Source organism: Gadus morhua, chromosome 3 (assembly GCF_902167405.1).
Source record: "Gadus morhua chromosome 3, gadMor3.0, whole genome shotgun sequence".
Lineage (NCBI taxonomy): Eukaryota > Metazoa > Chordata > Actinopteri > Gadiformes > Gadidae > Gadus > Gadus morhua.
The window spans coordinates 2121850-2401849 of NC_044050.1; the positions used below are offsets into that span (position 1 = coordinate 2121850).

A 280000-nucleotide genomic window follows, 5' to 3' on the forward strand; every position below is an offset into this window, starting at 1 on the left:
AGCACTCCAGGGAGGACAGAGGAACATTTGTTGAGAGATGAGATAACGGAGATCATGTTAATGAACACTCATCCCCTGTCTCTCTGCCACTCTCTTCCTCTGTCACACTCTCTTTCTCTTGCAACATTTATAGACTGCAGACCTATTTGTTTTCAGTTATTTATGCTTTTATTCTTGCCCTATCACCTGCTTATGTAATAGCACTGATTTGGAGCAAGTGATTTTCATTGGCACAGGAAAACCACATGTCCATCCTGTTTGTTGTCAAACGGTCTGTGATCATGTTTAGTTTTTTTCCTTATTCTGCTAGAGTGCTGCTTTTTGTCCCCTGCTCCGTTATAGGGGCTGTAGGCAAGAGTAAGAGCTTATTTTAATGCAATCTGTTAGAAATGCGGCAGCCATCTGTCAACGGTTTCTGGGTGGGTGTACTGCTGGGGGAGAACATGGGTTTGAGGTGACTGCGGGGGCCTCTGTAGGAGCCCATAGACACCAGACCGCTCCTTGCTCAATTCTGACCAATCCAGGCTTCTCTTTCCTGCTCGGCCTGGGAAATCCATCTTTTCTTCCGGGGAGGGCTGGCAGAGAGGGGGGGGCTTCTTCCTCTTTTTTTCTCTCTCTCTCTACCAACCCCATTCAACATTGTGCGAAATACCCGTCAATATTCGGGGGGTCCCCATCCCTTGATTGTTGCGCAATACCGATCTAAATTATCTCAATATGCAGTTCACCCATCGGCGTCGAATACGCCGGGGATGCCGGGGACACGTCCCCACCAGATTTCGTCATGAATCATTTTGTACCCACCACTTTAAAAAAATAAATAAAATAATATCAAGTTTAATTATTATGGATCATTACACGGGTCTTCTCAATGCCTTGGAACGCTCCGTTCACTTGCATGGGCTCTTCACAACTTCGCAGTGAATGCTAGATATAAGACTTTTTGCCTCTAATTATGGAAGCATATATGCAGCAAAATTCAAATGGCAATGCAATTTGCAATTCAATAAGTAATTACGTGATGCAATTGACAATGCCTTATGCAATTTCATAATGTAATTTGTAAATACATTATTCAAAGTGTATTTTAATATGCAAAGTGACAATGCAATCCTCAATTAAATTTGCAAAAGTTATAACAATAATAATAGAATAACATTTTGTCAAATTCTTTGAGTTCCTTTTTTAAAATTGAAAAGCTATAGCGTCCCCGTGATTGCAATCCGCTTCGCCAAGCTCCATGTGTTGCGATATTCAAATGACATTTCAATCCGTAAAACGAACGCTTTGCAAAAGATTTGGCAAAACGTTTTGCAAAACGTTTTCCAAAACGTAATCCAAAACGTTTTCCAAAAAGTCAATATGCAAAGTGGCAAACGTATCAGCCAATCAGCGTCTGGGCGGGAACTACGTCACTTTCTATTGCCTCCAAGGGTATCTCCACGGCGGGTCTCCCGACCCTGTGTTTCGCACCCAGTGCCTGTAGCACTTGGGAAATCTTTCTGTTTACCACACTGGCGTCAAAACTTACCAGCGAGGATAAGTCGTCTATCCTATCTCCCAGAACACTCACTCTATCTACTGCATCTGTGTCTTCAACACGATTGTTCTCCACATCATCGGCCAAACTTCGGAGCGTATCAATAATCTCCATTGGTGACCATGGAACTGACACATACGAACTAGAAGCAGAGCCCGTCTACGAAGAGCCTGGGCACTTCCTATATGCCCCATTGTACCGATCTTGGTTGTAGTTCCATGATACATCCACTGGGGGTGATCGCGTGCGAGTCCAGAATGAATGGGAGTCTATGGGGCTAGACGGCAAATTATGCCTCTTTCACTTGCTTGTCGTTGAAATATCGCAAATTTTATTGTAGATTCCGCAAGTTCAATATCGATTATGGTTCAAAAGTCAAATGAATGAGTACTTATGTCCTTTCGATTTCTTACAGTTTGGGCCGTTATTGGCCGTACACGCTAGCATTCTGCTAATGAATGCTGATTGGTCAGGGACGGACTTGCGACTGATTACGACCAGAGACCCCTCTTGACGGTATCTGAAGCTGAAGCGCAATCAGAAACGTGTTAACTTCGACTTTCCGTCGAACTCAATTTTTGCGTACTGTATTTATATTTTCCTGCAGGCCCTTTTATTTTTTAGATAGTAGGCCCTATGTATGGTGAAAGTACATGGGCATAAATGGAATTTCTTCCATTTCTTGTGTTCAATGTTCAATGTGCTATATACATGGTAGGTACGGTATGACCACCTTAAATAATACAGTCAATGTCCCGCTCAATATCATTTCATCTGTCATTGTCTATTTTTCGAAAATAAAGATAGTTTAAAAAAGAAATGCCTCGTAAATGTGCAATGGTAAACTGCACTAACAGTGGAAACGGATTGTCCTTTTTTTCGTTTCCCAAGGACAGAAAAAGGTAACGTTCTTGCTTGCTCCTGTATGAATGGTCCTAGGCTACCTGAGGCTTCACCTGGTAAGGAAAGTTGCGCTGGAGCCCGGGTAATATCGCACATGGCTTATTCAAGTTGCGCGCTAGACATTCTCTAAAGTGTCGAGACTCAAGCACTTAACTTACCTTAACTGATTGTTCCATACAAATGGTTAGTTAACGATTTAACAACTTCAACATCTGCTATTACAGTCGTTATTTTTTTGTAGGACTTGGGCTAATGACCTTGCACAGAGGGAAAACCATCTACACCACTTGTCATTGATTTCTATGCATTCACTGATCTTTACGGGTTTGTTTTAAGCCATTGAATATAATTGCTCTGCCCTGCAACACATTATAAGCTACACATGTTTGTTAAATGAGAAACATGGTCTGGGTCACATTGAAACAGTAACAGTTGTATAACAGTAATTATACAAACATTATACCAACATTGCAACAGGCAAGTTTATTCAAACATCACACTAACAAGAACACAATAAGAAGAGTAACTAATAAAAAAAAAGAGAAATGATTTAACAACACTGAACATACTGAACAGAGGCAGGGGAAAAGGACAGAGGAAGAAGACTTGTCCGTTGTCACAGCATCAAGGTCCAACTGTAGAGATCAAGAAAGGAAGAGGCATGAGGAGGAGTACAACAGAACACTGCTCTCTAGCAGATTGTTTACTGATGTAAACTAAATTGATTCTAATCCAGGTTTCTATTTTAGGAGAAAGAAATGGCTCATAATCGTTACTAAAAAGAAAAATGCTTTATCATCGGCACTAGTGAGGATTAGAAAAAACACTCTCTGTAAGTAACATACATATGTAAAACATTCGCACATTTCTTTTTTTTACATTAGCTCACTAAAACTCGGTAACTAGGGTATTAAGCAAAGAAAAGCCTTACCTCCAACAGCTGGTGTTATCGTTGCGGGAAAAGGGAAGTGCTTTAGAAACTGCCGTAAAGCAGTACCTCTGACAGTATGACAATGTGTGACGTCATCGCATGTTTTTAACGCCTTTTTAGAACAGATACGTGACCTTAAAAAATGCAATATTCAGCTGAGTTTATTATCTTAGCCCCACCTTTTCATAGCAACTTTCAAATTACTTGACAAAAAATTACATCGTGAGAAAAGTGGATTCTGAGGATAAAACCCCGTTGGCTCCCATTCATTCTGGACTCGCCTACGAGCGCCCCGCGTGGTCAGAGATTATTACTGCAACCAGTCCAGAAAACCGGAACTAACCCGCGAGTGCCCATTCGCCTCATATTAGACATTAGCTGTGTTCAAAATCGTTCCCTATACACTCGTTCCCTATTCCCTATATAGTGTACATGATATAGTGCACTATATAGGGAATAGGGAACGAGAATTTGGACACTACGCTGAACATTTCTAAACGTCATTTGCGTCAGTAAATGCACCGGGTATTTGTGACGCAGACAGATGCACCCACATCATGTAAACAAACCGGTCACTCACGACGAAAGCTGGAGGTTGTATTTATGTTGAATGTTACATTTCCTTGTTTAATTAATTTTGAATGTTAAATATTCTATGTCAAATCACAAATAAATTGTTAACATTTCTAAACGAAAGCCGGAGACTCTATCATTAAATGTATTAGTTTTCGCGGTTATTCGGCTTCTTCTTCTCCCCTGGAAAAATACAACCGCATTGCATTGTGGTATACGGGAGTAACATGTAGGGAACATCGTATGTACCCTATTTTAAGTCCACTATATAGTGCCCTATATAGTGGACCACTGAGAATTCGAACACCCTACAAAATGGCGTGCACCCTATTTAGTGCACTACATCCATGATAGGGAACGAATTCGAACACAGCTAGACTCTGCTAGAAGTGAACGTGTGAACAAGGAAATTACGATCAAGTGACGTAGTTCCCTCCCAGACGCTGATTAGCTGATACGTTTGACACTTTGCATATTGACTTTTTGGAAAATGTTTTGGATTACGTTTTGGAAAACGTTTTGCAAAACGTTTTGCCAAATCTTTTGCAAAGCGTTCGTTTTGCGGATTGAAATGTCATTTGAATATCGCAACACACGGAGCGTGGCGAAGTGGATTCAAAGAATTTGACAAAATGTTATTCTATTTTTATTGTTATAACTTTTGCAAATTAATTGAGGATTGCATTGTCACTTTGCATATTAAAATACACTTTGAATAACGTATTTACCAATTACATTATAAAATTGCATAATGAATTGTCAATTGCATAATGTAATTGCAACCAACAGCCATTCAATTGTACCTACATAACCTTTAGCCCTGTCTCTCTTTACTTATATCTTTAAATCCTGCCTACATAACCTTTAACCCTGTCTCTCTTCACCTATATCTTTAAATCGTGCCTACATCACCTTTAACCCTGTCTCTCTTCACCTATATCTTTAAATTGGACATCACCTTTAACCCTGTCTCTCTTCACCAGTGGCGGCCGGTGGTTTAAAAATTGAGGGAGGAAGGACTGTGCGCTTCGTTGCCATTGGCCTGCTTGCACTTTAAGTAGCGTTTGGTGGCATACGTATGTGAGACTCAAGATGTTTCAGGGTGTTTTGGTGAATTACAAAATAACAGGGAGGGATAATTATGTGAATAAAATGTACGCAAATCCACCAGTGTCAGCATTTTACTTTGAAAGCTGATGGGCAGCATTTCTTGAAATGGACAACAAGGGCAGAAGGAAAGGACGCAAAGCCAATTAGTCAAATACGGCCTACTCTTGATTTGTCAAACTAAATAAAAAAATCTGGGCCTATCATTGCCCCTATGTTTGCCCTCAATGACTGAAGCTATGGTTGTAATTTGGCAATTTTTATTTTCAGCTACAGTTGTTTTTTAGAAAAATGAAGACACAAGACCAAAAGTGATGCCATTTAAAATGCATCATGCTCTGATTCATTCACTAACATCCTTTCCACAATATCAAACAGAGCGGTCAGAGTAACAAACAATTAAAAGAACAACAAGAACATTATTTCACAACTATTTACATGGGCTGTAAGCCTAACATCGTTTGAGGCAAATGTGGATTTTAATGGATCTTTCAGAAAGTTGGTCATGCTGTTAAACCATTTAAGATTGAGGAACTTCATTCATAGATCAAGTCGATCCTCCTCGCTGTTTGTGATGCAAAGATATCAGTCACCTCGTCATACCAAACTGGATATTTTTTAAGTGATTTCAGAATTAGGCCTACGCAGGCCCGGAGTGGCTAATCGGGAGGACCGGGGGCCCGTTTCAGAAAGCAGGTTCAACAAACTCTGAGTTAAAACCTTAACTCTAGGTTGACCAACTCTGAGCTGTCAAACTCTAAGTTTTCAGTTTCAGAACAGGTTATAGCACTTAGGTCAATCAACTCAGAGTCAAGGTAACCCTGAGTGAAGCCCGTGCATGAGGATATAAAAAGCCTTCATCAATGGAACACAGATAACATGATTCACCATGGCAATAAGGGGTAAACAGCCTCGATCCTCCTACTTCTCCCCAGTGGAGTTGGAAATATTAATGACTGCGTATGCAGAAAGTGAGCATATATTTTTTAAAAAGAAGCAATACTGTGGCAGCAGCAAAAGAGCGGGAGCTTGCGTGGCAGAAATTTGCTGACCGAGTCAATGCGTGAGTATTAATTGGAGAAAAAAAAGAAATGCAGCAACTAAAGATGAAATATAAAAATGTAGTTCAAACAGGTAAGGTGTAATAAAGTACAAGCAATTGTGATGTAGTTTAGCCTGCCCTCATTAAACAGCATTTAGTGGCTACATTCAACATGTGATGCATATATTTAAGTAATTAGGGAAATCTGCTAAAAAAAGAGAAATCCCAACACTGCCAGTATTTAATATTGTCTATATGAAAGCAACACCTAAATGCCTTTTATACATACAAGTCTCCAAAGTTGTGTTTTCTGTATATATTTAAATTATACCTCCATTATAGCCAACAGAAAAAAGGCTGAGGCCCGCAAAAGAGGTGGCGGTCCACCACCACCACCTCTCACAGAGGCTGAAAAGATGGCCCTCAGTCAGAACAGTGGGCGACCCATTGCTGAGGGCATCTCTGGGGGGAGCTCATCGAACCCACCCACGCCCCAGGACACAGGGGCCTACATAAGAGGTAAGTTATTCAAATGAATGGCATGTACGTTAATCCTTTTTCTAGTGTTCGCTCAGTAATGGCCACCCATTCATCTTAGACACAACTTGGCACACTGATTTTTCTTGTAGCAGTAGGCTACAGTTCTTCTCAATTGGCTGCTTTTGTTTTCAGATGTCAATCTATTTTAAGGTGACTCAGAGTTTGAAAATGGGTCACCTTGGGTATTGGGACCTGCATACTATTGTTACATTTTTTTAAATTAGGTGGGGCACTTTTCTGGGTAATCATCAACTGTTTAATCTTCATTTTCTACCAGTTACTGATGGTGTAATCTGTCTCGTGGAGCCTTCTGCCATAACAGACCTCCATGCTGTTGTAAGTACTCTTAATATTCCACAGATTTTTCATAATGGGTAGAATATAACACAAACATTCTGTTTCATTACAGGAGGATGATGAAGACACCTTATCAGCTGCCACAGAGAGCGAAGATGCAGAGAGGCCTGTTGAAGTATACACCTTTTTTTTTTTAAATAACTTTGGCTTCAGTTAATAGTGGTGTTCCACAATACAACTTGCAACTTCTTTCTCTCTAACAGAGCAATGCTGGAAATTACAATGAGGAAGAAGGTCCATCAACCTCCACAGAACAGCTTACCTCAGTAAGATGTTGTTCAGCATGGACCCACAACTTACAATGACGCTAAGTAGACATTGGGAAATTCAACGTCACTTATGTTCGTATAGCTCCCTGTGAAACAACTCTATAAGGTATGTTTGCAAGCACAAATCAACAAATTGCATCTGGAAATGGACCATATAAGGCTGCAGATCACAAAGACAAAAATGGAAATACAAATGCTGGACCATCAGTTAAAGGTGGGTGATGTGCCCACAGGTGGATGATTTTTTTATTGTTTCAACAACAGAGGATTAACAACTGTACAAAATGTGTCCTTCTAGGAAATAAAGAAGACCTCATAAAATGAGATGCATATTGTCGTTCTTTAACATTGGCGAGGTGATGGGTCAGTTAGAAATGATTGAAGCATATCATGTCTCTAACGGCTCTTCCATCTCGTGCATCACCCGGGGGGGTAGGATTAATATCTGGATCATAGGGGGAAAGAGTAGGACATTGTTCTCCTCTAATAGTGGCAATGTTGTGGAGAACCACACATGCCACTATAATGTCACAAGCTCTTTCTGGGGTGACCCTGAGCCTACGAAGGCACTGGAACCGGGCCTTGAGTATCCCGATGGTCATCTCCACTCTGGCTCGTGTCCTGCAGTGAGGCAAGTTGTAGTGTTGCTGTGGGCCAGGCTCAGGGTCAGGGGTCAGCAGATAGCGCTGGCAGGGGTACCCTCTGTCTCCGAGTAGGTAACCATCGAACTCTCCTATGATAATACAAGATAGTTTATTTTCAGCTTTTTCAGTTGCAATAGGAGGAAACAAAATATTGATAATAGGATATAACTATATACTGTATATAAACTCACCATGGGCAAATCTGGCACTCAGTGTAGACTCACGAAACATTCGTGAGTCATGCACAGACCCAGGCCACTTTGCTTCCACATTGTTAATCATGTGGCTCCATCACATATGATCTTCACATTGGAGAACAGTAATTAGCTGTATAGTGAAGTATATTTAATTTGGAATGTTAAAGGCTACTATTAAGGCCTGCCTGTACATTAATGCTGTGGACAGATCTCATATTCACATAATCTCCTTCATTTATTGTAGGATCTATGATAGGAATGTGAGTGCCATCTATGCAGCCAATCACACCTGGAAACCCTAAAATATATCAAATTGACTGATTAGTGCTTCAAGTCTCCAAGCTTTATGGCATAAATGAATTACTGCTTAAACTGATACCTGCAATTCTGTGGAACTCTTCTTTGAGAAGTCTGGTGGGTCTGTGACTTAGGAAGTGTCACATTTCGGACAGCCCGACAGACAGTTGCCTTGGACACATGCTCTGCATCACCAACGTTATACAAAAAACTGCCGTTGGCAAAAAAACGAAGTGCAATACAAAGAATTTGCTCGGAACTGAGAGTGTGTCCACGATGTGTCATGTGCGCGATGTGAGGGCTGAGAATATTGTTTATATAAATTATTGATGATGCAGAGAAACGGAAACGCTAAAACAGGTACTCATCAGGGAATGATAAAACATCCAATCGGGGTCTAATAATCCTCTCCCGACTGAGATTTCTGCGGAGTGGCTCTTCAATAAAAGGACACGCCATGTCTGCCACTGCCTTCATTCTGCAGGCTTCAACTTAAGAGCAGGAGAAACTCAGGGTTAGTTGATGAAAACCTTCCAGCGAGCAGGTTAGGTTCACGGAGTATGTTGCCAGGGTAACTGACTCAGAGTAAAGCTGAACTGGCTTTGTGAAACTGAAAAAACAGAGTTTCCCTCATCTCAGTGTTAATTAACTCAGAGTTTTCACTAAACCTGAGGGGTGTTCCACGAACGGAGGTTTAACAAACACTGAGGCCACGTTTATACGTAGCAGGGTATTTATAGAAACGAATATTTCCCCCCCTCCGTTTTCAAAAATAACATTGTGCACACAACATTGTTTTCAAAAAAGTTGTCATTTACATCAAAACTGATAAATACGCCGTTGAGACATTACAACTATGCCAAACCTATGGGTGTAGGTGTAGGGAGAAGGATAAATCCATGCAAGCCAATCAGAATCCTCAGAATCAACAACAACGAATAACACGAGCGTCTTCCTGTAACAAACAAACTGTAAACATAGGGCGCTCATATGACGTTAAGCATTTCCTGGCACATAATGTGATGTTTCAGAACCTAAAACCCCGTTTCTACCCGTTGACACGACAACACGTAACCAGCGTTTTCAGAAATCTCCACTTTGGCCAGAGTTTTTAGAAATGATCGTTTTCTGTGACAAAAACTGCGTTTTCGTGTAAATGAGAGGCCAAACCGTGTGAAAATATCTGCGTTTTCCCTTCGTGTAAACGGGGCCTCAATTAACGCTGAACTCTAGGCTGATTGACCCTGTGCCGACCAACCCAGAGTTTTCGGTTCCACAGCAGCGGTTATGCATTAGTTCAATCAACTCGGGGTTGGTTAACACAGGGTTGTGCGCGTCCACGCCAAACCTAAAAAGACGTGATGTATGGATCATGGAAACCCTGATCAATATGGCGAAACGGGCCGCTTATTTCAATGAAATGGAACTTCAGGTTCTCCTGGAGAGCTATGACGAGGAGAAGGACATTATCACAAGAAAAGGGAACGCTAAAAAGCCTCTGCAACCCGGAGAACCAAAGCCTGGCAGCGGATCGCTGACCGCGTAAATGCGTTAGTTACACGTCAAAAGCATGATCCTTAATATTTGAGCCATGAATATATAGGTAAATATCCCAGTTAAGCATTCTTAAAGATCCTACCACATAACCCCTTTCTTCTAAAAAGATATGTACTCCGATTGCTTCCAAGCGGTCAGCGGATCAAGTATAAAAATGAAGTATAAAAAACATACAAACTGGTAAGCTTTTCCCACCATCGTATTGGTATAAATTTAAATAAGCCATTTTTTTAAGCCAATCGTGAAAAGGCAGACAGTCGGCAGACTGGATCTGGCCCTCAAATTGTCTTGACCCCGGTGGAGGAGCTGTTAATAAACATAAATTCAGGGCGCCCTGGCATGGGGGGGGGGTACCTGGAGGTACCTATCTCCTCAGAGAGTCAGGGGCCATACCCCACTGGTTTAATGTAGGTTTTTGTGTTTGTTTTTTTTTGCCTTCGAAGTATGCAAACCGTGTGCTTGCCACAGCGCATACTATTCCAAATGTTTCTTTTTTTGGTAACTGGGTAGAAAACCTAAAAGTGACAATTCATCAACTTGCTTGTAATAAAGCCGCCGGCTACGATCGAACATTCTCCAGTGGATGCAAGTCCGTCAGGACTATTTTATACTTTATGTTGTAAATGCCTCTCGGCATGGTACTCAGACAATATTGCTCTTTGTATGATAGGAGGCCGATACAAATCTTGGATGGGTCATCTGAAACGACTGAGATGTGCTCAGCATCTCCAACATATAGCCTAGATCAGGGGTTTTCAAAGTGTGAGAGGGTGAGCCCCCCCTCAGAGAAAAAAATTCAGCTGAGCCCCCCCTCCCCCCCAAAAAAAGTTCTAAATACCTGTGTTTTGAAAGCTATCTTAATTATTTTACACATTTGAAACATCTCTGATCATAATTTTAAAACATTTGAAACATATTTTTGAAACATTTGAAACATATTTTTTAAACATATTTTTTTAAACATTTTAAACATATTTCTGAAACATTACAACACATTTCTTTGCACAATTTAACAACTTTATCTAAGCATGGTTTAGCTTAACCTTTTTTAAATACATTTGAACATCTTAATCTGTGTATAAACTGCCATTTTACACAGATTCATTCAGGGTCCCCGACTCTGAATTTTCTGAGTCTAATCAGATCTGCCTTTTCAGTCCAGAGATTCGACTATTCGGCGGGGTTTGTTTACCGGCGTTGCTATGGTGACCTAAATTATTGTAAGCAACTGAAAACGATGCCGGTTTGAAACTAAAACTGTGATTCTGAAAAAAGTATAAATGCTATCAAAATTCCGTTTAGATAGTATTGAAGGTACAAGTGTGTCGATTTGTTTAATGGTTTGAACGATGTTAAACGGTTGAAAAATGAATGAGTTACGAATCGATTACGAAGTCTAGAAGTAGGTGTATCAGAATGGGCTGACGTCTTCAATGAAAATAGCTGAAAACGAAGCGGTATGAAACTAAAACTGTGATTCTGAAGAAATTTTAGATGATATCGAAATTCTGTTTAGATATTATTGAAGATACAAGTGTGTAGATTTGATAAATGGTTTGCACGAAGATAAACGGTTGAAAATTGATTTAGTTATGTTCAGTGCTTAATTTGTCCAGTGGGAGCTCCCGGAGCGCTGAGGACGGGGGGGGGGACGGGGGGGGTGTATCGTCAACCTACGGACTTCAGTGAGGGTTTCATTCCATCTATACACGGGTGTACGCCTGCAGCACGGGGCGCCAAAGTGCCTATTCCCCACGCAATGTTATGTCGTAATTCATTGATTACCGCTACGCAGCGCATTTTTTTTTTATACTGCTCGTGGCGGAGCTGGCGGAGCGCACGTCAGAGCTTCCGGAGCGCGCGTCAGAGGTTCCGGAGCGCACGTCAGAGCTTCCGGAGCGCGCTCCCCCTTGCTCCCCTTCAAATTAAAGGTTGGGTAGGTGATTTGCGAAACGCCAGCAGATTTTGAAAATACACAACTCAAATGGTCCTACCCCCTCTCCTTCAACGCTGACTCTGACTCCACCCATTCCAAGTACCTGGACGCGCAATCATGCACGAGCGTGAACAGAGATGCGCGAGAGCGAGCCAGGCTAGCGTAGGTTTTCGTTTAACAACATGGCACTACACTCAGCTGTAAGTTGCACCCAGTACCGCGGGAAGTAGGAGTGCTGGGGGTGCTGCAACACCCCCTGTCCGAGGCCCTGTCTTATCACAGAAAACGATCATTTCTAAAAACTCCGGCCAAAGTGGAGATTTCTGAAAACGCCGGTTATGTGTTGTCGTGTCAACGGGGAGAAACGGGATTTTAGGTTCTGAAGCGTCACATTATGCACCAGGAAATGCTTAACGTCATGTGAGCGCCCGCTGTACCGTATTGGTCCGAATATAAACACAAACCCCATTGTAAGACGACCTATATTTGGAAAAAAGATTTGAAGACCAGATCCGTTTTTTATGAATAAATAAATTGTATTCATTGAAATAATATACGAAAATAAAAAGGCATCGAATAAAACACTGCATTGCCACTAAACAGTAGTGCAAATAGGCCGTACTGATGTGTACACCAAAGACTATTCCTGACACTCCTCTGCCCCGCTGTGTTCGCTCTGGCTGTGGTCGCTCCGAACTGTTTCGGCCCGTGGCAAAGCGAGTCATCCTCGCTGCTGTCCAAGGCATTTTGAGACGCAGCATTTATTTAATGCTCATATGACCTAGTGCTGAAAAAAAGGTTATATGAAAAAGTGTGAGGGTAGCGGTGGTGCGCTAAACTTGTTCTGTGAGCAGCTGGATGTGAACGATCGATTTTCAACTGTCCGCGCATGCACTGGTGTAATTGAGCTGCGCTGCTATACATCTTTTTTTTATCAATGTAACGATTTGCGAGTCTAGTGCAGGCTGAGTTTTTTTTTTTCCCAGCACCCCCTGCTGAGAATACGTTCTCGCTGCTATGGTTGGACCAGATGTTATAAACATTAAACGGTCACATAAATCATTACTATTTTTAGAAAATGTATGTTTGTTTCATATAATTGTATTGGAAGTCCAGGTTTTCACTAGGGTTGCCGCGGTGTGGACATTTTCACACCGAGTAATACACTCGTCTCCACACCGGTATTACCGAGTATAAACGGTATAAACTTTGAAACTAGGTCAACCGCCACACAAGCATCGGTTTTTAGACCCTTCTCGTCCTTCAGTTGCCGCCAACGTTCGAAAGCAGCGCCTAGGATTATTCTTGATTTCAGTTTTTCTCTTTCAGCGTTTTTATTATCAATTACTCTCTGAAAAAGAGTTTTCCTTCTCTTTGCTGGTGGTGGTGGTGGTGGTGGGGATGGTGGCGTCTTGTCTGCCATGGAAATTGTCTTCTACTGCTAGGTCCAAATGTGGATTAACTAGTTCCAGTAGCTACCGCAGGATAACAACAAACAGGAGCTTGCTCTGGGTCACGAGCTCTGGGTCACGACTACTGCACGAAGGGGTCGCGCGCGGGGCGCGGGGGAGGGGGAGTGCAGTACGACCGTTTGATTGACGTACTGTCACACCCCGGCTCAAGGGAAGGACAAAGGAGGAGACCACGCAAGACCGGTAGTTTTACCAAATTATGATCTATTTAAACCAATTCAAGATTAACCTAATAAATGATGCGTGAATGTCAGTAGTCAGTAACGGGTGCAGTGTCTGTGTGAGTGGATGAGTGTATGGTGTGTGTAAAGCAGCAATAACTCAACCTAACTAACCCAAACCAATACCAAAACCAAAACAAACCATTCGTCAAGAGAGAGAGAGACCCAAGTGGCTGACTCCTGCAGCTTTTATAGCTGCAGGAGGGCAGCCAGCATGGGTGTCGACGATCAGCAATCAGCTCCTGGCAGCCTGCCAATCAGGAGGTGCCAGGAGCTGTCACACCCCCCTCCATAAAAACGACCTAGGAACCTACGGACTACGAACTAAGAACCAACGGACTACGGGCCACTGAATTTAGCCTGAAAGGGACTACTCAAAACCGGCAACAAAGCTACCACCTTATCCCCTTTACAAACAACCACCTCTTTACCATACCAACCACCTCTTTACCATACCAACCACCTCTTTACCATACCAACCAACTCATCTCCATACCAACCAACTCATCTCCATACCAACCAACTCATCTCCATACCAACCAACTCTTACCATACCAACCAACTCTTACCATACCAACCAACTCATCACCATACCAACCAACTCATCTCCATACCAACCAACTCTTACTGCTGTTTTGACTGCAACTGCAGCAACTCCTTCTGTTGTTCAAAGGTGAGACTCCCCCCTGGTTTAACCATCGTACTTGGTAAACCCTTACCTTCATCAGAAGCACTAGAATAAGAACTTCCCCCCTAACTGCCTATCCAACCCTGAATAATCTTGACCCTAATGTTCATGCAGCTTGTGGTGGGTTTTTACGCACTGTAAACCAGCCGGTTTGAAAGGCGACCTGCAAGCAGGCAACCCCCAATATCCTTCGGATGTGCCCCCGAGACAATTGACATTGAACAATTGACACTAACCACGCCCCACAGCACTACAAAAAGGGAAAAACAACCAAAGAAAAAAAATCACGTAACCCAAAGGGGAAACGCAACTAAAGCCTACCAGGGAAAGTTCAAACTCAGACATGAGCTCACCAGACAAATCAACTCTGTTAGCCTAGCATGAGCCGCATTACCCACTATGAACCTGCTCCCAAACCAACTACTACCCTGTCCTATATGATATTCCTCCAACCTGTTCAACTACTCAATGCAACAACTTATTGACGAGCCCCCATGTCACACCCCGGCTCAAGGGAAGGACAAAGGAGGAGACCACGCAAGACCGGTAGTTTTACCAAATTATGATCTATTTAAACCAATTCAAGATTAACCTAATAAATGATGCGTGAATGTCAGTAGTCAGTAACGGGTGCAGTGTCTGTGTGAGTGGATGAGTGTATGGTGTGTGTAAAGCAGCAATAACTCAACCTAACTAACCCAAACCAATACCAAAACCAAAACAAACCATTCGTCAAGAGAGAGAGAGACCCAAGTGGCTGACTCCTGCAGCTTTTATAGCTGCAGGAGGGCAGCCAGCATGGGTGTCGACGATCAGCAATCAGCTCCTGGCAGCCTGCCAATCAGGAGGTGCCAGGAGCTGTCACACTGTCCAATGCAACTCGGTGGCAATGGAAATGATTGGCTGGAGTTTTTCGAGCCCTGCCCGTTCCACAGATGATTGACTTGTTTAATTTTCATGTCAGTACTTCTAACTCAGTGGCTGTAAGCGGGTTATGATAAGGATTTCAAGTAATTTTGCAAAAATGGCCAAAAAAGCAAATCACCTATCCAACCTTTAAGCACTGGTTATGTTACTTCTACAGTTGAAGTACGATTGATTTGAATCATCGACTTCCAAGGGTTTTTTCGGGTTTATTTTTCACGTCGCGCCCCCCCTGAATAACTCTGGCGCCCCCCAGGGGGGGCCCGCCCCACAGTTTGAAAACCACTGGCCTAGATATAGGCTACCATTTGCAAAAAACAGAGGGCTACGCAAATAGTCTGGAGTGAACTGAGGCCAGGTCCTCGATTGGTACTGTTGGCTATGTGGCTATTTTAAATATAGGCTATTAAAGATTTGCGCGAGAATCTATATCTCTCCACTCCAGCAAAAAGTCATCCGATATGCCAAGATGTCAAGCCGTGGTCTTATCAATCGCTCCCGGTGGATTGCACGTATAATTTGCGCTCCGATATCAGCAGTTCTCTCATCAAAAGGGCATGCCATTGTGAACACATGAAATCTGCGGTGAACGCCGGTTTAAATACCCAAAACCGGGTTATGTTTCAAACTTAACCTGCGCAAAACCTGCTCCGACCAGGTTTGATTCAGAGCGTATGTTTCTATAGCAACTAACATACCGTGATCCTTTTGGAACGGAAAACCTAGGGTTACCGCAAACCCTGGGTTAACTTACCCGGTTATGTGATAAAACCGGCTTTGTGGAATACCCCTCTGCTTTCTGAAATGGGCCCCTGGACAATTCCCGGTGGGCCGGTCTGACTTTTGGGCCGCGAGGGCCGGTGTTCAATTATTATTTTTTATTTATTTTGTGCTGGTGTTCAGTCATGGCACTGAGTGGGTATCACGTGTATGCTGTTACCGCTGTTGTTGGGACGTCTCCACTTGCAGCTCTTTTCTTTTGTCATCTGTCATCATATCAGGGAGTTCGTGGTCTGTTTGATTACGTCAATGAAACTGGGACGCGGACACAGGTTAAGGGCACGCCCACCAACAAGAAACAGACACAGACGCAGCCTGACGTAACGTCCGATCACACCGCACACTTTCAGTGCGATTGTAGCCTAGCTCCAACCCCAGAAGTGCAAGAAAAATAATAATGCAAAATGGAAAATAAAAAGAGCAAGGGTGGTGCAGAAAAAGCGAGGATCAAAAAGTGAAAAGCCCTGGAGACACATGCAGCCAAATGTGCAAAAATCTGCAGCTTTTTCAATCAAACGTGCTCGCGGTATAAAACGACCAATGAAAACAATGAAACGGGTAAGACAAGATGTTGAACAAAATGCAACTTTACCTGCACCGTTCCAGTGAATTAATTAGCCTATCAAGTCAATTAATTGCGTGGCGTTGCAACGTATAGCCTGTCTAACAACAAAGGAAAGACAAGTAACAAACACAACGAGGAACAGCTGAGACACATTAGGGGAGGGAACAGTAATCAACACAGGAGGGAAACGCAGGGAAACACACCAAAACACGACAGACCATGACAGAGTCTGGACCTACTCAATTGACAAACGTTAACTCACTTGAAGGCGGGTGTCTGTTGAAGTTTAAAACTATTGGATCTGCCCAGTGCCACTCTGGATCTGCCATAACCAATCTCTAACGTTTGGCCGGGAATCACGTTGCGCGCAGGCTGTAAACAAACGAAACACCGTGCATGAAGATGTCCCTAAACGAGAGCTGACTTTAAGGATTAGATATCTGAACACTAATTTGCTTATTGCAGATAAGGACATGCTGATGTTGTATTTGTGAAATCTAAGTTCTGATTATGTTATTACAGAGTGCAACCCTTTTTATTTTATCAAATTTAATGTCATATTTTATTTATTCTTTTTATAATTTGTTGAAAAGGATGTTGTGTTGCAAAGAATAATGGTGGAGATGTGCACTCATGTTGAAATAAATCCCCATTGTGAAGCAACCATTACTTCCACTGAATTGGAATTATTTTAGAAAAAATACAGAGAATTAAAAGGCTTTAGAGAACAGTGCTCTATTGTATGCTTAACATGTAAAGTTATAATTACATTATTTAAATACGATAGGTTGTGATCTAAAGTGGACCGGTCTGAGGCATGAAACTCCAGGGCTGAAAATGAGTCCCACTCCGGCCCTGGGCCTACGGCATGTGTAGCTCCACCTTTTTCGGCACCCTTTCAGATGGTTTGGTAACCCAACGGAGTACTGCAGAAAAATAGGTCGGCTCAGCGCGTTTAATTCAGGATCTTGCCTAACTTTTGGCGGTGGAAAAGCCAATATAAGCAAACCGAGCTGCACCGAACCGCACTGCTCTGTGGAAACGCCAATATATGCGAACAGAGCCACACCGTACCGCAACATCAGTACTGCACCGCGTGCTGGAAGCGAGGCATAAGACTGGGCGCCGGGTTTGTTGGTTCTCGTAGCCTAGACTTGAGGGGATAACCCCTCCCTCCGGGCTGCTCCACAGTCAGTCACTTATTGGTTCATAGCGCAGCCAGGGCTCCAGCCTATTCCTGAATAGATTTTTTGTCGGGACTCAGGACACGCAACTCAAAATTGGGACTGTCTGGTCACCCTTTCACAAGTGATAAAGTGTGGCAAGCCACTTAGCAAAAATTTGCTTTTGACAACAACTCGCGGGCCGCACTTTAGTTTAAAACTATTGGAACCGCACGGGAAAAATCTCAACCCTAACCCTCGCTGTTGCGCGTTCACGCGCCGTGGAGCAACGTCCCAATACCACTTTAAGGTAGCTTGAGGGGTAAGGGGGAGGGCTAACATCCCCTCAAAATTGAGATTTTCCATGGGCACCCTCAAAGCGCTTCAGTTCTGACTTGCTCCCACAATACCTTGCGAGAAAACTGAAAATCAAGAAATATCCTAGACAAGATGGAGGACGAAAAGATGCGACAGGATTGGAAAAACCCAAATGTAAGTGTTTTCTCTGTAATTAACTAGTAATTATTTTATTAATTATACTCTGCAGCCCGGCCGCGGGCTTCGAAGCCCGGCCGTGGACTCTCGGAAGATCGCGAAAGTCCGCGGCCGACTTTCGCGGAAGATCGCGAGGCCGACTTTCGCGGGCCGCCCGACCCCGGTTCTCGTCCGGCAGCCCGGCCGTGCTGCAGACCAGGCTGCATATCATGTCGTATGATATCCAGATCTTCCATGTTCTAGTGACTCCAGGTTAAAAATAAGATTTATACTAATATATTATATTATATTAGTAATATTCTTCGAAGCCCGGCCGTGGACTCTCGGAAGATCGCGAAAGTCCATCTCCAGAGAGAGAGGACATCTTCATGCACGGTGTTTCGTTTGTTTACAGCCTGCGCGCAACGTGATTCCCGGCCAAACGTTAGAGATTGGTTATGGCAGATCCAGAGTGGCACTGGGCAGATCCAATAGTTTTAAACTTCAACAGACACCCGCGGCCGACTTTCGCGGAAGATCGCGAGGCCGACTTTCGCGGGCCGCTCGACCCCGGTTCTCGGCCGGCAGCCCGGCCGTCGACCGGGCTCTGCAGCCCGGCCGCCTCGGGGGGATCCCGAGGCGTTCCCAGGCCAGTGTTGAGATATAATCTCTCCACCTAGTCCTGGGTCTTCCCCGAGGCCTCCTCCCCACTGGACGTGCCTGAAACACCTCCCAAGGAAGGCGCCCAGTGGGCATCCTTACCAGATGCCCGAACCACCTCAGCTGACTCCTTTCTAAGTAAAGGAGCAGCGGCTCTAATCCGAGTTCCTCACGGATGGCTGAGCTTCTCACCCTATCCCTAAGGCAGACGCCAGCCACCCTTCTGAGAAAACTCATCTCGGCCGCTTGTACCCGCGATCTCGTCCTTTCGGTCATCACCCAGCCCTCATCACCATAGGTGAGGATAGGAACGAAGATCGACCGGTAGATCGAGAGCTTTGCCTTGCGGCTCAGCTCTCTTTTCGTTACAACGGTGCGGTAAAGCGAGCGCAATACCGCCCCCGCTGCTCCGATTCTCCGGCCAATCTCACGCTCCATAGTACCCTCACTCGCGAACAAGACCCCGAGGTACTTGAACTCCTTCACTTGGGCTAAGGACTCATTTCCTACCCGGAGTAAGCAATCCATCGGTTTCCTGCTAAGAGTCATGGCCTCAGATTTAGCGGTGCTGATCCTCATCCCAGCCGCTTCACACTCGGCCGCCAGCCGATCCAGTGAGTGCTGAAGGTCACAGGCCGATGATCCCATGAGGACCACATCATCTGCAAAAAGCAGTGACGAGATCCTCAGACCACCGAACTGCAACCCCTCCCCACCACGACTACGCCTCGATATCCTGTCCATGTATATCACAAACAGGATTGGTGACAAGGCGCAGCCCTGGCGGAGACCAGCACCCACTGAGAACGAAACTGACTGGCTGCCGAGGACACGAACACAGCTCTCGCTTTGGAAGTACAGGGATTGGATGGCCCTGAGGATAGACCCCCTTACCCCATATTCCCGCAGCACCTCCCACAGTTTCTCCCGGGGGACCCGGTCATACGCCTTCTCCAGATCCACAAAACACATGTAGACCGGATGGGCATACTCCCAGGCCCCCTCCAGGATCCTTGCGAGAGTGAAGAGCTGGTCCGTAGTTCCACGTCCGGGGCGAAAACCGCATTGTTCCTCTTCAATCTGAGGTTCGACGATCGGCCGAACCCTCCTTTCCAGCACCTTGGAGTAGACTTTACCAGGGAGGCTGAGAAGTGTGATACCCCGGTAATTGGCACACACTCTCTGGTCCCCCTTTTTGAACAGGGGAACCACCACCCCGGTTTGCCACTCCTTTGGCACTGTACCCGACTCCCACGCGATGTTGAATAGGCGTGTCAACCATGACAGCCCCTCAACACCCAGAGCCTTTAGCATTTCTGGCTGGATCTCATCAATCCCTGGGGCTTTGCCACTGCGGAGATGTTTAACAACCTCAGTGACCTCCACCACGGAAATTGACGACGAAACACCATCAACCTCGAGCTCTGCCTCCGACATAGAGGGTGTGTTATTCGGATTCAGGAGTTCCTCAAAGTGTTCCTTCCAACGTCCGACGACCTCCTCAGTTGAGGTCAACAGAGTCCTATCCTTACTGTACACAGCTTGGATGGTTCCCCGTTTCCCCCTCCTGAGGTGCCGGATAGTCTTCCCGAAACACTTTGGTGCCGACCGAAAGTCCTTCTCCATGGCCTCTCCGAACTTCTCCCACACCCGCTGCTTAGCCTCCGACACGGCAGCAGCTGCAGCCCTTCGGGCCTGTCGGTACCCTGCAACCGAGTCAGGAGTCCTCCAGGATATCATATCCCGGAAGGCCTCCTTCTTCAATCGGACGGCTTCCCTGACCACCGGTGTCCACCACGGTGTCCGAGGGTTACCGCCCCTTGAGGAGCCTAAGACCCTGAGGCCACAGCTAGCCGCCGCAGCTTCAGCAATGGAGGCTTTGAACACCGTCCACTCCGGCTCAATGCCCCCAACCTCCACAGGAATGCCAGAAAAACTCCGCCGGAGGTGTGAGTTGAAGATACCTAGGACGGGGGCCTCCTCCAGACGTTCCCAGTTCACCCGCACTACTCGTTTGGGCTTACCAGGTCTATCCGGAAATTTCCCCCATTCCCTGATCCAACTCACAACCAGATGGTGGTCGGTTGACAGTTCCGCCCCCCTCTTTACCCGAGTGTCCAAAACATGCGGCCTCAGATCAGATGACACGATCACAAAATCGATCATTGATCTTCGGCCTAGGGTACTCTGGTACCAGGTACACTTATGAGCACCCTTATGTTCGAACATGGTGTTTGTTATGGATAATCCATGACTAGCACAGAAGTCCAATAACAAACGACTGCTCGGGTTTAGATCAGGGAGGCCGTTCCTCCCCACCACGCCTCTCCAGGTGTCTCCATCGTTGCCCACGTGGGCGTCGAAGTCACCCAGCAGAACTACGGAGTCCCCTACTGGAGCCCCATACAGGACTCCATTCAGGGTCTCCAAGAAGGCCGAGTACTCTGAGCTGCTGTTTGGTGCATACGCACAAACAACAGTCAGAGTTTTCCCCCCTACAACCCTTAGGCGCAGGGAGGCGACCCTCTCGTCTACCGGGGTAAACTCCAACACCGTGGCGCTCAGCCGGGGATTTATGAGTATCCCCACACCCGCCCGGCGCCTCACGCCCTTGGCAACTCCGGAGAAGAATAGAGTCCAACCCTTATCCATGAGTACGGTACCAGAGCTGAGACTGTGCGTGGAGGTAAGCCCCACCAGATCTAACTGATAGCGCTCCACCTCCCTCACAAGCTCCGGTTCCTTTCCCCACAGCGAGGTGACGTTCCACGTCCCCAGAGCCAGCTTCTGCCGCCCGGGTCTGGTCCGTCGAGACCCCTGACCTTCGCTGCCACCCATGTGGCTGCGCACCCGACCCCAACGGGTCTTCCCACAGGTGGTGGGCCCATGAGATGAAGAGAGGGGGGGTGCCACGTAGTTTGTTCGGGCTCTGCCCGACCGGGCTCCGTGGCAAACCCGGCCACCAGGCGCTCGCCATCGAGCCCTCCGTCTGGGCCTGGCTCCAGACGGGGGCCCCGGGCTTCCTCCGGGCCGGGTCACATCTCCTCTTATTCCGATATTCATTGAGGATTTTTGAACCATTCTTAGTCTAGCCCCTCACCTGAGACCACTCTGCCATGAGAGACCCTACCAGGAGCACAAGGCTCCAGACAACACAGCCCTCAGGTTCACAGGGACACGCAAACCTCTCCACCACGATAAGGTATACTTCTATAAGTATTATTATATATACTAATATATTATATTAGTAATATTACATGGTTAATCAATGTATTTTTTGGCAGTAATATATTGTGTACATAGCTATTATATATTGTACATAACATATGGCCATATCAACCAGTTCTGGCATATAATTCCTAATTCCTTCTTATTCGTTTTCTTTCAGGACTTCGTTGAGTCCACTGCCACCAGCCCCCCCCCCCCCCCACCTCTCCCTCATGCTCCTCCACCCCAGGCACCTCTTCCACCACCCCAGACACCCCTTCCAAGAGGAGAGTGCCAGGGAGCAAGCGAGGCATGAGGAGAGCGAGGCAAAGTTGGCGGAATGGTTGAGAAGATGTGATTCTCCACCATTCTCTCAAAAGCTGAGAGAGAGAGTGTGTGTGTGTGTGTGTGTATTTTTAGGTGTGCGTGTGTGTGTATTTTTAGATGCGTGTGTGTGTATTTTTAGATGTGTGGTTCAGTGTTTCTTATTTAAATAAAGTGTTTCTTCTAAAGTGTTCTTGTTCATAACCGATTATTATCTAAGGGTGCACTCACACTAGGCCATCTGGCCGTGGCCGTGGCCATTTTAGCACCTAACGGTGCTCAAATCTGCCAGTGTGAGTGTGGCCAGTCTGGCCAGGCCGGGCCAATTTGGCCACTTGGGAGAGGTGTGCTGCTACGGCACGGGCCGCTACGGTACAGATGCTAATGAGCCGACACGCGCACACGCACGGCTACGCAACCTGAGCTGGATGACGTATAGTCAATGCGACGACCACAGACATAATAAAGGCGACGAGCCTTCTTTCCCATTAAACGGTAAACATCGCGTCAAGCAGTTCAACTGTTGGTGTGTTCTCTGTGTTGTTGTCCATTGTTGTTAAAACTCTGACTGGCGGCAGACTTTATTATGGTCCATGCAGCGGACGCTTGGGGATGACGTGTTACGACGTGATGACGTATGTACAAGAGCGTTCCGTGGCCAGGCCACAGCTGCGACGGCCAACGGCCACGGCCAGATGGCCTAGTGTGAGTGCAGGCCAGAGAACAATGGGGCCATTTGAGCACGGTTAGGTGTGAAAACGGCCAACGGCCACGGCCAGATGGCCTAGTGTGAGTGCACCCTAATACCACCTTTAACATGTAGCTAAGTGACATTCAAAATAAAGGTATATTACGAGGGACAAATAGTATTAATTTTTATTTATTTTTTTAATACTTTATTTAAACATGCCAATTACAAAATATAAATACCATTTCAGGTTAAACATCTTTACAATGGGTCTTGCTCGTTGCCCGAGACAATGGCAGCCAGTCTGTCTCTTGTAACATTACCAGGGGTCTGGTTATCTGCTAGGGGGCACGGGGAGGCCATGATGACGTCACAGGGTAGGGTTGTCCCATTTGGTAGGGGATCGGTTAGGGGTAGCAATGAGGGGTAGCAATGAGGGTTAGGGTTGAGACAGTGAGCAAAGAAACGGGATTGGGCCTTAAAGTTTGTCTATTCATACAGGTCAGGTTGAAAGTGCATTGTAAAACATATCAGTTCGTTTTTTCAGTACATTAAAGTATGGCATATTTGTATTTGCTACCCAGAGACACTTTCACTAATATTATACTTTAGCTTATAGTGTGTTTGTTAAACAATATATAGCATGCATTATAAAACCTTTAGGAAAATTACCTGTACACCTTATTGTAATTATTTTTGATGTTTCTGAAAGATTGATCGAGAGCAGGACAGAAGAGTCCTCCCTGAGGAGTGGCCCCAGTGGATCCCCAGGTAAATTGTCAATCTTACATTGTATGTTGTACTCTTCTGCTAACTTTTCATCGATATTGTCCACAAGTTTATATTGTATATGTTTAATGCTGTAGAAAATGAATTTTAATCTTTTGTATCTGTGAAATACTTGGATAGTGGATCATTACACCTTGTGGAAAATACTTTAAACACCTATTAATGTTTTTAATATATATATTTAGATTCCCACAGAAGATTCAGACAGCGAGAGAGAGGAGCCTCCAACAACGAGTGGCGGCCCAAGGTACCTCCACGTATACTCACTCTTTCACACATACTGGACACTTTAATTCCACTTCAGTTTTGCCCAATCTGATACAGTGGCCTGATAATTCATAAACAGGTATGAGTCATACCACTCACCGTCCTCAACTGGAGTAGAGTTGGATGAATGACCTCAAATCTATAACGTTTTAAGCAGATTATAGTGTTCAGATAATCCATTAGATGTAACATGGGATAGTACACTCCAATGTATGAGTTTATCTTGATTGTTATTAATCTCTGCTGTAATTTAATAATTGAATATGCCTTTTTTTCCATTTTCAAACAGACATTTCCAAATCAAGAACCGATAGATCTTTAGGGACATTCATTGAAGTGTTCAGTTTTAATGAGATGTCACTGTTTGGATTCTCTGTCTGATATGTGTAAATGTGGCTCAAACTTGAATCTAATCTTGCAGAGTCCGCCTAATACCCATTGTGAATATGATGTTTGTTATTATGTGTTTGATAGATGTTTATGGATCGAATTGAAGAAAAATTGACACTGCTTATTTAAACAGGCTGTTAATGCTTGTCATACTTACATTTGTTGGAATTCAGCTAATTGTATTCAGGATGATATTTTATTTATTTTCATATTTCTATGCATTAGCTCAGTATTTTATACCTTTTGTTATTTAAAGATAAATCCATATTGTGATCAGACTTGATTAAAAAAACATTGCACTTCTAATTCTGTATCCTTGTTTTGTATTCCTGATGATACACTGAGAGAATTGACTTGGCTTGTCGCCATAAACTGAGGACATCTCTACTATAAAATAGAATACCTTGCTGTCAATGCATGTCTGTACAGCCATTGTTCTACTCAGTCGTACAATACAAATAAAAACACAAATAGCAATCGGTAAATCAACACAGTTTAAAAACAAGTATGAATACAGAATAAGTGTATATTATTTTTTAAGTTTGAGCTTCTTTGTTACTTTGCCTTTAGGTATAAGAACAATTTAAATATATTGAATACTTTTCTATTGCACCTTCATCTGAATTCCGAATAATGTTGAGATGTTTGCTGTATGTGTCTTAAATAGCTCTGCATCTCCTGGTGAGACACATGCTTGCCACCCAAAAATTATCACTGGCCCCATCCTGGCCACCCCAATGGAAATTTCCTGGCTCCGCCACTGGTGTGAAGGATGAGAAGAAGTTTCCGTGGTCCCTCCAAAACCACCCGTGGAGCAATCAGGAACAGGATTTGTGCCTAGGTTATATTGAGCCTACGAGTTAATTCCCTTTGATTTATTAGATTAATTATTTAATAAAGTAACATATTACTTACTTATCATTATTTAATTGTAAATAATTAAATTCTGTTTTTTTTATTTGTTATTGTTTAATGCCAAATTATACTAAGCGAAAATGGTCTTATTCATATTCATTTATACCGTATTTATAACTATTCAATTCTGGTTTATTTGATCAAATAAATGGTGGTTATCCTTTGGACAAAACCTATTAATAGTACGGTGTTGTATGTATCGTTATTGTTCGTTTTGCAAGAGATAAAAACCTCTCCGCCTTCAAAAACTACAACATCCATAACCGTGAATGTAGTTCCTCTGCTAAGATTGGTGAACTTGGTAACCAATCCCTGCTCAGAGACGCCTCTGCAGCATCCGGACTCTCGTTCATCATGGCGATTGTTGTGAGGAAAAGCGCCGCTAAGCTGCCGGTGATGTCGGTGCTCCTCATCCTGCTGCTGTGCGTGCTGCCAGGAGGAGGACAGAAGAAGAAGGAGGTACGGCCCCGCTCCTCTCCGTGTGTCTGTAAAGGGTAGAGGAGGTGTCTGTAGATAGAAAGAGGAGGTAGAGGAGGTGTGAGCGGTCTGCATGGTGGAGAGGACGCTTCCGGATGCAGATCAGCATCTTTTATGTCGTCGTCGTTGTTTCCTGCAGCAATACCATCGTGTTATTGTATTACAAAATATTATGTAAAGAGAGAGTGTAAGACAAGATGAGGGTCAATGGACGCTTCAGATGTGTTCTGTTTAATTGCTGCTGGCTGTGTTGTGTGTCGCCGCCTGTCATTATGTTACACCGGTGCACGCGGACATCAGAGTGATGGTCGCGCGCTCTGATTTCTAGTACGTTTCTCTGTTAGCTTATTCACTACACCATGCACTATACACTAAGCAGTAAGCACAATGCACTGCACTATGCATTATGCATAGTACACTATGCACCATACACTATGCACATACACTATGCACGTATAGTGCATAGTGTACTAAGCACTATACACTATGCACAATATACTATACACTCGTCACTATGAACCATACACTATGCACCATACACTATACACTGCAATATCAGGGATGCAAACTACCCACTCTTTTGATGCCACAATAGGTGGCTTGTGTGATTCATGCAAAGTCAAGGCTAATTCAGTAGCTCTTGTTCAGATGTTGTATGTTTCTTGAAACAACATACATAAATTTCATATTTTCCATGCTTAAATGCATTTTTCACGTGTCTACTCTTGTTAAACGACAAAAAGAACAAGTCGTTTGAAAAAAAACAACAGACACATGAGTGATTAGTATTTTTTTTCAGTGCAAAGGGCCCACATACATCATCATTCAATGATGGCACAGAAATGAAAAACAGTGGCCCAACATTAAGTGCAACACCTATCATCATAATCAGTGCAGTTGTAGTAGTTGTAGTGGCGACTTAAATTTGACTCTTTCATGACCTGACACATGGGTCTGCATTTGAATTATATGAACAGATACTCTATTTCCCATCTTGATTGAAAGGTAAGATTTTCTTGATCGAGTGTTCTTTACGTTTTTACACTGCTCATGGACATGGCTCTCCTTGGCGCTATTGTTTGCATAAGAAGCGTCCTCTATCGGGGCACAGTATAATTACAATGACTGACTGATTCAGTTGCGGTAAAAATATTTAAATAATCTGCGGACCTGGCTGAGTTAGAATGCGGGCCACCATTTGTCCATCCCTGCACTATACTATACTAGGGTTGTGAATAACTCATATTTTTCATGGTCGAATAATCAGTGGGTGGTATGAACGAATAACCGATTATTCGATGTGTGCCGACATTCACAAAGGCAGCCATGGAAAATCTTCAAGAAATCACTTAATATCTTAAATTAAAAAAAACATCTACCCGCTAAGTAGTTCCAGTCAAATTGTCTTTTGTGAAAAATGCATTAAACTGTAATCAGAAAACGAGGTTATATGTTATTAGGGATGGGCATTCGATTAAGTTGTCTTACTGTACGTCCACACCAGAAGCGAATTGAGCGACCAAATCGCTGGAAGTCATTCACTTTCTATGGGCAAGAGCGACCAAAGCGACCAAAGCGACCAACGCTACTAGCGGCCAAAGTTGAGCGACGAGAGCGTCAAAAAGAAGTTGAAAACTTTTTAACTTTATGCAAATGACTATGACTTGCTTCAGCGGCCAAACACTGACAGCCAATCGGAATTTAGACGCTCTTCGCTTGCGTGGATCCCAGGGAACACCGGCAGGCACATTGGTTCCTACCTACCTTTATTCACTCACTGAACAAAATGTCGGCTGAAGTATTAATCGCGGCTGTAACTGTGCACCCGGTGTTGTATGAACCAACCCTTTTTCAGTTCAGAGATCGAAACGCCATAGTGGTTTGGATACCAAGTGATGACAAGCGGGAGTATTTATACATCTAGAACGTTCGTATTTAAGCGGGAATCATTTTCATTTGCTCTCCATGCCACCAATCTATCCAACCAATCGCGTGTAGCATGCTTTAAACAAAACCAAAAAAGTTTTTGAAATCGTCACATAAACAAACTAATCGACAAGACGAGGGATAAATGACAAGGGATATATCTCTTGTCTTTTATCCCTCTATTCCCGACTATTCACGGAGCCTGAGGTGAATAATTGTTAATTAAATAGTCTAGATAGATAGATAGCCTAGTCAAGTCTTTATTAATACCAAACGACACAAATCGTCGGGAATCCATTTAGGTGGTTCGGCCCACACAGGACAGTAGCCTACAAGACCACACAGAACAAGTCTGACTGGACATGCACACACAATACATCACATTACAACTAGACACGCGTTGATAGATAGACAGACAGATAGGCCTAGATAGATAGATATGTTCCATTATTTGCCTTGCGGAGCCAACCAGTCCTGTGCACGTATGCAAATTAGCCATGTGCGCCAATGTCTATTTGTTTTGAGTGCGACGAATGAGTGCAGATCATGATTTGCAGATGCAGATCAGTGAAACATATTTTAACTAGCCTACTACAGCACGCATGGCTTTTTGTTCTCGGTTGTAATTATCCTACATTTTAGGATTTTTTTTTTATATTGGGGGGAATCACTGTCCTACTTGTTGTCGAAGCACTTTATCCAACAATCAAAACCGTCTCGGCAATATGGCCAAGGTGTATGGGAGAGTTCACTCTTTGATATGGCTGTCTGTAGGGCCTACCAAAAGCATACGGCTCCTTTAAATGCGTCTGCATAATTGAATTGTACGTCATGAGCGACTTGAGCGACCAAAGCGAACAGAAAAATTCGCAGCGAAACTTTGTGAGCGACCAAAGCGTCAAAGACGCTTTGGTCGCTCCTGGTGTGGACGTACAGTTAGTCGATCGTCGGGAGAATTAACGATCAATTAGTCGATTAATCGTTAATATTTTACCTTAAAATGTTGTTCCGACCAAGTATAACAGCACCGGGACTTTTAACTATACATGTATCACTCCGCTGTTTATTTTCTGCTAGCTAGTGTGTGTGTTGCTTTGCAACAGTTCAGTCCCAGTCGCGGATCCATTTATGTTTGCGGTGCCAAATAAATAATTAAATGAACAAACAAATGTTAACTAATTAATGGTGCTTGTAGAACTGTTGTATAAAAGCAATATCACACTCAAGGTTGTGCTGTTGTAGTGAATATCAGCACAGCTGTCATTATCTTCGGCACAATCACAGCCGTGCTGATACAACGCACTATCTCTCGTGTGATATTACCTAAGTATTTATATGCTATATTCAAAATGAAATGAAAAAACTAAAGCAGCGTGTTTTCCTAATTGGGATCTTTATTATCAGATGAACAACTCAGTTAAACCAGATCCGTTCAATAGTTATGCGCTACTCTGCTCTAAGCAACGGAGCATGCAGCTCGAAGCCGGTGCTCATAAACATTACTAACAATAAACACAACCCTAGTTACCTCCCAAAATAATAACAACAATCATACAAAAAAAACAATCATGTTACAACTTAACCAACCAGTCTACGGATTTTTGTTCAGAAAGATGAGCATGTTGACATGCTCTGGGGTCAGACGCGACCGCAGCCTGGTGACCGTCAGTCCAGCCGCCGAAAACACCCGCTCTGAGGGGACCGACGTTACCGTGATGCACAAATACCTCCGTGCTAACTTGGCAAGTCGGGGGAACAACTTTCCACAATCCAGGGGCTCAGAAAGTTCTGTATTTCTGCTTTGATGCTAACCTCGCCTTGAGTGGTAGGCCTATAGTGATGCTAACCTCGCCTTGAGTGGTAGGCCTATAGTGCTACCCAAGAAGTCATTTTTTAAATAATAATGGTCCCACACCAGACTTCGCCGCGGCCTCGTCCGCTTTATGATTACATGGCTGTGTTCCAATATCCATACTATCCATTCTTACTAGCCTAAGTTTGAGTACTTAGGGCGTTCCGATTCAGATCGGGCGAAAATAAGTGTACTGAAAACGGTCAAATCGCAAAGTGTGTGGCGATGTACACTTTTCGTACTCAACGGCAGCCACCTTAGCTACGTAGCGGAAGAGGGCTGAGCCAAAGTCGGCGCATTTTCCACATAGCCTGCATTAATAGTAATTTTGTAGTTCTTATAGCTTTTTATAGCTGCTAGGCGTAAAGAGTTCACCATTCAAAGCGGGATGTTATTGCGGGGGAGGAGCCGCAAATTTAAATATTGCCCCCGTGTGTTTAATTGCGCACTGCATTAGTTTAATCGATGAAAAAATTACGGAATCGACGAAATTCTAGAAGATCAATTAGTCGATCGTCGATTAATCATGCCCATCCCAGACCCTATAGTATCTGTGGTATAAAGGCTGGGACGAATTTCAAATGATAAATATGTACAATGCATAACGCTTGCTCTCTGGCTCATAGCTGAGCGGACTACAATACCTCCCGTTACTATTCGTAGCTAAGGTCCGTCCTATTTACTGGAGGAGTGAACCTTACGGAAAGGTAATGATTGTTCCAGGTATTAGAACTCAGGCGTTACCAGGGAAATAAAGTTATGGCTTGTGAAAAACGTATATTTGAATGGGAAAAGTGTTAACGGTCCAAATGTTAAAAATCGATTTTGACCCTCGGGAACGAATAATGGAATAATCAAATATTCTGACCCATCCCTATACTATACTATGCACTATAAACTATACACGATGCATTATGCACTTAACTATACACTATGCACTATACACAATACACTATGCACTATAATATTCACGCACTATACTGTATACTGTGCACTATACGAATAAACTATACTATACGCTATACAATATGCACTATACTATTCACAATGCACTATACACTCTGCACTATAATATTCACTATGCACTGTACTGTACAATATGCCCTATACACTATGCAACACACTATACTATACACTATGCGCCAGGTGTGAACGATTTGGAGAAATAATCAAATATGCTTTTTTTTTATTTATTAAGTTCCTTATGTTCTGTATCATTCACTAAACAAGCATTAAATCATTCTTTAGTATGACCAACACAACACTGGAAGCAGTCAACATATATAAACTGCTCTTTCCTTTAGGCCAGGCCGATGTGTATTGATATTATAACATCTTTATTTAACTATGGAATTGTAAAAGAAAAAAAATATCGTACTTATCTCCAGTCAGTAATGGGAACAAATCAAAAAATAATGTATAAAAAAATTAAAAATATATATATTATTTTTCCTTGCATTCTATTACCTCGCGATTTGAATTTGATTAATCGTTCAGCCCTACTATGAATTATACACTATACTATACACTACAGTATGCACTATTTGCAATAGACTATGCACTATACTATACACTATGCACTGTGCACTATAGAATACCCTATAATATACACTATACACTATGCACTATACTATACATTATGCACTATACACTATGCACTCCGCGTGTTTACAATGACTGAGGGTATATATACTAGGGTTGCCGTGGTGTGGACATTTTCACACCGAGTAATACGCTCGTGTCGACACCGGTATTAACTTTGAAACTATAGGTCAACCGCCATCTTCTCCGTCAACTCCCCTGTCACACTCGTTGACAGCGGCTGGCCGCCAATTCTCAGCGTCTTATAACGTTCTATATATAATAGTATAATATAATTTTATATATCATAATATCACGGCCAAATGCTCTGTGCGCCTCCGGATGGCCGTGGCGCGGGGAGCTCACTTAGGGATTGGGCTTCGCGGGGTTTGTTTACCGGCGTTGCTATGGTTACCGGTCTTGTAAGGAAGCACGTCAATTCTCGGCGTGACAATTCTCCCACACAGAGCAGAACTGTGGCCTATTCTACACATTTTAATTTTCTTGATTATAATTATATTATTCATTTTTACTGAATTTGTTTTTTATCACTGAAAAAAACAACAACTAGGTGTTGCCGGTGTGCAACACCGAGTAATCGGTGTTGGCCTCAACACCGGTAACAACGGTAATACCGTATACCGCGGCAACCCTTATGTATACCTGCCTGAGTTCCCACTCCAATTTACCCTCTTGGACCCTACACATTTTGACGGTTTCATTTTGATGTAAATGTGATAGATGGCTCTGTGGTTCCAGGTGCGGGACTTTGGTAAAGGTGTTGCAAAAGAGACAATGTAGCCATATCAACATGAGTAGTTCTAACTTGAAAGACAGTGAAATCTGCGAGCTGCTGATCATGTGAGAGAAGGTGATGCCGTCGCTTTAAACGAAGACGGGGAAAGATGGTGTGATCTACGAGAAAAACGGAGAGGAACTTTCCTTGTGAGGCTTTGGTCAGGATAAAAACAAATGTTCAGCAAAATTTTGAATATGTTGGAGTTTTTGCACTAAAATAGTTAATCGCGTTTGTAGCCTACACTCAGATGTCAATCTTACATGCAAGTCTCTTGAATCATAAAAAAATAAAATCAATCGTATTATGCAAATGATTCTAAAGAGGTCTACTCTCCATGCGTAGCCACACCTTCTCCATTGAACCAAGAAAGCCGTCTCCATGAAGATGGGGGATTTTACCCCCTCGGTTTTACACAGGCAAGAGAGTGAAATTGCCGGGCGCGCCAAGCTGTGACCGAACCGGCTTGTCAGTGTAAAAATGCCTATAGAAGAATAGACCCAACAGACGACCAACGTGGTCCGTGTTTTCAGGGCCAAGAAACTACAGCACAGCATCACAGATGAAACATGCAAGCACACATGACAGAAGAAAGACAGACACTCTAAATAGGAGGTAGACAGAGAGGCTGAGAACGAGGCTAGCAATCGTTGGAGACATGTGAAGGACACAGGATTCCAACGAGCATGGATTGCATAGTCTCTAATGGCAATTAACATGCAGGAAACCCAAATCCATTGTCCGTTGAATGGGCCTCTTTTCCTTTCTTCTCCTGGGCTCAGCTATCTCTGTATTTTAAAGATGAGACGGAGGATAGTTAATTGACAACACCTGCCATTAAACGCTTCCTCGTCTTCTTATCACATCCTCAAACACTCGCACCACCACACCTTTATCATTAAAGACCGTAAAGGTAACAAGGGGGCCGGGGGACATTGAATATTATGCAGCATGTGGAGTATTGGCTGGTTGTCTGCTGTTGGCTGCTTGAAAGTCAAATGGTTCTTTCATGACTATTCAAAATATGATTGGAAGAATACACCGATGGCATCCACTATCCTTCTCTCTGACCAATAATACTCTCACCACAATCACACATTCCAACGCTGAATCATTCTGAATCCTTCTAGTGGCTGATTTGAGGATGGTTTCGTCTTCAGACCTACTTGCTGTTTTTTCTAATTGAGAAGCAACATTCTACCTTGGGGTTGTAATATTACGCTAGGGCTGCCCAATTATTGCATATTAATTGGTATTGTGATGTTTGCATTTGCAATTAACTAGGGATGCACCAAAAGGAAAATTCTTGGCCAAAACCGAAAATGAGGAAATTATTATGCCAATTATTAGTACTACCATTGCATGTATGGCTATTACTGTGTACTAACTTCATTAAAATCAAGGAATTGCAATTTTTTGCAAATCGTTATACGTGGGTCTTTCTCAGAAATATTGAAAAACATCCACACCGCAGACATAATGGCGCTAATCCAGACAAGCGTGTGCTGGCCGCGCTTTTTGTTTGCGTCATCACAAATTTCTGTTTCGGCTGTGTTGTTTTTGGGCCATTTTCGGTGGCCGAAAATTCGGTGCATCCCTACAATTAATTAATAGTGAAAGGCTGCAATTAATGCATAATAGTATTTTATGTAAATATCTGATTTCATACACCTCAGGGGTTAAAACTAGGGGTGTGCACGGGTACACTTGTACACGTGTAACCGGTTAGTAAATCATAACCGTTTAGGAAAAATCTGTAAACGAAAACCGTAAAAAAAAAGGAAATCACCGCGCCATTCGTTTCAATAGGAATCGCGACGGTCTATACTTTCAACATAAAGTTTACATATTTATTATTCAAAATTGGTCCCAGCCTTTATACCACAGATACCCTAGGGTCTATAGCATATGACCGTGTTGTCTGATAGTTTAATTCATTTTTCACAATTTACCTGCTCTTGTTTTGAAGAGTAATAAGCACGCCATTCTTTTCAATGGGAATTGCGACGGTCTCTATACTTTCAACATAAAGTGTACATATCAGGGATGGGCGTGAGGAATCGAAATTACTCGAGTATTCCTCGTTACAAATGAACTCGGTTGGTGGACAGGCACACTCGAGTTTGCATATACACACAAACAAAGTTTTCTGAAGCAAATGTATACATTTTCTGTGCGGCGCCACTAACGCATGCCGTGGGCACAAAGCAAAATAAATGTATCAAATTTCTGTGTGGCGCGTGCCGTGCCGTGTGCAGGCACGCCAGAATTCAAAAAGTTAAGAGATGGCGGTTAAAGCAAAGCGCAGCGAAGAATTGAAATACTTTCAAGAAATAGGAGGCCATAAGGTGAAATGTAAAGTATGCCAAGCGAAATCGAGCTACCAGAGTACTACAAGTACTATGCGGCCACATATGCTCCTGAAACACAACGGTGAGTTCGGGAAAGCAGACCCGCAGCAACCAAGTGTGTCGGCTATTTTCACCGCCGCAAGACGCAGCTGTAATCCCGGCCGTGTGGAGAAGATCACAACGCTGAGTATTTCCATAGTCCATTTGCTGCCGTTTTATTTGCAGCTTTAAATTATTTGCAATGGTTAGGCTACTTGTTTCTTTTTCTTTTTTCTTTTTTTACCGTTACAGGCCTTGGTTCAACGTGATTTAAATTGTGAGACGCATATTTATTTTTGTAAGGAAAATGTGTTTTGAACGTTTGCAAAAAGAAATAATGAATACTCTGATAACTCTGACTGTTTTGATGGAGAATAAGCATTACATGTTTGGTTGGTAATATTGCCGTTCATCATTAGGCCTATTCCTGCTGCAGATGCGTTTCATTCTAAAAATAGATTTGATTAAACGAGTACCCGATTTATCCTCGAGGAATTCCTTCGATCACTCGAGTTTGGAATTTACTACTCATGCCCATCCCTTATATATATATATATATATATATAAAGTGTGGTGATCCACAAGTAAGACTGAGAGACATTCCAAGGAACTGTACCTTATAAGGGAAAGGTGTTATGGGATAGCAGTTCCGGTTTAACGTGCTGGGTGTCCGTTTGACCTCACTCGCGTCTCAGGTGATGTTATATATATTGAAGTGGAAGGTAAAGCTGACTCGACGCATCTGTCTCTTGTCTCCTCATTTATTGTGCTCCACATAAGCATCCATAAAGTAGCATGCCATGGGACCTTTAAATGTCGGCTTCTGTATTTCTGGTATCTCAACAATCCGAAAACAATCACTACCACATCAAGTCCATTTACTAGCCACATGCCAGCACATTCTGACCCTTCTATCTCCTATTTAATGGCTGATTTAAAATCCATACAGCCATAGAGATGATTCAGCAGCTCAAAGATTAACTTCACTTGCTCTCTATTATCACTTACGCAGCATGGCTATCAGGACAACCTCTCAGTGCAAAACCCTGTCTGTATTTTAGCGTTCACCAATATTCAGCCTTTTCCTCAATATTGGAATTGATCTGGGCTTCCATAAGGGCTCTGCGGTAAAGGCCTCATACATCTTACATGTAGTGTGTCATGCCTACTTAGTCCATTGCCAATAGGGGTGTGCGGGTACACAAAAGTCACGGTTCGGACATTCCTCGGTTTTGAAGTCAAGGTACTGTACAGGACGGTACAGTTCATGGTTAAGTGGATCTTTTTTAAAAACTGCTTGTTTGTCAACAACGGAGAATGGCCGTAGGTCAGCAGCAATGAAAACACCAATAAACTTGGTTATGGTATTTGCATATCCGAATACCTAGACAGAATGCGTGTACATGTTAAAGTGCTGTATGTTGAAACAGAGAGCCCTCTCCGTAGCATTCTCTGTAGCTTACGTGCGCATCCAATATTATTGAACTATCCATCGACGCAACGGAGAAAGCAAAGGCTGTGATTGGTCCTTTAACTAAATAATTTCCGGAATCACTTCCCCGCTTTAACTTTGCACCTTATTTACTTTGTACATTGTTTACTTTGAACATTAAGGAGCAATAAAACACCAAATAAGATTTGAAAAGTTTTGGACGTTTATTTACAACACAACTGCCGCCGCGGCTTCTCCCCCGCAATAAACTTCCCGCTTTGAACGGTGAACTCTTTACGTCTAGCAGCTATAAAAAGCTGTAAAATGTATAAAAACTACAAAATGACTCTATTAATGCGGGCTATGTGGAATTAGTCAACGTTTATTGTACTCAACATATAAGATTGATTGGCTGGCTAAATGCACTGTGTATCCGACATCCCGACCGAGAACTGCAAATGCTCGAGGGGTCTCCGTAGTTACGGAGTCGGATTACGGAGTCGGAGTAGTATTCTTTCTTTAACGGTCCAGGGGGAACTCCAACTTCAACTTTTAAATTCCACGTCGCAAAACAAGCCTCTACATTCGCCATATTAACGCTATGTTCGCCACATTTACAAGCCTCCACCTCTGTAACCACCCAGATGTGTCTGTACCGTGACGGTTCGGTAAAAAAACGTGTATCGTTACACCCCTAATGGCCAATACCACAAGGCTTTATAAAGCCTCTGGGAGACCCTTCAAGGCTGCGACTGTTTATGCACAAAAAATTATTTAGATTCCACATAGTTTACTAATCAGGATTGGATTCAGAAACACATCTGTTTACATGAAGGGCACCACGTGCCCACATTGTCCCGGTCTGTTAACATGTAGCAGCTGTGGATTCATATCCCCGCTCCTTGTGCTCTTAAACAGGTTTCAGCTTTGAACTGTGTACAATTGTACAATTTGCATGGTTTGTGACATCCTCACAAAGTAATGTCAACAAATGTTTAATATTAAGACTGCTCATCATAGACTGAATTTGTCTGTAAAATGTTTGCTTGTAATACTAATTTATTACTATGTGTGCCAATTATGGAACCAATTGCCCTCCTGACTATCCCCGGGAAGAGCGTTTCCTGTGTTCATGCTCAAGACTTCCTTGTTAATTAAGGGAGTTTTTTCTTGCCTTTAGGGTTAGGGGAGTGTCATAAGGATATGACTTGTACAGCCCATTGAGACTGTTACTTTGATTTAAGGATTACATTTGGGGTCACAATTGGCCCTTGGGAGATTCTTCCATCATGATGTATCCCAAGCCAGTGAATGTGGATGGATGGCTCTTGGTTGTAATGCCTGAGCAGGCATATTGGTTAGCAAGCAGCACCTGAAAGAGAGAGAGAGAGAGATACAAAGACACACACACAAGCACACACAGTCACATAGAGAGGCCATGACTGAGACATAAGGTGGTTATAATGTGAGGAATGGGCTCTCCCTGTCGGCGGCCCGGGGCCATGGCTGAGCTATGAGGATGGAGTTCTTATTTAGCTTGGAATGGACAAAATGGTGAAGCAGCATTTTGTATTCAAGTCTGTTAGTCTGTCTGCTTGCCTGCCTGCCTGCCTGTCTGGCTGTCTGCCTTCCTGTTTGTCTATCTGGCTGTCTGTCTGGTTGTCTGGCTGTTGGTCTGGCAGGCTGTAGTGTCTGTAATACATTGATACTGTAAAATAACATATGGCTACCATGACCATCATGTTTGTTGAGAGAAAATAAGTTGAAAGCGAAGTTCATGGTTGCTAAAACCCCAGGGTCACTAAGGAGTGTAGTATGTATGGCCCCTTCAGCCCACACAATTGTGATGAGATGCCAGTGTGAACCGGACTGATTGGAAGAGTCTATTATCAGTCCGGTTAACAACACCTGTTTGTCATGTTTGTGGGCTGAATCCCAGCCTGTCTGTCCTTCCGTTGGTCAGTCGGTCTGTCCTTCTCTTTCCTTCTCTCCATTCTGCCCCAAGCTATTTATCTGTTTTAATGATCTGTGATTAAGCTGTTTACCCTTTTTATTGTTTTATTTCCTGGAGCTGCAGGGAGGAATGTTTGGTTGATGGATAGAAGAGGAGGAGACACTGCTGACGGGGCGAGTTGTGGATAACAGAAGGGAAGATAATGCTATAGAGGGGGGGAAAGAATGAAACCAAAAAGTAATTTAAGGCACCTCCACCACCACCCCCAGCTCCACCGGCCTCACCACCACTCTCCTCCTGTCTGTCCGCAGCGAGCGGGACGAATTATCAGGGACATGGAGGAGGAATATTTATACCTCTCTACCTGCTCCATGTCAGCTGGTCTGGAGTTTCCCTCCAGGCCGTGAGTCTGGCTGACTGCAGCACCTCGGAGACCCGCTGGAAGCCCTCCTCCCACCTCTGGGATCAGGGGCCAGAACAGAAAGAAGCACTCATAAAGACAAGTAGGATAAGAAAGGGGATCAAATGATGGAGAAAGACACGGAGGATGAGACTGAAAGAGAGGGAGGAGAGACAATGAGCAAAGAATAGAGAAGGAGAGTGAGAATGAGATTACTTTAGAGAGAGTAGGAAGAACTCAGAAATGGCCAAGTAGTGTCATAAATGGAAAGGGTTGCAACTACTGTCCGGGGAGCGTCCAAGCAGTGGATCAAAGTAAGCCTGGCTTGCTTTTCCGCATGCCTGCGTTTGCAACAATGACAGTAGCACCATAAACAAGCAGACCGCAGGGCTTAGCCAAGCCCCCCTCGCTGGCTGTTCCACCCAGGCCTGGTGTGGTTAACACAGTGTAGGCACTGTGTGTGAGGCCTGCCCCTGCGCCCGGTTTAGTCATTGAGTCTATGAGCAGAAAACCTTTTCTCTTAGAATTTAATTTATTTTAAAGGAGTATTCCTGCAGTTTCATAAAAACAGTTAATCGTACAATTACAAATAGCTAATTTTGGATTAATATGTGTTTGTGATACTCATATTAATTAATTAATTAGCATAGCCATTGTGGCCCCTGCGGTGCTTTAGTGGGGCTCTCCTTGATGAGAGCCCGTTGTGGCCCCTGCGGTGCTTTAGTGGGGCTCCCCTTGGCCCCCCTGCGTTGCTTGGTGTGGGGACTGCTTTATTGGGGCTCCCCTGGGGTGCTTGGTCATCAGTCCCAGGCTTATGTCGAAACGTTACATCACTGCCCTAAGGTGAAACCTTTTGCAGGGAAAAATGAACGACAGCAATATATAGTTTCACTTGAATGGTTATGGATTGTAATTATGCATGCAAAGTCCCTTGGTGCTTGGCTGGGAAACTTACTTTCAGGCACGGCCACAAATGCTTGTTTTGGAGAAACTGCTGGTCTGAAAGCTGCTGGTTGCTAAGCGACAACTGGAGAAACTACTTTGAGCATTCCGCCTTTTCAACCTCTTACCCTAGTAGCTCTGTGCCAATTACATGTTTTCGTCAGAGTAAAACAAATGCAGAAATATGTACATGAGCCGTCGCATTGAGCATGCAACGAAGAAGTACATTTGGTTGTCTAAGGTGTAATCACAAGGGCATCGGCTACAGGTTCTGTGTGCCTGTGTGTGTGCGTGCGTGCATCCGTGCGGGAGTGCGGCCGTGTGTGACTGCGTGTGTATATGCACCTATAGTCATCATTATGGTAATGCTGTGGTCAACAGTATGCTATTCATTAGGTATATTTTCAGGAAACGTGGAATTAACAATATAGACATTCGCAGTTGAGTAGGAAAATATGTTTCTTGTTGCATACGGCATCCCGCCTGATAATTTGAACACAGTTCAACACATTCTTTATACCTTAACAACCCACAATCTGGGTTGTGGTCAAACTGCCTAGATGCCTAGAAATAAAAAAAGTTTGAAACTATTATTCGTTATTTTTTAATAATCCCAGTAACTGTAAATTCTGCAGTCGGCTTCTCTTCCCGGGGTTCACATATAAACAATAAGACCATAATTTCATTACTTATACAAAACAAATGTAATGAAAATGATAAGGGCGAAGACTAAATACAATAAACGATACAATGTACCGTCAAAAGGATATGATGAACATGGCTCCCTTTATACATTGATTATATATTCATGATGACCCAAAAGAGCAAAACTGTCACTGAATTTTTTCTGAATTAAAGAAGTGTCTTCAGATACTTTATTCACAGAAACTCTTGCCACCACTTTCATGGCTGTGGAAATGGAACCCAACTTAACCCTGTCTGGGCTTCTGAATCAGGTGGAGACCGTTCTTCTTGTGTCTGTCTCCTGGTGGAGTCTTCGCAGTGAAAGGCAAGCATACCATGGTCCCGAAACTTTGGATCTATAGGTGTGGTTGTTATGCACAATGATAGGCCTATCTCACAAAAATCGGAAATGACGTCACACCGGGTAAACATTCTTCCGGCGAAGTCATTTCAGCTGTTGCCGTCAACACAAAAATGCAGCGTTTCTTCGCCACTTCCCTGGTGGGTTTTCCAAAATTACGATTTGAAGATGTGCAGAAGATTGTGGAGTCACCAGCAACACCACAGTCCAGGCTGAGAAAGGGGTACAAGTTCTTTGTGGAGGAGTTCGTACACAATTATCAAGGTAAGTGGTCTAAGCTGTTTTGTTGTTGTTAGTAGGCTACTCAATGGCCTTGCTCATTCATGTTTTGTGATGACAAGCAAACCATATACGATCCACATAAATCGTCAGAAATATTGTCTGTGTGTGAAATGTGTGTAAAATGATCATATTTGTTATGTGTAGACTATAATATTATGAATATAATTAGCCATGGTGGCTATGAAGTCTCCGTGTGTAGCGTTAGCATTTTAGTATTAGGTTAACCAAATATAGGTTCAGCTAGTTATTTGCTGACCCGTTTTTGTCCGATCAGCGACATATTATTAACATTATGTATATGCTCAGTGTCAAATATAGTTGATGGAAAGGTGGTAGTGAGAGGTAGATGCAACCGCTCGATGAGGAGGAATGAGGAGCCCCACATACTACAGGTTTCTGCCGAGTTAGGGCCCGTTGGCCCAAGTCTGTGTTTGTTTTGATAGTCTGTCTGGACTAACAACTGCCGTTGCAGTTTTCCTCTTCTGAAGTTCAGATCATTTTCATTGTTCTTCAGTACAGTAGCGTGCTTAAGAATTGGCCCACCTAGCTTGCTGCAATGTTGTGGCTGTACAGACTAGGGATGTTAAACGACTCGTTTTCTGTGAGTCGACGTGTAGGAGGCATAAATCGAAAAATCGATCGATTTCTTCTCTTTTTTTTTGGCCCGCGGCTGCAGCAGTTGCAGAGCTCAAAGGATCTGCGCATTCCTTTAAGACAGCGGCCCAGTTGGCCCACCCGTCCTATTTGCAAACCAATAATGCATTTTTTTTATGAAGTTAAGTTGATATAAAAATGATGATAAACAAAATATCAAAGAGCAGGATTGTGAACCTGTAAATTCCCAATAGGCAAAATGTGTCGGCGTTGTTTTAATTAGGAACGGCAGTTGATGATGCGCGCCTCCTCTTTGCAACGAAATGGTTTAAGTCGGACATAAAACCATTTAATTTAACAGAGGCTACACCCACTAAAACAGATATTTTCGTTTTTAAATAAATATTTGTAAACGAAAATTCACGTACGACTCAGTCGTCAAAGCTGTCCAGGCATCAGTGGTGATAGCAACTTTGTCAGCTGAGGACAGGATCTCGCAGAGGGAGGCTGCTGCTTCGCGGTACATTTTCTCCAGCCTCACAGTCATCGTTTGGCGACATGGCACTGTGTAGGTTGGCTCGAGAAATGAAATCAGATTGCGTAACCCAGTCCCCTCTACTACGCTCATGGGCAGCATATCTCCGGCTATCATCTTAGCTAGCAACCCGCTGATTCTTTCAGCCCGGCGGCTATCACAGGATCTCACCGTAAAGTTTGCGATGCTGCCTTGCTGGCTGGAAGGCTTGGGATGCCTCCTGCCAGGTGATTCAACATCACGGTTGTGGACGAATGGTACGCAAAATGAGGCATAATTTACACTGAACTGTTCTGTCATCAATCTTCATGAAACTATCCCACACCGGACTTTTAAGTGAAGATGCCATTGTCATGAAAGGACAAAGGAAGAGATCGCTCTTGGGAGACGTAGCGGTGTAGCAGAACAGAAGTGACCGTTAGAAAAACAACACAGCTACGTCTCCCATTTGAAAAAAAAGAGAAGGATTTATTGTATTTTGATAATTTGTAATTGGTTATTTTGCAGAAATGGGTAAAAAAGTAAAAAAAAAGACGATTAATCGATTTCTATTTTTAGAGTCGTTTAGAGCACGAGTCGAGAATCGACCGTTGAGTCGACACATTCTTCACATCCCTAGTACAGACCTATGTATTTTTCTTCCTCTTTATTAAGGCACAAGCCGTAAATAAAGGAAATTTGTTCAGTGCATTAAAAGGACAAACATCTAGGCTAGTTCATGTTATAACATTGCTAAAACAACAGATGTAATGGTGGCCCAAGAGTTTTGCACACCGTACATGGCTTTTCTGCGGTTGCAGACTCCTTGCCAGTTTCCAAAAAGACCTTATATCAAGGTCCTACCTACTAAGTTCAGTAACTCAATTCTTATGGTGTTCACAGATCACCCTGGAGGCTGTTTTGATTGATTGATTCATTCTTTTAATGACCACACAGCCAGGCTGGTGGAATTTGTTGTCAGCTTGGTACAGGTTCCAACTTACAAAACATATAACACAGATATACATACAGAAATACACACTACACAATACATAAGGGCCATGCTTAATCCTTAACGTTCCGAGTTCAGAAAGTTTATTGCAGTTGGGATGAAACTGTTTTTTAACCGGGTTGTTCTGGAGGCAATTGTCCAGTAACGCCTCCCAGAGGGCAGTAGCTGGAAGGCATAGTGTGCAGGGTGAGTGGGGTCAGAGATGATTTTCCGTGCTCTGCGTAGTTTCCGTTTGTGGTAGAGTGAATCAAGGGATGGAAGGGGTGTGCCAATCATTTTGGATGCTCTATTTATGATGCGTTGAAGTTTCTTCCGGGAGAGTGAGTCTAGACTGCCGAACCAGACTGTGATGGAGAAGGTGAGGATGCTTTCTACGATGGCTGTGGAAGGAGAACAGAAGATGGGACCTTACCCTGAACTTCTTGAGCTGACGGAGATGGAAAAGTCTTTGCTGGGCTTTTTTGTAGATGTGGTCTGCGTTTATTTTCCATTTGAGGTTATTGCTGATGTGGGTTCCAAGGAGTTTGAATGTGTCAGTGATGGAGATGGATTCACCTTTAATGAGCACAGGAGTTTTGGGGGATGGTTGGCGTCTTGGGTCGATGATGAGTTCGGTTGTTTTTGATGAGTTGAGTATGAGATCATGGTCTGTACACCAGGTCACTGCTTGGTTGATCTGTGCACGGTATTCTGTTTCTTGGTTGTTGGTGATGAGTCCTATGATGGTTGAGTCGTCCGCGTACTTGTACAGGTTGACAGAGCTGTGGTGGGATGTGAGCTTGTTTGTGTAAAGGGAGAATAGCCAGGGTGAGAGAACACAGCCTTGGGGTGTGCCTGTACTGAGGAAGAGAGGGGAGGATGTGGTATTTTTGATCTTCACCTTTTGTTGCCTGTCCCAGAGAAAGCTTTGAATCCAGTGACAGATGCATGGGTCGATGTTCATGTCCAGTAATGTATTGAATAGTTTGGCCGGGTTTATTGTGTTGAATGCAGAGCTGAAATCCATGAACAGGATGCGGGCATATATGTTGGCGGACTCCAGGTGGTTCAGAATGTGATGAGTTGCTAAGATGACGGTGTCTTCAACTGACCTGTTGGCTCTGTATGCAAATTGATATGGGTCAATGAGGGGGGTGGTGACAGATTTCATGTGATTCAGTATGATGCGCTCAAATTATTTCATAACTGCTGATGTCAAGGCAATGGGTCTGTAGTCATTGAGGCAGGAGATGGTCTTGGTTTTGGGAACTGGGATGATAATGGATTCTTTGAAGCAGTTGGGTACTGAGCTTTGGCAGAGGGAGGAGTTGAAGATGTTGGTAAAAACCCCGGCCAGCTCCGCAGCACAGTGGTGGAGAACGGAGGGGCTAATGTTATCTGGGCCGGGGGCTTTATTCCTCTTAAGTCCCTTGAAGGTGCTCCTTACCTCCTCCTCGTAGATGGTGAAAGGGGGGGGGGGAGGGGGTCTGGGAGAGATGGTGGTGGAACCGGTGCCTGCTCAAACCTCCCATAGAAAGTGTTAAGTGAATCAGGAAGCTGATTGTCGCTGTCAGGTGTGGGGGTGGGTTTCTTTTTGTAGTTTGTCATGTTTTGTAATTTTTTCCAGATAGAGCGGGTGTCACTATTAGAGATTTGTTCTTCTAATTTAGTGGCATAGTTGGATTTGGCTCTTCTTATTGCAGATCTCAGTTTGTATTTGGCAGCCATATATTGTTCTTTATTTCCTGTCAAATGTACTGTATTTTTCTCCTTTCTTATTATCTTAATGTCCTGGTTAAACCACGGTTTATTATTATTGTAGTGTTTGACTTTTTTGAGTGGAATGCACAGGTCAACGCAGTAATTGACGTATGACGTCACTGCTTCGGTGACGTCGTTCAGGTCACCTGCGGCATGGAAAATATCCCAGTCCGTGCACGCGAAACAACCCCGAAGTTGTTCAATGGCTTCGGGGGACCAGCACCGGAGAAAGGTTGTTGGTGTTTTGGAGGATTTAACTTTTTGCCTGTATTTTGGAATTAGCAGCAGCATTGCGTGGTCGGACCTGCCCAGCGGAGCCCTAGGGAAAGCATGGTAAGCCTCTCTGATGGAGGTGTAGCAGTGGTCAAGCGTGTTGGTCCCTCTGCTGGGGCAATTTACCTGCTGATGGTAGCCGGGGAGCTCAGATGATAGGTTGGTCTGGTTAAAGTCCCCGAGGACGATGACTGCTGGGTCCGGGTGTGAATTTTCCACTGAGGAGACGTAGTTGGCTAACTCGGCTATGGTGGTGTTAGCGTTAGCCTCAGGTGGAATGTAAACACAGATCATAATAATTGATACGAACTCCCGTGGGAGGAATGATGGTCTGCATTTGACAGTGAGGTATTCCAGGTGAGGGGAACATACATGTGTGAGTTCAGTAGAATTTGTGCACCAGCGTTCATTTATCATGATGCAAACACCAACGCCTTTTGCCTTGCCTGATAGTTTGGAAGATCTATCGGAACGATGTAATGTGAAACCTGGAAGAGTTACCGCTTGGTCTGGTACTGATTGTTCCAGCCAGGTCTCTGTCAGGCAGATGGCAGAGCAGTCACTGTAGTCTTTGTCGGTTTGGATCATAAGTTGTAATTCGTCCATTTTGTGCCGGAGGGATCTTACGTTTGACAGCAGAAGGGCTGGGAGCGGTGGCCGGTAAGGGCGTCTCCTGAACCTGGCAAAGGTGCCGGAGCGGCGGCTCTTTTGGGCCGGCTGCCATGGTGTTGAGTGGCTTGCGCTGTAGATGTTTAATTCCAGTAATTTCTTCTCCAGCAAGGATGTAGATGGGCCCAGATCACTGTGAGAGGTGGATCTGAGGTTTAGAAGCTCCGATCGGGTGTACTGGATTATGCACGACACTTTACAAACAAATAACGCAGACGCTAAAATGACAGACAGGAACACTGCTTGTACTGTGGCAAGCCTCACGGCCGCCATCTTCCTATGCCTCAACTCCTCTCAAGAGAGAGAGAGAGAGAGGACAACTTGGTCTCTCAGAGCACAGCTGTAGCTGTGCTGCGGGCAAATGCTTCTGTAGCCATGTAACCGCTCTGCTCTTCCAGACAGCGCATTATGTGCAGCTGGGCCTTGACGTGGTTCCACCTTCCCTGATCTGTACCAGTCAACCACAGATGTGGCATCGACCTAGAACACAGGTGTGCTGTTGTGTCCTCTGTTCAAATCATACACTTCAGTTTTTGTCTAGAGTATATGAGCATTTCCTCTATGACTAAATTTTTGTTGTTCGTTTCAGGGAATCCATCCAGAGGCTGTGAGTGACCTTGTGGTGAAAAAACCCAAGTCGGTTGGGAAGAGTCAAGTCCACACTCTACAGAGCGTATGCTGGTAAGACATTTGTTTTGCAATTTGCACTCTGTTAAACTTGCTCATTATGACAAGATGCATATTAGAATATATCTGTTATCACTACAATATAAAAAAAAACAGTCCCATTTTTATTTGACGTTTCCTCTAGGGCCCCTACCAGAACAACACATCTTGGCGTCTGGAGCAAAGCTGAGTGAGATTCCCCCTCGCCCCCTGTGATGTCCCACATCCTAGAGGGAATATCCAGCTTGGAGTTAGTACCATCTCAGCTGTGCTGACCTGGAAGTTGTCAGCAATGACCTGTTCTTTAAGGCCAGTTGCTACTCTACAACAGTAGATGAAAAACTCATCAATGACTGGAATCTTCCTTGAAGGGCTTGGTGTTGGAATCGCCTCTTGTCCAATCCTATGTGCTTTGCTCCATTAAACAATATATTGTGTTGAGGGGCAAACAGACTCCCAAAACACTTGAAACACTTCTTGAGATGGAAACCGAGTGTAATATTTCATGGTCTGATCAGACACACGAAATCTGTTGAGGACAGTTTGTGGCCCCATGGATATTTCTTGCAGCTTTGCCTCCAGCTCAGCAATATACTCCAGGACATCATCCAGTGCACCTACAAAAAAAGAAGACAAATCAGTCTTCATTACCATTCATTAGTATTCACTAAGGTTATTTTGCCAGGTTATTTTTATTGTATTGTTATTCTGTATACTTAACAGTTTATTTATATTTATTATTATTTATTTATTTGTACTGTTTTTTGTTTTTCTTTTTTTATACATTAACAATAGGTTAAATGTTGAGTGTTGTACATTGAGGGCAAAAACCAAAGTCAAATTCCTCGTTTCTTCGCAAACCTGGCCAATAAAGCTGAATCTGAATCTGATTTAATATGCAACCCCAGTTTAACAGTACATCTGATGTTGATTGAATGTTTTAACGTTAACCATGCCATGTTTGGCAAAAGTATACAATAGCCCAACAAGTGTTGAACACAAATAACAGACATAACAGCTAGTTAGCACACATCTACTTACCGGCAGGGGGGCGTGTCGCGTAGTCATGTTCACTGGTACCTCTCCGGTCCATTTGTGTTTTGTCCTCTCCTTCAGCTTTTCGAGCTGACACCCGTTTATACACAGGTGTTTTCTTTGGGGCTGTGGTGTAGCTGTTCCAGTCAAAACGACTGGGAACAGCTCCAGTATTCAGCGTAGCACTCCCGTCGTTATAATCAGCCGCTGAGAATTGCCGACTACAGACCAGTGTACTGCCCTTCTGAATTACGAAATTAACTCTGTCTGATCGCCCTGACCCACTGCTGTATTGGGTATTAGTTGGGAAGTCGTGGAAAGGTAAATACGGTTGTTTTTGTTTTGAATTGGCACATAGAGGTACACAACAGAAGCTTTGGTTTTTTGACTGCGCCATTGTCAAATATCATGGACTACTCGACCGGAAGTCCCTTTACCCGGTGAATGCAAAATCGAACGCCGAACCAGGAAGTTGTGAGATAGGCCTATTGGAACGCAAACTCCTTATACCAGCTCCAGATGACCCTTAATCTGATCATCTTCTGGATATTCTACAGGTCTTCTCGGGCCGTAGTGGTAGGCCTCCTGCCTGACCTTCAGGACAGGACCCAATAGCTGAACAAGGAGGTTTTCAGAACAGTCCAGACCTTCACCGCATGTGAACGTGTTGTAAGTCCGATCCGGGGTCATTTAGATTTACAACCATTCAGGACATTTTCAAACCAGGTTTCTTTGGTTTCAGAGCATGGTTTTAGCAGCTGTCAATTCTGAGAAGCCTTTAGTTCTCTGCATTCTTAGTTCTAAAATGCCTGGATAAATCCTCCAGCAGACTCATTTGCACGCAAATACTTCCATTACTTTATACAATGAATTTAATCTAGCATGTAGAGCTGGATTCCCCCGCTGACTTGGTTATCTACATGCCGTGTGCCAGAGCAGTTCTCTGGCCGTCGCAGCACACTGAACAAGTACAATGTCTGATCAGGTACCAGATATGGCTGGGGGACAAGACGGTTTCAATTGAAAGCAATTTAGGGCTTGATTTGAAAATGGGCTGGGTTAAAACAGTGTTATTTTTGGGGCCTTGAGGAACAGCCTTCCTGAGCAGAGTACAGACCACCAGCTGGGAGGCTCTCTGGGCTGATTGTTTCCTCTACGTCTCTCTCCTATTAGCCCCAGTCATCTGAATTATTGATGTATCGTTTTCAGGGCTGTTGGTTTTTTCTCTCCTCCCAAGTGACAGATGGCTTGTGTTGTTAAGTAATTTCTCTTCTCTCTCTCCTCCCTCATCCCCCCTTTCTCCTCCCTCTCCCCCCTCTGTCCTTCTTTGACATTGTGGTAACAAATGTATCGCAGGATAAAAGGAAGTGTTAACTCTTCTTCCTGCGTTGTGTTTACAGGCCATCTCCATAGGCTTGACTGTGAAGTGTTGTCACGCATCGCAGTGCAATCCATTTTGACCCCTCATATTGTGACGTTGACCCGGCTCTCCGTGGCTCGTCTGGTATTTCCACCAGGAGCCTCTTTGGTTGAATACAGCCGTAATGGTTTTGTCATTGAGGGTATCCTGAATTTCACTCCTTTTGTTTGCCTCGAAGACTTCTTTCTCGTCAATACTCAGCAGCATTGTCGATATCTGTTTGTCATTCTTCTGAATTGACTGGAGCTGGTACTCTAGTGAGCAACCGGTTCCTTCCAGCCTCAGATGCACAGTCCTTACTGCACAGCATTCAAATGTGGATTCGAAATGTGAATGTCAACCATACAAATGTAGCTTTGAAGCAGCACTGCTTTCTTTCTTACAGCACTCTGACTCTCAGACTTTGCAGAAGTTGCATTGTACGACCCTTTGTATTATCAACTGCATTTTCTAAAAGCAACAATAGTCTCATCCCAGGGCTATAGTCACATCCCAGGGCTATAGTCTCATCCCAGGGCTATAGTCTCATCCCAGGGCTATAGTCTCATCCCAGGGCTATAGTATCATCACAGGGCAATAGTCTTATCCCAGGGCAATAGTCTCATCATCACAGGGCTATATTCTCACCAGAAGGCTGTAGTCTCATCAGAGGGCTATACTATCATCCTCACAGGGCTATAGTCTCATCAGAGGGCTATACTATCACCATCACAGGGCTATAGTTTCATCACAGGGCTTTAGTCTCATCATAGGGCTATACTCTCATCATCACAGGGCTATAGTCTCATCACAGGGCTTTAGTCTCATTAGAGGGCTATACTCATCATCACAGGGCTATAGTCTCTATCACATGGCTATAGTCTCATCACAGGGTTATAGTCTCATCAGAGGGCTATACTCTCATCATCACAGGGCTATAGTCTCATCACAGGGCTATTAGTCTCATTAGAGGGCTCTAGGCTCATCAGAGGGCTATACTCATCACAGGGCTATACTCTCATCATCCCAGTGCTATAGTCTCATCATCACAGGGCTATAGTCTCATCCCAGGGCCCTGTGATCAAGGTCCCCCCCCCCTGTATGAATGATCGCTTTGTCCTTGCACTGCGAGTCATGTAAAGTTATTTCATTAGTAACACGCTATTTTTCCATTCATACTTAGTTTATGTAAATCATTAATCTTTTCATGCGTTCAGAACCCTTGTCTATGCATAACATATCAAGTGGGGCAAGGCACAGGGCAGCAGCACTGAAGGTTGCTCTACAGGCTGAATGTTTGAACACAACAACATCAAAAAGCAGATAGGCCTACCTAGGATCCCGTATGTAGAAGTCTTAGTAATACACCGGGCAGAGCAACATCAACTACGCTGGACTTAAGTCTGACTTAATGTTTTATAATATATGTTTTACAGTATATGTTTTATTAAATTCGTTAGCTTTGCCAACGAATTTAGTCATCGATTCGTTGAGTCGCGCGATTAATACGCAAAGTCACTCGTAGGCGCGGAACTGGTAACTGACGCCGGCAGGTCCATGCTTCATGCGTGCCCACAGCGACCCTACGAGCGCTATAGTATGAGCGACGACTGCTTTTATTTCTGCGGTAACGGTTCGACCAAATTCTGTCGAACTGTTTGTGGGAGCACTACACAATGCATAGAGCTAAAAAGTGTGTTTGTTGCAATCATTGCAAAAGCGAAAATGGCGTGGCACGGAAGCGCAAAGGTAATGATACAACATTTGAAAAGAATACATGTCGGAGTCATCCGTGACAAGGAAGGGGGCTGACAGCAGGGTAAGTCAATACAAAATCTCACATTTATTCCGTTTTCAAGTAAGAACATGCAACATAAGTCTCTCCTCTCTCTTGTTTGGTGTGTTAATGTATTCGTTATCCAGCTTTACAAGCATGAAACGCTTATTATACTAACGTAAGCATTAGCTGGTGTGTGTGTGTGTGTGTGTGTGTGTGTGTGTGTGTGTGTGTGTGTGTGTGTGTGTGTGTGTGTGTGTGTGTGTGTGTGTGTGTGTGTCCGCGTGCGTGCCCGCCCGCCCGCCCGCGACATACTATACTATATCTAGTATAGTATGTCGATACCATACTAGATATAGCACTATATTATATCTAGTATAGTGCTATTTTACATGCTAACATTAACTTTGTCACTGCAGAAAAAACAACCAACTATGAGTGGCTTCCTGATTGGAAGATCATCATGTACACCACAGCAAGCATCTGTCTTGACAGATAGCATCCTTAACATGCTTGTCACTGACATGAGGCCTCTGTCAATGGTCGAAGATGACAGCTTCAAGACAATGACTCACACCTTGAATCCTGGTTATGGAAAGAAAATTTGAACAGACATTCAATGAAGTGAAGACTGCTTTAAACAACGGCCACAACAGCAAACTTGCTCTCACCGCTGAGGTTTGGACAAGTTAAGTCATTGAGGCCTACTTTGTTGTTACTTGCCACTACATCAAAGACGATTGGGACATGAAGTCAATCTGCCTTACTACCATGCTACTGCAGGACAGACATACTGGATCCCTCATCGCAGAATGGTTGGAAGAAGTTGTAGCCAGGTTTTGATTGCCATAGTCCATGATAATGGTGCTGTCACACCAAAATTGTACCGAGGGCGAAAATTGTACCTCCTACATAATCCGAAAACATTACGTCATTGTTCGACGTGATTGTCCACTGCCAGGCAGATTTCAAAAAACATTTGCGCTCATGTTGCCAAAGGCGAAATAACATAATACAGATAACACTTGTTTTTACTTTATATTTGTATTGTATTGAATCTATCTAGTAAACTGAGTGTTTAAAGTGTATCATAATCTAGCTAGCTTGTGTTAATACACTCAGTTTACTAGCTAAATGCGATTAAACAATTAAATACAATACAAATATAAGTTAGCAACGCTAATAAATGTCATTTGTAAAATAAGTGTTATCTGCTTAATGTTATTTCGTCTTGTGACGCTCAATGAATGAGCGCGAATGTTGGCAAATGTTCATGAACCTTCCTACGTCATCGTTCGACGTGATTGTCCGTTGCCAGGCAACGTTCAACTAGATCGTCCGTTGCCAGGCGACGTTCGACGCAATCGTCCTTTGCCAGGCAGGTTTGGAATTTTGAACGCGGATTCCGTAAGCGGTGAAATTTTTGCCCCTGGTACAATTTTGGTGTGACAGTGCCAATGTTGTGGCTGCGGCACGCATCCTGGAGGAGAAGAATAGGTGGTCATAGGAGAAGAGTACGTTGCAGTTGTCATACCTTGAAACTTGTGATCGATGCTGCAATCAAAGCATTGAAAAGGCTGTTGAGGCTGCAAGATGTCTCGTGGAACATTTAAAGAAAAAGTGAGCTAGCCAGCGGTAAGGTACGAGCAAAACCACAACAAATGGTCACACCTGAGCACAGCCTTGTTCAAGATGTAAGCACAAGGCGGAACAGCACCTTTTATATGGTCAGTCAACTGATTGAGCAAAGATGGCCTGTAACAGCAACACTGTCTTACATCTCTGTCACACAGAAAGGAAAAAGGTACCATGATTTGAAACCAGAACAGTGAAAGAAGAACATTAGAAGAACATTTAAAAGCCCTCAAGGCTTTTGAATGTGCCACTGTGTTCATGTGTGCAGAGAAATACACAACAATATCTGCAATACCTCCACTTGTGAAGGGGCTATCCAAGTCCACCGAGAATGTTGCCTACGAGTCGGGGCCGTTGCAGGCTTTTCAACTCACTGCTCGTCACTTCCACCAATACAGCTTCTGCATCAACACCTCTTGCCACTCTACTTGATTCACTCCTTGGTTCCAGCAGTGAAGAAGGGGATGGATCAAGTGGAGATGATGATGATGTCAACACCAAAGTAGGAAAATAAGTCCTCAGAAACTTGCTAAGGAAGAAAACCCATTGCAGTGGTGGAAGAATAACAAGGACAAATATCCGATATTGGCCAAGCTAGCCAAGTCCTACTTATGCATCCCTGGCACCTCGACACCATCAGAGCGGCTGTTCTCTGCCGCAGGCAACGTAGCTTCCAAGAAGAGAGCAAGCCTTAGCCAGGAGCATGTAGACATGCTTACATTTTTGCATTGCAATGCAAAGTTCCTGACTAAAACGGTTAAGAGAAACAGTGAGTTTGTGTGTGTGTGTGTGTTAGAGCACCAAGCAAGAAGGCGTTAATGTCAAATGTTAATGTTGAAACAAATACAGTGCGGACAGATTGGTAACTTGCATTTTCCTTTATTTTTTATCATTTATTTTATCATTTATTTATTGTTCTAACAGATCAGGCACTTCACTGAAAACTGAAAACGTAATTTTGTGCACTTTATAAAAGAAAGGAGCCTTTTAATTTTTGTATATACTGTATATACATTTACATATAAAAATGTATATCATACATTATATGTTTTTTTAGTTTTTTTCCAGTGTTTGATATTTTTTAGTATTAATATGACTTTTCATAGCTCAGGGACGTTGGAGCAATAACCTGTTTTTAAACTTCAGTCTGCACTGTGAAAGTAATGTTTTGTTTTTGAATAAAGATGCGGCACTTACAAATGTTTCTCTTTTTTATCCGATTCATCGATTAATCGAAAAAATTATCTACCAATTAATCGATTAATAAAATAATTGTTAGATGTAGCCCTAGATTCCTGTATTCTTTCACATCGTAATATATCTAGAAGAACAAAAGCATTGCAACGTCATGCCTTTGTGTTTATACACCCACTGACCTTGTTATGGTTCTAGACACACAGACAGCCAGTACCTCTGCACAGGCCCTCCTCATTCATCTGGTCTCCCTGGCTTTGGGAGGGGCAATATGGGTGTGTTACAAGGACTAGTAGTTTCCTTTAGAATACCTTGAGATAAAAGAGAAGTTATTACTGGCTGAATCCCATCTAATGCTTCGGGGGACAAATGATACTTTCGAATACAAGGCAAAGTAGCATCTGACTTTAATGTAACTTTAAGAGGTGGTGAAGAGGTTACAAATCCTGCATGATTTTTATGCATGGCCCATAGTTTAGATGGTACCTGGGATAAACTCTGGGGTGGACTGTTATCAGGAGACGGTGCTGGAGAGTGTTTTTCGAATGTACAACTCGAATTCGCAAACAACAGGGTTTTCAAATCTAGTCTCCAACCGTCAGACTGTAGTGTGTGCAGTATACCTGTAGAGGTCGCTGATGAACTAATGGGTTTTGTGTTGTGTAGGGTTTTAATCATGTTTTCTAATTATTGGGGTGTATGTGTTGGTGAAATAGCTAGTATGATGTGTGGTACTGTTGTATCATCGTGAAGGAGAGAAAATTGGTATTTTGTGAGAGACACAACTGCAGCACAACCGGCCTAACCAATTTATTTATTTGTTTGTTTATTTGACAGGGACAGTGCATATTAATAGACATTTCTGTAAATATGCCAGATTTAGCCAGAAGGTTAGTTTCCATCTGCAGTCCTTGGCCAGATGTAACAATAGGCTCCCTAAAAAGCAAATAAGCAAATAACAGAAGGTTAAAAAAGAACATAGAAAAGCAACAGATAAAACATTAATTATAACCACATACAAGTATTCAGTAGGCATTAAAATACATGAAGCATGCAGGACAAACAAGAGTCAGCATCAAACAAACACAAATTGAAAAGGTAGACTAGGACTTATAGAAGACATCTATATGTGTTAGACATCGAGGCAATAGCCCACCAAAGCAGACAGTACATGCACAACAAACTAACCAAAAGTCGACATGACAATAGTACATGAAGCAGCACAGGGGAGACATAGAACGAGCTACAAAAAGCATACAAACAAGCAAGCATACAAAGTAAGTTGCAGGACAAATTCACAGACACGCTGACACAAGGAGGCAAGAGCAGGCGGGTCAAGTTTAGTGCTGGCAGATCATATTATCAATCAGCCACTGTTTCAGATTAGAACTAAATGACCGATATGTGTTTAGGTCTCTGATACATGTTGGGATGTTATTCCATTCAGGTGAGGCTGCAACAGAGAAGGCTGACTGACTGAAGGTACTTTTCCTAAATGGAATAATGCAGTCCCCTCTCATGACTCCTCTTGTGATCCGATGTTGGTTTGTTCTTATAGTTACAAATTCTCTAAGTGGAGGAGGGGCCATGCCATGTATGATTTTGTAAAAGAGACATGCATTTTTGTGCTTAATCATGTTTTCCCAGCTCACTAGATTGTGTTTTCTTAAAATTGCACAGTGATGGAATTGCCTTGGTTTTTTGTCCAGAAATTTCAGTGTTTGTTTATACAAAGACTGTAGTGGTTTTAGTGTTGTGTGATTAGCCTGAGACCAGCTCGTCAGACAGTAGCTAATGTGAGAGAATATCATTGAATGCATGTACATCATGGCTGCCTGGGTGGACATAGAGTTTCGTATAAATTTGAAATTGGCAAGATTGAATTTGATCCTTTTGCAGACAGTTTTTACATGTGCCCTGAAATTAAAGTTGGAGTCCAGAATAATGCCAAGGTATTTAAATTCCTTAACAATTTCTAATTTTTCTCCTGACACAAGAACATCTGGGTTTTCACTACAGTCATTTGTTTTGGAGAAAAACATACCAACAGTCTTAGACACATTTAGTTGGAGACAGCACTGATTGAGCCATGCTGTAATTTTCAGCATGGCCTTTGTGAGTTTGGCAGCAACTTCGGTTTTTGTCAATCCATGCACATACAGCACAGTATCATCAGCATACATTTGAATGTGGGCCTCTGGACACACAGACGGCAAGTCGTTGATATACAAACAAAATAAAAGTGGACCCAGTATGGATCCCTGTGGGACACCAGTGGACAAGGAGAGGGTGTCAGATTGCTGGTTATTTATTCGAACAGTTTGAGTTCGGTTAAAAGGTATGATTCAACCCATTGACGTGCCTCAACAGAAAAATTAAAATTGGATAACTTGGATAATAGAACCTTGTGATTCACAGTGTCAAATGCTTTGCGGAGATCAAGAAAGACTGCACCGACAACGCCACGCTTATCCAACAGTGATTTAATTTTCTCAATGAAAAAACAATTAGCTGTCTCGGTTGAGTGGTTGGATCTGAAGCCAAATTGCATTGGATGAAGGGGGAATGAGCTGTTGTTCAGGTGGTGTATGATTTGCTCAGCTACACACTTCTCTGCTACTTTAGACATTATAGGGAGGATGCTGATCGGCCTATAGTTACAGGCGGAATGATGATCACCAGATTTGAAAATTGGCGTGACAATTGCAGATTTCCAAATACTTGGAAACTGCCCTTGGGATATTGAAAGATTAACAATTTTAGTGATGGGATTGGCTAATGATGAACCGATATCTTTAAGCATCGTTGAGTCCATACCAAATGAATCTTTAGCTTTTGAGGGTTTGAGAGATCTAATAATACCTGTGATTTTTATTTCTGAGACAGTGTTTATACTGAAGGCTGGCTCCATTGTGTTTACTGAGGACACATTAACATGATCAGTCGAGAAGCCCTTTGCAATAGTTGCTACAGAATCAACAAAGTATCGATTAAGAGCTACTGCTACTTCAGATGGGTCCTTGGTCAGCTTTCCATTCAAGTCAAGTTCCATTGACCTTCCTGCGCTATGATGTTGTCCCATGAGTTTTTTTAACTGAGTCCATATTACTTTCGGATTACCCCGTGCCTCACTAATTATAGCAATAAAGAAATCAGCCCTAGCTTTCCTCAGACCTGTTATCACTTTATTTCTTAACATGGCAAAGTGATATTTGTCATGATAAAATTTTGTTCTAATGGCCATTTTTAATGCAAGATCACGTTCTTTCATTAGTTTCAAAATGTCTGCATTTATCCAGGGAAGACTGTTCTTTTTATTCCTACTCCTAATGCTACGGGAAAATTCTGCAATTATACTCTGAATTTTACTTGAGAATATTTGACTGCCCTTACTCAGGTTTTTTCCAAATAACAGATCATTCCAGTTAAAACTATGAATAGTGTTTTTAAAAGACTCTTGCATGTTCTTGGGGATTCTAATGCTTTCATGTTCCTTAGTAGAGGAGCTAAATCTCTTTTTTGTTAACTTTCTGACCACAAGAGTTAGATTGTGGTCAGATAGCCCAGTTATCATGTTGTACGTTTTTGAGGTTCTCTCCGGTCTGTTACTGAACACTAAATCAATCTGAGTTCTAGTGGATTGGGTTATTCTTGTTGGACCTTTAATCAGCTGTGAGAGATCTAGCCCATCGGTTATTTGTTTGAGGTTCTTTCTAATTGATCTATCTTCCCAATTGACATTAAAATCTCCCATTATTATCACCTCTTTCTTAAAATGACATTCCTTGAGCATGTTTTGGAATTTTTCATAAAAATCATTATTTGAGGAGGGTGGGCGATACATTACAATAAGAATAAAAGACATTTGTGGTGATAGAGTGATATTCAAGCCAATACATTCCAAATCACAGTTTGACAGCAGTAATTCATTACATTGGATACAATCCTTCAGATAGACCATAACCCCGCCTCCCTTTGATTTCACCCTATCTCTTCTATACATTTGATAGCCTGGTATGTTTAGTGCTGCAGTTGGTGAGTTTTCATGTAGCCAGGTTTCAGATAGACAGAGGAAATCTAAATTTGATTCCATAAGTAGATGCTGGATTTGGTCACTTTTCGATACAATACTTCTTATGTTAAGATGACCACCAAATAAACCCTTAGGTTTAACTTTGGGATCCCATATTATTCTGGAGTGGTTGACAGTTTGAAAGACTTTCCACTTCCTGTGTTTTGTGATTGCCTGATTAATGATTTGTTTCCCATTTACATCCCTTAGCCCTCTGGCCACACGTAGCTTTTTATTTGAGTTAATGTTACACTTTGCTATTGGATTGTTACCTTCGATACCAGGAAGCTGTCGGTCAACATGCGTATCAGACTGCACGGCAGACTGAGTCACCATTGTGTAGACCTTTTGCTGTGGTGGAAGCCCGGCTGGCTGTGGTTGAAGCCCGGCTGGCTGTGGTTGAAGCCCGGCTGGCTGTGGTTGAAGCCTGGCTGGCTGTGGTTGAAGCCTGGCCGGCCGTGGTTGAAGCCCGGTTGGCTGTGGTTGAAGCCCGGCTGGCTTTTGATGTAGCCCAGTTAGGTGAGGATGTAGCCTGGTTAGCTGTGATTGTAGCCTGGCTGGCAGTGGATGTAGCCCAGCTAGCTGAGGATGTAGCCTGGCTAGCTGTGGTTGTAGCCTGGCTGGTAGTGCTTGTAGCCCAGTTAACTGAGAATGAAGACTGGCTAGCTGTAATTGTAACCCTGCTAGGTGTGGTTGTTGCCCAGTTAAATGAAGGCCTGTTAGCCATGATTGAATCCCAATTAGCTGTAGTTGTGGCCCACTTAGCAGTGGCCCTGTTAACTGTGGTGGTTTAGCATCCAGGTAGTAAGAGTTCATTAAAGGTCCAGGATTCATTTCAATATCACAAGCCAGAAGCAGTATCATCAGAACATGTGCAATTCCCAGGAAAGGTTTAAGTTGGTCTGACTGTTCATCTTTACCTGAGGGTAGCCTTGCACGTCCATTGTCCAGTAGTTTTGTGTAGAGCAGGTGTTGACTCTTCTTTGCTGGGTAGAGGACTTGTTCGCTGTTTTTATCAATTTGCTGTGTGAATGTTAAGCATAAGAGTAGATAAGAACATACTAAAGCAATAAAGAGACATGTAGATGGAAGAAGCCGATGTTTTTAGTTGTTTTTTTTGGCATACACACAGAGCCTGCCAACCTGTGTGACTGCACGGCGGCCATCTCTCACGCCGCCGTGTGTATAGTTGCGTGATAGGATTAAATGCATCAGTGTGATTTAGAAACGAGCACGTCTTCTGTTGATATTCTATTGGTACGCCGTCGTTAAACAATGTAGCGTTACAATGAATGGTTTCAAAAGGCAACATTTGCGTTAGACCAACGGCGAGAGATGGGGACGTTTTAGACAAACTTTGAATGTTTTCGATATTGCAGATATCAACACTAGGTTTTCCTAACAATCTCAACAAGTAAGCAGTAGTTACTTCGGTATGCGTTAACAATTGGGAAGCCTGAATCAACTTATCATCGGGTATTTGCATAAACAAACCATCCGGAGTGCAAAAGATTACTGCATTTGGTTTACACAACATATCTCTTCCCATTAAATTAACAGGAGAGGAGGGAGAGATTAAAAACTTCTGTTCAAATAAAAATACCAGTTTTGTTAATAGCTGATACTGTAGCACCAGAATCGACAAGAAATTCAAAATGGTTTTGTCCTACCTGCACGGAGCATTTAGGATTTTCGGTGGGGGTGGAAGACAGTTGAAGAAGCGTTGTCTGGATCGTTGTTTCCTTCTCCAAGGGGTCCTATTAATTATACTCCCCTGGGCGTTGGAGGGGGTTCTTCATGGTGTGGGGGCGCGGACTGGTTCCATGGGCGGGGCCGACGGTTTGGCCTCGTCGCTGTGTTTCTTTCTGCAATATTTGACCAATCTTTTCGCAGTAATAGCATCTGGGGGGGTTTCCGTCACGTGTGTCCTTTCCATACCAGTCGCTGTGGTTATGGTTATCTTTAACTTGACTTTTTTTCGAATTTAAATCGTATTGGTCTCGGTCATTCTCATTAGTACGTTCTCTGTACTCCTGGGTCTGTTTTTTTGAACTGTCTTTGTTCCGTTCTTTGTAGTTGTGCTGCAGAAACATTCCTGCTTGATGGTTACTTAGGTTAGTTTTCTTTTTATCTTTAAACATGCCTAAGCGTTCCATATTAGCCAATTGTGTGGTTAGTTGAGTTAGTGTTTTTTTCTGCCGTTGCAAATCAGTTAGAATGAGAAGAGAGCGAGTTTGTGGGTTAAGGCAGTTTATAAACGTTTGTACAGTAAACATCATATTTGAGTTAGGGCTGGGCGATATATCGATATTTTTTCAAACGTGATATGAAATGAGACCATATCGTCAACATCGATATAATTTAATTTGCGTTGAAATTACAGCACATTTGTTCCAAATAACACCAGTTTCGAACCGCGCCTGCCGCCTGCTATTTCGTAACTCTGCTTATGTCTCTCCCGCTCTGCCTCCGGCTCACACACACAGTCTCTGCCTGCCCCCCCCCCGCCCCCCCCCCCCTCCACTGACTCACGTCACTTTTTGAAATCGCGAAACATGAGCCGTGTTCGAAATCGTTCACTTTTCATTGGGTATTTTAAGTGCACTATATTGTGCATGAATTTAACCACTGAGAATTTGAACACCACTACAAAATGGCGAGCACCCTATATAGTGCACTATATCCGTGATAGGGAACGATTTCGAACACAGCTATGGAGTCCGCCTGCACAAGCAGCTCCGAGGAGCTGCTTGTGCAGGTTGTGCAATTACAGGTTGTGCAATTACAAAATCACGTAAATTGTAGAGAGTGCTAAAAAACTGTCGCAACCAAAGGGTTGCAATTCTGTGCATAATATTCCGGAGGTGCACACAGCTTTTGGCCGTGATATTATATGTTATAATGTTCTCATATACGAGGCGGAGGCAGTTTCTAGTCCACGGTTTATTCAACCATCAAACTGTATTCAATTCTGAACGGTAGGAATAGTAATTGTAAATCGAATTGGTAGGTAGGTATAGTAATAACGGTAACTCCACAGTAACTTCAAGGTTTCTCACTCCGCGAGACCCAAACATAAAACATTAAAGGTCCCATGACATGAAAATCTCACTTTATGAGGTTTTCTAACATAAATATGAGTTCCCCTAGTCTGCCTATGGTCCCCCAGTGGCTAAAACTTGCGTTTGGTGTAAAACGAGCACTAGCTGTTCTGCTCGCCTTTGAAAAAACGGAGGCTCAAGCGCGCTGATTTGGAATGTTTTTAGGTCCGTCACAAAGCATCTAAGCTCCTCCCCTTACTCTGCCTGGCCCGCCCAGAGACGTTGGCCCGCCAATGAGACACGACCGTGCGAGCGCCACATGTGTGTGTGAATACACACACTGTAATGCAAGTGTTTCTTGTCGGTTCTTTGACGTCTCTTGTATTTCCACAACGAGACTGTAGTGGGGGTTATCTGAGCCATGGTTGAGAAAGAATTGGGGGAAAGGAACTTTGGCTTTGACTCGCTGAAGTACATGAACTGCGACATGCCTCCCGTGTGTTCTAGAATATTTACAGAACACGGCTAAAGGCTGTGTGCGCCTCGCCATTGCGATACATCCACTGTAAACAGAACGCAGGGTACCATGGCTGCAAGCTGCTCAGGGCCACACCCCCACCCTCCTCCTTGACCCGCCTCGCTCCTCCTCATTTGCATTATAGCTACAGACACCAAAACAGCGCATTTGGGGGAAGCTCAATGTGCGACTGGCTCGGAGTGGCTGTAACTGCACCACGGCAGAATTTCGGGAACGTCTTTGAATACTGTGTTAGTTGCCCACTAATACCTATATCAAAGAATACATAAAATAGCATGTCATGGGACATGACATGCAACGGCCCCCCCACGCAGTCGTTACGGTTCATAATATTTCGGAGGCGCACAAAGCTTTTGGCCGTGATGTTATATATTATAATGTTCTCAAATACGAGGCGGAGGCAGTGTCTAGTCCACAGTTTATTCAACCATCAAACTGTATTCAATTCCGAACGGTAGAAATAGTAATATCAAATCCATCCCCCCCCCCCTCAAACATCGATATTTATCTTATATCGATATTCTGCTTGAAGATATCGAGATATGACTTTTGGTCCATATTGCCCAGCCCTAATTTGAGTCCATTGTTATTCCAGCGCTTTCCTCCCATATGTGTCTAAAACGTTGAGAAAATTCTACGGGGGCTTCATCTGGTTTCTGTATGGTCTGAGTAACAATGGAAAAGTCAGCACGACTTGATGCTCCGGCTTTTACCACTCTTTCACAGACTGTGTCCAACCAAATGTCTAGGGAGATGTTGTTTCTTCTGATCCCCATTCGGCTCTTTGAGGGACGTGAAACAATTCTCGAACTAATTGCCATTTTGAACCGTATGCCAATTTTAGAATGATTAACACGTCTCCTGGTAATGGACTGTAAATTGTACACATTTGATTCAACCAATGTAAAAAAGGTGTTGGCGCGCGAAGGGGATCTGGAGCATCTTTGGCCATTGATTGCGCTTCACTTGGTGACCAAGGTTTCAATATCGCGGAGTCGCCTATTGTTATTTTCGGGCATTGCTCAATTTGACACGACTGAGGAGGTTGTAATGGGTATTGTTGGTGCAGCGCTAGACGCTGTACCTGAAGCACCGAGTTGATTCGATTCTTTGGATTTTCGGGTTGCGATTGCTATTGCGGCGAGTTCGGTGTCGTCTAGTCCGTTATCTGTGGGCAGTTTGGGAAACAATCCTGTACAGTCTTGGTTAACGGAGAGTCCTACTTTACTCGCTAGTTTCTGCAATCTGTTTAGGTCTATAACGAGTTGACGTTGGCTCCATACACAAAGTGTAGTGAGGACGGTTTTGTCTTTTATGTTGTTTTGGGCTGTTTTAATAGCGTCTACTTCTGCGGCTGTTAACTCTATTTCAGTCATTAATTTATCAACATGTTCTGCATTACTAGTTGCTGTTATGTCCAACAGAGCTGTTCTATACAATTCTGGCCAATCTGGGTTGATTTGCATCGTTTTTTGGAAAATGTTAGACGCGATTTCTGGAGTTAAGTCTTGTTTACCTGGTTTCGGTATTGGGTGTCGTTTTGCCGTGCGAATCCATGCATCTAAACAATTCTGTGTGTAATGAGTATCCCATTTCGGATCTGGTCCAGATGTTATTGTTTCTTTTAATTCTTGTAGTTTGCAAGAATCAAAATAACCACCTATTGGCCAACAGCCATCTGTCCATTCATACACATCATAAGTAAATGGAAAAACCGAGTATATGCCTTCTTCTCTCAAGACTATATCTGCGGGGGATCTTGGTGGCACTATAGGATCGTTTTTTTTCTTACCATAGCGGGTTCTTACCAGGTCCGCTCTTTTTTTTAATTTGCTTAGATACCGTTATTGTCACCTTAGCGTCCCGTTTTGATGAATGGGCGCCCATTTTACTCTTCCTTATGACTGTGGGAGTCAGACGTTCTCTTGGAAAGAAGACACAAACAAATTAATACAAATAAAGGAAAACACACAGCTGATACGACAGATAGGAATATACGAAACAAAACACAATCACTTGGGTTATAGTTTTACGTCATGAATTCTTTAATGCTAAAAGTATGTTAATGTTATTTAATAATTTTAAAACATGTTGAACTCAACGTAAATGGAGACCACAGATCTGTTTGATAAAGAAACAAAGTAATGTTACCTAACTGAATGACATTAATCATTTTGTACAAAATCTGTAAATCAGAGTAAAGTCAAGGTCTCAAGGGAGCCTGATTTATTTATTTCTATGTTAGTTTCAGGGTACTCACTCATGGTTTGTCAATCAAACCTGTTTGAAGAAAAAACTTCTGTAGAGTTGAATTGTCCTCTGGCTCTGGATCATTGTCCTGAACTGCTACGTTTTTCGGGCATGCGTTCCTTGGACATTGCTATTTATCTGAAAAAAAATCTATACAATCTCTCAGATCATATTAATACAACTCAGCAGTAAATCTATTACAATTGCTTTCAAATACATTTAGAATTTCGGGACGGCGTAAAAACTGCTTCTCCAGCGCTGTTGAGAGAAGAAGGGTCTACAAGAGGTTGTAGACAACATGAAAGCAAAGCATGGAAAGAAAGTTTAGGATAGAAACACGGCGCGAAAAATACAAAACATAATAATTAGGATGAGACACAACGATGTTCTTTATATATTTTTTCTTTTCACAACCGAGGGGGGCCTATTCCCTCAGATGTTTCAGTGCCACACTTACTGCTGGCACTGTTTTCGGCCGTAAAGGCCGGACGTTATTTCTCTATTATATTTAGTTTTACCACTCGTCCACTTTTCTGAAACAAGATAAGTTTAGTAACATGACAAGAAAAGTTGAACAGTGGTTAAATCAAATTTTCCGCCGTCGTTGGTGTCTTTAGGTTGGGAGGCTCCTCTATTTTGTGTACATTGATTCATTCAGGCTCAAACAACAGTATATATATACTGTATGTGTTTTTATTTTATTATTATCTTATTATTATTATTATTATCTTTTTTTATATGTAGTATTGATTTGTTTTGTTTATTTATTTATTTTTTCTATTTATTTACCTATTTTTTTATTTTATTTTGTTACTTATCCATTTATTTATATTGTTTACATTTAAATAAATATATATATTAAAAAAAAAAAAAAAAAAAAAAAAAAATGTTTGTAGGAAGATGTCAATGTAAAAATAACTCATGATCCTACAATAAAGTATAAAAAAACCCAAAAAACAACAACATGAGGCCACTCAATTCATCCTACTTGGTCTTCCCGTGGGCGCAATCATCACCCCTTTGAAATAGATCTCTTGTCTATATTCATCATACCAGTGATGGTATGATGAGCAGTGCAAAAACCGCGAGCAGTGCAAAAACGGCGGTCAAAGGTCCGGGTCAGAATTGCTTATCTTCCGAGGGACATACACTACCCATATCATATGAGGTCCAAAACTGGTTGGCCGTATGTGGGGTCCCAAACTGGTTTATTACTACTTACTGAATGGAATTTACTTGGAATTCTTACCAACCTAACTCTATCAATGTATGTAGTTCTCTGGAGGGTTATTACCCTTAATGAGAGTCGTATTTTAGCGAGTAGAGCCAATACAAAGGAGTCTCCGATGGTACAGGACATCCACTCGGATAGGAAACTCAAAACGTTGCAGTCCAAGGTCGTGATAAACCTCCGCCAACACTCCTACATACTTAACATAACAAGAGAGAGTCTGCAGTGCGGAATCTTGCTAATGATCCACAAGGCACAAGCTTCCCATTCGTAGGAACAAACAGTCTACTACCGGCCAATCCTTGATGCCTACGTAGTACGGATCATCAATTGGTAGGGATACCTAATTCTTGGATATTTTAGCAAAAAATATCAGACAGAGCCTCCGCCTAAATAAGAATTTAAATGAAACCTCATGCTTTTAGATCGCTCTTCCCGAGGGCGTCATATTCACCCTTATATAAAATAAACCACTTGTTTACATTCATCATACCAGAGGCAGGGCAATTATCCACTTATCCCCTCTTTCTTTTTAATGTACGAAGTTCTCTGGAGGGATTATTACCCTTAATGAGAGTCGTATTTTAGCGGGTAGAGTCAATACAAAGGAATTACCAATAGTATTGTACATCTACTCATAGGAATCTCAAAATGTTGCAGTCCAAGGTCGTTATAAACCTCCGCCAACACTCCTGCATACGTCACATTAAGAAGTGAGCTGAATATTTGTTTTAGTGCTAATCGCATCCAAAGGTCCGGGTCAGATACTATTCGCATGTGTTCATCCATTTTCCAAATTCCGGATCCCGTCAGAGGGTCTGAATGGCAAGATAGTAATTTAAAAAAAAACATAACTTACCAGTCTGATGATCTCATATTGGGATCCTGCCGACAACGCCATTTGATGAAGAGAAACTTCTCTCGAGGACACGTCGGACAGCGAAATATTTGATTTAATCTTAAAGCATGATCATGGGAAAAGTACTGGCAGCAAAGTTACCAAGGATACATTTCATGAGACAATAGATGAATAAGATTCTTATAGGGAAACGTTTTCATTGTTGGTAGGGAGTGGGAGTGACCTTAGGCCAAGTAAATTTGCAATACAATAGGTGGAAATTGGACATATCTGCATGTCTGTAAGACATGGCTGTAAACAAGTTTACACAACAAAGATGTCAGTCGATTGGCCTGGTCTCAATACCAGACTCACTGGCTCCAGTGGGAATTCAAATCCGAATTACCTTAACCTCTCTCAGTTAGAGAGGAAGGGATGTGTTTTAAGATACAGGGAGAATGTATACAGTTCCTTCTAATGTGCATAATAATTATATAAACAAGGTTAATTTAATATTTATGTGATTGTATATTTATAGTTATGATTGATATTTCCACGACAGGAGGACTCATTCAACTTTTTTACACTGCCAAATATTCACGTCTTATGCCTTTTTCCGCGCATTTACACTGACCGAGGTAATATACCGGCTTGATTTTGAACCCCAATTTACCCTCTTGGACCCAACACAAATTGGTGGTTTCATTTTCATGTAAAGAGAATTAGACGGCATCACGGTTCCAGGAGCGGGACTTGGGTAGAGGTGTTAGGCTGCGTTGTCTCTACGACAGAGACAACTCAGGGATATCGACATGAGTAGTTTTAACTGGTGAGACGGCCAAATCCACAAGGTGCTGACCATCATGGGAGAGAAGGTGGTGCAGTCGCATTTAACGAAGACGGGGAAAGATGGTGCGAACTAGGCGAAAGGAGCAGAGGAACTTTCCTTGTGATAAAAAACAAGTGGTCAGCATAATAAAGAATATGTTGGCGTTTTTGCGTTTGTAGCCTAAACTCAGATGTATACTCATTCTTGCATGATAGTGGCTTAAATAATAAAATAATAAAAACATTCAGAGAATGCAAATTATAAAGAAGTCTACTCTCCGCGGGTAGTCCCGCCTACTCCAAAGAACCGAGAAAGCCTGCTCCTTGACAAAGTGCGATTATAACCCCTCGGTTTTACGTAGGCAAGACAGTGAAATTGCAGGGTGTCCCAAGCCGCGACCATACCGCCTTGGCCGTGTGAAAATGTCTATTCTCCCTCCAGCTGGGCGTCTATGGCTACATTGGCTCTGTAATTTGGTTGTGTCTCCCTTGCTCCCTCATAACCTGTTCCCTATATAGTGAACGCTGTATAGTACAGTAGTTAGGGGATAGATATAGGGGGCCATTTGAACAATGATAATGTGCATCAATCCATCAGGGAGACGTTTTGTGGCATAAAGAAGCGCAAACAGTTGTTTCATGGTGACCGCTAATTTACATGAGATTTCTCTGCAGCAAAAGGTATGCTTTGGAAATACGTGCATTTGTTGGACCCTCATTAATGTTGCATTATGGGTATTACGCTGTGCACTACATAGGGAACCATTTTATGCACATTTTGTACACGACTACAAAACAGCCTTAATAGTGTGTTATATAGGGCGCAAGTGGACACACAAACACACACACTCCCTGTCTGGCTTTCTTGTGATTGACTCCATTCCTCATTGTACGACTGTATGAGTCTGGCCAAGCTTTTCACTCTCTTTTGTATTTGTTTGTTTCGTCTCAAGTTCTGTTTATCTGTCTCTCCCTCGGTCTTGTCCGTCTCCCTCAGTCTCGGTAACGGTACAACGATAACTCTTGTTGTTCCTCTCCTCTGTGCCTTTCTTTTGAAAGTTTCTCCCTCTCCCTTCTCTTCCAGACACCTAGTTTTTTTCACCATTTAACCTTTTGGAAAATGCTGTGTAATTTTCTTCAGTTGACAATGATGGAAGGCACAACTGCTCTTCCAACTGTGAAGGACATTAATACGATGCCCATTAGAAAGTTTCTGCTTTAGCTTAGTCCAGTCTGAATGACTGATGCATCAGAAAGATACAATGTATACATACTACATAAAAGTGTTTTGAATTAGTTTTAATGTTTAGTTTACGTAGTATATTAGTTGATATACTTTAAGAGGGATGTGTGTACAGTATTCCCTTTTTGATTCCACTTTTAAATGACCGTACATTAAATTATTCATCAGTCGTCCTATTTTGATCACATTAATAGTTCAAGAATAATCAAACCAATAAAGAAAAAGCACCGAAATGATTCCATTGGAAATTAAGGGAACAATTTGTAACATGTACTGAACAAAATCCTAGATTGACCATCATAATTTTTCAGAGTTTAGGGTAACATCCTGACTCTAAATACTTTCCCTTCCGGTCGGCCCGTTTGTTAGTCTGTTTGCCAGAGTGTTATGATTCCCTTTTGTCCAGATATGAAATATGTGCTGCAGCCATGAAGGCAAGAAGCCCACAAAGTAGATCCACTAAGATTGTACTGATTCTACCCAACCTGAGAAGCCTGGAAACAATGGAGCTGAACTTGAAGATGGAGAAGGTCTCTAGCCTACAAGGATTTCAAGACCGACATGAGTTGGCAAATTAATTGCAAACCCGTTGTTAGCTGATCAAGTTACAGTGTAGGCCTTGTTGTCGTGTGTCGTTGTGTTAATTCTGCACTCACCTTAACCCAGTCATGTTCCCTCAGTTTCCTCAACCTGGCAACCCACGTGAGCTTGGACTCCGAGGAGGGGGGGCGGCCTGCAGTACATTTTTTTAGCACACGGTGTCCATGTTACATATTGTACCGTTAAACCTTTGTACCAGATATGAGGCTGTTGCTCATGTTGGGTTTCGGATGTTTCTTTGTTACCTCTGATTGCAGCGAGGCCTATTTATCTGCATTGCTAATTAAGCTCAGTCTATAGCAAGCACTTCTGGCAGCTCAGTTCTTTAGGAGAGAGGCTGTTATCAGCGTGTTCCGATGTAGAATGGGTTTTATATATTTTATTCTTATGGGTGTCGAGCACACCAAACCCCCTGTGGGCTTCGATCCATGCTGTTTCCCCTATCCAGGCTGCTAGACAGGCTGTTAATGCAATGTTTACCAGTTCATCAGACACACACCACTTCATCACTTCGTGTACTGTCAGGGATGGAGAACGATATAGTACACCCAGAGAGAGTATAGTACACCCAGCGAGAGGGGTATAGTACACCCAACTAGATGTTAAAAACTAGATGAGGATGATTCCATGACTGTCCTTGTGCAAACCACACTGGGCATCTTTTGTTTACCTCTTTGAGACAACAAGGGAGCATAACAAAGGATTGTAAAGCAGCACTCTTCTTGAAGAATGGTGGCAATCAAATCTATTCATAAATACATTGAATGAAATCCTCTGGTAGATTACATTTGATTAATTCAGATGTCCATGTGAATCAACATAACAAGCCAATGGTTTAAAATATTAAGTATAATATAAGCATTTACTTAACAAAACAGCCAATATAAAAGTTTTCAAAGGGCAGAAAATGTATTTATGATGTCCATGATCTTACTCCGCATGAGCAAGTGTGTTGTTGGAAACGGGATGTACGAATTCTTTGAGCAAACTTTTTTTAATGGATACGTTTCTGTTGGATATCCATGGAAGGGTTTACGTTTCATTATGAAAAAGGTTCCAGGAGGATTCTGGTAGATTCCCGTCTCCTCTGGTGCAGGGTCATGAGAATCTTTACAATCAAATCACCATAAAAACAAACCGTGCTTTCTCATTACTGGGGTTTCAGTCTGACTAAAGCTGAAGTGGTGGGATGCTTCCTTTCCATCCCATTCTGTCCAGCTCCTGGAAAGCCTCTAAAGAGCCATTTATTGATGAAGTATAGCATGGTGTGTCAGTATATATTCATCCCTCCAACTTCAACAGTTTCAGTGTTCATTTGGACATTCATATTTCTCAATTGTTAGGCTTTCTATACATGAAGATACATACAAATTAAAGTAAAAAATGTTTTAATCTTTGAATAAATTATCAAATAAGTGCTGACACAGCATATGAGCTTTCTTTTATTCAAGGCTTGATAACCCGCTTTCTTTTCTGTTTTTCTTTTCAAACTAATTTGAAAAGCTACAATTGCAGAGAGCGCGAGGTGGTCGGAGCTCGGCTGGCAGACTGTTTATCAGTTGGCTTCCGGAGCATAATTATGTTTCGTTGTTGGGATACTACCTTAAATGTTACTGTGGCCCTAAACAATAAGCCCTGCTCCATGGGCAAGTTCAGAAGATGCAAACTCACTGGTTACAGCACCTCAGCACCAAGGCAAGGCAAGGCAAGGCAAGGCAACTTTATTTATATAGCACTTTTCATACACAAGGCAGACTCAAAGTGCTTCACATATAAACATTGTCATACAATAAAATAAAATAATAGATATTTAGCTGAAAGTTAAATCAAACATAAAATAGAAAAAGGCATTTTAGTATTAAAATAGAAAATAAAGGCAAAGTAGAAAGTGCAATGTATTTAAGATTTAGCAGAAAGCTATAGCAAACATAAAAGTCTTCAGTCTTGTTTTAAAGGTGCTCAGAGTTGGGGCAAGTCTTAAATCCTCTGGGAGTTTATTCCAGCTATTTGTTGCATAGTAACTAAATCCTGCTTTCCCATGTTTTGTGTTTACTCTGGGGATAATTAACAGATTGGTCTCAGAGGATCTTAGTGGTCTAGACGGCTGATGTAGTGGAAGCATATCAGTTAAATATTTTGGGCCTAAACCATGTAGGGATTTATAGGTTAGCAACATGATTTTAAAGTCAATTCTCTGACCTACAGGAAGCCAATGTAACGATTTCAGAATTGGTGTAATATGATCAAATTTTTTGGTCTTTGTTAGAACTCTAGCAGCAGCATTCTGAACAAGCTGAAGCTTCCTCAGAGTTTGTTTTGGGAGACCTGTAAGGAGACCATTGCAGTAATCAAGCTTACTAGTGATAAAGGCATGTACAAGTTTTTGTAAGTCTTCGGTGGACATGAGCCCTCTAAGTCTTGCTACATTTTTAAGGTGATAATATGCCGATTTTGTAACTGATTTGATGTGACTGTCGAAATGTAAATCTGAATCCATGATAACCCCTAGATTTCTGGCTTTGATTTAGATTTTCAGGGACAGAGAGTGAAGGTGTTCGGTTACTTTAAGCCTTTCCGTTTTAGAACCAAATACAATTATCTCTGTTTTGTCCTCATTTAGTTGAAGGAAATTTCGGCACATCCATTCTTTCACTTGCTCAATGCACTGGCACAGCAGATCTATGGGCCGATAGTCATTTGGTGATAGCGATACATAGATTTGCGTGTCATCAGCATAGCAATGATGGTCTATATTGTTATTTTGCATGATTTGCCCTAGTGGGAGCATGTAGATGTTGAATAAAGAGGGTCCTAAGATCGAACCTTGTGGGACTCCACATGTCACGTTGGTTGATTCTGATACAAAGTCACCAATGGAAACAAAGTAGTTCCTATTTTGTAGGTAAGACCTGAACCAATTTAAGACGGTGCCTGAAAGCCCCACCCAGTTTTCTAACCTGTCCAGAAGTAATGTATGGTCTACAGTGTCGAATGCAGCACTGAGGTCAAGTAGCATTAGTATTGAGATTTTGCCAGAGTCTGTGTTAAGACGGATGTCGTTTACAACTTTAATAAGGGCGGTCTCCGTGCTGTGCAGGGGTCGAAATCCTGATTGGAAGGTGTCATAGCAACCAGTTGATGCCAAGAAGTGATTAAGTTGCTTGAGGACAACTTTCTCAATGATTTTACTTATGAAGGGTAGATTTGATATTGGTCTGTAATTGTTAATAACAGAGGCATCTAGGCTCCTCTTTTTTAAAAGGGGTTTAATAACTGCAGTTTTCAAAGCTTTTGGGAACTTGCCTGACTGGAGAGAGTTGTTAACTATCTGCAATATGTCTGCTGCTAGGCAGTCGAAAACATTCTTAAAGAGGTTGGTAGGTATAGTATCAAGGCAACAGGTGGATGTCTTTAGTTGTGTCACAGTTTCCACAAGATTTTGAGAGTCTATAACAGGGGTTTTCAAAGTGTGAGAGAGTGAGCCCCCCCTCAGAGAAAAAATTCAGCTGAGCCCCCCCCCCCCCCCCCCCAATATATTTTTTCTAAAGACCTGTGTTTTGAAAGCTATCTTAATTATTTTACACATTTTAAACATCTCTGATCATAATTTTAAAACATTTGAAACATATTTTTTAAACATTTGAAACATATTTTTGAAACATATTTTTGAAACATTTTAAACATATTTTTTAAACATTTTAAACATATTTCTGAAACATTACAACATCTTTGTGTGTTTTTAAACACATTTCTTAACACAATTTAACAACTTTATCTAAGCATGTTTTAGCTTAACCTTTTTTAAATAGATTTGAACATCTTAATCTGTGTAAACTGCCAGTTTACACAGATTCATTCAGGGTCCCCGACTCTGAATTTTCAGAGTCTAATCAGATCTGCTTTTTCAGTCCAGAGATTCGACTATTCGGCGGGGTTTGTTTACCGGCGTTGCTATGGTGACCTAAATTATTATAAGCAACTGAAAACGATGCCGGTTTGAAACTAAAACTGTGATTCTGAAAAAAGTATAAATGCTATCAAAATTCCGTTTGGATAGTATTGATGATACAAGTGTGTAGATTTGTTCAATGGTTTGAACGATGGTAAACGGTTGAAAAATGAATGAGTTACGATGTCTAGAACTAGGTGTATCAGAATGGGCAGACGTCTTCAATGAAAACAGCTGAAAACGAAGCGATATGAAACTAAAACGGTGGTTCTGAAGAAATTTTAAATGATATCGAAATTCTGTTTCGATATTATTGAAGATACAAGTGTGTAGATTTGTTAAATGGTTTGCACGAAGATAAACGGTTGAAAATTGATTTAGTTAGGTTACTTCTACAGTTGAAGTACGATTGATGATTTGAATCATCGACTTTCAGGTTTTCTTCGGGTTTATTTTTTTCTCACGTCGCGCCCCCCCTGAAGAACTCTGGCGCCCCCCAGGGGGGGCGCGCCCCACAGTTTGAAAACCACTGGTCTATAACATTAAAGCATACCATCCTTGCCACGTTATTTTTGCCTGAACAGGGTGGTAGTCCAACATTTTTGTTTGAAGTGGAGATATTGATGGCGTGTCTGATACCTTCAATTTTATCAGTATAAAAAGCTACAAACTCATTGCATTGAGAAAAATGTTTCTCTAGCATTTTTTAAGTCTAAATTGTAGGCACGGAGGCTCTCTTTATAGATATCATGGTGAATATGAAGTTTTGTTTTACGACAGATGCGTTTAACCTTCCTGCATTCTTTTTTCTGTGCTGTTACAGAAGCAGCTTTTCTCCAGGGTGCCTTTTGCTTTCCAGAAATCGTTTTAACCTTATAAGGTGCAATGACATCTATGACTTTCAAAATTTTCAAATTAAAGTTTTCTACAAGATCATCAGCAGAACATGGGTTTAGAGGTGGTAGCAAGGAGATGGCCTTTTTAAAAAGTACATTAGAATCTTCATTGGTATACCGTTTTTTGACAGTGTTTGATTTTGTCTGTATGTCGGGAATAAAAGATATGTTAAAGAAAACACAGAAGTGGTCAGACAAGGAAGGATCAGTCACAGAGAGATCAGAAACATTGAGGCCCTTTGTGATAACCAGGTCTAGAGTGTGCCCCTTACAATGAGTAGCCTCTTTCACATGTTGAGACAGTTCAAATGTGTCCAAAATGGTAAAAAGTTTTTCAGTATGAGTCAATATGACTCGTACTGAATCAGTATCAGTATGAAAATTGAAGTCACCAGTTATAACTAGACAGTCAAATTCTGTGGAGATTCTAGACAATAATTCTGTGAAGTCATCGAAAAAATTTGCAGAATATGTGGGTGGCCTGTAAATAATTAATAGGAGAACTCTGGGGGAGCATTTCAATGCAGCACTAAGGTATTCGAACGATGGAAAATCACCAAATAACATCTGTTTCCCCTGAAATACATTTTTAAATATAGCAGCAACCCCTCCACCTCTTTTTCCAGATCTACATGCATCAAAAAAGGTATAGTCGGGAGGAGCTGTCTCTATCAGAACGGTTGCACTGTTATTTTGTTCCAGCCATGTTTCAGTTAAAAACATAAAATCCAGTTTAGAAGTGTTAATAAAATCATTAACTAAAAATGATTTGTTATTAAGAGACCTCACATTAAGTAGAGCCATCCTGATGGTGCTGTTGATAGGCTTTAAGGTTGTTTTTGGTTTGGAGGCAATAGATATGAGATTTGTGAGGTTAGCAGTGTGTCTAAGTTTCCCTTTGTTTACTCTCTTAGTGGTTACAGCATGAATGCGAAAGTTGCCCTGCTTTGACGTAGGCAACCTTGGGTTCAGCAGATTATGTGAAACTTCCTTTATACTGTGTCTACGGCTGAACCCTTTTTTGTCTCAGTAATACTCAGGACTACTATCAGTACGGGGGGGGGGGGGGGGGGGGGGCGCCATCCTCCTGGGTGTTAGCAGCCTGCGGCCATGACGTGGCGATGCTATCATTGACACAGTTGCAAGTTTGATGCCAGCATATTCCAGTTTCTTAAATTCGGCTGGAAAATCGCAAAGGGAGACATTGGAGCTGGAGTTGTTGTTGTGGCTATGGGAGAGATGAGGCTGGAGGTCATCGTCGATGGGGGAATGGAGAGGAGGGGGATGGCCGTTCCTCGCCAAGCCAGCATCAGCGATGGGGGAGGGCACAGTGTTGATGGCGTCGGGCGGGCTGTTGTCTCTCTTCAAAGTCTGTGGGCTGTCTGCTATCTGTGTGTCAGATAGTTGTGTGGGGGAGTCTGTAGTCTCGCTTCTTCTCAACCTTTGCTCTGATTGTGGCCTGTGCGTCAGACCATGGCAAGATTGTGGCTTGTGCGTAAAGCGAGAAGAGAAGATTGTCCCTCAACAGTTTTGAGCCTAACCTGTTTGGGTGTAGGCCATCTGCTCTGAAAAGATATTTGCGCCCCCAGAATAAGTTGAAATTGTCAATAAAGTCCCTTCCTCTTTCATTGCAGACTCTGGAAAGCCATGTATTCAGTGCAAGTAGACGACTGAATCTGTTTATTCCCCTGTCAACTGTTGGTATGGGTCCACTGATGAAAGACTTGATGTGTATTTTGTCCAGTGTATCCAATAGATCAGTGTAATCCCTCTTCAGAAGTTCTGACTGTTCTCTTTGAATATCATTAAATCCTGCATGCACAATAATCTGTGAGATTTTGGGGTTTTCCAATATGATTTTGGCTAGTTTATGGTTGATATCACTAACCATTCCATATGGGAAGATGCATGTTTTGATCTTCTTACCGGTTATATCCTTGATAGTTGAGTCTCCTATAATCAGAGTGTCTGGTTCATCTGTCTCTGAGATGGGCCCTTGTTGGACGGTGGCAGACACATGCGCAGCCCGCCTCCGTGGCGACTGGTTGTTCCGTCTCTGTCCGCACTGTCCGTCCGGACGCATCTCGGGGCTCAGGGGTGCATCGGTGGCAGGCGCGTTCGTGGACTCTTGAAGTGGCAGGAACCGGTTCTTCAGTGGCAGGGTTAATTTCAGTGACGGGCTAATCCGGCTGATACATGTAACTTTAGCTTTGGGTAGCTTAGCATTTGGTGTTGAGTGAACTTGTTGATTCACTTTGGTATGTTGCTTTGGCTTAGCGCCGACTCTGTGCCAGTGAGATGCAGCTGGAACTGTCTCTCTCTTGTCCAGCTTCGGGAAGGATACAGTGTAGCTTTGGTCATCTTGCTGTATCTGAGTGAGCTCAGCAAACTCACCCATCGGCACTGTATCCTGTAGGAGTCCTTTGCATTTTTCTACTGCTGCTAGTCTCGTTTAAATTAAAGCCAATGTCTGTTGCAGTTTGGCGCAGTCTGTGCATTTCCCAGTCTCCGTGCCTGAGATATCTGAATACGGAGGCATGTTGGCGATAGGAAAGTCCAAGGCTTTTTCTGCGGTCTGATCCAGGAGTAAAAAGTGCCAAAATGTATTGTTGAATCGAGCGATTGAGGACGACGGAAACAAACTATATACTGTTGTAAATAAAATAAGATAAAGTAGATCTGAACGATGAATTAAGTAGTTTTTTCCAATGCCTAGCGGAGCTTCGGGAAACATGACCTCTCTCTCTGGTTACTGTTCACCAAGGGTAGAGGAAGACAGTGTTAAAGCTAGGATAGGATTTTAAAAGGTTTGTCATATTATTTAAATTCTCTGTACATCCAGACAGCAATCCCTAACTCAAATGCTCTTGTAAAAAAAAAAGACATCTGTGAGCCTATCCAATCATATTATTCCCCCCAAATTAATTGGTAGGCCTAACTGTCTTCTACTACCTGCCAGCCCGGCTATGCACGCTCTGCCCATCTCTCAGTGGTCAGACCAGTCTCTACAAGACAGCAGTTGCTGGTGCTAGCCGGCTAGTCGTGTGTTTAAGGGCTTTGGAGGGGGGCCTGAAGGGGGGGCTGAGATTTCATCTGCTGGATGCTATTGAAACCCAGCTTACTGTGACTGTTTTTTTCAGAACCATAATAAATAAAATTCAGATCTATAATATTTTTTATAAGGTTGTGAGATGTATATTGAGTGGTTTGGGGATGTCAATGGGAAGTTGGGATCCTGTAGTCCAACAGGATCTTTAAATAAGTGGATATAATTATGATGAATTTATGATTGTGCCCTCAGGCTTAAGGCTCATTATGCTAGGACAGAAATGGCAATAAACAATGATGACTTTTGCAAGCTTATTCAAGCCAAATATGTTGAAACACAAATATGTTCAAATATATATCAAGTCTGTAAGGAACCAACATGTCGATTTCCAGAGAAAAAATAACTCCCAAATGAACAAAGACAATATCTGGAAACATTGAACAAAGTTGCCGGTTACAGCAATGGTAAATAGAAAATGAAAATGCCAACAATTAGAAGAAACTGTGATCATACAATGCATAGTGTTCTGCAAGATTTACTCAAGAGAGACAGTGATTATACAATACATAGTGTTCTGCAAGATCTTGTCCCTTGACCAAGAATGGTATTTGACAAACGATTTGCAGGCTTCCACAGTTGTTGGTTCAGCCTTGTCAAGTGGTGCAGTTTTTAAGATGTAATATGTTCAAAGTTTCAGCCATTTATCAGGTTAAATCCAGTGTTTTATAATAGTTTACAGATGTAAAACCAGCAGTTATGATTTTGTTTTAAATTTCGCTTTGAATTGATATCAGAATGATCATCAATGATTCAGAACACATTTGAAGTAAATCAGATAAAACGTAGTTAGCATGAGTCCAGAAACTTTATTGAATTGTAATAATCAATAATTGTTTGTACGCATAACAGAATCAAAATTGGTGGGCTGGTTGTTAATAAGACACTTAATTATGCTTATTAACATTAATTGGTGTTAATAAGACTATCCATAAGTGTTAATAATAACATAATAAACTTGTTTAATCTACTTCATTTAAGAATGGTTGGTTGATTCTGGTTTGGCTGGGAGGAGGGCATTAACCCGGCAGGTTGCCCGCTGACTTGTAGGTTCTACTTGCTGCTGACTGAGCACAGCGCCATCAAATAGTAGATCAATACGCCGCTTGTGTTTCAGCCTTCAAAACGAAAGCTGGTAAATTGTGAAAAATGCATTCAACTGTAATAGTAAAACGCGGTTATATGCTATGGACCATATAGTAACTGTGGTATGTAGGCTGGGACGAATTTAAAATTATAAATATGTAAAACTTAATGTTGAAAGTATAGACCATCGCGATTCCCATTGAAACGAATGGCGCAGAGATTATTCTTCAAAACGAGAGCTGGTAAATCTTGAAAAATGAATTAAACTATAATCAGACAACGCAGTTTTATGCTATAGACCAGGCCTATTCAACTAGCGGCCCGTGGGCCAAATGCGGCCCCTCTTAATTTTTTTCTGGCCCGCAAGAGGTTGCATGCAAAAAATAAATAAAATAAAGGAGAAACATAGTTGCATGCCAATCAGGTTTCTGTGTGTAGCCGGTGAGACTAGCCAGTATCAGTACCACACAATCAGGAACTGGCATCACTTATTCTGGCAATGTTTGGCTCAACCGATACGTGTGAGTCTAGCTTTTCTCATATGAATGCCATCAGAACAAGGGCACGTTGCTCCATGACATATGAGTAGCTGCATGAGTGTCTCAGGATGAGCCAAACTAGGCAAACAAGGCAGTGCAATCTTTCTCACTGACTCACTGGCTCAAAATGTCTCATATGTACAGTAGTTCTGTTTTGTGATGATTCAAACAACATTGTTGAATTCTAAATACGTGTCCAAAATATGTGAGAACAAAATCTTTTATAATGATACGATTAAAAGTGAAGAAGGAAGGAATGCTTCTGACAAGTGTATTCCATGTAGTAGTACTATATATATTAGGTTAACACTGCTTTAAGTACGATTTATTTGTAGCGATTCATTCAAGTAGTTTTACTCTGTGTGGCCCATGAACCCCCAGTGGTTTTCCTTTTCGGCCCACTTGTTAAGGAGGTTGAATAGCCCTGCTATAGACCCTAGAGCAGTGATCCTCACTATTTTTTTGACATGAGCCACATTGGGATTGCAAAATCAAAAGGAGAGCCACTTTTATGACAACATGCTAAGTCACCTTTGCAAATGTGCATTTCTTCATATAAATTGGTGTTACGTCCCAGACTTAAGGGGATGAGGGGAGTAATACAATTATGTTATTCCCAGGACTGGTGAAGCAGTGAGCTGTGCAGTTTTCTTAATTCTTAGTTCACTGCCAGGCGGGTAAATTTCATTGAATTTTGGATGCGCCGTTTTGAAATGGCGCTCCAGATTGCTTCGTTTGAAACCGGCACGGGTTTGTTTGCAAATCAAACATAGAGGGTTCATACCGTGCAAAACAAACAGGAATTTGTCCGTCCACTTCTCTTGAAATTTTCTGTGCTCATCTTGTATGCTTCTTATTTTTCGTTTTTTAATTACACCTGCCGTTTCTCTGCCCGTCCCCTCTCCGATGTCTTCCTGCAGATTTTTGTCCTCAGACTTATTTCCCTCATCCACTCCACTAGCAACACTGTCTGTCTGTTCGTCTGGTTTTTGAGTTCTTTTCTGTCCCTTTTTTATCCATTTCGTATTTCAGCTGGCAAGCGGAGCGTGCGGAGCTAGCGGAGCTTACGTAGCCCGCCTTTAAATTTTGAGCGGTCACGTGTTGTAAACAATGCCACACGCTTGCGGGCTGCGTTGCCAGGTTTGACAGGTTGACAATTCCCCCTTTAGGGATCACCATTAAGGCTTAATACTTTTAATTTCTCCTTCATTATTTGGGTGAAGGGACAAGTATAATTCAGATGTTTGCGTTTTTGTAGTGCAATGTTGTACGTTTATGAAGCACATTTGAAAAAATGTATTGGCTGTGTTACCACATAGGAAGCTACCATGCGAGCCCCCAATTATAGCTTGACGAGCCGCATGTGACTCGTGAGCCGCGCAATGAGTAACGCTGCCCTAGAGTATCTGGTATAAAGGCTGGGACGAATTTCGAATTATAAATATGTACATTCCATAACGTTAGCTCTCTGGCTTATAGCTCAGCGGACTAGAATACCTCACGTTGCCAAGCCGTAGCTAAGGTCCATCCTATTTACTGGAGGAGGGAACAACGTTTTCGTTGCATAAGAGCCTTACGTTACCAGGGAAACTCAATTATGGCATGTGAAAAACTTTATATTTGGATTGTAAATAGCATGAAAATATAAATGAATGATCTTCATTTCTTTTCTTTGGCAAGTGACCATGGTGTAAGCGCGATAATGCCCTTCGAGGTGTCCAAAACATTTAGATCAAGTTTGATCGATCAAGTTTGATCGATCGTTAATAAAGGGGACTACTTTTGAGGGAGATGAACTCAAACAGAGTATACATTTAATAAGCATGCAATACGAATAAGAAAAAGCATAATTATTAAAGTATTTTAATTGTATTATTAATTTAGCAAGCAAGAAGTAGAATAAACGGGATAATCTCCTCAAGGCAGGGCAATAAACAGTTAGATATGCACGGCTCGTGGAAGGTTACCGCCGTCCACGAGCCGGGCATATCAAACTGTTCATTGCCCTGCCTCTCGGTGATTATCCCTTACTTATTGTGATATTCTAAGACTTTTCATAAGCACTTATCAGAAACGTGTTAACTATTTATTCATTGCTTAATAATATTAATAATAGTCTTATGAGTTTCTTATAGTTAATAAAAACATTACAAACCCATTGTCTTAAAAACTTACCTATTATGTCATTGTTAAAACTTTACTAAGCATTTTTTAGGCTTATTTATGTTAATAAATCTGCACATGTTGAGCGAGTGTGATCTGTTTTGTGCCTCATATAATATATCCTTTAAAGGCTTTTATTTTGAAGGTCGTTTTAAACCGGAAGTTATGTTTATTCAAGTGGATGACGGCTTGACGCATAAAGGCCATAAGGTGAACCAGGAAAAAGTGGCTAGAAAGTGATTTTCGTTCCCACGTCTGGGCACTACTCTTTTTTCGCATTTTTGTATAGACAATGTCATTGTGGACATCAGATTAAAAGTTCTCCGCAAAATATCCTGCAGTTTTTTTTAAGAGCCATAAATGTATGAAAATAGGAATTACAAAAAAACGAAAATCTTATACAGCTGTTTTTTCTTTTAAATGTATTTACATTCATTCTGGAAACATAATCTCTCCCACAAATTGACATTCATACATATACCTAACATTTGAGACAAGTATTTTAGCATTAATATACTTTCATTTGAATTTAAACCATGAAATGTACAAAAGAAATGAGAAAAACGCTTCAAAATAAGTGAATAGCAACCTGTACAATTGAACATACACATGGTACATTTTGCTTAACAATGATGTTTTATCCATTAAAAATTTCAGCAGATACTGTGTTATAAGAGGAAGTAAAATAAATAAATAAATAAATAAAGAACGCTTTGGCCCAAAATGGATGACATCAATCAAAATATTGAATAATGCCGAAAAATTGATAATACAACAAAAACTGCATTACAGTTCAGAATCTGTACACAATATGCTATAAAACAATATTTACCTGAACAAAACAATGTGTTGGTGTCACAGCAGGTCTTGAGTATTTTTTTAATATTTTTTTTTATTATTTTGTCTTAGCTTTGCACATTGTTAAAGCCATATCTCAGGAATTCTTTGATACATTTTCCTCAAATTTGGCACAAACTCAAACTATGATTATTATAATTTTTTTAAGGTCAAGTGCACTGTAACCTCACATTTTATTTTTAAAGTATTTAACATAAGTAACTAAAAAAGAAATTGCAAAATACTTTTTTATTAGAGAACTAACTGATTAAGTTAGTTCTCTAATAAAATTCTGAACGAGGGAGACATTGTTAATCTCTTAGCCATCACTATCATCAGAGCCATCTTCCCATGTGCTTTTATCCTCTTTTTCCATGGAAATATTGGCACAATTTTGGCACCGACACAAATCAGTACAGGACAGTCTTGCAGACATACAGGAACATCTTCCTGTCTCACATTTGCTCTACTTGCAGCTGCAGTGGACTACTTTTAACACACTCTCAGGGGCAGGATTTGTAGTCATCCATGTAACTTTTAACTCCCCATCCTCAACGTGCCATCCATTACCATTGGGTGAAGGGGCAGACATTATACCTTTGAGAGAATGTCATTATTGCAGCCTGGTAGTTTGCCCTTTTGCAGTGTTGGTGCAGGGCATCACTTGTAGGGGGCATTGAGAGTTCCGGCAAAGCTGATGATGCCATGCAGAATGCTCTGTACCTTGCATCGTTGACATTTTCTGCAGATGATTGGCCATATAATTGGCACACATATTTGCTCAGCACATCAAATCTTGACTGGTCCAATTCAAAACTGCTTCCCAGATGTGTAAATGCAGACAGGTATTCTTCCTTTTCGCAAGCAACAGAAAACGTCTTTCTTTTCCCCTTGCCATGAAAGGCGCTTGTGGAGTCGCAACCTGAGAAGGTATGAATTCCAATAAGTGCCAAACACACACCGTTTCCGAGGGCTGTTGACAACTTAACAAGGTCAATGATTCTTGTCCTGTTGCCAACTCCCGTGAAGAAAATCAAGCTACATGGAAGATCTCTCTGCAGACTTAAAGCAATAACTGCCACATCTGTATCAGGGCTCTTAATGATGACTGTTTCATGTTCCTGTGCAGCATGATGTGCATGTAAGAACACCCTTGTGTCACATTCCTCATGATCACATTCAAGATCCTTAACAGCAATTACAGTTTGTGAACCATCTGTTACTTTGTGACACAGTTCTCCATGTGCTATGTACACAGTCAAGTCTTTGCCCACAACAGTTAGATCAGCATCTTTCCACACATCAAAGAGGAATTCAGCCAGTGCCGCTTTGTTTGTTCCATCAGATAGAAACTTTTTCCATTGAGTTGGTGTCTTCTGGGTCCTTCCATAAATTTGCACCTGTTGTGTGCCACCAACAGCTCTACGTGACCGTTCTACATTCTTAATGCTAATTTCAGGATACTGGTCTATCACAAAGTCTACCCTTCACACTTGTACTGCAGAGCCAGCTTAACTAAGTACTAGGGGTGTGACGATACACTCAGCTCACGAGACGAGACAAAACATGATATTTGGTTCCCGAGAACGAGACGAGACAAGATTTTAAGAAAACTACAATGACAAAATAGAGCTGTCAAGCGATTAAAATATTTAATCCTTGATTTTTTTGTCCCATAATTCTTCTCATTTTAATTCTCTTATCAACATGGTGAAGTGCATCGGCTTGCCTTGTGCAAATGATTTTTTATTGATAACAACATATACAGCATATACTGATCAAAACAGCACGATACAAAAAAAGAGCCTATAGTGCAATTAAACGACTGCTTTGAACAAATGTCATTTGAACATAGCAGTCAGGCTACTGCTACTTTGTTTTGAGCCAAAGAAAAAAAAAAATATATATATATACATTTTTAAACGCCGTTAAAATTGGTTTGCATTAACGCCGTTAATAACGCGTTTAACTGACAGCTCTACAAAATATATGACTGGACCAACAGACTTTTATTTAACAGAGTTGTACATGCATTTTGAAATGTTTCATTATAACTCTTTACATGCATGAAATTGAAACTAAAACTAAAGTTTATAAAAGTTGAAGTAAAATAAATTAAATTAAATAATTCTCTTTTTTTCAAGTGTAAACAATATTATGTGCAAAAGGGTGTGACGATACACTCAGCTCACGAGACGAGACGAGACACGATATTGGGTTCACGAGAACGAGACAAGACGAGATTTTAAGAAAACTACAATGACAAAATATATGACTGGACCAACAGACTTTTATTTAACCGAGTTGCACATGCATTTTGAAATGCTTTATTATAACTCTTTACATGCATGAAATTGAAACTAAAACTAAAATTTATAAAAGTTAAAGTAAAATAAAGTAATTAAATAATTCTAATTTCTAAACGTCATTTGCGTCAGTAAATGCGCCGGGTATTTGTGTGATGTAGACAGATGCGCCCACATCATGTAAACAAACCGGGAACTCACGAGGAAGTTTTTTTTTTATTAATTTTGAACGAAAGCCGGAGACATCATTAAATGTATTCGTTTTCGCACTTATTCAGCTTCTTCTTCTCCTCCGGAACTACATGAACGCATAGCATTGTGGTATACGGGAGTAACATGTAGGGAACATCGTATGTACACTAAAATTGTGGGTATTTTAAGTGCACCATATAGTGCATGAAATTAACCACTGAGAATTCGAACACCACTACAAAATGGTGAGCACCCTATCTAATGCACTATATCCTTGATAGGGAACGATTTTGAACACAGCTTATGGCTGCTTTCGCTGCTTCCCCTGCTTCCCCTCCTTCAAATGCGCATTACTGCCCCCACAGGGCAGAAATAGAAGTTTGGATAGCTCAAAAATCTCGCGAGACTGATTTTTAACGCGACGGGTAATATCGTCGAGTTTAATCTCGCGAGATCTCGTGGCACGAGATCTCGTCACACCCCTACGTACTGTAGTATGGTGTCAGCGAGCTCTCCAAAGGTGGGTGGTCTGGACTGAAGGGCTTGTATGACCGCCATGCTATCGAACAGAATAGCTCCATTTGCTGGGATTTTATCAACTAGGCAGTCCCCACCTTTAGCCTCTAATAAATCCTTGAGAGCTGATTTGTTAGTTTTGGCAAGTGAACCATCCATAGTGGCTAGAGGATAGGAAACCGTTCCCAGTGAGTAGGATAGAATCTCCCTAAGGTCAATTTTTCTACTCTGGCCTATTATGAGCAGTCTCAATTCAATTCAATTCAATTTTATTTGTACAGCCCTTAATCACCATTACAGTCTCAAAGGGCTTAACAGGCCAAATATTTGTGACACCCCCCTTTACCCATGCCCCCACACGGGCAAGAAAAAACTCCCTTGAATCAGCAAGGAAGAAATCTTGAGGAGAAACGCAGTGTAGGGGATCCCTTCTTCCAGGGATGGTCAGGAGTGCAATGGGTGCCACAATTGACAGACAGGTAAATACATGCACATCATATTAAAATGGTGATGGGGTTCTGGCCGGTTATCCATGAGGAGAGTCCAGGCATCCAGTCCAGTACCCTCAACACGCTAGTCTGGAGAACAGCTTCTTGTCAGCCCGTAGAATCACATCCTTGCCCGCTGCAGATTTCTTCTTCGTCTTCGCCTGGTCACTAAATGTTTTCAGTTTAAGCGCCTTGATGGGAGCGAATATGTCGACAGATTTTGACAAAAGTCGCTGGTCCATAAACTCTTAGACAGCTTTTTCCCCTTTGTCTGGAGCTGCGAGGAAATCCTTCTGGATTTCTTCAACTGCTACTGTCCCAGAGCTAAGACACACAATACTTTCGTGGTGTGTGTCGAAAGGGTTCAGCATTGGATCTCGGGTGGAACTTATTCTAGTCACAGCCTTTTCATCAGCATGAATCTGTGTGCTGTCAAGGTCTTTCCGTTTCCGTTGTTCAGGAGATTTACCTGCCATTGACTCACATTGTCTTGTTATAGCAGCCCTTTCATTTTGTGATAATATCCAGCGATAAACTGCAGCTCGATTCTGTGTTATCCCTGTCCATCCACTAGGGGTGCAACGGATCACAAAGCTCACGGTTCGGATCGGATCACGGTTTTTGAGTCACGGGTCGGATCATTTTCGGATCAACAACAACAATGAAGATAACAAGACAAATGTGACTTTAAATAAAATCTTCAACTGTGTAAAAACAAAATAAAGTGACAAATTAGTTAATAATCCTGCTTCCTTTAAGCATGGTCAATATTTAAAAAATGTGCAATCTGAGGCATTATTCCTTCTTCTTTTTAACATTGATAGGATAGTAAATAATACCTAACCCTGGATTTACAATTCAGGATGTCTGCATTTCCTGGGGAGAGTTTAGAGTCTACACTCTCCCAAGGCAATGCAGACATCCTTATCTTCTTTTTTTTTAGTTTTGTAGCGAAATACAGTTTCTGTGGTGTATTATTTGGCATTTTGTAAATCCATTGATTTCGGTTGGGAGACTGATTGCTCATTGCAAGGGGGGTTGGTTGTAGTCATTTCGCTCGGTTCTAGCCCTACTGGCAATCGAGGCAATCACAGGCAATCGAGGCAAATCCATGGACACTTTGACGTTGGACAGTCCACTGGCCTTTAAGGCTGAGGTCGTTGTGGCAAGGATGTGTCCCAGGCAAATTGACCATTTCCAGCCAGTATGCAGGTAGATACCTAGCATAGTTCACACGATCATAGGCAAAAAACATCGGCATCATCAATCAAACTGTTGACAGGTGGAGTTGCCAGTCAGATTCTCTTGTTGCTCTCACAAACAGAAGGAGTGTTTGAACCATATCGATGTATGAACTCCAGAATGCAAATGTTTGGTTGACTGCACTTCTCCTTTCCATATATTCTGCATACTTACAACAGATTTTTTCAAATTTGTCATTAGCACCCAAAACTTCGATTGTTCCCTCTGGGAATACACATTTTATCTCCTCAATAACATCCAAACACTCATGTCTCTCCACTGGTGGCAAAGAGTCCAGGAAGGTGTTTACTCTGGCGCGTTGCAGACACTCGTACATAAGCTTGTGCGCACTTATGCTGCGGTTATACTGATGACCACTGATCACCCAATTGATGGATCCTGGGGCAACCACTTCAGACTCAATGAGTATGTCTTGCAGTCCTGCATCTCCAAACCTTTTTCCTAGAATACCGAGGTAGGACATGCATGTGTGAAACTCGCCTAATCTTATCACTAGACGCTTTGTCAAGTCTTCGTCTTTCCAACGGATTTGTTGAGCTTTGGCATATATAGCTTGGTCAAATACTAACACGACATGGTCCAGTTCAAGCCGACCAGCAATTTGGACACTTCGCTTCAGAATTGTGTTTACCGTTGACATCTCTGTCGGTGAAGCCTCAATGACTGGAAGATAATGCCGTGCTGACTTTTGCAGAGTAGCATCTCCTTGAAGCAATGTATGGAAACCTGTCCAGCTTGGGACTGTGCATCGCTCAGCATCTATGTATTTTACAAAAACATATGCCAGTTCAGTTTGGGCTGCAGACACGGTGTTAAATCTGTATGTTTCCAGCTGCAGTGGAATGCTATGATGATGAAACAAGTTCTGTGGCCCTTGTCTTTTAGACTGTTGGTAGTGTTCTACAGGAGTGCTAGGGGGTGCTTTGAATGAGGACACTCCTTTCTGTAGTGGTCGTCTGTTTGTTCTTGACGCAGGTTCAGCGACAGAACTTTGCAGCATAATGCCATTTGTATGGTGAGTATTCCACGACCTGACAGTGTCTCCTCCCCAAAGTCAATATTGTCCCACACCAGTATTGTAGGAGTCTTCATCGAGAATCCAACCGGGATTTTGTCTCTGCCCTCTAGTAGTTGTAGTTGGGCAAGGCTAGTGTCTAGACTGACAATTGTGTCCCATGAAGCACAATGCCCTAGTCCACTCAGCAGTGACACAACCTGTGAGGAACCTGTTAAATGCCGAATACTTAGACCATGACATAATGATTTGGGTGTCTGCCTCCGACCTTTAGATGCAAGATACATAATGTCTTGACAAACAGATATCACTTTTAGGTTCAAATCTTCTGGAATATCAACATAACAGGCTAATGTTGGTTCCCCTGTTGCACCTACAATCCAAGCAATAACATTGTACAGTTCAAGTGGCACAACAGATTTTGCATCGGACACATTTAAATCATCTGATGTGGGTGGCCAGGGGCACGTCATACCGGGAGAGTCACATAGTAGCTGCTTCAATATCAGCGCTGCACTATAAAGTGTCCTTGTGTTCTCAGTCGTTTCGGACCAGCTGTTGTTCTTGCCATGTGTTCAGTGTCACTTTCAGCTTGGCTTACTTCAGTTGACTCAGTTGTGTCTGTACCTGATGGATGAGGTAGCCTGTCTATCAGCTTATCTGCAGACAATGTCTCAACAAAAACCAGTTCGCAGATGTTGCGCTTGCCGGGGCAGTGAAACACCAGTTGGGGAAAGTCCAGGGTCAGCCTTCTCTTTAATTTATCCTGCCTGCAACATAAGAACACAGGGAAAGAGGAGCACAAGGGTGTAAATAAAGATATATTCATGCTGAAAAGTATTAGTAGTTTAAATATACTAATATACTATATTATTTTTTTGATATTTTCCAGCATAAAAGTGTGTTACATCGCTGCCAAAAAAAGCTTCTGTTGTTACCTGTAGTTTGAAGCATCACGATCTTCATGTTTTTGCACCGTATTTAAAAACATTCCTCGTAGCTGGTTCATTCTCAGCACCTCCTGATTTACAATCATCCTTTGGCGGATGATCCTCTCGCAGAATATGTTGTAGCTGGCATCAAATGTTGGTTCACTTCTGAAAACACACACACACACACACACACACACACACACACACACTTAATATGTGCCAAAAGGTATGCAGTCAATATTGTAGCTACATACAAACAGCCTTTACAAATGCATCTAAAACAAATGTAATATCATAATACCATTCAAAAAGTGAAATTATTTCATTATTCTTGACACTATCTGTCATGCATCTAGAATATGAATTGTAATTTATAATGTGTATATAATTGATAATGCAATTTAATAACTCACATTTCTTTGTCTGCGGTTCCAGTAACTGTTACAGCAGACTTTGTCAGGAACCTGGTGTACTGTCTGTAACAGGACTTGTGGTACCGCACCTCCATGGCCACACAGTCTCTGTCTTGAATATGCAAGAGAATGCTACTGCCTTGCTTTATCCTGGCAGCGTTCATCAACAGGCCTAAAAATAAAAGATGATTAAATGGTTTGTAAGTGCTATGTGTACTGTGTGTGTGTGTGTGTGTGTGTGTGTGTGTGTGTGTGTGTGTGTGTGTTTACCTGCTGAAAGCGTTTCTGCCTGTGAAAGATGGTCCTTCTGCCGTTTGCCTCCCACAGTAACGCTCTTGTCCGTTTTCTTGCAAATTATACAAAAGGCAGGGAGCACAGGGCAAGCAGAAACGATATGCAGGCCCATCTTCGATCTTAGTTTTTTTCGTGGAATGTCACTTGTCGAGCCTGAGTGTTGTCCGATGCCACAGACTCATCTTGGCCCGTTTTTCAGCAGAATCCATTCGCTTTTTATCAATGAACCGCCGGTAACAAGTGAAACCCAGCGTCATCAGGAATATCGTTATATTCAACATCGATGCAGGATTTGAATGTCTCGGCTACTTTATGAGACTCGCCATGACAGCAAAGCCACCGTTGTAAACAATTCCTGTAAGTATCCCACCTTGTGATAGTGAAATCATTCACCACTTCATTCCGTACAGACGTAACATGCATGTCGCATATTTTGTTGGTCTTTTTTCGAACTTTTTTAAGATGTTTCAGATGTTTTAGAGTATTTACCTCTTCATCGCTAGACTCAGTTGACATCGCCATTCGGATCTGCGCGGCTACCTGATTGGTCGAATGTGAAGCACATGACAAAAACGTCGCCTTTCAGGATGAAAATATTCTTACGCTAATCAAGAAATAGTCCCGACTTTAAACACTAATTAAAAAAATACTGCAGGATGTCAAGTGGAGAACTTTTTTTTTCTCGTTGAATACCAAAATATCTTTTTTAAGGACCAAAAATTATTTAGTGCCCAGACATGGGAACGAGATGAAACGAAAAACGGGTTCACCTTATGGCCTAATATGCTTGATGAAGTGTTTGACGAATGTTTGGAGAACTTGTCGGAATCGTCGGCGCGAGCACCCAAGACCAACAACTGACAGACAAAATACAAGATTTGTCTAGTCGGTTTTTTTAAATGTTGATGTTCCAGAATACATTCTGAAGTTTTTAAAATTAAAAAAGAATCATATTTTTCAAAAGATGTGCTTCACCGCCATTGTATTTACGGTATATGTACTTTTTATTTTACCTTTTATCAATCTTGATAATATATCGCACTCATTAACTGTTATTAAGTGAAAATCAAAGGACTTATTAACCTTAATAAGCATTGTTCCCGCTTTAGATCCCATACCTGCAAAATGCATAATTAGCAGTTTAATAAAGGACTTGTTAACCTTAATAAGCATGTTTCCTGCTTTGGATCCCATACCTGCAAAATGCATAATTGGCAGTTTAACAAAGGATTTATTAACCTTAATGAAGATTAAAAAAATATATATATGTAAATATTGTTACCGGACAACTCTAAATAAAACAGAAGGTTAATTATGGTCTATATATAACATACAATTATTTATTATCAGAACGAAATGGTGATGAACATGCAACAGAACCAACACTGAATCGATAAAAAAAAAATCAAAACAAGTGCTGTGATTCCTATCTTATCAAATTCTGATGTTTCGAACCCATCTCAAACCTTTTAGAGGTAAAAAAAAGTAAAAACTGCTGTGTGATGTTTGGGAGAATTATCTTTGCTCAGGCAGTGCTTAGCAACCATGACACCGGATCTTCTTAGAGCCCTCTTTTCACTGTGCTGATAGGCGTCATATCTTTAGCTAAGATACAGTACGTAATGCTATGTTATTCCTTTCTATGGTTTCCATTTCCCAGGGCTGGAAAAGCAGGCACGTTGTTGCTTGGAGTAACTTCGGAGGTTTGACTAGCAATAACTAGGCTGTCAGCTGCTACTTGGGGAGGCACGATAGTGTCAGCTTAAGCTTTAGGAGTGCCCTGTGGGGTGGAACCTTTCTGATGGTGGAAGAGGTTTCTGGTGTTTCCTGGTCGCCAACGTATTTTCACCTTATGCTAATCTGTGCTTCTCAGACTTCGGAGCCAAACATTTTAAAATAACCAAAGTTGTACGACCAATCTTAGGTACAATTTCTTCGTATTTGACAACAATTTTCCCTCACTCTGTTTTGCCCCCGGTCATTTTCTTCTGAGCAGTGTTGTGCTACTCCACACAATCTTGTGATGTTGTGAATGGCAACGTTTTGGCTGGACATTTTGGACTAATTTTGCCAACAGAATGGTCTGAACGGTGCTCTGAGTACTGGGATTCCTATATAGGACTTCCCCCAGTTTGAGTGTGGGGCGCTGCGTGCACCACGCGCTGATGTAGCCACCCCACTCTGCTGGACTCTGGGCCACTGCTGACGTAGCTTCCACCCTGCTGGACTCTGGGCCTCTGGGCTGACATAGCCTCCACTCTGCTGGACTCGGGGCCTCTGCTGATGTAGCCTCCAGTCTGCTGGACTCTGGGCCCCTGCTGACGTAGCCTCCCCTCTGCAGGACTCTGGGTCTTTGGGCTAACGTAACCTCCACTCTGCTGGACTCTGGGCCTCGGGGCTAACGTAACCTCTCAATCTGCTGGACTCTGGGCCTCTGCTGACATAGCCTCTCATTCTGCTGGACTCTGGGACTCTGCTGACGTAGCCTCCGCTCTGCTGGACTCTTGGCCTCTGGGCTGACATAGCCTCCACTCTGCTGGACTCTTTTCTGTTCAGGGTATGGGGGAGCTACGCAGGGTCGGTGATGATGCTATTCATCCCGATGGATATCCAGCCCTAATTAACATTGAAGCAATTCCACCAGAAAATAAAAGGATCTATCACACTGAAAGTAGGGGTGTACACAAAAGTCACAGTTTGGTACGTACCTTGGTTTTGAAGTCACGGTACGGTACAGGACGGTACGGTTCCTAGTTAAGGGGCGAAATTAATAAAAAACTGCTTGTTTATCAACAACGGAGAATGGCCGTAGACTTCAGCAATGAAAACACCAATAGACTTGGTTATGGCATTTGGCCGTACTGAATTCCCAGACAGGGGTTGTTGAAATAGTGTCATGAGCTGGGTTTGCACAGTTCTTTTTTTTTCACAGCAACGGTGATGGTAACACCTGGATGGTGCCTTTTCAAATGTGTGTGCTTGTTAAAGTGTTGTACATAGACACAGAGAGCCCTCTCTGTAGCCGGAGAGCCTGTCAGAGCAATATTTTTTAACTATCCGTCGACGCAACGGAGACGGCAAGGGCTGTGATTGGTCTTCTAACAAAATAATTTCCGGAATCATTTCTACGGTTTGACTTTGCACCTCATTTACTTTGTACATTGTTTACTTTGCACATTGAGGACCAATAAAACACCAAATAAGATTTGAAAAGCTTTGAAAGTTTACCTACAACACTACTTGCATGGTTTGTAGTCAACATATAAGATCGATCGGGCGGTGAATTGCATTGTGTATCCGACATCCCGACGGCGATCTGCGAATGCTCGAGGGGTTTCCGTAGCTACGTAATCGGATTACGGAGTCGGGGTTGTATACTTTGGATAAATGGTCCAGGGGAAAGTCCGACTTCAGGTTTTATATTCCGCATCGCAAAACAAGCCTTTACATTCGGCATATTAACGCTATGTACGCCACATTTACACAGCGCGGTCCAGCTCTGTAACCACCCAGAATTTTTGGTTCAAATAAGTGTATCGTTACACCCAAACTGCAAAGTTGGTCTTCACAACTTTAGTTTAGCTGCTATATATATATAGCACAAGTGGACATGATTAACATGCGTAGCCCATGACTGCAGACCTTCTACCTGTCCCTTACGCCGGGATTCCACCAGACGCGTTACGGCCGCGGAACGGCTGCGACTTCTGCCCTGTGTTCATTTCTACCGGGCGCGTAACGGCAGCGCAGAACTGCCTTGCGAGCCAGCCGTATTCACGCGAGATCACGAGATCACGCGATAATCCTAAACCTAATGTGTTCACCTTCCACTCCCAAAACTACTGCAATTAAATGCCACGCTTTGTCCTTCCGGCTATTGTCCTTAAAAGGATGATTTGGTACATAAATGACTTCATGTTTCTGAACTTCGACAATGAGTCTCTCGTCGTCCATGTTGCCGACCCTCTGAGACCCTTTGATTGATTGACTGCTGACCTGGTGCCACCGGTCATGACGTAATAATGTTGATGTGAAGTTGTGAGAGGCTACATGAGCTGAGTATTGTGTTTTATTTTGAAAATTGACCGGATGCTCTATGGCTTTTACTTTTTCACTTCCTGTCCGGCTCGATCTGCTCTGTTGAAATTGATGCGGTTCAGCAACGGCTCGCGTCAAAAATAGAAGTGCTACGGAATGATAGCGCTGCGGCGCGGCGAGCCACTCCTGGGATGCTGCTGAGACGTTCCGCAGCGCGCCCGGTGGAAATGGTCTCATTGATTAGAGTGGCAGCGATCAGCTGTGGTGACCGCGGCGCAGCTGTTCCGCAGCCGTAACGTGGCCGTAACGCGTCCGGTGGAATCGGGCCGTTAGCCTGTGTCCTTCTCCCCCCATCTACGCTCCCATTCCTCCTGTTTCCTAACTTTGTAACAACACATTTCCATGGTCTCGACCTCCTCCAAAAACATCAGTACTATAGAGGCGCTTCCCCCTCTCTGTTTCTTCTCCTCAACTATTCTCGTATTACCATTCTGCCTAAGTTTACGACTTTTAATAAAATCTCCCCGCCCCAAAAAAGAAAAACAAACTCATCTTTCTCTTTGTGTGTGGTGTGCTTCTGGGGAGGTCACATGCTAGTGATAGCCTTTAATCAGTACAGAAACTGTCCTCTGGCCAGGGCATCTCTGTATCTTTGTATTTATTTATGCATTCATTTATTTGATTATTTTTAATCTGAGGGATGTGCCGATGGTTATGCCAGGGGTCGGGTTAATGGGACGCTCAGCCCTACTTGTTCTCTTAAATTGGTATTCTAATGACAAGCGCACACTTTGAATTATTTTGACCCTGAAAAATGTGGAGTCTGATAATCCAGACAATTTTGGGGTGTAATTTTGCTCAAAGCATTTTGTTGATGAAGGTATTTAACTGTACTTTTTCTACAAAGCGAGGAAGAGAAAGTGTGAACAAAACAAAGGTGGAGAGGTAGGGAATGGAGAAACCTTCTGGGGGAGACTGAAGGAGAGCGCTCCTCTGCATCTTGATGAATTTGCCTTCAATGAGGTTGAATACACAGCAGTCCCATTCTGGACTGACGCGTCTCTGGGATTCACCAGACACCTAATGCCCTCTGCTGTGTTGGCTATACTCTGTCACACCAATTCGATTTAAAGACATAAAGAAGAAAAATAATATACCAATAGTCTTTATCGTTTAATATCCTCCAAAAAGGCGGGTCGTTATAACTCTTCATTTCATCTTTGAGAAAGAGGCACCCAAGGATAAAAACAACCGTAGTGAAGGGAAGTTATCTCCAAAGTTTCTAAAGACTGTTGGTAACCAATATTTTAGGTTAACCCTTCTCAGGGGCCAGCTTGTTTAGTGTGCTTTCCTTCAACCCCCCAGGTCTTAGACAGAGAGGGAAACAAGGACTATGTTGGCCAGCATTCAGAGGGCCTCTTCTTTTATATGAAGTATTTCTAAGCACATCTGTGTGTTATGGTTTGATCCTTCTATATTATGTTGGTAATATTGGAAGAACTTCCAGCCTACTGCTTTTTTCAAAGTCGATCTGTTTTATTGTGGGATGTGATTTTAGGCTTGCCTGTTCAGTCTACATGGAAGAAACAGACTGGCCTGTTTCAGAGAACAGCCGCAATGCAATTAAAAAAGTATCTCTACTTTTTTATAGAATTCCAACACCTAACTGTCCCCTATTTGTATACATTATTAACCTGGTGTGCTCTGTTAAAGATATGTTGAATAGTACTGTAGTACTGATAAGGTGAATCTATTTAATTCTATGTTATCTGGAGCACTGGAAGGTAATTACGTTTTCTCTAATCAGTTTGTCACAAGTCCGGACGGATGGATCATTCTACCGAAAGACTGTTTTGGACAGACTAATTGGCCATCATTTCTGAGGCTTATAGAAGTGGTAGGCTAATGTCAAATATGCCATATGCCATGAGGAATTGAATGGGGTTGTCAAAAAATAGGCCAGTATATTGCAAAATGTTAATGAAATGAAATGTAGGGGATGAGAAATGTCCCCACATTTGTCACTTCCCCGTGGGGAACGGGGCGAGGCAGAGCCGGTACCGTGTTCACACACAGCTGCCACTGCTGTGGACTACATCAGAGCTCCTTCATGGGGGACGGCTAGTGAGCAAGGGCAGAGTCAGGCAATGATCAGGACCAAACCAATGCTAAAGCAGTGATTATCTGATCATGCTGTTATGGGCTGCATAACGTGTCCATGCACACCATATCATCTTTAATAATGTATGCAGGCGGATATTGAAGGTTGTTTTGGAACCCTGTTTTAGTACAAAGTTGTTTTCTTGCTTTAATAAAAAACATTGGGGATTCACCACATGCTGCCTTCAATGAAGTCCTTTTGTCCTGATACACATAGCCCTGTTTGGCAGTCAATCATTATAATTAATTTACCTTATATTAACTCAAGTTAATAACTCAAGTTATTATAAGAAATCAAGAAAAATCAGCAAAACCCAATAAATGAGAAGGCAATGTGTTTGCTGATTATGGTACTTTGTACTTCCTGAAGCTTTTTGACACATCATGGCCGTCAGCTCGCAGAATGTCTGGGTTCCAGAGACAGTCAGGGAGCGGGTTGGCGAACCCAGACACGCATGTCGCTGGCGGTGTGAACCTAGTTTTGGGGGGCGGCAGATCTCCCAGACTGTGGCAGTGGCTGACATTAGCTCTTACAGTGGAGGTTCGGCCTTTAATGAGTTTCTATTAGGGGTGTGACGAGATCTCGTGCCACGAGATCTTGCGAGATTAACCTCGACGATATTACCCGTCGCGTTAAAAATCTGTCTCGCGAGATTTGTGATTTATCCAAACTTCTATTTGTCGCCTGTGGAGGCAGTAATGCACCTTTGCTACATCTAGCCTGCCAGAACCTAAAGAAGGAGAAGGAAAATAAGAGGAGGAGAAGGAGGGGAAGCAGGGGAAGCATCGAAAGCAGCCATAAGCTGTGTTCGAAGTCGTTCCCTATCACGGATATAGTGTACTATATAGGGTGCTCACCATTTTGTAGTGGTGTTCGAATTCTCAGTGGTTAATTTCATGCACTATATAATGCACTTAAAATGCCCAAAATTTGAGTTTACATACGATGTACCCTACATGTTACTCCCGTATACCACAATGCAATGCGGTCGTGTTTTTCCGGAGGAGAAGAAGAGGCTGAATAACCGCGAAAACGAATACATTTAATCAAAGTACCTTTGGGTACTTTGATTTGGTTTTGCACATAATATTGTTTGCATTGTTTACATGATGTGGGCGCATCTGTCTACATCACACAAATACCCGGCGCATTTACTGACGCAAATGACGTTTAGAAATTAGAATTATTTAATTTAATTTATTTTACTTTAACTTTTATACATTTTAGTTTTAGTTTCAATTTCATGCATGTAAAGAGTTATAATAAAACATTTCAAAATGCATGCGCGACTTGGTTAAATAAAAGTTGGTCCAGTCATATATTTTGTCATTGTAGTCTTCTTAAAATCTCGTCTCGTCTCGTTCTCATGAACCCAATATCGTGTCTCGTCTCGTGAGCTGAGTGTATCGTCACACCCCTAGTTTCTATCCAACTGTTTTGGTTTGTGTGGTTGTGTGTGCATTAGGCCTGCAGCGGATTCGAATTGTATCCGAATCCGTTCGGTTCGTTTACCACAGTTCGGAGCATTATGGAGATCCGCGGATTTCGGTTTCATGAAGGCATTGCCTTATGTAGCGTATTTTGCCTACTGTAGCCTACGTCCGATACAAAAGGGTGTTTAGGACCCAGCGGAATGCATTCTCTCCAGTGCTGCCCGAGCCAATGAGACTTTTCCCGCCCCTCCCTTCAGTAACTCTCCAGTGCGATAGCTGTAATAGGTTGTTTTCTGAAGTTCAAGCACACGATTCCTAGATTTAAAGAAAGTAATTGATACAATTATATTCTAAATATACGGGAGATAAATACAAACGGGTGATAAGCGGGATAACGGCCTTCGAGGTCGACCGGTTCGATGGAAATAATGGACAGGTAGAGGCAACTCTGGCTTCATGCTGCGCTCGTCGCCAGAGTTCTAAGCCTCGTCGGCCGTTATCCCTTACATGTGTCAGTGCACCATGTTTTCAAATGCATTTAGGGGAACATTTATTGCACAAAAAAGCCTTGCAAGTTGTCTGATTGCAGTCAATTAACACATTGCAAATAGCCTGTGGGTCTCATTCATTTTTGTGTTTCTCCTTCAAACCCTCCGTCAAAAAAAAGTCTGCCTTTTTACTACCACGGACATGATCCTAATCCGAACCGTATCCGAAACCGAGGCCCAAAACGGTTATCTGAACCGAACCGTGGACACACTGATCCGTTTCACCCCTAGTGTGCATACAGATTTGGTGCATGTGTTTGCCGTCGCCTGATATATACCCAAATTTGAATACAGGAATTCTTAGTGCTGCAGAACTTGAACCTCCAATGAAAATCGCTTGGAGAGCATGGCTAAGCTATACAGCCTTGGACCCTTCCTTGCATGCCAATCTCTGGCCTCCACTGTCTGCGCTGTGACGTCTGCACGAGGGGGGACAGATGCTCAGAGCCAGGTGCTGTGCTGTCATGAGTTTGACAAGGGCAGTTCGAGGCGGGCAGCAGTGGACTCCTCCGGTTGTATTCTCTGATGGCTCTCTTGAGCTTCTTTCTCGTTCTCAATGGTATTCTCCTGCCATTTGATAATAACACAATGGATTCCAGCACCCCTATCCTTTAACGTGACCTCATCCACTGGATCTTCCCAAGGTTTCTGCCACTGGGCTCTTGGGATTATTTACTCTTTTGGGTGTCATCCAATCTCTGGACCCTGCAGCCTTTTGAGACTATGTTAGGATTAGTGCCCTATAGGTACACATGGCTGCTGCTATACTCTACTACATGCACTAAGACATCTGGCCTGCTTACATAAGGCCTGTTATCATGCAAATGCTGGGAGCTTGACACAGGTAATTGCGGTGGACGTTTAGCAAATTGGACTTGCTGGCAGTGATGCTACCCCATGCTGATGGAGGCTGGTTATCAGCCACATGCTGTAGATCACGTAAATATTTGACCCAGGCTTAATACAGGCTTTGAGACCTTATCCCAGCGGTCGGCAACTAAGTTTGACATCGGGCCATTTTTTTTTCCAGCTGGGTGGCAGGTCAGAACATTATCAAAGGCTAGTTCAAAAAATGTATCAATGAAAGTGCATCTGGAACTGCCATGCAGGCCCGTCAGCTGGCTTAGTCATATGCCTACCAAGCACTTGATGACTCTTAAAAGACAGTACATATAAAAAAGTGTATGCCCTAATCACATAAATGTCATGCCTGATCACGTTATAAACAGAAAACGTGATTGTGATTATTGCATTAAAAAAGAAAAATAAGTTATTTCATAATGTAGCCGAGCGGGGGACATCCCGTTGGTATTTGAATAACTTTATTTGATCTCGTCCCCGAATAACTCTTAGTCTTAACCTTAAATATGAAGATAAAGTGAAAAAGTTGTGCAGTTGTCAGCCTGGTTCTCCAGCGGAGTCTGCCAGGTAAAAGTGTCAGTAGAAAGGGTCTCATAATGCAAAGGCCACGTGTTTGCCGCTCCTCCTTTCCTGTCTGCATATTTGGCAGTGTATATGGCGTCTTATGCACGCCTTTTTCGACAGAGACAACACAGCGAAATCATGAGCAGTTCCAACTCAAGAGAAAGTGAAATGCGCGAGCTGCTGATCATGTGAGAGAAGGTAATGGAGTCGTATTAAACAAAGACGTTGAAAGATGTGCGGTCTACGAGAGAGACGCAGAGGAACTGTCCTTACAAGGCTTTTGTCGGGATATGAAACAAGGGGTCAGCAAAATAAAGAATATGTTTGCGTTATTGCACTTGTAAATAAGCGCGTTTGTAGCCTACACTCAGGCGTGAACTCATTCTTGCATGCGGTTGTCTTCATTCATAAAAAAATAAAGACATTAGGGAATATGCTTTTTATTCTAAAGAGGTCTAGAATCCCAGCACAGCCCCGCCTTCTCCTGTGAACCAAGAAAGCCAGCGCCGTGACGAACGGGGGATTGAGATAAGACGGTGAAATCGCCAAGCGTGCCAAGCTTCGACCGAACCGGCTTGGCAGTGTAGAAAGGCCTTATGCTGGAGAGAGGGCAGTAGTGCGCAACTAAAAAAGCAGCCACCAACACTTCACACAACACAATGGCGGGCCAGATATTTTTTCTTGCGGGCCAGTTATGGCACTTGGGCCGCCAGTTGCCGACCCCTGCCTTATCCCATTGGAGCGCCCTGGATGATTTTGCCAATAGAATAAACAAATTCCTTCCTTAAGGGCACCAGTGCGCCGGTACAAACTACACCCAGAGCAGCTGTGCACTGAACTAACTTTCTAATACTGATATTGATTTGGTTTCAATTGAGTTGAATATGGCAATAAGGCAACTGCTGAAGGATACAATCATCCAACTAAAGGGTTGGCAGAATTAACCCACACGCAAGCACACATACACAAGCACACTGATCCATTCCTGTTCACACATTAGACCTTGAGCTTTTCCCTTTTAGGGGGCAGAACACATTGCCAGCCCGTCTCACCCATGACTGCAGTGGCCCTCAGTGGTGTGGTGAGGTGAGCCCTTCTTCCTGGTCATGTTGTTGAAGGACAGGCCTCTGTTTCTCCTCTTTCCTGTCTCCTTCCTGTTGTTTAACCAGCCCACCGTGTGTTCTTTAAACATGACTGATCCTCATCCTTGCCCCCAAGGCTCATGAGGGCCATCTGCACTGTGAGAGCTACAATCATTTCCAGGGACCCGTTTATTCCTGAAGAATTTCATCTTGTGTTGCAAATCGTATTGCACATGTTGTGTGTGTGTGTAAGTGAGTGATTTACCCAGTTGATCTGCTATCCATGGTTAGTCCATTCCCAGTAATCCCTCCCAAGTGATATAGAATGCAGTGTGAGGGAGATGGAGGAGGATATGAGGAAGAACACAAGTAGGACGGAGCGATGGAGAGGGATCATGTGTTTAGAAAGATGGATGTAAGGGGAGATCAGAAGAGATAGACGGGAGGGAGAGAGAAATCTAATTTAATGAGAAAGAGACAGATAGCAAATATATTACCAGAGAGAAAGACGTGAGAGAAAGATTAATACAAGATGACTACGGGGGCCGGGCTGTATCTCAAAACACCAGAAATAATGACACATTAGGTCTACATGCAGACCTGCTCCATGGTCTTTCCCTAATGCTGGAGACATCCCTGGTTTTTATGACAAATAACACCCAACAAACTTATTCTCTCTCTCTCTCTCTCTCTCTCTCTCTCTCTCTCTCTCTCTCTCTCTCTCTCTCTCTCTCTCTCTCTCTCTCTCTCTCTCTCTCTCTCTTCCCCCCCCCCCGTTATAACTCTCATTCCTTATTCTCACACTTGAAAGGATTGGAGTAATTTGTTGGGTACAACATTAGGTCTTTGTTGTCCTCTGGGAGGATTGCTGGGATGATTTGTAAACAACGCCACCGGCCCCACTTTACACCCATCGCCAGCGGTGATGGAACGGGCAGAAATGCAGACGATAACCACATTGGGAGAGAAGAAGCGATTGGCTCATCCAAACGGACGTAAGGAGCATTCGGGTCTGGAAGGAGCTTATCTGTGAGAACTGAACGGAGCTGAATGTCTTCCTGCTGCCTGCCGGACGCTATACACAACTGTGGGATTGTGATGTGCAATGATGTGCAAAACGGTTTTATCTCTGGGAAAGTTGCAAAGATTGGTGTGTGGTTGTGTCTATTTCCAATCCATGGCCAAGTTGTGATGCTGTTAAAAAGGCTATGAGCAGCGGTAGTAAGCCACACATTGACTCTTCAACAGCCAGCATTAAACAACAGAAAAGGTTGGAGGGTGACACCCGAAAGGTGGGGTTTTAGACCTCTCCAAGGACAGATTACCCACATGTCCTTCTGGAACAAACTACCTTTCCCTTGAATTCATCTTTCCGAGGACCTTGAGTGGTGCAGAGAGTGAGAATACAAATCAAGTTAATGCTGAATGAAGCCTCTTCTCCTGGCGAGTAAAGGGCTCCTGCCTCCTACTCAGGCTCTCAGACCTGTGGTGGGAGCTTTGGCGTCGCACAAGACTTTAGTGTCCACATGTTCACCTGCACACAAAAACACCCACCCCGGTACAAATAAGACTTATCGGAGTGCAATTAGCATTGCTCATTAGGGCCTGCTTGCTGTGTTTTAACAGACACAGTTCCCAAAGCAGAATAATGTGTTCTCTATTATTCAGTTGGAGGCTGTCCCAGAACAAGGGGGGATAAGCCACTTTGTATGAGGGCCTTGGACGGCGGTCCGGAGCTGGGAGGCACCCCCTGTTGGGATGCTGCCAGCCTTCTCTCCTGCCTCGGCTTTTCATCCTTATACCTGATCCTTTTCTTTACTTCAGGCTTTATGGATTTTGGCATTACAGTTGACTGCAATATTATGTGTGTAATTTATTAACCTTCACTTTATAACTCTCTATCTTATTTCAAGGCTGAAACACACAACCACGACATGACAACATAATTCCTTGACATAAATTCCTGATTTACTCAACAACCAAAAGAGTCATGGTCATCAACCATGGCCAAGTTCAATGCCTCACGACTCATCAACTGTTAGGGCCCTATCTTGCATCCGGCGCAAGTGACTTAGTCACTGGCGCATGTGTCGTTGCTAGTTTACAACTGGCGCAGAGCGTTCTTTTCCCACCAGCGCCACTCGCCGGTAAATTAGGGATTGATCATGCGCCCCAAGGGGCGGTTCGGCGGAAGGAGGAGGCGTGTTCTGGCGCAAACGGTATTTTGCCGTCTCTGAATACCATTGCGCTACTGACCAGGAAATACCTGGTTTAAAGTCAGTGGCGCGTTGTTCAGATGCTATTTTAAGGGCGCATGCATTGCGCATGCGATGCATACGGATTGCTTGTGCACCTCGCGCATACACTTTGCTTCTCTCATCTACCTAGCCGCACATTCTTGGTAAATTATTTGGGAAAGAACAGCTGATGCAGCGGTAATAAGTTGTACTTTTAAATCAATGCATCTGCAAACACCGTACAGCAAACACATATTTTCTTGACACAGACATCGTGTAGGCCTACATGCCCATAACTTTTAGGATTGATGAGTAGGCCTATTTGATCGTGAAAAACATTGTTTTACTGCGAGTGAGTGTTAAAAAGAATGAATGAATGCGGGCGCGCGTGTGTGCCCTGTTTAAACACACGCAAACTAAACACTCTCATCATCATCTCATCTTCGTTCGCTTATCCGGGGTCGGGTCGCGGGGGGAGCAGCTCAAGCAGGGGGATCCCGAGGCGTTCCCAGGCCAGTGTTGAGATATAATCTCTCCACCTAGTCCTGGGTCTTCCCCGAGGTCTCCTCCCCACTGGACGTACCTGAAACACCTCCCAAGGAAGGCGCCCAGTGGGCATCGTTACCAGATGCCCGAACCACCTCAGCTGACTCCTTTCTAAGTAAAGGAGCAGCGGCTCTAATCCGAGTTCCTCACGGATGGCTGAGCTTCTCACCCTATCCCTAAGGGAGACGCCAGCCACCCTTCTGAGAAAACTCATCTCGGCCGCTTGTACCTGCGATCTCGTCCTTTCGGTCATCACCCAACCCTCATGACCATAGGTGAGGATAGGAACGAAGATCGACCGGTAGATCGAGAGCTTTGCCTTGCGGCTCAGCTCTCTTTTCGTAACAACGGTGCGGTAAAGCGAACGCAATACCGCCCCCGCTGCTCCGATTCTCTGGCCAATCTCACGCTCCATAGTTCCCTCACTCGCGAACAAGACCCCGAGGTAGGCTACTTGAACTCCTTCACTTGGGCAAACTAAAAACATAACGCATAATACAATCAATGGCAATGTCTATTACCGCGGGGACACATTCATATTAGGATAGCATACAATACTGATAAGAAACAATGTTTATAATGTATTGCGTATATCATTAAATAGAACCACCGTTACCGCATATCATATGTTATAGCCTATCATACGTTTTCTTTGCCGACATTTATTTGAGGACTCAGTATTTCTGAAGTTGTGGAAGAAACCCCCTTATTCCATGTGTGAATTAGGCCATATTATTTGGCAATAAACTAAGCCATTTGCAGTTTGAAATTCATGTGCATCTGTCTCATCGGAGACTGCAGACGCGCTGTCAAAATATCAACTCGTCCGATTCAAATGCGCTCATGGCTCTTAAAGGGGATGGGAGCTGGCACTCTCATTGGTTTGTTGCACGTTACGCCCAAACCACACCTACGGGTAATTAGGCTGCTTCAGACCAACCCTTTTGACACTTGCGCCGCGGCGCAAGCGTCATTTATCCGCCTGTAAAATAGCGATAGCGCCGTAGAACCGCCCACAAAGCTACTTGCGCTTTGCGCTTCCCACTTGCGTTTGAGACCGTTAAAATAGGGCCCTTAAAGTCATAAGGTTAAAATCATTGTTAATCCACAGTATCAAATCCTAGAGTCATCAGGTGTGGACCTTTAACCAATCAGGCTCCAATCTGCTGCCCCCCCCCAGTATCACACGTGTCCCAGCAGGGGCTGCCTGCAGGAGGACCGGTTGGCTCTCCTTCACTGAGGGGCTCCTGGGGCCCCCTGTATCATGAGGCTCCTCCGCTCTGATAGGGGGGCCGTGCCTAATGGCTGGAGTAATGGATCTGATCGTCCTGGCTGGCTGTGGGAATGGCTCATTGACAGGCAGACTAGAACATCCTCCGCCTCACCCTCCCTCCTCTACCCTTCTCTCTCTATCTCTCTCCATCACTCTCTCTATCTCTCTCCATCACTCTCTCTTTATCACCCTCTCTCTATCACTCTCTCGCTCTTCGATTTAATCTTTTTTTTACGCTGCTTGTAGCACTTTACCATTGTTTTTGTTAGAAGAAAATACTTTTACTGAGCTGTTCTTGTTTTGCCATGTTTCATTTATCAATTGAGTGTGTGGGTGTGGGTGTGTGTGTGTGTGTTCCAAAACTAGCTAGTGGGAGTAACAGGATTATTATATAGATGGAGAAGCAGAGAGGGGGGTGAGCAAAACATATTGATAGACCACTAGTATTGCGCTTTCTCTCTTCACACCTCCCTCCCTCTCTCCCTCCCGCCCTCCCTCCTTCCATCTGTGCTTACTGGAGGAGAAAATAAATAGTTTTAACGGTCAGAGGCCTGGTCTGGGTTTACTTGTTGTTACTGTGTGTGTGTGTGTGTGTGTGTGTGTGTCATGAGGTTGCGCAGGTCATCCCTCAGCTACATTGTGGCTGTGGCCCTCATACCCCTGTCCTTGAGCAAGGCACCAGTCGTGGGTGTGTGGAGGTGCGATTCGATGGTTAACGTGAGGAGGAATAGTACTAGTTCTCAGTATCGATCCACCAGGGTCTGAGCCTACCCTGTGAACATGCCTAAATAAATGCAAATTAATTAGAATCAAATAAATTTGTATGGCAAAAAAAAAATCGTAATCGATCCGGGTCTGTGTGTGTGTGTGTGTGCGCACGTGGCATTCTTTATGTAAGCTGCCCTGGTTAAAAGTTAATAAACTAAATAATTAAGCTTTGATTCATCCTCTGTTGCTGGAGAAATGCAGATAAAGAGAGATGGGGGAGAGAGATGTCGAGTGAGGAATGAACGGATGGAGGGGAGAGGCGGGGGTTACAAAAGGGTGAGAGCTGAAGAGAGAATAAGATGTGGGAGATGTCAGAGAAAGCAACGGAGCGAGAGATGCGAGTGACCAAGGATGGGCTTGAGATGCCCTCTAGGGAGAGAGTGTCACACATGTTGGAGAGAGCGTCACTCATGTTGGAGAGAGCGTCACTCATGTTGGAGAGAGCGTCACACATGTTGGAGAGAGCGTCACTCATGTTGGAGAGAGTGTCACACATGTTGGAGAGAGCGTCACTCATGTTGGAGAGAGTGTCACACATGTTGGAGAGAGCGTCACTCATGTTGGAGAGAGCGTCACTCATGTTGGAGAGAGCGTCACACATGTTGGAGAGAGTGTTACACATGTTGGAGAGAGCGTTACACGTGTTGGAGGGAGTGCTACACGTGTTGGAGGGAGTGCTACACGTGTTGGAGGGAGCGCTAAGTGTGTTGGAGAGAGCGCTACACGCGTTAGAGAAAGCATTACACGTGTTGGAGAGAGCGTCACACATGTTTGAGAGGGCGTTGCAATTGTTGGACAGGGATGCCCAGCAAAGAAGGGCATTAATATCAGTCCAATGTGAGGATGGTGATTCAGAAGGCACTTGTCAGCCCTACGCACAGCGCCACTTGGTCCTCACATGAGGCTCATATTGACTTATATTATCACCAGGTGGTATTACCGGGTAGAGCGTGTGTACAATTAAGGCTTAGTCCTGATCGCAGCGACCAGGGTTTGATCCTGCCTGTGGTCCTTTGCTGCATGTCTTCCTCTCTATATCTTCCATGCCTTCCTGTCTATCTCAATCAAAAGAAATAAAATAAACAAAAATAAAGCATAAAAATGCACAAAAAAGTAAAAAGGAACACCTAATGTGTTTGAGGTGAGGTGGCAGGTTGGGAGTGCTAGCCTTGGGATGGGCGGATTGTCGGACAGGAGAGCACTGTAGCTCTGAGTCTGGAAGTCCTGGGCGAGGATCTGCTTAATGACTGGATGAAAGTGGAGATATAACTTATAACATACAACACTGAAATAAGGTAGGGAGCACCCAAATCAAAAAGTACGTCCAACCTCCATCTAGTTAGCAACAGGAGTCATGTATTTGATGTTTCTGAGCCCGCAGGACTGGCAAGAATTTTTCAGAGAGAGAGGGGACCTCACCTACATTAAAAACACACAGTCAGACAAAAGCTCTCCCTCACACCCAAAACCACCCATATCCTCCCCATACCAACCATTAGTTATTAGAAAATAAACAGTTACAGTTAGGGTCATTCATGTACACATAGACACAGAAAAGGAAAGAAACAAAAAAAATACAAATAATAATCAAGCAGGAGGAAAATAATGCACATGATTCATACAAATAATTCGGCTTCTATGCACATGATTAAGGAGAGACCGCTTAAACTAGTGAAAAGAGGAAATGGCTCTAAGAGACCTAGGTAAGCCATTCCAAGTAGAAGGGGCTTTACATTATAAGACGCTCTTCATAATTTCTTTGGCTATTCGTGGAACAAAAAGAAAATATGGTCCGTATATCGACTTAAGCTATAGGATGACCCAGGTGAAAAAATATTATACTCCAACTACACTTTTGAAAGGATGTACTAAGTACACTATAGTAGAGCCCGACCGATATATTGATTTTTGAGTGCCGATGCCGATGCTGTTATTTTCAGAGAAAGACTACGATTACAATTTAATCGGCCGATTAAAAACAAAACACAAAAAAGCATATAAAACATAGTTTTTGATACCTTAATTATACTTTAAACACTTTTGACGAATATGTGAATTGAATGCAGAACCTTTGAGTGTTTTAGAATACATTTACAGTCAAAAATTAGTGTAATGTAAAATGTAAAATAAATAACTAACTCCCAATGTGCTGCGCTCGTGAGCAGTGACTAAACCGTGCGTGCTGAGCAGTATGGTCTCACCGTTAGAGTCTACAGTATAACAAATTAACATGGCCTGGGACCTAAAGAAAAACAGGCACAACATGCTCAAACAACGCGTCTTGTGTACATTGGTGAGGTGAGCGCGCAGCTGCCTGAGCGAGCGTGCTTTCATGTTGTACGGTAAAATTCAATCTCCTCTTTTTTACTCCAGCTGAAGTTGTTAGTTAGCAAGGAGCGCAATCTGCAGGATACTAAGCGCAATAACATTTCTAAAAAAAAAAGAAATCGGTTGTAATCTGCGTCTTTTTGGCAGATGTTAAATCGGCAGGCTGATGAATGGGCACGAGTAGTAAATTCCAAACTCGAGTGATCGACGGAATTCCTCGAGGATCAATCGAGTACTCGTTTATACGAATCCATTTTTAGAATGCAACGCATCTGCAGCAGGAATAGGCCTAATGATGAACGGCAATATTACCAACCAAACATGTAATGCTTATTCTCCATCAAAACAGTCAGAGTTATCAGAGTAATCTTTATTTTTTTTTTCAAACGTTCAAAACAAATTTTCCTTGCAAAAATAAATATGCGTCTCACAATTTAAATCACGTCGAACCAAGGCCTGTAACGGTTTTAAAAAAAAAAAAAGTAGCCTAACCATTGCAAATAATTTAAAGCTGCAAATAAAATGGCAGCAAATGGACTATGGAAATACTCAGCGTTGTGACCTTCTCTACCCGGCCGGGATTACACACACGTCTTGCGGCGGTGAAAATAGCCGACACACTTGGTTTCTGCGGGTCTGCTTTCCCGAACTCACCGCTGTGTTTCAGGAGCATATGTTGCCGCATAGTACTTGTAGTACTCTGGTAGCTCGATTTCGCTTGGCAGATTTTACATTTCACCTTATGATCTCCTATTTCTTTAAAGTATTTCAATTCTTCACTGCGCTTTGCTTTAACCGCCATCTCTTAACTTTTTGAATTCTGGCGTGCCTGCACACGGCACTGCACGCGCCACACAGAAATTTCATTCATTTAATTTGCTTTGTGCCCACGGCATGCGTTAGTGGCATCGCACAGAGAATTGATACATTTGCCTCAGAAAACTTTGTTTGTGTGTGTATATGCAAACTCAAGTTTGCCTGTCCACCAACCGAGTTCATTTGTAACGAGGAGTACTCGAGTGATCGATTCCTCACGTCACGCCCATCCCTAATAGTTATACTTCAGTATACTCCAAGTGCAAATAATATGCTAAAATGGCACAACTTTTGACAACCTTTTGAGTGTACTGAAGTACACCAGTGAAGAGTATGATTTCTAGCATTCGAAACACACTTGCAGTACAATTGCATTGTATCACAAATGTGTTTGAAATATACTTAAAAAAGGCATTACAGTTCAATTGATATTAGTATAGAAGTCTACTTTGAACACACTATTATCATACTTCTCTCATATTTCAAATTAAATTCAAATACACTTTCTGACTATATTTAGTACTGCTGCCTGGATGATTTTAAGGGCCAGTTCCTCCTGAGTGAAAAGCTCCCCCAGTGCAGATGTCGACATGCCTAGTCACAGCAGTCTATGAAGGTATCAATGTAAAATCAAAGAAAGAAAATCTAAATAAGTTGAAATATGACAGAGGTTTGATAATAGTTTGTTCAAAATACACTTCTATACTCAGATCAATTTAAATCTAATGCCTTTTTAAATATATTTCAAACACACTGGTGATATAATACAATTGTACTGCAATGATTTCAAATGCTAAGAATAATAGTTAGGAGTATACTGAAGTACTTCTATAGTAGTACTTAAGGTATACTTTAGTACATTTTGGCATACTTGAATGTGACGAAATTAGTACAAAATACAATTACATATTAAAAGTATACTTAACCCCTAACCCTATCCTTTCAAAAGTATAGTTGAAGCGTAATATTTGTTATCTGTAAACGTATTTATCTCCACTGATCTACTGTCATGATTAAGATTAATCCAGAGCTAGGCACTGAAGCACTAAGATCATCTTAATGCTAAGTGCTTAGGTTAGTCTATTTAAGGGATTGGTACGTAAAGAATGGTTAACAATTATTCACACTCCAAAAATAAACAAAATAACACTTTTTGCCGGGATTTATTTGTTTTTGTCAGCGGTTTGTTTTATTAGCGTGACGAGACAACCGTCACTCGCTGAAAACAATATCCCGAGTTTGATAGCGAACAAATCAAATTGCATCATCTTAGGAGGTTCACGTGTAGCATATACTAAGAAGTATTATAGCAAGCTTTCCATAGCAAAATCATTTACCAAACACGGTGAGCTGCTACTGAAGCTGAAGATACCGCCAGTAACCAATGGTCAGCATGGTCAGAGCTGCTACTGAAGCTAAAGCTACCATCAGTAACCAAGGCAATCAGCGGTCAGTTATATCTGGGGCCACTACTGCAGGGCTGCTAATGAGGTAAAGTTAGATTGTGAAACCTAGCACACAAACAAATGGCCTACTAGAGGCTACCAACGCATATTTGTTTCAATAAAATCCTGGTTAAATTAACACACTAAAGATGACTACTGAGCCTTGTAACCGTTTATCTTACCTAAAGTAATGGAGGATTCGTCCTCTTGAGGAGACGCTGGTCCATCTTGGCCTTGTGAACACGGTACAGCGTCCGCCCTTTTGGTTCCTCCATGCTCAATGAGGTGCTTGATTCATGTAGCTCGAATTACATGGAATTATACACGGAAACATAATCCTCCCGCATTTCTTCAGACAATACGTGCGTGTAGTGTAGTCATACTTTTGAACGCCTTGGTGGCGTTGCGTCTTGGCCCGCTGAACAGCTTGCTCCGTCAGACACGCAACGCGGCTCAACATAACCACAGACTATATGGGTTGTAGCTAGGGATGTCCGATATTGGCTTTTTTGCCGATATCCGATATGCGATATTGTCCAACTCTAAATTTTCGATTCCGATATCAGCCGATACCGATGTCGATATTTGGGTTATTTTTCCTCAAACCTAATTTAGGTAACATTACATATCTCCTGTTGTAGAATTAACTTATTATTGTGATGCCCCACTGGATGCATTCTTGAATGCAACAAGGCTTTCCAAATGTTAACATTGTCTGTGCAAAATAAGAAAAATACTTCAACTTAATTTAAGGGAAAAGTGCCATGTTTTTTTTTTTTTTAATTTTTTTTTTTCAAAATAATCCGATACCGATATTGACCGATATTACATTTTTATGCTAATATCGGGCCGATAATATCGGTGGGCCGATAATATCAGACATCTCTAGTTGTAGCTGCTGCGGTAATGGGCCAATAATGGCGCATTAAATCGAAGAACGTTGCAGTGATTGGTTGCGCGCAAAATCATTAAAAAGAATAGAAAGTCATTAAAGAAGTATAGAATGCAGGTATTATTTGAACGGAGAAGTTTCGATGCTACTTGATAATGGGTTGTTTTGGTCGATACCTTAGTACCAACATCCAGCCCCTACAGAACCTGTACTATAATGTTAAATAGTTGTTCTGAACCTGACATACAGTACATAAAAATAAATTTCTATTCTGTAGAATAAGCAGTGATGAATTACTTCATATACACTTCCACTCTACATTATAGTATGAAAACATTATGCTAAAAGTACATGCCTTTGATGCCGAAATTGTGATATAAATGTATTTCAAATACATTTGAATACATTTTTATTGACAAAATGGAACACTTTAAAAGTACTAAATATGGTCAAAATATTTGAATTTACCGTATTGGTCCGAATATAAGACAGCCTTTTTTCCCTTCGAAATAGGTCCGAAAAAGTCGGGTCGTCTTATATTCGGGGTCTAGTATTCAGAGCACAGTTTCTCTTCTTCGCCTCTCCCTTTAAATGTCAATACACATTCGCGGCCGCAGGTGGCGCCAGGAATTTGTTCCGGGAAAAAGTAGTCCAGCGTCCTTAACAACCAGACCGTTACCAGTGTTTAAAGACAGGCTGACCATTTAGAGACAAGTGGCTCAAAAGTGGGTCAGGTCAATCAACAACAGCGGAGGAGCTATGATGCCTTTTTTTAAATGATGGTCGTCAATAAGGCAGAGTCAAGTAACAACTGCCAAGCTGCCAAGAAGTTTGGGGTCACGGAGTGTAACGTAAGAAGATGGCGAGCACCAAAACAACGTCTCGAAGATGCCAACAGTCAGCGCAAATCCTACCGTGGTCGTTTCAGTGAGGTTGACCGGAGTTTTTGAATACGTCAGAGAAAACACGCTTTGGGAGGAGCCGGTGGAAGTGGAGCAGCTGGGGAGCGATGACAGCGAGAGCGAACACAGCTGGGCAGAGGACGTGTGTGAGGATAGAGAGACATCGGAGGAGAAGTTTGGCGAGTTTTAGTTAAGTTTAGTTAAATATGTGGCCTGTATTTTCTCTTATTTAAAAATGTTCACAATGTTGCTTGATTATTGCTTGATATTAAATTTTTTTAATCATACTGTACATATTTTGCCTTGAAAGTGCCGTGGCCTTTACTGGCATTATTATTATTGTCATTAATATGACAAGTGTTTAATTCACTGTGTTTTTAATATTATTTTAAAATAATAAAAAGTTATTTGTACTGCAAATCTGGTCTGCAAATCTTTTTTTCTAAATGTTTGTGTTGAAAAACGGGGGGTCGTCTTATAATCAGGGTCGTCTTATATTCTGACCAATACAATATATGACAGAGGTATGATAATAGTGTGTTCAAAATTGACTTACATACTACTATCAATTGAACTGTAATACCTTTTTAATTATATTTCAAACACACTCGTGGTATAATGCAATTGTACTACAAGTGTGTTTCGAATGCTAGAAATCATACTTTTCACTGGTTTACTTAAGTACACTTAAAGGTTGTCCAAAGTTGTGCCAGTTTAGCATACTATTTACACTTAAAGTATACTGAAGTAATTCTATAGTAGTACTTGAGGTATGCCTTAGTACATTTTGGTATACTTGAATGCGACAAAATTAGTACATAATTCAGTTACATACTAAAAGTGTACTTAGTACATCCTTCAAAAGTGTAGTTGTAGTTTAATATTTTTTCACCTGTGCCCTTATCCAGAGCTGGTTTACCAGCACACAACGTTTAAAACTGAGCAAAATCTATATAATGTCAATCAATAGTAAAGTATGTGATATGATGGTTGATTCTTTATATTGAGTAAAACGTTCATGTTCCGCCATGTTGATGCACATCACTAGTTAACAATATGTCACCAACTGGGCTATCAAAATCTGGCCCCAGTCGCCAAAATGTTATCCCCATAATTCCTAGCGATCTGAACGCGCCATAAGTTTATGCATTTGAAGGGAACCAAAGAACAACTTAAATTTTTTAATAAAGTACTATTCAAGTGTTTTACAATACACTTTTAGCTAAATTAAAGTAGTACAGTAACCTACCACTAGAAGTATTTGCAATTGTGTACACTTTCTCACTGGAATACAGCTTAAAATGAAATTACAATAAAATGAACTTTATCTAAGTATACTTAAATCCAATTATAATGAAGTGAAAATTAAGTAAACTTCCAAAAGCATTTGAATTGTGTATTACAAAGGACTCAAAAATAAGTTTACTTTTCATAAGTACACTAAATTACGACTTTAAATATTTGCAACTTAGTAAACCTTTTCTAAGTACAAAGAAATACAGCTTAAAATGAACTTGTATTAAAGTGAACTTTATGGAAGTATGCTTAATACACTTCTAATGAAGTGAAATTAAAGTAAACTTTATGAAAGCATTTTAATAGTGTATCACAAAATACTTGAAAATAGGTGTACTTTTCATAAATACTCATAATAATTAAAATGAACTTGCATCAAGTATACTTAAAATACACTTCTGATGAAGTATAATTAAAGTGCACTTTAATAAAGCATTTTAATAGTGCCTTACAAGTGAAAATGAGTGTGGACTGAATTTCAGGTATGTCGTTTTTAGATGTATAAATAACTTTCATCTGCATATAGATGAATCTGACAGTCTGAGCAAATTTGTGGGAGATCATTTGTAAAGATGGAAAATAAAAGAGGCCCCAAGGAAGAACCCTGCGGGACACCCGTGTCAATTATTCTGGGCTGGGAGAGAGCAGAATTGACAGACACACTTTGACGACTGTAATGAAGATATGAGTCAAACCAAAGATCATCTGATTTGGAAAGAACAATGGCATACAGTTTGTCGAGAAGAACATAATGGTTGACCTTGTCAAACACCTTAGTGAGGTCAATAAAAATTGCACCAGTAGACCTTTTTAATTATTTATTCTATTTATTTTATTTAGTTATACTATTGAGAAAACCTAACAAGTTTGCCGAGCAGAAATACCTTTATTTTGAAAAAGATATTTTTTTATTATTTATTAAATTTTGTACGATATTGTTATTTTGAAAACAGTGCTGTACACATTTTTTAGTTCTTGTCTTTTTTATTCTAGTTAAATTGTGGATGTTTGAGTTGAGAAATAAACATTCTAAAATTATCAGTAATCTGTGCGCATTTTACCTTGATAACCAAGTAAGTAGACTCATGACACCATATGTTTATTATATCGCAATCGCAATATTGTCCACACTAATTGCAATATGACTTTTTCACCAAATTGTGCAGCACTAATTGGTAAATGATATGATGTTGTAGAGTGATTAGGTCAAAATCCAGATTGATTTGGAGTCAAGAGGGAGAGATCGCTAATATATTTAGACAGTTGCTTAAAAATAAGCTTTTCAATTATCTTTGCTATATTATTGATTATGGAAATTGACCTGTAATTGTTGACATCGAGTGAGTCACCACCTTAGTGTAATGGAATTACTTTTGCAAATGTCCACTTTAATGGAGTAACACAGGTAGAAAGTGATACATTAAATGAGTCACAGAGTAGGAATGTTAGTATGTGAACAGGGAGTTTAATAAACTTAATATCCAGACCATCAGGGTCAGCACCATTAGAAGACTTTATTTCTGAGATAGCCTGTTGAAAATCAGAGGGATGAAATGTTGAGAATGAGAATAGATTATTGTTAAAAGTATTTGTTGTGGTAGAATATAAAAGCTCAGATGACTGTGAACAATAAGTTGAGGAAAAGTGCTGGTTCAGGGCATTGGCCATTGAGAACGGGTCAGAGATAATGTTGTGAACTCCGAGTTTGTCTGTAAGACTTGTTGGTTTTGTTAATTAAAGAGTTACATTTCTTCCAGAATTGCCTAGGGTTTCTGATGTCAACTGATAAAGAATGTTTATAATAATTTGATTTAGAATTCCTCGTTTTGGTTATACAGGCATTTCTTAATTTCGTATATTCAGACCAATCACCTTTGTCATATGGTATCTGACCTAGGCCTATTTGTTAAAACAAATGTATCTAACACCATCAATACAAGGTAATTGACTACCCTTGACCTTAACAGAAGTCCATGGTTCATGGTTGTCCATGACCCTAAGAACCTCTGAAAGAAGTTCCAACATAAGGTATAATTTGAAATCTTGACCAGTTAATGCTTATTAAATCTTGGATGAAAGCCTCTGTATTAAGTTTTTTGCTCTGCCTTATCCTAATAACTTAAGGTGGCAAACGGGGTAGTCTTATTTTCCAAACACAAAAAACAATTGAGTGATCACTAAAACAAACAGGTAATACACCAGATTGAGATATTCTATTTGGGTGGGTAACCAAGATCCAGTCCAAAAGAGACTTGGACTTAGGAGTCGGATCAGTAATGAGTTGAGTAAAGTTTAGACTATTAAATATTTATTTTTTCTCATGGGAAGACGAACAATCCAGCCAATTACGATTGAAATCACCCATTAAAATCAACAAATTTGCGTAGTCTAAATAACTAATAGTAGCAAGGATACAATTTGTTGATTCAAAAGGGGAATTTGGCGGTCTATAGATGTTACCTATGGTTATTCGCTTTGTTCCATGAAATGCAATATTAACAAATAAGCATTCAAAATGAAAAGCTCTCTCCTTTGGCATAATTAGTTCAGAAGATAAGTGTGAAGAGATATAGGTGGCCACACCCCCACCTCGAGTAGCTCTGTCTGCTCTATACAGAGTATAACCATCAAGTTTAACATCAGCATCAGATATTTCACTATTCAGCCATGTTTCAGAAAGTGTAATAATGCTTGGCTTGTTGTAAGAAAGCCAAGCTCTTAGTAAATCAATTTTATGTGTCAAACTCCTAATATTTAAATGAATAATGAATAAACCTTTACCTATACTGATTTATCAAAGAAGAATAGACAGGAGGGTCGGGGAGAGAAGGCAAGATGACATTTACACACAGACATTTACATAAGCATACCTCCATGTACACACAAAGACACATAAACTGATCACACCAAAGCATAACCTAGAATTGTAATAATAAAAATAGAATGCAGGCATCATGTCGCAGAATATTAAATGACATATCGTTCATGTTTTCCTGTGTACAGACCTCATTATGAGACAGTAGGGATGGGCATTTGAAGAAATTTCCTTGATCGAGCATCGCTAGAGTTATCGATCAATTATCGATTAATCATTAACTTTTTTCTATAGGCTATATTGAAATTCCCGTTGGTTGAAAATACAAAATGCAGCATGTTTTTATCAATGAAATCCAACAATAATGTATGGGCCAACATTAATACAATACAGTTAACTTGAAGACCTACAACTCTTTAACAGTTTTAAAATAATAAATACAGGCATTAGCCTATAGGTTATAGGCCTATGCGGCGCTCGTAAAGTCCGAACAATGCGCCTACAGGCGCTCTTAAAGGTTTGGAAACGATTCAACAAGACTAAATCTGTAGCCTATTCCAATTATAATAAGTAGCCAACTTATCGGACAACAATAATCAAACAAAGGCAGTAGGCTAAAAGTGGGCATTAAACTGTATAACTGTTTTGAAAAAAAGGGGGAAAAAAGGCCGACATATAATGCCTATAGGCTGCAGCCGGCGCGCGGAAAAGGCTCGCAACAAAAAGATGAGCCACCCATTTACAAACAATTGCATGAACTAGTCCATCTAAAAGCAATACCTTATTGAACATATATAAGGCTGAACTTGTTGCTAAAATATCACAGTTTTGGCAAAATGTAACGACTCCAAGAGGCACCAAGCCGAAAGAAAAGCGGAGCGAGAGACAACACATTAAGAAAGAAAAGAGCGACTCACATACGGTGGTGACTGTCCCTACTGTCCATAGCATACAGTAACTCCAGCCTACATATTTTTGTTTAGGAATATAAGCATATTAACATGCTCGGGGGTCAGACGCGAACGCAGCCTTGTAACTGTCAGTCCAGCAGCAGAAAACACTCGCTCTGACGGGACCGAAGTTGCGGGGATATTCAATTAAATGCTTCAAGACTCACAGTATGCAACACAACGTCCTTTTGATCGATAACAATATAAATTGATCGACGCATTTCTTAATGATCAATTATCGAGCATCGATTAATTATGCCCATCCCTAGTATATAGGCTATAGCAAAATGAGAAAAGCTAAGTAGCCTAGGCTAAATACATTACACTCATTGGTAACAGTAGGTTAGGCTTCAATATGAAGCTGCATAAACAAATTAAAGAAATAGTCTATGCTCAGTACATTTCATTCATGGGTGACAGGCCTAGACAAATTAAGGCAAGGCAAGGCAACTTTATTTATATAGCACTTTTCATACACAAGGCAGACTAAAAGTGCTTCACATATAAACATTGTCATACAATAAAATAAAATAATAGATAAGTAAAAGAAAACATATGCAAAGAAATGGGTCAAATAGAAAGAATAGAAAAATCAAATCATTGTAGATTGTATTAGTCTGGTGTTAGTCTTGTCTCAGTCTGGTATCCGTCTGGTATCTGTCTGATCTTAGTCTGGTCTCACTCTGGTCTTTGTATGGTCTTTGTCTGGTCTTAGTCTGTTCTTAGTCTGGTCTCACTCTGGTGCTAGTCTGGTCTCAGTCTGGTCTTAGTCTGGTCTCAGTCTGGACTCAGTATGTCGTTAGTCTGGTGTCATTCTGGTGTTAGTAGGTTTTAGTCTTGTTTAGTCTGGTGTTAGTCTATGGAAGTATATCTGTCTCATCGGATTTGGAAAATAAAAAGCCATTGAATTTTAAGCATTGAATATTTATGCTTTGAAATAACGTGTCTGAATTGTTTGCCTCTAAAATGAACTCTTTAAATATTCAACAAATAATTTTCACCTTATTTTTCAATGCAAAACCTAATATTATCAAAACCTATTTAACCTAATATATATATTCAATGTAAAAAAATTCAACATGCAAAATTCAGATGCAAAATTCAATTCATAAATTTCAACTTAAATATTTTCCACATCCCAAAATTCCACATGCCAAATTCAGCTACAAAATTCATTGTATGAAATTCAGTGTTAACATCCGGCGACCCATGTAAGAACAATCAATTCTAGATGCTAGGATCAAGCAAGGAGAGTGAGCGGCAATTGGAGCGTCACTTCAGGGAATGCAATGGTGACCTTAACCTGTTGTACGATACCATATGCTCTTACGTCACATTCTGTGCTGATAGTGTTATTCCCACCAAACAAATTAAGATCTTTGCAAACAATAAGCCATGGATAACCAAAGACCTTAAGAACTGTCTCAATTTAAAAAAGTTTGCATTCATCCAGGGTGACCAGCAGAGAGTTAAAGAGCTGAAAAAGGAGCTAAAGCAGAAGACCAAGCTGGCCAAGCTCAACTACAAAAACAAAATGGAGGAGAAGTTCATCAGTGGAGATATAAGGCATGCATGGAGGAGCCTAAACACCATGATGGGCAGGAATAAGAACACTGCTGCAGTACATTGCCCAGACCCTGCTGCCTTTGCTGAAGAACTCAACACCTTCTATGCCAGATTCAACAACACTGACTCGATGGAGGAAATGGTCACTCTCCTATACCCCCCAGAATCTATCTGCATAGAAGAGAAGCGGGTTATATCCATCTTTTCCCATCTCCATTCCTCCAAAGCTCCTGGACCAGATGGGCTGAAGGGCAGAATACTGAAGGAGTGTGCAAGTCAGCTGGGCGGTGTAATGACGGAAATGTTTCAGCTCTTCCTAGATGCCAGTTTTGTTCCCAGGGCGTGGAAGGAGACCACCATCATCCCTGTTCCCAAAAAGCCCCAGGCTAAAGCTCTGAACGACTTCAGACCAGTGGCACTCACCTCTATCCTGTGCAAATGCATGGAGAGAGTTGTTGCAGGAGAGCTCACCACCACCATCGGTGAGAATCTGGATCCACTGCAGTTTGCCTACAAGCCAAAACGAGGTGTGGAGGACGCTACATTACATCTACTAGATACCATCACAAAGCACCTGGACTCCCAGAACTCCTTGGTCAGGATCTTATTCATGGACTTCTCGTCAGCATTTAATACAGTTAACATCAACACACTCCTGCATCGCCTTCAGCAGCTTCAGGTCAACCCAGCACTGACACTTTGGATCAAGGAGTTTCTAAAGGACAGACCCCAGCATGTAAAGGTCCAGGGTGTAACATCGTCCAACATCATCCTTAACACTGGAGTCCCACAGGGTTGTGTCTTGTCTCCCATCTTGTTCTCAATATACACCAATGAGATCACATGCAACATCAGTGGATTCAAGCTATTTAAATATGCAGATGATCTGGCCTTGGTGGCCAAACTGACAGATCAAAGCACCCTGTCCAAGTTCACCCAATATATCACTGAAATGGCCCTGTGGTTCAAAGAAAGCTCACTGCAGTTGAACATCAGCAAAACCAAAGAACTGTGTTGCCATAGGAGGAGGGCATCTAACACCCAACATCCACTTTCCTCACCTTTGACCCTGGAAGGACAAGTAGTTGAACAGGTGGTGAAGTTCAAATACCTTGGCACAGAGATCGACCAACGTCTGTCCTTTAGCCAGCATGCAGATGGGGTTTACAAGAAGGGACAACAACGTATGTATCTCCTGAGGAAACTAGACACCTTCAATGTCAGTAAAGACATTTTGTCAACTGTCTACCAATCTCTGGTGGAATCCATCATCACTTGCAACATTACATCCTGGTACGGCTTCCTCACAAACGCAAGCAAAAGCAGACTTAATAGATTAACTAAGCAAGCAAGCAAGCTATTAGGAATACACCAGAAAGCACTGGAGGATCTGTATATCCAGGCAGTGGGAAGGAAGACCAACTCCATCCTCTTAGATCCCTCCCACCCACTCCATCCTTGTTTTGATCTACTTCCTTCTGGCAGAAGATTCAGAATGCCTTTGGCCAGGAAAGCTATCTACAAAAAATCATTCATCCCCATAGCTATACACACACAGAACACTCATTCCTCAAAGAACTCACACAACTAACACACACACACACACACACACACACACACACACACACACACACACACACACACACACACACACACACACACACACACACACACACCTCCAAGCCTTCAGTCAAAAGACAATTTTCTAGTATGGCAACATACTAGACAATAAAGCTTTTTGAATCTTGAATCTTTTTGAATCTTGAATCTTGAATCTTGTTGGATACCCGACTCTGATCCGGGATGGCTTGTGCAACGTTGGTTTCAGCCATGTCAAACGGCAACAGCTGTGATGATGGGTCTTTCTTTCTTGATACAAACGTTAATTCTAAACAGCATTTTACACAGTAGCCTATAATAGGAAATGCTCAAAGGTAAATCAACGTAATTAAACACTGACTGTATCTTATGGGGAAAGAAGCAACGTTGGTGGACTGTACTTAACGCCCTATCCATTGTATGGGTCTGTAAAATGCTAATCAAATCAAATCAAATTTATTTATTAAGCACATTTAATAACAAGGTACGAGGGGGCGGTATTATGTTTTATTTATGTTTTTTATTATAATGCACAGTTGTTTTTTACATCAGTTATCAAATAAACAATGAACCTTTATGTGAAGTTTGTGTGATTACAGAGACTTGGGTGGATTTGCATGCAGCTTAAGGGTAATTGTAGTGGGTTAAGTGCCCCATTTATTAGGGCACAAATTCGGGGCGATCCGAGGTCGAGCTGGGTGATTAATCGATTTTTAATCTTAATTTGAATTTATGGTTTAGGTCAAATATATTGGTTGCCAAAGTCTGTTGTAACCAAAAGCAGCAGCAAAACATATTAATCCCAACATCTTAAACTGAGGCACGCAGCAGAGTGGGAGATGTTTGTTATTTATTTTTCTTTTGTGAATCATTTTTATTGTTTTTATTATAAAATCCAAACTTAAAAAATATTTATATATTAATCGTTCATAGAAAAATAATCGATTCAAATCGATAATCAGGGTTTTGTAGGCCAAATCGCTCAGCCCAAGGTCCCTTTTCCTAGGTTTGGTGTGATGCTGGGGCGATCTGAAGCCTGCTGTAAACTGTGCAACGAGAGTGCAGAGCCGCTCTTGTATCATGTATCATGCCACTCATATCAGGCATTTGCCTCAGCTACTCAACATGCTATTGCCCGGTGTCACAAAACAAATGCACCCCTTACGAGTGATCGATGATGGTACAGATTTCACGTTTGTTGCGTGCATGTTTCCGCACATGAACGACTTCATGCCTGTCTATGCTTCAAAATCGTGCATGTTGAATTAATTGTGCAACAGCGGAATTCGGTGTAATAGCCGTTGTCGCTGGACATGGCTAAAACCTGCTTTGCACATGCCTTCCCGCATCAGAGTCGGACGGGTATCGAATGAGGGATGCTCTTATTCCTCTCGCTCTCCTTGCTTGACCGCAATCTATCATCTAGGATTGAAATCTCTTCCTTGGGTCCCCGGATGTTAACATTGAATTTCACATATTGAATTTTGCAGCTGAATTTGGCATGTTGAATTTTGGGACGTGGAAAATATTTTTATCTTTAGTTTTATACATTGATTTTTGCATCTGAATTTTGCATATCGAATTTTCTAAAGTTGAATATTAGATTTTGAAAGATGAAAAAGATCATAGATGAAAAATTCAGATCCGTTATTTAAATGCATTTCCGTGTTCTGTGTTCAAAATTCAATTGCTTTTTATATGCAAAAACAGATGAGACACATTTATACCCATATTAGTCTGGTCTCAGTCTGGTCTTAGTCTGGTTTTAGTCTGGGTTTAGTCTTGTCTCAGTCTGGTCTTAAAGCGGTCTGTGTTTGTTAACAGCAGGCGGTTCCAGGCAGTTGTAAACATTTTATCTTTTAAGTTGCAAACCGCGGTGGGGCGGAGCAACAGGGGCAATCAATGTTTCCGAATTGCTTTAAAGATCCGTAAAGTGAATGTGTCCTGATGGATGAAGAAGCCCATCCGTCGGTGGGTGGATTATTTTGTCTGTTATACGGCTTTCCAAGGGAAAACGGGGGAGGGAATGTCTGGGAGACGCAGAGACAGATTCTGCGTCAGAGATCGCACTTGGAGCATTCCCCTGTGTTGATATCAATATCTTTATGGAAAGAATAATACAACCCCCTACTGGGATCCGGTAGAGCAATTTGTGTATTTGTGTGTGTGTGTGTTTGAAGAAGGGCCGAAGGAAGAGGAAGAGCGAAGAGAAGATAATGTATTAACTATAGAGGAGTGAAATGGAGAATACATTATTACTTTTTGATGGACATGCAAATGCATGCATGTGTCCCACACCACAATCATGCGAGTAAAGAATGTTTCCTCATAAATGCACACACTCACACACACACATACACACCTAGAAGCACGCACACACACTTTCCTACGTGACCTATATTATGAGATCACCAGGCTGTGTGTGTGGGTGTTCTTTACCTTATACATGTTTTGACCTGAAGCCTGAGTGGATGTAATCATCAACGACACTCCCCTGCAGAGCTGTGTGCTCCTGCATCCCTTGACCTTGACTAGTGTGTTCATGTAAAGCATGAACACACTAGCAGCATCAGTTAACTTTTTATTTCTCAAAGCTACTACTGACTGATGCTGACAGATGACTTATCACAATGTTTTCTTGTCTTCTTTTCATGTGTTTCTCTCAGATACCAAACCGACCACAGCGATGTAAATACCGTCTGATAACTGATCTCATCCTCTGGTATGTTCCCTCAGAACCTGCTGTCGGAGAAGGTGGAGCAGCTGATGGAGTGGTCCTCCAGGCGCTCTGTGGTCCGCATGAACGGAGACAAGTTCCGGCGCTTCGTCAAGGCACCGCCCAGAAACTACTCGGTCATCGTGATGTTCACTGCCCTGCAGCCGCAAAGGCAGTGCTCCGTCTGCAGGTACACACCAAACACAACGCACCCAAATCAACACACGCACACAAAAATCCAGACACACACACACACACATACACATACACTTATTACACATAAACGTAAAAATGAACACACACACTCACAGATGAGCAGACACACGTACAAATCAACACACACACACAAATTAACTCACTTATTCAACCACTCACTCACTCATTCACTCACAAATTAACAGTGTTGGGCGTAACGCGTTACAAAAGTAACGCGTTACCGTAATATATTACATTTAGGCAGTAACGGAGTAATACAACGCGTTACTAACTATATTTCGGTAATATTATTACAGCTACTGAGTCCGGTAACGCGTTACAATCATGGACACAATAAAAGATGGACCACGGACTGGAAAGTGGCCGCCCATTCATTCCTATACAAACTAGGGATCGACCGATATGGATTTTTTAGGGCCGATACGATACCGATATTTTTTCATCAGCCTTAGCCGATACGCCGATACGCCGATACCGATATTTAGAGCCGATACTATTTTTTTTTTTTTTTTTTTTTGCTCCCTCAATCATAGAAATTACACTGATAACAAATGTTACAAGTCTCAATTAAAAAAAAGGAACATTTATTGAACTTCAATATAAAAAACTATATTTAACAAATAGTAAAAACAGGTGAGGTAGGACAAGTAAAAAAAAAAATAAAATAAAAAAAAATAATAATAAAAAAAAAAAATCGGCGAAAATCGGCCGCGTATCGGCCGATACCGATACACGTAAAAAACGCGAATATCGGCCGATAATATCGGCCGACCGATATATCGGTCGATCCCTAATACAAACTGCTCAGTGGCGCAGGGTAACATACAGGAGCGATTTGCTTCCGCGTTATGGGGCCAAGACACGTGGCCTAGTCCGTGACGTACCGGATGCAGAAATATAGAACGCATGCGTGCCCATCCCCCCACTCCGGTCCAACAACAATATAAAATGATACCGTAATGCACCTGTTCTTTGTCTTTGGATCTTTTGAATAAATGGATCAATACATGATGAATCACAATGATCGCAAGCAGAGGACCGTGAGAGTTATTGAGCAGCAGATGAACCAGTCCAAAAATCGGACACGTTAACGGAGCACTGAACTAGGCCCTCTCGGATGCCATTTGTTTCACTACGACTCCTTTCAGCTGCACACCCCTCTTCCCCAGCGAGATAACGGCTAATAAAACGCTTGAGGTGGCGTTTTGAAAAGAAAAAACGTACATTTTTTAGGACATGGCATGAAGGTAAATTTTTGCGGAGACACATTCCTGTTCCCCACTTGTATTTGAGTGAACGGAGATATCTACTTCTGGGTCCCATGATTTGAGGGACCCGTCCACAGCCCGCTTAAACAGCTGCAATACCAGGCTTGGCCGCTGAGCACTGGTGGATTGCGGAAGTATGCAGTGTTCCTGGGGGCTTGGTTACAATCCGAGCCACACAGACTCCAGTCCTTGTTTGGCTGTATATTTTGTCTATTAAAGGTCCCATGACATGCTATTTTATGCATTCTTTAATATAGGTATTAATGGGCAACTAACACAGTATTCAAAGACGTTCCCGAAATTCAGCCGTGGTGCAGAGTTACAGCCACTCCGAGCCAGTCGCACATTGAGCTTCCCCCAAATGCGCTGTTTTGGTGTCTGTAGCTATAATGCAAATGAGGAGGAGCGAGGCGGGTCAAGGAGGAGGGTGGGGGTGTGGCCCTGAGCAGCTTGCAGCCACGGTACCATGCGCTCTGTTTACAGTGGATGTATCGCAATGGCGAGGCGCACACAGCCTTTAGCCGTGTTCTGTAAATATTCTAGAACACACGGGAGTCCTGGAGCTCTATATCTAAATATTATCATATAGCCTACAAAGATATCTATATCATATAATATATATTATCACGGCCAAAATCTGTGTGAGCCGATATCATGAATCTCAAACGACCGCGTTGGGTTCTCCGACGTTCCTGGTTCTTCAACGTCCTCATCAATGTGAATTAGACTGAACCGCGACAAGGAGGAGAAAGGGATCGTTGCCGGGCAGCGCTTAGGCACCTCCGCCTCCGGCGGTGGTCCCTCAGCGGGGCTCAAGCGGGAGACATTCGCCGCCAACAATCCCTTTCTCCTCCATGTCACGGTTCATGTTCTTGAGGGAGTCAAAGCCAAAGTTCCTTCCCCCCAATTCATTCTCAACCTTGGCTGAGATAACCCCCAATACGAGTCTCGTTGTAGAAATACCAGAGACGAGAGTCCGACGTGTTATGCGCCATAACACCAAAAGCAGAACGGTTATCCAAATAACAAGAAAGTGTACAACACTTGCGTTACAGTCCTGGAGCTTTATATCTAAATAATATCATATAATACATAGAAATCTATATCATTTCATACATATTATCACAGCCAAAAGCTGTGTGCGCCTCCAGACGATATTATGAATCACAAACGACTTTGTCGGGTTCTGCGACGTCTCTGGTTCTTCCACTTTCACCTCAACCTGAAGTCGACTGAACCGCGCTCTGCCTGCTGCCGGCTGCCCGCTGCCGGGCGATGGTGCCTTGCGGCAACCGGCGGCATGTCGCAGTTCATGTACTTCAGCGAGTCAAAGCCAAAGTTCCTTTCCCCCAATTCCTTCTCAACCATGGCTCAGATAACCCCCACAACAGTCTCGTTGTGGAAATACAAGACACGTCAAAGAACCGACAAGAAACACTTGCGTTACAGTGTGTGTATTCACACACACACACACACACACACACACACACACACACACACACACACACACACACACACACGTGGCGCACGGTCGAGTCTCATTGGCGGGCCAACGTCTCTGGGCGGGCCAGGCAGAGTAAGGGGAGGAGCTGAGATTCTTGGTGACGTTCTAAATACAGACATTCCAAATCAGCGCACTTGAGCCTCCGTTTTTTCAAAGGCGAGCAGAACAGCTAGTGCTCGTTTTACACCAAACGCAAGTTTTAGCCACTGGGGGATCATAGGCAGGCTAGGGGAATTCATATTTATATTAGGAAACCTCATAAAGTGAGATTTTCATGTCATGGGACCTTTAAGACTTTGTTGTTTGGTCCTAACCAAAACATTAATAGGCTCTAAGCATAAGTTCCTTGTAAAGTCTCTGTGGGACTGAAATGTTGAATGTGTTTCATTATTTATGCTGTTCTCATGCTCTTTTTTATTACTGCTATTTACTGCTATTTCAGGGCAGGATATATGCTCAGGTTCTAATACTTAATGGTCCATACTTAATTACAAAACATGCCCTGTCTGGTGGCTGTTAGACGTCATTTTTGAAGTGCACTTTTATTTTATTATTATTTTATGAAAATAAAATGACACTCGGCAATGACTTCCAATTGGATTAAGGAGCATTAACTCTATTAGAAGTGTGGAGCGCTCTGTGGCTGAGTAAGCAACCAACAACAGCCATTCAACAGCTGGCTCACTCATAACCAGCCAACGCAGGGATAGCAATATCTCCATACTGCCGTTTTTCATGACATGAAGCACCACAAGTAGAGGAGGAGGCCTCAATGCTCCACCGTTACCACGGTCGTTGGAGGGGATGTCAGTGGGACATCTACTGAGGAAACAAAGAACAGCTATCTAGTTCTCAAACTGCCAAGTGTCATAGATACAGACAGGTGTGTGAAGTGAACGCTGCCAGCTGTGTTGTGAATTTTTTGAAAAAAAATAAATATAGAAATGACCCCCATGCCGGTAGGAGTCATGCTGGTGTATCTCTGTACTCATGCTGGTGTACGTATGCAGCTTCAGACTGAGGGATCCTATTAGTGATCCTGTTGTAAAGTTATTCCTATTGTATTATGAATGGAGGCTGAGAGGAGCCTGAACATTGATCACAGGACATAGGGATCATGATATGAGACATGATGATACATTATTATCACGTGTATTTACGAGGGCAAGACACACCAACCATCAAATTCTATCAATCTTCTGGAGGACTTGGGAGCTGAAGTGAGCTGCAGAGACACCTAGCAGCGGGCACCGGGTCAGGGTAACATTTTGCCGCCCTGGTCGGTTATGAGTATTGGTTAATTAGGCGGAGCCGCACTCTAAAGCCACTTCTCTGCTGTTACTGGAAACATGAGGCTGGTGTTGTAATGCCTGGTATCCTCTGCCTCTGGCTGCGTCTCGCTGGTCACGGCGTTTCGACACCTTGTTCCAGCGTTCCCTCCCTCTGCCCCTCGCTGGTCCAGGCGCTCTGACACCTGGTCCCATCGTTCCCTCCCTCTGCCCCTCGCTGGTCCAGGCGTTCTGACACCTGGTCCCAGCGTTCCCTCCCTCTGCCCCTCGCTGGTCCAGGCGTTCCGACACCTGGTCCCAGCGTTCCCTCTGTCTGCTCTCGCTGGTCCAGGTGTGCCGACACCTTGTTCAATCGTTCCCTCCCTCTGCCCCTCACTGGTCCAGGCGTTCCAATATCTGGTCCCAGCGTTCCCTCCCTCTGCCCCTTGCTGGTCCAGGCATTCCGAAACCTGGTCCAAGCATTCCCTCCTTCCGCCCCTCACTGTTCCAGGCGTTCCAGCACCTGGTCCCAGCATTCCCTCCCTCTGGCCCTCGCTGGTCCAGGCTTTCCGACACCTGGTCCCATCGTTCCCTCTCTCTGTCCCTCGCTGGTCCAGGCATTCCGACACCTTGTTCAATCGTTCCCTCCCTCTGCCCCTCACTGGTCCAGGCATTCTGGCACCTTGTCCCAGCGTTCTCTACCTCTGCCCCTCGCTGGTCCAGATGTTCCGACACCTGGTCCCAGCGTTCCCTCCCTCTGCCCCTCGCTGGTCCAGGCATTCCGACACCTGGTCCCACTGTTCCCTCCCTCTGGCCCTCGCTGGTTCGGGCTTTCCGACACCTGGTCCCAGCGTTCCCTACCTCTGCCTCTCGCTGGTCTACACCTTGCCCCAGCGTTCCCTCCCTGGCTTCAGATGGAGGGCATCTCACCGTTGGAGATGCTTTTGTGCATAAGGATCATTCTTCTTGCCGTATCATTATTCTGGTGATCGACGTTATAGTTATTATTTTTCCCATTCCATTCCAGTAAGTAGGAAGGCAAACATTCATTTGGCTCCATCAGCTGTCAAATCTGTTTGTTTTCCTTCACATCCAATCCGTTTGCCAGCCAAGCGTTGGGTCCAAATCTCCTAGGGTGCGCAGTTGATAAAAGCCTCCAAGATGTGCAAAAACATGCAAATTAATCTGCATAAATTCATCATTTTGTGAACCCTCCCGGATATTATGGAAATACTTGTAACAGTAGCAACAACAACAATAAGAACAATGCTGTGTTAAAACACTGCACTGAAACAACTGAGAGAAATTGCTTTGGGGCTAAGATGTCCCACTGTTTCTGAACCATGGACATTTCCCCAACTAGTTTTGTAGATATTGCTATGTCTAAGCCTCACAGACAAAACAAATAATCCCCCTATAAATGAATGGTCTTTATTTATTTTCTATGGCAAGTGACCATGGTATAAGAGGGATAATGCTTTTGGACACCTGTCCAACAATAGTTCCGTCCGTTAATTCTTGTTTATTTGAATGGAAAAAAATGTTAACGGTCCAAATGTTAAAAAATCTACTTTGACCCTCGGGAACGAATAATCGAATAATCGAATATTCTGTCCCATCCCTATTTTTGACCATTCCAGAACCATGGAAAGGTCTCTAGTAGTAACTGCTTTAGAGCAGCATTAGAACCATGGACTGGTCTTTAGCAGTAATGGTGCGGCCACACCAACCGCGTTACTCGCGTTGGATAACGCGAGTAACGCGCCTAACCTGACGCTTGATCAGTGTGTGGTGGTTCAACGCTTCCAACGCGTCAACGCGCCAACGCAGCTAGATGAGTCCATGTCCATGCAAGTGAACGGAGCGTTCCCTCTTCGTCATAACTATCAAACCAAACATCCTTCACATTCACCGAGCGAACATTATGAAAGTAAAATGCACATTTCTCGCTAAAAATGTTTCCATAAACGCATTTAATGGCGTAACTATGTAACTATTTCCACCCAGAATAAAGAAAGATGTCGGCCGTGGCTGCGCTGGAGTCCGAGGAAGGAAACCCAAACGCCGCCGTGTTTGGGTGCATGATAGAGTTTAGATCGGGTTAGATTAAATAATCTCGGATATAAATAACAATAATCGGGTTCAATAACTTCACATGGTGTGTCTGATGTGTTTCCAGCATTCGCAGTGTTGATCAGCAGAGATCTAGTCAGCCAAGACGTTGAGGTTGCTTAGCAACCAGAGACTCTGTCCATGCAAGTGAACGGAGCGTTCCCTATTCGTCATAACTATCAAACCAACCATCCTTCACATTCACCGAGCGAACATTATTAAAGTAAAATGCACATTTCTCGCTAGAAATGCTTCCATAAACGCATTTAATGGCGTAACTATGTTACTATTTCCACCCAGAATAAAGAAAGATGTCGGCCGTATGCTTCTGTGCAAGCTCACTACTCTCTGCCAGTGACGTCGGGTCAAGCTCCACGCTGATTGGCTATCGCGGCTAAGCGTCACGCGTTGGAGCGTTGAAAGTTCAATTTTCTGAACTCCGTGCGTTGGGCGCGTTACTGCGTTTACGTGCAACTGCCGCGCCTAACGCCCCCAACGCAACGCTTCAACGCTTCAACGCGTGTAATGGTGCGGCCACACCAACCGCGTTACTCGCGTTGGATAACGCGAGTAACGCGCCTAACCTGACGCTTGATCAGTGTGTGGTGGTTCAACGCTTCCAACGCGTCAACGCGCCAACGCAGCTAGATGAGTCCATGTCCATGCAAGTGAACGGAGCGTTCCCTCTTCGTCATAACTATCAAACCAAACATCCTTCACATTCACCGAGCGAACATTATGAAAGTAAAATGCACATTTCTCGCTAAAAATGTTTCCATAAACGCATTTAATGGCGTAACTATGTAACTATTTCCACCCAGAATAAAGAAAGATGTCGGCCGTGGCTGCGCTGGAGTCCGAGGTAGGAAACCCAAACGCCGCCGTGTTTGGGTGCATGATAGAGCTTAGATCGGGTTAGATTAAATAACAATAATCGGGTTAAATAACTTCACATGGTGTGTTTCCAGCATTCGCAGTGTTGATCAGCAGAGATATAGTCCGCCAAGACGTTGAGGTTGCTTAGCAACCAGAGACTCTGTCCATGCAAGTGAACAGAGCGTTCCCTCTTCGTCATAACTATCAAACCAAACATCCTTCACATTCACCGAGCGAACATTATGAAAGTAAAATGCACATTTCTCGCTAGAAATGTTTCCATAAACGCATTTAATGGCGTAACTATGTTACTATTTCCACCCAGAATAAAGAAAGATGTCGGCAGTATGCTTCTGTGCAAGCTCACTACTCTCTGCCAGTGACGTCGGGTCAAGCTCCACGCTGATTGGCTATCGCGGCTAAGCGTCACGCGTTGGAGCGTTGAAAGTTCAATTTTCTGAACTCCGGGCGTTGGTGCGTTGGGCGCGTTACTGCGTATTGAATGGACTGTGCCTAGACCAATGGTTCCCTATGCAAAAATGCCGATTTTCAACGCCCCTAACGCGAGCAACGCGGTTGGTGTGGCCGTACCTTAACTGTTTTAGACCATTCCAGAACCATGGACAGGTCTCTAGTAGTAACTTTTTTTGACCATTCCAGAACCATGGAAAGGTCTCTAGTAGTAACTGTTTTAGAACATTCCAGAACCATGGACAGGCCTCTAGTAGTAACTGTTTTAGACCATTCCAGAACCATGGACAGGTATCTAGCAGTAACTGTTTTAGAGCAGCATTCGAACCATGGACAGGTCTCTAGTATCAACCGTTTTAGACCATTCCAGAACCATGGACAGGTCTCCAGTGTTTCTAAAAACTTTTTTCCGCCAAATCACACAAAATAGATACATTTGTCAGCGCGCTACCTTTTTTTCTCTCAGACAGCGAGTTAAAAGACACACATCGCTACAGCGCCAACATAGCCCTGCCTTCTGTCACTCACTCGCAGTGCGGTCTCTGGCAGTGATTCGGCACTAGTCTCATTGACCTATTTGACGTGTAAGCTGAAGGTTAGCCAGCACAGCTAGCATCTCAAGTGCAACACCTCCGCGACCGGTTTAGGTAGAGAAGGAAAAAAGAGTAGTGACGGAGGAGTGCAGTTTAGAAGTACTTTGGATTGAGGCAAATTACCAAGGTAAGTCAAAAGACTCATGTAAAGTCATATGCATGAACACGGTTTCGGGTTTCATAACTGCACATAAACAGCAATAGCGTACTAAACTGCAACTAAACATGGTGTTTACAATCAATGACTAAGAGAAGGTTTCTGAGGAAAAAGGTAAATTGAATGTGTTCCGATTGAATTGAATTAAATCAGAACACATCTTCTTCAGCCCAATCTAGTGGCCATATATATTTTTTTTATATATATTTTTATATATTTTTTATGTACATATTTGAGAGCGCTTGGCTTGGTGTCATTCGATTATATTCGCCCTGAACTTTAAAGGGATACTTCACCCATTTAGAACCGGCGTTATATCATTATAAAATCGCTATTGTAATATAAATAAATATATAAATAAATATCAGTCTAAACCAGTCTCCCCTTGGCCCATTTTTTCTCATCTAATTTTCTCCCGAAATGACGTCAAATGACGCGTTTGACGTCATTTCGGGAGAAACCTCTTGTCCCGCTAGAAGGGCCAAGGACTACAACACACTTTTGGTGGCAAATTTTTCCACCAATAAGGAATGAGAGGGGGCGGGAGCTCGCGTACTGAGGGGGAATGAGGGGGACGGGAGACCGACAGGTGGGCGGGGCAGCGAGCGCAATGCACTGTGGTAGTTGGAAGTTTTCTTACTTTGAGCCAGAGAGACCATGAAAACACTCTTTCTGCCTTTTTTCAGGCTAGGATGAACCGATTTAAAAAAAAAAATCACATTTATAATACATTGAATTATTTAATTCATAAAACTTTCATATTCCCACCGGTGAAGTATCTCTTTAAATAGAGGTTTCAAGTGTCAAAATTGTAAGATATCAACCTATTTGTGCCACATAGTACGATAGTGCTACCAACTGATAATGACCTACTGATCATTATTTCAGGTGGAAATGTAATCTTCCACTTACGCTGTGTTCCAGCTTTATTCACTCTTGCCAAGTAGTATCCACATTGAGTATTTCACTTGCACAACAATCTTTCTATTGGCACCAAGATTTCATATTATAGCCCTTGTAGTTGTGGAGATATACTCTATACTCTCAGGGGCCTGGCAAAATGAGGCCCGTTCACGATTCCGATTTTAATTTGGGCATGTGAACATGACATTCGGGCAAGTCGAACATGACCTGTACTTGCCTTATGGGCAAGTGCTTTTGAAACCTTAGTGTCAACCCCGGAGTAGTAACTGTTTTAGAGCTAGCAGCATTAGAACCATGGACACTGGACAGGTCTCTAGTAGTAACTGTTTTAAAGCAGCATTAGAACCATGGACAGGTCTATATAGCAACTGTTTGAGAGCATTCCACATCCATGGACAGGTCTCTAGTAGTAACTGTTTGAGAGCATTCCAGATCCATTGACAGGTCTCTGAAATTAACAGTTTGAGAGCATTCCAGAACCATGGAAGGTCTTTAGTAGTAACTGTTTTAGAGCAGCATTAGAACCATGGACAGTGCTCTAGTAGTAACTGTTTTATAGCATTCTAGAACCATGGGCAGGTCTCTAGGAAAAACAAACCCTCAGGAACAGTGCATACTTCTGCAATCCACCAGTGCTCAGCGGCCAAGCCTGGTATTGCAGCTGTTTAAGCGGGCTGTGGACGGGTCCCTTGATTCAAGGGGCTCAGAAGTAGATATCTCCGTTCACTCCAATACAAGTGGGGAACAGGAATGTGTCTCCGCAAAAATGTTTAGTTTTCTCTCTTCAAAACGCCACCTCAAGCGTTTTATTAGCCGTATTTTTTGCTGAAGAAGGAGGGGTGGGCAGTTGAAAGGAGTCGTAGGGAAACAAATGTTGTTTCGGCCCGGCATTCGAGAGGGCCTAGTGCACGGCTCCGTTAACTTCTCGTGTCCAAGGTTTTTCCTTTTACTTAACATTAATGACGTTCATGGTTTTTAGGCACTGTGGTGACTTTTTATCACAAAGTGTTTTAGTCATAAAGGGATTTTTATACTGGTTCAGCTGCTGCTCAATGACTCTCACGTTCCTCTGCTTGCGATCATTGCGATTCACCATTTATTAATCCATTTATTCAAAAGATCCAAAGACAAAGAACGGGTGCATTACGGTGTCATTCTTATAATATTGTTAATAGCCTAATAAACATTTCAGTTGTTTTAGTATTTAATTTTTCATTTGCTTGTTTAGCTATGTATGACACTTAACAATGTTGGTGTAGGCCTATTACAAATATTTATGTGGGTAGGCTACTCCAACCTCGTTACTGATCGATACGTAAACATTTATTTGTATATAAATTATTGATAGCATTTTTCGTAAATAGTTGGATGGAATCTGTTTCTTAAGCAATAACATTGAACTGTATTGTTTTCTAGGCCAACATACATTTACTATCTTGTTGGTATTATATGTTGTATGGAGCAATCTTTCATATTTATGAAGTTAACTTATACTTCCATGGTCGGTAAACAATGTGACTGCGATCGCTCAGACCTCTCGCTTATGATGCTACAATGCTAAAAAACAAGAATATTTCTGCATGCGATACGTCATGAACTAGGGCGTGGCTAGGCTCCCGTGATGCGGAAGCATATCGCTCCTTGATGTGACCCTGCGCCATTGAGCAGTTTACATAGGAATGAATCGGTGCCATTTTGGAATCCGATGTCCATTCTATCATATGTCCATAACTGTTTTAGAGCAGCATACCAGAACCATGGACAGGGCCCTAGTAGTAACTGTTTTAGAGCAGCATTAGAACCATGGACAGGTCTCTAGTATAAACTGTTTTAGAGCAGCATTAGCACCGTGGACAGGACTCTAGTAGTAACTGTTTTAGAGCAGCATCAATATGAAGGTATTATTGTAGCAAAAGTCCTTAGCATGCGTACACTAAATTCACAAAGGTTTAGCAGTAAATCTGAAGTCGTATATATTTATTTTGCATCTGTACACTAAAGTTACAAATGTGTAACAGTAAATTTGAAGTCGTAAATATTTTTTCTATAATTTTAAACACAAAATAGGGGATACAAGTCCTTTGTTACAAGACTTTGTGCATGACTCTTTGAAATTGTGATGCACAGGATAGGATTTGTGCACCCCAACTTCAAAGAGTCATGCACCATGTTGTTTTTCTCGCTTTTCTCGTTTTTCTAATGGACTTGTGCTCGCTCATTAAAATGCTCAAAGAACATAGCAATCTATATGATTTTATTTGTGAGGAAATATTTCACAGATGTGCAACTTCGGATGCATTCGTTCACATTTGGGTTTATGAATGCACAGATTTTGTGCATGTTCTCAGATTATGAAACTCGGGTGTGCAAATGTGTTTTGCACCAACTGCGCTGCAATGATTGTAGCAAATGTCTCAAGTGCATGACTCTTTGAATTTGTGATGCACAAGATAGGATTTGTGCACCTGTAACATAGGACTTTTGAACTTGTAGACCCTATTTTGTGTTTACAATGGCAGAAAAAATATTTATGATTTCAAATTTACTGTTACACATTTGTGACTTTAGTGTACACATGCAAAAGACTTTTGCAATATATATATATATTGTTGCAGACGCCATGGAGCAGTGCGGGGAGTGGTAGGTTATTCTGGGGATCGTTAAGCAGGGGTGCTTGGGCTTAAGAGGGCGAGCAAACAGTCGTGTAGGGGAAGGAAGGCTAGAGAAGCTTACGCTAGCAAAGGACCGGCAGGATCTGTGTGATCGCCTGGCAGCGTGCTACGCCCTGAGAGAGAGAGAGACAGGTGGAAGGTGTTGGACGGACATTGAACTGGAGCATAAAGGAGGTGGACGACCCTTTTCCCACCCTGGTTCAGTTCACTCGGTAAATAAACCATTCTGCTACTCTCTGTGTGTTGTCATTTTATCTATCCGACTTGGTAGCGTGGAAACCCCACACCCACTGGCCTGCTACAATATATACATATATGTACGTATGTATTCTACGTTTTTTGTAAACAATAAACAATAGGAGAATGATACAAGTCATGGTCACTCAAAGCTCATCCTACTGACTCTTGTAAAGTATAAAAACATATATTTATTTTTCCTAATTTATTTTTGTCTTCGTTGCCACTTGTACATAGAGGCTGGCATTTGATTAAGGAAAATTCAGCAGGAACACTGTGACACATGCAGATACACACACACGTGTCCATGCATGCACACACTCACTAACACCAAACTGCTCAACAGAATGGCTCCCTTGAGAACATGCACATAAACTATTTTTATCTCTCCTGCCATGCGTTAATACGGGCATAACTGGAGCTCCTTCTCACCATTTAAAACACACACACACACTCCTACCCCCTTTACATATTCATCTCATTATCTATCTATCTATCTTAAGAGCCTTTCCAGACCCCTCCCCCCCCCCCCCCCCCCCGAAATGGACTGCTTGTTTGATCAGATGCAGCGCGCACATTACTTAATAATGTCAACACTTGTAGCGGAGGAGAGAGAGGGGGAGAGATGGAGAGGGTGGCAGAGAGAGAGGTAGACAGGCTGATCGGGAGTGAGAGACAGACCCGACCCGGTTGGGAAGATTGAGAGAGCGAGAAGGACCCCAAATGATGGGAGGTTGTTAAATGCTGAGTTGGGAGCTGGTGTTAAAGGGAAACTTCACCCATTTCCATTAAGCTTTGTATCGTTAGAAACCCACTCAAATTTTTTGAATGGTTGTGCATCATTACCTTATTTTCTGGAGGGACTGGAGAGATCCGTATCGATTTCCATCACTTCCTGTTTAAGATGACGCAATATGACGATTTTTGCGTAGAAGTAAATAGGAAGTGTAATGGCCCGTTCAGACTACACGATTTCAGCCCGATTTTGCCCCGATTCTTTCGTCGCAGACAAATTTGCGAATCGTACATGATTTTGGCAGGTCGGCGACGAGACGAGGTCTTGTAATGTGACATGCTTGTGATCTGCGATGTTTTCGTCAGCGACGTTCGAAAACCCCACGACGAAAAGTTTGGCATGTCCGAATTTTTTGGGGATTCGCATGACGTATACATTGTTGACATGAGGGAACCACGCCCCCAGTTAGGTGAGGGAAGCCCGCGAACAGCTGGAGCTCACGCGCAGTGTTTACCAACTGACTTCACTGCACTACACTGAGTAGGAGTATCTACTGCAAAAATGAATGCGATCAATAACAAGAAGAATGCTAATAAAGAAAACTATAGAAAATGGAGTGGAAATGTGGCAGCAACGTCACTGCATTTTCGACGTGTCCTCGAAGGACTTTCACGATAGGGTGAAAAGGGATACAGCCTGGCGAGAAATAGCCGACACCCTTGACCTACCTGGTAAGTTTGGAGCCATCAGCTGTTGACGTGCTAATAGCTATCTTAACTATCATAAACCGTCTCTGTGCAAAGGACCGCCAGCATAATGCCTATAGCTAGGTACTCTTGATCCAGTGTTGACACTTTGTTGCTAGGCTACGTTGTTGCTGCCTCTACTTTGTATAGTTCATGTCACGCGCAACGCAACTACTGTGAGGAATTGCCGCATTGAGCAGATATAAAAACTACTGGAACCTTTATGACAAAAATGTAAAAAGCATTTATGTTGGTTCTAAATCCTAGATTTTCAAAATATCTTGCAAACTTGAATGATACAAAGTAGAGAGCATCACACCCTCGAATCTTGTAGTGTGGCCAGTCTTATGACGAGACAAGGCCCGATTTCCTGGTTCTGTGATCGTATAGTGTGACATGTTAAATCGTGGAGGAATTTCTGAGAATCGTGTAGTCTGAACCGGCCATAAGAGGGGAGGATTCTCGTAAGACTACAAGCACTAGTCCCACCCCCCTATAGGGGGTGAGACCCACTGCCCCTACAGACCTATTAGAGCAGTGCCAGTGGGTGGGACTTCACCAGCAGAAACTAACATCCACAGCATCTGAAGCTAGGCTAACAGAGGCTGTTGATAAAACTGAAGTACAATGGCGGAAGGTACAGGATCTGACAAAGAAGATGGCACCATTTCGAAAGAAATACAAACAAGGACTAATTCACTGAGTTCACCAACTAATACTCTAAACTAGAAATGTTGTGTGAAATGATTTTCAAGCAGTCTTGCGGTATCAGCTTGGTAGATGGAACAGCGAGGTGTCCGATGGGCGGAGATCTAGATCAGCGGGAGTGGCCAACGAAGCTGTGCATCGTGGTGCATGGTGGAAGTTGTTGTCTTCAATCCAAAAGCGCCAAAAAGCGGTCACTTTCTGCCTTTTCTCGGTCAAGACGGCACCAAATTAGAATTTTATTTTATTATTCGATTACACATAGTACCCAATTTCAATACATATTCATGCCTCCATCGGTGAAATGCTCCTTTAAGAGATCATGCAATGAGCTAGGCAACTAATCACCTCGCCCCTACCCGCTCCATCACTTCATCTCTCTCACTCTGTCTCTACCTCTCTCACATTCCCTGACTCTCTCTCGTCCCTACCACTCTCTCTCGTTCACTGACTCTCTCTCTCTGTCCATATCTCTCTCTCTCTCGTCCCTACGACTCTCTCTCTCTGCCTCTACCTCTCTCTCGTTCCCTGAATCTCTCTCTCCGTCCCTACTTCTCTCTCTCTGTATCTAGCTCTCTCTCGTTCTCTGGCTCTCTCTCTCCATCCCTACCTCTCTGTCTCTACCTCTCTCCTTCCCTTACTTTCTCTGTCTCGTTGTCTATACCTCTCTCGTTCCCTGGCTCTCTCGTCGTCTGTACCTCTCTCGTTCCCTGACTCTCTCTCTGTCTCTAGCTCTCTTGTTCACTGACACTCTCTCTCCATCCCTACCTCTCTCTCTCTCTGTCTCTCTCTCTCTCGTTCACTGACTCTCTTCTGCCCTACCCCCTCTCGTCCCCTGACTCTCTTTGTCTCTCGTCCCTACCTCACCTCCTTCCCTGACTCTCTCTCGTCACCTCTACCTCTCGTTCCCTGACTCTCTCTCGTTGTCTATACCTCTCTTGATTCCCTGGCTCTCTCGTCGTCTATACCTCTCTCGTTCTGACTCTCTCGCGTTGCTTCTACCTCTCTCCTTCCCTGACTCTCTTGTCCCTGCCTCTCCATCCTTCCCTGACTCTCTCGTCGCCCCTACCTCTCTCCTTTCCTGACTCTCTCTCTCGTCATTTCTACCTCTCTCCTTCCCTGACTCTCTCTCGTCCCTACCTCTCTCCTTCCCTTACTCTCACTCTCTCTCGTCCCTACCTCTCTCCTTCCCTGACTCTCATCGTCTATACCTCTCTCGTCCCTACCTCTCCCTCCTTCCCTGACTCTCTCACCACCTCTATCTCTCTGCTTCCCTAACTCTCTCTTTCGTCACCCTGTGTTTTTTTACCAGGAATAGCTGATGCGCATAAGACTACGAGTTTATGTCTGGTGTTCGGAACCTGATTTCAGTTGGCACATCCGTAGCTCCATAAAAATGTTGTCCTCTTTAAATTTGCTATATAGTTTTATACTGCTTCTTAGTGGGAACTTTAAAGCCTACTGTGTCAATAGTGCCTCTGTGTGAGGTTGAATAAAGATCACTTTTATCTTACCAAGCATTCTTTTAATACTTACAGGCACAGACACACGCACATACGCACACACCCAAGCACACTGGAAGGCCGACATACATTTATGCACACAAGGACACAGCAAAATACACAAAAACACGGAAACACAAAAAGATAATTACACCCGGACGCACACGTGCGTACGTGAAACACACACACTCCCTCAGTTGCACAGGAGTTTATGGGTGCATTTGATGGGCTGTTTTAACACCCTGTGGGGCAGAATAACTCAAGTTAACATGTTAACGGGGACCACCTGCTTTTACAGCCATTACACTCCACCACTGGCAGAGGATGAGTAGAGAACAGCATATAATAATAATAAACACACACACAAACACACACGCAGGCATCATTTCAGATATTTTTGCAGTTTAAAACAACACATTGTTTTTTGTAAAGACTATAAATGTGAATCCTATAAACCATATCAAACAGATGCTTGGCTCTGTTCACACATCTTGGGTATCTGGATTTGACACCATTTCTTTCCGCCTGTTCAGACGGGGGTGCTTACAAGATATCTCTGGTTATTATGCACCCACACATATGGCCATGCACCACATCAATGGTTTGAACATCTCCAAGAAGGAGGGAAATGCAGCAAGCGCACCGGACCAGCTTACATCGCTCTGGATAAGGCTGGGAATCCTGTTTAACAGGAGGATTTCAAGGGCTAGGATTCCACCTGGTTAACAGGAGGATTTCAAGGGCTAGGAATCCTCCTGGTTAACAGGAGGATTTTGAGGGCTAGGAATCCTGTATAGCTAAGCGTATTGGGGGCTTCAGAGTTGTTAGCATATGACACGCGCGTGCTTTATATTGGTTGAGGGTTAGCGTACACCACCTCTGAAAGTGGGCGGACACCGCTCGCATTTTGAGAACTCTCTTTACGATCCTGCTCCCAAAAGAGGGACATGGAAGGCTTTGGTAAACAAGTCGTCTCCCCTGCAGTTCTCATGGTTTCACAGGTGTTCTGTTAATAATTAGGAAAGGTTCTAGTTTGCTGTAACTGTGCGTGGCCAGAGACACTGAGATGGTTAAAAGGTCTATGTAGGATGGTTGTCTTGGTAACTCCATTACTCCAGACTGATTGACAATACTTTACTAATCTTTGGGAAAGTAATTTCTATCAATAAATCTGATAAAACAATACATGTAGGACAGAATAATACACACATCACACACACACACACACACACACACACACACATACACACACACAACTCCCCACTTACAATCGATATGCAAGTAGTCGCACAGAACATCATTTTTTGTTTGTTGTTGTCAATCTCAATTCCACTCAAATCTGTCCGGAAAAACTAAGATACAACCGGTGCGCGGATAAAGATTCAAATGACGTGATTTAGAATACTGCCATGAAAAATATATTGGATGAGGCAGCTACTGGGAACATACTCAATAATATGCACAATCTTTGAAAGGCATAAAGTGGCTACAGAGCTAGTTCAGAGCATCTTCATTCTCACACCTGTAAAGGAACAACACTGGTCTGAGTCTAACTGTAGATGAATAGAAAATGCCAAAGCAGAATGCTGTTCAAGCATAAGAATAATTTGCTACTTTGTGTAACAGATGAACAGTGTACAAACTGCCGATGGATAATATTTCTAAGGTGGGAGAAATTCCCTCTTCAAAGTATCAGAATAGCCCTTCAGAGTGGAGGGCTTGAACCCAGACCTGCTCCAATGGTTGGAGAGCCGTTGATGGGGTGTTAATCTCTCTGCAGAGCCCCCTGGCCCCGGTGTAAAAAACGTACCCAAGGCGCTGACAGACACCCCACTGAGACCCCTCCAAGGGGCCGGCGCTGCTGAAACAAGGTTTACCACAGCAGGGTCTCACCTCCACAAGTAGAACAAACACTAGAGGGGGGCCGACCCCAGACACTTCGTGAAGGACGCAGTGTGAGCCAGAGATATAAAGAGAGAGAGAGCGACTGAAGGGAGGTTCAGACAGAGAGCCTGTGAGCCAAGGAGCATTGATCACATTCAAATTGAAAATGTTGAAATGAGAGAGGTTGAGACTGGGAGAGAAAAGGAGACAGAGAGGGATCACGAGAGGAACTGAGAGTCTGGAAGGGAGAGGGAGAGACTGAGGGAGACGGAGGGACAGAGTATGAGATGGGGAGGGAGGGAGAGATGGGGACTGTACCAGACATAGTATTATCTATCAGGCAGCAGGCTGTGGTGATTGCTTCCTTCTTTCATGGTTGAGATGAAGGGCAGGCAGGCTGGGTGAGTTAAAGGGCAGTTAAGAGGAGAAACACACATGTCCATAAAACAAGGAGAGGAGAGCAATAAGGTTAATTTTCGCTGTTGCCCGTCATCGTCATCGTTCAGAAATACACTCTTATTACTTACTCTTACTCTTATCTTCTGTTAACGTCTCTCCACTGGTCTCTATACCTCATCCCACTGTCTCTCCCCTATCCTCATTATGTGGCCTGTCTCCAAAGTAAGGCATAATTTATAATGGGATCGTTAAATATCTAAGTGGTGTAAGGTAATAATGTATAATTTATTACTTGATCTTATAATATTATATATAAATATTTTTATAATTGTTATAATGAGATATTAAAGCGGTTAGATTCAAGAGAGCAGAGAATAATGTAAACTCCCCTCGCTACGTTTCTCAGCTTTGAGAAGTGTTGAATTCCATGAACCTGTGATTGACAGGCAAGATGGATTCTCTGAACTAATACAGGGCGGAGTTGACCTTGTTATATTAAAGGTCTAAACTGTAAACTGGACAGGGGTAGAAACAGATATTCTCACAGAGCATTCATTCACTAAAGCTGACGGATGGCTGTCACAAACTACCCTCAAATGAGGTATGAGGTGTTGGTGGTGGTGGTCTTTGGTGGTGGTGGTGGCGGTCTGTGGTGTTGTTGGTGGCGGTCTATAGTGGTGGTGGTGGTGGTTGTCTGTGCTGGTGGTGGTGGTGGTTGTCTGTGGTCTGTGGTGGTGGTCTGTTGTGGTGGTCTGTGGTTGTCTGTGGTGGTGGTGTCTGTGGTGGTCTTTGGTGGTGGTGGTGGTCTGTGGTGTTGGTGGTGGTGGTGGTGGTCTATAGTGGTGGTGGTGGTGGTTGTCTGTGCTGGTGGTGGTGGTGGTTGTCTGTTGTCTGTGGTGGTGGTCTGTTGTGGTGGTCTGTGGTAGTGTTCGGTGTTCTGTGTTGGTCGTCTGTGGTGGTGTTGGTGGTGGTGGTCTGTGGTGGTTGTCTCTGTCTCCCTACCCCCGTCTGCAGGACACACCCTTGTCAGTGTGGTGTGAGATGCTCCCTGCTGCCAGCAGCGGGCTGTGAAACACGGCGAGGGGATATTTATTTATCTGGATTGTTATTTCTGGCTGATTTGTATTCCGTCTCGCTGCTCTTTGATGCCTGACTGACAATGCACAATGATAACACAATATCCAGATGTCCCAGGTGTCTGCGTTTGTGACGCCATGTTTTGAAGTATGTGCAGAGATGAGAAACATTTCTCAAGAATCTTGACATGCCATTTGATTTAGGATCAAAGGAAAACATGGGTTCGTTGGCTGCTAAGATTATTTACAAAAAAACTGAAAATCCCACCTACATGCACAATGTAGGCTGTTTCCTGGAACATCTGAGCATGCCTTTCAATCAGCACAATGAGTCTCTATCTCTACCTATCAATCTATTGATCTCTAGTGAAGAGAGAAGGATAAACCTGTGCGAGGAATCAATTTGCATTCATTCATTCTTTTAAACACAGTTAAACTGTTTTCTCACTATCAAATACTCGTCAATCTGAAAAGTTATGGGATTGTACATGATGTCTATGTCAAAAATATATTTGTTTGCTGTACGGTGTTTGCAGATGCATTGTTTTAAAAGTACAACCTCTTACCGCTGTATCAGCTGTTCTTTCCCAAATAATTTAACCAACATAATAATTTACCCTAAAACGAGATTTTGATTTGGAAGGCTGGGATATAGCCTACTTTGCTCGAGTTTATTATTGTTATTACTATTATTTTAACGCATGGCATAGCCTACTAAAGTGTTAATTCATGCAGCCCCTATGGAAAAAATCCTTTTCCACATTCCACATCATCATCATCAGAATACTAAAATTTCCGTTTGCATGTTTGTTCTGTGCAAAGCCTACTGGTGTGTAAGCAACACCAATCCGCTGGTGCACTTTGACCAGGTATTTGCCGGTCAGTGGCAATTGCTTTTTTGATCAGTAAAATAGCATCATGTATAATTTGCGCTGGAACATGACCCTTCTTTGGTGTGGTGGCACGGGTTTGCTGCGGGGAAAATTCAGCTTTACGCCGAGTGCAAACTAGCAACGATACATGCGTCAGTGTAGAAAGTAAATTGCGCTGGGTGCAAGATAGGGCCCTATGTCTCTCTCTCAATCTCACTCAATCTCTCTCTCCCTCTCTCTCTCTCTAGGCAGGCCAATGAGGAGTACCAGGTGCTGGCTAACTCCTGGCGTTACTCCTCTGCGTTCTCCAACAAGCTCTTCTTCACTGTGGTGGACTACGACGAAGGAGCCGACGTGTTCCAGCAGGTATCCCCTCTGTCCGTCTGGTTAGAGATACAGCCTCAAGCCCACACACCTGACAGACGTACACAGGACCACCTCAACCCCTTCATAGTCACGTGTTGGACCAGGAAAGTGGATCTCTTGGACAACGGATTGTGAAGTTCATGACTGCGAGGTTAATGCCTGGCCAGTGTCTGATAGAGGGTTAAAGGATAACATTTTGTATTTTTCCACTTTGAGCCTGTTGTCTGATCATTGAGGTTCTTAGAGAGTATGGAGCTCTACCTCTGCTGTCCACTGACAGCTGGAAGGCGTTCCTCTGGGTGAAGGATCCCCCAGTGTACCTCCTCTGAATGGGCGTGCTTTATATTCTACATCATATTCTATCATTATGAAAATTAGAGATGCTCCGATCAGCATTTTCGGGGCCGATCACCGATTATCGATCTCCTAAACTATGATCTGCTGATTGCCGATCACTGGCAACACACAATGGAAAGGAATGGGAATCTTCCATTTATTTTTTCTATAATCTGGATAGGTGGAACTGGCAAGCACCAGTTTCTGTTCCAATAGACTCTTTATTTTTTCCTCTTTAGATCCCAATGACTGAAACATGTTGCTAAATGCATTCATCAAAGCCTCCGTGTACGGTACTGAAATGTGCCTGCACGCATACTGTGTATTAACAGTACTGAAATGTGCCTGCGTGCATACTGCTGTATTATGGCACTGAAATGGTACTGTATTTGGATCCCATGTCTAAGAGAGGGTTAAGCTTTTCGGACACGTAGTATACCGCCACGGTGTGTGACACATTTCATATACGGTGATTATAACGCTCCTACACAACAACGGATCTAGAAAAGTACAATAAAGTCGGCGTGGGTCGTAACCATAGGGATAACACCCTCCCAACCCCCCTTCCTAGAACTCTCAGCCAAAAAAATAACTCATAGCGTTTGAATTCCAGCAGAGACAGTGGGCTCATTTCCACTCGTATTGTTTTTAGGGTGAAAAAGATTTGAGGTTTTTTTCTGTGGTAAGATGTTGTTGAGATTATTCCTGCATCCCCTTTCTTAATTTCGTTGTTCTTTTGTATTTTTACATTTATTTCATTTTTGTTTTATTTACACCATACAAATACACAAGGTATAATCTGCCTGTGCATACAAATAAAAACAGGGGCATATGCACACAGTCTGACACACAAATACTTGTGAAACTCCTACACCATGGTATACATAATCAGCGGTCACCATGGCAACGCAGGCCCCTAGGGGCCGACAATCACAACAGAATTGTCTTGCGGTGACAGAGCGTGGAATCACAACCTAATGAGGCTTTGGTGTTGGGAGACAGCGGGCGTGCAACCAAACCATCCCCTCCTCCCTCTCTCTCTCCCTCTCCCCTAGTCCTTCTCTCTCTCTCTCTCTCTCTCTCTCTCTCTCTCTCTCTCTCTCTCCCCTAGTCCTTCTCTCTCTCTCTCTCTCTCTCCCCTAGTCCTTCTCTCTCTCTCTCTCTCTCTCTCTCTCTCTCTCTCTCTCTCTCTCTCTCTCTCTCTCTACCCCTCTCTCTCACCCTCTCTATCTCTCTCAATCTTGCTTTCTCCCTCCCCTCGTCTCTCTCTCTCTTTCTCTTTCTCTTACTCTTCCTCTTTCTCTCTCCCTCCCCTCGTCTCTCTCTCTCCCTCCCTTCGTCTCTCTCTCTATCTCTCTCTCTCTCCCTCTCCCTCCCCTTGCTGCTGTCACTCTCTCTTCTGCTCATCCTGTTTCCTCGATTTATTGGGTTCCTTATCCTCCATACCCCCCCCCCCTTTGGTTTCATAAGGTATTTTCCCATTCTTCCATTATCATCTGCTTGATATTCACTGGATGTGCTTTATGCGTGTGATAACTTCCATGTCTAACTAAGGCTCAGCCCCGTTCTGGTTCCATCTCTTTATTGTGTTGCTCTGTGTGTCTCTCTCTCCCCCTATCTCTCTATCTCTCCCATCTCTGAGTAAGAACAGAGGTCTCTTCCCCTCCTTTGCCCTCACGGTAGAGCCAGTGGCTGCTTTCTTGTAATTAAGAGAATTAGCATAACTACAGGCTTCTCCTCAGCTATAACTGTTATAGCATACATCCAGCGCGGCCCGAACGGATCTCCTCTCCATTCCCTCTCCTCTTTCCGCTCATATCTTGTCTCCTCCTCTCTCCTCTCCTTGCTTGTAGCCTTGCCTCTCCCCTCCTCCCCTCTTCTCCTCGCCTTAGAGATACTTTAGTGATTAATACCCAACACTGAAGAGGCTCACACATCCAGTGACTCGTGATTATATAATCCTCATTCCCACTTAAATGGCATACTAACACACAATTACATACTCAAACCACGCACACATCATTAAACACTACGCAGGCCCATGTACAGCATTACTGACCGTGTGTGGAGGCCAGGAAAAAGCTTTAGATCTGTCTTAACGACGGACCAACATCCCCCACGCTCATCCCATCCACATACAGTGTCCGTCCGGCCCGCAGGACCGAGCCCCCCGTGCCCCGTAGAAACCAATGCTGCTTCCACCTTCATGTACCACCAAGGAGAGAGAGCAGAATGGATTATCCACACTGATAAGAAGGCGGCCTCATGTTAACTACTGTGAAACTAACACAGTTTCTTCCTCGTTCCCTCCATCTATTCCTACTTCTCCCTTCTCCTGATCTCTGGTCCCAGTGTGTCTCTATTCCCCGCTCTGCATCCTCTTCTCTCCATCTCTCCATCTGTTTCTTCAAACTGCATTAGCAGCTGGCCATGAATGTGGCCACCGAGGGACTTCAGTTGGCTACATGGAGCTATACCATGACATGAAGTACATCACTTTGCTTTTGTTTGGTATTCTATGCCTTCGATGGCTTCAGGATCTCTGCATTTTAAATAATATTTTTTAATAACTAATAGCTCTCTCTCCCCCTCTCCCTCTCTCCCCCCCTCCCCAAGCTCAACATGAACAGCGCTCCCACCTTCATGCACTTCCCGGCCAAAGGGAAGCCCAAGCGCGCAGACACCTTCGATCTCCAGAGGATCGGCTTTGCTTCGGAGCAGCTGGCCAAGTGGATCGCCGACCGCACAGACGTGCAGGTAGCTGATGCACACAGACCCCCACTGCACACCGACCCCCACTGCACACAAAACCCCATTGCACACGGACCCCCACTGCACACGGAACCCCACTGCACACAGAACTAGGGCCTGCTGCCCTAGTGCCAAACCAACCATCGCACCACCGCGTGTACTGCCAACACACATCGTTGTTCATACCCACAAAGTACAGACACATGACCTTTGAGTGCAGAGCAGAGATGTGTTTCTGTATCCTGTGTATATTGTGTTGGTGTGCACAGGCATTCACAGATAATAACTGCTAATGTTGCAGAGGTTGGGGGATCAAAATGGTGTTCCAGATTGTTATAGCAGCCCTTCCCGATATCCACCTGACCTTTTCGCCCGAACCGCTGTACCGCTCTACCACTTTAGTGGCCCCGTGAGACCACCAGATTCGCCAACAAACAGGGCAGAAATTGACTTTGCTCACGCTGAATCTGGTTGGAAATAAAGCAAAAAGATATTCTCCTCTGATAGAAATGCAGATTTTGTTCAACTTTCAACGTCCTTAGTCATTCTATCTTTGATCAAACCGGGTTGATTGGCCCGTTGATGGCTACACTCTCCTTGAGCGCTGCCTTTGTGTTGAGATCCTGCGGACTGCTGCATTCTTGTCCGTTATGAAAGGAATCTCCCGCCCCCTGGCTCTGATTGGTCCTTTCAGTTACTGTATTTTTAAAGAGAGGAGGCCGGTCTACAGAGAAAACAGGACCTGAACCAAGAACAGGCCGGTCTATAGAATATAGAAAGAACAGGACCTGAACTAAGACCAGGCCGGTCTACAGAGAGAACAGGACCTGAACTAAGACCAGGCCGGTCTACCGAGAGAACAGGACCTGAAGTAAGACCAGGCTGGTCTACAGAGAGAACAGGACCTGAACTAAGACCAGGCCGGACTCACCTTCAGACCTTCAGTTTAATTCCTTCATAGTGCATTGCTGATAATAAGTCGGAACGCTGTTGACAGACAGCGTCTCCATGGGCCGCTGGCTCGACAGCCCTGCTCCAGAGTTTGCACTCTGGCTTCTTTTCCTCTACTTATTAGAGACGCAAGGCAATTCATCAAGGATAACAAGAGCAGGTCTCACTCCCTCGCAGCTGACAGCGGCAGCCTAGGATCCTTTATTGATACGTCGGCAAACCGGAGGCCTTCCACGTGCAGCCTGCTTTACATGCAGGGGCCCTACTGTAGGGAGATCCAGACTGCACTTAGACTAAGTACCAGCTACCGGCCACCTCAGCCGTGTGTCGCTTACATCAGATCAAAACAGAGGAGAGCACAGGGAATAGAAGACAGATAAACGATAAAAGAAAGGAGTAGATTGGGGCAGATGATTTAATAGAGGTAATGGGGGAACCTTAAGACTGAGGAGAGTGCCTAAAGTGGCTGGAATGGCTCAGCTTGGGGGGATTCGTCTTCATGTGGCGCTACGTAGCACTGGGCTTGGGCATTCCAGAAATGGCAATGAGGATGGATGATGGAGCAGGAGTAGGGCTAGCGGCCGCTAATCTCCGCCACATCCATCACTTTGTTGGGCCTTTTATGTCCAGCATTAGGCTACATAGGAGGGATGGATGGCATTAATTTGGCCCAAATTGTTGTAGATGTCTCTCTCTCTCTCTCTCTCTCTCTCTCTCTCTCTCTCTCTCTCTCTCTCTCTCTCTCTCTCTCTCTCTCTCTCTCTCTCTCTCTCTCTCTCTCTCTCTCGCCCCACCCTCCCAGCTGATTGTGCATGGCCAATCTCCATTTGTGTTGGTCTTCAAACCATCTATTCCCTTTGTAGCCCTTATTTGTGTCTTGAGGGCGGATCAGTGACTCTGAGGAGCCCTGTAGCACTCAGAAACTCGGCCAGGTGGCTGAACATCTTGTCAGCAGACCCCCTCCTGCCGCTCGGCCAGGTGGCTGAACACCGTGTCAGCAGACCACCTCCTGCTGGACGGGGGTCCCTCGGGCACACACTGCTCTCCAGCAATGCAGAGTCAGAGCGTCGCTGGGTTGTCATGGTATCCAAGCTGGCTTTTTACTCCCATTATGTATGTTGAACTAAAGCAAGAGTTGACACTCTCTGTATATAGCATAATAATGTAAACAAAGGTTGTTAAACCTCTAGAGAGCAAAATGCTCAACATTGATTCATATGCAGAAGGAATTCAAATGGCCTTGTTGTTTCATTAGAAAAGTGTCGAAAAGTTCCTCTGTACTTTCCGTGGGCCAAACTGAACGTTTTTTTCTTAATGCAGCTTGGGCTGAAAGCCTCCTCACAGCAGTGTGCTGGAGTTGTGTCTGTGGCCCCTGCTCTGTGGGCCGGACACAAAGGAGCCTGGATGGGCTACTTATTCTTCCTGAAAATAACTTACACAAAAACACTAAGCTGGTAGCCTTCCTCGGAACAGTATTGAATTAAAGTCTTTCGGGTTTGTTTTATTCAGGGAGACTCTTTCAGATATACTTGTCTTTTGTGTCAAATATGCCCTTCCTTCTTGTCAAAAGACTCTCTCTGTCCTTTTTCTCTCTCTCTGTACTTTCCTATTGTCTCACTCGACCTCTACACTCAACCTCCTGGCCCGTCCTCTATTCTCTGTTGAACAGATTTACAATTGTGTTTTCTAAAAACCTGTGTAAGGAATAGTTTGTTTCCGGCTAACTCTCTGTCTGACTATATCTCTCCTCCTCCCCCCCCCCTCTCTCTCTCTCTCTCTCTCTCTCTCTCTCACCCCCTCCCTCTCTCCCGCTCTTTCTCATTCTCTCTCTCACTCCCTCCCTCTCTCCCGCTCTTTGCCCCCCCCCCCCCTCTCTCCTTCAGATCCGTGTGTTCCGTCCTCCTAACTACTCCGGCACCATAGCTCTGGCTCTGCTGGTGTCCCTGGTGGGGGGTCTGCTGTACCTACGCCGCAACAACCTGGAGTTTATCTACAACAAGACCGGCTGGGCCATGGCCGCCCTGGTGGGTTGCACGCACACGCACACAGACACATACACATACGCACACAGAGGCACGCACAGACCACATGCGCACACACGCACGCACGCACGCACGCGCGCACGCACACACACACACACACACACACACACACACACACACACACACGCTCACAGAGACAGACATGCACACATGCAAACACACACACACACTCTATCAAACACGCACAGACAAGCACACACACCAGCATAATCTCACACATACACACAAACACAGGCACACGCAACAGCACACACACAACCTGACTGGAACAAGGTCACTGCATAACAAGGCATGTGTTTTGCTTCACGCACACACTGCTGGCTCATGGAAAAGCAGAGAGAACTAAGACCCTGTGTCCTTCACAGTGTGTGGTGTTCGCCATGACGTCAGGACAGATGTGGAACCACATCAGAGGACCACCCTACGCCCACAAGAACCCCCAGAACGGACAAGTGGTACGTCTGCCCCTTCGCTCCCCTTGGCTGGTCCTAGGGCTCTGCAAAGGGAGCCGGAGGCTGTACATTTGTGTGTGTGTGCATGTTAGTGCATGTGTGAGTCTGATAGGTGATGTGCTAGACTTGGTCTACAGACCTCTGCTGATACACTGCGGGCCAGCTGTCACGTGGTCCCTGTCAAGGCTGTGTGTGTGTGTGTGCGCGTGTGCGTGTGTGTGTGTATGTGTGTGTGTGTGTGTGTGTGTGTGGTGTGTGTCAGAGTTACAGCTGGAGTATAAGAGCGCGTGTGGTAGGGAGAGTATATTTGTCTAGGCGGCTGGGACGCCATCCAGAAATAACAAGGGAGGGAGAGAGAGAGAGAGATAGAGAATACAGTCAGCTGGTCAGCCTTTGTCTGTATGGGAACAAAATTCTCTAAACCTGTCCTAAAAAAAACGCCTTACCCAGAGGCAAGGGAGATTACCACTGCATGTCCGTACTGTGTGTGTGTGTCAATACTGTGCATGTCAGTAGTGTGTGTCAGCAGTTTGTATGTCGGTAGTGTCTATGTCAGTAGTGTGTCTGTGTGTGTGTCAGTATTGTGTATGTCAGTACTGGGTATGTGTGTGTGTGTGTGTGTGTGTGTGTGTGTGTGTGTGTGTGTGTGTGTGTGTGTGTGTGTGTGCATGTCAGTAGTGTGTGTATGTCAGTAGCGTGTGTCATTATTGTGCATGTCAGTAGTGTGTGTGTGTCTGTCATTAGTGTTTTTTCAGTAAGGTGTGTGTCTTCAGTAGTTTGTGTGTCAGTATTGTGTGTGTCTGTAGTTTTATGTGTCAGTGGTGGCATTGTGACTGGAGGTGGGGTCATAGAGATACTTTTAGGACCAGCTTCCTCATGTAGAACAGTGTTGAATTGGCTGAAGAGGCTGAAATTACTCTTTGAGTGCTGCAGGAGTGGCCAGGTCTATACATAATCTAGCTTCAGGAAAAAGCACACACACACACACACACACACACACACACACACACACACACACACACACACACACACACACACACACACATAAACAGTGATGAATAATGCTTGTGTTTTTCTTCCTCTGCTTTAACGCCCTCTCTTATCATGGCCATGGGGAAAAGGTCAGCAACACTGGCTGCTTCGTGCAGTCCAGTCATCCCCTATGGACACACACACACTATCTCCGTCCACACACGCATACACACACAAATACTAATCTATGTCTGCACTTTATATCAAACCCACTTTCTTTCTACATGCAAACAAACAATATGTTGAAGCGCACATAAAGCATTCTTAAAATGACATACAAACAGAACATTCAACTTTGGCGATACACAGAACAACCAAAGATTCACCTGCCACCACAACAGCATGTGGCATTGGCTCCCAGCTTTCCGTGAGCTTTTGAATCCGTTAGTTCTTGTGTGTTTGTGGTGAGAATGCAAACACACAACAAGCGAATCAATGAGAGGAATGAGTACCAAAGGCATGTATACACACCACGCCAGCTCCTCCTCAGGTGTCCGCCTGGCTTCAGAAACTGACGCACTATATTCGATTTGATTCCACTAAGATTAAGTTTGTGATCATGACAATACAAGTGTTGCAGAAGCAAGGATGCTGTTAGCCCATTGCTCTATTTATTTTTGAATTGTGTGACTGCTTCCACGGCTATATAAATGACAGAAAGATTGACAAATGATACAAAAGATAAAATTCTTTTTTCTAGGAGAAAACACACGATGATGTTCTTTGCTTAGAAAGTTCTCTCGCTTTTCGTGTTTCTCCCATTCTCTATTCTTCCTCCACCCAACACAGAGTGGAGAGACAAGACCCCCCCAGCCCCCGTAGCCCAGTTTGCAGACCAGGACCCCGAGAACCCAAGTCCCAGCGACATTGTGTACATCAATCATTCAGAGACCATGCAGATTATGTATTTTTTCTTTCTCTCTCTCTCTCTCTCTCTCTCTCTCTCTCTCTCTCTCTCTCTCTCTCTCTCTCTCTCTCTCTCTCTCTCTCTCTCTCTCTCTCTGTCTCTCTCTTTCTCTTTCTCTTTCTCTTTCTCTTTTTCTTTCTCTTTCTCTTTCTCCCTCTCTCTCTCTCTCTCTCTCTCTCTCTCTCTCTCTCTCTCTCTCTCTCTCTCTCTCTCTCTCTCTCTCTCACACAAAGCCCTGGAAGTGTAATTCCTCCAAATTCATAGCGCGCCATGAGGCCAGGTACACTATATTGGAGGATTTGTCAGCTGCCTTATGGTGCGGCCAAGCAGACACAAACTGTAGCGAATATTCTGCTCGCTCACACACAAAAACTAGAGACGGAGCCAAAAAGTAATTGTTAATTCCTCAACTGTATATTTCCATTAAAGAACACCAATTTAAAAATCTGTACCCTCAAAAATGGATTGCAGTAATATCCTTAAAAAAAACGGACCAATAAGGGATAGAAGAAATGGGTCCAATTTGGATTGACATTCAATCTCATTATGAATCTGTAACACATGCAGCTTAATAATTGCATCGTGTTCAAGCAAGTGATAAAAAACACCTCAATGAGGGTCGTTTGAGGCCCATTGTGATCAATGTCCTGTGCCACCATGCAAACAAACACATGATTGTCTTCGCCCCTTTTGTCGCCCTATATGAATGTACGTGTAAATATGTATGACAGCAATTTTTTTTGCATACAAGCCAGTGTTTATTCCATAATTCATATTTACAGCTCCAAACGCACCAACAAACACTTGTACGCCATCACGCTTGTTCACACCCACCGTCATTTGCTCTCACACTCTGCCCCCACCAGCTCTGTGTAGGGTGGCGGTGAAGGAGTGTGTAAAGGTGAAGAGGTCAGAGAGGACCTGGAGGGACGTGCTCACATGACTGGATGCATGCTTTACAGCGTTATGATGAAACCAGGAACATGAATACAAACGGCTGGATAAAACGCCCGAGATGAATCCATTTAGAGATGGGGTGTGAGTCCACTCTGATGCCGCTTTCACACCAAAAAGAACCGAGAGCCAGTTCCGGGCTGGTGCTAGGGCCAGTTCCAAACTGGTTCCAGCCTTACCCCAGTTAAGAACCGGTTGGTTTCACACCGGCCAGAGCCAGCCATGGAGCCGGCGTGAGCAACGTCATGACGTCACTGCAAACGTCTCGGCTAGTGAGCTTGGACAGAAGCATACGGCCGACATCTTTCTTTATTCTGGGTGGAAATAGTAACATAGTTACGCCATCAAATGCGTTTATGGAAACATTTTTAGCGAGAAATGTGCATTTTACTTTCATAATGTTCGCTCTGTGAATGTGAAGGATGTTTGGTTTGATAGTTATGACGAAGAGGGAACGCTCCGTTCACTTGCATGGACATGGACTCATCTAGCTGCGTTGGCGCGTTGACGCGTTGAACCACCACACAATAGGCGCGCAGAAGAACCCTCGCGCCAGTTTCAAACACAACAACAACATTTTCGTCTTCGATTCAATCCGTGTATGGTTCGTTCTTTGAATATTCCGATTTAAAACAAAATCAGAAAAAAACTAAAAAGAACCATACACGGATTCACGTCCATTGTTTACTTCGGTGTTTTAAAAAATGCCGGTCTTCGTTGGTCTTCCTGTTTATGAAGGTACGGATAACTCCGCCCCCTGCCCCCGGCGTAAAAGCGGTTCTAGTTCTAGCCCAGCTCTAAAGTGGGGCCAGAGTTGAACCCATTTTTTGGGGCCGGAGCCGGTTCTTTGGCGGTGTGAAACCAAAGCCCTGGCCCTAGCTCCGAACTGGCCCGGAACCGGCCCCGATTTTGCGGCGGTGTGAAAGGGGCATGAGAGGGCTGAGGCCAGAGCTCCACCTGGATCCATCCTTGCAGTGCCTCCTTCAACATGTCATTATCTTCTTAGTCTTCTAGAGGTTGCAAGAAAATCCACAAACAACATGCATATATGTCACTCATAATATTAATAATATTCATCTGGTGACACACACAAACACACACACTGCCTTTTCCTGTGAAGTGGGTACCCTTATCTTTCTCTCCTTCTGTCTCCTTCCCTTTTTTTTCACTTTCTCAAGTTCTCTCTCTTTCTGTCTCATTGGCTTGTGACCTTTTACGGAAACAAAAAAAACAAATGATCATAAACACACACACACACACACTTGCAAACATACACACATGCACACCCTTACGCAAACATGCACACACGCAATATACACGCATATACACATATGTACACACAAACTGATGCACAATTTAACAAAGACACAAACCATGTGAGCCGGTGTTTACAGGAGGCAGACACGCGCCCTGCAACCGGGCCGGCAGCGCTGTGGAGCTATTTGTAAAGGTTATCTGGCTGCTAGCTATTAGCACGGCCCGCCGCCACTGATGGCCCCCGAGAGGCATCAAGCAAGGGAGAGTGTGTGTGTGTGTGTGTGTGTGTGTGTGTGTGTGTGTGTGTGTGTGTGTGTGTGTGTGTGTGTGTGTGTGTGTGTGTGTGTGTGTGTGTGTGTGTGTGTGTGTGTACTCAAGTCCTTATGTGCCTGGCAGGCCAATATATGCACATGTTCGGAGCTGCCTTGATTCGTTTGAAAGTCTGACAAATTGGCTGCTTGAAGCAATAGGACTTCAACTAATGTAAACAAGACCTTTTAATGTCAATGTATTCAAAAACTAACACACACACACACACATCACACACGTACACTAACAGCTTAGTTGAAAATATCGTAAAGCTGGCTTTGAAATAATAAATACTACTGGAATATTAGGCAACCTACTTGCTGCTTCCTGCATCCAGAGTAGATATGGGGACCACCAGGGCGGAGGGCTTCCTTAGAATCACACGCATCTCATGCTATTCCTCTTCAATGCTTTATATTGAAGTTTAACTAATTCCGGTGAACACATTTTTAGACTCTCTGCCATAGCTAAATTGTCAATGTGTCAGTCAAAGAGGAGCGCTGATTTCAAAGGGCCGTTAGAAAACACACTAAACACTGTGTATATAGGGAAGCACAGTTCACATCGGATACCTGCACACAAATACATACAGACACAACAATGTTCAGTGTTCTATTAACACAAGTAAGCTGCTCTTACTCAAAACCAAGCCACAAACAAACACACACACACACACACAAGCCACACACAGACACACACACGACCCACACACGCACACACAAGCGTCACACACACACACACACACACACAAGCTACACACACACACACACACAAGCCATAAATTCACACGCACAAACATGCAATTATTGACAAATTCACATATACTTTGGACATCCAGTGAGGATCCAGATCTGTGAACTGAGTATTAAACATATGTGGTGTTTAACATATGTAACCAGTCAAATTACATCTCTTTACATGCGAAGAAGGGGGTTATCCCTTGGTTATTAAGAGTTGTTTGCTACACAGAAAGGTCTTTCCATGTGTTTCCATGAGCGTTTTGTAAAGTGCTTGTTAAGGTGCGGTAGGATCAAGAGTTCATGTGGGGGCCTTCTGTGGCCCCTGTCGTCTCCGCGAGAAGCACTGGTAGAAGGTCTGTTCTGCCTCAGCAGGCGCTGGTCTAGGAACCAGGCCATGTGATTTCAGATGTTCCTCTCATTTCTGACTCATCAATGCATCTCTTCTCGCCTGTCAATCTCCCACACACAGTGATGGCATCTCAGTGGCGTCAGGCGGGGAAATGCAAAGATAATTATTCATAAAACATTGAATGTTGGTCCCTTTCTCTCTCTCTCTCTACTTTCCTCCTTCAGGTCATCCTTCAGTTGTATCTCACCACATTCACACATCCAGGCCCAGACACTAGTCAGGAAACAGCCTTCTGAGATCCAAGTTTATTCAGACAAATAAAGAATACAGAATCAAATCTAAATATGTCAAGTCAATACACATTGTACATCTCTAAGAAACTTAGAACTATTAGAAATAGATTAAGGATATACAAATACTACCAAGCTACATAGTAATAGTTACACTCAAATATATATCTATTCCTAGAGTAAATACAGAAATCTAAACCGCATGCTTCACGGGCTGGGCTGCTCCACAGCACACAGTACCTAAACTACATCATTGCTACACAATATACTAGGATATTGAAATAACGTGTGCCTACAAACTTTAGCACTACTGAACTCTCCTTCCTGGCTGGAAAACGCCATCACATAATTCAACAAACCAGACGGGGCGCCAAACCAACGATCACATGAGCAGCAGAACACTCTCAGTCACTTAGTGGGTGAATGCCAAATGTGTGCATCATAGTGCACTGATGAACGGAGTCCCTCTCATGTCAATCAGATTCATTTCAAGTGGTCAGCCCTGGAACCAGGGATTCTTCATGCTAGTGGTCTGTTGTATGTTAAAGGTGTTTGTCTGCGTGTGCGTGTGCGTGTGCCTGTGCGTGTGCGCCTCTGTCTGCATTCATACACGTTGGTGCACATCAGTCCTGACGTGTTGGAGCCTGCAGCAGACGGCTAAATCATTACGTGCGTCGCAACCCTCAAGCACAAGCCGCCTGCCTCTGAAGGCGGAGGAACGCAACGCCGCCTGACAGCATTCATATCCATAGTTTCACCCCCGCAATTAAATATTGACGCTCCGCCAGTGTGTGTCTGTCAGAGGCCCAGACAGCCTCCTGCCAGGCGCCTCACACCGCCGTGAGCCCGCATCAGAATAGCAAAGAGAGCCAGCAGGAGAGACGCCAGGGGTGTCCATGTAGTCTGAGGCCTGAGGGTCTGCATCACTACGACAACAACACATGCTCAAGAGCAACATAACAACACAACAACCTCCCATCTCCGGTCTTTATCCTAAGCCTTCTTCGGTCTTTATCCTCCCGCTCTCCGGCCTTTACCATCCCGCTCTCCGGCCTTTATCCTCTGCTCTCCGGCCTTTACCATCCCGCTCTCCGGCCTTTATCCTCTGCTCTCCGGCCTTTATCCTCAGCTCTCTATTGCCTTTATCCGCCGCTCTCCGGCCTTTATGCTCCCGCTCTCCGGTCTTTATCCGCCGCTCTCCAGCCTTTATCCTCAGCTCTCTCCGGCCTTTGTCCTCAGCTCTCTCCGGCCTTTGTCCTCAGCTCTCTCCGGCCTTTGTCCTCAGCTCTCTCCGGCCTTTCTCCTCCCGCTCTCCGGCCTTTATGCTCCCGCTCTCCAGCCTTTATACTCTGCTCTCCGGCCTTTATCATCCGCTCTCCGGCCTTTATCCTCCACTCTCTCCTGCCTTTATTCACCCTCTCCGGCCTTTATCCTCCGCTCCCGGGCTTTATTCTCCGCTCTCCGGCCTTTATCCTCAGCTCTCTCCGGCCTTTTACTCAGCTCTCTCCGGCCTTTATCCTCCTGCTCTCCGGCATTTATGCTCCCGCTCTCCGACCTTTATCCTCCGCTCTCCGGCCTTTATCCTCAGCTCTCTCTGGCCTTTATCCTCAGCTCTCTCCGGCCTTTACCTTCAGCCCTAAAACAATATGCAAATATTTGTATTTCAATACTAGTTCACAAGAACAGATAGAATAGAGACAGAATATGCACGCGGTAGAGTATGTTGAATTTGAACACGCATGCTTGGTTGTGTTGAGTTAGTGTGTGTGTGGGGTTATGCTCTAGGGTTAGGATGACCTGCTGCCCACTCAATGAAACTCGATCCACCGTGCCTGCCCACACATGTGCCTTCTCTCTGACTCACAACACACACACATGCACGCGCACAGACAGGCACACAAACACACACAGGAGCCCATTGAGGGAAGCACACAGACGGAATTGGTACGTGTCTTCTGCAGAACGGAGATAGTATTTAGAGGAGCCACTCTGTTTACCTGATGCTTCCTGCCGTCATGTAAGGATGACTTCCTTCCTGTTTTTGCGAAAAGTGTCAATTCACATTCCTATGCTAATGCTGCGGTCAGCCTTTGTGTTTGGATTGAATGTAGACCAACATTTTCTTAATAAATCTCTCTCTCTCTCTTTCAGAGTTACATCCACGGCAGCAGTCAGGCCCAGTTTGTGGCTGAGTCCCACATCATTCTGTTGCTGAGTATCCTTCTGTGTGTGTGTGTGTCAGTGTGTGTGTGATTGTGCATGTAATATGTGTCAATTGACCCAAATCACTTAACCATTGTTTATTGTCCAACAGATAGTTTTCACTGAGAACTAATTTCATGTTCAATTCAAACCATTTGCAAATGTCTGTCTGAAGTGCTGGGTATGATTTGATTTACATTTAATACAATAACAATATCCCAGCAGGCTCATTCTGCTTCGCTTCAAAAGCATTGGAATTGTAAAATGTTCCTCATACGTGTATAAACACACACACACACACACACATCACCTGCTTATGTACATTTGCAAGTGCAGACATCAACACAGGCTGACACACGTGAAAATGAGGCGTTACACAAACACACTGACGGATGCAGGTGAACACAAACACACAAACGCAAAATCATCAATGTGCAAACACCCCTGTCCGTCGCTGTCGTGGCTGGTCGCTGCCAGAGAGGCCTTTCATATTTGGACCTTGTTTTAATGATCATAAAGTAGCGTTAAATGCGGCGAACAGCGAACAACTTCACTAAGGTCAAGTCTATGTGATTTTATCTTTTAATTACTTCTTCTAGATATCTTGTTTTAATTAGGTATTCAATAAAAAATCACGATAAACGAAGCTTAGAGCAATAGCAACGGTCTAGAGACCAGCCACAGTTACAAACCTGTCGCGCTTTTAGAGAATGTTTGGCCTCTTTTCTTTTACTGGTCAACTAGTTGTTCACAAACCTTCCAGCTACCCGTCAGGGGAAGGACGGGTAAGTAGCATGTGAAGCTGCTTATCTGGGGTCAGTTCTAGTGGCACTCCACCGGATCACTTGGTCAAGTCAGCATAGAATCACATTCATTCCTCCCCCACTCAATAAAGACCTGATTGAGCTTTACATCAGGCCATGGAACTAGCTACCTCTACCTTTTGTAAGTGTGTGCGTGTGTGTGCGTGCATGTGTGTGTGTGTGTGTGTGTGTGTGTGTGTGTGTGTGTGTGTGTGTGTATGTGTGTGTATGTGTGCGCCTGCAGTAACAGCTGGTCTCCACGAGACAGCCTGCAAGTCCAGCATGTGTTGTTCCCTTGACAACTGTATCCCAGATGCAGCCATCACCATGGGGATGGTGCTGTTGAACGAGGCGGCTACCTCCAAAGGAGATGTGGGCAAGAGAAGGAGTAAGTTTCTCTTTCTCTCTTTATTCACTGCAGGCATTTAACCAATCACTCATTGCTAAGGTGACTTAGGCTTCAAAGGCTTTCAAATAAACGCAAAATAGCTGACGCAAACTGTGCAGGGGCAAGAGACAGAGCCCAACGTGGAATAAGAATAAATACCGTTCTGCCAAAGACCCATATTCTGTGGGAAATTCCATGAATTGATCAACCCCCCCTCGCATGGATGGCTCCCACCAGAAAGGAGAGCAGTGCTGTGTGAGGCCAGTGGATCTCTTCAGGTTCACTCCTACCTCCTATTCTGATAGACGATTCCTGGAGATGCCTGAGAAGCTGGGGGGGAGGGGGCACATTTTATTATGGCTTGTGCAAACGGAAACACACTACCATTCCACACCGTCGTGACCTGTGTCCGCACAGCTGTCCATCGGCCCGTGGACGTGAGGTCACGCTTCAGGAGGCTCAGTGGACCATCTCGCTGGCCTCTCCAGGTAGTGCTGCTCGCACCATTCACTGAAGAAGGCTTTGTTCTACGAAACCGAGTCAAAGTGTTCAGCGGCACCCTTCTGAGGCTGTCGGATGTGGTGTGTGCATGGAGAGACACATTCATCATTACCATGTCATCAGCCCTGGCCATTTCCTTTTGACGGGAGGACGTTCCGAGGCAGAGCACTCTTGCCCTTTAGCGTGGATATAAGGGCTTGTTCATCAGGTCCGTAACTGTTGATTAAACACAAGGAGCCTGTTTGAATCCAGCCTGCTTCACGTGTGTGGTGAACTGAAGCAGCTCCTCCCTGCGTCTTCATTTAAACCCTGCAACACGCGCACAGTTCAGGCAGGGCAAACACTTGAAGGCAGTGTAAAGATGAACACACACGGCCCACGCGCAGGGTTCCACGCACACACACACACACACGTACACATCCTTACCGGGAAATGGACACACACGTGAAGGCACACACTGAAGTATTCTGTTTCTCCCACGCAGTCTCTTAGAGATGTTCTAAAAGCCATAATTAAAAGATAATGACGCGCACACAGGCCCTTCGCACACGCAAACAAACAGACACACACACACCACTTCACACACACACACACACACACACACACACACACACACACACACACACACACCACTCCATACACACACTACCTCACAAATGCACACACCTGTAAGTATCAGTAAAACTCAGGCATATAATTATCCCCCCACCACTACACCTCCACCAAACAACCTCCACTACACCACCACCACAACCACTACACCTCCAACTCCCCCACTACCACTACACCTCTAGCACTAACACCTCCAGCTCCACCACAACCACTACACCTCTAGCACTAACACCTCCAGCTCCACCACTCACACCTGCAAACTTGTCGCTTTTCGGCGACAATTTTCTTGGTCAATTGGGTCAATTGGGTCATCCACTTGAATTGCGTAGAACCGGATACAGTTTTTTAGGTGTGTGTGGGGGGGGGGTTGCGGGGAAGGCTGTCCTTAATATGAAACCTTATTGCATAATTGTTATAATTCACATTTCTCTGGGACAATCGGAATCTCAGCACTGGCTTCAGAATCTTGAAGCACACAGCGCCAACTGAGCTTGCCTTTGGATTTGAAGTAGGGGTGTAGGCCTACGGAATAGAAAGTACACCAGTGGGAATTTGCGCTACGGTATGGATTTTGACGTTACCGTGAGACCGGTGTGACCGGTAGACAATGTTGTGTGTAACGCGTAACAAAGTAAGTAATGCGTTAATACAGTAACCTAACTACTTTTTCATGTAAAAAGTGAAGTTACGCGCAACTACTGAAAATATGGTAACAAAACATACCGGTAGTTCCTTTTTCAATTCGGTACCACGTTACTTTTCCCAGGGAGAGATTGACAGTGATACTGCCTTCTCAGGCAGTATGCTATTGCGCAAGCACGCAGGCGCGCAGCAAGCGCTCCTGCGTGCTTGTGCAATAGTCCCTTCACGAGCTCTCATTCCACAACGTACGAGACAGACGCTGGTAGGCAAGGCAAGGCAAGGCAAGGCAACTTTATTTATATAGCACTTTTCATACACAAGGCAGACTCAAAGTGCTTCACATATAAACATTGTCATACAATTAAATAAAATAATAGGTAAGTAAAAGAAAAAAATATGCAAAAAAAAATAGAGTTAAAAAGGCATTTTAGTATTAAAATAGAAAATAAAGGCAAAGTTATTTAGCAGAAAGCTATAGCAAACATAAAAGTCTTCAGTCTTGTTTTAAAGGTGCTCAGAGTTGGGGCAAGTCTTAAATCCTCTGGGAGTTTATTCCAGCTATTTGTTGCGTAGTAACTAAATCCTGTTTTCCCATGTTTTGTGTTTACTCTGGGGATAATTAACAGATTGGTCTCAGAGCTTCTTAGTGGTCTAAAAGGCTGATGTAGTGGAAGCATATCAGTTAAATATTTTGGGCCTAAACCATGTAGGGATTTATAGGTAAGCAACATGATTTTAAAATCAATTCTCTGACTTACAGGAAGCCAATGTAACGATTTCAGAATTGGTGTAATATGATCAAATTTTTTGGTCTTTGCTAGAACTAGCAGCAGCATTCTGAACAAGCTGAAGCTTCCTCAGAGTTTGTTTTGGGAGACCTGTAAGGAGACCATTGCAGTAATCAAGCTGACTAGTGATAAAGGCATGTACAAGTTTTTGTAAGTCTTCGGTGGACATGAGCCCTCTAAGTCTTGCTACATTTTTAAGGTGATAATATGCCGATTTTGTAACAGATTTGATGTGACTGTCAAAATGTAAATCTGAATCCATGATAACCCCTAGATTTCTGGCTTTGATTGAGGTTTTCAGGGACAGAGAGTGAAGGTGTTGGGTTACTTTAAGCCTTTCCGTTTTAGAACCAAATTCAATTATCTCTGTTTTGTCCTCATTTAGTTGAAGGAAATTTCGGCACATCCATTCCTTCACTTGCTCAATGCACTGGCACAGCAGATCTATGGGCCGATAGTCATTTGGTGATAGCGATACATAGATTTGCGTGTCATCAGCATAGCAATGATGGTCAATATTGTTATTTTGCATGATTTGCCCTAGTGGGAGCATGTACATGTTTAATAAAGAGGGTCCTAAGATCGAACCTTGTGGGACTCCACATGTCACGTTGGTTGATTCTGATACAAAGTCGCCAATGGAAACAAAGTAGTTCCTATTTTGTAGGTAAGACCTGAACCAATTTAAGACAGTGCCTGAAAGCCCCACCCAGTTTTCTAACCTTTCCAGAAGTAATGTATGGTCTACAGCAGGGGTGGGGAACCTTTTTCACATCAAGGGCCATTTCAATTTTTCCAAAGTCCTCAGAGGGCCGTACCATTATGAACACATAACCAACTGCTGTGTTACTAAGCCTCATGTTTGCTGCATTTCTAGACTCACCTAATGTGATGGCTGGAACTGTTTTTCTCTAGCAAGGCGTCTGATGTCAGCTGGCAGTGATGATGATGCTACTCCAGTGATGGGCAACTTTCATGATAAAGAGGGCCACATTTTTTATCATAACCATCGGAGGGCCACATGACTGCACACTTCAACTATACGTGAGCTGAGAGAAGCTACATAATTTTGAATTTGGTAGATGATTTCCTGTATTCTGGTGCTTTTTGGCGATGGCCACTACCTAAAAAATCGTCCAGAATCATAACCTATGTACGGTATGTTAATTGAACCAACATACATTAATTTCATGTTTTCCATGCTCAAACAGCCACATGAATGGTCAGTATTTTTATCAGTGCAAAGGGCTCACATACATCATCATTCAATGAAGTCAAAAAACTGAAAAACAGTGGCCCAACATTAAGTGCAACAACTCAATGAACTCAAACCCAACAAGCAGTTGTAGTAGTTGTAGTGGCGACTTAAGTGGATATCTTTAATGACTGATATCGCTTCTAAGCAAACTAGACGCATGGGTTTGCCTTTGAATTCTATGAATTCTTCTCATCTTTCTTGAACGAGTTTTCTGTAACTCGATCAATTATTATTATTATTATTATAATTTATTTATTTATTTATTTTTTTAAATTATGTGCAGGCTGAGTGGGCATGCGGGCCGCGGGCCACATGCCCGCGGGCGGCTGTTCCCCATCCCTGGTCTACAGTGTCGAATGGTAGCGCAAATCTGTCTCTGCAATCAGACATTGCTTCCGCAGGGATTTTGAAAGCAAGTCCTTACAACAAAATGCCAGTGGTGGAACGAGATGACAAACGCCGTCACTGTTTAACTGTCTAAGGACATGGTTCCCTTTCAACATGTCGATAGAAAGGGCTTTAAAGAGATGGTCAAAACACTCGATCCCAGGTACGCGTTACATGCCCGCACACCCTTCAGCCAAATTGAGATGCCAAAACCATACGGCAAGGTCCGCAAGCAAGTGGAGAAACAAATCCATGCTATTAAACATTAGTGTTTTTCAGAGATGGAAGTAACTTGAGAAAAGATTTAAAAAAATATTATGCGGTTTTGCTGCCTTTCCAGTATTTTACCCCTTCAGTGGTATTTATATCGAAATTAGAAGATAAAATAAACATACCGTGATATAATACCGTTACCGTCTATGCCTCAAATCATACCGTGATACACATTTTAGTCCATACCGTATGGCCCTAATTTGAAGGAACTATCTTGTGTTAAATTCGAGGTAAGACAAGTATTTTGGAGCAAGAACAACAGCTATTTGTTTGCTTGATTCAACTAACGTTAGCTACCGCTTTTTCGATGTGATATAATTTGCAATAATATTGTATTTTTAGGACCGAGTCAACGCCGAGTACTGCACGAACGTAGAACTTGCATAAAGTTAGTAAATTCTAACAACATAGGGCTATTTAGATAAATAATCTGGTAAGGGTGTTGTCCTAGGCTAATACACCAACAGCAAATTTCTGTATAATAAAAGGCTACATTTTGCATTGAAATCTGTCATCAGAAATCGTTCCATTGTATTGTGTTCTACAACCTCCGTAATGAATTTTCACGCTAAATCCCGTCCAGGGTAGCTCAGAATTCGAGTAGCCGTATACTTCGAAAAAGCGATCAGTCCTTGGACCGATGATTCAACATCAGCAACTACTAAACCCTGTGGTCTCTCTTCACCTCCCTCTCAGTACCCCACTGTGTCATGTGGTCTCTTTTCTCTGTCCTCTCTCTCCTCTGAGTCCTCTCCTCTCTGTCCTCTCTCTCGACTCTCTCCTCTATCTCATCTCTGTCCTCTTCTTCCTCCTCTCCCTCCTCTTCCTCCTCGCCCTCCTCTCTGTCCCCTCTCTCCTCTCCTCTCTCTCCTCACCCTTCCTCTGTCCTGTCCTCTCCGTCCTGTCCTGTCCTCTCCGTCCTGTTCTGCCCTCTCCGTCCTGCTTTGTCCTCTCTGTGCAGCTGTGTCTGTCGTCCCATTAGGAGAGGCCAATCATGCAGATGTACTCTGACTGCAGCAGGAGGGAGGGGCAGAGTGTTAAGATATGTGACGTCTCTCTCCTGTTCGGTCTGCTTTTCTTTTTTCTTTCATTAACCTTGCTGCTTATAGGGGCATCTTCTAGTGAACCTTATTACCTAGCAGAGGTGGCGAATGCTAGTATTCCATCACTCACAACAATATAAAGCCTGCACACATACACACACAGTTCTATTCAACACAGACAAAATGCTCCTCAACACACTGCTCCTGAAAACACACACACACACACACACACACACACACACACACACACACACCTGAAGATTTTTTTTAGCAGGGCACCTTGTCACACTTTTCACTCGAAATGTAAGAACAAAGTCTAATTTCCATGTCTTTTTTCAGTAGAGACTTTAAGGCATTTAAATAGTGATTGTACACATGTGACACCTTGCCCCAATATCAGGTGAGTTGTCACACAATGTGGGGTAGGGTGTCACACTGTTTTCAGCAAATAAAACAAGAATCTCTCTCTCACTTTCACTCTCACTCTCTGTTACGGCTCAAGACGGGGTGAACCCAAACGCACGGCACAAATGACGACAGGACGAGGTTCAGGAATGGCGACTCGAACGAGAATAACGAGAGTAGCTAGAAAGGGCTAGAGAGGTCGGACGATAACTTAACCAGGTAAGTATAGCTGACGATCTGGCGACGAATGGTTGAATGACTGGGGAAGATATACAGGTGGGCGTGATTGGTGATGATGGTCAGGTGCGGGTGATCACCGTGGCTGGGTTGGGGAGTTCAGCAGGCCACGCCCCCGTACATGAAACAGAACATGACAGAGACAGACAAGACTAAGAGAGAAAACTAGTGGCAGCTAGGATCCAGTGGGAGAGACCGTGACAGTACCCCCCCGTCTACGAACGCCGCCTGGCGGACGTCTGGCAGTAGGATGCGCTTTATGGAAATCCAAAATCAATGTATCATCCATGATCATATTCCGTGACACCCCTCCCAGTCCACCAGGTATTGGAAACCACGCCCCCTAGGACGTACGTCCAGCAACTGCCGGACCGTCCACGCCGGGTGATTGTCAATGATGCACGGTGAAGGTGGCGCAGGCGTAGCGACCGCCAGAGGACTGGAGGAGACAGGCTTGATCAATGACACATGAAACGTGGGGTGAACCCGAAGAGAGGGAGGGAGCCGGAGACGTACAGCACAAGGGTTTATGATGGCCTCGATTTCAAAAGGTCCAATGAACCGGGGCGCGAGTTTCCGAGAGGCTACCTTCAACTGGAGATCCTTAGTTGAGAGCTAGACCTTCTGGCCGGGGACGTAATGAGGTGCCGGTGTCCGGTGGCGATTGGCCTGTCGCTGGGAGCGGGTGGAAGCCCGAAGCAGCGCAGCCCGAGCCTTGTTCCATGTTTGTTGGCAGCGTAGGATGTGGGACCGAACTGAAGGAACAGCAATCTCTGCCTCCTGCGAGGGAAACAGCGGGGGCTGGTAGCCCAGGGAGCAGAGAAAGGGAGACATTCCGGTAGTGTCATTTCTGTGTGTGTTGTGTGCGTACTCAACCCAAGGAAGATGAAGGCTCCATGAAGCGGGATTAGCGGCTGTGACGCAGCGTAGCATGCCCTCCAGTTCCTGGATTGCCCGCTCCGCCTGGCCGTTGGTCTGAGGGTGATATCCAGAGGAGAGACTGGCTGTGGTTCCCAGGGCCAAACAGAAGGCTCGCCACACCTGGGAGATAAATTGGGGGCCCCGGTCCGACACGATGTCCGCAGGGATGCTGTGTATTCGGAAAACCTGAGGGATCATCAGCTCTGCAGTCTCTCGCGCAGAGGGAAGTCCGGGTAGTGCGATGAAGTGGGCTGCCTTCGAAAAACGATCAATTATGGTGGTGTTACCTCTGGATGGAGGGAGACCGGTAACGAAATCCAGGGCGATGTTGGACCACGGACGACAGGGGATGGGGAGCGGGCGACGCAGTCCTGACCGGGGTTTGTTGGTTGTTTTGTTGCGCGCACAGGTGGTACATGCGGCGATGAAAGACCGGGTGTCTCGGTCCATGGTAGGCCACCAGAACCGGTGTTGCAGGAAAGCCAGGGTCCGGTTGATCCCGGGATGACAAGCCAGCCTCGACGAGTGACCCCACTGTAACACGTCTGAACGGACTGCATCCGGAACGAACAACCGACCGGGAGAGCCCGTGCCCGGATCGGCCTGATGAGCCTGGGCCTGGGTAACCGAGGACTCAATCTTCCAGACCACTGAGCCCACCACACAAGTGGTTGGTAGAATGGAGTCCAAACCAGAGCACTCCTCGTCCACGGAGTGCAAACGGGACAATGCGTCCGGCTTGGTGTTGCGGGAACCTGGGCGATAGGAAAGCGACCAAAAAATAGAGCCCACCTTTAGGCCTGTCGCGATATGCAATAAATCAATTAATTGCGCGATAAATTAAAATGATCGATAATTTTTTGCCGGCCGCAATAATTTCCATTCGCACTCTTTTTTTTAAATCATTGCTTTATTGGCCTAATCTGAAAATAAATCTATGCCATAAACAGAAATATTATAGGCCTTTATTACACGGGTCTTCTGAATGCCGTGGAACGCTCCGTTCACTTGCATGGGTAGTAGTCCGGTAACTTGTCAACCCCAGCGACTTCGGTTGGTAAGCAACGTCAACGTCTTTGGCGGACTATTTCTCTGCTGATCAACACTACGAATGCTGCTAACGAATAAATTGTAAAAAGACACACCATGTGAAGTTATTTTTTCTTCTTGGCAAGTAGCCTTGTAAAAAGCGGGATAATGTATAGAACGTCGCCGGTCATTCAGGGCGAAGCAAGACACCTCCGCTGCGCGTAGGTCGCCTGTTGGGGCTTATTTTCCCGATAATGACCGGCGGTCCATGCATTATACATCATCTCATCTCATCTCATCTCATCGTCCTCCGCTTATCCGGGGTCGGGTCGTGGGGGGAGCAGCTCAAGCAGGGGGCCACAGACTTCCCTTTCCCGGGCCACATTGACCAGCTCTGACGGGGGGATCCCGAGGCGTTCCCAGGCCAGTGTTGAGATAAACTCTCCACCTAGTCCTGGGTCTTCCTCGAGGTCTCCTCCCCACTGGACGTGCCTGAAACACCTCCCAAGGGAGGCGCCCAGTGGGCATCCTTGCCAGATGCCCGAACCACCTCAGCTGATTCCTTTCTAAGTAAAGGAGCAGCGGCTCTAATCCGAGTTCCTCACGGATGGCTGAGCTTCTCAGCCTATCCCTAAGTACGTCCACACCAGAAGCGAATTGAGCGACCAAATCGCCGGAAGTCATTCACTTTCTATGGGCAAGAGCGACCAAAGCGACCAACGCTACCAGCGGCCAAAGTTGAGCGAACAGAGCGTCAAAAAAAAGTTGAAAACTTTTTAACTTTATGCAAATGACTGACGCGCTTCAGCGGCCAAACACTGACAGCCAATCGGAATGTAGACGCTCTTCGCTTGCGTGGATCCCAGGGAACATCGGCAGGCACTTTGGTTCCTACCTACCTTTATTCACTCACTGAACAAAATGTCGGATGAAGTTTTAATCGCGGCTGTAACTGGGCACCCGGTGTTGTACGACCCAACCCTTTTTCAGTTCAGAGATCGAAACGCCATAGTGGTTTGGATACCAAGTGATGGTAAGCGGGAGTATTTATACATCTAGAACGTTCGTATTTAAGCGGGAATCATTTTCATTTGCGCTCCATGCCACCAATCTAACCAACCAATCGCGTGTAGCATGCTTTAAACAAAACCAAAAAAGTTTTTGAAATCGTCACATAAACAAACTAATCGATAAGACGAGGGATAAATGACAAGGGATATATCTCTTGTCTTTTATCCCTCTATTCCCCACTATTCACGGAGCCTGAGGTGAATAATTGTTAATTAAATAGTCTAGATAGATAGATAGCCTAGTCAAGTCTTTATTAATACCAAACGACACAAATCGTCGGGAATCCATTTAGGTGGTTCGGCCCACACAGGACAGTAGCCTACAAGACCACACAGAACAAGTCTGACTGGACATACACACAATACATCACATTAAAACTAGACACGCGTTAATAGATAGATAGACAGATAGGCCTAGATAATTAGATATGTTTTATTATTTGCCTTGCGGAGCCAACCAGTCCTGTGCACGTATGCAAATTAGCCATGTGCGCCAATGTCTATTTGTTTTGAGTGCGACGAATGAGTGCAGATCATGATTTGCAGATGCAGATCAGTGAAACATATTTTAACTAGCCTACTACAGCACGCAGGGTTTTTTGTTCTCGGTGGTAATTAGCCTAAAATCAGGATATCATCAATGTACACGAACACAAACTGATGGAGCATGTCTCTCAATACGTCATTTTAGGAGTTTTTTTATATTGGGGGGAATCACTGTCCTACTTGTTGTCGAAGCACTTTATCCAACAAGTAAAACCGTCTCGGCAATATGGCCAAAGTGTATGGGAGTTCACTCTTTTGTTCTGCGAGGGACCGGGAGAAAATCAGGATATCATCAATGTACACGAACACAAACTGATGGAGCATGTCTCTCAATACGTCATTTTAGGAGTTTTTTTATATTGGGGGGAATCACTGTCCTACTTTTTGTCGAAGCACTTTATCCAACAAGCAAAACCGTCTCGGCAATATGGCCAAAGTGTATGGGAGTTCACTCTTTGATATGGCTGTCTGCACTAAAAGCATACGGCTCCTTTAAATGTGTCTGCATAATTGAATTGTACGTCATGAGCGACTTGAGCGACCAAAGCGAACAGAAATATTCGCAGTGAAACTTTGTGAGCGACGCTTTGGTCGCTCCTGGTGTGGACGTACAGGGAGACGCCAGCCACCCTTCTGAGAAAACTCATCTCGGCCGCTTGTACCCGCGATCTCATCCTTTCGGTCGTCACCCAACCCTCATGACCATAGGTGAGGATAGGAACGAAGATCGACCGGTAGATCGAGAGCTTTGCCTTGTGGCTCAGCTCTCTTTTCGTTACAACGGTGCGGTAAAGCGAACGCAATACCGCCCCCGCTGCTCCGATTCTTCGGCCAATCTCACGCTCCATAGTACCCTCACTCGCGAACAAGACCCCGAGGTACTTGAACTCCTTCACTTGGGCTAAGGACTCATCATCACATGCATTAAATATATTTATATATATTATATATATTTAGCAGGGTAGGCCTAAGTAACAAATGTCGGGTTGAAATCGGGCTCCGGCTCATAATTACAGGGCACAACGAGTAAACCCCCTCGTCAAGTGGGCGCGTGTTTATTATTTTTTGAAGCGCAATCGCGTTTACATCCTTTTTATTTAGTGTTTCAATTTTATTTATTGTTTTTGGTGGCGTTTCGTTTTTATTCAAGAGCATTTTTTGTTAATAATAGATTGTTTTTGGTTGTTTTGTTCATTTATTCTGGATATTTTAAATGTCTTCCAGACGTCCAGTCCCAGTGTTCTTTAAAAATAAAAGTTTATTGATCTTCGGAAGGGTGTACTTTATCATTATATTAGTTGAAAAACGGCAATATTATCGCTTATCGCAATAATTTCTGGGGCAATTAATCGCCCAGAAAAATTTGTTATCGTGACAGGCCTACCCACCTTGCCTGGCGGGAGTTGAGAGGTTTTGCAGATTGAATATAACTTAGATTCTTGTGGTCCGTCCACACGACAAACGGCAGTTCCGCCCCCTCCAGCCAGTGACGCCACTCCTCGAGCGCGAGCTTGACGGCGAGGAGCTCCCGATTTCCCATGTCGTAGTTCCGCTCTGGGGGAGATAGCCCTCGAGAGAGGAAAGCACAAGGGTGAAGCTTACCGTCCGAGGCTGAGCGTTGGGACAGTACAGCTCCAACCCCAGTGTGCGATGCGTCGACCTCCACCACGAATTGCAGCTTGCCATCGGGCTGCGTGAGAACCGGAGCGGAGACCAAGCGTCGCTTCAACACCATCTGAAGGTCACCTTGACGGAGGTCAGCGCTGTGAGGGGCGCGGCGATGCGGCTGAAGTTCCTAATGAACCTTCTGTAGAAGTTTGCAAACCCCAGAAAGCGTTGGAGCTGCTTGCGATTGGTGGGAGTAGGCCAATCAGCTACAGCAGTTGCCTTCCCTGGATCCATCTCCAGCCTCCCCTGGCCGATAATGAATCCCAGGAAGGTCACCGATGGCACATGGAATTCGCATTTCTCCGCCTTGACAAATAGTCGATTCTCCAAGAGACGCTGCAGTACTTGATGGACATGCAGCTTGTGTTCTGCGAGGGACCGGGAGAAAATCAGGATATCATCAATGTACACGAACACAAACTGATGGAGCATGTCTCTCAATACGTCATTGACCAGGGCCTGAAATACTGCAGGGGCATTTGTAAGTCCAAAAAGCATCACCAGGTACTCGAAATGAACTAATGGGGTAGTGAAGCCTGTCTTCCACTCGTCCCCTTCTCGGATGCGGACCAAGTGGTAGGCGTTACGGAGGTCCAGCTTGGTAAAAAACTGTAGCTCCCCGCAGAGGAACAGAGGCAGAGTCTATGAGGGGCAACGAGTACTTGTTCTTAATCGTAATGTCGTTGAGTCCCCTATAATCAATGCAGGGGCGAAGGGACTTGTCCTTCTTGGAAACAAAAAAAAAACCTGCTCCTACCGGTTAAGATGAGGGACGAATAATCCCCGCGGCAAGAGAGTCCCGGATATACCCCTCCATGGCCTCTCGTTCTGGAAGTGAGAGGTTAAACAGGCGGCTGCTAGGGAGAGGGGAACCAGGAAGTCCAGGGTAGTCCAGGGGCACCAACGTGAGGTCCGGGGACTCCGGGACCGTCGTGGAACGACTGCCGTAGGTGCTGAGGCGGAGCGTAAACAGTTCAATAGGCAATGGGTACTCCAAGCAGTGATCTTACCAGAGGCCCACTCCAAACTGGGGTTATGAAGACGAAGCCAGGGATGGCCCAGGACCACAGGAGTCTGGGGTGAGTCAATGAGGTGAAACGAAATCTTTTCCTGATGGTTACCGGAAAGCAGCAAGGACATGGGAGCAGTCTTATGCTCAATCCTGTCCAGGTGCAATCCGTTGAGCGCACTCACCTCCATAGACACGTCGAGTGGGATGAGGTCTACTCCCAGCTCTCGAGCCACCTTTCGGTCCAAAAAACTCTCGTCTGCTCCGGAATCGACGAGGGCGGAGAGGGGCAAGGAGCGGTTCTGCCACGACAGAGTGGCCTTGAGCAGAGTACGGGAGTTAGAATAATTAGGGACACAACTCGATCGATAAACTCCCATTACGACCGAGCCGGACCGTTTCCCGGGCGCCGGGGACAGTGAAGGAGGATATGGCCCGTCCTTCCACAATACATGCAAGCGCCCGTCCGTCGCCGCTGGTCGCGTTCCTCTAAGGTTAGGTGAACGCGCCCCAGCTGCATGGGCTCTGGCTCGGGAAGGCTCGGAGGTTCACGAAAGGCCTCGGTAATCCGCGGCGGAGGTCTCACTGTCGTGTGCTGGGAAGGAAAAGATGACGGGGTCCGGACGACACTCTCCCTCCTTCGCTCCCGAATGCGGTTGTCCAATTGCATGGCGAGAGTAATGAGTGCCTCTAAGTCGGACGGCTCGTCCCGCAACGCGATCTCATCCCGTAGATGATCAGCAAGGGAGCGCTGAAAAACGTCTCTCAGAGCGTCGTCACGCCAGCCGCTCTCTGCTGCGTAGATACGGAAATCAATCACTAGCTCTGCCACGCTGCGACTGCCCTGGCGTAAATCCAAAAGTCTCTGTGCAGCCTCTCGCCCCCGAACTGGATGATCGAACGTCCGTCGCAGCGCCGTAGTAAAAGCTAAATAGTTCGAGGCCTCGGGACCCCCGCGGTCCATCTCAGCCGAAGCCCAGGTAAGCGCCACCCCCCGAAGGCAGGCGACGAGGTAGGCGACGCGGGAGGTCTCGGTGGCGTAGGTGAGGTGCTGCTGCTGGAAAACTCCTCCTACCTGGAGAAGGAATCCATGACAGGCTCCTGGATCGCCCCCCTATGGTGCCGGGGTTGGGACGTAGGGCTCCCGTCGTACGATAGGGGCCGTAGCGGGGGGATCCACGGAAGAACCAGGGGAATGGATCGAGAGTGTAAGCCGGGACTCGAGGGACGACATTGCCGTAGCAAACCGGGCTAGGCTTGCGGAAGCCTCCTTCAGGTTCCGGGAATGTTCTACCCCGAGGCCGCCTTGGTGGCGTACCTCCAGGGTTAAATTCGCTAAGCGAGCGGCCAAGGGATCGGCTGCGTCATTTGTGTCGGCTGAGTCCATCTTTTGGCCAGATCGTACTGTTACGGATCAAGATGGGGTGAACCCAAACGCACGGCACAAATGACGAGGACGAGGTTGGTAGCAATTAAACAGTTTATTGCTACACAGAGCAGAGGAGAATGTTCGTGGCGATCCGGAGTTGGTGGGTCGGGTAGATTGCCGGACAGATAGTCACCCTCGACGGTTCGGAGGAACTGGTATTCCGGCAGGAGAGGGGAGTCGCGTGGTGGACGTGACAACGATGACTGAGGAGGGAAACAACAGGATCAGGAATGGCGACTCGAACGTGAATAACGAGAGTAACTAGAAAGGGCTAGAGAGGTCGGAGGATAACTTAACCAGGTAAGTATAGCTGACGATCTGGCGACGAATGGTTGAATGACTGGGGAACATATACAGGTGGGCGTGATTGGTGATGATGGTCAGGTGCGGGTGATCACCGTGGCTGGGTTGGGGAGTTCAGCAGGCCACGCCCCCGTACATGAAACAGAACATGACAGAGACGGACAAGACTAACAGAGAAAACTAGTGGCAGCTAGGATCCGGTGGGAGAGACCGTGACACTCTCACTCTCACACACACACACACACACACACACACACACACACACACACACACACACACACACACACACACATTTGTTGCGCACATAATTTCATTATACATTTGTCACACCTACAAAATAGTGTAAAATTGTCTTTAATTTCCTTGACTTTCTAAGATTATCTATCACACATACACAGGGGAGTTGAAGACATCACCTGTTTTGTCTGTGCAACAGTTTTCTTCATAATCCTGATTAGTAATATCATTCCTCTGCAACACTTTAATGGAACACCGTACTCCTGAGGGATCCACACACACACGCACGCACGCACACACAGGAATGCACACATTACAAGCCCATTACAGGTATAGAGGTGTGTTCAGGCGTCTGCACACACAGCATGCATTATTAATCAGTCCCTCCAAGATTTCGCCTAACCCTAAAATGCCTGATGTTGCGTGAGCTTTTCCAAAAAAGTTTCACGCGATTCCAGTGCGAGAGGAAGTTAAAGTTTTCCTGATATTAAATATGAACTTATTGCTGCAATTTTCCCAGAGTAATTTGTTAAATATTAAGTTATTACTGAAAAAAACATTAATTAAAAGAACAGAAACACTGAGAAAAGGTCCTATGAATAATTGATTCTGGATTCTTTCTGCGCTGGCAATTGACTTGGATGCCACAGCCTGTGTCATAGTGATCTGCCTCGTCGTCTGACGTACTGCCTGCAGTTCTGCAGTTCTGTAGTTATGTTTTGCGGTGGCAGAATGCTTATCACTGGAAGATTTCACTTATGTTCCACCACAATAGCTGCGTTTCCATCTAAAAGGTGATGCGAATCTTTGGACAGTTCGCAAAAAAGTAATTTGAATTAGGTGCGTTTCCATCAAGTGCTTGGAGCGGGTAACTACCCTAGTTCTGCCTGGAGGTGGCGCTGTAGGCAAAAAAATTATGCCGATACGTGGCTGTAATAAATGGTAGAAGTAGAAAAGCTGTATCGTTGTTTGAGAGCTTTCCACATACTCCTCAACACATTCCAGGGCTTGTTGTATCCTTTTTGTAACATCATCTCTCTTGGGTCCTGATAAATAGTGGAAATACGTTGTTGTTTTCCATCTAAAATAGCTGTTAGGTTATTTTCTTGGATGAGAGCAAGGAATAGTTTAATCTCTTCGTCGGTCCACACGTATCTACTATTTACATTGGCCATCTGTTCGATGTACGTAATTAGAAATAGATACGTCGTTGTTTGAGAGCACAATAGGGTGTTGACGTTACACGTTGATGTCGGCAGGGTTGCTATGGGCGGTCGTTATGCGGAAATCGGAAAGACTGTCAGTCCTGTGTGTTCAAAGTTCGCTACGTCACAGCTGTTTCAAAAAGTGTGTTTCCATCTCCCATTTTGCGAATTTACTCAAATTTTTCAAAAACCACCTCAAGCGAGCGGATCAACTTTTTTGCGAATTATGGTGTTTCACCGTTTACTGATTCGATGCTTCAAAGTTCGCATAAAATTAGGGGGATGGAAACGTACCTTATGTTACATGCAGTGCAAAATAATTTTCCCCCACTTTCATGTAGAATACCAGGATACTGAATTTTTACGATCTTTCGCAGTTATTTTGGTCGGCAAGTGGGAAACGTTCGACGCGCACATGCTGCATGAATGCTTGAATTGCTTGAACGTAAACACGGAAGTAAGGTGGAAGGTAGTTTGTCGACGTCAGTTCAAGACGACGCCATCAAATTTGCGGGAAAGTTGGGGTGGTTGGTTAAAATTGCGACACCGCCCGGAATTTGCAGTGATTGGTTGATGGTGCGTTGAAGTTGCAAATCGCAACATTGCGAAATCCTGGAGGGTCTGATTATTAGATCCAGACCAGATCCATGTGTGAGTCATATTGTATGTTCAATGAAATTCAATTCAATTTTATTTGTATAGCCCTTAATCACCATTACAGTCTTAAAGGGCTAACAGGCCAAATATTTATAACACTTTATAACACTTTACCCAAGCCCCCACAAAGGCAAGAAAAAACTCCCTTAAATCAGCATGGAAGAAATCTTGAGAAGAAACGCATAGTAGGGGATCCCTTCTTCCAGGGATGATCAGGAGTGCAATGAGTGCCATAATTGTTATGCCACCAATATGTCATATATACCCATCATATATACAGCCCATCATATATACCAGATGGGCTTGTGAGGGAAGGATGCAGTGATAGCAAGAAGAATGGATGTACTAGAAGGACAGATAATCAGATGGATGGATGGATATACCAGATGGACAGATAGCAGATGGATGGATGGATGTTCTAGATGGACTGACGAATGGATGGATGGATGTACTAGATGGACAGATAGACGGATGGATGGATGTACTAGATGGACAGACAGACGGATAGATGGAGGTACTAGATTGACAGATAGACAGTTGGATGGATGGCTGTACTAGATGGACAAACAGACGGATGGATGGATGGATAGACAGATGGATGGATGGATGGTTGTACTAGATGGACAGACAGACGGATCGATGTACTAGATTGACAGACTGATGGACGGATGTACTAGATAGACAGATGGATGACTAGAATGGATAAATACAAACTCACACACACACAAACACACAGGGATACATTCCGCACTGTTCAAGCAGATCAGTGGCACATCTACTCCACCTGGCGGTTGAGTTGACGGCCAATGGGGCTCAGCCCTCAGATCATTAGCATGCTAATTGAAGACTGCTACTGTTTAAACAGAAATTCTCCTTTTCTCCTCAATATTTTCTACCCAGATATACCCAGTGTGTTTTGCTCCCAATGAATTGTAGAGCGTACTTTAGGTGGACACTGCGTGTCATTAAGGCAGCCATAGGCCTCCATATTTATCCCTTAATATTGATGTTTGACTTCACCTCTCTGTCCCATTTGTCCATCATCTTTTCTCCTAACATTCATTTCATTTCAAATAAGATGTTTCATGCCTGCATCTGAGTAGGCCTGTTGTAGGGTATAGTGTATATAGCTATATTTATTTGACACCACTCCTAACTTATGTTTTTGTGTGTGTGTGTATGTGTGTGTGTGTGTGCGCGTATGCGTATGTGCGTGCGCGTATGTGTGTGTGTGAGTGCTTGCGTGTGTATTTGTGTGTGTGTGTGTGCGGTTGTGTGTGTGGGTGTGTGCTTCTGTGTGTGCGTGTGCGTGTGTGTTCCTACAGTCATCTGTCTGGTGGGGCTGGGCCTGGTGGTGTTCTTCTTCAGCTTCCTCCTCTCCATCTTCAGGTCCAAGTACCATGGATACCCTTACAGGTAACCATGGCAACACCACTGTACCGCGGGGCTCTCACAGGCTGTACATGGTTCACACTCTGCTGTTCACAATATTAAATCAATACGCACCACTTAGGCAATACCATGGACCGCCCCAAAAACCATCCATCAGTGCACACTAAATAATATAAATTATCTGCTATAGTATTGGCCCACAGCGTAAACTGCTGTGGTTTTGGCTTGATTCCATATTACTGATTGACTCTGCTCACCGGTTAAACAAGTGTTGCAGTGAAAATGTCCACGCAACGATTTGTTTTAGTTAAACTGTTAGTCGTTTAACTCGCTGTTTCAGCTCCACTTTGAACACTGAAAAGGAGTTTTGGCCCCAGAGTTCCAGGGAGGAGGGGGACCTGGTATCCCCATGGTTACGGCTCGTGGCAGCGCTGGGAAAGTTTTCAAGCTAGCACCGTGATGAGCCTAATAATGATTGATGTTGTGTATGAACTTATCACACCGTAGCATTACGGGGAGGGTCCGAGAAGCTTACCTCTGGGACAAAGCAAATGCTGCTGCTCAGACGAAGCTCAACGCACACACACACACACACACACATCTTGTTGGTTGGAGGGGGTCAATCCTTTTTTTCGTTTTTATTGTATGTTACAGCGACAAAATGACAGAGGTTGCTATGCTTGCGTTGCTATTAACTTCTATTTTTTGCATATGTTTTTCTTTTACTTACATATTATTTTATTTTATTGTATGACAATGTTTATATGTGAAGCACTTTGAGTCTGCCTTGTGTATGAAAAGTGCTATATAAATAAAGTTTCTCTCTCTCTCTCTCTCTCTCTCTCTCTCTTTCAGCTTCCTCATTAAGTGAGAGAAGAAAGCGTGGAGGGGAGGAGGACCTTGAAGAGGAGGAAGCACATTTCTGTTGTGTAGACTGCATAGTGTTTTCATCAACTGTTGCTGTCATATCCAAACTCCGAACTGAAACTGAAATAAATTATTCTGTCTGTTTACACTGAGTAAAGAAGCGCCTTGTCTCCTACTTCAAATGTTCTTGATAACGTAACGATCTCCAAAGTATGGCTACATCTAGCGCTCTGAATAGTGTTTATGCAGTGTGTGAATGTGTCTTTATGATGCCCTTAACATAAATGCAAACCAAACGATTCTTCCCGGTTGAAGGACCTGGATAGCGGGCTACTGATTACATCTGAGCAGCTTGAATGCAGCAGAGATACCATGTTGGGCTGTGTTTACAGACTGCTCTGTCTGCTGTTCGTCACTGCTGATACAGGCTTGTTGGTCAGGGAGACCACCCCGCGCAAAGCTGGAGGAAAAGAAGAAGCTATGTCATCCAATAGCTAGGGGTTTGGCCTGTAATAGCAAGGGGTGTGGCCTTGAATAACTAGGGGTGGGGTCCCTAATAGCTAAGGGTTTGGTCTGTAATAGCTAGGGGTGTGGTCTTTAATAGATTGGGGTGTAATCTGTTATAGCTTTGGGTATGTTCTATAATAGATAGGGGTTTGGTCTGTAATAGATAGGGATGGGGCCCTGTAATAGCAAGGGCTGTTGTCGGTTTAAGAACCATTTGAAATGCTTATTTTTTAAAAACGGATCCTATTTTAAGTAAATAGGATCCGTTTTTAAATAGGTGCAGAAACCTTGCGTTAACGCAGTGGGATCTCAGGACGCCGTGACTCCTCACCGGTTCTTCTCCTCTCCCCTCCTCCTTCATGTAATGGATCCACTGACTGGCTGAGCAGCCGCTCAAACTCAGTATAGAAGGGTGGGCCTGAGTACATGTAATCCAGCGGATCATGTTTCCTGATGGGACTGATGTTACAGCCGAGCACGGCCGAGCGAGCCGCAGTGGGCTCAGCGGGATCCCCCTCAATGGGTATCACTGTAGCTGCTAAATCTGATGTTTAGATGAAGCCATGAGAGAACCCCTGATGGGGAACAGCAGCCCCCGGGCACAGGTCCGGACCGGGCTGAGAAACGCTCTGGAGAAAGTTCAAACACATTCATGGACATGCATCAACTAAGGATCAATGTTTAATGAAAAGAGCCAACCCCTAGTTTAATGGTAAGAGCCGACCGCTTGTTTAAGGAAAGAGATTAGCCCTAGTTTAAGTAAAGAGCTGAGTCCTAGTTTAAGGAAAGAGCTTAGAACCGGCCTCAAGGTGCCTCTAGGAACCCAGAGAACCCTCAGAACCTCCTTAGAACCGGTCTCAAGGTGCCTCAAGGTACTTCCCAGATGATGTCATGGTCTACGACAGCGGGGAGAAGCCAAGTGTCCAAAGATGATTGATGTTGTCTTTAGGGTGGAAACCTATAGGTCAAAGCTTATAAGAGTGTGATGAAGACCCAATGATAAACTGCGTCCTCTCTAGAGGGGTCTGTCCGTTCTGGGCTCCTGTAAAACCTGTGGGTGTGCAACATTGTCTCAATGGAGGAAGACCCTCCCTATGGAGTTATGAGGTCCTCTTTCTAGGGAACAGTCTAACTGATATTTTACCATTTTATTTTCATGGGATTAACAAAAATATTCTTATGAATATGTAACAAAGCTAGTGCTACACACCACCTAGGTGGCTTTTAAAGGCTCCTCCAGACAAGGACACAGGGTGGTGGTGTTGAAGCTGGTTAATTTTAAAGGTTTATAGATAATGATACATGACCTGGTGCTCCATGTTGCCATGCAGGAGATCTCCCCGAGTGTGTGTGGAGATGGCCGGTTCAACCTGTTGTACACTGATTACTCAATGTGCAACAGGTGTGCAGCCTCACCCGGTACCAGAGACCAGACACGGCCAGGTGAGGCTGCTTCAACCAGCCATCAGCCGAACGCTGCAGTTTGTAGAAAAGTCATAAATCCTATCCTACACATGACATTTGGGATTCTGCAAGCCTGCTTAGGCTTGTCCTAAAAACACTGGGATGCCATTTCCCCCTGCATACAGGCTGTTTGACAAAGGCCTGAGCCCTATGAGCTCATTAGCATACATGTACTCCCATTACAGCCATATATGGTCATACAACAGGAAACATGTATTAGAGAAAATGGAAAGAGTCTATTAAAGCGTGAGAAGAAGAACATGAGGGAAAACGCTAGATAGTTAAATATCTCTGCCTCTCAGTCCATCTGCTGATGTAACCTTTTCACTATGTCCACTTATCTTTCCTCTAATGTCCAGGGGCCGTATTCACAAAGCACTTTATCTTACCGCTAGGAGTGCTCCTAACTCGCGCTAAAACATTTTACGTAGGACTTTTTTCTTAAAAGTTATTCACAAAGCCGCTGAGACCTACTCTTACTAAGGATGAATCACCAGGAGTGAACTAAGAGGGACGCGCCGTTGCTATGGATTACGTCGATTCACGTGCACGAGTTTAGAAGCGGTCAGTGCGGTGATTGGTTGTTTAGACGAGCACACTAAATCACAGAAAAACAAGGAAATAGCCTAGGCTAGAAATGAATTCCTATTAAGTAGTTATAGTGCAGTAAGCACAATACACGCATGGTGACAAGTTTGTGCAGACCACGATAATGACGTTGTAGCCTGCACGTTCAAGAGAGAGAGAGAGAGAGAGAGAAAGCAAACAATATTAACACGTAAAATTGAAAAATGTAAAGAAAATAAATGTTATGAACTACATAAATGTGTGTTGACTGATTTGTGCCAAGGTGTTTACCTAAAATGTGTATTCACAAAGTGATCCCTAAATGCCAGTCCACTCAGTTCATCTCATCTCATCTCATCTCATCTTCGTCCGCTTATCCGGGGTCGGGTCGCGGGGGGAGCAGCTCAAGCAGGGGGCCCCAGGCCAGTGTTGAGATATAATCTCTCCACCTAGTCCTGGGTCTTCCCCGAGGTCTCCTCCCCACTGGACGTGCCTGAAACACCTCCCTAGGGAGGTGCCCAGCAGGCATCCTTGCCTTGGCTGTGTGGAACCGCTCCACTCGGTTCCACACAGACAAATTCATTGTCATGTCGATCGCCATCATCATCATCGTGGTCATCGTCCTCTTCATCGTCGGCTGTGGAACGTTCCTCCGCTTGCAGAGGTTGTGTAGAATGGCACATACATTGATGGCTGTGCTTGCCCTCTCTGGGGTGAGGCCGCGGCGTATTTCGCCGTGGAGGACATTTCATTCCATCTGCCCAATTCCTCTCTCCACAACATTTTGTGTATGTTTATGTGCTCTAACATAAATGGAGGAAAACAGTAAACAATAATAATTATGGATTCAACAAATAAAAGGCGTCAAAGAGCCAATACGATGGGCCGATTGCTCTGTCAGTTAGCATTGCGCTAGCTGTGCTGCGCTTTAAAACCGTACTCCTTAAAACGGAGGTTTTAGAGTTTAACACGCAGCTGCGCACGAGGTTGAACGTGATTGCTGTGTAACGACTCGTACAGGGTCAGCTGATTCCTAGCTGACTCGTTTTAAACTGCTTGGAAACCGGAAATACTCTGATTTCTAGGATACCCCAGAGCAGATGCAGTCTTTACTTCATGGTGGATGCATTTTGTGCTATAAATACCAACAAAAACTTAATGGGAATGTAAAATGAACTTTAATATAATAAAAACGCTAATAATGTTGACATATATTATGATATAGTCTAGGCTACTTTTTGTGGAAATCTGAGTCTGGAATCTGTCCTAACCTACGTCAATCAAATACTTTGTTATTGTTTTCTCTTGGTGTGTGTATGCAAACGTGATTACTTAATTAACTGAAGACGAACTAATAGGCCTATGTGAGTAATTAGGGTAATGTCACGCCTTTCAATTCTCGGAGAAGGAGAGTTACCTTTTTATGTTTCGTTGAATGATACGATCCTCTGTGCGTTCATTTATTTTTTTTACATACAAATAATCTGTTCTTTGTAGAGCTGGGCACTTTAAGGCAAGGCAAGGCAAGGCAAGGCAACTTTATTTATATAGCACTTTTCATACACAAGGCAGACTCAAAGTGCTTCACATATAAACATTGTTATACAATAAAATAAAATAGATAAGTAAAAGAAAACATATGCAAAGAGATGAGTAAAATAGAAAGTTAAAAAGGCTTTTTAGTAAGTAAAATTGAAAGTGCAATGTATTAAAGAAAGTGAGAAAATTAAATTGAAAGTTATTTAAGATCAGATCAACAGACTCTCTGGAACCCAAGTCGGGACCACAACCCGACCTTAAGGACAATCTATTAAAATATTCTAGGACTCTAGCCCAGAACCAAAGGCAAACAACAAACAACAAACAAATATTCAGTGATTATTCTAGGACTCTAGCCCAGAACCAAAGGCAAACAACAAACAACAAACAAATTCAAACACAACTTCATTACTCAGCAAATGTCATGTATTTTTCTGGTTAAGCAACTCCTATATTGTAGCCTGTATTGTACTGAAGGCCTACACAGTAAAAAATAAAAAGTTGAGCAAACTCATACGGAGCCCCTTAGGTGACATGGAGGAGAAAAAAAAAATGAAGGGGAAAAAAAAAAACGTGTTCTGGGGACAAACACTAACTACAGTTTTGCGAGATCTTGAGTTTATTTTGCGAGATCTTGGCTTTGATTTGCGAGATCTCAAGTTTATTTTTGCGAGATCTTGACTTTGATTTGCGAGATCTCGAGTTTGTTTTGCGAGATCTCTATGCCTACGAGGGGCGCTAGAGCCGGCTCGGAGAGGCACTGAAACAAGGCTGCAGTTTCATATATTACCAGCAGGTGGCGAACAACCACAAAAAAAAAACAAGTTTATTTGGTTGCGCGCGAAATGCAGGCTAGGTTTTTGTGTTGGTGAAACAATAAGCAACAATGTCGTTTACGTTTGTTTGGTAAAAGTGATGGATAGACACATAGCACTTTATTTTGGGATGGGGCTCAAATACAATGACATTCAGTCGGCCTTAGACATGAGGCATGGTTACCGCATAAGCCTCAGACACCTTAAGAGGCGGATCGCCGGACTGGGGCTCAACCGCAGGACAGGCTACACGAATTTGGGTGTCTCGGTGGACTTCATCCAGGGCCAGCTACAACATTCGGGCCAGCTTCATGGCTACCGCTGGATGCATGAGAAGTGTCACCTACACGGACTACGGGTGAGGAAAGAGGACGTGCGGTTGATCCTGAAGGAACTGGACCCGAGAGGTGTCAGGCAAAGGCAGACGGGACGTCTCCGGCGTCGCCAGTACTTTGCCAGAGGCCCAAATTTAATTTGGCATTTGGACAGCTAGGATAAACTGAAACCATACGGTATATGTATCAATGGATGCATCGATGGCTTCTCCAGAAAGTTAATCTGGCTAAACGCTTACACCACCAGCAGCGATCCTAGATTGATTGGGGGATACTACCATGAGGCAGTAGATCGTCTACAGGGCTGTCCCAGGGTTGTCCGAGGTGACCTGGGAACTGAAAACGGCCGTGTTAGTGCCTTTCAGCGTGCCCTTGTTGTCCCCACCCAGCCGGACACTCTTGACAGTTACATGGGGGGTGCAAGCACCGCCAATCAAAGGTTTGAATCCTGGTGGGGGTTTCTTCGGCGGCAGTGCGCGTAGTTCTGGATCGCATTATTCGGAGAGCTCAAGGACAACGGGCATTACGGTGGGGGATTCTTGGACAAAAGTCTCATCCAGTTCTGCTGCATGGGACTTATTCAGGTGAGTCAGTCTGAGGTGAGATGTGTGCATGTAGCCCTGTGTGTGGTGTGGTGTGATGTGCATGCCTTGAGAGATCATCGTGTGGTCCATCGTCCCTTTGACATTTACCTTTGGGGCATGTATCTGAATGAACTTTATACTATGAATTATTGTTCAGAAAACGTCTTACCTCAAGCTCTTTTCAAATTAATGAGCTAAATTGTTTTTATACAAATCAGTAAAATATTGTTTTTGTGGGGAAATAGAATTTTTGTCCCACTGCCCACATTAGATTTTGTTTTAATATTGGCTGTGACAGTATGTCACATAATTAGTGTATTAAAATGTAAAATACTGTGTAAAATACTGCACTGAGTCCTGCCACCTTCAGAAGTTTTCTGATGACTCAGCAATAGTTGGCTGCATTGAAAAGGGGGATGACCGTGAATACAGGACTGTTGTGGACAACTTTGTCACTTGGAGTGAGCTGAATCACCTGCAACTCAACGTGACAAAGACGAAGGAGCTCATTGTGGATCTGAGGAGGGAGAAAACAGCAGCTGTGACCCCTGTTTCCATACAGGGGGTCCCAGTGGACACTGTTGAGGAGTACAAGTACCTGGGGGTGTACTTTAATAACAAGTTGGACTGGTCTAGAAATGCAGAGGCTGTCTACAAAAAAGGCCAAAGCCGACTCTTTTGCCTCAGGAGGCTGAGGTCCTTTAACATCTGCCGGACGATGCTGAGGACGTTTTACGAGTCTGTTGTAGCCAGTGCAATCTTCTTCGCTGTCACATGCTGGGGCAGTGGGATGAGGATTGCAGATACCAACAGACTTGAAAGACTGATTAGGAGGGCCGGTGATGTTGTGGGGGAGGAACTGGACACCCTGACGACAGTGGCAGAGAGGAGGATGCTGTCCAGGTTTCAGTCCATCTTGGACAATGTCTCACACCCTCTCTATGACACACTGGCCCTGCAGAGGAGCACCTTCAGCAGGAGATTCCTCTCACCCAGATGCACCACAGAGCGCCACAGGAAATCTTTCCTGCCTGTGGCCATTAAAATTTACAACGCCTCCCTTAGAATGTCAGACACCGTCCCTCTCTGTAATCTCTGACCTCAAACAAGGACTATAATTCTTGCACCTTTTGCACAATACTGTACAATTCTTTTTGTACAGTGCTGTCTTTTGTGTATGTATGTATGTGTATGTATGTATGTATATATATATATATATATATATATATGTGTATGCATATATGTATGTATGTGTGTATATGTATATATATATATGTATGTGTATATATGGTGTTGTATACATATTTATATTGTCCTTAAATTTGTTATTTGTATATTTTGTTTTTCTTAGGTTGTATCTTTTATCTTTTGTGTATGTATGTGTATTTATGTTGTATGTATATGTATGTATATGTATATATATGTGTATGTATATGTATGTGTGTATGTGTGTATGTATATGTATATGTATATATATATATATATATATTTATATATATATATATATATATATATATATGTGTATGTATATGTGTATATGTGTATGTGTATATATGTATATATGTATATATATATATGTGTATATGTGTGTGTATGTATGTATATATATATGTGTGTGTGTATGTATGTATATATATATGTATGTGTATGTGTATGTATGTGTATATGTATGTATGTATATATATATATATATATATGTGTGTCTGTGTATGTATATGTATATATATGGATATGGATAGATATGTTATATTTTATATTTTATTCTTAATATTTATTTATTTATTTGTGTATTTATATCTGGAGTTCGTGACAAAAATAATTTCCCTCTGGGATTATTAAAGTATTTATCTATCTATCTATCTATCTATCTAAAATACATAGTTAAGGCAAACCCTGTCAGTTGTTAATTTTTTTTAAAAAAAACCTTCAATGAGCACATACCACTGACTGAAGTGATCTATTGCTTTTATACAACGGTTACTATTATGGCAAAACGAAAGTCATAGACACACTACATTAAAAAACAACAAGAAAGTCAAAGTAGCTGTTTTATTAAAGAACACAAAAAAGTAATCCCTCCTGGCTGCCTTCAAAATGCACGACGGTCGCTATGCAACACACTTTAGCGTCCCTCCGAGAGAAGGCTCGGCTAGAGCGGTTCGCCGTCAATTTATCAGGTCCGACTGGGCTTTTCTCCTGAACAGTCCCAATGACTTCAGATGTCTGCGCAATGTTGACATACTTATATTAATGCCCTCCTCACTTTTAAGGAACATCCATATTTCCCAATGCCTCAACCCGAGCAGGGAATAAAGTACGATAGCGTTGGTGGCGTCATCTTTGCCGGCCAATGACTTCAGATGTCTGCGCAATGTTGACATACTTATATTAATGCCCTCCTCACTTTTAAGGAACATCAATATTTCCCATTGCCTCAACCCGAGCAGGAGATTAAATACGATAGCGTCGGATAGCGTCATCTTTGCCGGCCTGCAGCAAGCCAGCAACGTTATTTATGAATGAGAGGCGTGATCATTTTCTCGTAAACGAGTTCCTTATGTCGTAAATATGATATCTTATCTCGTAATTACGAGATCCTTATCTCATAATTACGAGATCCGCAGATCTCGTAATTACGAGATCCTGAGTGTGCTAACGGCTACATTAGCTGTGAAACTTTTTTTTAGTTGGTGAATGCTCAGCGCCACCGTACATTACTGCATGACATCAACATCTAATCTGCAATAGCTTTCTTTTGTAATGAGTTTCACCCAACACTGCCACTAGGCCTGGCCTACTTGCCAGAGAAAACACACATGTTTATTACTATCGACTAAGCCTAAATTTGTATTATTTTTTAGACCGTTGATGTCTTACAAACTGGCCCTAGATTTTTAAATCTGAGCATTTAGTTGTTCTCATTTCATGAATTTTACTACAAATGCTATTTACCTGTGTCTAAATAGTGAAATGACGTCTGTTGCTTGTGGTATGGATTTGGGGGTGCTATGGGCTGACGGGGTTAACTATGCTTTAATCTTTCCTTATTGTCACAATTTGTCTCACTGGGATGAATTAGATGACACAGCACAGACCTGGAACGCCCATACCATCAGGTCATCAAGAAATACTAATGTCCCTAGCGGCCGGCCTAATATCATGTATGCCATCCCACAACTGTATAATGTTAGAGACCACCTTTGTCCTGTTCAGAGTGAACATCTGGGTGTATGCAAGACTGAGTGCATCTTTCGAGAGCCCATTCCCTGTGATCGAGATGTTTATTCACTCTGCAATGATATCATGGTCGAATCACATCTGCATCTACCTGAGGATCCTTATCAGGCTGTTAACTTGTACATGCACTTGAGAGGTGTCATTACTACTGCTCTGCAAATGTGACCTACAGTATTCACACACCCACTGCCCTACCATTGGACTCACCTATAGTGCACCCCCGTCTGTAGATACCTGAATAAAACTGATGTGTTCATGGACAACTTTTACCTTTACTGGACTCATTTTCTGGTTGAATAGTTGCACCTGGAGTTTTAAGTCTGGATTTCTCCCGCTCCACTGACAGTGGACACTCACCTGCAGCAAACAAACCCTCCTACTGTAATGGACACAGTGCAGCTTACAGACAGGTGTTGAAATTTAGTGTCCCACAGCACATAGCCCGTCAGGGTTAAACTACTTTTTGGCTTTGTTGGTTTGGTTTTTGTTAGAGATAGCAATTGAAGGTATACAATTGAATAGAACATGGAGTGGAAGAAATTCAGCAGACACTTTCATACACAAAGCAGGATCTGAAAAATGCTTGCTCACTTTAATGTACAGTTCTTCCAAAAATGAAAAAGAAAACAATAGTGTGGGGTGATCTCAACTTCTAAGGAAACGAGTACCTCTGAATAAATGTATATAATGGGCTAGACACAAAAGATTGTCGAGCATAATTAAAGTTACAAAAAGTGCTTGATCACATTTGTTCACATAACCTTGTGAAAGTGCAGTCCTTGCATCAAACAAGCCCCTTTTGAAAACAGCAACTTAAAAAAGGTTTTACATTTTTGAACTAATTTGACTGAGTTGCTCAAAAAGGTCTATGGAAATATGCACAAAAAAATGCACATTTTTGTATTTTGAGTAAATGGAACACATGCATCACCCAAAGTTTGGTATGGTAACCACATCACACACCCACACATAATTTGCCATGGTTTCTGTTGAAATCTCAGTGATATGTCCCACATAGCCAATCAACTTCATCTTATCTCAGCCTTGGAGGTTGTGTAGGCCTTAAACTACTGCACTTTTTCTTATTAAATCAATCATTACTATGATTTCCATTTAAAGGTGAAGAAATACAAATTTGGCTGCCGTATAGTCATGCTGGTAATACAAAAATAGATATGGACTATGGACATACAAACTAACATTTCAACAGAAAGAATGTCATTATGTAAGCATTTTACCAGCAAGAACAGGTATTTTAGAGAACAGAAAATAACTCACAAATGACAAAATAAAAATTTAGATAAGACTTTTAGATTATATCCATCTCGAAGTAATTGCTTGAGAGGACGTTATCAAGCTCTGTCCTGAATTCAGGGAAAGAGCTATATGTGCAAGGAACCTCAAGAGTAGCACCACACGTGTGCCCAATTGGCCTTCTCCCAAGTCCAGTTTCAGCATTAAAGGATACCATCACTTTATCTACACATATGACACTGGACCCTGTGCAGAAGCGTAGGAATTTCTCCGCCTTTGTTTGGTCGGCATTTTTAATGTAACGTTGGAGATAACTGAACACATTCTGTTCTCTCCGACTAAGGACAACATTTGTTGTGTCCAACAACTGCACTACTCGTTTGCCTGTGGCCTTTTTGGACTCGTAAAGAGCCAACACACTTTCTTTGTCAGGAAGGTTTTGCTGTACAACCAAGATAACTGTACTGAAGCTATCTCTGACAAATTTAGGCTCCTGCAGAATGGCTTTGTGAGCCATGGATTCAATGGCTGTTCTCATATTATCGTTTGGTGGAAGAGAATGTGAGCCCATTCGTGAAAAAAGCTCAAGCAAATCATCTTCATCGTCTTCCTCCATCCTCCCCTCAAGAGCCCTTTCCACAGCTGCCCTCTCGACTGGAGGCAAGTAGTTGAGAAAGGACATAATGAGCAGGTCTACATCTACCGAATCCATACCATGGATGCACGCTACCATGAAGGCCTTTGAAAGCATCACTGGAAGTAGACCAAGATCTAGTAACCCCTTCACCCACACACGTCCAACCGCTTGCCATTCACCATGACAGAAATCAGGCCTCAGCCTTGGGACCCTCTCAGTTTCCCCATCACACTGCTGAAGAAACATCTCCCAAAATGCAGTGTACACCTCCCGCGAAACCCCTGAATCATCAACAGCATTTTCATTAACAAAATCCATCTTCAAAAACAAAGAAATGATACTACTGTCCATAAACACAGACAGAACATCTTCGACCACATTAATTCTGCGAATTGAAGCTCGACGAAAACCCTCTGTGGCCCCATAGCTGGCAGTTGATGCCTGGACGGAATCAGGTGATACGTGGGCAGGAGCAGTCGGCAGTAGTTCTCTCAACTGGAAGGCGAACACAGAACACAATAAAAGGGTCACTGTATGAAGAACTACAGCATGGTTAAGGTCCAAACTATTTGAGACATGACATTTTCCCCAACATTCAATAGCATTACTTCAAAATAGAAATACTAAACTTCAAAATAATATCACAGAACCTGAATTGAAGCTCGACGAAAACCCTCTGTGGGCCCTGAGATGGCAGCTATTGATTGGACAGAGGAATCAGGTGATGCATGGGCAGGAGCATTCGGCTGTTGTTCTCTCGACTGGAAGACGAAGACAGAACACAAAAGAGTCATTGCATGAGGAACTGCAGCATGTTTGAGGTACAAAAACGGGAGACATCACATTTATCAAAAATTCACTGGCGCACCAAAATAGAAATGACAAACTTTCTAAACATAGAACCCAGCAGAACCAACACAATCTCACTTGGTGATGTCATGTGAAACCATGCAAAAGGAGTTGACCATGAAAAGCCCAGAACAATTGAAATGGTCCAGAACAAAGTGGAAATGGTCTTAAATATCATGGTCTTTTTTTATCTTCGCAAGCACTGGGGCTCTGGTAGCATAGTCGTTAAGGAACCTGGCTAACATGCTAGTAGCCTGGAATTTGTGGTTTCGAAGCTGCCACCATTGTGCCCTTGAGCAAGGCACTTAACCTTAAGTTGCTCTTGGGGAGACTGGTAAATAAAAACTGGTAAATTATCTGTAAATGTAAAGCACTTAAAGCAAAATTTTGCTCAAATATTAATGTTTTTTGTATCATTCAGGTGGGTGTTAAGAGTGCAGAGATGTATATGATCAAAAAAAACCTCCTTCAAAAATGAGGGAATGTGATCCTGCAATTGCTTACTAAATGTGAAGCCTAATGCATACAGGACTAGACTTTCTGTGATTCTAATGCCATCGTGGTCAAAAAGGGTATTCAAAGGAACCATCTATACTAACGTGCTAATTAGCAGTTTAAATCGCAAACTGGAGTTTAGAATCACAGCTATTCAGAATGAGCACTCCCAACATTTTATAAGATTGTTGGTTACATGCTTCCCTGAAATTTGCCCCTTTCTCATTAGGTACTATTAACATTAATTACCTGTAAAACATTTGAACATCTTATTTGGACTGTCACCTCATCCTCTGAAGCAGCCTCATAATCCGAACACCACTCTACTGTGTCTGACTCTGAGACTGCATTGGAATCTTTGACTCTCCTCGGGCTCGTGTCTTCTATGTCTGTAATGTCCAAATCAGAAGACTGCTCTGAAGCGGTGTCATCAACATTAATAATGAAGTCGGCCTCCTCTTGCCGATCACTGGGAATGTTGGTGGATGAGTCAGATGTTGCAGGGTCTGAAACAATGGCATTCAGATTCTGCAACAAACACAAAAAAAATGCTTTAAGTCTTGCAACACATTACTTCACAATAAAAATGTACCAGGACGACTACACATTGTTCACTAAGTCAATTCTAACAAACACCAAAATACATCTGCTAAAGGGGAATTCAGTTTTATTTGACCCGTAACCCCATTGTTTGTGGTCACCATATACTGTCCATGTGAACACGAAAGAATAAAAGTAACAAACCCCTGTGCTTAGATCTTCTAAATCTTCAGTCGATGAGTCACTTTCGTCCTCCACAGAGAATTTGTCCTTTGAGCAGATGTAAAAACGGAGAAGCTTCAACTTTGTTGACTCATACAACTTGCCCACGGTCTCTTCCAACGGAATGCAATTCCTTTTGAAGTCACGCACCTCAAAATCAAAAATATGTTGTGGCCCCTTGGTCGACGATCCATTTGGGAAAAACAGCTGTTTTCCGGTTTCTAGAACCTGCTCCACGGTAGTTTCTTTAGGAACCGTTGTGTGTCTAGTCCCACCACCATGCCTCGTTCTCACCTGGGTGTAGTGAGGTTTTGAATAGTGAAGCCACCCAATTTCAATCTTCCGTACCACCTTTTCTCCACTTTTGTTGCACTTTCTAGAAAATCCATGCGATTCTGATGGCGTGTGACAATCCGTTTTCAACATCTTCCTGTCCCCTATCTTCTCCCTTATCCTCTCCAAAAGGGTCACTCTGTTAGGTGTATGGCGCTGCTGATGACAAAAAGAGACAACAGCTAGTCGATCGCCATAGGTTGGTATATATCGTGCAAGCTGCTCATCAGTCATCAGTGTAAGCAAAGCCTTGTCAATCTGCAAGCAAAAATGTGGGAGAAAAGCAGTTAAGTCAAGTCAATTTATTGTGTCTCCCAGGGGAGAAATTTGTTTGGATCTGGGCAATAGCTGCATCACATCAGTATGAAACAACATACAACATACAACATACAAACAGTTCATCACATGGGCAAGTGCAAAATTGTAGAACATAGTATTGGCAAATCACGGATACGAAAACGATCAGTAAAAACTATTGGACAAACAGGCTCAAAAACTGTTGTACTTAGTATTGTGCAAACAAGCATTCATGTGCAAAAATAGCAATCTGTAAATTCCCACACTCCTGTGCAAATAGCAATCACACCAAACACTCAGCATTCATCCTGACCAAAAACTGCTCCTCCATTCATACATCCATACCTGTGCAACAATAGCAATAGCAAACCAACCAGGCATACGATCAACATTAATTCTGGTCTCATTCATTCATCCTTGCATACTCATCTACCAGATCTTGTTCCCTGTGCATACAGTTATCCCTCCCCCCACTCCCCATATAGTCCTAGCTACCTATGCATTACTCCATCTCATAACATACATTCCACTGTAAAAAAAAAAAGACATTGCTTCTCACATGTTGTCATACAGTCATTTTCACCGTTTTTCATTGATGAGCTTGACTGAGAGAGGGATGAATGAGTGTTTGTACCTGTTGTGTTTGCACAGAGAAACCCTATACCTCCTACCTGAGTTTAACAGTGTATATTCAGAGTGCAGAGGATGGGAGCTGTCAGATAGGATAGTCTGAGCCTGTCTTATTGTAGTTTGTTCAAAGAGCTCCTGTGGGTTGAGAGGTACTGGTGTTCCAATGATTTTGCCTACCGTCTTAACTAGGTTGAAAATCTGTGTTTTTGACTTGACAGTTAGGTTCCCAAACCAGCTGGTAATACCGTATCGGAGAATGGACTCAATTGTTGCCCTGTAGAATATGATCATGATATTTTTACTGACCCCAAAAACCCTAAGTCTGCGCATGAAGTGGAGGCGTTGGTGAGTTCTGGCACACACATCTGCCACATGTGTGCGCCAGCTCAGGTCACAGTCGATATGTACCCCTAGGTACTTGAAGGAGGACACCTGTGCAATGCCAGAACCATGTATGGTCACAGTGCTTTTGTCACCAACTGATCTGGGATCCACCAACATTTCTAATGTCTTTTTTGTGTTGATATGAAGTTGGTGTGAGTCACACCAATTAACAAATGTGTCCACAGCAGCTTTGTGAACACTAATGTCTGTGTTTTTAGTGAGAAGACTGAGAATGACAGTGTCATCAGAAAACTTTACTATGTGTTGGTTAGGTGCAGTACTGACGCAGTCATTAGTGTATAGTGTAAATAAGAACGGAGAGCTGACGCAGCCTTGGGGGGCGCCGATGCTACAGACTGCAGAGTCAGACAAAGACCCGTTAAATTTCACCTGTTGAGGCCTGTTTGACAGGAATGAGTGGTACCACCGGATTAGAAAAGGGTTGACTTTTAGCCCTACCAATTTCTTGAGAAGGATGTCTGGCTGGATTAAGTTGAAAGCAGAGCTAAAATCAACAAAAAGCAATCTGGCATACGCATTAGGACTCTCTAGGTGCTTAAGAATGAGTTGCATTATTGTTAATATGGCATCGCTCGTGTTCCGGTTTTTGGTGCAAGCAAATTGGTTTGTGTCAAGCATGGGTTCTACTTCTGAATGGAGTACTTCAATCATAAGCCTCTCTAGAGATTTAAAAACATTGGAGGTAATGGCCACCGGCCGATAGTCATTGTCCTCTTGAGGGCATACTTTCTTGGGTACCGGGATTATGATAGATTTTTTCCATAAATTGGGTACTGTGAATGTGTCTATGGAGAGCTGAAATAATTTGTGCCATACTGGAGAGAGTTCATCTGCAAAATTTTTGAGAAAGAAAGCCGACAGATTGTCCGGACCTGTCGCTTTGTTAGTCTGTATGCCTTTAAATATCTTAGTTACAGAATGTGGCTCTAGCACAATTCTATCCCGGTTCACATCACAAATGACATTGTCCAAAACTGCTGCACACTCACTTTCGTTATCATAGTTAAAACGTATATAAAATTCATTCAGTTCGTTGGCCCTTGCCCCCTCGTTCTGGGCAAAAAGAGGCTTCTTCTTTGTGTCCATGTTTGTCATTTGTCTGATGGAGTCCCAAAGTTTCTTTGTGTTGGCTTCTGATAGATTTTGTTCTGCCCTCTCCCTGTGTTGCTGCCTGGCTGCCTTTATTAGAGCATTGAGTTCTTTTTGAGCGGCCCGGACTCCTGCTTTATCCCCAGATTTAAAGGCTGCTCTTTTTCTGTTGATGCAATCCTTAATGTCTTTTGTGATGTATGGTTTGTTGTTAGGATATCGTTTAACAATTTTCTGGGGTATGACAGAATCTATACAAAAACATATGTAGGCAGTGATAAGCTCCGTGATATAGTCAATGTCTGTATCCCTGAAAAAGAGATCCCAGTCCTTACAGAGAAAACATCCCTTCAGCTCCTCCACTTTGTCATTGGACCATACCTTCACTGACTGAGTCACTGGTTTGCTGGACTTAAAGACTGACCTATATGTAGGGAGCAGCTGAATGGCATTGTGGTCAGAGTTACTCAGGGGGGGTCTAGCTCTGGCTGTGTAGGCGTCTTTGATATTGCCATAGCATTTATCAAGAATGTTGTTGTTTCTGGTGCTACACTTAACATATTGGTAAAAGCCAGGTAATGATTTGTTAAGGCTGCAGTGGTTAAAATCTCCCAGTATAAACATGGGGGCGTCCGGTTTAGCTTGTAGATGGCGGTGCACACAGTCCGTGATTGCATTAGCTGCTCTGCCAGCGTTGCCGCTTGGCGGGATGTACACAACACACACAAAAATGTTAGTAAATTCCCTCGGGAGATAATATGGCCGCAGGGTAACACACAGCAGCTCCAGATCAGGGTTGCAAATTTTGTCTCTCACCGCAAAGTTACGACACCAACTGTCCTTGATGTACACACACACCCCGCCTCCCCGTGTCTTCCCCAAGTTAATGTCTCTGTCTAGGCGTATGTGGGAAAAACCTTCAATTTGAATGTAGCTGTCCGTCACATCTTCGTTAAACCATGTTTCCGTAAAGGCCATTAAACCCGACTCACGATACTCGTAGCAGGCTCCCACCTGTTGACGCAGATCATCCAGCTTGTTTTTCAGCGTGCGGGGGTTGCAGAGAAGCATAGGAGGTAGTGGTAGCTTGGTGGCTCCCCTGATGCGATGTCTAACGCCGCCTCTTTTACCCCGTTTCCTGGCCTTGCTGCCCCGCGGGTGGCCCGGTCCAAGGCGTTTTAGCTCTCCCGGAACCTCCTGGAGCAGTGCAGGTGACGGTAGTACTCCACTGTCCCGCAGTGCTAGCAGCTCTGCCCAGCTGTAGATTTGCAGGCCGCTGTTGATGGACCCGTCTGCTAAACACCGGACGACTTGGCCCGACAGGATTAGCCATGCCAACACAAGCTCCGATCCTCTCCAGTTTAGTTTGCACACACGTAGCACACAGTTCACAGCACCAACCATGTCCAACGAGTTTGCACACTTAGTCCACACATGGCAGACATAGAACACGGACTTAAAGGACGCCACGACAGACGAGTAGACGAACAAACAAACGAGTTGCAGCAAGAGCCCTTCTCCATGTCGCCAGCAGAGCAGCGCCATAGAGAAACGCACATGCAGTGCAGAAACCAACAAACATGAACCATAAACCAATAGCCTAGTTAATTTGAGTGAACTGTATTTCACTTAACAGTCAGGTAATTCCAGGACCACCATATTACAACAGATCTTTAGTAGCAGTAGCACGAACTCCAAATCTTCACCCACCGACCAGTTAAATGTTAACTGCTAGTCTTGATACCGACACGACATGATTTCGAAACTGACATTTTTGTCCGTCCCCGTATTCATACGACGCTTCAATTAAAATCGTCATACGATGATTCAATTACAAGATTACAGAAAGCATTACAAATACAATTCTAACTTTACTTCCATGCTCTAACATCAGGATCGAAAGACACGAGCGCTAACCACTTGAGCTAGTTGGCCTGCTATCAGTTAGCGGTTCACTCACTGGAATTATATGACACTTAACTACACATAGGCTACTGTTTGCCCAGGTTGGGTGACACAGCAAGCAACTTAAGAGCAGTTCCTACCCACCTTATCTGTCTTCATGTTGTTTATCTTGTCCTGTGCCACGGCTCTGGCGATAAGGAAATTCTCCAGGTCCACCTCCATTTTATGACCTTCTTCACCATATATCTACGTTATTTACCGCCATCTACTGACCCGGAAGTTGATTTTAAAAACCACGAAAGACAAAAAACTTTGATTTTTGAACTTTTTTAAAAAACTGATACTAACAATAATGTTCACATCTTATATCTTCACGTTTTTAGAAGAATTACGCACAGGATAATATGTTCGACATCACTTTCGTCTCACCTAACCAGAGCCGACTTTAGAGTAAATTCCCCCCCTGCTGGTAATATGAAGAACTACAACTCGAGGTCTCGCAAAACAAACTCGAGATCTCGCAAATCAAAGTCAAGATCTCGCAAAATAAACTCGAGATCTCGCAAAACAAATTCAAGATCTCGCAAAACTGTAGTTAGTGTTTGTCCCCAGAACACTTTTTTTTTTTTCTCCTTCATTTTTTTTTCTCTCCTCCATGTCACCTAAGGGGCTCCGTAAAATTGCAAGGCAACTTACTGCAATCAATTTTTGAGTTTTGAGCCCATCAAAAAGGTCATTTTCTTCTTTAGACAAACTTGAAAGTTAGAGTTATACCAACTAAGATTTTTATGTTTTACAAACTCGAAAAAATAAGTCAGGGGTGTTAACTTAATATTTCAAATTAAGGTTAATATTATTTAAAAAAAAAAAACATTTCAAAGAATGCAGAACGAGTTTTAAGTTCACTTTATTAAAATTAATAATTTGAAACTTCCATTTTACATTTCTGAATGCCAGACAGCAATAGAACAAGCAACTTGTAGCTAGTTCAGCAACAGAGAATCACTGTCTAAATGCAGCAAACCAAAGTGCAGAACAAGTTTGACATTATGGCCAAACTTGTTCTGCACGAGACGGGAGCAGGTTAAACGGTGGCGCAACTCTCGTGCCTCATACACCGCACGATCCCGAGAGCTGACTTTATTTAACAAACACCCGCAACACACAGCGCACCGCACACCCAACCAACGGACATGCAAGTCTCGGTAACGGTGGCGGCAACACTACGCACAATAAACAACACACAAACAATAAAGACCCCAAACCCGTTAACCCAACTTAACCTAACAGAAACAAATTGACAAAAGGCAATAAACCACTTTTTCCCAACCGGCATCACGAATACCCAAGCTGTGTTCGAAATCGTTCCCTATACACTCGTTCCCTATTCCCTATATAGTGTGCATGATTTAGTGCACTATATAGGGAATAGGGAACGAGAATTCGGACACTACGCTGAACATTTCTAAACGTCATTTGCGTCAGTAAATGCGCCGGGTATTTGTGTGACGCAGACAGATGCGCCCACATCATGTAAACATGCAGGCACTCACGAGGAAAGCTGGAGGTTGTATTGATGTTGAATGTTACATTTCCTTGTTCAAGTATTTCTTTTTTCAATTTTGAATGTTAAATATTCTATGTTAAATCCCAAATAAATTGTTGACATTTCTAAACGAAAGCCGGAGACTCCGGAGACATCATTAAATGTATTAGTTTTCGCGGTTATTCAGCTTCTTCTTCTCCTCCGGAGAAACACGAACGCATTGCATTGTGGTATACGGGAGTAACATGTAGGGAACGTCGTATCCATGATAGGGAACGATTTCGAACACAGCTAGACTCCCCGGGGGGTAGTGTCGAAATGCGCATGTGCACCGTAGTTGGCCCAGCCTCAGACAGAAGCTGTGTTCGAAATCGTTCCCTATACACTCTTTCCCTATTCCCTATATAGTGTACATGATATAGTGCACTATGTAGGGAACAGGGAACGAGAATTCGGACACTATGCCTAACATTTCTAAACGTCATTTGCGTCAGTAAATGCGCCTGGTATTTGTGTGACGTGATGCGCCGACATCTTCGAAACAAACCGGGCTGGAGGTTGTATTGATGTTGTAGGGCCATATGAAATCCGTTTTATTTTTTTCCAAATTCTGTTTTATTTTTTTCCAAATTCCGTTTTTTCCGTTATAATTTTCATTAATTCCGTTTTTACACTTAAAATCATCAGAACGAGTGTCAAATAAGTGCGAACGAATACAATTTAATCAGATAGAAGACTACATTTATTAAAACATCACAACATTGCACTGTTTTTAGTGCTTCAAATAAAAACATGACATAAATATTAAAGTGCTTATAAACTCTTTTTTTATAAACTCAAATTGTTGTTTGAAGGGGCGTGCCCTGGCTACGGCGTTCATTGTTTTTCATATGGATTTTGGACTTCAAGTGGTCATCTCACGTATCTTTGCGTTTCCAATCGATAGTATGTTGACATATTCTACAAAACACCTGAGTGATAGAAGTGTTTTGGATATTGTTCGGCTCTGAATTTGGGGTTAGAACCGAATTACGGGCGCTTCAACTTCTTCTTCGGCTTCTTGTTAGGAGCGGGACCTATTGTTTGCGTGGTGGACCGGGGATTTTTTTTTAACATTGTTGTGTGAGTGACTGCTAAACATTCAGTGACGTTAATGTCACCTGTGTTGTTTCCCTTTTCCCTCGAAACTGAATTTCACCAAAATAAAGGCGAATTCTGCTGCATTCCGCTGCATATTGTAAATGTGACGTCTGATGTGCCTTGTCCCTGTTGCATGTTATATGTGCTAAAGAACAGGAACCTGCTGGAAATCAGTTATTTTACTAAGACAGGCCCGTTTTAAATTGTAACTTTGTTACTTTTAATACTTTCCTGCTTAATAAAAAAAAAAAAAAAAAAAATATATCAGTTGATTCCGTTTTTATTGTCCAATTCCGTGATTCCGTCCGCGTTTTCGTTATCGCGGATTTCATAGGGCCCTAATGTTGAATGTTACATTTCCTTGTTCAAGTTTTTTTAAATTAATTTTGAATGTTAAATCCCAAATAAATTGTTGACATTTCTAAACACAAGCCGGAGACTCCATCATTAAATGTATTCGTTTTCGAAAAATGTATGTATTCGAAAAATACAACCGCATTGTATTGTGGTACACGGGAGTAACATGTAGGGAACATCGTATGTACCCTATTTTAAGTCCACTATATAGTGCCCTATATAGTGGACCACTGAGAATTCGAACACCCTACATAATGGCGTGCACCCTATTTAGTGCACTACATCCATGATAGGGAACGATTTCGAACACAGCTAGAGTCTGACTTGTGCGTTTTAATATCCATCCGTCTCGGAGGTCCGAGGACATTGCCTAGCGACACGCACAAACACGCCCCTTTTCCTCGGACGACGATCTCGCCATCTCGGTTGAACTCAGTGGTGACCGAGCGAAATTCCGAGACAGAATTCAAGATGGCTGCGCCCATTGTGACTTGAAGTATGAACTGTTTTCATTGTGCTTGGACCACTTTGGTGGTTTAAATGGTAATTTCAATCACTCGTATTACTGCAATACCTTACTGCGTCCGTATCTCTGCCTATGTACACAAATATATTGTATTTGTGTACAGCACTTTGGTCAACTACTGTTGTTTTAAATGTGCTATATAAATAAACTTGACTTGACTATGGCCTATAGCCTACTTATATTGGATCGCCTGGGGTCTCATTTATAACCGTTGCGTACGCACAAAACGGGGCTGAAAGTTGCGTACGTGACTTTTCACGCCAAGGTTGTGATCTATAAAAAACCAACTTGACGGGAAAATGTGCGCAGCCCTAAGCAAACTCTGACCCATGCGTACGCATGGTTTGGAGGAAAAGGAGAATTGGCGACACAGACGGTGTGGTGGTGAACTGAAGTCAGACCGAAGAATTGCAGAGTGAGAAGAACGATTATTTTTTATCATCGCCCTTCATCAATTAATTTCAACCCGTATCATGCGTTAAATCCTAATCAGAATAATTTAAGTCCACTGCGTTATTTCTCAGTTATAACTCCAGAAATATCTCCTTAGAATAGAAATAAAAAGAAATTCTCTATATTTAATCCCGTCACTCCATACTGTCCACTGACGGCGCGACTGCATGGAATAAAGCATCTGTCCAACATGTGTCAATAACATAATATTTTTATGTGACACTGTAAACACATGATCAAATGTCAATTAAATCCCAAGTGTGAAAAACCAAGCCACACTCATCACAATCGTTGTCCGTTACTCTTGATGCTTTTCATGACAAATCAGTCATTAAAAAGGGGTTATGTTCAAGAACATTTTACGTGGGTAATTACAAACTGATTATCCAAGGCGTTCTCGTCAGTCTTATTACCGTAACCCTAGAAATACAGAGGTGAGCGCCGTGGTAATGCTGCACCATATGGCACTTCTGGCGGACCATGCAGGATTCGGAGGGAGAGGGTATTTAGTAGGGATGGGCAAAATGATTCTTTTCCGGGAACTAGTTCTTTCAGTTCAGTTCACTATAACGATTCGTTTATTTGATTCGTTCGTTTTGATTCGTTCGTTACGTCAGATTACATCTTAAAAAAAATAAAAAATAAAAAAACTTTTTTATATATATTTTTTATTGGTCGTGGGTCCGGATAGGACCGTCAAGACCGCAGTCCGCCGTTTGGAGATGCCTGCTATATAGTATGTTGAACGTCCCACCAATATTTATACCACCTGCTTACTCTCTATATTTCATTCATGGTTTTACATTTATAATTTTATTTTACTTTACATTTAATTCTTCATTGTTCAGGCATTACAGAACTTGCATGGTCATAAATAAAAAATACGAACTGCAGTTTAATTTCTTTGTTTGTTCTTAAATTGACGTAGAATGGAGCAAAGACTCCTGGGATTGGGAAATGCGTTTATCCAATAAACAGATGGAGGTCAAGTCTATTTTCGAAAAAATGTAGGGGGATATATGAGTCGAATGGTATGACCCAAGATACGTCAGACAGAGAAAGCGCGCATATTCGACGGTACCGCCTTGTCATTGGTTTACCCAGGTGCCATTCCAACACCATTGCTACCTCTCATTGGCTGAATCTTTGAGAAAGTTGTAGACTCAATCAATGGAAGTCGCGGGGAGACGGAGCTCTGTTCGTTTGTATATTTTATTTACGTGACCATATGTTTGGTTTATGTTAAAAAAAAAGAATCAAAGAACCAGTTCTTCGTGTTTTGGGGAACCAGTTCTTGTCGTTCACGTTCGGGATTCGTTCGTTGTAACGAATCAGTCGCGACCGACACATCCCTAGTATTTAGGGACCATAACGATTTATTGATAGGCTACATAAAAATATGTAACTCTATGTCAGACCACTTCTTTTTTAATTCTGGGACTGTGCGCTCCGTGCTACTGACAGAGTTCACTGCTGCAGCAACATGTTGCCACTCACTCTGCTTTTTGTTGTTGGCGATTCCAATCCCTTGACCGCCGAACAAAATTACCTTTCGGGCCTCCATCTCACCCACAAGTGTCTCCACTTCAACCTCCGTGAAATTTCGCTTTTTTGATTTTCTCAGTATACTTCTGCCATTGTTTCCAACAAGACATAATACCGGCATCTGAGTCTGTTTTATATGCATATCGCATTCATGAGGTCATTTGCATTGACCATTTATGGTTAAAAAGGGGCGTGTAGAGGGCGGAACGTGAAGCTGATTCAGCTGCGCACAATTATAGTCAGTATGTGATTTATAAAGCAAAGATTGCGTACAGGTGTGCGTACGCAGTGTTTTATAAATCCGAATATTTTTTGGCGCACGCAAAACTTGGCTTCTGGGCGTACGCACATTTTTAGTAACGATCCCACGCACAGTTTTATAAATGAGACCCCTGGTCCTCCGCCAATGCTACCGCGACAACAGCTTTCCGGGTGGCGTCCATGTTTTCCTCCAACGACCGAGCGAAATAATAAAACGCTTGAAGCGTGGGCGTGGCATCAGATCCGAGATCCGAGTCGGTTCGCAGAGAATACTCGAACGCACCAAACGTCCTACGTCACTCGCTATGGGTGTGCATGTGTGCGTGTAGCCGTTTGTCTCAGGGATCTGTGCATGAACTCACTTGCACTACAGGATTACGAGCGTCAGTGTCGTACGCGATGGAGGGTGGGTGACATTCCTACAGTCTGTGATGATAGGCTATATTAACATTAGACTATAGCCATACCAGATAACGCCATACCAGCTAACCCTAACTATTTCTATTAAACTCTGAACCACTTTGCAACAGGCAACTGTGTGTTGGTGTGTCTTATTGCTTCCCACGTCTGCGTCTGCATCTTTCCCACTCCTGGCTAAATAGTTTCAGCTTTTGTACTGTATATCAGAAATGATCACCCTGAACCACACTGCTGACTTGTTGATGTTTTGTGAGCACTCAGGCATTTCTCTAGGTATCTTAAGTTTCCTACTGGAGTCATCAAAACTTTGAACTTTGTTATTGTAAGAAATATTGTGTTGCAAAAACACTTTGTGTCTTACCCTTACCGTTACCCTAACTTTAACCCCAGTAACAATGAGTTGTTCTCTGACCACTGTCACATGCTGGCTCTAGCATGCAACATGAAATGGGGGAGACCACGCAGTTTTACAATAATAAAATAATTTATTATAGTAAGAAGATAATTTTACATATAATTAAATAGAATAAAGATAAAGAAGTGTGGTGTAAATCAGTTAAATGTAAAGTAACCCAAAGTGTCATGCAAAAGTCAGTCTGTGTGTAACCAAACAAAGGACAAAGAAAACCAACACGCCGGGAGGAGGGAGCGACCATGACTGTTGTGAAAGCAGGCTTTTAACCTGCTGCCAACACAGGCACACCTGAACTGCATCACCTATTAAGAGAGAGAGAGAGAACAGGCAAACCAAACAGCCAGGGTGGAGTCAAAGCAAGGGTGGAGTCAAAGACTCACCAGGGTCGTCACACCACTAACCCATCAGGTCTTAGTTCAAGAGTTAACCACTTGAGAATCTTCAAACTTCGGTTGCCTAGAAATTGTTAAGACAGTGATGTGTGTACATTGTGCGAGTATCCGTCACTCGCGATGTGTGTGCAGTCCAAAATGAAAGAAAAAACCTTGCATCACTAGGGAATCGAACCCCCAAACATCAGTCTTTAAACGTTGGTCGTTGGTAACTGTAAACAAAGAGATCGCATTTTGTTTAACTGCTAACTAACAAACGGGTTTATGCGTTCACTGAACAAAGATTATGGAAATAAAAGACCACTTTTCCATCAGAAAAATCATCAGAACCATTATTACCAACCCATAGACACTAAAAGCCAAAACCTTTCTCACATGCACACCCATCGCGAGTGACGGCTACGCGCACACATGCACACCCATAGCGAGTGACGTAGGACGTAAAGTCCCGCCCAGGTCGAAGTGGCGTCGATTTAGAGAGTCCCGACTTAAACCCGTGTGTCTTGCTAACAAAGAGACTACAGTGAGCCCAACTCTTGACCCAAAACTCAACATTGTTGGTTGGACTAAATTGGATTTCACAGTCGACATGAATACTTAAAGGCCCACTATGCAACTTCGGGAATTTCTTCGCTGTTTTCTTGGTTTTGGCACGCACATTTCTCTACACAGCGCCCCCTACAGCTTCGTAGTAGATATTTTACAACACTGTCGTAACAACTCGTTGACGACCCTTCCCCATGCACTTCTACGCGAGCCATGTGCATTTGTTTTCAAAGAAGCCGGCGAATGCGTGGAGCCATGTCCGAAGTAAATGTTCATAAAGTGTAGGCAAGGTTATACATTTTTAAAATGGTGTATTTGTATTGCAATAAACATAAAGCCATCCTTTTTATAGTTGACGGGGAGAATTTATATCCTAGATTATAATTGTTTTATCTTAGGTTGAACAGAACAATCAGTGTGAGAGTGTTGGCCAACATAATAATCTAAATAAACAAGAACCTGGATTCGGGGATTCAGTCTGTATCTGGGGGACGAGACAGACGAACAGGAAAACACCAATGGAAACAAAGGTGTTTACATGGTTGCAACCAAGCAAGCTAGAAACATACAGGGCTCACAACAAAACGGTCGAGAAAACAATTTTTACAGGGCTCACAACAAAATGGTTGGGCAAACACATTTGTACAGAGACTATCAACATCAAGAATACCACGAGGACAAAGTTCACCCAAGGGTACTTTCAATTTCAAAAGCAACACGGCCAAGTCGGAGTCTGATTTGAAGTCTTCTTTTTCTTTCAGTTCACGCTATTCCTGAAAAGCTTGCCCAACTTTTACCCGTGTCTGGCCTCTCTGTCGGTCAGTCTCCCTTTTCTCTTCTTCTGTTCCTCCGACATTGGGTTTCTCTGTCTCTTTTTAGTCGGCTGATCTATGATGAATGTAACAATCCCTTAGTTACTTGTGTTTATATCGAGCCGGTTCCGTGTTTGGGGGCCTGTGCCGCAAAGCAATTCGTTACTTCGCGAGACCCGAGACTCCCGCGAGAGTGGGCGGCGGGTCGCCGGCAGAAACATATTCATTTTCTCCGCCAAGATGCGCAAGGGGGAGTTGAAACAACGAACAATCGAACAAAAATGTATAATGGAACCATCGCAATGACTCCTAGCCTGTTATATTAAGGTAAATCAAGCCAAAAAAGTTGCATAGTTCCCCTTTCACTCGTGTCTGATCTCTTTTCTGGTCCATTCTTCTTTTGTTCCACCGACAGTCGCCTCTTGGGTCCCTTATCAGTCGATTGATCCATGATGAATGCAACAATTGCCTCGCAACTGGCTGTTTATATCTAGCCGGTGCTATGTTTGGGTGTGTGTCTGTGCCGTAAAGCATTTTCGAAACTACAATCTGACTACATTTTTGAGGATACTTCCGCTGCGTCACATCCGGATTGGCTCGGTCCGAACAGATCAAGTTGCATATGCGCTTTTTCACTGGAGAGGCGACATGGGTAAATGACACACCCACCAATCGACCCAGAAATGGATGCAGAACCATCAGCATAGCTCTCAACCTGCATACTTAATGTAATTTTGGCTAAAAAAGTTGCATAGTGGGCCTTGAATGTTTTATATTCATTTTACTCAGAAATCATAATGAGACCAACAATTTTAAGTTTTCGTTTTAAAAGTGTACCTGCAATTGCCATGAAGTTGGCTTTGATCCTGTGTAATTGTTGAATGTCCAAAGGAAACCGGATAAACTGTTGGATGATATGTGGTCTAGAGAGCGCTTTGATAGTTTGGTTTATGGCATGGCTGACTGTTGGTTACGATATTCCTAAATCATCGGCATTGCAAAGTTGCATTTACCCTGTTGCTAAATAACGTAGTGTTGCCAAACATTTTATTTCGGGACTAATCAGATTATTCCTGTTAGTCGGGTATGTTATTGTATCCCGCACTAACTCCACAACAAGTTGAATACCCTCACGATTTAGCCTATATCTTTTCATTACCTCATAGTCTTCCATTGTCTCCAAAACATTTCGTCTAGCAGCCATTTTACGATTCTTGGTGAATAGGTCTTACTGAGTTAGGAGTCCTCTTGAGGAATTTTAAGCTCTCCTAGACTTAGGTGCTACTTTTAGGCCTAAAATACTTTGTGAATTGCTCTTAGTGAAAAAAGGAGTCCTAAATTTAAGATTGACGCGCCAATTATTTTTAGGAGTTACTCCCAAATTCGCCAGTTAGGCCCTACTTTTAGTCCTAAGATCCTTTGTGAATACGGCCCCTGATCTCTTCTGGCATGTTGACACATTATCTGTCTTAATATTTTTATCTTCTGCACCACAGTTCCTAGAATGTTATAAAATATTATAAAAGCATAGCGTCGCCCCAATCTACAGCCACAACGGTTTCCCAACATGGGTTATGTTCTGCATACATAAAGTCGTTTGTGGAACCTGCATAGAGTAGGACGAGGGGCCCCTAAAGGTGTGTCGCTTCCATTTATGACCTAATCATTAATAACAAACAATATGCAAAATCTGCCTGACTCCATTTCTTCAATGTATTTTCATTCTAGGGAAATGCATGGGTCAACCGCACTGCAAATGTAATGGAGAAAGAAAGAATATACATTATTTATTATATTAAGTTATTAAACGAGGCAAAGGGACAAAACTGCAGTACTAGCTAAGTCTTCCCAAGTGGAGCAAAGTGGGCTGAATCCTGTGACCCCTGCAGGGCCACAGACACTGCCCTGACTTGTGGAGGAATGATATAAAACCAGAATGCACACAGGGTTAATGCAGATAAAAGTAGACGAGACAACACCAGCCATTGTCCTTATAAGGCTGGTCAACAATCATCTCAATAATCGCCCTTTTATGACAGCTTTCTAGTGACGGAGACATACAAGACATAACGTCCGGTTAAGGGTCTTATCATTGTAATGGTTCAACTCTTATTTTGGTCTGCCTGTGTGACTAGTTTGGTTTTGTGTGTTTCTGCAGCACAGTCTTAAAGTTAGACAGGAAATCATCGTCTGATATCCATTTATCTAGTTGAGAAAGCAAAACATTAGCTTTATGTTTTGCGCTTTACCGGGGGGCCAGCCGGGCATGATGGGGTCTTCACATGGTACAGTGTGTGGGGGCTGTTTAAGCCACTGCACGCTCCTCTTCAGTGTTGGTTAAGTTACTTTTAAAAAGTAATTAGTTACAGTTACAAATTACTTCTCCCAAAAAGTAATTGAGTTAGTAACTCAGTTACCACATTGTTAAAGTAATTAGTTACTCAGCAAAGTGGCGTTATTTTTCATGTTTTATAACGCTGTTACGTTCTGTAACATCTTTAACGTCAAAGATGTTTGACCGTCTGATTGAAGAATAAAAACAATATATACAGTATTTTAGAACATTTGGTATTTATTTGAACTCAATAGATTGCAGCCTGCCATATGATGCATAGAATTAAAACATATAAAAATAAATATTGAAAATAAAATTCAAGTGCAAACGTAAACTTGGGTAAAAAGAAACAACGGAAAATCTGACCATTAAGTAGTGCAATTCTCTGTAGGCTACTTGTATACCATTGCACAATAAACAGAACACTATCCAACTCATAAATATTCAGTAGAGTAACAAAATTAAATATTGAAAATAAAATAATATTCACACACTTTGCATTCAAGTACAAAACCAAATACCCAAAAAAGTAAACTTGGGTAAAAATGAAACAAAGGAAAACTTGACCTTTAAGTAGTGCAATTCTCTGTACCTTTATACCATTGCACAATAAACAGAACACTATCCAACTCTTAAATATTCAGTGACAAAATGAAATGTTAAAAATAAATAATATTCAGCTATTCACACCTTAATCTATCTATACTGAAATACTCCTCTCAGGCGTGGATAAAGTTTTTTTCCCTGGGCATAGCGTGCATGATACATAAACATTCTTGCCTTTAATTTCCAAGAGTGAGAAGTAGTGCCGGTACTTCCAGTTATTGAACGCTACTTTCGAATTTCCCTGGCTCGTCGCCATTGTCGCTGTCTTGAGCTGTAGTCAGAGCGTGCAGTGGCTGTTTCCCAATGTCAAGGAAGCATGCTCAACGGCCGCCCTTTTAAGGACGCTATGTCATAGAACGCCGACAAGCACTGTTCCAATGTTGAGGACACTCGAAAGCCGCGCCATTTTTGCGTCCTTTGTTTTTGAGAATTCCGAGATTTTTCAAGGATGCATCGCTGCATCCTAGACGAGCCAAAACTACCCACAATCCTCTGCGTTCACTGGGCGGGTTCTTGAAAATGGCAGAGCAGTACACGTTCAAATAGTGAGGTTATATTAGCTTTCAGAAATATTTTGTGCCGTATTGCTTTTTATAGATTCATCATGTTAATGCAAATAATCAAGCCTAAAGACCTGTGCCACTTTTCAAACGTTTTTGCAACTTAATGATACGTTGCTATATTTTGCTTGGACGTAGCTGGTGTTAAACACCACTGTCACCAATGTCAATTTACTCGCTCACAAGATTACATTATTTATGTATACCTATTTATGTTTGTGTTGAATCGTTTTTTTTCGGGTCAGCCCAGCAAACGGAGGCTTTTGTGTGCCTTAGGGTGGCGCACAAACATTTGTTTACCGGTGGAACGGATAGTGCCACTATCCAATGTTGTAAAATTAATGCACAACCGATCAATTGCAATGTTTGTAATTTTTAATGAACGTATATAATTGTATTTTATATGATATACTTATGTGTTCAAAGCACTGGTAGATTGTAGGCATAGATGAATAAATGAAAATCAGTTAAATAATATATCCAAATAAATACATGTTTATCATCTCTTTCTTTGTCTTTTTTCCCCTGCATAATAGTAATCAACCGTACTGTAAATGTGATGCATGAATTAAGTTCTCAGACAATTTCACTTAGTTTTATAAAAATTGAATGGATTTTCCTTTTAATCAGGGTATCTGCAGGTTTCAGCAAGTCAAATTTAAGACTTTTTAAGACCTTGTTAATACCACCTTCAATGAAATTTAAGACCTTAAACCCGCGATGGTGGGGGGGATCCCGCTGTATTACAACCCAAGCATAGCATGTGTGTCACTCAATGAGACTCATTCAAGTTTACTTTCTGTTTGTTTATTGAACATAAATTTATACTCCAGGGCTCCAGACTAACTTTTTCCTTGGGTGCACTGGTGCGCCTACATTTTTAATTTGGGTGCACCAGCACGTATTTATGGTGCACCCAAGTTGTGAGTTGTTGAGAGGGGGGGGGACAGCGTCTGGGCCCCCGGGCAGCTGCACCGGTTGCACCGTCGATATTTACGCCACTGATTAATAATATTTTCACCATTAAATAAATGCCTTCAGTAAGACCTGGGGGGTATACCACGAACCTCGTTGAACATACCCAGGCTTTCTTGGGAAAACCTGGCTCGACAGAGCCGCAACTCGCAATCACAGTTAAATGGTACCACGACGCTCACTTTAAATTCAATTAGTTGAACTAGGTTTTCCGCTTTAGGTTCAATGCGCGTTCACATAAAAGGGGCGTTTCTCTCGTCATTTGACTCACCCTTATGCAAAATAAATCGCGCAAGAGCGGTGTATTTCATCCAAGGCGAGCAATGTATTATTATGAACTCCTACGAGGAATTAAAACTTCAAATCACAGCCAAGGGGAACACGGTTGCCCATAATATGGCTAGGGTAGCGTGCTGGCAAAAATAGCCGACCGTGTTAATTCGTAAGTGAAAAGAATCTGCATATTGTCTAAAAAATATTATGCATCATCACCCCTTTACCCCCATATATGAGGGGCCCCATGAATTGCGAGCCCAAGTACCGGGAATGCACTTGATCTCCGACCCAATATCGGACGTGCACGTCAAGTTGCTTGCTTTTAGTGGCGTGGTTCAACGTCTCAAACATCAAAACAAAATCAGCCTTGTTGACGCTGCAGATTAGCTCGTTTCGGATGAAAGGTGCTAGTCCGAAGCGAGTTATATACGCCGTTTTGTCCCTTCCAGCAGTAAAGGTGCTCGCGATTTGAGAGTCAGGGAACATCAAACCGAAGAGATCTCCTATCCCCTCATTCGAGTTGTAGGACTGGTGCTTGACCACTGAGTTTAGAATCCACAACACCTCCGCTTTCAGTGTTGGTGTCGCACCAAATGCTACCCTCAGGTCAGTGCTAGCAGCGCTGACCGTCTGCGGCGGTGGCGCCGGGGCAGAGATGCAAAACGTAGAAATGGCTGGGGTCTGTGTGTGGCTCATGGCAGAGGTTTTATGTTTTTGGCTCTGCATATGGCTGACGACAGCCATAATCCCCATGGTGCCGAGCTTGAATGTAGGCTACTTTTGCACGGAATGCATCTGGCCTGTTCTGGGTTGGCAACGGACGTCTTCCAGCCAACTGACGTTGAACTTGCATTTACCCATTGTTGCAGACTAGCTAGCAAGCGCGCAGACATCCGTTTATATATGCAGCTAGCAAGAAAGTAGCCTCTCGTACATCTCCTTCCCGAAAAGTCCCGCGAGAAAAAAAAAAAATTAAATAGCCCTGCCCCGACAAATTTAAGACCTCAGAGTTGTAAATTTAAGACCAGCATATGACATTTTTGACGAATTTAAGACTTTTTAAGGCCTTAAATTTAGAAAAATGAATTTAAGACTTTTTAAGACTTTTAAGACCTCCGCGGACACCCTGTTAATAAAGACGATTCGATCAACCGCAACAAAGCTTTTGTGACTTCCCCAAAGAGGCTCCATGCGAAGGAGACATGACCGCATTCATAACAGACAAAAGTCAAATAAATATCGATCAGCTTGATTGCTGCCATGTTTTATTCATAAGCGCACATGTGTTTACAAGCGGACACGCAGTATTAAAAAGCGGAAGCGCTTCCACACTACCAAGTCGTTCCAAAGTCTGAACGTTACAAATGCTAGGAAGCACTCGAGCTAGCACTCTAGTCTCAACTCCATAGGACGCGACTAGCAAGGACGCGTCCTAGCAAGGCTGCAGCCTACACTTTGGGAAACAGCCACTGAGACAGCGTGAGCAGGGCATCCGCCCACCCAGCCGATCATCATCGCGTTTGCAACGGTGTCATCATCCCCACGCCCCTGCTCTCTCCACGCAGCTGGGGGGTAATGTGACACTGCACGCTTCTTTCAACCAAATTGTAGTAACGCGCCACTTTACATTATCAGTAACGATAACGGCGTTGCAACGATGACAAAAGTAATTAATTAGATTACTCCGTTGCTGAAAAAGAACTCTGTTAGTAACGCCGTTATACTTAAACGCCGTTACTCCCAAAACTGCTCCTCTTACCGCTTGGCTCCTAGTGTGGCCCCACGGTCCGCCTGGTCTGACTGTCTTGAGCGCAATCTTTCTGCTCGGTGTGAGCTTCACGGCCATCCTGCTGAGCTCATCTCGTCTGAACGCAAGCGTCTTTCTGCTCGCCCACAACATGCTAATGGCCACCGGCCAGCTGCTCTGATCTTGCAGCAAGGTTGCATCAGGAGCAGGTTGGCCAGACTGTGTGTGTCTTCATCTACGTGTCTGTGTGTATGTATATGTGTGTAAGTGTGTTTATCTGTGTGTGTGTGTGTGTGTGTGTGTGTGTGTGTGTGTGTGTGTGTGTGTGTGTGTGTGTGTGTGTGTGTGTGTGTGTGTGTGTGTGTGTCTGTGTGTGTGTGTGTGTGTTTGTGTGTGTGTATAATTGTGTATGTGTGTTTATCTGTCTGTGTGTGTGTGTGTGTGTGTGTGTGTGTGTGTGTGTGTGTGTGTGTGTGTGTGTGTCTTTATCGGTGCATTTGTGTCTATGTGTGTGTCTCTATCTAGGTGTGTGTCTGTGTGTATACAGTATGTGTGTCAGTGTGTGAGTTTTTATCTGTGTGTGTATGTGTATGATGCGTTTGTGTGTGTGTCTTTATCTGTGTGTGTTTGTGTCTTTACCGGTGCGTTTGTGTCGTTGTCTTTATCTGTGTGTGTGTGTGTGTGTGTGTGTGTGTGTGTGTGTGTGTGTGTGTGTGTGTGCATACAGTATGTGTGTCTGTGTGTGTGTCTTTATCTGTGTGTGTGTGTGTGTGTGTCTGTGTGTGTCTGTATGTGTGTGTGTGCTTGTGTTTATCTGTGTGTGTGTGTGTGTGTGTGTCTTTATCTGTGTGTGTGTGTCAGTGTGTGTGTTTCTTTATCTGTGTGTGTACGTCTTTTTCTGTGTGTGTGTGTGTGTGTGTGTGTGTTTTCAAGTAGGGTTGATTCATCGTGTCCTTAAGACATGTATACAAAGGAGGTTTTATATTTACTTGATAAAGCACTTGTATAAGAACCAATGCATAAAATGTGTTAAACAATAAGGTATAAAAATACTGTGTCGACCATCTAGGTGTGTGTGAAACTTGAAACTTACAGGCACACCCTGAGTTTTGAACGCACTATATGCCTGTGGTGGCGAAATTAAGTATTGCTTGTTATGCTCATGTACGGTTCAGCTAGAATTTATTTGAGGACAACTCACTGCTCAGCTAGAGTTTACTTGAGGACAACTTACGGTTCATGTGAGGACACACCAGCTGGGTTCATGTGATGTCATTAGTGGTCGTGTAGAAGTTGGCCAAGGTCAAATTAGTCCCTATGAAAAGGCATGCCGAATGAAGAAACGAAGAGTCCCCCGGTGTGGGGACTCCATCGCTGACGTCTCCTGGACTTCATGGATAAAGACCCAGATGCCGGACTTCATGGATAGAGACCCAGATGCCGGACCTAATTGATAAAGACCCGGATGCCGGACTTCATGGATAAATACATAGAAACTGACCACAAAGACCCATGGACCAGGACCAGAACCAAGACCAAGACCAAGACATAGACCCAGAAAATAGTAGAATGAGGAAAAGACGAGGACCCAGAAAATCTGAAGAAAATAACCTTTCTCCAAATACTCTGCAGCCCGTTAGAAGCAAGCCTTATCTACTGGTCCACGAAGGGAGGATTCCTACCATAGCCCTGCAGGGCTATGAAGGCCACCAGCTGTGGGACCAAATAAGTAGACACTTGAAAAAAGATTGCCGTGAAAAAAGATCGAGTTTTCTCTCTCTTTCCCTCGTTCATTAGAACCACCATCCCATATGAAAGCGGTAGAATCCAATACCAAAATACTATTTTTTATATTTTTATCTGCTTATTGCAATGTTCCAAATATTAATCCTGCAAATAAAACTACAATCAACCCATCCTTTTTCTATCAATTAGTGAATATCTATTTGAAGAAGATTAGAATAGCGCTTTGCGATCAGTCAACAGAATCAGCATAAGCATCGTGGATCTTAGAGGTTACTTAGGTTCAAAGAAACATATCCCTAGAGTTAGTTAATCCAAACTCTTAAACAATCCTGCATGCATCCCAGGGGAGAGCTATCCAACAGACGCTATCGGCAGCCACAGCCCTGACCAGGGTTATTCTCAAGGGTGGGGCGCCGAAGCAGGCGGGGTAGGTGTCTGGAAAATATGATAGTTAGCGCTGGGCGAGTCTCCCCGCCGACCGTGAGGCGATATAGTCGACGGATCTAACAGTGTGTGTGCGTGTGTGCGTGTGTGTGTGTGTGTGTGTGTGTGTGTTATGAGTCATTATCTTGGTGTGTGTGTGTGTGTTATTTTGCACCTTCCCACAGAACAAACACACAACATTCCGTGGCAGTAGACTTTAAACATGTGTGTGTGTGTGTGTGTGTGTGTGTGTGTGTGTGTGTGTGTCTGCCTTGGTCCAGCGGGATTCCGTTTCTACTCTGCTGTGATGTGAGCGTGAATGTCGATGTGAAACACTTTGTAATCCCTGTGTTTCAGACTCCTGTCAGAGGACAACCGTTATGCCACCACCTGTCAGTCATGTTCATTAGTGTCTGTGTGTGTGTGTGTGTGTGTGTGTGTGTGTGTGTGTGTGTGTGTGTGTGTGTGTGTGTGTGTGTGTGTGTGTGTGTGTGTGTGTGTGTGTGTTGTGGCATCCCGCCACGTAAACCTCGGCCTGGACAGGCCCGAGGTACCGTGGAGGACGGGGTATACCACCCCCACCCACCAGCCGGCGACCGAGAGCATCCCTTTCGCCTCCCCAATCAGGGTGATTGGTGGACACCTGGCCGGTGGCAGAGGAGCCATCTTAAAGGGAGGTCGAGGACAGACAGCAACACGGCACAGCACGGCACGGGAGCAAGGAGGAAGTGCTCATGTCCGGGAGAGGCTAGAGGCCAGAGGCCAGAGGCCCACGGAGGCCCTAGAGACTGCGAGCACCTAGATTGTTGAAGTTGATTGTTAAATAAATGCCTGCAATGGCTTTAACCCCTGCTCAAAGTGTCGTATATCAGTGGAACCCGGCCCAATCGAGTACTGGGTTGCCTGAGTGTGTGTGTGTGTTTGTGTTTGTTTGCTTGCGTGTGTGCGTCTGCATGTGCCTGTACACACAGTAGGCATGACATAATGGGCAAGTCAGAGTCTGTATACGATTAGGTAGATTTAGATCTGTTTAATTTGTGTGTGTGTGGTAACTCCCCCCCCCCCCCTCCTGCCCTGGCATTGCTTCTCCGGTCTTGTTGAACTGAGTCTGATAAGAGCCGCAATATGTTCTGCATGACGATGCCTCTCTATCTCCCCTGCAGGTCGGAGAACTGATGAGCAGACTGAGGGGCCAGCGGGTTTACTCTCTCCACTGCTTCAAAACACCAAATGTATGAATTTGCAGAAATAACACATCCACAATGAATCATGCACAGTCACATTCATACTCACACTCAGACTCACACTATCAATCACATTCACACACTGACACTCATACTAACTCCCAAGGAAGGCAATGATGAATGTTCAATTTGTTCAGTTTTCACAATATTGTTTTGTTATTTGAGTGTCTATAGTTTTGTATTTTTATTTATTACAATTATTGAAATGTTCCTGTTCAACACGGTGAATAAAGTCCAGCAAAGCCTTTCTCTGAACTGTCAGGGAGGTGGTTTTTACATCATGACTCCATAACCCTGAAATATTGATCTGTCAAATTTTACCTATGGATTTTGAGTAAATCTTTTAATCGGCACATTAAATTCGAGATAAACCCACTCTGAAAAACTTTTTTTTAAAGAACGTACAGTAATGCACTTGCTATGCACATGCTCAGCATTATTACCTCTCTGCATGTGGAGAAGAAGCAAGATCGTGGCGAGATAATATAAAGGTAGAGCTGACTGGTAGTTTGCAGCCGCTTTTATTAGGCCCCGTCCACACGAAGCTGATTTCGTGGCGAAACCGCAAAGGTCTTGTACGGTTCGGCCTTCCGTCCACACGAAGCCGGCGAATCCGCTGACCGAAACCGTAAACTTCTGAAACCACCCTCGGAGGTGGTTTCAAATCTAGAACTTGTCAAAGGTCAAAAGGAGCCGGCACCACACCGCTTATGAGATAACAAAAAGTTAATGTGTATTTCTCTCATAACTTTTTGTCATTATTTATTTTATTTTTTTTATATCCCACCACCCCCCCTCTTCGGAGGACAACTTTATTTTTATTCAACAAAATTTGATTTACAAAAGTAAGAAATAGGAGAGAGTAATAATAATTATAATAATGATAATAAAAAAGAAGATAAAAAGGAGATTGAAGTGGCTCCGAACCCATATACCCAAGTGCGCAAGACACACACACACACAAAAATTAAAATTACAGACACAAAGAAAGAAAAACACAGAAACAAGCTTTAACAATCATACTGACAGACACAGGGACGCACAGTCAGACAGGCAGACAGAGACAAATGGTGGAGAAATGTGGAGTGGTAGATGTGGTCTGAAAGGAGGAGTATGGTGCTATGTGTGTAGGGTAGGTATATGCAAGTGTGTAGCTATAAGGTGTTGTTTGGGGAAAGGGAACGTGTGTGTGTGTGGGGGGGGAACTAGAGAGAGTTAGGAGGGGAAGAGGGGGGGTCAGGGGGGGGGGCTTCGAATGTACATGGCTTACCTTAACTGTTGAATTTGTAGAAATGTTATGAGGGGATTCCAGATTTCTTTAAAGGCGGAGATATTGTTCTTTTTATGTGCAGCAGTTTCTTCTGTCAGGATGAATTCTGTGATTAAGTTGGTCCAATGGTTGAAGTGGCAAGATGATTTAGATTTCCAGTTTTGAAAGACTATTTTCTTGGTGATAGCTAGAGAGACAAGGACTGGGGTTTTGTATTTTAAGGGGAAGGGGGAATCTGAGGTGTCTCCTAGAAGACAGAGTGCTGGAGACAGTGGGACTCTGCAGTCCAGGACCGAAGATAGTGTGTTAGTTACTGTGGTCCAGAGAGAGTGAACAGGTTGACATAGCCAAGTTGCATGGAAATAGGTGTCAATGCTCCCCGAAGCGCACTGTGAGCAAGTGTCTGTGTCAGATAACCCATTTTAAACATTTTACTCTGAGTGATGTGTGTTCTGTGGATAGTTTTATATTGTATGAGTTGTAAGTTAGTGTTGGTGGTCATAGTGAAGACGTTTCTGAGTTTTGATATAAGTTTTTTGGGGGTTGGGTATGTCCAGTAACTGTTCGCTGGTTTTGGAAGGTTGTAGGGTGTTTGTTAATTTTAATTTGCATTTGATTAGGACTTTAAGCTGTTGGTAGTGGAGAAATTGGTCTGTCCCAATCCCAAATTTTTGGATTATTGCTTTGAATTCGTGATTTTCAAAAACGTGATGGAGGTGGGTAATGCCCTTTTGCTGCCATTTGGGGAGATAGATCGGTGTATTGTGCAGACGGAAGTCCGGGTTGTGCCAGATGGGTGTATGCCTGCACGGTGCTAGTGATGATTTGGTGATTTTGTTGGCTTTCCACCAGGCTTTCAGAGTTGTGGATATTGTGATGTTATGGTAGAAGTCCAATTTTTTGATTGACTGTGGTAGAAAGGGGAGGTCTGTGATTGAGTTGGGGGAGCATAATTTTTGTTCAAGATCGAGCCATGGGTTGGAATGTGTCTGTTGTTGAGTCCATTTATATAGGTATTGTAATTGATTTGGCAGAAAATAGTGCATGAAATTGGGTGCTTCCAGTCCGCCTAAGTGTTTTGAGTTCTGGAGTGTTGAGAGTGCTATCCTTGGTTTTTTATCTTTCCAGTAAAAGTGGGTGGTGAGAGAGTCTAATTTCTTTAACCAATTGTCTGTTGGGGTTGTCGGTAACATTGAGAATAGGTAATTAATCTGGGGGAGGGTTTTCATTTTGACTGTATTAATTCGGCCTATGAGTGTGAGTGGTAGCTTGTTCCATCGTTTATAATCATCTTCTATTTTCTTGATGAGTGGGGCATAGTTGAGGTTGAATAGCTCTGACAGCCTGGGGGAAATTGTGATACCTAGGTATTTTATGTTGCCTATGTTGTTAATAATAACTTTTTGTCATTATTAAAGAGAGGCCTGATTCTCAGATATGCATGATGGCTAGGGTGTAGGTCTGGGAAGAACCTCAGGCCAAAATCTTGCAAGCCAGCCGCTGGGTGAGGTGAAACGAGATGGAGCACTTGCTGAGTCATTTCCTGTATGGCTGGAGCCACAGGTTAAAGCGTATATGCGTCCTTTGAGACCCCCTTTGATATATAAGAGACCCCAAGGTACAGCTTACTTAAATGTTGTTGACTCAGTCACCTATTGCATCACTTCCTTTAGGGCTTCGGCCTCCTAATTGATCATTGTAGTATAATTGAATGCCATCTTTCATATATATGCAACCCAGTCGCCAAGAAAAAACGTCCACGGTGTACGTTTCCATGAACACTGGATACGTAGCATTTCAACGTAAAAAATAGCGTGTTATACCTACAGTATCCACGTGAGCCGCTGTGGAGGTGGGTTTCGGGGTTTGGGTTTCACGGCTTTCGCGGCAAATTGTGGACACGATTGTTTAGGGGGGGGGGGGGGGGGGGGAGACTGTTGTTGACCGGGGGGGAGACACGTTTGTTGAGGGGGACGACGACACACGATTGTAGGGGGGGGGGGACGACGACACGTTAGTTGAAGGGGGGGGGGGGGGGGACACGTTTGTTGAGGGGGGGGAGACACGTTTGTAGGGGGGGGGGCACGCTCGACAATGATGGTCACGTCACTCTCGGTGACGGTGTCGACAATAATGAACACACGAACAATGTTAATAGAACAACACACAACCACATAACATCCCGAACCCATAAACCCCACTTAATCCCAACAACAAAACAAGTTAACAAAAGCCCCATTTGTCAACTGAGAACCCCAATTCCCAGAATACCCCGCGGCTCCGGAACACGGCGTAGCTTATGTTAATCTTTATTATCTGAATGGGAAATGCAATATTTTAGGACAGATACAACATTAAACGCGTTTCTAATGACATTTCTAGCGAGAAATGTACATTTTCATTACATAATCTTCAGTCAGTGAATGTGTATGATCTTTATTAATCTTTATTATCTGAATGGGAAATGCAATATTTTAGGACCGATTCACCGTTAAACGTGTTTCTAATAACATTTCTAGCGAGAAATATACTTTTTAACTTGCATAATCTTCAGTCAGTGATTGTGTCTGATCTTTAGTTTTATAGTTCTTAGGATTTGATCGGCTCGCTCGCATGTTTCAACGACGTCAGGTTGCTTTCGCTAAACTAGCAGCTCACGTGCTTCCTGCGTTTGTGTTATTAAACTGTTACTTTATTTAACTTTTAATGATATCATCTTGTTGGAAACACGTATATCTGAGAGCCAACCCAGTCGCCAAAAGCATACCTACGTTGACAGTGTACGTTTCGTGAACACTGGATTACGTCGCATTTCAACATAAAATAGCGTGTTATACACACACACACACGCACGCACGCGCACAGACACACAGACACAGACACACACACACACACGCACACACGCACACGGTGCATTTCGCTGCTAAAACAACAACAAAAAAATATTCCCTCAAATATTATTACTTTCAAAACGTTGGCCAAAATGGCCAATAATATCATTTTTTATTTGGGATGCTTCTAGGACATTTTGGGTGGATTTTGAACGGTATGTGGGGGGCACGTTTTTTGCAGGACCTGGCAAGTGGCAACCCTGCGCTGTTGCCCGAGATCTGGATCCACCCCGGCGTGGTGCCGTCTCCTTTTGACCTTTTGACCCCAGACTTCTGGGGGAATAGCTGAATCAATTCATTAGTCATTCAGAAGCATGTAAATATCTTCCCGGTGGCGTAAGAGGACGAACAAGGTGTCCTTCAACATCTACGCTTCCAGGCGATTGAAACGGTGCCACACATGAGCATATTCGAACATGTTTAATGGTAATAATTAGCTGTCGAAATTTGAGGCCTTAATCAATACTGAGCAGCTATTGATTTGCTTCCCGATAAAGATTTGTCACAAATGACATGTTATTTAGCATCTACACGTTGAGCTGAGTCCAATGACACCAAGAACGACACTCTAGCTAATGGTAACATGTATTTTACATGGTACACCTAGGTCTAGGACATGATCTCGGTGTAGCAAGAGGCCGAGCTTGATCTCATTGGACTCAGCTTAACGTGTAGATGCTAATTAACATGTAATTTGTCAAAAATCTCCATCGGGAAGCAAATCTATAGCTGGTCATTATTGATAAAGGCCTCCAAAATCGACAGCTAATTACTACCCCGAAACATATTCAAATATGATCATGTGTGGCACTGTTGCAATCGTCTCGAAACGTAGATGTCAAAGGACACCTTGTTTGCTCTGTTGCACCACCGGGAAGATATTTTCATACTTCTAATGGATTGATTCATATTTTAAGGTTCTTGGAGTGAGACTTTAAGTGGCTGCAGCAGAAGTGTTGAGACAAAAGATGATATCAAGAGATTTATAGAATATTCCCATTCACATTATGATTCTTCGTCGTAACATCCGACCAAACATCCTTTACATTCACAGAGCGATGGGAATCACTGTTGAGTGTTTCCACATCGCAGGGACTGTGCTGCTGGTCAAAGAGCCCTGGAACAGATGCTGGCACACACCTCCCAGCTGCTCAGTACAGTGCCATAGGGTCTGCCCACAGATGTTGTCATAGGTCCTGGAGTTGTGTTCTTTTTAGTCCTTTTGAGGGCCCTCATCACCTCTGATGCATTGATGGTGAGGACAGAGTCATCAGGTCTGAGTGAGGAGATGATTGATTCCAGCTTGGTGCCGTTGTCCTTTTCAAATCTTGAGAAGAAAGAGTTGAGATCGTTCGGGAGCAGGCGCGTGCCGTCCATATGGGCAGTTGGGGGGGCGAACTCCCTGCAAAAGCAAAAAAAAATTGTTCCTCAGTAAATCATTGCTCCAAGTTTATTTTTAATAATGTGATTGTCACATTAACCATCTGAAGTTTCTGTAGGCTTTCCGACTATTTTTGGTCTGTTGATATCAAATTGATGGTGGCGATTCAAGTTGAGTTTAACGTGTCATGCAATGTGGGGCAGGGGAGCTCAACGACCGCGTCCCTCCGTATGTTTCTCACATAACCCTGCAGGCAGCAATAAGAATTGCAATCTGCGCTATAAGACGCCCATATGGTCGTAAAGTTGTCTGCCCCATGGTCATATTCTAGGACTGTTGTTGTTTAAAATCGAATTACTCTGCTTGTATCTTTCAGCATTGAAGCCTATTTATTTATTTATTTCAACAGGTATTAAAATTGGGTAACCATTCCTTTTACAGTCCCCTAATAACTAGGTATTTACCCGGTACATACATGGTAAATCATAGTGTATTACTGGGTTACCACTGGTAATAAGAAGGTAAATACAGAGGTAGTTACCCGGCAAATAAATGGTAAATCATAGTGTATTACTGGGTAATTACCACTGGTAATAAGAAGGTAAATACAGAGGAATTATCCGGTAAATTATAGTGTATTACTGTGTAATTACCACTGGTAATAAGAAGGTAAATACAGAGGAATTACAGCTGAAGTACTGAGTAAAACCTCCACTATTACCCATCGGGGTAAGCTTCATGGAGGCTTCCATGTTCTTCCGGTCTATGAACTGCCGAGAGGGACAAAAAACACTACGTGGTACAGGAAATGCAAACGCGTTTTCACTCTGAGCCAGTGTGAATGATGACTGAAATAATTCATTATCTTGCTCGAGGAATAATTACTCATACCTCATTAGCTTACACTAATGATTCAATGCAGTTTGAAATTTGTTTGAAATAACGAACCTCATCATCACTCGAATGACTCGATGAGGTAGTATTGGATGTCATGACACAGCTTCTTGGCACATACTGCCCACCGTAGTTTTTGAACAAGCGAGCACTATTAGTTTGAATGCAATATACAATTGTACCACTAGATGGGAGTCATTTTTACACAGTGTTCCTTTAAAGATAGATTCCACTTGAATAAGTTTATATATGGCAAACATTTGATAAATTGCAAATGTATACATTACCTTGCAATGTAATACTTGATGTCGCTTGTCATTGTCAAAATATAATAAACAGGCTTGTCTCAAAATATAACGGGGAACTCGCACATCTTTCTTCAATATCGTGGATTGGGAATGGTGTAAGCGTTTGAAATCTTTTCCAGATGGTGGAGGTGGTGGAGATGGAGGTGGGTGGAGGTGGTAGAGATGTTGGTGTTTGTGTTAGAGATGGTGGTGGTGGAAGTGGAGCCCAGCCATGGGCTATGAACAGACGTAGGCGGGATCCAGATCCCTTAGCTATTCACACCCACTCAGAGGAGGACTCCTCTCTCCCAATGAACCCCATGTTATTCACCGGCCGCCAACACTTTCGGGGAAATGAATGGGAGTCAATGGAGGCTGACGGAGGAACGTCCTCCTTGAACTAATTGTCAATAGGCGATAGGGGGTGCTAATATCCCTTTACTTAGGGAAACACACATTACATATACAAAGGCAATAAAGTAGTAATTTAAGGGCATTAATTCATAGTAGTTCATATTCATATTCATAGTAGTCTGGGCAATCTACATTTTTTATTCTCATCAATGAGAGGGGAGGAGCAGAGAGGGAGGAGCAGAGAGGGAGCATATTTTGGTTTGTTCATTTGAGGGTCTTCTGCTCGTCCTTCTGCTGACTCAAAGCCATGCTTGAAGCAACATCAGAGTGATCGGCCCACAAAGCCATGAGGAAGAGCGGGTTCTATCCCCCAGACCAGTAGGGTTCCTTAAAGGACAAGGGAGATGTATGAAACACTATTTGTTCATCATTGGTTCAAGGTGAGATGAATGAGGTGCCACTGATTCAGGTCGGTATATGTCAACTTTACGACTGACTGAAGCGTGGAATGGATTGAACTCAAATTAGAAACGAAGAGGATGTACAGCGGCGAGAGGAACTCGGGATAAGAGGGTCGGATTGGTTCTATTTCTGCTCAACACAGCTGAGCTCGTGGTACAATCACACCAGTAGTAAAAACTAGAGCTGTCAAGCGATTAAAATATTTAATCGTGATTAATCGCATTAATGTCATAGTTAACTCACAATTAATCGTGATTAATCGCAAATTATTTTTCTATGCTAAATATCCCTTGATTTTTTTGTCCCATAATTCTTCTCATTTTAATTCTCTTATCAACATGGTGAATTGCATCGGCTTGCCTTGTGCAAATGATTTTTTATTGATAACAACATTGGCATATACTGATCAAAACAGGACGATACAAAAAAAGAGCCTATAGTGCAATTAAACGACTGCTTTGAACAAATGTCATTTGAACATAGCAGTCAGGCTACTGCTTCTTTGTTTTGAGCCAAAGAAAAAAAAATAAAAAAAATGTTTTTTGTTTTTTTTTATAAAATAATTGCGTTAATCGCGCGGTAAATTTTTTAACGCCGTTAAATTTGGTTTGCGTTAACGCCGTTGATAACGCGTTTAACTGACAGCTCTAGTAAAAACCAATCATCTTGGTGCTAGCATCCAATTCACACACACACAGACACACGCACAAATAAAGCACGGACACACAAACAAGCACACACACGCTCAACTACATATGCACACACATATAGGGTTGTCCATATGTAGTTGTTAAGTTGTTTAGTTAAAGGCACACACACCCACACACACAACACAAAAAAAAACACACACACACTCAAGCACTACACTGTACCACATAGACATGCACACACAGACACAAACACATCCAACAAGACCAATATATTCTGTCCCAGGGATATGGTGTAGAGCGTACACTATTTCTGCAAAATTGATAGATCATAGTGAAGGTTTAGCAACTGCAGCCCGACATGCCAGATTAATACGTCCAGAACACCAGCAGACGCACCGACGTGCCTCACACATGGACACACCGCTCGCACATACCAGGACATAGATTTACAATAACCTGATGCAAATGAGCTGCATGCACTCTGATACATCTGGCGAGGCACACACACACACACACACACACACACACACACACACACACACACACACACACACACACACACACACACACACACACACACACAAACCCTGGAAATGAACTAGCTAATTCTATGTTGCATATCCACGGTGATGCATGAGCCTATCAGGAAGCTGTGTATTCAAGCCCAGAGCTGCTGAGGCGAACGCTGATTGATCTAATGGTGACGTATTAACCTTGCGAGATAAATGTGTTTATTTTGGCCGGAGACTTCGCAGGATGAAATGAGTGACGGCCTGGAAGAGACTAAGGAGGCTGTAGTTAGCGGTGGATCTTATTGTAACACCATATACTGTACGGTAGAATTAGACACGTGTAGTCTTCAGAAGACCATGTCGTCATTTCACCCTCTCTGCCTGCTTTACCTGACATACTAATGATGTAAGATATGACTGCAAGCTATGGTTGATGCTAGTGCCCAGGAAGTGTTAAAGGCCCAGCCCCATGTTGTTTGAATATGTTTTATGTCCTTGGGGGACACCAGAGGAAGAAGACAAACAGGCTGTTTGAATGCCTGGTACTTCAGGTAAACACCTGCCAGGTAGGTTGTGTTCTTTGCCGATTCACTTGTTTGTCATCGTACAAGCTGCTGGCGACAGAATACTGCAAGGTCAGAACAATCAGGAAAAAACACTCACTTGCTGAAAGTTTTAATGTGGAGTTTAATTTGCTTTTAATTTATTCAAATTTTAATCACTTTGGATGCGCTCCTTTGCAATTTATTAACTGTCAAAAATATCACAGCACCTTGATGACAGTTGTTTACAACTGCAAATATTGATGTGTCTCTCAAAGAGATGGACAGGCTGTGTCTGTTTATGTGCGTGTGTGTGTGTGTGTGTGTGTATTTGTGTTTGTGTGTGTGTGTGTGTGTGCGTGCGTCTGTGTGGCGTGCGTGTCTGTGTGTTTTAGCATGTGCTTGTGTGAATGTGTGTTTGTGTATGTGCATGTTTGAGTGTGTGTGTGTTTGTGTGTGCATGCATCTGCATGTGTGTGTGTGTGTGTGTGTGTGTGTGTGTGCGTGAATGTATGTGTGTGTGTGTGTGTGTGTCTGTGTGTGTGTGTGTGTGTCTTATGTAACTGTCTTGTTCTAATTGCTAGAGATTGTCTGTAACCCTGAGGCTGTTGTCTGCCAATCTGCTACTAAAGGGATTTTCAAATGTAATAATGATAAATAACACATGCACATGAATTGCCAACAATGAAACAAACACACACACACACACACAGATTTTATTGTGTGTCTCAGTGGTCGACATATTGTGTGTCTGCATGTTTGTGTGTGGTGTGTGTGTGCGTGCTCGCTCGCGTGTTTTTCTGTTTGCATGTATACATTCCCCCAGGTCACAGCAAGCAGGAATCCTGCAGACACATATGGTCAGACATATGGTTGTCCTGTCTGCTAGCATCACACATACGCACGCACGCACACACACAAGCGCACGCACACACACACACACACACGTGCGCACATGCACACTCGCACACACCCTCTTGTTTTCGACAGTGGGTATTCTCAACAGTATCAGAAAATAAATCGATCATCTATCCCAAACTCTCTCTCTCTCTCTCTCTCTCTCTCTCTCTCTCTCTCTCTCTCTCTCTCTCTCTCTCTCTCTCTCTCTCTCTCTCTCTCTCTCTCTCTCTCTCTCTCTCTCTCTCTCTCTCTCTCTCTCTCTCATTTCAAACGAGCCATTAAATGTTCATCAGCTTGTGTTCAGTCCCCCAGGTTGATTAACTATGTGTACACACAAATGCAGGTCTGACACCGTGCACACAGGCCCAAGGAGGCCAGGCTCTGCAGCCAGCGCCCTATGCATCACACGCCTTTCCTGTGGCTGCTCATTGGAGCCCACCTTCATAGGCAGATGAATCACAAGAAGCTTTATTGCTACATCACCGATGGCTGTATAGCACACAAACACACACACATACACACACACACACACACACACACACACACACACACACACACACACACACACACACACACACACACACACACACACACGCACACGGGTCATATACTCAACTGAGGTCATTGACTTTGTAACTCTAAACGGCTACATACACATTTACAGTTGGACTGACCATCAATTGAGTAGTTAACCGAGATCAAACAGTGAGCTCCTCTGTGTGGCCGCATCCATTCCCATATGCTATTGGAAGCCTATTCATTTCATACAAGGTCCTGGGAGGAGCCCTTCACCCTCCCAGCCCTGTGACACAGGTCTGATTCCCGACCGGGGTTTCCCCTATGCACAGGTCTGCTTGTGCATGGGAGTACAATGGGTGTGTACATGTGTCCTCTAACCCGGGCTGTCCTCCAGCCCGACTCCTACAGCTGCTCCGCTCTCTATTGAATATCAATGTTATTGTGATCCGCACAGACCCTGCAGGATCAACACATTTCCACCGCTCTCTCTTCAAACCAACTGTTGTTTTACTGCAAACACAGAAGGTTACTGGGAGAAAGTACCACACAGAGATGTCAGTACAGCCAGGCCGCGCCACTCTTAAATGGGAGTTACATCATCGATAGATCTGCGTACAACTACTTCTGTCTTCATACCCTTCTTGCTCGTGTAACCCGAAAACACCACAGTTACAACCATCCTTTTGAATGCTGTGCTTGCTGCCACTTTACATCCACCCAATCAGTCTTCTGATAGCGGTTCTGCCACATCCTGAAGAACTGGCTGTAGTGATGGTTGAAAGGTTCAAAACATATTTTTTCGTGATTGTAATTTCAATTCAATGAGGGCCTACTTTGATACCAACAAACAAAAAAAAGTTGTTACATTACATCATTCTTAATGTTAAATAAAAAATACAAAATTGCAAGAGATTCACAAATCTTTTTGTAAACGACTGAAATGTCTTATATTTACCCATGTCAATGTGTTTCAGCTGCTAATAGACACTGGATGGGATATAATCTATGTAATTTGATACTCATAAATGTTCTCAACTCATTTTAAGGCATATAAAACATTTCAGTACCAAGATTCGGCTTCAGATCATTTTCTGGCAGGAGGGAAACGACTGAAATGTCTTATATTTGCCCATGTGAAGGTGTTTCAGCTGGTAATACGCACTGGATGGGATATAAATCTATGTAATGTGATACTCATGAATGTTCTCAACTCATTTTAAGGCATATAAAACATTTCAGTACAAAGAGAGGGCCTGAGATCATTTTCTGGCAGGAGAGAAACGACCTAAATGTCTTATATTTACCCATGTCAATGTGTTTCAGCTGGTAATAGACACTGGATGGGATATAATCTATGTAACTTGATACTCATGAATGTTCTCAACTCATTTGAAGGCATATAAAACATTTCAATACCAAGATTCGGCTTCAGATCATTTTCTGGCAGGAGGGAAACGACTGAAATGTCTTATATTTACCCATGTCAATGTGTTTCAGCTGGTAACAGACACTGGATGGGATATAATCTATGTCCCTGCCAGACCTCCAATTCGGAGATGTTTACATTTATCTTGTGGAGAATCCCTCCCCTTACACAGCCGCCAGGATGAGAGCATACAAAAGTACGGACAGTTATATGTATTTTCAATCTGGATGGGTCAATAATGCTGCCGTTTGGGAAGTGAATGACAAGAAATTCTTCATTGTCAAAGCGAAGGTGAGTGTTAATTAGCGTTAGCTAACGTTGATCGGTAGCGTGTCTATGTTTCCCGGGTCCTATGTTCCCCGGGTCCTCTTTGTATGAGACTGGGGAACATAGGACTCTTTTTAAAAAAAAAGGGTCCTATGTTCCCCGCTTTTCCCAAAAAGGGTCCTATGTTCCCCGATATGTATGTGACCGGGGAACATAGGACCCTTTTTCAAAAAAAGGGTTCTATGTTCCCCGGTTACTTTTTCCATCATTACTGCCAAATTCCGGCCGAGAAAACTACCATTGCATGTCTTTACCTTTTGTGGAAGAGGGAGGCACACAGAGCTTTTGGCCATGATATTATTATACAATTATATTATATTATATACTATCATATAAAGAGCTACGGGAGACGCAAACGGCAACAATCACTTTATCCTCCATGCTGCAGTTCACCCCGGACTGCACTGCACTGAGTTGGCCGGTTGGCTGATTGGCTGTTACGTTACACATGTCACTCAGTGGCCACGCTGTTGAACGCCGATTGGCTGTCATCACGCGAATATCGCGTCAAAGTTTAAATATTTTTAAAGATTGATAGATTGCGGGGAACATAGGACCCTTTTCCCAGAAAGGGTCCTATGTTCCCCGCTTTTCCGAAAAAGGGTCCTATGCTCCCCGGTATGTATGGCTGCAGGGGAACATAGGACCCTTTTTGGGAAAAACGGGGAACATAGGACCTTTTTTTTAAAAAAGGGTCCCCGAGTGGGGAACATAGGACCCGGGGAACATAGGGATGACCCCCGTTGATCTGGGTTGTTAGTGTCAGTTCACTTTTTCAGTCAGTATTCTAGGGCAGTAGTGACAATGCATGAATGTTTTGGTAAGGTGGACACAGTCCCTTATAACATAAATCTAATCAAAAAGTTCTCCTTCCCAAATGTCAGGTAAACCATTCCTACAGGTTAAATGACTCCCAGTTGACAGCTTTGGTTGCTGTCGAGAAAGAGGGATTGGTGCGATTTGGCCACTGTACATGTATGGCCGGTTTAGGGGAAGTGTGTTCACATGTAGGTGCCATACTCTACGCTTTGCTAGCAGCTGTGAACAAACTGAGTGGCACTGCATGCACTGATAAGGCCTGTAGCTGGAACGAGCCTAGTATGGCAGCCATGAGGACAGTAGGGTATGCAGAAGGGAGCCAGATAGGTTTCACAAAGGCCCAGAGAAAGAGATCTGCTGATGGTTGTGGTGACCTCCCCCCGGTCAAGATTCCACCTCCAACCCCAGATGAATGCACAGCACTCTACAGTATGCTACATTCATCTGAAGGCACTGAAAAGCAACCTGTCAAAAGTTCAATTTTGTCTGTTATCCCTGGCCATGCAAAGAGGTATATACCTCGAGCAGTGCAACTGAACATCCCAGGACCCTTAGGCCAGATGTACAAGCCCCAGCACAGGTGACTGTCACACCAAGAACTGCAGGCAAAGAGTGAGGAAGTGTTTACAGGGTTAAGCAAAATAGATGAACGGGTACAATTTAACATCAGTCAGTAAATGTGATTGAAGTTATCACTTTACAAAAACAAATGATTTATTATTACAATTTAAGGACCAATAATTCAAAGAAAAAAATCGTAAAAAGGTAATAAAACACTAAAATATCAAAAGTATTGAATTCCTTTTTGTCACTGTCCTTATTTCATTGATGGAAATAACAGTGTAACAATAACAGTTCACTCTTATTAACAGTTTTTTCTCATGTTCAACCCAAAGGAATAATTGAAGGAGCCAAATTTGTCAGTGCACAGCACACACAGACTATTTTATCTAGAGGTGTAAGACCTTCAGGCTGCTCAGCTTCACACATTTGAATCCCAAATGTACTTTGAAGTATGGTGTACCGATTCCTTGCCTCACCGATAACTCTTTCCACATGTATCCTAACTGATGCAATTCCTCGTGTGGACTCTAATTCCACTGGACCCAACTGCTTTTTGCCTCTACTGAAAGCTGGGATCATAAGCTCAGCATTGTAGAGACCAACTGTATCTGCCACATCAAACCCTCTATCAGCTAGTATGACATCACCTGGGTTGAGGTGATCCAAAAATCCACTTCTTTCAGTCAAGTGTTTGTCTGATGTTCTACCACCCCATCCTTTTGATATAAAATAAACTGTTCCTTGTGGTGTAATGCCAATTAGATATTTCATGGTATGGTGATGTTTTTATTTTGAGTATGTTTGTGCTCGTGCTCTTAGGTCTCTAGGCCTTTCAATAAAAATTTCAAAGCAGTCAATAATACAAACACATATATGAAAAACCTGTCTAAATATCATAGGCATTGACAACTGAAGCTCCTCTCGATATGGCCAAAAACAAAAGTGCTGGAGCAAGCCTTGCATTCAGCACGTCAATGGTGCTTCTAAATGTTCTGCTTGCAGTTGGAATTGTGATCTTAAACCAAGCAATGACAGGGGAAGGTTCATTTTCAGCCTCATAAGAGTTAACAGAAGTTGTTGGAAGGGAGAGAGGTTTGTACCAATCTGCAGAAATGATAACACAAATGTTGAACTACTTGTAACTTTGAATATGTGGGGATTCCAGTCATTGCCTTCACTTTTTCATCATCATTTTCAAAAGCCAGTTCATCAAATGTTCCTGATTTAATAATGTCTTTCAGCCAACAGTTTTCCTCCCTGAGGTCATTAAACTCCCTTTGTAATCTTGCAATCTTTTCCTTGCATGGCTTGTTTTCACACTGTTGTTCATCCACAGCAGGTGGCGCAGGTCCAGCATCTGGTACTGATGACAGGTCAAGGAGGACATCCACTGCATCTTTCTTCTTTTTCTCCTCCACCCTCTTGTTCTTCATTCTGCTGTGCTGCTCATACCTTTCCATGTCTTTCTTCCTATTCCTCTTCTTGTGGCTGGAATGTGTGAGAGGATGGATGGAACCCAGTCAGGGGACAAGGGGTCGTCACATTTGGCCCCTATAATGACACAAGAGGGTTTATGTCCCACATATGCCAACAAGTTATTAGTAACATCAAGAACATTGTGATATCATTCCTTCAGACAGTGTTAACTTAGTTTTAGTCTTTGTCACTTACTGAAAATTGTATTTAGTTAGTCCAATTCTGTTTTTGTAAATGTTTACAGTAGGTAGTGGAACACAGTTTTAATCAAAGTCAAATTTTATTCCATATTTTAGTCATTATGTTTTCAGACACTTTCATGATACTGTAATAGATTTTGCTAAATGATATTTCTCCTGGCTGTAAGAGAAGAGAAATGAGCAACGTTATCCTGAGCTAGCTGTTTAGACTTTAGACATCTAAGATACGTGTTTGTTACAGTACTTCATTCATATAACTAACTGTAACGGGTTCAGACGAGTCAGGACACAGTTCTCAAGCGAAAATGGAGCGAACTCCCGTTTATTTCTCCTTCGGAGCCAACAAACACAATGTCAAATGAACAAAACGTTCTTTCCTTCCGTATCGTGCTCTTACGACGCTCGAGCTCGCAGAGAGCGTCTTCGTCACTCTCTCCAACCCCTGACTGAAAGACAAGCAGGCACATAAATACACACTTCCTGATTGGGTCAGACTGCAGACACCTGTCCACAATCAGACCCCATCACCCCAGCAGACCCGGGGCTCCATAATCCCCCTGCAGGCCAGACGCCGCCCAATCTCCACATACCCCCACCGCCCGACACAGGCCGGGGACCCATCCGGCCGTAAACCTACTCCCCCCCCCCGGGACGGGAGAGGAAGTCTGCCACGACCATCTGCGCCGCTCAGGTACAGCACCGGACGGTCGGTCCCCTCCACCTGCTGGGTCAGGACCGCGCCCAACCCCCTATCCGACGCGTCTGCCTGGACGGAGAAAGGGAGAGCAAAATTAGGAGCACACAGGACTGCTTCCCCACAGAGGGCTGTTTTAATAGCCTCAAACGACACCTGGCATGGCTCCGACCACTGGACTGTATCTGGGGCCCTCTTCCGGGTGAGGTCGGTCAAGGGGCTGGCCAGGTCGGAGAAGTTCGGCACGAACTGCCGATAGTAACCCGCCAGCCCCAGGAACCGCCTCACCTCCTTCTTGGTCCTGGGTCGAGGGGCGGCGGCGACCGCCGCTGTCTTACCGACCTGCGGCCGGACCTTCCCCCGCCCCAGGTGGAACCCCAGATACTGAATCTCCCTCCGCCCGATCACACACTTCTTCGGGTTGGCCGTGAGCCCCGCCCGTCTCAGCGACTGAAGGACGGCCGCCACCTGCTGCACATGCTGCCCCCACTCGTCACCATAGATGACGATGTCATCTATGTAGGCAGCAGCATATGCAGCATGAGACCGTAACACACGGTCCATCAGTCGCTGAAACGTGGCCGGTGCCCCGAACAACCCGAACGGAAGCACCTTCAACTGGTAAAGACCGAGCGGAGTGGAGAACGCGTTTTTTTCTCGGGCTGCTGGAGACAACGGAATCTGCCAGTGGCCCATCGTGCAGTCCAGGGTCGTATAATACGTGGCCATGCCAAGCCGGTCCACTAGCTCGTTGATCCGAGGCATTGGGTAGGCATCGAACTTTGACACCGCATTCACCCTACGGTAGTCGACACAGAACCGGACAGACCCGTCCAGCTTCCCCACCAGCACGACGGGACTGCACCAGTCACTGTGGGACTCCTCGACGACGCCCAACTCTAACATTGCTGCCAATTCGCGCCGTACCACGTCTTGCTTGTGGACGGGCAGCCTGTAGGGACGTGTCCGCACCGTTAACTCGGGTTGCGTCTCGATGTTGTGAGTTATTAACGGGGTGCGACCAGGCAGGGGCGAAAAGACGTTGGCGAACTGGAGCTGCAGACTGCCCACGTCCGCCGCCTGACTCCCCGACAGATCCTCTCCTCGGCCGACCGGAGGGACAGGCCCCGGAGTAGGGACTTCCGGTCCGAACTCCTCTCCCTCCGGTAGTGTCGTGGCGAACGCGACCGGGACCACATCAACCCACCTTTTGAGCAGATTGATGTGGTAGATCTGTCGGGAGTCGCCCCGGTCAGGCCGCACTACCTCGTTATCCACGTCCCCGACTCGGAATGTGACCACAAAGGGACCTTGCCACTTCGCGAGTAATTTGGTGCTAGAGGTGGGCAGCAGAACGAGGACCTTATCCCCCGGTATAAGATCGCGTAATGTAGTCCCTCTGTCGTACAGGCGTTTCTGATTCTCCTGGGCTTGGTGCAAATGCTCACGTGACATTACCCCGAGTGAGTGGAGCTTTGCACGCAAGTCCATGACGTACTGGATTTCGTTTTTACTGTCGCTGGACCCCTTCTCCCGGTTTTCTTTAATGAGTTCCAGTACGCCCCTGGGCCTGCGCCCATAGAGCAACTCGAATGGGGAAAACCCTGTGGAAGCCTGAGGAACTTCCCGCACCGCAAACAACAGAGGGTCTAGCCATTGATGCCAATTTCGAGCATCCTCCAGTACAAACTTCCGGATCATGGACTTTAACGTCCGGTTAAACCTCTCACACAAGCCGTCAGTGGCCGGGTGATAGACGCTTGTGCGGTTGGCCTTGACCTTTAACAACCCGTAAAGTTCCTTCATCGTGCGTGACATGAAATTGGTGCCCTGGTCAGTGAGAATCTCTTTTGGGATTCCCACCCGCGATATGACATGAAACAACGCCTGCGCAACACTCTTCGCAGAGATATTGCGCAACGGAATTGCTTCCGGGTATCGGGTTGCGTAGTCGATCAGGACTAACACAAATCGATACCCTTGTGCGGAACGTTCTAATGGCCCGATAATGTCCATGCCCACACGATCGAATGGGGCCTCCACCAGGGGAAGGGGCCGCAAGGGAGCCCTGGGAATGGCGGGGGGATTCACCAACTGGCACTCGGGGCAGGAGGCGCACCACCTACGCACTTCCGCCCGAATCCCCGTCCAATAGAATCTAGCCATTATCCGGTTTAGTGTCTTCTCTTACCCCAAATGGCCCGCCATTGGGTTGTAATGCACCGCCTGGAAAATCATTTCCCGGCGGCTCCTGGGTACCAGCAACTGGGTAAAAATCTCCCTGTGGGCCGTGAGCTGGGCCTCTCCCGTCAGCAGAGGCAGGAGACGGTGGGCCACTCTGAGACCTCGGCCACCCCCCGGAAGGTCTCCAGAAAGGCCTCTGGGTCGTCAGCCTCCCCCATTTTGGGGATATATATTTGTTGGCCCGGTCGGGCTACCCCGCCGCGTTTTCCGGAGCCGAGTAGCTCCCGCATGGCCTCCCGGTCGGCGGCCAAGGAGCGGGCCAGCTCCACCAGGACCTCGTTCTGGGCCTGCTGTAGCTGGGTCTGTAGCTCTGCTGTTTGCGCCAGGTGTCCGAGGACACTGGCCAATGGCGATTGTTCCATGCTTGACTCGCCCCACATTGGTCTCCACTGTAACGGGTTCAGACGAGTCAGGACACAGTTCTCAAGCGAAAATGGAGCGAACTCCCGTTTATTTCTCCTTCGGAGCCAACAAACACAATGTCAAATGAACAAAACTTTCTTTCCTTCCGTATCGTGCTCTTACGACGCTCTCTCGGGCTCGCAGAGAGCGTCTTCCTTCTCTCTCTCCAACCCCTGACTGAAAGACAAGCAGGCACATAAATACACACTTCCTGATTGGGTCAGATTGCAGACACCTGTCCGCAATCAGACCCCATCACCCCAGCATACTCCCCCTGCAGGCCAGACGCCGCCCCACCTCCACACTAACGTTACCATAATAATTTATTCATGAATAAAATGACGTAAACTAATAATATCATCTGAATTTTCTGAAAAATTGCACTGCATGCAAACTGGTAAAACCCCCCCCCCTTCCTACATCTGACTGTTGTTATCTTTTCAGACTGAAAATGATTAGCAAGGCCGCTGGAGTTGGGTGCACAGGTCCACTTAAGCGAACCATGTCAGAACGAATACGTAAATCTATAATGACTGACAGTTGTGGCATCCCGCCACTTAAACCTCGGCCCGGGCGGGTCCGAGGTGGGGTGATTGACAGTGTATACCGACGCCACCCACTGAGTGGCGACGAAGAGCATCACTTTCTCCCCAATCAGCGAGATTGGGGGACACCTGACCGAAAGCCGAGGAGCCATTTTAAGAGGAGCACGAGGACTGACATTGGGGCAGACCAGGAACGGGAGCGAGGAAGGAGGAAGCGCACTGGTCCGCGAGTGGCTAGAGGCCCACGGAGGCCCTAGAGACCGCGAGTATCATGTATTGTCTCAGTTATATGCAATAAATGCCGAATGAGGATTTAACCCTCTCTGCCAAGCGTGGTTTATACGTGGAACCCGGCTCATTGGGAGAACGGGGTGCCACACACTCCACCGCTTGCTCAGGCCTCGGGTAGCCCAGGAACCCGCCCAAGCAGGTGTCCCGTCTCGATAGGGCGTCGGCGTTGGCGTGCTCCCGGCCCGGTCGGTGGTCCACCGTAAACCTGAAGTCCTGGAGAGCCAGGAACCACCGCGTCACTCGGGCATTGGTGTACACTCACACTCACACACACACATGCACGCACACACCACACATGCACAGACACACACAGACACACACACACCGACCACGCTCCCCTAAAATGGATGGCCGGTGCGGCCATCCATTTTAGGGGAGCGTGGTCGGTCACCAGGGTGAACTCCCTCCCGAGGAGGTAGTACCTAAATTTATCAAGGCTCCACTTGATGGCCAAGGCCTCCTTTTCTACCGTTGAGTACTTCCTCTCATTTGGCAGCAGCTTCCGGCTGATGTAGGTGATGGGGTGTTCTTCTCCGGCCTGGATCTGGGATAGGACTCCTCCCAGCCCGAACTCCGAAGCGTCCGTGTGCACTATGAGGGGGGAAGCAAAGTCAGGGGTTATGAGAACCGGCTCTGAGCATGGGTCTTCCGGGTCAGGTCGTTCAGGGGGCTGGCCAGCATGGCAAACCCGGGAATGAACCGCTGGTAGTACCCAACGAGTCCTAAGAACGATTTCACCTGTTTTTTGGTGCGGGGTTGGGGCCAGTCCCGAATGGCGGCCACTTTGCTCTCCTGTGGTCGGACGGTCCCCCGCCCTACCTGGTACCCCAGGTACGTCGTCTCCTGGTAAGACGACACTTTGCTGGGTTGGCCGTGAGGCCCGCCTTCCGCAGCTCCCCCAGCACCGCCCTCAGCTGGCGGTTGTGGACATCCCAGCTGGGGCTGTGGATGATTATGTCGTCGATGTAGGCGGCGGCGTAGTCGCGGCGTAGCCTCCCTGGTTGTCTAACCCGGTAGTTTACGTCACCCACCCGTTCCACTACCTCATACGGTCCGTGCCATTTGGCCAGGAACTTGCACTCTGCTGTGGGGACCAGGACCAGTACCTGGTCTCCGGGCTGGAAGGTTCGCAACTGGGCTCCCCGGTTGTAGACCCTCGCCTGGGCCTGCTGGGCTTGCCGGAGGTGTTCCCGGACAATGGGCCACACCTGGGCCATGCGGTTCCTCACCTGCTCCACGTGGTCCAGGGTGGTGTGGTGCGGGGACGGGTGGCTTTCCCAGGCCTCCTTGGTTATGTCCAGGATACCGCGGGGTCGTCGTACAGGAGCTCATACGGCGAGAACCCGGTAGACGCCTGGGGCACCTCCCGTACGGCGAACAGGACGTGTGGTAGCAGCTGGTCCCAGTTCTTGCCGTCCAGGTCCATGGCCTTTTTTAGCATCTGCTTCAGGGTTTTGTTAAAACGTTCCACCAGGCCATCCGTCTGGGGGTGGTAGACTGAAGTCCGGAGCTGCTTCACCTGCAGGAGCCTGAGTAATTCCTTCATTACGCGTGACATGAAGCATGACCCCTGATCCGTTAGAACTTCCTTTGCTATCCCCACCCGACTAAACAATACACGCAAGGGTAGAGCATCGGGATACCGGGTGTCGTAGTCCACTAGTACCAGGATGTACCGTGACCCCGGCTGGTCTTGGGCAGGGGTCCCACAATGTCTAGAGCTATACGGTCAAAGGGGGTCTCGACGATCGGCATGGGGACGAGAGGGTTCCTGACTGTGGCCCTAGGCGCGACCCTCTGGCACTCGGGGCAACCCTGACAGTGACGCTCTACATCCCGCTTGACCCCCGGCCAGTAGAACCTCGCCAGGAGCCGTTCCCGTGTTTTGTCCATCCCCAGGTGGGCTCCCAGGAGGTGGGTGTGGGCCATATAAAGCACCTTGCTTACATGCACTCGGGGCACTACCAACTGTTCCCTCACTCCCCCCTCTCCTTCTGCTACCCGGTACAACAGTCCCTCCCTAGTGGTGAAGTGTGGGTATGGCAGGTGACTCACCGAGTCTCGGGGCCTTCCGTCGTGGGACACCACGTGGCTCCAGGCATGCTTCAGGGCCTCGTCTTGTAGCAGGGCGCTGGCAAACTGGCCTGGTCGGGCCGAACCTTCCGCCCTCCCCGGTAAAAAGTCTGAGAACTCGGTCAGGGGGGAACTCTCCGGCTCCTCCGGGGGGTCGGGTTGCTCAGATGCCGTGAGGGTGTCCGGGGTGTCGGCGTGGGGGCCCGGCGACCCTGATCGGACGGTCCCTCCTCCCCCCGTGCGGATCGGGGACCCCGATGGGGACGTTTATTGCACCAGACAGACACTGTTCAAATGGAGTACAATCATTTAGGTTCTATAGGGCCTCCGTGAGCCTCTTAAACCTCGGCCCCGCCTGGGCCGAGGTTTAAGGGGCGGGATGCCACACAGTACAATAATTAAAATACTGTGTTGACTAACAAGCTTAACCTCACCTTTGATGAAATGTTCGCTAAAAAGACATGTGTACTTTGATGGTTGGCATTGTTTGTCCTCCCCAGGGACGGAGGCACGTCTCAAGGCACATATCCACAACCTCCTCCTTTCTTTGTTTTCTTTCTCAGACGGGATTCTGTAAAAGCACATCCCAGGCTTGTCTCCTAGTCGATAAGTGCAGCCAATTGCTACTGTTACCCAGCGCATCAGCCTGGAGACAGCAGGTCTGGGGTCAGTTGGACTACTGAGGGGCTGTTGACCAGCCCAGCAGCCTGGAGACAGCAGGTCTGAGGTCAGTTGGACTACTGAGGGGCTGTCACCCAGCACAGCAGCCTGGAGAAAGCAGGTCTGGGGTCAGTTGAACTGCTGAGGGGCTGTTGCCCAGCAGCCTGCAGACAGCAGGTCTGGGGTCTGTTGGTGTCACCCTGTAGTCTGTTTCCCTTTACTTCTAATCAGTTGTCATCAGGGTTCTTGTGCTGACCCGGTCCGCATGGACACAGGTTGATGAAGTAGGCCACGACAATTTGAAACAAAGAGTATGACACACTCACGCAAACACACACACAAATACACTGCCATGACACCAACCAATCATATGATGCTCCATGTGGCTTGCCGTCTGCATTGACTTTTTTCTTTAAGAAAATAGGGTCAGGAGGATTCACTAACTGGTGTTGAGAACTCCAGTGAGACTCCAGTGAATCACCTGGACACACTGAAGATGTGCATCGCAAAATGTTTTCTATAAAGCTTCTTTCTGGTTCCACCAGTGACTACCAGGAACAGTCTAGTTGATTACCAAGAACAGAGTGGCGACAGCTGGAGAGAGAGCGGACAGCCCGGAGAGACGCCAACCGGGGCAGTTAGGGATGGCAGCCCAACCTGCCTCTTCCGAGAGGGTGAACCCACATCAACTAATGTTGATGTCTCACTAAAAGATAACCCCAGGGGAACCCAAGAGGGGGGAGGGTGAGCACCCCAGCCGGACAGATCAAAGAATGACGACAAATGGCAACGGAAACACGATGACGTTTACGGAATGTTTTTGTGGGAACGTTTGCAAGAACCTGCATGGCCTGAAGATCCACCAAGCCAAAATGAAATGCATGCAGACGGTGCAAGTGTCACAGCGCACAGGAGCTACTCCTGGAGAGATGCAGGAGGAGCCATGCCCGGAGTCAACCCACAGTGCCCAGTAGGGATGTGTCGGTCACGACTGATTCGTTACAACGAACGAATCCCGAACGTGAATGACAAGAACTGGTTCCCCAAAACAAGAAGATTGATTCTTTTTTTTTAACATAAACCAAACATATAGTCACGTAAATAAAATATACGAACGAATAGAGCTCAGTCTCCCCGCGACTTATATTGATTGAGTCTACAACGTTCTCAAAGATTCAGCCAATGAGAGGTAGCAATGGTGTTGGAATGGCACCTGGGTAAACCAATGACAAGGCGGTACCGTCGAATAGGTGCGCTTTCTCTGTCTGACGTATCTTGGGTCATACCATTCGACGTGGGGCCACTCATATATCCCCCTACATTTTTTCGAAAATAGACTTGACCTCCATCTGTTTATTGGATAAACACATTTCCCAATCCCAGGAGTCTTTGCTCCATTCTACGTCAATTTAAGAACAAACAAAGAAATTAAACTGCAGTTCGTATTTTTTATTTATGACCATGCAAGTTCTGTAATGCCTGAACAATGAATAATCAAATGTAAAGTAAAATAAAATAATAAATGTAAAACCATGAATGAAATATAGAGAGTAAGCAAGTGGTATAATTATTGGTGGGACGTACGATATACTATATAGCAGGCATCTCCAAACGGCGGACTGCGGTCTTGACGATCCTATCCGGACCCATGACCAATTAATTATTTTTTTTTTTTAAGATGTAATCTGACGTAACGAACGAATCAAAACGACCGAATCAAATAAACAAATCATTATAGTGAACTGAACTGAAAGAACTAGTTCCCGGAAAAGAATCATTTTGCCCATCCCTAGTGCCCAGGACCCCCAGGTGACACAAGCCCCAGCCCCACGCAGAATATCAGAACATCGTCGGGTTAGGTGGCCCAAAGCTCACAAGGAGAAGGAGTGGCTCCAGTTTGATGTAGACATTGATTCCATAATCGAAGCAGCAGCCAAAGGAGAAGCTGACAGAAGCCTCCAAACAAAGACCACCATCATTTTCTCTCTAGCAGCAGAGAGATTCGGGTTGAAAGAAAATAAAGCAGCAAAGGCCCCATATACCATGAGCAACAGAGCGATCAAGATCCTCCAGCTCAGCAAGGAGCTAAAGACCCTGAGGCGACAGCACAAGTAAGCGAGTGAGGAGGAAAGGGATGCTCTCTCAGAGCTGCACCGTATCATCCGCAAGAAGCTGACTACCTGGACGAGAGCCAAGTGGCATCGGAGGCGGAGGAAGGAAAGGGCTAGGAAGCGGACCGCCTTTCTAGCAAACCTGTTCGGGTTTACTAAACAGCTGCTGATTGATTGATTGATTTTATTTGACCATTTTGATATAAAATATGAACAGCACTCTGTGTCATATATTAAAATAATTAAATAGTCAAGGATGACACAATAAAGCCCGAAGGCTTATTTCCATTGTGGTCCCTGTGTGGCAGGAGAAAAGGGCAAGTAGCAGCGAATCATACATCAATCAATCAAATAAATTACACAACTACATAAAAGTCACACACATAACAATGATCATAATTAAGACATGCCTAAGATTAGCGTCTTAGCCATTGTTTCAAAGACTTTTTTAAAAAAAACTATGTTTCTGACTGACTTGAGTGTACCAGGTAGCCTGTTCTTATACTTTGTGAATTGCTCTTGGTAAAATAAATTAGGAGTCCTTAATTTAAGACACACCCATTCTTTTTAGGAGTATCTCCTATATTTGCCATTTATGAGCTATTTTAAGCCCTAAGATTCTTTGTGATTACGGCCCCTGGTCCCAGTAAATGCTAATTTACATTTGATCAGGAAATCGCTTATGCAAAACTTTATTTAGAATGTTGAAACATTTAAATAATTAAATAGATGGTGTAATCATTGTGTGCATTTGAATGTAATAAAGAAAAACACATTTAAAACAATATGGGTGGCACACTTCAAATACATCAAGCCATGACCTTCTGACCAGGTGAGACAGGCGAATGCAAGGACGCATATTCATAAAAACATGTGTCAGGGGCAGGGGAGGACTGGGACAAAAAATCGGCCCGGGCATTTTGAACCAGACCGGCCCACTAAATTCACCTTTTCAGTCTTTTTGGTCTCTCGAATGTCTACACCAACCAGGCTTTTAGCTAGCAGGGCGTCTGCCCTATAGTCTACTAAAATAAGAAGAAATGGGACGCCCTACTTTTAGGCAGGACGGCCTAAAAACACCCTATTTTTCTCCCGTTTTACCTGTTAACTTCGCTGAATGTGATCAAAATTCACCGTTTCAGTCGCTTCAGTGCTTAGCAAAGTCTAGAATCATACATATGCCCTGCCAATTAGAAAATAGCATTGCTGTATTCCCGCTACAACAACGTTACATCATGATTCCAACGAAACATTGATTCACGGGCTCGCAGAAGCTACAGAAGACAGCTGTCTCACCGCACGTCACTGAACCTACTACTTTATGAGTTCAACAAGAGTTTGTGTGTTAAGGTGGTGGTCTTAATTAATCCAAATTCAATACAATACAATATACATCATACACTTTAAAGTTGTGTAGAAAGTTGTTTCTTTTTGTTAAAGTTGTTACTTGAATTTTGTACCTTGCTACCTAGTTTCAGTTACACTCACTGTTATTATGTATTAAATTACTAAACATATAAATAAATCAGTGTAATTGTAATATTACCTAAAAACGATCAAGTGCTGTACAAAAAATCCTAGCTAAAAGCCTGACTCCAACTGTGCAACTATTTTCCACATACCTTAGGCCATGCAATGAGTTAAAAGCAATCAGTGAAAGTGGACGCATTATACACTTCCAAAAGGTGTTATTTATTAACAAAAAAAGTATACTCCACGTCCATCACAGTAATGGGTAGAGTTCATCCGACTGGGTGTGTACCTGCGTTTAATAGAAGAGAAAGACAAAAAATAGAAGACAAAGACAAAGAATAGAGAAGAGAATAAATGATGGATCAGATGTGACTCTACTGTATCAAGAGTAGTACCCACTAGTCTAGGGGCAGCAGCAGAAAAGGCCCGATCACCCATGGTGCACAGCTTCGTATGTCGGGTTTGGAGGGTGTGAGTGGATCCTGAACGGAGTGTACGTGAGTTTGTCGGGGGGGTGAGGAGTTCCTGAAGGTAGAGGGGGGCAAGTCCGTGAAGGCACTGGCGGGTGAGGAGGGAGACCTTGTACTCAATTCTGAGTGAGACAGGGAGCCAGTGCAGTGATTTCAGGATGGGGGTGATGTGGTCATGCTTGCGCACCCTCATCAGGACCCTGGCAGCACTGTTTTGAATGTATTGGAGCCTCTGGATGCTCTTGCCAGGGATCCCAATGAGGAGTGCATTGCAGTAGTCCAACCTGGAGGAGACAAAGGCATGGACGAGCTTCTCTGCATCAGCCAGGGTGAGTGATTGGCGGAGTTTGGCGATGTTCCTGAGGTGGTATAAAGCTGTCTTACAGAGGTGTTTGATGTGGGTGTCAAAATTAAGTTGTGGGTCCATTTTAACACCGAGGTTGGTGACGGATGTGGAAAGGGGGATGTTTTTGCCAGGGAAGGTGATATTGGTGATGGTGGGGGAGCGGAGCTGATGTGGCGTGCCAACAAGGATGGCTTCTGTTTTATGGCTGTTAAGTTGTAGGAAGTTGAGCTTCATCCACGCCTCTATCTCCTCCAGGCAGGTGGTCAGTGTGGATGTTGGCAGAGGGGCAGAAGAAGTGGGGGTTGTCCTGATGTAGAGCTGTGTATCATCAGCATAGCAGTGGTAAGACAAGCCATGCGTGCTAATGACACTACCCAGGGGGAGCATGTACAGTGAGAACAGTGTGGGGCCAAACACCGAGCCCTGGGGGACACCGCAGGTGACGTTGTTGGTGTGTGATTTTGCTTTGCCCAGGGCAACGTGCTCAGTTCTGTCAGTGAGGTACGAGGTGAACCAGTTCTTTACATTTCCTGATAGTCCAATGGTGTATTGCAGGTGGTGAAGGAGAATATTGTGGTCAACCGTATCAAAAGCAGCTGTTAAGTCCAGGAGGATGAGGAGAGATGGGGAGCCGGTGTCTGCTGCCATCAGGAGGTCATTTGTGACCCTGACCAAGGCTGTTTCTGTACTGTGGCCATAGCAGAAACCAGACTGGAATTTTTCAAACAAGTGATGTTGTATGAGGTGATCCTGGAGTTGTGCTGCAACTGTTTTTTCCAGAACTTTTGACAGAAATGGGAGATTTGAGATGGGCCTGTAGTTGGAGAGGACTTCTGGATCAAGGGTAGGTTTTTTTAATGTTGGTCTGATGACAGCAGTTTTTAATGCAGATGGGAAATGACCGGCCAGGAGGGAGTGGTTAATGATATTGGTGATGAGTGGAGAGACAGCAGAGATGTTGGCCTTCAGCAGAGCTGTAGGGAAGGGGTCTAGTGCACAGGTGGATGGCTTCATTTTCCTGATGACGTCCTCCACCTCTTCCTTTGTGATGCTGGAGAAGGAGCAGAGGGTCTGGACAGAGTCAATCGGTGGGTCAACAGTTTGAAGGGGCAGGGCAGTAGTGATGGAGAGGTGTGAGCGGATGTTATTCACTTTTTGTTTAAAAAAGTTGATGTGCATGTTGCACCTCTCCGTGGTGACATCAGATTGGGATGGTAAAGGGGGTTTGAGAAGGTGATGGATAGTTGAAAAGAGCTGTTTGGAGTTACCAGGGCTATTGTTGATTATTGCGGAATAGAACCTGGGCCGTGCATTATTCAGGGCTTCAGCATATGCCCTCCTGTGTTCCCTGTATGCCTGTTTGTGAACGGTCTGACCAGAGGCCTTGAGTCGCCGCTCAAGGACACGCCCAGCAGCCTTCATTGTACGTAGTTCACTGGTGTACCAGGGTGCAAAGCGCGAGAAGGAGACTGACCTCGATGTTAAGGGGGCGTGGAGATCCAGGAGACTGCTCAGGGACTGGTTGTATAAGTCCACTGAGTCAGCAACAGAGAGGGAGTCAGTTGATCCAGAGGAGAGATGTTGAAGGTCCAGGGCCAGGGCATCCATGTTGATATTTTTCACATTCCTGAAGTGGATCTGCCGCTTTGGTTTGGTGTGGGAGGAAGGAAAAGGGAGCTCCATTGACACAACTCTGTGATCCGAGACACCAAGATCATAGACCTGTAGGTTGCTGATGGGGGTGGAGTTTGAGATGACCAGGTCAATTGTGTGTCCTCTGGAGTGTGTGGGGGCATCAACATGTTGTTGTAGGTTGAGGGAGTCTAGCAGCTGAAGAAAATCAGCAGCGGGCTGGCATGAGGGGGTGTCAACATGAATATTTAAATCACCCAGAATGATGGTATTGGCAGAGGTAGTACAGAGTGTTGTGAGGAGATCAGACATTTCCGGGATGAAAGCAGAGTTGGGTTTAGGGGGCCTGTATATGAGTAGAACAGTCATGGGATGGGGGGGCTTGCATGTGAATGCAAGACATTCAAAGGAGGAAGTTGTAGGCAGCACCATGGGGGACAACTCCAGGTCCTGTTTGTGGATGACAGCTAGGCCACCACCGCGTCCAGTTCTGCGGGCTGCCTCCAAGTAACTGTAGCCTGGGGGACAGGCTTCGTTAAGGGCAGAGTAAACCTCTGGCTGGTGCCAGGTTTCTGTTAGACACATGAAGTCAAGTCCTTTTTCCCTGATATGCTCTTCAATCAAGCTGGATTTATTATTCAAGGATTGAGTGTTGAAAAGTTCAAATTTAACCAGTGACTTTGGAGTTATTCTCTGTACAGGTCGCAGAGCCTTAAAATCCACTCCGCGCAGGTTGGAATCCACTCCATGAAATCTATCCAGCCGGGAGTGCGGGGATCTCGCGATGTTACGTCTTTTGCCCTCAGCCATCTCTGCGGACCTAATGGATGTGATGAAGCCGGCAGGCTGACCATAAATAAAGTTTCTCCCTGAGCCTCTGTGGATATATCGAGGTCTACGCAATAGTCCTAGCTGCTTAATGGTGGAAATACAGGGTGGGATGGAGCGATTGTTGTACTTCAGCAGCTGTGGGGCGAAGTACGTCAACATCGAACCTGATGTTGAGTGATGTTTGCCTGTTAGCAGCTAGGTACGGACCCGACGCATCTGGGGAAGAGCTGGGAGGCAGTGCAGAAAATCCACGAGACAGTAGAGACAGCTTAGCAGGTTGACCAGGGCATATTCCTCACCAGGATCGCCGAAAAAAAAACGCCATCAGTGACCAGGAAAATGTCACATCGGCTACTTGTTTTAGCCGTTGTTTTTAGCCGTTACTAGGGAAACCAAAATAACAAGTGAGCTACACGGCTCTTCACAATAACACAATAACTCTGGAACAACTAAAGACCATAAGCTTGCTTTTCGTCGCTAATGTAGCTTGCAGGGAACCAAGTAGAGATAATATGTCAACAAAAAATCACTTTTTAAGTAAAATTGGCCAAAATTGGCCCAAAAATTGCTTGGAAAAGCGGCGAACAGACAGCGCCAGCGTCCTCTCCGTTTGTTGCCTAGATACTTGGTTCAAGTCATGAAAGACTTGAACTGTTCTTTGCCTTGTTGGTGATGTATCGTATCAGCTCAGCTGAACTGACATCAACAGTGTCCTTCGTGTCCAACACAAGCAGATCATCTGATTCTTCCATGAAAGGGTTACCCATTTCCCACATCACTGATGTGAGTCGTTTCACTTTCTCAAAATATGCTTTTTGAGAAGCCTCTGTTTGTTCATGGTGATGATTACCTTTCTTCACATCTTTAGCTCCTGACACAGCTTCATAGTTCGCAACTTGACGGCTCACCTCTGGACCTGCTAACGTCCATCTTCGAAGTGCTGATGGGTTCTCTGTCAGCCCGACTGCTCCCCCATCACCTTTGATCACAGCATTGAGCCATTCATGAGCCTGATCAATTGCCACTGCAGAGAAAGCCCTATCTGACTTATGTACTACAAAGTTCCCCTTGTGGAACTCTGCAGCCACTTCTGGATGTTGCTCCTCAATGCACATCATGTCTCGAAGGTGTATTGGAAGCCATCGAGCATAATTCACATTGTTGTTGGCAAAAAAGTATGGGATAAGTTCAAACAGTGACTCACGATACAGTCTGAAGTTACCTTTTCGGAATGATCGGATCAAAATGAGAATGGTCAGCTCCATCCTATAAATGAGAAACCAGAACATGAACTGTGGACTCTTCTGCTCCGTGCACCACACCTCAAAAGTGGTGTTAGTGTTGTCAGGTGTCTCTTCCTTGTATGCATTGTATGCATCTTTCATGAGCTCATACAGACTGCATACTGTTATCTGATGTGCGTACCGTGTTCTAGTTACACTTGATGCGGAAAGAAATTAATCTGCTGTACCAGGTGAGGCTACCCCAGCCACTACGAGGGCACTAGTCCATCCACTGTCTTTGAGTAGCGTTCTGATAGATTTAAACGCTGTCATTTCAATATGTAGACCTCCAAACATAAATCACATATTTGTCTTCTCCATATTGCTCTGGCCGGTGCCATTGGATCTGCTTTGCAAGAGCATAAATTGGCTGGTCAGCAGCTATGACTGGTATTTGTCCTGGATTCAAGAATGCTACTGTATCCCTAACTTTGTCCATAACATGCTTTGTTGTTGCGACAGAGTGGGCCTGGTCTCGGAAGAGGGGAAGCAGTGATGTAATGCTGACATTAAAACCCTGGCTCCTCCTTTGGGATGCATGGTAGGCTGACCATGTTATAGTGGAAGAAGCATTGACTTCTTGGGTTAGGCTAACCTTCTCCAGCCATTCATACTCGGGTTGTCACGTCGCGTCCTGCTACGCGGTCTAATGCCGCCATCTAGTGGCTATGGGACGCTGGTGGGCCTCCTTCTCCCGCACCTGGACGTAATTATCCATAATGATCGTCCCTACTTCAGCCGGGGATTTCCTATCAGCCGGTGCCAGTTCGTCGTTACGTCTTTCTAGTTAGTATCGGTCCAACCAGCATTCTCGAGCATTATAGTAGCCTGTCCTTGTAGTAACTCTCTCCTTCCCTCTCTAGTATTCTCCGGTCGCCGAACCCCTGCCTGCCTGACTACCCGCCTGCCGTCGACCCCTTGCTTGCCTGTTATCGAACCCCTGCCTGTCTGACTCTCCTGCCGGTTCCTGATCCCCGCCTGTCTGACTACCCCGCTGGTTCCTGATCCCTGCTTGTCTGACTACCTGCTTGTTACCTGACCCCTGCCTGCCCGACTACTCGCCCCTCTACGGAATAAAACCCCTTTCCCTTATTCCGTCTCCGTCTCCCTGTGTCCAGCATTTGGGTCCCTACGTCTGTTCCTTAACAGTACGAACTGGCCAAAATGGACCCAGCTGACGCAGAGGCTTTCCGCCAGGTCGTCTCCCGTCAGGGGAATCTCACGCAGCACGATCGGACCCTGCAGGAGATCACTTCCAGCCTCCGGGATTTAACGATTTCGATTCAATCCCAGTGCCCCGTCTCTCCGACACCACCACTCCCAGCGCCTTCATCCCGTGAACCGTTCATTCCGGCCCCGGAACGCTACGAGGGGGACCTGGGAAACTGTCGGTCCTTCCTGCTTCAGGTCCTCTCCTTCGTTCTCCGCTCCACCTCGCCGCGAGCGGGGGCTCTCTCCCGAGACCATGCAGATCGGACGTACACATCTTTCCTCTGAGGAGAGGGAACGCTGTATGCGCTCCGGAGCCTGTCTTTACTGTGGCCTGTCAGGCCATCTCCGGTCTGGCTGCCCCGCTTTCTCGGGAAAAGATCGGGCTCGCCAGTAACCCGAGGGATCCTGGCAAGCCGCTCCTGTAACCCCTCGGTGTCCCGTCCCCTCCTGGAAGCCGTTCTCCTGTGGCAGGATCAGACACTACCGCTCTCTATCCTCCTGGACTCCGGAGCGGACGAGAGTTTTATTGATCGGGAGCTGGTTCTTCGTTTTGGGATCGGCACTGTTCCTCTGGATCCTCCTATCGAGACCCAGGCTCTGGACGGGAGGACCCTCACGCGGGTGGAGCGCCGCACCGTTCCGGTCAAACTGCTTGTTTCGGGGAATCATCACGAGTCCATTTCGCTTCTAGTGATTGCCAGTCCCTTCTCTCCGGTGGTTCTGGGTTACCCCTGGCTCAAAACACACAACCCCCAGATGGATTGGGGAACCGGCCGAGTGGTGTCCTGGAGCACACACTGTCTGTCCCATTGTTTGCGGTCCGCCCAGTCACCTCGGGCGCCGGAGCTCGAGTCTGCCGCCGTTCCTCCTGACCTGTCCTCCGTTCCGGAGGAGTACCACGGCCTTGGGGAGGTGTTCAGTAAATCCCGCGCCTTGTCCCTGCCCCCCCACCGCCCTTATGACTGCGCCATCGACCTCCTTTCCGGAGCTCCTCTTCCGGGGAGTCGTCTATTCAATCTCTCCCGGCCCGAGCGTGAGTCTATGGAGTGTACATCGGGGAGTCCCTCTCCGCTGGGATCATCCGCCCTTCCTCTTCACCGGTTGGAGCGGGTTTCTTCTTTGTTGGGAAGAAGGACGGTTCGCTTCGTCCCTGCATTGACTACCGGGGGCTGAACATTATCACCGTGAAGAACAGGTATCCTTTGCCTCTAAATTGGTTCTGCCTTCGTTCCCCTCCACGGAGCCGTGGTTTTCACAAAGCTCGATCTGCGCAACGCATACCACTTGGTCCGCGCCGGGAGGGGGATTGAGTGGAATACCGCGTTCAACACGCCTTTGGGTCATTTTGAATATTTAGTCATGCCCTTCGGACTCACCTCACTCCGGGACATGTTGAACCGCTCCGTATTCGTATATATTGACGACATCCTGATCTTCTCGAGAACCGTGGAGGAGCACAGGGTTCACATCCGGCAGGTGCTTCAGCGGTTGCTGAAGAATCGACTTTATGTCAAGGCGGAGAAGTGCGACTTCATCGTCTCATCCGTCTCCTTCCTGGGCTACATCATCGGTCAGGGCCAGATCAGGATGGATCCTTCCAAGGTCTCAGCGGTGGCCGAGTGGACCTCCCCTCCGACCTGAAAGAGGCTGCACCAGTTCTTGGGCTTCGCAAACTTTTATCGACGGTTCATTCGGGGCTACAGTCAGGTCGTGGCACCTCTCACAGCGCTGACCTCTACCAAGAGCCCATTCTCGTGGACGCCAGAGGCGGAGGCCGCATTCCGGGGTCTCAAGAGACGGTTCGTTTCCGCACCCATCCTCGTCCAGCCCGATCCCGCCCTTCAGTTTGTGGTGGAGGCCGACGCTTCGGACACTGGAGTGGGCGCGGTCCTCTCCCAGGACTCTCCCTCCGACCACAAGCTCCACCCCTGTGCCTTTTTCTCCCGCCGGTTGTCCCCGCCGGAGAGGAATTATGATGTCGGCAACCGCGAGCTCTTGGTCGTCAAGCTCGCATTGGAGGAGTGGCGGCATTGGCTGGAGGGCGCGGCCCTTCCATTTATAGTCTGGACTGACCACCGCAACCTGGCATACATTCAGTCGGCCAGGAGACTGAATTCGCGACAGGCTAGGTGGGCCTTATTCTTCGGGCGATTCGATTTTTCGTTGACCAACCGTCCCGGTTCCCAGAACGGCAAGCCGGATGCTTTGTCCCGCCTGTACTCCCCCGAGGACCCGAGTACTGAGCCCACGACCATCCTGCCCCCCGCTTGTCGGATCGCCACGCTCAGCTGGGAGGTTGAGTCCGCGGTGCGCCTGGCACAGGGGCAGCAGCCGGACCCTGGTTCCGGTCCCCCGAATCGGCTGTTCGTTCCGGACGCTGTACGGTGCAGAGTGCTGCTCTGGGGCCATTCCTCCAAGCTCACCTGTCACCCAGGAATCACGCGCACCCTGGATTTCATCCGCCGGCGGTTCTGGTGGTCTTCCATGGATGCGGATGTACGTGCGTTCGATGCGGCGTGCGCTACCTGCGCCCGGAATAAGACCTCGACTCGTCCCCGTTCCGGTCTGCTTCGGCCTCTGCCCATTCCTAACCGACCGTGGTCACACATCGCCCTGGACTTCGTCACCGGCCTGCCCACGTCCGGTGGCAACACCACCGGTCCCGGTGATCGATCGGTTCTCCAAGGCCGCACACTTCGTCGCTCTTCCCAAGCTCCCCTCCTCGAGTGAGACGGCGGATCTCCTGGTCAGGCACGTGTTTCGCCTCCATGGCATCCCTGCGGACATCGCTTCCGACAGGGGCCCCCAGTTCACCTTTCAGGTGTGGCGTTTGTTCTGTGCGGCTTTAGGGGCCACGCCCAGCCTCTCCTCCGGGTTTCACCCCCAGTCCAATGGACAATCGGAGCGGGCCAACCAGGAGATGGAGGCCGCGCTCCGTTGTGTCTCCCACGCCAATCCCTCCTCCTGGACCTCTCAGCTTCCCTGGGTCGAATATGCCCACAACACGCTGGTCAACGCATCCACCGGCTTGTCCCCGTTCATGGCCTCGCTGGGCTACCAACCGCCCTTGTTTCCCGAGTTGGAGGAGGAGATCTCTGTCCCGTCAGTCCAGGCTCATATGCGCAGGTGCCGGCACACTTGGAAGCGCACACGCACCGCATTGCTCCGCGCATCCTCCCGCTCCCAACTGCAGGCCAATAGGCGCCGTCTGTCTGCCCCCCAGTACGCTCCCGGACAGTCGGTGTGGCTTCGGGCGAAGGATCTTCCCTTGAAGGGGATCTCTCCTAAGATCTCTCCCCGGTTCATCGGCCCTTTCGAAGTGGAGTCTGTCATCAACCCCTGTGCCGTTCGTCTCCGACTCCCTCCATCTCTCCGTGTCCATCCGACCTTCCATGTCTCCCAGCTCAAGCCTGTCTCCACCAGCCCGTTGTCTCCCCCCGCTCCGCCTCCACCTCCGCCCAGGGTCATCGACAACCTTCCGGCGTGGACAGTCCGTCGCCTCCTGGAGGTACGTCGCCGCGGCCGGGGTCACCAGTATCTTGTCGACTGGGAGGGGTATGGGCCCGAGGAGCGCTCCTGGGTTCCCCGGAGGAGTATCCTGGATGCCTCGCTGGTTCGGGATTTCCATCGGGACTATCCGTCGGCTGTGGGTCGTCCGCCGAGAGGCGTCCCTAGAGGGGGGGGTACTGTCACGTCACGTCCTGCTACGCGGTCCAATGCCGCCATCTAGTGGCTATGGGACGCTGGTGGGCCTCCTTCTCCCGCACCTGGACGTTATTATCCATAATGATCGTCCCTACTTCAGCCGGGGATTTCCTATCAGCCGGCGCCTGTTCGTCGTTACGTCTTTCTAGTTAGTATCGGTCCAACCAGCATTCTCGAGCATTATAGTAGCCTGTCCTTGTAGTAACTCTCTCCTTCCCTCTCTAGTATTCTCCGGTCGCCGAACCCCTGCCTGCCTGACTACCCGCCTGCCGTCGCCCCCTTGCTTGCCTGTTATCGAACCCCTGCCTGTCTGACTCTCCTGCCGGTTCCTGATCCACGCCTGTCTGACTACCCCGCTGGTTCCTGATCCCTGGTTGTCTGACTACCTGCTTGTTACCGGACCCCTGCCTGCCCGACTACTCGCCTGTCTACGGAATAAAATCCCTTTCCTTTATTCCGTCTCCGTCTCCCTGTGTCCAGCATTTGGGTCCCCACGTCTGTTCCTTAACACGGGTGCAAAGTTTCTGCTGAATACAATGATGTCTGGCAATGGTAGGTTGGCTACAGGACAGGGCTCTGGGTTTTTCTTATTGAAAAAAGCTGGTTGGATGTTAGAAAAGGATTCAGGAATCTCAGGATCTTCTTTGGTCTGTTATCTGAAAGTTGGAGTGCTGGCCTTATCTGGCCGCCATTGTTAAGGGTTGGATGTTGAAACATGGAAATACTTGTACCATGAAAGGAGGTATTTGCTGTTGTTGCTGTGGGATTATGGTCAATGTTGTCCATAGCAGATGTGGTGAAGAGTCCCTTTCGCAGAATCGGTGGGTATACAGCCCCATCTACCACATACGGGTTCACTACAGATTCTCCTAGCAGTGCGGAAACTTCCAACACCCTGTCATAGGAGATGCTAATTCCATTCTCATGAAGCATATCAATAAGTTGTCGTTTTCATGTCTTCGCGTACACCGTCATCCCGATGTATACAGCAAATGGAGTTTTGCGGCCTAATGAGTGTCTATGGTTTGCTGCATCATCTTTGCACTTAGAGTAGCAATTGTATTGCAATAACTGTGCAATTGCAATGTCTGATTTGAATACCCCATGATTCGAATGTGACTTGATATCTACACCATGTTCAATATTGCAGATGAACTGAAGAAGGGGTTGGTGGAACAGATTCTTCAACAAATCCCTCATGGAATTTGTTGTCAAACTTTGTCTTGTGATTAAGCATCTCTCTACGTATGATGCTGGCAGCCTTGGCTAAGTGAATGGCTTCAGCTGTACTGTATTTGCTTAAATCAAAAAGAACAGAGCTGATGTCCTTCTTGAATGCAAGCAGTACATCACGTCCTGCCTTGTGTTCTTCTAGCTCAAGTATGCTAGAAAGCAGCTGCTCCTTCAATCTGGTTGAATTCACATATGGTGATTCGACACCAAGTCGCTGCAATCGTCGCTTGTAGAGAGAGGCTAGATCTGCAAGCTTAAATATAACTGGATCCCTGCCATCGCTTGTGGTCTTCATGTCCGTGATGTAGATGACAAGTTCTGAAAAAAATAGAGGGATACCAGTCGCTCTCTGTTGTACAGTCCAACAAGACAGGCAGGGTGGTATTTGAATTCCTGTGCAACAACATCACCAACAACAAGCTTTGCAAAGAGCTTCATGTCAATTAGATACCTGGCACATTCATCAACTCTTTCATTAAGTTTCATTGTCATTGCTTCTCTTAAGGGGGACGTTGCACTCTCATCTTCACAGATAAAGCACAAAGCTTTCGAGGGCTGGGATCCTCTTGGCCTCTTGACATAGATATCTTTGGTATCTTCAGTGTATTCAGCAGCAGTAGATGCTCTCTTTTGGGCCCTTTCCAGCTTTGTGTTGTTGAACATAAGTTTACAGCTTGAATGATATTTTGCTGTTTCTTGTCAATGTGCTTTCTATGCCATCACCTTCATCTAGTCGGGTTGGACTAAGTAAGATAGGGAGAGCATTGATCTTATGAAATAATGAAACATTTCATGAAATGGTATCATAACCAGTATGATCGTGCTCTCTGTTGAATAAACTCAGCTGAATGAGTTTTTCCTCGGTGTCCTGCCGACAAATGAAACATCTGTCCCAGCTAGTTTTCTCAACTGTTATGATGGCTTCTTCCATGTCTGCAGCAAATGTATAGCAGAGGCCGAGGGTGTATCCTTTTACCACCATTGACCAAGCACTTTGATGTATGGGATACAACTAAGTTCATGCCTTAACCCTAAACTTAGTCCGATCGTTCATCCAATGCCATTTATATCCCATGCGATCTGTACACCATCCGGTTAACTAAAACCCCATTAACCTTGGCTCGGCTCTCTCTCGGCACTGTTTTGGGGTAGATTAGACAGCATTTGGGATACTAACTTTACAATTAGCTGACACTGAACCACACTTTGACTTTAACAGCAGTGATATATCACCAGTGTGCCCTGGTAGTGCAGATATTCACTCTTGTCTGATCTATCTATGATAAAACAAATCAACACAACTGTATTTTGATGCGTTAAAAGTTGTCTTTAGCATAATCTAAAACATATAAAATCAGTGGCGCCGGAATGATTTCATTGGTGGGGGGCACCTCATCATCCTAAAGCCGCGCCGAAAGCGTCGCAGTGCGAATTTCACTCGCGTCAATTGCCGCCCCTATCACCAATAGGAAACGGCTCGCTGCAGCACCCTTGTGATCCAAATAATGGGTTGTCACCGCATAGTAAACACTGAATCATCATAATAACTTTCTTCATTGTCATCATCATCATCATAATCCTCATCATCATCGCAATCATTTTTATAGATGGCTTTTGGATTTCACTGTAGAAACTTTGGTCGTGTTTAATGCAGTGCTTCACGCAGCAACAAAGTGTTAATAACAATGCATCCCGAGTTCCTATACTAGGCATTATGATGGCGGTCCTCTGCGTAGTGCAGTGAAGTCTAGATCCGTGGTTGAGCTGTAATGTCATCCCGATTTTGAGTTGTGTGTTCCGCGTCCAACCACATGAAATGTCCCCTGTTGTCAGCGAACATAGCCAACATGGTCTTATTATAGCCTGATCATTAACTAAAAGCCACATAGAAAGAATAAAGCATCCAGCATATGATTTCAACAATGTGTGAGGGCATGTGCAGGGATGATCGCACAGTGGAATGCTTATGGAAAACCAGCGGACGAGCGCTGGGCGGAGATTTCAGAAGCAGGGAGATTATAGAAAAATATAATTAGTCAGTTTGCCATTTGTCTAGTCAATATGTTAACCTACTTATTCATTTATTTATTTCAACTGCGACCCGCCCGCAATTCCTCCAAGTATTACTTTTTTCAAGCAATCCACCCAACCCGTGGATTATCCACGGGTTGGGCCAACCGCGCCTCTCTACTAGTCTTTACTTTACTAGTTCGTTCTTTACTAGTTAGTAAACACGGCCCGTGTTCCCTCCATGTCAACAATGGAGACGAAAAAAGTGTAGATCGCAAGCATGTCACATTACAAGACCTCGTCTCGTCGCCGACTTTTAAAAATCGTGTACCACTCTCAAATTTGTCTGCGACGAACGAATCAGGGAAAAATCGGGCTGAAATCGTGTAGTCTGAACCAGCCATAAGCAAGCAGCAGCAGCGCCATTGTGCGAATTCCCTAGTAAACCAAACGAGATTCGCAATGGTAGGTAAAACAATACTTTATTAAAGCATGCAATTGTGATGTAGAAAAAAAGAATGGCGAATGGCTTGTATGGCGGTGCTCATTTGTTTACCCATGGGCCATTGCAACCCGATTGCTACCTGCTGCAGTACTTTGATTGGCTGAATTGTTGAGACTCAATCAATAGAAGGTCGCGGGGGGGCGGAGCACTGTTCGTTTGTATAGTAACAATATTTGGCCAAAACATTACTAGAAACGAAATAGTTCATCAATACAGGCAAAGAAAAATAAATAAATATTTTCTTGCCTGTATTGATGATGATGTGTGTGTGTGTGTGTGTGTGTGTGTGTGTGTGTGTGTGTGTGTGTGTGTGTGTGTGTGTGTGTGTGTGTGTGTGTGTGTGTGTGTGTGTGTGTGTGTGTTTGGGATGATGGAGGCCACCATATAGCCATTAGTGTGTTAGAGAATAGCTCATTGGATTTGTATTCACACACACACACACACACACACACACACACACACACACACACACACACACACACAAACACACACACACACACACACACACACACACACACACACACACACACACACACACACACACACACACACACACACACAGGCCCGCCGACAGGGGGGGACAAACGGGTACGTTGTCCCGGGCCCTGGACTGGCCCTGGAATGGGGGGGGCCCATAACTGGACCCCCATGAAGTTGGGATTAATCATTGTATGTATACTTCAAAATGTGTTGATTTAGAGAAGAAAAGTGCTTTATTTGCATTCAATTAATGACTCCTAGATTGTTTGCCTTCATTGCCCTTGGAAAAAACGGCCAATAACCCCCTATCACCCCTATGCCAAAATGGTTTGGTCTTTGGAGAAGAAAAAAGACGACATCATTCCATTAGTGGTCAGTGCGCGAGTTGATTCAATATGCACAAGTCAGGAGCCCTGAAAAAAAAAGAAAGGCGAAAAAGAGAGGAAGAAGCCGAAAGCCTGAGGGGATCTCTTTATAAATATTTCAGAAAAGACTCAGGTGATGCTGCAGCCGGTACCAGTAAAGGCAGCTGTGCAGCACAGCCAGGTAAGAAACGGCCAACTTTTTCCAGCCCCGTCGTCAAGTAACACAGGCACAGGCGGCGTGTCAAACATATTAGCGCAGCACCACATGAGCAAGTCACACGGAGATCAATATCAGACAGACAGGGGGCATTGAATAATTTGATAACCACAACGGCTTTATTACACTGTGTTTCATACGCCTATATCTAATTGAATCTTAGAATATGCACATTACCCCGGCCCGCAAATAGGCCCATGTCCAAATCAAATGTTTCAGGCAGGCACGCGCTGCGCACTCCAATCAGGCTGAATTGATTTGAGAATCATTCCCAGTCAGCTGAATTACAGCCAGTGTAACGCGGCTCATGGTTTAAAATAAGCCAGTGGCATGGCAACATGTGAAATTGCCATTTAGATAGAGTTGGATGTAACGAATGGGTTATAAACGTGACGTTTTGGGGTAGCCTGTAACTTAGTTTCTGATTGCCGTTAACTTGAAACTCGCCAGATGAATGGGCTCCGCCTTGTTCCCCAAACATTCTCTGGAAGTTCAGCGGACATAAACGCGGGTCTGGCGATAAATAAAAGTACCCTTGACATGATTCCCCTTGGTCAAGTGAAAAATGGTTGATGAAATGTGCAGTTAATGAGCTCTTAGTGAATACAATAGCGTGAGTTTTATTGTGGTATGATTCTGAAAGCCATAACTTCACTCAGTCCATATCCATAGCCTATCCAATTAAAGTTGTAAATAATCCTTTTGGTTTATCCGTAATAAATGGGCTTGTCATCCCGACGTCATGTGTTTGGGAGCTGCACAAGGGAATTCTGTGGTTGTGTTTCGGCGTTTGACAATTTTGGGAACAAAAAAAAAAAACTTAGATTTTTAAACTTTTGTAGTCTTTGGGATAGAGTTAGCCAAGTTGATCAGTCTATTCTTTTCTGTGTTAAATCGTCAAATTAAGGGGTTTTCAATTTGTTCTTTTTTAAATGGTTCATTTTGACCCCTGTTAATTTAGATATAGCCCTTTTTATCGAAATATGTTCACCTTTATAGGAGAGGCTAGAGAGGATGAGAGAGAAGAAGAACAGGCTACCAAACAGGATGAGAGAGAGGAAGAACAGGCTACCAAAGAGGATGAGAGAGAGGAAGAACAGGCTACCAGTGAGATAGAGGAAGAACAGGCTACCAGTGAGAGAGAAGGGGAGGAGAGTGAAGGGAGAGAGAGAGAAAGACACAGTGATATTCAGGAGGAGTGGATCCATCCCCCAGAGTAGAGGAAGAGTCAGAGGTGGGGGGGGCCCATTGAGAGAATTTTGTCCCGGGCCCAGCCAAACCTGTCAGCGGCCCTGCACACACACACACACACACACACACACACACACACACACACACACACACACACACACACACACACACACACACACACACACACACACACAATGCTTGCAGCATAAGCATCTACATACAGGCTTTAAGATTAAATAGAGTGGTTTCTTTAACTGCCAGTATATCTCAGATTTAAGGGGAGGGAGGGTGATTGAAGGAACGCCGTGGACTGGCAGAAACGGCCGTGCCCAAGGAAATTGTGGTACACTTAACCCTCCTGCTCTGACTGACTTCCAGCAGACCTGGCCCGGGTCAGGCCAATCACAATCCTTTATCCAGTTTGAGGCGGAATTAATACAATGGCTGTACAGAGGAGCGCCCTATGGGATCGCAGCTGAGGCATTGTCATAAACAACCAAGATGGCTGCCACTGGTGTGACCCGCGCTCAATTTCTCTGCTTGGTTGTTGGTCTGTCCAATTTTGTCCAGAGGCATGTGGGTCTGCGCCCGTTGGACATCCCAGTGTACTGTAAGGTTCCGGAATAATGAGAATTTCCAAATTGGTCTGGCGATGTCAGGAGGATAATTGGATGTTGCAGACACACTCGCCTCAGGACAAGTGTGTCAATTTTTAATGATAAAAATGTTGCACAAGCTAGCAGACAAAGCGATTTATATTGTCTGGTGCTGTTGGTAACAAAACACCACATTTAAATGCACATACACACAGACATATATGCTTTCACAGACACAAACGTCAAGCACTCAAACATATTCCCTTCTCTCACTTCCACAAAGTTAATACAATTACCAAGTCACCTTTTAAAAGCATACTCAATGAATATAGAAATAATGCACACAACAAACTTCGGGAATCATCAATTAGTCATGAAGTAGACAATGCTGTTATCTACTGGATGTTTAGTATCAGCTCGTTGCTCGCTGCCTCCAAGTCTAATAATCCCACATAACTGTCAAAAGTAAATGGCTTGTCTTTCCTAAAATTAGGTGCACATGTTTTCCATTTGCACACATACATGCACGCACACACACACACCCACACTTTGACACTGCCCATGGTGTCAACAATGAGAGAGCCAAACTGAAGCAGTGGAGTGCAAAAGAGCAGCGAGGCCTTGAGGCAGAAAGAGCTGCAGCGTCCGGAGGCAATGTACGGAAGCCGAGAACGGCCATCGATTATTTTATTTTTTTATGCACTGTTATCTCGTGATAACGACTTATCATCTCGTTATCTCGATATAACAAAGATCGTTTTCTCGTGATAACGAGATATTTTTTCCCCTTCGTTTTCTCGTGATAACGAGATAATCCCTGTTTTCTCGTGATAACGAGATGTTTTTTTCTTAAATGTCGAGGACTAATCTGAAAGCCATCTCTTACAGAAAGGCACAATGCAATTTCTTCCTGTGTTAGACCTTGGTTGAAGTAGGTCCTGATGCGTTGATCAATAATGTGATCTGCCATTTTCACCTCCCTGGGACACACCTGGATCAGACAGTGGAAGCTCTCGTAGGCTGAAATCAGCACGATCACATTAATCAGCGCCAAAAGTCTGTCTGTTATATCGAGAAAACGAGATAATTAATTCGTTATCACGAGAAAACGACCTTTGTTATATCGAGAAAACGAGATAATTAATTCGTTATCACGAGAAAACGACCTTTGTTATATCGAGAAAACGAGATAATAAGTCGTTATCACGAGATAACAGTGCATAAAAAAATAAATAATCGATGGCCGTTCTCGGCTTCCGTAGCAATGGCCTCAGGAAACACCTCATTCTTTAACATAGTGCCCTTTTTAACGGCGCCATTCCAACCCGGTCTCACGAAAATACGTGACACTGTCACGTTATTTAATCTATTGAAACGTGATCAGGGACACGTATTTTCAGATTTTTCGTGTCAAAAAGCACAAATTTCAAACCCATGTATTTCAATTGGGAGTATTTGTCGTGTCATAAGCACGACTTCCAAACTAAGGTTCTGTCCGGGAGCGTTCTCCCTAATGTCCCTTAAGGACATGTTCCGTACAGAACATTTAATGTTAAAAATTGTCTGTGATAACTAACAATATGACAGCTTTTGGACACCCGTTTCTACTTAAACTTGTCTGTGAACAATACGACAGCTTTTGGCCACCCGTTTCTACTTTCACCTTTGATTCTGAGAAATTGTGACAATACACGGATATATTAAATGCAGGTGCACTGCTCAGGCAAACCGCGAAGGAAAAAAGGGTAGCTGCTTCATCTGTTCTTTTTAGAATTGCATGTCTTGATGTTTTGTGGTTGAATCTGAGTCAATCGGATTCAAAGATCCGAATCCTTACATTCACCCATGAGTCACGAGTCCGTGGTCTCAATTAACCTGAATCTTTCGGTTCTGGCTGCTACGGACGACATTATTAAAACAATGCACGAATGTCATCAAACTGTAGGTCTATAACAACATTAACACATCCGTTTTTCATCTGCATAGTAACTTAGATTAAGCATACGGACCCGGAGCTGCCAGCTGCGTGGTTGAATAAGAACTTCCTGTAGACAGAGCTGTACACAGATCCAGATCCATAGACTGAGCGAATTCATGGGTCGGATTCGTATCCGGTTGAGTGAAAGACTAACTCAAAGGATTCAGATGAAATGGGTCTGACTCGTATCCGGCTGGGTGAAAGACTCAAAGGACTCAGTTGAAATGGGTCGGACTCGTATCCGGTTGAGTGAAAGTGAAAGACCAACTCAACGGACTCATACTAAATGGGTCGGGCTCGTACTGAATGTAAATCGTTAAACTCTTTTGTTACAAAGGCATTATTTTACGAGAGATTGTATTCTAAAATGAAAGTAGCTTATTAAAAATAAAGTTGTTTGCTGACTATGTGAACTCTCGGAATATTTCTGTGTTTGACGAGCTTCGAAGAGAAAAAAAATTTATCCATACGTTTTTTTCCTAATTCAGATAGCAGTCACCTTGGCGACATCTCCGATGTTTGCAATGCATCCTTTTTAATATTCAAATATGTTCCATAATGTTCGGCCTGCGCTGAGAAAGTCCTTCTAGAGCAGGTGACGTCAAGAGTTAATTGGAGACGGACGCTGTAGGCTATCCATAATGACGTCAATGGTTTTGGTTTAACTCAGCTGTCAACGAGCTGATATTGAATATAATTCCAATATCAAATATTTGATATATTTGATATTGGAAAAGAATATTATAAGGAAATTCACTTTGTAGCATGCGGGGTATAGTTTTCAATGCTGCATATTTGGTCCTCTGCTGCTGTGGTCCTTATCCTTATCACCATCAATAACAATAAAAATAATAATAGGCCTAATATCAACAAAAATGACTGATCATGACTAAAAGTGCGAAAGGTTTATTTTGAAATAGGACTTAAAAAAAACATACACACAACAAACAAAAGCAAAACATGCAAATCAGTTAAAACAATAATAAAAACAATGTATGGTATAAAAAAGTGCAAAATATGCAAAACACATAGGCCTACAAGTAAATAGCCTTAAAACTCTTATTTCCCCTGGATATCCTCAAAACTGCATTACAGTGGTTTGCTGTGAGCGTGCGCATTAGGCACTAGGGAGTGGGCTGCTGGGCTCATTCAGCGACAAAATTTCTACTGATTCAGATTCAAAGGACTCAAAAGATTCGGATCTTTTTAGTGATTCACTCAAAGGACTATGAATCTTCTAAGTGAATCGAAATTCCCATCACTTATGTGAATGGAAGTCCGCGTCGATGCCTCGCAAGTCCAGTGTCGCGAGCGGACGTGACATCTAGAAATCATACCGTATAATAATGGGTTATCATTAATATTGATGTGTAGGGGTTGATTATAACTCGTGAATAATATTGTTTATACCACAGTCTGAGGGAATACTCGTATTCTGATTGGCTGCAGGGTGTGTATTATCTCCTGATATAGGCCTACAGACACCTGCTAAGTAGTTCCAGTCAGTGTTTAGATTCTCTGCCGATATTTCCCACCACTATCCTCGGGCCGGGCCTTTGATCGAGCGTTTTTATTTTTATTTTATCATTGGTTTATTAGCCTAATCTGAGGATAAATCTATGCCATAAACAGAAATATTATAGGCCTAGGTCTTTATTACACGGGTCTTCAAAATGCCGTGGAAGGCTCCGTTCACTTGCATGGGTCCGGTGACTTGTCAACCCCTCTGCTGCTCAACACTACGAATGCTGGTAACGAATAAATTGTAAAAAAAAAAAGACACAGCATTTGAAGTTATTTTTTCGTTTTGGCAGTAGCCGTGTAATAGGCGGGCTAATGTAACGAAAATAAGACCCTTCAGGGCGAAGCAAGACATCTTCGCTGCGCGTCGGTGTACTGTTCGCCCTGGTGGGGCTTATTTTCCCGATAATGACCGGCGTTCTATGCATTATCCCTTACATATATATATTTAGCAGAGTAGACTAAATGTGAACAAAGTTACATATGTATTAAAAAAAATATTGGGTTGAAATCGGGCTCGGGCTCATAATTACAGTTAATCTGTCGGGGCGGGCCGGGCTCGGACAGAACGTGCACGGGCTCGGGCTTGGTTTTCTTTATTAATCGAATGGGAAATGCAATAGGCCTATTTTAGGACCGAATCACCGTTAAACTTGTTTCTAATAACATTTCTAGCGAGAAATATACTTTTTACTTGCATAATCTTTAGTCAGTGATTACGTCTGATCTTTAGTTTTATAGTTATTAGGAAGATTTTATCGGCTCGCTCGCATGTTTCAACGACGTCAGGTTGCTAGGGACGCTGCTTTCGCTAAACTAGCAGCTCACGTGTTTCCTGCGTTTGTGTTATTAAACCGTTACTTGATGTAGCCTAACTTTTAATGATATCATCTTGTTAGAAACACGTATATCTGAGAGCCAACCCAGTCGCCAAAAGCATACTTTGACAGTGTACGTTTTCGTGAACACTGGATTACGTCGCATTTCAACATAAAATAGCGTGTTATACACACACACACACACACACACACACACACACAATGCATTTCGCTGCTAAAACAACAACAACAGATATTCCCTCAATTATTATTACTTTCAAAACGTTGGCCAAGGTGGAATATCCTTTTTATTTGGGCTGCTTCTAGGACATTTTGGGTGGATTTTGAACGGTATGTGGGCAGGACGTTTTTTGCAGGACCTGGCAACCCTGCGCTGTTGCCCGAGGTGCAGAAATGCTCCGGAACAGATCTGGATCCACTATGGCCAAAAGACTTGTATGCCCCCCCCCCCCCCCCGCCCCCCTTAAATAAATTCTATGGCAGAATAAAGAATAGATTCATGCATTATCATTCAACTTGAACATGTGTTTTTACAGTATAGCGTGGTGGAGGGGTGACGTATGTTGGCCAACTCGGAAGTGAGCGTCGCCCTGGTTTCCCTTGACAAAAAGCCAACGGGTTTTTCCATTGGATTTTGGATTATTGCAGAAAAATTGAGAAGCCCCTGACTGCAGCCCGCAGACGGAGCCCACATGGAGGGGGCGGGCACTAAGTCCACATGGAGGGGGCTGGCACTCCGCCCACATGGAGGGGGCGGGCACTCAGTCCACATGGAGGGGGCGGCCACTCAGTTCACATTGAGGACTGGTCAAACAGCATTTCTGATCCCGTTTCTGACCTGAAATTAGCTGAAATGTACCTGAAATTACCTGGAATTAGAGTGTGCCCGCCCGAGCGGGTGATGCCTAAAACATGCAAGTAAGTGAGACTGTCAAAATGCTTAATATATTTAGTAATATTCATGCAATTGTGTATTATGTCTTGTTAACTACTTAATCGTCAAATCCCGCCGGCGAGAAAGTTACACCTAGCATGTTCCCCCCAACATGCTAGGTCAATTTTCAGCATCATAAGGTTGAGTGATACAGTCATGTCATACACCGTTTGAAAGCTAGAATCTCAGGAATGTCAACCAATGTCAACCATTCGGTGGAATAAATGTGTTTAATGAATATAGATCAAATATATCCTAGTGTCTTAGGTCAAAATAGCCCCCCTCACCCTCCCCCACCCTTGGTGCATTCTTACTTTATCGTCGTTGTGGATATCCTTAGCAATGAGTTGATACTTCATGTTGGGTCTTGAAATGTTCATAAGAGTCCACAGAAATCGAATATCAATATTATTTTTATTATAATTACATTGTGTATATGCACAAGCCATCTTATACAAAGCAGCCGAAAAATAGGAAACCGAAACGCTGCAATGTTTTTTTGTAGAAAACTGCTTTTATGTTTTTACTGGTTTTCTTTGACTTTTAGAGACACCATCAATATACAAGTTATAGCCTACTCCATGGCGGATCTATTGCACTACTAGGGCCTACTTTTATTATTCCATTGCATTAGCCTACTCAACATTACAGACAACAATCTGTTTTATTTCCAGGCAAAACTGAAGATCAGGAACTGGAACCTGGGAACCTGGTATGTAATATGTGTGTAATGCTGGAGGTTGTATGTATAGCCAGATGAAATAGTCTGATGACTAGTTGAATAGTGTTTTTTATCACTGAAAACTCATCAGTAGTAGTAGCCTTTGTTTGCATACCATGTTGTGGTTTTGGGAGAGTAGGGTGTCAAGTAGGCCTACAGACACAAATAATTTTTCTTTCTTCTTCAAGGAAGATGATGTTGTCCTGAAGGACACAATTCAGGCAGCAGCATGGTGCCAGTTACAGTCTTTCAAGGACAGCGTTTCTCTCCCAGAGGTCATTGGGATGGAAGGTTGGGAGCAGATGGCAGCATCAACACAGCGCAAATCCCATGACGGCGGGGATGAGGAAGAAACGTGGAAACCATTCCAATTCTCATTCAGATTACATACTGACTATGAATTGTTTTGTGTGGAGATGATGGACAGGAGAAACCTGAAGGTGTTTGCCTCTTTTGAGTCAAACACCTCTCCCCCTCCCCGTCCTCCCTCCCCGTGATGCCTGCGCCACACGACTCCAATGTAGTCTGATGATGCAGCATAATGGCGGCGCTCGGCAGCTATGGCGGCGGTGACGGCGATGTCGGGCGACAGAGCGTGAAGCGAGAGTGGCGTCCACCTCACTGAGGAAGGCGTCAGTGTGTTCCCCCCCCCCCCCCCCCTTTGAGACTTTGTTTGTTCTAATCTTTATTGATTTATCTTTTATGTTAATAGTTTACAATCTATTTTTTGTAGTTGTTATTTTTTAATTGTTTTGTTGAATAAAAAGACTGTTGTTAGTGCTCCTGTGATTGGTGCAACTTAATGTGCTTCACACATGTAGCTTTTCATTATGTCTATTGAGGTACATTTTTTGCCCTTAGATGTGGTCACTTCGTTATTCCTCACATTACATCTGTTAAGGTCATACCTTTGAGTCCCAGTCTTCCCAGTCTTTCCCCAAATCTTATTTTGGCTCTTACTGGGCCTGTAACTCTCACAGACAGACGGGTACAGGAGTTCGCACACGTTGCATTGTTTACAGGCAAGGGTGGATTACCGCACGGGCACATGCCCAGGGGCCCAAGGGCGGTGGGGGGCCCTAAGCCAGAGCTTCTGTGTGAAGTCGCTGTTAGTACCTATTAATGTTGCATTGTCGAAGCAATCAGTAGAGAAATACAAAAATTCAAGCGAAAACAGCAATAGTAGGCCTATTAATACTGAGTAAAAAAAAAAAAAGATCACTAGGGGGCACTATTTCAGTTAGTGAATTTGAGATTGGTCACGAACAAGGCACTGTGATTTAAATATGGAGCAACGGCGAACGGTTGTAACGTGAACTCTTAAGTAGAACCTAAATAGGTCCATGAGTGGAACAGCTAAGCGAAAAAAATAAATAAACAAGAGAAAATGTATTTGCAAGTCGTTTAGGCTATGCTTAACTTTATAATAGTTCCATGGTACGCAGCAAGAAAGATACCCAGTCACAATACTCCCGTACCATCTGTTTGTATAATTTAATTAACAGCATGGGCTCCCGCTAGCTTAACATAGTATTACCGTTTACTCTTGCATTAACAAGAGCAGCGGAAATCTGCTCAATCGTCTCGATCAGGTCTCGATGTGGACTGAGTGCCCGCCCCCTCCATGTGGACTGAGTGCCCGCCCCCTCCATGTGGGACTGAGTGCCCGCCCCCTCCATGTGGACTGAGTGCCCGCCCCCTCCATGTGGGCTCCGTCTGCGGGCTGCAGTCAGGGGTACTTGGAAAAATTAGCATCTTTGAAGCACCTCCTCAAAAACTGAAAATAAATAATAAATAAAAATATCTGTGCTCCAAAGAACGAAATGTAAACCAATACATTCTGAATGGGAGTGTTTCTCCGATTTTTCCATGCTACACAGAACGAAATGTAAACCCATGCAAATAAAGACTTCATGTTCATAATAATTTAAATATCATTAATCTGATATTTAGTGTGTAGAGTGGTATTCTATTTTTTTCAAATAGAATACAGTGGCTGCATCCAGTCACTTGACCGTCATGGTTGCTATGGTGGTTGCTATCGACCGCCCCCTCTAATCCTTACATGGTTCTAAAAACCACGCGGCAAAGGAGCTGCCGTCCATTGTGTTGTTTTAGTCGTAAACTAGGGTCCGATGGTTAAAAAATAGACAGATATTCCAAGGTATCCTTAAAAGGCAGCTTGGATGTTTTTATTTTGTGCAGTTTAGACTTCTTCTATAACCTATTTTTGAAAGGAAAACACCAAGCTCATTGATTTAACGAGGCAGGGTTATTTGAAACAATTTATTAAATAAATATTTATGAGAGGTCATTCCTTCTCCTGAGTTTGCTTCCTATTTATGTCTAGTGTACAACCCTACTGTCAACAAGCATCACCCCCCCCCTCCCCATATGGATTTGGAGAATTGCTGCCACGTCCCAGTGGTGGAGGTATCATATATATGAAAGAGGGCATTCAATTATACTACAATGATCAATTAGGAGGCCGAAGCCCTAAAGGAAGTGATGCAATAGGTGACTGAGTCGACAACATTTAAGTAAGCCTTGGGGTCTCTTATATATCAAAGGGGGTCTCAAAGGACGCATATACGCTTCAACCTGTGGCTTACAGGAAATGACTCGGCAAGTGCTCCATCTCGTTGCACATTTCACCCAGCGGCTCGCTTGCAAGATTTTGGCCTGAAGTTCTTCCCAGACCTACACCGTAGCCATCCAACCTGCATATCTGAGAATCAGGCCTCTCTTTAAAAATGACAAAAAGTTATGAGAGAAATACACATAAACTTTTGTTGTCTCATAAGCGGCGTAGTGCCGGCTCCTTTTGACCTTTTGACCCCAGGCTTCTGAGGGAATAGCTGAATCAATTCATTAGTCAATCAGAAGTATGTAAATATCTTCCCGGTGGCGTAAGAGGGCGGACAAGGTGTCCTTCAACATCTACGCTTCCAGGCGATTGCAACGGTGCCACACAGGAGCATATTCGAACATGTTTAATGGTAGTAATTAGCTGTCGAAATTGGAGGCCTTAATCAATAATGAGCAGCTATTGATTTACTTCCCGATAGAAATTTGTGACAAATTACATGTTATTTAGCATCTACACGTTGAGCTGAGTCCAATGACACCAAGCATGACACTCTAGCAAAAGGTAACATGTATTTTACATGGTACATATGGTCTAGGACATGATCTTGGTGTGGCAAGAGGGCGAGCTTGATCTCATTGGACTCAGCTTAACGTGTAGATGCTAAATAACATCCTCATCCTCATCCTCATCCGCTTATCCGGGGTCGGGTCGCGGGGGGAGCAGCTCAAGCAGGGGGCCCCAGACTTCCCTTTCCCGGGCCACATTGACCAGCTCTGACGGGGGGATCCCGAGGCGTTCCCAGGCCAGTGTTGAGATATAATCTCTCCACCTAGTCCTGGGTCTTCCCCGAGGTCTCCTCCCCACTGGACGTGCCTGAAACACCTCCTCCCAAGGAAGGCTCCCAAGGAAGGCTGAGGTGGTTCGGGCATCCTTACCAGATGCCCGAACCACCTCAGCTGACTCCTTTCTAAGTAAAGGAGCAGCGGCTCTAATCCGAGTTCCTCACGGATGGCTGAGCTTCTCACCCTATCCCTAAGGGAGACGCCAGCCACCCTTCTGAGAAAACTCATCTCGGCCGCTTGTACCCGCGATCTCGTCCTTTCGGTCATCACCCAGCCCTCATGACCATAGGTGAGGATAGGAACGAAGATCGACCGGTAGATCGAGAGCTTTGCCTTGCGGCTCAGCTCTCTTTTCGTTACAACGGTGCGGTAAAGCGAACGCAATACCGCCCCCGCTGCTCTGATTCTCCGGCCAATCTCACGCTCCATAGTACCCTCACTCGCGAACAAGACCCCGAGGTACTTGAACTCCTTCACTTGGGCTAAGGACTCATTTCCTACCTGGAGTAAGCAATCCACCGGTTTCCTGCTAAGAGTCATGGCCTCAGATTTAGCGGTGCTGATCCTCATCCCAGCCGCTTCACACTCGGCCGCCAGCCGATCCAGTGAGTGCTGAAGGTCACAGGCCGATGATCCAATGAGGACCACATCATCTGCAAAAAGCAGCGACGAGATCCTCAGACCACCGAACTGCAACCCCTCCCCACCACGACTACGCCTCGATATCCTGTCCATGTATATCACAAACAGGATTGGTGACAAGGCGCAGCCCTGGCGGAGACCAGCACCCACTGAGAACGAAACTGACTGGCTGCCGAGAACACGAACACAGCCATCGCTTTGGGAGTACAAAGATTGGATGGCCCTGAGGATAGACCCCCTTACCCCATACTCCCACAGCACCTCCCACAGTTTCTCCCGGGGGACCCGGTCATACGCCTTCTCCAGATCCACAAAACACATGTAGACCGGAAGGGCATACTCCCAGGCCCCCTCCAGGATCCTTGCGAGAGTGAAGAGCTGGTCCGTAGTTCCACGTCCGGGGCGAAAACCGCATTGTTCCTCTTCAATCTGAGGTTCGACGATCGGCCGAACCCTCCTTTCCAGCACCTTGGAGTAGACTTTACCAGGGAGGCTGAGAAGTGTGATACCCCGGTAATTGGCACACACTCTCTGGTCCCCCCTTTTTGAACAGGGGAACCACCACCCCGGTTTGCCACTCCTTTGGCACTGTACCCGACTCCCCGCGATGTTGAATAGGCGTGTCAACCATGACAGCCCCTCAACACCCAGAGCCTTTAGCATTTCTGGCTGGATCTCATCAATCCCTGGGGCTTTGCCACTGCGGAGATGTTTGACTACCTCAGTGACCTCCACCAGGGAAATTGACGACGAAACACCATCAACCTCGAGCTCTGCCTCCAACATAGAGGGCGTGTTATTCGGATTCAGGAGTTCCTCAAAGTGTTCCTTCCAACGTCCAGCGACCTCCTCAGTTGAGGTCAACAGAGTCCCATCCTTAGTGTACACAGCTTGGATGGTTCCCCGTTTCCCCCTCCTGAGGTGCCGGATAGTCTTCCAGAAACACTTTGGTGCCGACCGAAAGTCCTTCTCCATGGCCTCTCCGAACTTCTCCCACACCCGCTGCTTAGCCTCCGACACGGCAGCCGCTTCAGCCCTTCGAGCCTGTCGGTACCTTGCAACCGAGTCCTCCAGGATATCATATCCCGGAAGGCCTCCTTCTTCAGTCGGACGGCTTCCCTGACCACCGGTGTCCACCACGGTGTCCGAGGGTTACCGCCCCTTGAGGAGCCTAAGACCCTGAGGCCACAGCTAGCCACCGCAGCTTCAGCAATGGAGGCTTTGAACACCGCCCACTCTGGCTCAATGCCCCCAACCTCCACAGGAATGCCAGAAAAGCTCCGCCGGAGGTGTGTGTTGAAGATACCTAGGACGGGGGCCTCCTCCAGACGTTCCCAGTTCACCCGCACTACTCGTTTGGGCTTACCAGGTCTATCCGGAAATTTCCCCCATTCCCTGATCCAACTCACAACCAGATGGTGGTCGGTTGACAGTTTCCGCCCCTCTCTTTACCCGAGTGCCCAAAACATGCGGCCTCAGATCAGATGACACGATCAAGAAATCGATCATCGATCTTCGGCCTAGGGTACTCTGGTACCAGGTACACTTATGAGCACCCTTAAATAACATGTAATTTGTCAAAAATCTCCATCGGGAAGCAAATCTATAGCTGGTCATTATTGATAAAGGCCTCCAAAATCGACAGCTAATTACTACCCCGAAACATATTCAAATATGATCATGTGTGGCACTGTTGCAATCGCCTCGAAACGTAGATGTCAAAGGACACCTTGTTTGCCCCGTTACGCCTCCGGGAAGATATTTTCATACTTCTAATGGATTGATTCATATTTTAAGGTTCTCGGAGTGAGACTTTAAGCGGCTGCAGCAGAAGTGTTGAGACGAAAGATGATATCAAGGCATTTATAGAATATTCCGATTCACATTATGATTCTTCGTCATAACCATCCGACCAAACATCCTTCACATTCACCGAGCGAAGATTATGAAAGTCAAGGCCCCCCCTTCCTGCACTCGGGGTCCGACTGGGCCAAGTTTCGGGCAGGAAGGGCCCTCGGGGTCTGACCGGGCCAAGTTTCGGTGCGGGGGCCAACGTTTTGAAAGTAATAATAATTGAGGGAATATCTGTTGTTGTTGTTTTAGCAGCGAAATGCATTGTGTGTGTGTGTGTGTGTGTGTGTGTGTGTGTGTGTGTGTGTGTGTGTGTGTGTGTGTGTGTGTGTGTGTGTGTATAACACGCTATTTTATGTTGAAATGCGACGTAATCCAGTGTTCACGAAAACGTACACTGTCAACGTATGCTTTTGGCGACTGGGCTGGCTCTCAGATATACGTGTTTCTAACAAGATGATATCATTAAAAGTTAGGCTACATAAAGTAACGGTTTAATAACACAAACGCAGGAAACACGTGAGCTGCTAGTTTAGCGAAAGCAGCGTCCCTAGCAACCTGACGTTGTTGAAACATGCGAGCGAGCCGATAAAATCTTCCTAATAACTATAAAACTAAAGATCAGACGTAATCACTGACTAAAGATTATGCAAGTAAAAAGTATATTTCTCGCTAGAAATGTTATTAGAAACAAGTTTAACGGTGATTCGGTCCTAAAATAGGCTTATTGCATTTCCCATTAGATTAATAAAGAAAACCAAGCCCGAGCCCGTGCACGTTCTGTCCGAGCCCGGCCCGCCCCGACAGAATAACTGTAATTATGAGCCCGAGCCCGATTTCAACCCAACATTTTTTTTAATACATATGTAACTTTGTTCACATTTAGTCTACTCTGCCAAATATATATGTAAGGGATAATGCATAGAACGCCGGTCATTATCGGGAAAATAAGCCCCACCAGGGCGAACAACCTACACCGACGCGCAGCGAAGATGTCTTGCTTCGCCCTGAAGGGTCTTATTTTCGATATTGACCGGCGACGCTATACATTAGCCCGCTTATTACACGGCTACTGCCAAAACGAAAAAATAACTTCACATGCTGTGTCTTTTTTTACAATTTATTCGTTACCAGCATTCGTAGTGTTGATCAGCAGAAGGGTTGACAAGTCACCGGACCCATGCAAGTGAACGGAGCTTTCCACGGCATTGAGAAGACCCGTGTAATAAAGACCTATAATATTTCTGTTTATGGCATAGATTTATCCTCAGATTAGGCTAATAAACCAATGATAAAATAAAAATAAAAACGCTCGATCAAAGGCCCGGCCTGAGGATAGTGGTGGAAATATCGGCCAGAGAATCTAAACACTGACTGGAACTACTTAGCAGGTGTCTGTAGGCCTACATCAGGAGATAATACACACCCTGCAGCCAATCAGAATACGAGTATTTCCCCAGACTGTGGTATAAACTATATTATTCACGAGTTATAATCAACCCCTACACATCAATATTAATGATAACCCATTATTATACGGTATGATTTCTAGATGTCACGTCCGCTCGCGACACTGGACTTGCGAGGCATTCGACGCGGACTTCCATTCACATAGCCAAAAACAAGACAATAGATCTATGGCTAGATCAAAACATCAAGACATACAATTCTAAAAAGAACAGATGAAGCAGCTACCCTTTTTTCCTTCGCGGTTTGCCTGAGCAGCGCACCTGCATTTAATATCCGTGAATTGTCACAATTTCTCAGAATCAAAGGTGAAAGTAGAAACGGGTGGCCTAAAGCTGTCATATTGTTCACAGACAAGTTTAAGTAGAAACGGGTGGCCAAAAGCTGTCATATTGTTAGTTATCACAGACAATTTTTGACAATAAATGTTCTGTACGGAGCTCCTTAAGGGACATTAGGGAGAACGCTCCCGGACAGAACCTTAGTTTGGAAGTCGTGCTTATGACACGACAAATACTCCCAATTGAAATACATGGGTTTGAAATTTGTGCTTTTTGACACGAAAATTTGAAAATACGCGTCCCTGATCACGTTTCAATAGAATTAAATAACGTGACAGTGTCACGTATTTTCGTGAGACCGGGTTGGCCATTCAGCTCATCTCTTGGTGCGTTAGCTGCCTTTATGCTAGCTCCCATTGGTCCCACTATTTTTGTCAAATAATGATGCATGTGCAGTGGAAATGGGAAGAGTCTGGGGGAGATAACCAATACGTTGTCTGTAAATCGTCTATTCCAAACCTTTCATTAGAGCTGAATGTCAAGATGTAACAATACATTTTAGTGATTAGACTGGAATATTCACAACAAGTCGATATGAGGCGTTTAATTTCAAAGGGAACTCATGGCCTTGCAGTTTTATGCTTTTAGCACATCAATATTTGATGTGCCCGCACCTTATCTAAACTCACAGACGCACACTTGCAGACAGACACATAAAAACAAACTCACAGACAAACGCACACACATTCACATAGCACATGCACACGTTCACATAGTAATAGCCAGATTCACAAAAACACGCTGTTCAATATAGTATGTGCATATCTGAATTGCAAAATCGAATTTTCAGATTATATAATTTCTAACACATCTGACCCCTGTGTGAGAGTCTGGTTTAGTGTGTTTGCATGTGTGATTGTGTGTATGTGTGTGAGAGAAACAAAAATGTTGGAAATGTTGCCAATTAAAAGAAAAACTTCTTACATGCTTAATGTAATTTGCATGTACACTGGGTATGCATGTGTTCCTATCCATTTGTTCACCCCAGAATTACAGAAGAGCGGTAGGGGGGGGGGGGGGGGGGGGGGGCAGCGTATAGCAATGGTGTGTCTCTGAGGTGGTCAGCTCTCCACAAGCCTGCTCCTGCACTTATATATACAATATAATTGATGGATGAAGGATGAACGGATAGATGGATGATGATGGATGGATGGATGATGAACAGATGGATGGATGATGAATGGATGGATGGATGGATGATGGAAGCCGAGAGTAGAGTGTAAAGTCTCCTCTCCTACTCACTCTTCCAACAGACTACTAGAAAGATCAATATGAGTTAAGGATACAGGATACAGCCAGTATTATTTAAATCCCATTTTAAATAAGTCGACTTAAAATCCATTGTTACGGCTCCAGGATGTTAGCTTGCTACGTCTAGGGGGGAAGTAGGGGAACCATAACACATGTTACTGTTAGGCTGACTGGGAGAACAACAAATCAGGGCACAACTGCAAACTGGGTACATAAGTGTGTTTATTTGGCGAGCGTTCCGCCAAGGGGAATAGGGAACTATAAGCAGAGCCAAATCAAAGAAAACAAGATAAAGTGACAACTGACTAGTGCACACATACAACCTAGCTAATACATAAAGAGGGTGGCCCCGCTCCTAACCTGATGTGATAACAGAGTAAAACTACGTGATGGCAGTGTAAACCCAAGTGTCTTACCTATTCACCTAAACCCCTATGGCATCTCACAAACAAAAGGCAACCGCACGACACAGACACACACAGGCAGACAATGGCCTTTTTAATGGAGACAAACAGGTGCAAGTTATCAAGGCCTGATGACACTGATTGGCCAACAGACAGCTCCCAGATTGGACAGGGGGTTGGACGATGGTGGAGGAACAGCCAATGGTGTGAGACCTACAGAGAATGAGAGGGGAGACACAGGAAAACAACCACACACGTAACACCCCCGCCCATAAGAGCAAACATCACACACGAGAAAGGGCATCCGCACACATATTCTCGGAGCCCTTCTTGTGACGAATCACCAGGCTGTACCCCTGCACAATCAGCGCCCACCGCATGAGGCGCCGGTTCTGATCATACACTCGGTGGAGGAACACCAGCGGATTGTGATCCGTGTAGACCACAATTGGCCCAGAACTCGATCCCAAACAAACCTCAAAAAAAACTGGAGTGCAAACAGCAAAGCCAGAGCCTCCTGCTCGATAGTAGAGCACCGTGTCCGGCACTCATTGAACCTCCGTGAGAAGTAGCAGACCGGATGGTCCAGCCCGTTGGAATCCTCCTGGACAAGAACGGCACCGGCACCCACACTACATGCGTCTACCTCCATCTTGAATGGCCTCTCAAAGTCAGGAGCCACCAGAACAGGGGTACTACACAGCAAAGCCCCAACAGAAACAAAAGTGTGTTGGCAATCTGGAGACCACGCAAACGGGACCAAGGGGCTCAACAGACTAGTCAGCGGGGCAACAACAGAGGAAAAACTCCTACAGAACCCACGACAATACCCAGCCATACCCAAGAAGCGGCACAGCTCACGCCGGGTGGTGGGCACTGGGAAGGCAGCGATAGCAGTCACCCCAGCCTCCATGGGGCGCACTTCACCACCCCCAACCTGTCCACCAAGGCAAGTAACGGTAGCCCTTACATTTTGCCAAATTCAGCGTCAAGGAAGCCCTCGCCAAACGCTGGAACACCGTTGTCAAGGCATCTACATGAGCAGCCCAATCAGACGAACACACAACCACATCATCGAGGTATGCAGGATAGTGTGGGACGCCAGCCAAAACAATATTCACCAAGCGCTGGAAAGTGGCAGGTGCACTCCGCATCCCAAACGCCATCACTGAGCACTGCCGAAACTTGTCTGGAGTGACAAATGCGGAGATCTCCGAAGCACAAGCAGCAAGTGGGACCCGCCAATATCCCCCCAACAGATCCAGCTTTGTCACATACCGGGCAGACCCAATGGTGTCCACACAATCATCAATACGCGGCAACGGGCACGAGCCAGGAACCGTGACTGCGTTCACCCTCCTAAAATCCGTACAGAAACGGAACGTGCCATCAGGCCTGGGCACCAAGAGGCATGGTGAACTCCAAGGGCTAGAGCTCGAAGACGCCAGACCACTCTCTACCAAATAAGACACCTCCTGCGACATGACCAACCCTCTCGTAGCGTTAACGCGGCATGGACGCCGCCCGATAGGCGCTGCACCTCCCACATCCACACCATGCTTCAAAACGCTGGTCAGGGAAGGAACATCACCGAACAGACAAGGGAACCCACGCATTAGGGCCACCATGTCAGCCCTACGCTCCTCATCCAGATAGGCCAGACGCGAGTCAAGAGACGACAGCATCCGAGAGCTCAACAACCGAGGGGTCTGCTGAGGAGCACTCCGCAACTCCAATCCATCCTCGTCACCCCCAGCAACCTGGCAGGAGCCTGGAACCAATACAGCTGGAACGGCAGACTTGACTGTGGGACCCGTAGACCCCTCCACGGTGTCCCCATGAGGAGCAACCTTTGCATGACACAACCTAAGCATGTTAACACGGCAAACTCTTGCCCTGCGCCTCCGATCTGGGGTCTGTACAACACAATCTGCGTCACTCAACTTCCGTCCCACACAATAAGGACCGGAGAAACGGGCAGAGAGAGAGGATCCGGGAATGGGAAGCAGAACTAGAACCTGGTCACCCGTCCGCAGCGAACGTGGGACAGCCCTCTCATCAAAGTCACGCTTCATCCGCTTCTGTGAGGCGGACAGAGCCTCCCTAGCGAGGGCACAGGCACTGTGCAACCGTTCACGGAACCGGCTCACATAAGTCAACACATCCTGAGAAGAAGCACTACCCGAGATAAGCTGGTCTTTCAGAACTCTGAGAGGGCCGCGTACCGCATGTCCAAAAACAAGGTCAGCCGGACTAAAACCCAAGGACTCCTGAACGATCTCACGAACCGCAAACAAGGCAAAAGGAACACCCCCATCCCAGTCCCTCCCGGTCTCGAGACAGTACTTTCCATAATACTGCCCCAGTGTAGAATCTATCTTTTGCATAGCAACCAGCTTATCACGAGTTATCGGTAGAGGCAATGGGTCGAGACTAAGGCCAGCACACTCAACGGCACTGTTCTTATCAGGCTGTGGAGGGGGCACAGGGGTAGAACCAGTAACCTCATTTACGTCCCCTACTGGGACAAGAAAGGAGTCAGACAGGTCAACCACATTACTCAATGGTCGGGACTGCGCCCGTGTAACAGCACCCACTGGAAAAATCCCAGGGAATCTCTCGGCTAACTCATCCTCAGCGTTAGCTTCGGGACAGTCCAATACCTCCAAAATAGGCAGCACTCTGCCTCCCGCAATATCATTGCCCATGATAAACTGAACGCCTTTTACCGGCAGGTTATGACGTACCCCGACTTTGAAAATTCCACTGACTAAATCACACTTTAAATGTATCAGGTGCAAGGGGACTGGCACAAACCCCATCTCTATGCCCTGAACCAAAACACTGGAACCACAGAATGAATCACCTGACAATGGCACTGCATCAGAGAGGATAAACGACTGGGCCGCCCCAGTGTCACGGAGAATCTGAACCTTTTGCTGTTCCTTTGGATCACCGGTCAGTGACACGAGACCACTCAAAATGAATGGTTTGTAGCTGGGGTCAGGAAGGTCAGAAATGCAGACATTCGGCATAGCTGCCACAGAGCGAGAAACTGTACTTATCAATCCAACCCCCTTTGGTTGTTGAACGGGCGGTGGATGATTTCTCATACGAAGCTGACAGTCAGCAATTAAATGGCCAAGTTCATGACAATAAAAACACTCCCGTTCCTCCCTAGAACGTAAAGGTAGCGAAACTGACTTGCGAAACTGAGTGGTTGGAGAGGTAGAGAACAATTGAGCGGGCTTGTGGGTGAGTACAAACTCGTCCGCTAATACAGCTGCCTGGGACAGTGACATCACTTTTTGCTCATTCAAGTATGTTACTATTCGTTCTGATACACTATTCTTGAATTCCTCCAGCAGGACTAATTCTCGAAGAGAGGAAAAATCTGTAGTTTTAGTGGCGGTGCACCACCGATCAAACAAGGTGGACTTCTCTCGAGCAAACTCCATGAAAGTACGATCAGGAGACTTTTCGCAACTCCTAAATTTTTGTCTATATGCCTCAGGCACTAACTCATACGCACGAAGAACAGTGGTTTTAACAATTTCGTAATCTAGACTGTCCGCCAACGAAATGGACGCCAACACCTCTTGAGCTTTACCAGTTAGTTTACACTGAAGCAAGAGGGGCCACACCTCTTTAGGCCACTGCATAGAAACTGCGATGCGTTCAAACACACCAAAATAAGAATCGATTTCCGATTCCCGGAACTGCGGAACCAAGGCCATTTGTTTAGTCACATCCAATGTGCAAAATGAGCCAGCTAGTGGAGAAGAGAGGGTGGTTTGGGGTGAACGTGCTGCACTTGCAGCCTCCAATTCCAACCTCCGTAGTTTCACCTCCTTCTCTGCCTCAATCCGACGGATCTCCAGATGGTGCTCACGCTCAGCTTGCCTCTCTTCACGCTCAGCTTGCCTCTCTCAACGCTCAGCCTCCATTTGCAAGCGGGCCAACCTTACTTTCAGACGGGCGTCCTGAGACGACATTGATAAAGTAGGTGACAACGGATTAAAGCGTGGTAAGGTAGCGGGTGGCTTAGCCTCTGCCCCAGCCTGCATGTCCGCCCTGGCATCACTACAAGGAGAAGCCACAGTCACACCAAGCACCTCCTTGCCCACCAGCATATGCACGACATACTCCTTAAGTCTCGCTTTGAGCAGGGTCCCCTGAACTGGAAACTCAAAATGAGCCGCTATGGCATATAAATCAGCCTTCCGGCATCTGTCAATTCGATCCATAGACGGATCAGCCAAAAAGACACCCAAATCAAAAGCCTCCATAACGAGCCCTACAAAAACAACTACTGCCTATCCTATACACACAAACCAGCTACACTATGTGCACACCTGCATCGAACACCTCACAGCCAGCCCGACGTGGAGTCCTACAATGAGGATCCCGGACGAGCCCCCAAATATGTTACGGCTCCAGGATGTTAGCTTGCTACGTCTAGGGGGGAAGTAGGGGAACCATAACACATGTTACTGTTAGGCTGACTGGGAGAACAACAAAACAGGGCACAACAGCAAACTGGGTACATAAGTGTGTTTATTTGGCGAGCGTTCCGCCAAGGGGAATAGGGAACTATAAGCGGAGCCAAATCAAAGAAAACAAGATAAAGTGGCAACTGACTAGTGCACACATACAACCTAGCTAATACATACAGAGGGTGGCCCCGCTCCTAACCTGATGTGATAACAGAGTAAAACTACGTGATGGCAGTGTAAACCCAAGGGTGTCTTACCTATTCACCTAAACCCCTATGGCATCTCACAAACAAAAGGCAACCGCACGACACAGACACACACAGGCAGACAATGGCCTTTTTAATGGAGACAAACAGGTGCAAGTTATCAAGGCCTGATGACACTGATTGGCCAACAGACAGCTCCCAGATTGGACAGGGGGTTGGACGATGTTGGAGGAACAGCCAATGGTGTGAGACCTACAGAGAATGAGAGGGGAGACACAGGAAAACAACCACACACGTAACATCCATAAAGCATTCACATGACAGGTGAGGTCAACGTGCACATATGAGATGTACAATATGTCGGCAACGTGTCATGGGCTGGCCATGTTCACATAGAGAAGGCATCATCCACATCCCTTGTGCACACCACATGGTGTGCATTCACGAACCACATGTGGTGTTAGCCATGCAGAGCTGGTTGCGTCAACCATCAGTGAAGATGGTGTAGCCATTCAGAGCTGGTGGTGTCAGCCATGCAGAGCAGGTGGTGTCAGCCATGCAGAGCTGGTGGTGAAGTGATGCAGAGCTGGTGGTGTCAGCCATGCATAGCTGCTGGTGTCAGCCATGCAGATCAGGTGGTGTCAGCCATGCAGAGCTGCCATGTGGGCTGCATTGGGAACAGTACGGGGTCTTGGAGGCACATCTCCTATTGCCTGATGTGGACCTGCTCTCCCTCCTTATTCATTGGATCCAGCATAGTCTTACTGATCTTCCTCAATTGCTGGTTTCCCCAGCTCCATTAACTGTTTTTACACGCAACTTAATATTCAAGACCAAGTATTACATGTTTGGAATATTTGATGGCAAGGGCTTCGTGATCATGCAAGGTATCCAAAGCAGAAGATGCCAGAGCAGACATCTATGGCATATAGGCTGAGGGAGGCTTACCCAAACACAATGTCCATTCATTCCCTATGAGCTGCTCAGTTAACATTCCCCCCGAGCCAGAAGAATAAGAACATGTGCAGAAAAACCACAACAAAGACAAGGAGAATAAATAGGACAATTTGAAATACATTTATCCGAAACGTTTAATGGAAATGGTTGGATATCCCTCTGAGTTTCCAGGTCCAGTGAGAATGCCTGGGAACAAGGTCACATGGAATTAAGATTTATTTAGGAAATAATAGATAAAGAACAAATATATATAATGGAACCTTAACTCAACATCATTCCATTTCCATCCTTCCAGGAGTCCCCCCTAGCATCAGAGAAACAGCGGTAGACTGCTAAAGGAGGAGTGCTGGGTGTGGAGGCATTGAAGCTGGACTTCAGATGCTATTTGAAGAATAGTGCCTGGTGTCACTCATGGAGGAGATAGCCTATATCTGCTGAGATTAGGACTGTTATGTATGGCTCATTAGATCTCCCTGTTGGACATTATATACTTCTTGTGAATCAATGAGTCACTTGATACTGATTCCAGTACACTAACCTGTATACTCAACAAACACACTGCTTTAATCTTAGCATTTCCAATGGAGTCCTTTAACATAACAGATAAGAACTAAACAGAGCCAGGCTCAGCTGCAACAGAGGAAAGCTTTTTACAGGTACATTTTCTTATTTTATATTATGCTACAGATTATTTTATCATCTTTTATTATAAAGCTGCAATCATAGCAAATGTAGTCATGGAAATTGTTCAACAAATACTTTGGGCATCTCACAATATAACTAATTAATAACTATGAATAGAATATAAATATAACGGATTTCTTGATAAAAAGCGAGGAGCTTTATTTATGACTGCAATACAAAGTTGCAAGAAGTATAGCAGTCATAAATAAAGCAAAGCAGGTTCTAGATCATAAGTCACTTCACACTCTCTACTGTTCTTTAGTCTTGCCATATTTAAACTACTGTACTGGAGTCTGGGGTAACAATTACAAAAGTTCATTACAGTCACTAATCATTTTACAATAAAGAGCGGTAAGGATCATTCACAAGGTCGGCTATCTGGAACATACCAATCCACTATTTTTACAGTCTAAATTATTAAAATTCACAGACATCGGCTCATATCAAACAGCAATAACTATGTACAGGGCTAGGAACCATTTGTTACCATTGAACATTCAAAACATGTTTAGTGAACGTGAGGGGGGGGCATAGTTTGAGGAGAGAACACAATTTTAAAATTCAGATGAAAAATTCCACCATGAAAAGGTTTTAAAAGAATGTCCAAAAAGGTATTGTTCACAGGATATAGTGAACTGCACTAAGAGTCAGTAGGTTTGTGTATGTATGTATAGGTATACTGTGTATACACGCTGTTGTGTCACATTCATACTGTTTCTTGTTAAATGTATGTTGTAGATATATACAGTATATGTACATACTTACATCTGTATATTTATTTATATAAAATAACATTTTTATATACATTTATTATTATTATTATTAAACATACAGAGTAAGTAATAAGAGGGGTGGGAGTACATACATTTTTACTTCTTCTACTTCTTCTCCTTTTCGGATATGTTTACATTAATGTTTATTTTTATTTCTTGTTTCTTTTTGCTTTTTATTTTTACTATTACTATTAATATTTATTTTATTATTATTCATTCTTGAATGGCTTTATTGTTGTTTTTTTGCAAAATTTGTTTGTTTTTGTTTTGTCTACATATTCGAAATAAACATGAAAGAAAGAAAGAAAGAAAAGTCACGTAAAGGGGGTTCTTAATGAAGTATTGAAAGAGCACAATCTTTTGTATATGAACTAATTGTAAACGAACAATATTAGCTTATATAAAAATATTTATATTATCATTAGCCTTTTCCACCCACAGATGTTGTTTGTTGTTGTCACTAGAGGTCATACCAATACATCTACATCTTAAAATGGGGAAGGGCAATGTAGGTTCTGCTATATGGTACTTGTTAGATCCTCCCAGTGGTGTTAGCGAACACTACATCCATAAAAACACATTTGAAACTGGATGAGATGATGAGCTCAACAAGTAGATACAATTGTATTTTCGAACAAGTAGGCCTATTCTCTATGAAAAGGATTATTGTATACACCTTGATTTAACTGAACCAACCAAACCCAAGCAGTCTAGTTTAGCATGGTATCAACATGTCGTCCTCTACCTCGATGGTAACACTAACAATTTGTATCCTTACACCTCAACCACTAATTTCCATGGTGAATTATCTTTTAAACTTAACTTCTGCATGACACTATCTGGAACTAAAATTCCAATGCAAAATTGGGTAAACAATGCCATCTGGTGGTGTGTGTATATAGACTACAATTATGGCCGACCCATTACGATAGTCTGTCGCTGACAATAGTATCCGTCTGCGTCCTGAAAGACGGAGGCGTGACTTATAGTAGGCGTAACTTGTAGTAAGATGCGTGTCTTGTACTTTTCTAAATCGCGAAGCGTGACTTGTAGTAGGCGTAACTTGTAGTAGGAGGCGTGTCTTGTACTTTTCCAAATCGCAGAAGTAGGAGGCGTGTCTAGTATTTTTATAAATCGCGGAAGTGATCTGTATGTAGCAGTTGTGCGCGGGTACATAAATGACAGCAACTCGGACCTCAAATATTAGGCCTATATATAAAAATAATGCACCGACCCGCTCATTTAAAAATAAGCTCTTGATTAGCTTAATCATAGCCTCACTGGCTTACGTGAATGTGCATTTAAGAAATGCATATGCATCGGTAAAAAAAAGACAGAATAATAATTCAAATAATTGTATTGAATACATTTCGTTGGCGCCTCTTATTCGTCCGTTCTCAAAGCCTGAAACAGACAACACAAACTTGTTGGCATTTTGTGATGCTTTGGCAGTAGAAAGCTTATTTGATGATAACAAAGAAAACTGACCTTGGGGTCTTGCTCTTCCACGCTCATGGGCTGATAGAATACAAAGGCAGAGTTACAACAGGTATTTTCATGTTTATTGTGAATTGCACTTTTTACAATAGTTTCAGATTCAAGGGAATACAACATGGAGGTTTCGATACAGAAGGGAGTAGGGTGGACAATGGGACTAATTTACGAAGAATGAAAGGCGGGGGGGCTTACTGAGGATGGGCAGAGCTGTTGTGGCAGGGGTGGAGTGTACTGTATGTATATGATGGGGGGGGATCTTACTGGTAATAACAGGTTAAGGGGGGGCAGGGTGCTGTGTATGTTATGAGGGGGGTCTTACTTATCCTGATATGACCATCAGCTTTCACTTCGTATGTGGTGGAACGAAATGTGGAGCCACTAGGAGGCACTGCCTGGCTAAGTCTTACTGTTGATGGCAGTGATTCTACGTGCAAAAGTCAGTATAGTGTGTTCATACTATTTTAATTATGTTACCAGTATTTATTTCTGGTTAATGGACCCATGTTGCAGCAGCCAGTTTTCAAGGAAGTAGCAAGGTAAGCACAGGTGTTACTAATAAAAGCCAATAATCTTCTTGTCACAATGTCTACTATTTCATCCATCAAATGTAAACGCAACCATCATCTGTGTTTATGACCAGAAATTATATGAAAGGCAACCTATTACATCCTTCTCCTCTAACTTGTGCTTCCTCAGACACATCACAGGCTGCCGATGACCTTTTAGGAGATCCATGGATTCATTGGTCGAGTGTGCAAAAAGCTTGCCATGGCTAAATGAGGTAGTGGAGGGAGATAAGAGTGGAAAATGCCCAAAATATCAGAAATGCAATGACTTGAAGCATGAATCCTGCTATTAAAGGTTGAATCATGTGAGAATCTGTAAATACCCTAATGTTAAATAAGAACTTGTCCAGTTAGAAGTTCTCCATCAGCATAATACACCACCACCTCCTAAGAGCTGGCATATCAACCTAAACATAGACTTATGACATCTTTAAATATGTAGCTATTATAAATTCCATCACACTAAACATATATGATCCTTCCTTACTATGGTGTAGTCGAAGGGAGCATCAAGTGCAACATACAAGGTCAACTGCAAAAAAACAAACAAACAAGGAAAACATGAATGGGTGAACACACGAATGACAGCAAGGCATGAAAACATGCCTTACCATTATCATAAAGACTCCACAGTCATTCCCACTGGTTGGCCGAGGAAACTTCTAACAGAATAATACCACCATCAGCATTTATTGCAATGGTGCCAATTGAAGTTTGCTATTGCAAAAAAATGCAGGCTTTAAAGCTTGATACAAATGAATATCACTTACCTCAAAATGGTACCCAGTTTTCTCTGTCCATTCTCCAGGATTTATCCTTTGTGCAAGATCTCTGTGTATTGTGCAACCAATCAGAAAGAAACAGTAAACCCCTGATGCCCTCACTATCATCTTGTCTTTATGATGGCATATGCATGTGACTGTCCTAACATAAGGTCCACATGAACATGACCTTATAACATAAAGCAGGGGTGTCAAACATATGGTCCAGGGTTGAAACCACCCCTTCACATCATTTCTTGCGGCCTGATCCCAAACGCTTGAATAATAATTGCAGCTCTTTGGCCTGCTTGAAATCAGTTTTAATCATTCACTTCAATAATATTGCAATTCCGCAACACAAAACTGGCAGGTCCACATGCACGGCATGTCACTATTGCACTCAACTATGGTGCAAAACTGAACCGTTTAGCGACAGGAAAGGAAGACGAGATGAAGTGGTGAGGAAGTTAGAACACAGACGTATTGGGACTGTGATTGATAGGGCCAGAAACCAGTTTGTGGTCACGCATGTAGACGAGACATGGCGGCCCTTTGAGGAAAAACATAATGCTCATGTGGCCGTGCTGAAAATGAGTTTGACACCCCAGAAATAAAGGAACTGAACCACTGAACTGTAACGTCTATAAGACGTTAGGCGAAAGCTGAGATTTCTTTCAATGTTAAAACAGTAGGCCTAAGCATTCCAACATTTCGTAAATAATGTTAAACAGCAGCACAACAGAAGTAGAAGACACGCCTCCTCCTACTGCAAGTTACGCCTCCTACTACAAGTTACGCCTACTACAAGTTGCGCCTACTACAAGTTACGCCTCCGTCTTGCAGGACGCAGACAGACCCTTCTCGTCGCTGATTGTAGCACAGGCATTGGACGATATGATATTGATGTTGACACGCATTTTTTTTTTTTTATTATGGGTTGCTGATTGTCCTGTGAAATGGAATAACAGTCAACAAGTACTTTCATGTCAATTAATCCGTCTGTCTGTCTATTGATGGCCCTTGGAGTATCGTAGCAGCCTCTGCACAGAGGGACATGTTAGTGTTAACATAAGATAACAATGACGAATTGTCACCGCCTTTGAGCATGCATGAGATTAATAAGAAGGAAGAAGGATCTGTGGTGCCCCCCATCCACCCCCTCCCCCTCCCCCCCACATGCACCCACAGACACGCTCACACACACATACACACACACACACCCTCAGACACACACACCCTCAGACACACACACCATGTGGACGACGGTTGTCTTAATCTGTTCTTAGAGGAGAGAGGCTTAGTAG

The 280000-nt window shown here is 44.1% G+C and overlaps 2 protein-coding genes, 2 long non-coding RNA genes and 1 pseudogene across 4 annotated transcripts in view; 4 read left to right on the plus strand and 1 right to left on the minus strand.

Moving 5' to 3' along the window:
• Positions 1–23521: 23521 nt before the first annotated feature.
• LOC115540451 (uncharacterized) lies at positions 23522–24670 on the plus strand. The gene is made up of 3 exons (XR_003976198.1): positions 23522–23830; positions 24034–24095; positions 24405–24670. It is a non-coding gene; the product is annotated as an uncharacterized LOC115540451 (long non-coding RNA).
• Positions 24671–25749: 1079 nt separating this feature from the next.
• tusc3 (tumor suppressor candidate 3) lies at positions 25750–175460 on the plus strand. The gene is made up of 10 exons (XM_030351261.1): positions 25750–25879; positions 120498–120667; positions 140944–141061; positions 144014–144154; positions 146983–147123; positions 147507–147596; positions 155583–155646; positions 156750–156824; positions 174370–174460; positions 175292–175460. Exons 1-10 carry the CDS (start codon positions 25775–25777, stop codon positions 175305–175307), a joined length of 1011 nt encoding a protein of 336 aa, XP_030207121.1. The 5' UTR covers positions 25750–25774; the 3' UTR covers positions 175308–175460.
• Positions 42086–46855, plus strand: LOC115540184 (uncharacterized). The gene is made up of 3 exons (XR_003976130.1): positions 42086–45790; positions 45889–45980; positions 46111–46855. It is a non-coding gene; the product is annotated as an uncharacterized LOC115540184 (long non-coding RNA).
• A 49890-nt stretch (positions 175461–225350) lies between the features above and the next one.
• Positions 225351–233697, minus strand: LOC115540254 (uncharacterized; annotated as a pseudogene).
• A 46260-nt stretch (positions 233698–279957) lies between these two features.
• Positions 279958–280000, plus strand: part of LOC115540238 (syntaxin-3) — a 14895-nt gene continuing 14852 nt past the window's right edge. Inside the window, exon 1 of the mRNA XM_030351365.1 lies at positions 279958–280000. This exon is cut by the window's right edge and continues 331 nt beyond it. The gene's annotated coding sequence lies outside the window, so the exon portion shown is untranslated.

Coding starts and splice junctions, on each gene's coding strand:
- tusc3 (XM_030351261.1), top strand. CDS start 25,775: ATGGCGATTGTTGTGAGGAAAAGCGCCGCTAAGCTGCCGGTGATGTCG. Junction 141,062..144,013: donor GAGCCGACGTGTTCCAGCAG/GTATCCCCTCTG, acceptor CCCCTCCCCAAG/CTCAACATGAACAGCGCTCC. Junction 147,597..155,582: donor ACCCCCAGAACGGACAAGTG/GTACGTCTGCCC, acceptor TCTCTCTTTCAG/AGTTACATCCACGGCAGCAG.